Source organism: Mustela putorius, unplaced genomic scaffold, assembly GCF_011764305.1.
Source record: "Mustela putorius furo isolate JIRA1106 unplaced genomic scaffold, ASM1176430v1.1 tig00000585_pilon_pilon_pilon, whole genome shotgun sequence".
NCBI classification, from domain to species: domain Eukaryota; kingdom Metazoa; phylum Chordata; class Mammalia; order Carnivora; family Mustelidae; genus Mustela; species Mustela putorius.
The window spans coordinates 1,878,979-2,167,336 of record NW_025421424.1 but is presented as its reverse complement, the minus strand read 5'-3'; the positions used below and the strand labels follow the sequence as shown (position 1 = coordinate 2,167,336).

General features: G+C 41.7%; 2 protein-coding genes and 1 non-coding gene across 30 annotated transcripts; 2 read left to right on the top strand and 1 right to left on the bottom strand.

The window, feature by feature from the left end:
• Window positions 1-16,340: 16,340 nt before the first annotated feature.
• On the bottom strand, window positions 16,341-39,812 carry SEC22B (SEC22 homolog B, vesicle trafficking protein). Its single transcript, XM_004771036.3, has 5 exons — window positions 39,578-39,812; window positions 30,654-30,763; window positions 27,433-27,593; window positions 25,097-25,243; window positions 16,341-18,289 (listed from the first exon to the last, which is right to left on the bottom strand). Exons 1-5 carry the CDS (start codon window positions 39,650-39,652, stop codon window positions 18,135-18,137), a joined length of 648 nt encoding a protein of 215 aa, XP_004771093.1. The 5' UTR covers window positions 39,653-39,812; the 3' UTR covers window positions 16,341-18,134.
• A 19,320-nt stretch (window positions 39,813-59,132) lies between these two features.
• PDE4DIPP2 (phosphodiesterase 4D interacting protein) lies at window positions 59,133-271,240 on the top strand. 28 transcript variants are annotated; one of them, XM_013045059.2, is made up of 49 exons: window positions 59,133-59,494; window positions 111,829-111,884; window positions 115,455-115,606; window positions 133,702-133,812; window positions 164,026-164,102; window positions 167,355-167,478; window positions 167,671-167,846; window positions 171,848-171,962; window positions 198,424-198,555; window positions 199,701-199,820; window positions 200,038-200,130; window positions 200,271-200,483; window positions 201,335-201,493; window positions 202,378-202,491; window positions 202,676-202,813; window positions 203,478-203,657; window positions 204,290-204,484; window positions 206,529-206,696; window positions 206,860-206,941; window positions 210,191-210,282; window positions 213,662-213,778; window positions 214,159-214,296; window positions 215,201-215,313; window positions 216,451-216,578; window positions 226,832-226,917; window positions 232,689-232,921; window positions 236,097-236,532; window positions 237,398-237,590; window positions 241,414-241,530; window positions 242,131-242,638; window positions 244,214-244,449; window positions 245,471-245,522; window positions 246,604-246,827; window positions 247,441-247,593; window positions 249,537-249,722; window positions 253,071-253,322; window positions 254,307-254,438; window positions 255,088-255,207; window positions 257,034-257,223; window positions 258,114-258,238; window positions 261,780-262,004; window positions 264,573-264,689; window positions 265,445-265,668; window positions 266,813-266,956; window positions 267,995-268,133; window positions 268,440-268,486; window positions 268,749-268,775; window positions 269,523-269,574; window positions 270,259-271,240. In XM_013045059.2, exons 1-49 carry the CDS (start codon window positions 59,262-59,264, stop codon window positions 270,414-270,416), a joined length of 7,602 nt encoding a protein of 2,533 aa, XP_012900513.1. In that variant the 5' UTR covers window positions 59,133-59,261; the 3' UTR covers window positions 270,417-271,240. The 28 variants fall into 28 exon arrangements, with proteins under 28 accessions (XP_012900513.1, XP_044937764.1, XP_044937773.1 ...); XM_004771016.3 differs by having other exon boundaries at window positions 59,134-59,494; window positions 171,845-171,962; XM_045081840.1 differs by having other exon boundaries at window positions 59,134-59,494; window positions 171,845-171,962; window positions 270,203-271,240.
• A 4,696-nt stretch (window positions 271,241-275,936) lies between these two features.
• Window positions 275,937-276,099, top strand: LOC123392556. The gene has a single exon (XR_006607307.1). It is a non-coding gene; the product is annotated as a U1 spliceosomal RNA (small nuclear RNA).
• The last annotated feature ends 12,259 nt before the right edge of the window (window positions 276,100-288,358 follow it).

Below are 288,358 nucleotides of genomic sequence, written 5' to 3'. Positions count from 1 at the left end.
AGTTTCTGTTGTGGTCGTTCCCTCTGTTGACTTTGGGCAGTTCTGTCATTTTTTAACTGACCCTTCCCAGATGAGATGGTCAGTTTTCAGCTGGGTAAAGTCAGAGCCTTGCAGCTGATGGGGTATTTGAATCCGCAGCCTCTGGGTTGCTGGAGGGAGGCCATGGCAGCTGACCCTCCAATCCCCCACCCCCTCAGCTTCAGGGAAGTGAGGCCAGGGCTGCAAACTTGCTGACAGTGGCCGGTGGCCTGCAAACCCAAACATCCTCCTCTCCTCCGCCTCAGGGGGGCAACCCGAAGAAAACCAAACCACTAGCTTTCCAGAGCCCAGAATCTCCAGCCATGCCCCCTCCCTCTGCTCACAGCCACTCAGAGACAAGGTTACAGTTACAAGTTGAGAACTGCTGACCTCTCCGTTTTGGTTGTTGCTTAAAACAAAACAAAACAAAACAAAAAAACCCAAAACACAAAAAACAAAAACCACACGTACACTTTCCTTCATGGCTTAAAGCTTCACATAGTTGATTCAGACCCAAAGGTGTTTATTTGCTCTGCTTTGCTTTTCTTGTTTTCTTAAGTTTGAACAGTATGAATGTGGCTGTTTAGGAGTCGGAGAGAAGGAAATCTCATCTGCTTAGAAGTTTTCCTAAACTTTCCAGTTTCTTTTGGCCTCTGAAAGCCAAAGAATAGAGTCTTTTATGCCTAAGATTAGAAACATCTGGCCATCGCATTTGAGCAAGGCTGGGCTGAAGGAGGGCAGAGCCAGGTGGAACAGCCTGCCTGTTTGCACTATGGAATTTTCAGCATCGAGAGGACTAAAAGTTACTAAATTCAAGCACTTCGTCTTATAAAGAAACAGGCCCAGACAGGTTGGGGCTTGCTTAATGTCACATATCTTGCAAGTGTCAGAGGTGAAGCCAGAACCCAGGAGGTAACTGCAGGAAACTTACTCCCACCTACTCTTTACATTTACCCACGCACAGGGAGGGAACGAAAACAGAAAGAAAATGCTTATAAATATTCTGAAGCATTCTATTTAACTATTTCCACTTGTGCACGCTTTCCACTCATGTCTCATCCACTGGCTCTCTACGCTTTCCTCAGGAGAAGAGAGTGGTTTAATGTTCCCAGAGAAACTACTACGTGGCAGGTGCTCACTACATTTTGTTGTTGTTGAATTTTCACAATAATACCACGAGGGAGGCATCATTATACCTGTTTCATAGAGGATGGAACCCAGAGGTTAAGCACACTTGACCAAGGTCACACAACTCAGAAGGGCTGGGGTCAGGATTCGAATCCAGATCTCTCCAACTCTGCAACCTCTAGACAGCATGACATCACATTGTTGTGGTCACAGCGCACGTCACACTTTATACTTCCCTACTTTGAAATCACAACCTTGCTTTCATTAAGTATTACTTTCATGGACATTCTCATTCATGCAACAATTATTTATTAAACAGCTTCTCCACACCAGGCACGATCCAGGCACCGAGGCTATAGCCACGAGCGACATACCTGGATCCCCGCTCCCAGAGAGCACAGCTTCTACAGGGGGACTCAGACAAGAGCCTATATCAGTAAGTGAGGCGACAAGGAAGGTGACAAGGGTAAGGGCAAGGGCAAGGGCAAGAGCAAGGGCAGAGAATAAACCAGGCGCTAGGAGGAAATGCTAGGAGCTTGGGGTTGGGAAAGATAGCAGTTTGAAATGGGATGGTCAGAGAAGGAAAATCTCACTGGTGACATTTGAGCAGGTCTGAAGGTGCTGAGGGAACAAGCCCAGTGGATACCAAGGAGAAGAAGCAAGGGCAAGTTCAAAGTCACTGAGGCAGGAGAAGGCCTGGTGGGTTCAAAAGCAGTTAGGAACCCTTAGGGCCAGAGAGGAGTGCGCAAGAGGGAAAGTGGTATCAGATGAAGTCAGAGAGTAATGGGGAACAGATGAGCTAGGGCCTGGGACCAACAAAAACAGCATCTTTTCTCCAAAATGAGAAGGCAGCCATGGAAGATTTTGAGCAGAGGATCTACAGGTTTTGTTTCCGAAAGGGTCCCTATGACTATGGTGTTAAGAGTAGACCAGGGGATGGGGAGCAAGGCAAAAGCAAAAAGACTTGTTGAGAGACCGTTGCAATGATTCAGGTGAGAGACCATGTGACCGGGCTCCAGGGAGATAGAGGAGGCAGTGAGGAGGGAGGCAAATCAGGGTGTATGTTAACAGTGTGGTCAACTGTCTAATGTGCCATGGTGTCATACCGTATTTACCGTGGAGATCTAGGCTGTCCCAGTGGGCACTGTTATAGATAATCTTCTTCTTAACATTGCCACTCACACTCTTGGCACATTTCCTTTCCTTAGGATGAACCCCTGGAGTTGGATCACTGAGTCGAAGAAGGGGGTCATCCTCATGCCCCTTGCTCTGTATTGTCTCTTCTTAGTCGGCTCGGCCAGCGGGACCTGAAAAATCCTTCATTTCAAATGCTCTGGAATTCCTCTCCTATCCCCAGCATCTCTCAACCTCTCTCCCACTAGGGTTTTCTTCTTTTTCTCCCTCTCCTTTTGGGGAACTAATAAAGGGGAAGCGTAACAAAGATAGACAAAGTTTAGTGCTGGCCTCAGACTGAGGTAAGAAAAGACAAGGAGGGATTTCTTCATTTTTTTTTCTTCACTTTTTTTTTCCACAGGGTCTTACAGTCCTGAGAAAGGGGCAGCTGCTTCCCTTAGATGAGAATCTTCTTCTGTAAGAATCAACAAGCTAACAATACTGCTGACTTAGAGACCCCCCTTTTTTTTCTTGGGGGAGATCAATGGACTTAACAATTTCAATTATCTTTCACAATGTCCCCTGGTGCTAGATCAAACTGCCTCCCCTGAACAAACATTCCTCTCCCCAGGGTGGGAAGTTCACAGACTTTTTGACTTGTTTCTTCCCCTCCCCCATCTGTTTGCTTTCTACAGCTCTGAAGTGCACTTTCTCCGTACTCTCTACCCTGTTTCATTTTAAGTATGGAAGAAAAGGGGTTCATTGTTTATTAAGGACAGAGGCATTCTTATGGATTTTAGGACCAGTTTGTCAATTTCTGCTGATCCCCTTTTCATACAGAAATGCAAGAAATTCAGAATAGCCAGACAATCTTGGAAATGGACAAGGTTGGTGGACTCCTGTGGGACGACTACAGTAATCAAGACAGTGCGGTACTGGCATAAGGGTAAACATTAGGATCAATGGAATGATTGAAGAACCCGCAAGTAAACCCTGACAATTAGAGTCAGTTGATTTTTGACAAAGAGGCCAAGAAAATTCAATAGGAAAAGAATAGCGTTTTCAGGGCGCCTGGGTGGCTCAGTGGGTTAAGCCGCTGCCTTCGGCTCAGGTCATGATCTCAGGGTCCTGGGATCGAGTCCCGCATCGGGCTCCCTGCTGAGCAGAGAGCCCGCTTCCCTCTCTCTCTCTCTCTGCCTGCCTCTCCATCTACTTGTGATTTCTCTCTGTCAAATAAATAAATAAAATATTTAAAAAAAAAAAAAAAAAAAAAAAAAAAAAAAAAAAGAATAGCGTTTTCAACCAATGCTACTGGGACAACTGGATAATCACATGCAAACAAACTAATATGGACCTCTAAAAAAAATCATACACAAAAATTAACTCAAAATGGATCATAGACCTAAATACAGGGGCTAAAGAATTATAAGACTTAATTTTTTTGAGATTATTTATTTATTGGGACACCTGGGTGGCTCAGTCATTAAGCATCTGCCTTGGGCTCAGGTCACGAACCCAGGGTCCTGGGATCGAGTCCAGCATTGGCCTCCCTGCTCAGTGGGAAGCCTGCTTCTCCCTCTCACACTCCCCTGCTCGTGTTCCCTCTCTCCTGTCTCTCTCTCTCTCTCTGTCAAATAAATAAGTTTTTTTTTAAAAAGGATTATTTATTTACTTGAGAGAGAGAGAGAGCCCATGAAGAGGGGCGATGGAGAGGGAGAGGCAGACTCCCTGCTGAGCAAGGACGCTGATGCGGGGCTCCATCCCAGGACCCTGTCTGGGATCATGGCCCAAACCGAAGGCAGCTGCTTAACTGACTGAGCCACCCAGGTGCCCCCCAACTATAAGACATTTAAAAGAAATCTTCAGAGTAAATCTTTGTGACCTTGGATTTGGCAGTGATGTCTTAGATAAAACATCAATAGAAAAGAATGATGTGTTAAACTTCTTCAAAATTAAAAGCTATTGTGTTCAGAGGACACCATGAGGAAAGCTAAAAGGACAGCCCAGAGAACGAGAGAAGATTACTTACAAATCGATCTGATAAGGGACTTGTATCTAGAATATTTAAAACTCCTACAATTCAGTAATAAAAAGACAACTCAATTTAAAAATGGGCAGTTACGGGAGACATTTTTCCAAAGAAAATATACAAATGGCTAATAAGTACACAGAAAGTCATTAGGGAAATGCAATTTTACCCACTAGCATGGCTAAATAAAAAAAAAAAAAAAGCAGACAGTAACAAATTTTGGTGAGGATGTGGAGAAATTGAAACCCTCATACACCGCTGATGGGAAAGTAAAATGGTGTAGTCACTTTGGAAAATGGTTTGGCAGTCTCTCTAAATGCTAAAAATAGAGTTACCATATGACCTAGCAATTCCAATCCTAGATATCTACCGAAGAGAAATGAAAACACATGTCCACACAAAAACTTGTATGTGAATGTTCATAGCAGCTTTATTCACATAATAACAATAATTAAAAAAGGAAACAACCCAAATGAACACCAGCCAATGAATGGATAAACAAAACGTGATATAGCCATCTGGTGGAATGAGCATTCTTTGGTGATGAAAAGCAATGAAGTCCAGAAACATGCTACAATATAGCAGAAGTTCAAAAACCTTTTGCTAGGTGAGAGAAGCCAGTCACCAAAGACCACCTATTGTGTGATCTCATCTATATAAAATGTTTAGTGTAGGCAAATCCATAGAAACAGAAAGTAGATTAGCGGTTGCCTAGAATTAGGGAGAGTAGAAGGGGTGTGGGGAAGTGGAAACAGTGAGTGAGTGTTAACTGATACCAGTTTCTTTCTGGGATAATGAAAATGTCCTAACGTTAATTAAGGGGATGGACGCACAACACTATACACTAGAACCCACTGAACGGTACACTTAAAATCTGTGAGCTTTACAGCGTATACGTTTTCTCCCAGTACAGCTATTTTTAAAAAGTGGCTGCTTGTTCTTGGAAAATGACACCACACTGTTCTGTTCAGTGCCCTCAAAAAATTAGTTTGTGTAATGCATGAAGGAACATGTTATGGGATTGGCCTACAGGGTTGCTAGTAATAAAAGCTGGAGACAGAGAGGGGTCAGGGGAAGAGGAGGGACGGGGGAGGGATGATAAGTAATAGGTGAAGAGATGCACCCAGAAATGAGGACATAAATCGTCTTAAGGTCGGAAAGCCAGGTGGGAAAGGGAGAGGCAATGTGGGAGTGGAATTTGCAGGGTATCTTTACGCTAGAGGGATGGAAGTGAGATGGTTCAAAGCAAAACGGCAAAGCAGTAATGAAGAGAGTAAGAGTCCACTGATCCGCTGTGTGTATATCATGCTGCGTAGAACTGATGGAAGTTACCTGGTAAGAGGTTGTGAGCACTGTAGGTGACTGGGAAAAAGAACCGTGGCTGCTGTTGCCAGGTTGGTATCAAAGCACAATTATGATGCGATTCTGCCAATAGCCAGGAAAGAGAAAGTGTTGACCCTTCTTAACAACGCCGTGGATTAACACGGGGCAACTTTTAGGAAACTGCTTCTTTGTCTAAGCAGAATTGCACGTTTATAGTCCTATTTGTACCTGTCTTGCTTCTCAAGAAGGGTATTTTTAATTCCTAAAAATGTTTTCCCTAAAGTAAAGCTCTTTAGAGAGATGTTGGATCTGAAATGTGTCCATTTTTTAAAATGAGAATTTTAAAACAAGAATCCGGGACCGTTAGAGAGTACGTTGGCAAGTCGTTGTATCTAGTAAGACACACCCACTTGTGCAGGCACACACCGTCTCCCCGAAGTTCAAAGCATTGCGAGCACCAGGTCACCCCCCAGTCAGCCTGACCCTGCACACACCCCACAGTCAGCGCTTGGCCCGGCCCACTCAAGAGCCCATCTCCTCCTTGCAGCCGTCATCTAGGGCAGAAAAGCCTGAGACAGAACAGCTGTGACCAAGGCTTACGGTCCCTACAGATGCTAGATGATGATAGTTATAATAATTAGCATGTGTAAAGGGCTTTGCGGTGTAAACACCATGACTGTGCGTTTGATTTTCATTTAATTTTGATCTTCCTAGAAACCTCTCCTTTTCTCCCCCCCTAGATGAGACAATCAAAACTTAGAAATGAAGTGAGATCTCTCCTCAGGTATGTAAACGTACCTCAACCTCTCTCAGTCTGAAAAAATGAAATCCATTCTTCATGTGCTCTCCAGCCACTTTCTCTCTTCTTCCTAAGTAAGCTTTTTCAAAAGCAGCTCATGCTCACTGTTTCCCCTTCTTTGCACATCTTTTGTTCATTCTCCCTGTCTAAGCCATGTAATGTAGCATGGCAGGTCACAAGCTGGGGAGCGGAGTCACCCTGCTCCTTCCAGCTTGGATCATGCCTGGTTATTAAACACAACTCGAGGGTTTAATAAGAGGGATGTCCTTGACCACTCAAGACAGCCGGCAAACTCTGGGCAGGCAGTCTGGTTGGGAAGCTTGTAGCATCCCTTTGAGCTATGAGGAGGTTCCAATTCTCCCGCTACTTCCCTCTCCTTCCTCTCTGAAAGGGAGAACGAAAGGAAAGAAGGAGGCAAGGAGGGAGGGAGGCAAGGGTAGTTTCCAAACAAAATCATCTGACTACAGACTCTATTCCCTTTTTCCTTTATTGGGATCCATTCCAACTCACAGCTGTTGGGGCAGCTAAAACACAAGCCACATTTTTGCCACTTACGGGTCTGGCCTTGTAAGAGAAGAACTGTTCCCCTCCCCTCCTATCAAAGTACCTATCATTCCTCCAGCGAAACTCCATTAAGGATCGAGATCTGGGACAATTTTCTGGGATAAGGAGAACGCCATAGTGGAGCATCTTAGGAGAAGCGGGAGGCAGAAGGGAAGAGGGTTTGCCCCAAGGCGTGCTTTACTCCTCCCCAGGGCTCCCCGGACTCAGTCCTGGTCACTTACAGGAGAGGAAACTTCGGTGAAAGAAGCCTACAAGTGAGTTCATGGCCTTGGTGCACAGTGAGTTCTCTCTCCCCTCCCAGCTGCACTAACCATACTTCCTGTTCTGCTATGTGAAGTGTGTGTCTGGCACTCTATAAAGACACAGTGCCCACTTTCAGCCAAGCAAAGCGGCCTTTCCTCTAGACCAAGATGACCAAGCCTCTTCTCAGTGCCCTGCTTCTCCAGCTGCAAAAGCAGGGCGTCTCCCACCTTCCCAGATCCAGAGGTAATGAGCCACTGCGAGACTCTGGCGTTCCACGGAGTTCCCAACCTTACCAGAGTTTCAAATCTAAACACAGCTCCTACCCCATCTCCCTTCCCTGTAACTCAGGCTGCTGAAGAATTAGTTTCTCCTTTGACAACAAAGGGGACAAGTGTGAAAAGGCAGGGTAGGCCAGGGGCAAAATCAGAAAGTAGGTGGAACATATTTTTGGTGTGCCATCACGTTCCTTTATCCTGCTCCCTCTACTGAAGTCAGGAAAGAATCTGAAATGCTTGTGTGTACGTTAATGTGGATTTCAAGGTCTCGAATTGTATCTCATAGGAACTTGATCTTTGCTTATAAAAAAAAAAACAGTTCCATCCCCACGAGAAGCAGCTTGTCAGGCAGGTAGCCAAAGGACTTTTAGGGAACATGGTGGCATTCATTTGGGGATCATTCCATGCAGAGAGCCCCTTACAACCACACACAGAGCTGGACCGGGGAGTGGGGTGGGGGGAGTGTCTGAGACGGAGGGTCCACAGTCATTAATTTCAGGGACTCCCCCCCCCCCCAGCCTCTTTCTCTCTCGTGGCTTTGCTATTATCACCCACCTTCTAAGGCCAGACCTGGGGACACTCATGAGTGACCTAGGAAGGCTGGATCAGGGGAAGTGGAGGACAGGCGGTGCTGATGATTTATTCAGCTCTGTGGCTTCTTACTCCTCCACAAGGCTCCTCATCAGAGGGTGCGGCTTGGGTCATGCTGGGCACTCAGCAGCTTTGTGGTGGGTATCGGTTTGTGCTTCCTCCCCTTTGCTTTCGATTCAGTGCTTTCCTGTTGCAGTCTGAGCAGGTCTATTTAAACCGCAGCCACATAGCGGCTACCGCTGCATGCAAACTGGGTCCATGGAGGGGCAAGTGTAGGGCAACCCGAGGGGAAGGAAGGGCTGGGAGGTGAGAAAAGAGAGTGGTAGAAGCCAGCTGGAAATGAAGGAAAAATTCCAAAGATAGAATGTCATGATGAATAGCAATCCAGAAAACATTCCAGTAATTTAAAAAATATGTTCCAGCTCATATTCGGCTATGGTAAAAGTCAATCCTGACCTAAGTTAATGAGCTCAAATATATTTTCATTTGAACATACCCTTGGAGGCATTTTTCAAAGAAATAAGAAATCTATGGGTGAGATAAGGTGAACTGGAACTTTAATTCAAGAATTAATTAAAAATTAAGTATCCCCATTCAGTTCTGATTCAGGAATAAGACAAATGACAAGTTGGGGGTAGAATTTAGATTAGATGTGTTTGAGGTCCAGGCAAAAGAATAAGCATTTGTGAAGGCCGAGAAGCAAGAGAAGGCTGGGTGTGTTTGTACCACGGGACTCCAGCATGAGTGGAGTGCAGGCTGATGGCAGCTAGGCAGGCCAGGGAGAGCTTAGGAGCCATGCTAAGATATTTGGACTCTAGTCCAAGGATAGTGGGAAGGAACTAAATGATTTTAAATGGAGGAGGTGAATTCACCAGAAGCGCATGTATAAAAATCTCCTGGTAGCTGGTGAAAAATGATCCAAGGGGAGAAAAACTAGAGGCAGGAAAACTGCAAAGACTTGCAAAAGTCCAGAGGTGATTATTTAAGCCTGGTGAGGATGAGAATAAGTGGGTATAGATTCAAAGAAGTAGAGAGAACGAACAAAAGAGAAGTCAAAGATGAATCCCAGGGGCGCCTGGGTGGCTCAGTGGGTTAAAGCCTCTGCCTTCGGCTCAGGTCATGATCCCAGGGTCCTGGGATCGAGCCCCGCATCGGGCTCTCTGCTCGACAGGGAGCCTGCTTCCCTTCCTCTCTTTCTGCCTGCCTCTCTGACTACTTGTGATATCTGTCTGTCAAATAAATAAATTAAATATTTAAAAATAAAACAAAACAAAAAAAGATGAATCCCAGATTTCTGGCTAGAGCAATGGGTGGGTGTTATGGTGTAGGAAAAGGAACATTAGAAGAAGAATAGTCTGAGGAAGTGAGTTGATTAATATGGCTTCAGGAATATCCAGTGAGAGATAAAGGTTATTATTGTTGTTATATTAGTTATATTTTTGTTGTTATATTAGTCTGGAGTTCAGGGCAGGTGGAGATTTGGGAGTCACCTGGCATGTAAATCTCATAAAGCCATGGAAGACAGGAGATTTCTCAGAGAGTGTGTGGAGGGAAGACAGGCTGATATAGGACAGGGTGTTGAGGAACACCAAGAAGAGCTTGCAAAGGCTGCCTGAGATCCACGAGGAAGGTAGGAAAAAAAATAATAGTGTGTGGAAACCACAGGAAGACAGTGAGTCTGTCAAGGAGATTAATGGTGTCAGTTTCTGCTCCATGTCAGGTAAGATAAAGACTGATATATCCACCAGATCTAGTAATGGGGGGGGGGCATTGTTGTCCATAATGAAAGCCCCTTCCATACAGGGGGAGCCAGTGCCAGATTAGTCTGTGTTTAAGAGGGGGAGAAGGGAAGAATTAGAAACAGCAAGATGTGCAGACTATCCCCTCACCCTCAAATGCCCTTCCACACTTTACCTTCTTGGTAAAATCTTCCTCATTCCAGGATAGGGCAGAAGTGAAGGGTGTTTACAAGCAAACAAACAAAAAGCCAAGGAATATTTTATTTTCCAAAGGCAAATTCAGCCAGGGCTGGAAGTCAGGAAGTGGGTGACTTACTCTATGCTCACCAGATGAGAACTCTCAACCAATAAAGAAGGCCTGTACACTCCCTGGTGCCAGTGTGGGGGCGTTGGTCTACATTAAGCCAAGAATGTGATGCAATTCTTAAGAACAGGAAGAGGTTTAGCTGGGTAGGGACGAGAACTCTGACTTGAGGGGTGGTGGTAGAGGAGTGGAGTGGGAAACTGAGTAGCTTTTTTCTCTTCTTTTTTTTTCTTTCAGAAAAGCAGAGCTAGCAATGAGCAGACAAAAGCAGAAGGGATTGAAAAACATTACCTGAAAGCCTTTCTACCCAATCTCTAATTATAGTAAAGCACACAAAAAAAGGATCAGGTTCAGAATTGGCTCTTGTACCACCAATTAGGGGAGAGAAAATACCCACCTCAGGACTCTCTTGCCATGGGGTGGCGGGGGTGGGGTGCTCCACCTGCACTTTTCTCTTCAAGCAAAATTTTCTCCAATCACAGAGGAGAAAATTCATCTGTAAGATGGGAATAGTGACTATCAACATACATGGAAACATGTAGAAAACATGTAGAAAAGCACCCTACCATGCTATTTAAGGAGAGTTCGAGGCGCAACATACATGGAAACATGTAGAAAACATGTAGAAAAGCACCCTACCATGCTATTTAAGGAGAGTTCGAGGCGCCTGGGTGAGCATCAGTTGGATAAGCATCCAACTCTTGATTTTGGCTCAGGTCATGATCCCAGGGTTCTGGGATGGAGCCCTAGGTCGGGCTCTGTGCTGAGCATGGAGCCTGCTTGAGTCTGCTTGAGATTCTCTCTCTCCAACCTCCTCTATCCCTCTCCTTGCTCACACTCTTTCTCAAAAAAAATTTTTTTTTTTTAAAACTGTTCAAATATTAGCTGCTGATGTTCTTACAAGGTATAAAAGCCCAAGGATCTTTTAAAACAAATTTGAATAATGAAAGAATGAGAAATATTAGATACAGATGACATTTGCTCCAAATGACACAGATGCATGTTATGACAGCCATGTTTGGACACTATTGGGAATTGTTCTTTGGACTTAGCCAGGCATCTTAAGTGGAAAGAATCAGGCCTGAACAACTTACTTTCTTCTTGTTTAGAAAAAATTATTTAAGAACCGGTGCTATTATGTTGAGATCTAAAAATCTGGGGTTATATGGAAAAACACAGCTAAAGGTTTTTGATTGTACAGGTCAAATCATTAAACCGAGATTAAAGAAATAGCCCAAATTATTTTCCTCAGAGGACAGAGAAAAGGCAAAAAACTTATTTAAAATGTGTGAATTTTTGTTATGGCATTCATTTATAGCATTGAGATTTGCCTTGCCTGTCACTTAAAGACCATCAGTTTTTAAAGGCTACTCTTGACAGTGTAGTAGTTTTCCTCTCAAGGAAACAATACCTTAGACACATTGAGGAAGTAGCAGTGTTCAGACTGGAGTTTTGCTGCCCTCTTCTGGGAACATGAAATCATAGCCCGAGAAATGGACCTGCCTATGGGTTCCTAAATACTTCAACACAAGACCAGGCAGGAAACTGCCCCATCAGTACTAAAATTATTACAGAACAAGGTCGTTAGTTTCCACAGAAACAAGCAGAATCGCGCTGATCACCAATGCTTCTCTTGACAGAACAGTAATGATAACAGTGATACAGTGTGGTACTTATAAGTCACTTTATGGTTCATAGAATCTTCACGACCCTTATTGCATTTTTGCCTCCTTCTATCCTCAAATAGTCCACTTAAAGTAGCTGAAGCAGGTATCATTCCCATTTTCCAACTATGGGAAACTGAGGCACAGGTGTTTAAGTAACCTGAAGTCTTAACTGCTATGGACTGGCAAGCTGGGTTTAGAAACCAAGTCTCCTTGGCTCTCGGTTCAGTATTTTCTCACTTTCCCCACTCTCCTCCCAACCCCCGCCCCCGCCCCTGCTCAGACCACTTCTGCATGTGAGGGTAGTTTGTGTCTGTTGTGGTTTCATATAAATCTCTATCCTTCTTCTCTATCCATTTTACACTACACTGTTTAGCTAACTGATAAAAATAAATATACTGTTCTGTGTATAATTCTAGCAAGGCTACACTGTCATTATAGGCAAAACGACAAAAACAAACAGATCTACATAAATCCCACAAGCAAGCAGATGGGCTATAGCAGAAGTTCTTAAACTTTTGCTCAAAAGTTGTTTAGCATCTTTTTTTTTTTTTTCAAGATTCTTTAGCAAGCACTCTTTAGTATTAAGTTCCAACTCTGCTATGGGGGAAAACTGAGCTTTGAGAAAAATGAAAGAAAAAGTAAAGATGGAAAAAAAAAGATGAAAACAATCAAAAACCAGTTTGAGAGTCAAAGTACTTTTATTCTAAAGTTCTAAGTGTGCAAATAACATGCTTTCCATATTAATGTAAATAGCCAAACCAAAAAAAAAAAAAAAAAGGCATATAAATATGCTCCTCAGTCCTTACTTCCATAGGTCTTACTATCTTCCTCTGCATGCCCAGCCCATCAAACCTCACTGCCTACCCACACTACTTACAAGGGAATCCCTGGGAGAAGTTTGCAAACTGCCATCAGTTGGTCACAACTATGCTTTAACCCCATTTCTTTTTTTAAGGTTATTTTTAAGATTTTATTTATTTATGTATGCATTATTTAGAAAGTGCACGCAAGTAGGGGGAGGGGCAGAGAAAGAGAGAATCTGACTTCACACTGAGCACAGAGTCCCACATGGGGCTAAAACTCGTGACTGAGATCTTGACCTGAGCTGAAATCAAGAATTGGATGCTTAACTTGACTGAGCCACCCAGAAGACCCAAACCAGTTTCTTAATTCTAGCATGGTAAAATACTTACTTTATAGGGCATGGTGGTCAAGGTATTTATCTGGAGTCACTTTTTCAGATAACAATTTGGCAAGAGGTTAAGTGACATGAAAAAGCTTGCTTAACATAATCCACACAACATGCAAGCATGATGCCTCTGTGACAAACTGAAAACATTTCCGGACTGAGATCTGCCAGTATATTTGACTTCTTAACTTTCTCTTCAAGTCGAATGTCTCCACATCTTAATTTCTTCTCTCTCTTCTCCTTACCTTCCAATTGTTTTTGCCCTGAAGAATCAATTTCGTGTTCTCTCTTCTTTTTTCCAGTGTGTTCACCATATATTGCTAGAATCTTTCTGCTATTCCCTGATTTTGTCTTCTTTTTCATTTGTCTTTTCCCCTTCTCATCCTTTATTTAAGGTGTGTGGGGAGTGGGGAGGTGAGGAGGGCCAGATGGAGAGGGAGAGAATCTCAAGCAGGCTCCATACCCAGCTCAGAGTCCAACGTAGGGCTCATTGTGGGGCTTGATCTCACCAACTTTTGAGATCGTGACCTGAGTTGAAATTGAGCCGGACGCTTAACTGACCGAACCACCCAGGCAGCCCTCTTTCCATCCCTTATTAAGCCTATATCACTTCATCCCTCTTTGGCTTTCTCCTTCTTTCATTTAAAATATGTGCATATACATGACTTCCAGAGCAGCCCATTTCCAGAAAACTTTTGCATAAATTTTTTAGGTTGATTTACTCATTCTGCAAATATTTGCCTAGTGCCTCCATATCTGCATTTGTATCACATGCCAAGGATTTAAAACACATGAATAACAACTGGTATCTTCCTCAGGGCCCTCACAAAGCACACAGCGGTGATAAGAACACTCTATATTTTAAGTTTGTAGGTTCTATGCCAGAAATATGAACAAGTTGCTATGTGAGGATGAATCCATAGCTTCTTCCAAGTTGGTGGGAGGGAGGACATGACAATGTTGGGAAGGATTTACAAAGAAGACTATAGAGCTGGGTCTTTGAAAGAAAAGCAGAACTTCAGTAGACTGAGAGTGGAAAGGATAGGGGTAAGGTACCAAAAAAAAAAAAAAAAAAAAAAACCAAAACCAAAAAACCACGTCTGGGGAGAAGGCAGGCATGAGCCAAGGCAAAGGCAAAGTGCTCTACTGTTTAGAGAAAGCTAGATAATTTGGTGGACTGAAATAAGAGGTGATGAGGAGAGGAAAAGTAGTCTGGAATGATCCGGTGGGGCCAGACTAGGAAAGCAAACTGACAATCTTACCACAGGAAATAGGGGTACAATTAGCTCTTAAATTTCTGGCATTAACACGGTAGTACTGAGTTTAAAAGGGCGATGTAAAAGGAAAGTAGTAAGGAGTCCAAGCAGTTAATGTGCAATTATAGTAGGAACACCTATATAACCACTACTCTTCGCCTTGTTGCTGAGCTGTCTGAAGACAAGCTGGTGGGGCTGTCAGTGTCATTGATTACAGCAACCAAAAGCCTTCCTTGTGTGGTCACCAACATTCAAGCCCTGAGTTATGAAAACTCCCAAGAAGATGGGAATTCAGATGATGTTTTCTTACACATGTATTATTAAATGCCATGTATGCAGGAATGATCCATTTGTTTTCATTTGCTTTTGCAAGACTTCCCAGTGATAAAAGTAGAAAAGCTAAAATTTAAGATCCTTAACTATGATTTTTGAGGAACTGGGACCAAATTTTTAGTTTTTCTGTGGAACCAGATCCCTGAATGTATTACAGGAAAATATTTGATAGAATTTGGGGATAGGATACACAATTTCTCAAGAATACATCTCATCCACAAAGTTAGTACAAACTGTAGAAATCTTCCAAGTCACGATAGCTGGACAGTTTTCAAGGCTTCTGGGTACTTACCTTTGAGTTCCACTTTTATGCATCTGGAGAGTTCCTAAATGGGGATCAGGGACCACTACAGCATGAATAGACTTTGTAGAGTTCTTGAATACCCACTTCATGCATGCATGTACGCATGTACACTGAACATCTTTCTGGGCATAAAGGCACACACCTTTCATCAGATTTTCAAGGTTCTCCAAAAAGCTTAATAGCCACTAAACATTTAAATGAACAGATGTATGTAGAATGTGCCAAATATTATTACACTTTAACATTTGTGAGACTTCTTAATAAAAGCATGTTATGAAGTCCAATGTCATGACAACCAGAAAACTTACTTTCTAAAATGAGTTCTGCACCTTTAGGTCCCAGTGGTTCACACAATGCTCAGCCCACTGCAATAGGACTTCTGGCCCACTCCCCTGGAATAACCTCTGCCGGCAGGATGAAGTTGCTTAACTATAAAATTCAAAATACATTTTTGGTACTTATTTTGATCTCTCAGTGGTACAGTAGAGTGGAGAAAATACAGACTCTGGAGACCAACTGCTTAGGTTCAAATCTCAGTTCCATCACTTTCTAGCTCTGCAGTTTCAGGCAAATCACTAACTCTTCTGTGCCTTAAGAGAAATATCCCCCGTAAAGTTTCTTCACTCATATGGTATAAACAGTACTTACTTTGACTCGTGAATGTGAGATATAAGCTCCAAACAAAGCCAACATTGTCAATACTAAATTTACTTGGTACCTGGGATAACTCTTTTCTTGAAAATCGCTGGAAACCTGCCTCCTATGCCTCGTTCTACTTCTGATGGCTCCTCAGTTTTGTCTCCCTACTTTCAGGCTTATCCCTAAAACACGTTTTATACTTTGGCCAGAAAGATCATTTGAAACCATAAATCTGATGCCATCTCTTGCCACTGACATTAGTGTGGTCTAAACTCCTTAGACAAGTCTTTTTATTACAAGTTTTTTTTATTACAACTTACCAGTCTGATTCTTCTTCCTCAAGTCTCAACTGCCCAAACTTACCCAGTAAGTTAAGCTGAACCAAGCTAATTACCATACCCAGTATGGGTCTTACTCTTTTACTCATGCTATTGCACAAACTATTGACTCTGTCTGGAATACCTCATTCTCCTTTTCTTATCACACTTCTTCCCAAAGTAAATTAGGTGTCCTTCCTTAATGTGCCCCCAATAACACTAGATAGCATTTATCACATCCTGTTTTACATGCCTCATTGGTTACGGACACATTTCATCTGGTCACATCTTCCTGCTACCTCCCATAAAGAACAGAAGTGGGAGCCACATCATGACAGTCTTGTTCTCATTTTTCTACCATCATTAACATTAAACCACTTTCTCATTCCTTTCTTCATCATTCTGCCGCCATCCTCATTTTTTAATTAACCCAGTGAGTTTGGCAGAAATGTACCCAGGAAGCTTCATGTACACAAAATAACTATATAACAAAACTTCACACTGAAGGGAACATTCTAGAAGTATTTATTTCATTGCTGGCCACTTGGTTGCTGCATGCAACTCTCAACAACGAGCTGCCACTCTCCACTCCTATAGAAGAACCAAATCCTATGGTTCCACTAAGGTTTTCAGACTTTCAGGCTTTTATTACCAACATCATTACTCTAGGGACAAGCCTTGTAGGGACTTAAAAGCACTTATTCTCTATAAAAAGTAACTTCATATTTCATGCACACATACTCCAATTGGCAGACGTAGGTCCAAATCGGAAAGAAAAAATGTTATTCTAGTTCTGTAAATTTATCAGAAACAAAATAAGCCACTTCTCCTTGCTTTGTTATTAAGGTAATAGAATTTTTTTTTCTCTACCAGGAATCAAGACAGTAGCTTTGATGATCCTTAGTTATAAAATTGTTTACTCGTTAAAGTTCTCTCTCCAAAGATGTTAAGAAGTAAGAAGTTGGCTCATTTTCTTGTACAACTTAAAGAAATATTTGCAGTATATGTAAATTCTAGGTTATATTGTAGACCCTTGTGATAATTTAAAAGGTCTATTCTCCCCATTTAAAAAATTCTACCTCAGAAGGTAAAAGGAAATCCCCATCATCCCTGAGCAAAAAAGGGAAAAATCACAGGTACTTTTATTTGTTAATAGAAGCCACTTAAATGAGTTATCTACCTTTAGAACATTCTCAGAGAATTTACATAAACTGAAGTAGGTATGAGGTGTTCACAGAGACTTTCTCAGATAAAGGTATTTAGTAGTTTGAGTAGATGCTCTATAAAAATTTAAATCTAACTACACGGCTAAACATTTTCCATTTTGAAATTTGAGAATATCCTGAGAGGATGCCTATGGACATGAAACTTCTGGGTGCAGAGAAATTTTTAAAATGTCAGCAGGAGGGAAAGAGAGTGGGGAAAACTACAGTGGAGAAAGAAAGAAGGGGCAGGACAAAACTGTAGTGACAGGCTGGGCCTTTCTTCCCATTAAGTCGGGGGACTCTGGCTATCTGTATGCTGTACTTAATCTTCTATTAATATAAACCGGATGCTGAAAGATAAAATTAAGAATGTCCCAAACTAAATTTAAGTCTTTTAAGGAGTAAATGACAGAAAACACTTTAGCTTCTTAATCAAGGAGTGCTATAATATAATTTCAAGGCATCTTAATATAATTCATTTAACCCTAAAGCAGTTGTGCAATAAGCAAAATGTCATAAAAGGAAAACAACAAAAGTTAACTTCCTATAGGGGCCAACAGACAAGATCTTTGTAGCACAGCAATTAACCTTCACATAGTGGAGTCTTGTTTACAAGGCCATCAAAAACTGAAAATCACAAATGTCACCAACAAAAGGAATGTTGATTAGATAGAGGCATAAAACTTCCCAATGGGCTGCCTTCTCTGAAGGAATTTCAGCCTGTTGTTAGCACAGGTTGGCTAAGCAAGATATCACTGATGACTCCATTAGAGAAAGAAAATGCCCCACTCAGTGCTGTTTAAAAATGTAAAGACACTGGGAGGGAAAAAACAAAATAAAACAATCTACTGTTCCCTAATGTATACAGCCTAGCACCCAGAGAAAGCCTCTGCCCCCAAAAGAGGCTTTCTACAAAGGGGTAAGCTTCATCAAATGAGGTGTAACATTTCATTTTCAGGGCATGTCTTTCCTTGCAAGGTCTTTAGAGGCAGAAGTTCCACTTGGAATTCTAATACACATCTCTGCGAGCTCAGCTTCCTGAAAACATACACCTGCCGGGGTCTAAGTTCACCCTTGCCAGTGACTGCATTCATTACTTCACAGCCACCAGAATCGCACATACACTATTAACATGATGAAAAATACAGCGACTGCTGCAAGTTTGGCGTAAGTGGAACGCATGTTCAAGTACTTCGCGTCCTGGCGGTATTTCTTGGACAGACTGGACAGATTGTTAGCCTTTGAATCCAATGCTGTCAAAGAGGAAAAAGGGAAAACAGTAATTAGTCCCTGAAGTATTCTGTCTAATGTACTAAGCATAAAAATAACTTAAACGAGTGGGACCATACCAAACAACCATGAAGCTTACATAGTTTTTATTTTAAGGGTTAGCCTATGACCCTGATGCACTGTAAAAACTACACTGCATTTTAAAGTTACCAGACTAAATTAAGTTCAAATTCTTGAGATTGTACAGTGAGGTGGTTAAGAGTACTGGCTCTGGTCTTAGAGTCTTTGGTTCGAATCTCAGCTACACCCGCCATGGGACATTGGTCAATTCACTTAGTCTCTACTAAGACCCAGTTTCATCATCTATAAAATGAGGATAACAACACTAACTGTACCACAGGATTATAGGTACATGAGAACAGCTGTAAACTGAACATAATCCTTGGATATGATAAGCCTTTGAGAAGTGTTAGTTGATGATAAACATCTTCATCATTTTTTAATGGTCTAAGTCATATTCTCTCATCCCTTGAAAAATGATAATCCATGTAAGATAAGACTCAAGTGACCAGAAAATTCAATTAATCAGAAGCTGAGTATTGAGCTATATCTTAATGGTGGCTGCTACCAAATTCCCAAGATTCTCTACACGGTAAAAATTATTATGATGCTACTAGAAATTATATTTCAACAGACACAGAAAAGTTGTCTTTTAACTAAAATATAATCACAGTTGCTGGAAAACCACCAATACCTACTAAATTAAGCTTTTTAGAAACTTTTGCAAAGTTTTGTTTTTCACAAAGGACATGTATAATGTAACTGCCTTCTATAACTGTTACGTGAGCACTTAGAGAAGCAACGAGACTGGACTAAAATACATGACATATTTTAATAATACAAACAAATTCTCAGTGTGATATAAATGAATTCTGATCATTTTAGTTCTTTAAATTTTTGGAAAAAAACTATTTTGCAATATGAATTTGTTCTTCCTTAGGGAATACTTCTGGAATATTTGGAGTTGCTTAATAGAGACTGAGTTGATTGAGAAATGTGCTATTACTTAATGATAAAAGAATGATAGCCACTTCTAAATTAGCAATTTGTCCTGTAAGAAAAACAGTCACATAAGAAAATTTAGGAGATGAGAAATAACCATGACAATGCTGTGGGGAATCTTTCCAGCCAGTCTACTAAAATGGACACTCTACTAGATAGAGGTTCTTAACTACTATGTCTACTGCTATATCCCCAGTGCCCAAAACAGAGTCTGGCAATAGTCAGTGATTTAGCAATCAGCAGAACAATATTAAGTCATATGAAATAAACAATAGTTGGGAGAATTCCTTTACACAGGAACATTTAGAATACATGATATCGTGAAGACAAAGCCACCGATGGGAGAAGTCACTGAGCAAATATTTGTTACAGGCACCAAGGAAAGTGCTGAAAGATACAATGATGATCACAACATACACGACCCCTCTATTTGGGGAACTTACAGTCTAATAGAATGACAGACCTAAATGAAAAAACAAAACCCACGGCTTAAAAGAAACAGCTATTTTAGGCAGTAAAAATGGGCATAATTTTATATTGCTGAAAGAACCCACAGGAGCTACTTAGGTCTTAAAAGCACGGCAGGCTAGCTCTAAAACCAAAAATTAGAAAGAGGGGTGCCTGGGTGGTGCAGGTGGTTAGGCGTCCAACTTTTGATTCGACTCAGGTTGTGATCTCGGATCATGACATTAAGCCCCATGTTGAGCTCCGTGGTCAGCAGGGAGTCTGCTTAAGACCCTCTCTCTCTGGGCAACCCATTTAGGTCCCCTCCCTCCTTGGGAGCCTTGTACTATCACTTCACTCTTGCTCAATAAACCTTGCTTTGCTGCCCTCCATCCCCCAAAAGACTCCCTCTCCCCCTCATCCCTGATCACTCTCTCTCTCTCCCTCTCTAAAATAAATAAATAAATCTTTTAAAAAAAAATTAGAGGAGCACTTGGGTGGTGCAGATGGTTGGGCAACTAATTCTTGGTCTCAGCTCAGGTCGTGATCTCATGGTCCTGGGGTCAAGCCCCCCAGTGGGGTCTGCACTCAATACAAAGTCCACTGGGGACTCTCTTCCCTCTCCCTCTCTTCCCTCTCCCTCTGCCCCTCTCCATCACATGCCCTCTCTCTCCCTCTCTCAAATAAACAAGTAAATCTTTTAAAAAATTAGAGAAAGAAGACATAAAAGATGGATTCTTATTATGAAGAAGTTAAAGAGGAAGAAAACATTTTTTGAGGTAGGCTAATCCTTTCACTATCCTTCAGATATGCTCTGTTCAGATATGCTTTTTATTCCTCCCTCTTAAAATACCACTCTTCACTTCTTCCTGGTCTATCAAAATTCAAGAAGTCTTCCCTGTTCACTTCACATCATCTACTTTCTGCTACATTTAACAGCTCTTGTTGTTTATATATCCATTTAAAACTATCACACACTGAAGATGGACAAGGATCTGCAGAGGCCAATGAATTTTGTCAGGCACTAGCAGTGTGACTAAAAGCAAGATACCTAACTTTTCTGAGTCTGCTTCTTTATCTGTAAAACTGGTTTGATTCCACCCAATTCACAAGAGATTACTTTAAAGCATGAGTAAGATATATGTAAAGTCCCCCTGGGGTGCCTGGATGGCTCAGTCAAGCATCTGACTCCTTGATTTTGGCTTGGATCATGATCTCCGGGTCATGGGATATGCCCCATGTCAGGCTCCGTGCTCAATGTAAAATCTGCTTGAGATTCTCTCTCTCTCTCTCCATCTATCCCTCCCGCAGTTCACACTTTCACTCTCTTTCTCTTTCAAATAAATAAAGAAAATCTTTAAAAAGATATAGTCCCATGAGATGCCTAGGTGGCTCAGTCAAGCATTTGCTTTCACCTCAGGTCATGACCCCAGGGTCCTGGGATTGAGTCCCACGTCTCATTCCTTGCTCAGCAGGGAGTTTGCTTCTCCCTGTGCCTGCCTCTGCCCCTGCTTGTGTTCTCTGTTCCTGACAAATAAATAAATAAAACCTTTTAAAAAATAAAAATAAATAAATAAAATAATAAAGTCCCCCTACCATATTGCCTAACACAAAGGGTTCAAGTGATGTCTCTTCCCTTATGCTACCTATAAATTACTTTGTGACAATGACAATGTTTCTTATCCTCCCAATCAGATGAAGTTATTAATATTAGAAACGTACAGGTAACCCTTAAACAACATGGGTTTGAACTGTGCACATTCCACTTATACATGAATTTTTTAAAATAATTTTTTTATTAACATATAATGTATTATTAGCCCTAGGGGTACAGGTCTGTGAATCACCAGGTTTACACACTTCACAGCACTCACCAAAGCACATACCTTCCCCAATGTCTATAACCCAAACACGCTCTCCCTATCCCCCCTACCTCCAGCAACCCTCAGTTTGTTTTTGTGAGAGTAAGAGTCTCTTATTGTCTTATTGTCTCCCTCCTGATCCCATCTTGTTTCATTTATTCCTTTCCTACCCTCTAAACCCCCACATTGCCTCTCAACTTCCATACATGAATTTTTTTAAATCTTTTTTTTTAAGATTTCATTTATTTATTTGACAGACAGATCACAAGGAGGTAGAGAGGCAGGCTGAAAGAGAGAGAGGGAAGCAGGCTCCCTGCTGAGCAGAGAGTCTGATGCCGGGCTCGATCCCAGGACCCTGAGATCATGACCTGAGATGAAGGCAGAGGCTTTAACCCACTGAGCCACCCAGGTGCCCCATACATGAATTTTTTTAATAGAATACTATAGATGTATTTTCTCTTACGATTTTAACAACATTTTCTTTTCTCTAACTTACTTGTAAGAATATAGTATATAATATGTGTAACATACAGAATAACATGTTAACTGGCTGTTTATGTTAAGGGGAGGGCTTCCAGTCAACAGTTGGCTATTAGTAGTTAAGTTTTTAGGAAGTCAAAAGTTCTATACAGAGTTCCTGACCCCCATGCTGTTCAAAGGTCAACTGTCTTCTTTTCCAATCAGCTAGCACTAGAAGAGAATCCTTTTACACTTGATAAACTGACCATATATACACTTTTGATATAAAGAAAAATTCCTGTTCTGGTCTCTCTTATCCCAGGAAGAAACAGTAAGACTGTTATGAGGAAAATTTATAGACTCATTCATCCAAAATTTGATGTTTAAAGAGTGTGAAGCTATTTGCTGGAACAACTACCATGAAGGTTACAATCTGCAGTTCATTATAAAGGAAAACGCATCTACCCACGAATAACATCACAAGGCTGAGTTCATGAAATACTCACTAAGGCAATGATTTGTGGTCATTACTGTGAGAGAAATAAATCAAGTATATGAAATAGATATGAAATACATACATATTACATTTAAAGAGTACATTAAACACTGAGGTAACATTTAAACATTAGGTAAATATACATGTATTTTAAGGCAAATTAGTTAAGTACACAGGTATACATATACGTGTACACACCCATATGTGCTTAAAAAAACTGTTACATAGCTAAGTGTCTTAAGAGTTTAAAGGACAAAAAAGATTAATGTGATGTGGGCTATCAGAATCAGGGAAGGCTTCTTGGAAGAGATAGTCCTCATCTGGATCTTAAAAGAACAAGTCTGGGATGGTGAGGAAGCTGACTGGGCTGAGGCAGAACATTTGTGAATTAGAGAGCATGAAAGAAGTTTGCAATCTCCTTATCTTCCATTACAGAGAACAAAATGCCTTGCATACTATAAGCACGCAGTAAAAATGAAATGTAAGTTGATCCATTGGCATTTTTCAAAGAGCTGGAGCAAACAATCCTACAATTTGTATAGAACCAGGAGAGACCCCGAACTGCTAAGGAAATGCTGAAAAAGAAAAACAAAACTGGGGGCATCATGTTGCCTGATTTCAAGCTTTACTACAAAGCTGTGATCACCAAGAGAGGATAGTACTGGCACAAAAACAGACACATAGACCAGTGGAACAGAGTAGAGGGCCCAGATAAGGACCCTCAACTTTATGGTCAAATAATCTTCAATAAAACAGAAAGAATATACAGTGGACAAAAGACAGTCTCTACAATAAATGGTGTTGGGAAAACCGGACAGCTATGCATAGAAGAACGAAACTTGAACATTCTCTTACACCACATACAAAGATAAACTTGAAATGGATAAAAGACCTCAACGCGAGGCAGGAATCCATCAGAATCCTGGAGAACATAGGCAGTAACCTCTTCGACATTGGTCACAGCAACTTCTTTCAAGATATGTCTCCAAAGGCAAAGGAAACAAAGGCGAAAATGAATTTTGGGGACTTCATGAAGATCAAAACCTTCTGCACAGCAAAGGAAACAGTCAACAAAACAAAGAGGCAACCCATGGAATGGGAGAAGATATTCCACAAATGACAGTACGGACAAAGGGCTGATATCCAAGATCTATAAAGAACTACTCAAACTCAACACACACGAAACAGATAATCAATGTCAAAAAATGGGCAGAAGGTATGAATAGACACTTTTCCAAAGAAGACACAGAAATGGCTAACAGACACATGAAAAAATGTTCATCATCACTAGCCATCAGGGAGATTCAAATCAAAACCACATTGAGCTATCACCTTACACCAGTTAGAATGGACAAAATTAACAAGACAGTAAACAACAAGTGCTGGGGAGGATGTGGAGAAAGGGGAAACCTCTTACACTGTTGGTGGGAATGCAAGTTGGTGCAGCCACTTTGGAAAACAGGGTGGAAATTCCTTAAGAAATTAAAAATAGAGCTTCCCTATAACCCTGCAATTGCACTATTGGGTATTTACCCCAAAGATACAGATGTAGTGAAAAGAAGGGTCATCTGTACCTCAATGTTCATAGCAGCAATGGCCATAGTCGCCAAACTGTGGAAAGAACCAAGATGCCCTTCAATGGATGAATGGATAAGGAAGATGTGGTCCATATACACTATGGAGTATTATGCCTCCATCAGAAAGGATGAATACCCAACTTTTGTATTGACATAGATAGGATTGGAAGAGATTATGCTGAGTGAAATAAGTCAAGCAGAGAGAGTCAATTATCACATGGTTTCACTTATTTGTGGAGCATAAGGAAGACATGGGAGATGGAGAGGAGAAGTGAGTTGGGGAAAACTGGAGGGGGGGACGAACCATGAGAGACTGTGGACTCTGAGAAACAAACTGAGGGTTTTGAAGGGGAGGTAGGAGGTTGGGTGAGCCTGGTAGTGGGTATTAGGGAGGGCACATACTGCATGGAGCACTGGATGTGGTGCATAAACAATGAATTCTGGAACACCGAAATTAAAAATAAATAAATAAAAATGTAAAAAAAAGAAAAGAAACGAGACTAGAGACTAGATCTTATCTTGTAGTCACAAATGTTAAGTTTTTCAGCAGAGGAATGCATGGCCTTTTATGACATTTGATCTGACAGCAACAAAGTCTCCCAAAGTGGCTAGCCAGAAAACCACTGCAATAAATCTTTGACAATTTCCTCTCATTCTTCTTTTATTTCCCTTATGTATTTCTGTAAATATTCAATGTTGTAAATATATTGGAAGCAGTGATTGCTTCTGATATGGAATGAGACCATCACAATGTTCCAACTCAATAAAAACTAATCATATTAGGGAAAAATATTATATTGGAAGTCTTATACTGTAATCTGTCTCTAAGAGGTGATTTCTTAATAGTGCTAGACAGAATCTGACAGCAAAAAAAAGTATCCCAAAATAAGCTATCCTTGTCTATAGGAGGACTCTTAATGCTTTACATACCTGAGAGTGCTTCTCCCCGTTGTAACACTTCTTCAATATTGGCCACCATGATCCTCTGCACATCTTGCAATTCAGTGTTGATAGAGCCTAGGTTTCTCCGAGCACGGCTGTCAATGTAGAGCTTCTTGGTTTTCTGAATGTAGGTGTCTAGAATAATGAAGAGAAGTGACCATGAACAACTTTGTTCATCAAAGTACTGTAGGGAATAGGAAGTTTTGAGTTTAGTCCTGGATCTGCAATTGTCCATGGCTAAGCAAGCTTGTGAGTGAGCATCAGAATCTGAGTTTTGATTTCTTCATTTATAAAATGCGGATAGATTACCAATCAAGAGAAATGTCTGTCCTCAGTACACCTTTAAATGAGAAGTATCTGCTCTCAAGATCTTAGAGAAATTAAGACCCACTGCAGTAAGCCTTTCCTGAAAGCAGAGATTTTCAAAACATGGTCCAAGGATCCTTAGGGTTTCACTACTTAATTCTTCACATTCCCTGAAAAGGATCCTGGCAATAATCTAGCATCACTATAGGTTAATATGGCAAGGGTTATTCTATCATCAAAAGGGAGAAAAACACTGTCTTAAAATATTTTCTTTTTTTTTCCCCAACCTTAGCACTATTAAAACTTTTTAAATTTTTTATTTTTTATAAACATATATTTTTATTCCCAAGGGTACAGGCCTGTGAATCACCAGGTTTACACACTTCACAGCACTCACCAAAGCACATACCCTCCCCAATGTCCATAATCCCACCCCCTTCTCCCAACCTCCCTCCCCCCAGCAACCCTCAGTTTGTTTTGTGAGATTAAGAGTCACTTATGGTTTGTCTCCCTCCCAATCCCATCTTGTTTCATTTATTCTTCTCCAGTATTTTCTTTAACATACATTTCTAATTTTACTCTGTTCTTAAACTTCATGTAAAGCAAAAATCCCACTACAAAACTGCAATCTTATTCATGGCTAGCCTATGTCTGTATTTCTCAAACCTGTAAAAAGAAAAACTTATTATTAAAGACTTTATTTTCAACTTTGGGCAAAAATCATAAGTTACATGGGCTGGATACCTCTCATTGCCTCCTTAGACCTTTCCACCTTTCTGCACCATGCTTTTGCCTCAGAAAGCTGACCTGCATAGACCACATCGTGGGCTCCTTGGCCTGGTACTTCTGGTTAGGTTCAGCCAATGGGGGAATCCCAAGGGTGAGGCATGAGAGCAGATAGTGACATTAGGGTGTTTATTCCCAACCTCTCCCTGAGAAGTCACCCTGGCAGTATCCCTCCAACCAGATGTTATTGCTCCTCTCAAGTTGGCCTTCTCTATAAATTTTTTCCTTCGAAGTTCCAAAAACTGTTCCTTTCTCTTATCCCTTCAGGCCTAGGGATAAAAATAATTACTGTATTACTGATCTCAGGTTACTGTACTTTGTGGTTCGCCTATAACCCATTCATCTTTGTATTCAATCCTTTAAACTAATTTGAGTGTACCAACTATTTCCTATGTGACCTTGATACATTATTCTTATTTTTTTCCTTGGGTTTACTGGACCCTATCTTCAAAACAAAATTTGAAAAACCAGACATTATAAAAATTAGCACTTGGAGAGTTTGTAGTTATGAACCACCGGAATGTTTTGCTAAATTTTCTTTATTTCCAAAAGTAAGATAACCATTTATCTAGCAAATTAATAACACTCCAGAAATTTGGAAACAGTAAAACCAATTTCTGTTTTAACTAAAAATAGCAATAATTTAGTCTAATCATACTTATTCTCACTTCCACTACTTAGGGTACTCAAGACATTTCCTTTCATTTATTGCCATCAGATATTTAACTGGTGATGAATCTTTCTGTAATTATTTTACATGGACATCCACACTCACTATTTCTGCATGTAATAAATGTTATCTCTCCCCAGCACCATACCTTTTCCAGCTATTTTTTTTCTTTTTAACCAGAGGATCTGAAAGAACCATCTTCTTTCTGATTTCCAAGTTTTGATTTCCAGGAAATGAGCCTTACTGGGGGCAGGGAGAACTCAGCTACTATATACCAGTCAGTAGATCTTTGGACACAGTTTTGATGATGAATCAAACCAAATCACAAAAAAGGGCAAAGGGCAACAAGTTCTAAGAAAAAGATCAAAAGACCAGAGAAAACTACTGAGAAGAAGTCTCATTCATTCAAAAGGACAAAAAGAAATGGAATATAAAAGACAGAATTCAAACCTTCAGTAAGTAAACATCAGAAAAAAATGCATCAGAATTATTGTCAATGTAACAAACAGCTTCTCCATATTGTTTGCTCTCTTGATATAGAGATGAAGAGCAAAAAACTTACCAAACTCAATAAAGGAATAGGGCCTAGACACAGTGGGCACCTTCTTCCCATGCTGTTCATCAAACTCTGAGTGCAAATCTTCTAGGTAGGCAAAAGCCAATTTCTTAGGGAAGGCAGCTTCACACAAAACCAAATAACAAACTCCCTGCTCAATAATGTAGCTGGAGAGACAAAAAATACAAAAAAACAAACAACAAGAAAAAGTTGTCTATAGAATAACAATACATCCAACAACTTGAAGCAGACTCTCAGTGCCTTACAAACATTTGAAAATATTCTAGCCTAAGCCCTTTGAGGCTAGCTAAATCAGAAAGTCAATTTCAAACCACAAATCCTTGGAATCAAATATCAAACATCATCTTAATACTAGAATCATATTCCAAAACGGAATATTTAAATACGTTTATTATTATATAATTCAGCAAAAATATTTTAATAGCTAAGACTTTTTCTTAAAAACTCAAGAGTTGTGACTCCATCTACCTTTTGATTATGAATAAAAAGGAGTATACACATATTTAAACTCCTTCCAGTTTTAAGAACAATGGACTGGAAATTTTGGTGGATGCTTAGAAGTTGGAAGTTAGGGGCACCTGGGTGGCTCAGTGGGTTAAAGCCTCTGCCTTTGGCTCAGGTCATGATCCCAGGGTCCTGGGATCGAGCCCCACATCGAGCTCTCTGCTCAGCGGGGAGCCTGCTTCCTCCTCTCTCTCTCTGCCTGCCTCTCTGCCTACTTGTGATCTGTCAAATAAATAAATAAATAAATAAATCTTAAAAAAAAAAAAAAAAAGATTGGACATTAATGCCACGGTGTTTACTGGATACAGATAATGACCTTACGACAAACAATATTCCCTAATTCCCAGGATAGAACTCTGTATAAACTATCCAGTATCAGAAACTACTCAGTAACAGAATTGACTTCCTCTTAGCTCCCTGGCACTCTGGAAGGAGCTATATGTCTATATGACTACATGTCTGGAGATCTCTTGGAAGAGGTTAGGTCACTCAGTGATTTCAAATGTCTTTCCAGCCATGGTACTCTTTATTTCAGCAATAATTATATTCAGAGGACCAAGTACATTAAATAAAATCAGAAGGTCATTAGTTTAAGTAGGAGTATAAGGGCATAAAGTATTATATATACCCCTATCCCTAATCTTACTATGTGGCTCCTAATGCATCCTGGGACTCCACAGAGCAGTTTACAGTATATCATATAATCTCTCAGGCCCCTTAAAATAATGCTGCTGCTGCTGCTGCTGCTGCTGCTGCTGCTGCTGCTGTTCTCTCTCTTGCTTGGGCATCCGAATCGACTGCTCTCCTTGCCTTCAATCTAGACCATCTTCTAAACTACCAGTTTTATTCCTGGGGCGCGTGGGTGACTCAGTCGTTAAGAAGAGTCTGCCTTCGATTTGGATCATGATCCCAGGATCCTGGGATCAAGCCCTGCATAGGGCTCCCTGCTCAGCAGGGGAATCTGCTTCTCTCTCTCCCATTCCCCGTTATGTTCTCTCTTTCACTGTATCTTTCTCTGTCAAATAAATAAATAAAATCTTTAAAAAAATAAACTATCAATTTTATTCCAAAAGAGTAAATATGACCTATTACTCTGCTTAAAAACACTCAGGATTCCCTAACACCTACAAAATAAAATGATACTCTTTGATATAGTACTTGTGGCTCCAAAACAGGTATAGACTCGTCTCCAAACTTGGGTTCTTTTACATCCTCACGGACTTCTGCTTATATATAAATATATATTTCTAATTGTAATACCCTTTTATGTACCTGGAAAAACCTTGTTCATTTTCATATGCTTGATTCTACTATAATTTTTTCCATGAAATTTCTCTGTATTCTCCTTCTATCCCCTTTCCTCAAAACTTACTCCCTACAAATGGGAATTTCTTTCTAGTTCAAAAGCATTTCATTTATAACTGAATTACAGCACTTCTTGCCCTACGGTATCATAGTTTAGTTGTCTGCACATATGTTTCTCTCTGCTAATAAGATAAGCTCATAAAAGCTATGGACATGAAAGGCAGAACTTAACATGTGGTCTGTCAAAGGATAATCTTTAATAAATAGCTCTTAGATGGAAATTATGGATGAGAAGAGATTATAAAGTTACTAAAGGAACCATATAGAAGAAAATGTTCTTAACCCATGGTAGAGATAAAAATGCTATATATATTTAAAAAAATGCTATATATAATTAGGCCCCTATATTTATTTTTTTGATGTTGAAAACTGGATTTGTGGAAAGTATCTCATATACTACACAAATTAATAGCTTATAAAACTTAACATCCAGGCAAACCTTTGGAGTCCCCAGCCTCTTTGGGAGCTTTGTACGCTAACATTCAATGAACTTTACTTTCATTCAATAAACCTGGCTTTGCTGCCCACCAAAAAATAAATACATAAAATGTAAACAAAACAAAAAAAAACCCCACAAAACTTAATATCTACTACTTTCTTAACCAATAAACCAGGGTTTGTTTTCATTTTGGTTTTGTATACTTGTTTTTTTCTAATGGGTGGAGATCTTTTATTTTCCCTTTCAAGTTAAACAGCAGGTCCCTCCCAGGTCTCTATTATCTTAGCTTCTGAGTTCCTAAAATAGCAAGGATTACTTAGCTAATCCTATTTTATTTTCCTTTAATCTTCTTGCCCTCTTTTTAAAAAATCTTTCCTGTTTTATCACCCTTAAACTTGACATGTATTAAACATTTAATACCAATTATTTGTAGATAATTTGAAATTCAATAAAGTCCTTTTGATCCCCCTTTTGGCTATATGCACTGCCTATATAACCATCGACTGAGATGCTCTTAAATTACCCTCACAAAACTAGGACCATGTTCCCTATTTTTATAGAGGTAACGGAGCCTAGAGAAGTATGTGACTTTTCAAGGTTGTGTTGTTAGTAAATGTTGGCTTTAAGAAGCTCCTAAAGCAAAAAATTATCTTTTATTACACGATGGGTACAGCACTCATTAAACACAGGATAACAGTTCATTTATTGTAATCAAATTTAATAAACAAACCAAGATCTCTGTCTTGCAGAACTGGAGCCAGGGAAGTTGCTTCCATGAAGAGAAAGTATTTTTAAAATTTTCTTTACTTTTAAATAATTATTACCATTCTTATCAGGTGTACTTATATCTACTGTATCTCATACTTAAATGATCACAAAGAAATGGGATTATACTCACTGGAAAGTCATGGCACCGGCTTCCAAAGTACATCTAGTAGGGGACTGTTCATTCAACTTGCGAAAGAGTTGCTTAGCCTGACTCTGGTACTGTTGAAGATCCCGGCCAGACTGAAAGAAAACACCTTCATTTAAGAATTTTCCACACACAAAAAACGCCAAAACAGGGGCGCCTGGGTGGTTCAGTGGGTTAAACCTCTGCCTTCAGCTCAGGTCATGATCCCAGGTCCGGGAATCGAGCCCCGCATCAGGCTCTCTGCTTAGCAGGAAGCCTGCTTCTTCCTCTCTCTGTCTCTCTGCCTGCCTCTCTTCCTACTTGTGATTGCTGTCTGTCAAATAAATAAATAAAATCTTAAAAAAAAAAAAAAAACGCCAAAACAATTAGTCAGCAGCATCATACTATGAGGACTCTATGTAAATAAGATCTTTAACTAAAGGTTAGTAAGATTCATTTTTAACAAAAGAAAAATGGCCGAATGTTAGAGCAAAAAGGAAGACCAAACCCCTAGTTGTTCAAGAAAATCACACTATTTGCCAAGAAGCAAACTGTACTTCTCGACTGTCTTTAAGGCACTCTTAACTTTCAATCAAGTGTTTTTTCCACTATTAGGTCAGTGGTCTCCTCCTAACTCATTTCATTTGCACACTTACTGGCACATAACTGGACGACATTTTCTATACCTGAGAAAGTCCTAGGAAAAACAGACCAATGAATCTCATTTTTACTTGGAATATCAAGCAAAATCTTCCACAAAGTGTTACAGTATTGAACATTTAAGTAAAACTAAATGTATGCACCCGTAACTGCTAATTACTAGAAACACTATAATGCAACTGGGTAAAAATGAGCAAGAGTAAGGACCGAGACTGAAAAGTCAAATATTCTTTACTGAATAAATCTATTTGGTTTCTGAGTTTGGATAGCAAGGGACATATGCATACAAAATGAAAGTAACAACATTCAGATGATAGAATTACAGGCAGTATTTTCTTGAACAATTTTTAAATAGTTTAATAATTTTTAAAAAAAGGAAAAGAGCCTAATGAGGAAAATAGTAGTGTCATCTCAAAAGGAGAACATCATACTTCACTAACCAATTAGTTCCGAACAGGAAAAAAGGAAATGGAAAACAAATATACATTTTTTATGCATCCACATACAGCATGGGGGGGGGGGGGGAGGGGACTTTTGCCATTTGATAGAAAGGAATTATTTTATTTTAGATTATTTATTTTGAACACTAGAACACAGTATCTCCTTGAGAGATGTTTCATAACTAAATGTGTACCTTAAAAAAGCATTTATTTGAGGTTCTTCCTCAAAAGATCTGTGGATTGGATCTGAGGTCTAACTTTTAGAAAATACAAAGTGAAACCCAGAAATTCTAGAGAGTGAACCACTCAGTTAAGAATAAAAACAAGGAAGCAATGATAAAATTATCAAAGCGGCAGATAAGCAAACGTACAAGTAGCGGGTTCTAAGCTATATTTAAAATGAGGGCATCTGGGCAGGTCAGTCGTTAAGTGTCTACCTTCAGCTTAGGTCATGATCCCAGGGTCCTGAGATAGAGCCTGCATCCAGCTCCCTGCTTAGCAGGGAGTCTGCCTCTCCCCTCACTCATGCTCTCTGCCTCCCCCCAGTGCTCTCTCGTACGCGCTCCCTCTCAAATAAATAAATAAAATCTAAAATAAAATAAAATAATGAACTGGAAATTTCAGTGTGAAAGGAAGTAAATAAGCAGGAAGTGAACCAGAAGAGTTAGGCAGACACCACTAGAAGTTATCTATTTGTAGATTTATCTTGTTTAGTACTGCCTCTATGGCAATGATTTGTTATAATACTCTTCACTTGATGGGGCGCCTGGGTGGATCAGTGGGTTAAAGCCTCTGCCTCCAGCTCAGGTCATGATCCCAGGGTCCTGGGATAGAGCCCTGCGCCAGGCTCTCTGCTCAGCAGGGGGCCTGCTTCCTCGTCTCTTTCTGCTTGCCTCTCTGCCTACCTGTGATCTCTGTCTGTCAAATAAATAAATAAAATCTTAAAAAAAAGATACTCTTCACTTGAGAAATATTTCTATATTAACATATATATGTACATATGTGTATATTTACATATTAACAATAATTAACATTATGATCTATATTAATGTTATTATATTAACCTGTATTGCATGTACTTTTTTTCCATAGCTAGTAAAGGAGAGTGAATACTATCACATGCTTTGAACTAGTGCACAATATCCACATTCCTAAATTTGAATGGTACTAGCCAATTTGCTTGCTTCACCAATGCCATTATATATGTGGCATTTGGAAGAGATCTGACCCTACATTAGACAGAGAGGGATGCAAATAAAGTTGGAAATATTACTAAAGTGCCAAGAAATAATATCAACATTGATCAATGATTTTCCAACCTTGGCTTTACACTAAAATCACCTGCGTTGTACAAAAACTACTCAAGCCCTATCTTCCCCTACCCCAAACCAATTAAATCAGTATTGCAGAGGTGAAACTCAGAAATTGGTATTTTATTTTTTTTTAAAGATTTTATTTATTTGACAGAGAGAGACCACGAGAGAGGGAACACAAGCAGGGGAAGTGAGAGAGGGAGAGAGAGAAGCAGTCTTCCCCCTGAGCAGGGAGCCCAATGTGGGGAGCTCGATCCCAGGACCCTGAGATCATGACCTGAGCTGAAGGCAGACGCTTAACAAGTGCCCCAGAAATTGGTATTTTAAAAATAGCCACAACCGCGGGCACCTGGGTGGCTCAGTCAATTCAGCGTCTAACTTTTGGTCCAGTTATGATCCCGGAGTCCTGGGATCAAGCCCTACACGGGGCCTGCTGCTCAGCGGGGAGCCTGTTTCTCCCTCTTCCACTACACCTGCTTGTACTCTCTATCTAATAAATAAATAAAAGATGTTTTAAAAAAAAAAACAACCGCAACCACAGAGGTTAAGTAAAACTCTTTTTTGACAGCTAAAGGCAGGTGAGCACATTAAAGGAATGAGTTGAAGAAATAAATGGGAAAAAAAAACTGTCAAAGACTGGTACAAATCCTTTGACTTTTTAAGAAGTATTATAAACACTATGGCAACCTAAGAGAAAAGAAACTAATAACTGTATGGACTACAAGAAGCTATGTACAAAAGCAAGCTACAGTTTCAGGGACTTTCAATGAACAAAGCAGTGATTGCCAATGCACGACACTGAGATTAGAGAGATTATGGCATGCCAACCAACATTTTACAGTACTGGTTCCATTTGCATCACCATCGCCGAGAACACAATGCTGGCACAATCTTTTTGATGGTCATTTTTGTGATATGTATTAGAAATTATAAAATTTTGCATATTGTTTTATCTAACAATTCTGTATTTGAAAATATATGTACATACCGTATCTTAAAAAATAACTACAGATGTTTAAGTGGGTAGAAGAAGAATAAATGAAACAAGATGGGATTGGGAGGGAGACAAACCATAAGTGACTCTTAATCTCACAAAACAAACTGAGGGTTGCCGGGGGGAGGGGGTTTGGGAGAAGGGGGTGGGATTATGGACATTGGGGAGGGTATGTGATTTGGTGAGTGCTGTGAAGTGTGTAAACCTGGTGATTCACAGACCTGTACCCCTGGGGATAAAAATATATGTTTATAAAAATAAAAAAATTAAAACCTAAAAAAAAAAAAAAAAAAAAAAAAAAAAAAAAAAAAAAATAACTACAGATGCATATAAAAATAAAAACTGTTCAGTTATAGGATAGGAAATTGGTTAAATAACATCTGGTATCTTTATATATAGGAATGCTATACAGCCATTAAAATGTTGTATAATATATAATGATATGAGAAGATATTCACTACAAACTAAGTGAAAAAAATAGGTGAAAGTCTTACAGTATTACCCATTATTTAATTTTATTCATATACACAAAGATTAAGATTATACATTAAAATGGGTATAATTTAAGTAGGGGTTTTAGTAATAATCACCATTAACATTTTGGTTCTTTTGTTTATACATATTTACTGAATTATCTACAATAAGCACAGACAAGCTTTGTAATGGGGAATTATTCATTTGCCCATTCCTGTTTATTGCATATTTGTACCCACAAATATGTACAGTTCCAATGTGAACTTTCAGAAAGGCAAAATGAAACCAGAAAAGATTTTTCAGAAATAGGCAAATTAATAAAATTAAATGACAGCCCTCACTTTCTGCCAAACACTGTTCTGAACACTTTACATAATTTAACTTAAATAATCTTTACAGTTATGTATGAGGTAATTTAAACTACTATGCCCATTTTCTGCATATGAAGTAAAACTTGCTCAAGGAGTAGGAGCCAATAAGGGGAGGGGCAAGAACTTGAACCCAGACAGTCTAGTTCTGGAGTCCCTGTTCCTAAGCATGCTAATACCACCTCTACAATTAATATTGCTTTGGTGATAACAGATTCACCTTCTGGGTGATCTTACTATTTGATATTAAGTCTACTTCACAGGAAATGCTCAAGAAACTGTGGCAGCTCTGATCTAGATCTCACAAAACAACATATTCACTACTGTACAGACAGACCCTCAGTTTGCTTTTAAGATTAAAGTCACAAAGGGCCCATAGTCACTAGACTACCGAAAAACAGTTAGATTAGATATTCTCATTCTGTTTTCCATTTCATCTAGAACAACTTGATGAGCCTTGTATAAAGTATAATGGAAAGATGTGCTAGATCCAATAGTGAACTGGATGTGAATGTCTGGACAAATCCTGAAACTAATTCGAGGTCATCCAATAGCATATTTAGATTTGGTTCCATATATAATATAAAAGGTACAGGGTAGAAATATAACATACAACTATAATACTTATTGCTATCACCTAGGTCTGGTGAACAATTAATTATATCAAATGCCACCTTTTGTCTTTACAAGAATGTTTAGCTAAGCTCTTATCATTTTTAAATTCCTATTGAACTCAGCTGGTCAAAGGCCAGAAGCACCAACCATTTTCCTCTAAAAGCAATTACAGTACAATGACTAATGAACCTCAGTAATTGGGGTGTGTGTGGCAGTTTAAATGTACAACAGACTATCTGCTTTTTTGATGCTCCCTGTTGAATACTTGGTTAGATAAACACCTTCTTCAAGTCTCCAGAACTGGGGCAAATTGAAAGAAAAGGGAACAGCCTTCGTTTTGAGGTAGAGAAGAAAGGTAGATAAAGAAACAAACATCAAAAAAGGAGAAACATACCAGAAAGGTACAAGAAAGGAAACAGAATATCAGAAACTAGATTTAAAAAGTTCATTTCTCTACCACCCCACCTGACTAAGCAGCTAAGCAGAGGAAACAGTGCATGAGATACTCTGCCTAAATTATTTTTTAAATTTGAATCTCTACTGTATTATTTTGAATAATACATTATTCAATATATAATAATAATAACAATAATAATATTGTTGAATAATATTGAATAAATGTTCAACTCCAGTAGAAAGGCAGTTTGTATAGAACTAGCATCTACTAACCACCTAACACAGGATATCAATGATCAGTATAAATAATTGAAAAAGTGCACTGAATTATCTGGACTGAACAAAATTAAGGTACGTAACTATAAAATTATTTGGCTGAAATATCCATTTCTTAAAAAGTTGTTTCTGGACTCCTAAGAAGTAAATATATGATTTAAAATGTTTTTTGTTTGCTTGTCTGTTTGTTTTCAGAACAAGGCAGTAAAGTGTACCAGTTATGCACTAAGGCTCTACACTAGAGTCAGACAGTTACTGATGAAAAATCAGGGGTTCTTAACCATGGGTGATTCTGCCAACTGCACCTGGCTATGTCTGAGAGTATTATACAACGGGAAGGTGGTGGTGATGGTAGTGCTAATGCCATTGAAGATGTAGAGGCCAGGGGTATTAGGAGACCTCCTACAATGCAGAAGACTGTTTCCCACAACAAAGAATCATCTGATATGAAATATCAACAATGCAGACATTAAGAAACTGATGAAAAATACCATCATGCTATTTATTAGCTACCTGACTCCTACAAAAAAAACCTCTCATCTCTAAGTTGGGAGATTCCTATCTATAAATGGGAATAATAAACATACTAACTATCCTAATATGATTGGTATGAAGACTGAATGAATGTGACTGAATGAATGAAGACTGATGTGAATGCCATATCCCTGACAGGCTTTAGCACAATGCTTGGCACTTAGTAGGTATTCTATAAATGTTCTGTATACTATTATCATAATAAAAAAGAATCTAGGATTCATATTTTTATAGATATTAAAAGTTTAGGAAAGACTCTTACTATCCAAAGACCAAATACCTTTCTTTTTTTTTTTTTAAAGATTTTATTTATTCATGAGAGACAGAGAGAGAAGAAGAGGCAGAGGGAGAAGTAGGCTCCCCACAGATCAGGAAGCCCGATGCAGGACTCGACCCTAGGACCCCAAGACCATGACCTGAGACGAAAGCAGATACTTAACCAACTGAGCCACCAGGAGCCCTCAAAGTCCAAATTCCTAATGGAAATAATTATGGAACTGCCATCGCAAAAATATTTTTGTGGAAAACTTCTTTCCTTGTCAATTAAACAGAGTAACCCATCCTGATAAATCAACAACTATTTTGGAATTAAATTAAGAAACACACAATAGGGGTGCCTGGGTGGCTCAATCAGATGAGTGACCGACTCTTGATTCCAGTTCTTGATTCTGGCTGGGGCAGTGACCTCGGGTTGTGGGATGGAGCCCCAAGCCCCATGCAGAGGTGGCTTGGGATTCTCTCCCTCTGGCCCTTCCCCCACTTGTGAGTGCACCCCAAAGCACTAATATATAAAATCTTTAAACACACACACAAACACAAAATATCTCAATTATTTTTTTTTTCAGTAAAGTACCAGGCAGAGAATAAGGAACTACTAATATCAAATAGCCTTTCAATTCACTGCGTTCCTTGCCCACACTGAAATTCAGTGCAATAAACCGACCAGACTTCTCCCTGGGAAAACCCTTTCCCAAACTATGTACATATCCTTCAACAAGAATTTTCCCGCACTATCTCCCTTGTCAAGTCATATTCCTACATTTATTTTAATAATTCCACTCCTTCTGTAGAGTGGTCCTTGAAAATTCTTAACAGATTGGGAGAAAAGTATTTCACAATTGAAAATTAAGGGCACACTATAATGATTAGACTTTGTTTTGTCCAATGAATAGAAAATATTTCACTTAGCATGACCTGCAACTTTGTGATCAGTATCACTATTCTCCTACATGTGAAAATAAACAGATTTCCAAGTCAAACCTAAAAGAGGTATATAATGGGGTACCTGAGTGGCTTAGTAGGTTAAGCCTCTGCCTTCAGCTCAGATCATGATCTCAGGGTCCTGGGATTGAGCTCTAGCTCAATCCACATCAGGCTCTCTGCTCAGCAGGGAGCCTGCTTCCTGCTCCCCCACTCCCTGCTCCCGCCTGCTGCTCTGCCTACTTGTGATCTGTCAAATGAATAAAATAAATCTTTAAAATAAATAAATAAATAAATAAAAATAAAAAGGCGTATAACCAAATAAAAGCTTTCCTTATGACTAGACAATACTGTCAGTTTAGAAAAGTCATTTATTTTGGGAGGACTTCTGGTCTCCCAAAACCAAACTAGATACCTTTTCTGTAAGGTAAAGGAGTGAGGTAAAAGTGCCTTTGAACTTTACCTTTCTGTAAGTAAAACAGCCACAGAGCCATCTTCCTCTTCCATAGTAGTGGAGATGCATTAGTTTTTGGATTTCCCATTAACTATAAACTCCATGAAAGTAGGGACTGTGTCCTCTAACCTCCTGTATTATCACAACGCTTGACACAATTTATGTGTTTAATAATGGGTTTTTTTTTTCAACACTGTATGAATGAAAAGCCTAAGAAGAGATATGTACAAAATAATTTTTCCTAGAACTCACTTTTTTTAGGCTTAAGTTTGGTCTTGTTTTTTAACTACTTAGGGTGAATGAGAAAGTGAACGACAATTGTACACTTGAAATAAGTTCCATAATTTGCATTCTCAGCCTCCCTTCTTCAGAGACTGCCCAACCTTGTTCCAGAAACCAGTCCCACACAAGAAATTTCCCTTGTGATTGTAAGGCACAAAGCAGCTTCTTTTCAAGATATCTGGGGTGGTGGTTGTTTTTTTTTCATCAATTCAATACACTTTTGAGCACCTGTGCTAGCATAAAACTGCTGTTGTAAAAGCTATGAGAAACACAAAGATGATTAAGATCTGTCTACTGCCTCCTAGGAAATTCAAATTATTGAAAGACAAAGGAACATAGTAAAATAAAAAGAACAAGGCATTACAAGAATATAACACAGGAGTTATAATTTCAACAGCAGAAATTTAGTAAGGCTTATTGGAGGAGGTGGGAACTGGGCATAACCTTGAAAGTACTGCACTCAACTTCAAACAGGTGTCTACCTGTGGCAGTATTCTCTCACCCACTTTCAAAAGATGCCATCAAGATAGGTCAAGGATCAAGTGCCACAGAAGAGCTTGAAGAATTAGGAGCTGATTTTTCCCAGGACCTGTCAGCCTTAACAGCAGCAGAAAATTAGAAACTCCGAATTTTAACAAAGTCTCTTAAGAGTTACCCACAGTGATTGTTACCACTGGGTGATCACAATCGGCCGAAACCTTCCCTACACCGGCGCGTCTTTCTGTAGAGAAACAGGTAAGACAAAAATAAACCTCCTCCGTCAGGAAAGATTTCTTTTCACAAGTCGTCCCTCCACTGCCAAAGGTTAAAAGAGCAACTCAGAGGGGTCGAGGGTGCAAGAGTCTCCCGGGTTCTAAGAAGAAATCCGGTACTGACAGAAGAGCTCCGGCAGGGACTTGGGGTCGCGGGGATCTCGGAGCTCACCTGTTCGTCCTCCTGCATCGAAGCGGCCAGCGGGAGTCCGTCCGCCACACGGGCGATCATCGTAAGCAACACCATCTTCACAGGCTACAGGGACCCAACACTGGCCGGGGTGGCCGGAGACGTTCTCCTGACTTCCTCTGCCGCGACAACAGTTATACCTCTAGCTCACTAGCCGAAGACCCAGCCGCCTGCGTCTGCGCTTCCCGCTGAGGTGGCCGGAAACTAGCTTGGGAGCCTTCCACTACCGGTCCTCAGAATTGGCTTCCCACCGAGAACCATAACTGCCGGAACACTAGTTCCGCGGTCTCTCCTTCCACCTTCGGAAACATCCAAGGCCCCGCCCGCTTCTCTGGACTGGGAGCTTCCAATAAACCTTGACCCCTGAGGGGTGTGGCATACAAACTGAAAACAGAATAGTCTAGTTCCCAATACTTTTAGGGTGGGGAGAGGGCGCGGAGAGGTGGTGGGATTTAATGGGTACATAGATGGAGAGTATGTGCAAAAAACGAAAATCAAGTTATATATTTTCATATTTTTGTATTTTATATATTATCTATTTTACACATACTTCTATATGCGTATAGTTCTAGGCAGGGGTTTTTGTCTGCTTGAAGTTTTTTTGTTTGGTTGGTTTTTGCTTGTTTGTTTATGTTGTATCCCCAGATCATTGAACAGTTTCCAATAATATATATATATATATATATATATATATATATATACACACACACATATAGATATATATATAGTATGTGTGAAAAAATGACCAAGTATGCAATCTCAGAAATCACCAAATCAGGCACCCTTCCTTCCAAAAGCTGGGATCTCTGCTACATTTCTTACAATAGGTAGCAAGCAGGGTAGCTTTGCTAGAACTTCCAGGGACTGGGCATTCACTTCCTATTGGAAAGACCTCTACATAATCCTACTTGAGGAAGCTTTACCAACTCTCTTTTCTTTGGTGTACCTATCTCTAAAATGGGGATATTATCCACCTCTCAGGATTTTTGTGAACCTTAGGTGAGAAAATGTAGGTGAACGAATTTTGTAAATTAAAAAAGTCATACGAGTGTTATATTTATTATTACTCACATCAGTAACTACTTTTTATTAAGCATTTGTGGTTGGCATTCACATTAATGGAAATAGAAAGTGCTTTATAGATACCAGTTACTTAACCAAACAACCCAGTAAGATTGTTTAATATTAGGTTCCCCTTTATAGTCGGAGAAAAAGCCTCAGAGAGTAATTTTTCCAAGATGACACAGCTAGTAAAGTTGGGAACGAGATTAGAGCTGAAGTTGAACTCCAAAGTCTCTGCTTTTAATTGTGATGCACATCTATCAATATTTATCCCTAGGTTAAAGAGCTCATGCTTTCGTTATCTTTTCTACAGCTCTACAACTATTAGGAGAAAACTAGTATTATTCTTGAGAGGCTTTTGGGAGGTATAGGCAATAAGACCTACTGATTGACTCCACACAAAAGATGAAGGACTGGGATACAGATAAGAAAGAAATTAATGTGGGTTAACAGAAACAGTGAGAAAGTGAAATGGAAGGGAATCCTTGTGGATATTGGAGCCTAAACTGGTAAAATCATAGTATCTTACATTTAGAATAGGCCAAATATATAACTTAATGTAATTTGCCTTCCACTCAACATGGACATGCCTTCTGCCATAATCTCAAAAGAAAGTTATTTAGCCTCTGCTGGAATAATTCCAATAATGAGGAATTCATAAGTCAAATATTTTAACCAAGGGTATTATGAGGATGACAGAAGCAGAAAGTGAAGAATATGGCAGGCATGCAAGAGGAAGCAGATTTGGATCCAGAGTCCCAGCTTCTCTCTAGTTCATGACTTTAGGCTTTTCCCAAGGCCCATAACCATTCCTGCTCATGGATTCTACAAGTCATCGTTGTTCCTTTCTTCTTCTTCTTCTTCTTTCTTCTTCTTTCTTCTTCTTCTTCTTCTTCTTCTTCTTCTTCTTCTTCTTTTTAAAAGATGTATTTATTTATTTGTTTGTTTATTTGAGAGAGGCAGAGAGAGAAAGAGGGAGAGTGAGCACACAGATGGAGAGGGAGAGGGAGAACCAGACTCCTCACTGAGCAGGGAGCCTGATGTGGGGCTCAATCCCACGACCCTAAGATCATGACCTGAGCTGCAGGCAGATGCTTAACTGACTGAGCCACCCAGGTGTCTTGCCTTTGTTTCTTCATGATAAATTTCCTGTCCTTTTTGCTTAGTTTCTGTTACTTATCAAAAACAACAACAACAACAACAAAACCCAAAACAAAACAAACAAAAAAACAATTAATTAATAGAGGAACACAGAATCATCCTGGGGTAACCCGTTCTTGAAACACCATTCATACTCACAACTTTTACTTTTTTCTTCTTAGACACACTAAAATCATAATCCCAGCAAGAGGACAGTGCTCTTCTTAGGTCACTGATGAGCTATCAGAAGGCCAAAGTTTGTCTCTGTATGAAACTGCCCAACACTTAGACCTCAGGAACTCTGGAATCTGAGTGACTTTTGTTTCTAACTTGAGCAACATTATGGCATTCACACACAGGCATCACCTTTGAACTCCTGTTCTTTGGTCCTTTGAGCAATACAGGACCATGTAATAATGGTGAACACTGTGATCAGTACATGGAAGGTAGTTGACTCACAATGAATGGAAAAAAGGGTATCAAGAAACATTTGTTCAGAACTTTAAAATTTATACAGCTTATTCTTTGTCTGCCTGAAACTTGATGACACTGTGAAATGGTAAAAGTACAAGAATCTTGGAGCCTGCGAACATCGTACTAAAAGGAAAAGAGTGAACAGTAGCCTTGAATATCATAATTAAGAGTTGCTAGCAAATTCTTAAAACTTATTGAAGAAACCAAGTAATACACATACCTAAATTTAAATCAACCTGCAGATACAGGATGAGATTTTCCACTAAAGGGTCAGAAGGTTGCAGAGATTTTACAATGACATCAGAGGAAGCAATAGCTAAGGACTTGTGTCTGTTTATTCTTAAACAATTATTGAGTGCCTAATTAGAAATAGAATACGGATTAGGTAAGGAAGATGAGTAAAAAAAACAGTCTTAGCAACATTTGCCCTGCATCTATCCACAAACCAAAGTATGCTGCTTAGGAGAAGAGGTCTGCAAGTAAATATCAGCTCTTGTTTGAATTGAATGGTTGCATACATTAAAAAAGCACTTCTAAGGTGATGCTCTCGGCAGACAAAAGAATAGAAAGCCACTATATCCGTACTGATATCCAGTCATCGGCACTAGTACGGCCAAACTGGCGATTTAAAAAATTGAAATGCTTTCCTACAGATAAGTAAATAGAGGCTGCCAAGGAGCATCCCCCCCGCCCCCCGGCCCCCGCCCCCCGGCCCCCGCCCCCCCAATCTTGGGCTCAGCAGCACCAGAACTTTTACAGCTCTCCCTGGGCAGGTTATCCAGAGTAGGTTCGGATTGGTCAGTTTCCACGCCAGTCAGTCAAAAGCTCCGCCTCCAGGAGGCCATTGGCTACCTCCAGGGAATCCAGAAGGGTCCAGCCTTCCACCCAGGCGTGCACCCTGGCGCTCGCCCTTTGTACCTCTGGGTGCAATCTATATCAGGGCTGGGGAGCGTTCCTGCCTGAGTCTCTGCGGGTGGTTATTTTGAGTTATCATCCCTGAGTAAACCTTACCGTGCGAAGTCTGAGGAGGCAGGAATTTGTCTTTTTATCTTTCAATTCGTTCACAGACCGTATCTGTGTCATTCACACAAGGGGGTGCAGACATTGAACTGAAAGTAAAGATTTGGGGGGCGGGGAGGGGAAGGTGGCTAAAAGAACAAAGTGTGCATTGTAAGTAATGTGAAGGCCTCTATTTAAAATAATGACTACTTTAGATAGCCTGCTTCAAATATGAAGGCTTAGCAAAGTTAGCCCCTGCCTTCTAGAAGCTACCTCATGAAATGACTTCTTTCATCAAGTCTGTGTGGTTTCCCTACTTCGTCAGGAAAGCCAGGCAAACAGCAGGCCCAGGGAGGTCCATCGCTTGGAGCTTGAGGTTGGTGGGGTTGGGATGGGGGGTAGGTACGGAAAGGGGGGAGGAGCTGATGGGAAGGATAGTTAGGGTAGTTTTGATAACATCTGAAATATTTTATAAAATTTTAAAATGTTTATAACAGATTTCTTTCTTTTCAAGCAGCCTCTAAATCAAATCCTTTCAGGGCAGAAAAAGTGGTCATGTGTTATTCCCCAGAGTCTAGTATCCCATACCTGGAACCTAGCAAATGCTCCATTCATGTTTATTGAATAAATGACCAAATGAATGGCATGCTCATAGATTGGCACAACACTTCATTGCTTATATACAGCTCAGTTCAATGTTGGTACTCTACTAAGTGAAGACATATCTGTCAACCATTCCCTTCATTTATCCAATTAAGTTATTAAAAAAAATTTTTTAGATGTTATTTATTCATTTGACAGACAGAGATCATAAGTAGGCAGAGAGGGGGGGGGTGGGGGGGGAGGTAGGGAGGGGGTGGGGGTGGGGAGGTGGTGGGAAGCAGGCTCCCCATCTAGCAGAGAGCCCGATACCAGGCTCCATCCAAGGACCCTGAGATCATGACCTGAGCAGAAGGCAGGGGCTTAACCCACTGAGCCATCCAGGCACTCTATTAGAAAATATTTATTATGCAATTACTATGGGCTGGGAATAACAGATACTGGTTTATACAAAAGTGAACAAAAGAAACAGCAAGTTTGTTGGTAAGAGGTTACATTCTACCAGGCTCAGTCTCTCTTCCATTAAACCCAACCCAGCTCTACCCCCATTGCTTCTCAGCCCCTCAGTCTAGAATGAAAAAAGCTTTGGTTGTTTTTTTTTTTTTTCTTTGAACCCAGAGTGTCCACATAGATTGTCCCTCAGAACTGCAGCCCTACTCCCTTTCTGTGGAGTCTAAGTGGATTGAGTTTTCCTAGCAGCCATTACAAGCTCCCAATTTTAGCTGCTGTTTTCTCAACAAATGTCACTGTTGCCTGGCTTTCCCTCTCATACTCCTCCAGCTACCTCTTTTCTGGGCCCTATCTTTTCTACTCACACTGGTATTCCAGAAATTAGTGAGCAACTTTCTCTCTGAGAGATTCTTCTTTACAATTATGAGTCAGATATTTCAGTTAATACTGGTCTCTGCTATCCTTTCCTTGTTAATAAATAAGTAAATAAATAAAGGAGTTCTTCATTTGACTCACTCAGCCCTACCTCATTTCAGTGCCTGAAAACCGAATCCAATGTGATATTAAATGTAATGAAATGGGGACACAATGACTTGCTGTTAATCTTTTCTTGTGATGAATTCCCTGTCTTCCAAAGGCACAATTTTTGTTAATCAGTCCCCTGTGGTTGTCCTTCCCCTATTACTCCTTAGCCCACCCTCTCATTCTGTTACTATCTGATATGGGACCTTTTCCTCCCCACTTTGTTTGGAAGTATGATCCACCGATTCTGGAAATCTGACAGTCAAACCCAAAGTTCATTATGCCATTTCTTGAAGGAGGTCTACCTCAGAGCCCTTAAGAGAATAAGAACCAAATCCCAGAAGCACTGTAGTTTTTTATACAATATTTATGCAACCTGTTGCTTCTTGAGAATATTACAATTGCAGCTTTGAACTGGGGCTTTCAGAGATCACAACAATCCTTTCTTCCTCTTCTAAATTGAGATCAAACTGGGAAGTAGAGAAATAATACTATGACTTTTATTACTGGTCAAACTAAATGGGGAACATGGTTTTAAATATACTATGACCCAGAGGTCTTGCTAACATTTTACTCCAGAATTAAGCAGACTTACTCAACTAGCTAGGAAACAGCAGATCTTCCCCCAAAGAGGCAGCAGGCATCACCTAGCAGAGAACAAACCAGGATGTACTTGCATTGAGACCAGAATTTTCTCAAAAATACTCACCTATCTTTGGGTACGCATCTACACCAAGAGGGACCTTAGCCCTACAAGTCCCTATGATGGTCTTAGCACCTTTGTTTCCTTCCAGTTAAGAGGCCATGATAATCTCATAGACTTTTAGCTGTTGGCTTTCTATTAGCTGGGGAGAGGTTGTATCACAATATGCTTTTGTGAAGAATGTGACTTTTGTAAATTTTCTATGATATACTGACTTTCTTATTAGTCTCCTCACTGTGACTGTGTCGTACCTCAGTTTTTGACAAAATATTGCTGCAAAAGTAAATTTTTTAGATTTTCAAAAAATTACCATATAATGTATTATATTAAGGTCTGTGAATCCTCAGGCTTACATACTTCACTCACCATAGCACATACCCTCCCCAATGTCCATAACCCAGCCACCCTCTCCCTACCACCCTCCCCCTGGCAACCCTCAGTTTGTTTTGTGAGATTAAGAGTCTCTTATGGTTTATCTCCCTCCCAATCCCACCTTATTTCATTTTTTCCTTCCCCACCCTCCAAACCCCCCACTTTGCCTCTCAAATTACTCATATCAGGGAGATCATATGATAATTGTCTTTCTCTGGTTGACTTATTTCGCTCAGCATAATACCTTCTAGTTCCATCCACGTCATTGCAAATGACAAGATTTTGATGGCTGCATAGTATTTCATTATATGTATATATGCCACCTCTTCTTTATCCATTCATCTGTTGATGGACATCTAGGCTCTTTCCATAGTTTGGCTATTGTGGACATTGCTGCTATAAACAATCATGTGCACATGCCCCTTAGGATCACTACATTTGTATCTTTAGGGTAAATACCCAGTAGTGTGATTTCTGGGTCATAGAGTAGCTCTATTTTCAACTTTTTGAGGAACCTCAAAAAGTTTTCCAGAGTGGCTGCACCAACTTGCATTCCCACCAACAGTGTAGGAGGTTCACCTTTCTCTGCATCCTGGCCATCTGTCATTTCCTGACTTGTTAATTTTAGCCATTCTGACTGGTGTGAGGTGGTTTCTCACTGTGGTTTTGGTTTGTATTTCCCTGATGCCAAGTGATGTGGAACACTTTTTCATGTGTCTATTGGCTATTTGGATATCTTCCTTGCAGAAATGTCTGTTCACATCTTTGTCCCATTTCTTGATTGGATTATTTGTTCTTTGGGTATTGAGTTTGATAAGTTCTTTATAGATTTTTGGATACTAGCCCTTTTTCTGATATGTTGTTTGCAAATATCTTCTCCCATTCTGTCAGTTGTCTTTTGGTTTTGTTGAGTGTTTCCTTTGCTGTGCAAAAGCTTTTGATCTTGATGAAGTACCAATAGTTCATTTTTGCCCTTGCTTTCCCTGCCTTTGGCGATGTTTCTAGGAAGAAGTTGCTGTGGCTAGGGTTGAAGAGGTTGCTGCCTGTGTTCCCCTCAAGAATTTTGATGGATTCCTTTCTCACATTGAGGTCTTTCATCCATTTTGTGTCTATTTTCGTGTGTGGTGTACGGAAATGTCCAGTTTCATTCTGCATATGGCTGTCCAATTTTCCCAACACTATTTGTTGAAGAGACTGTCTTTTTTCCATCAGACATTCTTTCCTGCTTTGTCAAAGATTAGTTGACTATAGAGTTGAGGGTCTATTTCTGGGCTCCCTATTCTGTTCAATTGATCTATGTGTCTGTTTTTGTGCCAGTACCATACTGTCTTGATGTTTCTTTTTCAACATTCTTCTGGCTATTCGGAGTCCTTTCTGGTTCCATATAAAATTTAGGATTATTTGTTCCATTTCTTTGAAGAAGATTGATGGTATTTTGATAGGGATTGCATTAAATGTGTAGATTGCTTTAGGTAGCATAGACATTTTCACAATATTTGTTCTTTCAATCCATGAACATGGAACATTTTTCCATTCCTTTGTGTCTTCCTCAATTTCTTTCATGAGTACTTTATAGTTTTCTGAGTACAGATTCTTTGCCTCTTTGGTTAGGTTTATTCCTAGGTATCTTGTGGTTTTGGGTGCAACTGTATATGAGACTGACTCCTTAATTTCTCTTTCTTCTGTCTTGTTGTTTTTGTATAGAAATGCAACTGATTTCTGCAAATTGATTTTATATCCTGACAGTTTACTGAATTCCTGTATGAGTTCTAGCAGTTTTGGAGTGGAGTCTTTTGGGTTCTCCACATAAAGTATTATATCATCTGCAAAGAGTGAGAGTTTGACTTGTTCTTTACCAATTTGGATGCCTTTAATTATTTTTTGTTGTCTGGTTGCTGAGACTAGGACTTCTAGTACTAGGTTGAATAGCAGTGGTGATTATGGACATCCCTGCTGTGTTCCTGGCCTTAGGGGAAAAGCTCTCAGTTTTTCTCCATTGAAAGTGATATTTGTGGTGGGTTTTTCAAGATGGCTTTGATGATATTGAGGTATGTACCCTCTATCCTTACACTGTGAAGAGTTTTGATCAAGAAAGGATGCTTTACTTTGTCAAATGCTTTTTCAGCATCTATTGAGATTATCTTATGGTTCTTGTTCTTTCTTATAGTAACATATAGTATCACATTGATTGATTTGTGGGTGTTAAACCAACCTTGCATCCCAGGAATAAATCCCACTTGGTTGTGGTGGATAATCCCTTTTGTATACTATTTGACCCTATTGGCTAGTATTTTCATAAGAACTTTTGCATCCATGTTCATCAAGGATATTTCTCTGTAATTGAGTTATAGTTTCAAAGCATTGTGATCTGAAAATATGCAGGGAATGATCCTAATCTTTTGGTACCAGTTGAGACCTGATTTGTGACCCAGGAAGTGATCTGTTCTGGATAATGTTCCATGTGTACTAGAGAAGAATGTGTATTCTGTTGCTTTGAGATGGAATATTCTAAATATATCTGTGATGACCATCTGGTCCTGTGTGTCACTTAAAGCCTTTATTTCCTTGTTGATCTTTTACTTAGATGATTTGTCCATTTCAGTGAGAGGAGTGTTAACATCCCCTACTATTATTGTATTATTGTTGATGTGTTTCTTTGATTTTGTTATTAGTTGGTTTATATAACTGTCTACTCCCATGTTAGGGGCATAGATATTTAAAACTGTTAGATCTTCTTGTTGGACAGACCCTTTAAGTATGATATAGTGTTGGGGCACCTGGGTAGCTTAGTCATTAAGCATCTGCCTTTGGCCAGGTCATGAAACCTGGGTCCAGGGAGCAAGCCCCGCATTAGGCTCTCTGCTCAGTAGGAAGCCTGCTTTTCACTCTCTCACTCCCCTTGCTTTTGTTCCCTCTCTTGCTGTCAAATAAATAAATAAAATATTTTTTAAAAAGTATAGCGTAGTGTCCTTCCTCATCTCTTATTATAGTCTTTGGCCTAAAATCTAATTTATCTGATATGAAGATTGCCACCCCAGGTTTCTTTTGATGTGCATTAGCATGGTATATTGTTTTCCACCCCCTCACTTTAAATCTGGAGGTGTCTTTGGGTCTAAGATGCATTTCTTATAGACAGCATATCGATGGGTCTTGTTTTTTTTATTCATTCTGATACTCTGTGTCTTTTGATTGGTGCATTTAGCCCATTTATATTAGGGATAACTATTGAAAGATATAAATTTAATGCCATTGTATTGCCTGTAAGGTGACTGTTACTGTATATTGTCTGTGTTCCTTTCTGGCCTGTTACTTTTAGTCTATCTCTTTGCTTACAGGACCTTTTAATATTTCCTGTAAGGCTGATTTGGTGTTTGGGAATTCTTTTAGTTTTGTTTGTTCTGGAAGCTTTTTATCTCTCCTTCTATTTTCAATGACAGCCTAGCTGGATATAGTATTCTTGGCTGCATATTTTTCTTATTTAGTGCTCTGAATATATCATGCCAGTCCTTTCTGGCCTGCCAGGTCTCTGTGGATAGGTCTGCTGCCAATTCAATATTCCTACCACTGTATGTTACAGAACTTTTGTCCTGAGCTGCTTTCAGGATTTTCTCTTTGTCCCTGACACTTGTAAGTTTTGCTATTAGATGACGGGGTGTGGGACATTTTTATTGATTTTGAGGGGGATTCTCTTTGCCTCCTAGATTTAGGTGCTTGTTCCCTTTGCTAAATTAGGGAAATTCTCTACTATAATTTGCTTCAATATACCTTCTGCCCCTCTCTCTCTTCTTCTTCTTCTTCTTCTGGGATTGCAATTATTCCAATATTGTTTCATCTTATGGTATCACTTTTCTCTTGAATCCTCCCCTTGTGGTTCAGTAGTTGTTTATCTCTCTTTTTCTCAGTTTCTTTATTTTCCATCATTTGACCTTCTATATCACTAATTCTCTCTTTTGCCTCATTTATTGTAGCAGTAAGAGACTCCATTTCTTTTTATTGTACCTCATCCATAGTTTTTTTTTTTTTTATTTCAACTTTGTTAGAATTTAGTTCTTTTATTTCTCCAGGAAGGGATTTTATTTCTCCAGGAAGGGATTTTATTTCTCCAGAAAGAGATGCTAGTATCTTTCATGATTTTTTTCAAGCCAGCTAGCACCTTGATAATCATCATTCTGAACTCTAGTTCTGACACATAACTAATGTCCATATCGATTAGGTCCCTAGCCATCATCTCTTGTTCTTTTTTTTGTGGTGAGTTTTTCCACCTTGTCATTTTATCCACTAAGAATAGCTGAATTAGAGAACAAAATACTAAAATGGTAGCAATGACCCCAGAAAAATATACACTAATCAAATGAGAAGAGACCTGAAACCAGGGCAGGGTGCGGGGGAAGAAGAAAAGAGGAATAAAAGAAAAAAAAAGAAAAATATATATATTTTATATGTTAGACTGGTGACTAGAACAGAGACACATACTTGATTTTGGGTGTATTTTGGTCTGTTAGAAGAAACTACTGCCCAAAATTTTAAGGAAAGAAAAACATACACACACACACACACACACACACACACACAAATAAGGGTAAACATAATGAAGGGATGGAATATGACTATAAAGATGAATATTTTAAAAGATTCTAAAAAAGGAATTGATAAGATAAGAAGTTGGTTGAAAAAAGAAAAAAGAGGAGAGAATGTGATCAGGCTCAAGACGAGAACAAAGCCATGCGCTTGATTTAGGGTATATTTTGATCTATTAGAAGAGACTGTACCCCAAAATTTTAAAGAAAGAAAAACCTATATGGATACAAAAAATAAGGTTAAATACAATGAAGGGATAGACTAAGACTATAACAATGAAAATTTAAGAAGATTTTTAAAAAGATATTGATAAGATAGAATAGTTAAAAATGTTAAAATAAGAAAGAGGAAAAATTTTAAAAATAGAATAAGAAAAAAATAAAACTTAAAAAATTTGAAAGACTAAAGAATCATGGGGAAAAAAGCCATGAATTCTATGTGTTGTTTTTGCCTAGCTGTGGAGTTCCTCAGTTCTCATTGATCAGTGAACTTGGTCTTGGCTGGATGTTCTTGCTACTCTTCTGGGGAAGGGGCCTGTTGCTGTGATTCTTAAATGTCTTTGCCTGAGGTGGAATTACACTGCCCTTGCTAGGGGACGGGCTAAGTAATCTGCTCATTTTTTGCTCTTGGTAGCTTTTGTTCCCTGAACGCTTTCCATACGGCTTTGAAGGATGGGAATGAATATGGCAGCCTCCAATCTCTGGCCTTGGAGTAGCTGAGAGCTCAGGGCCCCACTCCTCAATGTGCCCTCATAGAAAATCAGTCAATACCTCCCAACTCCCTGGTCTCCAGCCACGCTCTGTGCTCACCTGGTCTGTGACCCAGCATTTCTATCTTTGCCCATGACCCCATTTTGAGTCTCCAAACCCAGCAGATTCCTGCAGTGCACTCCCATGCCACTCCTCTCCAGGAAGGAAGGTTAGTCTCCTCAGATCTGCCACCCGTAGGGTTCCTGCTCAAAAAGCGGTGGTCCAACTATGCCTGGGGTCACAGTTGAAGGCAACTCCAAGCTGAAAGAGCACTCCTCAGCTCCATCTCTGTAGCCGGCTTCCCTGCTCCAACACCTGGGAGTTGTGCCACACTCAGGCACCTCTGGTCTTTCTGTGACCCTGAGGGACCTGAGACCACACTGTCTCTGTGAGGGCTCCACCCCCACTTAGTCTCTGGAGCGATGTCCTTCAGTGGAGCAGACTTCTAAAAGTTCCAATTTTGTGCTCCACTTCTCTACTGCTTGCCAGGAGCTGGACCCTCCCCCCACAGTCTCTCTTCCCGTATATTGCCTTGGATTCACTTTTCCACATGTCCTACCTTCCAGAAAGTGGTCACTTCTCTGTTCCTAGAATTGCTGCTCTTCTTCTCTCGGATCTCCTGTTGAGTTTGTAGGTGTTCAGAATGGTTTGATAACTAGCTACCTGAACTCCTGGGACCTGATGATATTTAGGTCTCCTACTCCTCCACCACATTTTCCTCCCCTCTTTTTAAGTTTATTTATGTACTTAAGTAATCTCTACACCCAACATGGAGCTTGAACTCATAACTCCCTGAGATAAAAGTTGCACACTCTTCTGACTGAATGCATGCTCTTCAGCCAGGTATGCCCCAGAATTGGCTTTCTTAATTTTTATTTATTTTAACTTGTTTTATTATTTCTTAATTTATTTAATCCCAATATACTTAACATACAGTATTATATTAGTATCAGGTGTACAATATAGTGATTCAACAGTTGTAAACATTACTCAGTGTAGTCAGGGTAGGTTGTATACATTACTCAGGGTAGTCTTAATCCCCTTCACCTGTTTCGCCCATATCTGCCACTCACCTCCCCTCTGGCAACCATCAGTTTGTTCTCTTTATTGAAGAGTCTGGTTTTTTCTCTAAGTCTCTTTTTTTTCTGTTTGTTTTGTTTCTCTTACTTTTTTTTTCATGATTTATTTATTTGAGAGAGAGAGAGTGAGCTCACAAGTAGGGGAAGAGACAGAGGGAAAGAGTCTCAAACAGACTCCCTGCTGAGCAGAAGCCCGACATGGGGCTCCATCCCATGACCCATGAGATCATGACCTGAGCCAAAGCAAGAGTTGGATGCTCAAGCAACTAGCCACACAGGTGCCCCCTGTTTGTTTTCTTAAATTCCATATATGAGTGAAATTATATGGTATTTGTCTTTTTCCAACTGACTTATATCATTTAATTATATGCTGTAAATCCATCCATGTTGTAAATGGAAAGATGTCATTATTTTTTATGACTAAGTAATGTTCCATTGTATATATATGCCACATCTCCTTTATTCATTCATCTATTGATGGACACTTGGGTTGCTTCCCGTATTTTGTCAGCCAGCAGAATTCTTAATCAGGTCTCTGGGTAGATTTCTTTCATTGGCTATAGTTTCAGCTGTTTTTATTGGATATTTTCCATAGCATCATCAGGTTGAATTGGTTCGATCCAAATTTCTGATGTCTCCCACTTTCAAACAACACAAAATGTAATAGGACACTTAATATTAACAAAGTCAAAAAATTTTTCTCAAGTTAGTTCCAAGGCCATAGAGCTACCCAAGCAAAATCAGGTCATCAGAACCCAGTTTAATTCTTGAGAGAACTCAGAACCACATAGCTGTTTCCAAATATCATAGCAGAAATTCAATGTTGAGTAGAGAAAGAAGAGAAAAACTTTTCAGTTTTAGTCTCTATGGCTTACCAATCATTTTATGCCAATTATCTGAACCTGTGACTTGTAAACACAGTTTCAATTGTTAATGGTACGGTGTTCAATATGTGGCAGGTGCATGTGGAAGACTCCTGTAGAAATAATTTCCTCTTTTGGGGTAGGACATTTGAGATCTTTCTGCCTTGTTATACAAAATTTAGAAAATTTACAGTTTGGTAGGCTAGTTTGCTTACTAACTATGGTTTTATGAGCTTATAGATTTTCTACCAACAAATTAAACCTATTCATTTTCATTTCCCCCTTTCAACCTCTTCTTTTTATGACCCCCAAGACTGATTTGAGTATAACCTCTGTTTAGTGACATAATTTCCATCCTTTCTTGTGTGTGTTCCTTTTGAGACCCTGCACAATGACTCCTACTACTGTATAAAAGCTATGGAATTCATTAGGTAAATGAGAGCTATCTCCTGGTCAAGATCTTCTCCTTCATTTCAATGACAGAGTTGCCTTCATCAAACTTTTAATTGCAACTGCTTCTTATATTTCTGAGATATATTGGTGATTTATTTTACCTGGGATTTGCTTAACTTCTGGAACCTGAGAAGTCAATGTCTTTAACAGTTTTAGAAAAATCCTTGGTCTCTTTCTCCACAAGTATTGCTTCATGCCCATTCTCTCCTCTCTTTCAGGGACTACAGTTACTATACTATACCTTCTGACTGTATCCCAAATGCCTGTTATGTTCTGTTCTTTCAAACCCCCCTTTTACTGTCCTTCATTTTTTAAAAAAAATTTTTATATTTATTTTCAGCATAACAGTATTCATTGTCTTTGTACCACACCCAGTGCTCCATGCAATCTGTGCCCTCTATAATACCCACCACCTGGTACCCCGACCTCCCACCCCCGCCCCTTCAAAACCCTCAGATTGTTTTTCAGAGCCAATAGTCTCTCATGGTTCACCTCCCCTTCCAATTTCTCCCACTCTTCTCCTCTCTATCTCCCCATGTCCTTCATGCTATTTGTTGTGCTCCACAAATAAGTGAAACCATATGATAATTGACTCTCTCTGCTTGACTTATTTCACTCAGCATAATCTCTTCCAGGCCTGTCCATGTTGCTACAAATGTTGGGTATTCGTCTTTTCTGATGGAGGCATAATACTGTAGTGTATTATGGACCACATAATAGTGTGTAGTGGATATGGACCACATCTTCCTTATCCATTCATCCGTTGAAGGGCATCTTGGCTCTTTCCACAGTTTGGTGACCGTGGCCATTGCTGCTATAAACATTGGAGTACAGATGGCCCTTCTTTTCACGACATCTGTATCTTTGGGGTAAATACCCAGTAGTGCAATTGCAGGGTCATAGGGAAGTTCTATTTTTAGTTTCTTGAGGAATCTCCACACTGTTCTCCAAAGTGGCTGCACCAACTTGCATTCCCACCAACAGTGTAAGAGCGTTCCCCTTTCTCCACATCCCCTCCAACACATGTTGTTTCCTGTCTTGCTAATTTTGGCTATTCTAACTGGTGTAAGGTGATATCTCAATGTGGCTTTAACTTGAATCTCCCTGAAGGCTAGTGATGATGAACATTTTTTCATGTGTCTGATAGCCATCTGTATGTGTCCTTCATTTTTTATTTTTATTTTTTTATTTTATTTTTCTTTTTTGGACTTTTTATTGTCCTTTCTTCTACTTCATGGATCCTGACTTTTGTTGCATTCAGACTATTGTTGAACACACCAAATGGGTTCTTATTTCCAGTTATTGTATTTTTATATTTAGAATGTCCATCTGTTTTTAATAAGTTACAATTCTGTAAATTACTTATCTTTTAGTATTTGCTCATCTTTTCCTCTTTTTTCTTAAGCCTATTAGTCATAGTTATTTAAAGTCATGTCCATTCTAACTTCTGGGTCTGTTTCTATTAATTTTTCTTCTCATGGCAGGTGTCTGCCTGCATGGGTCAGTTGGTTAAACATCTGCCTTCCACTCAGGTCATGATCCCAGGATTCTGGGATAGAGCCCTGCATAGGGCTCTCTGCTCAGTAGGGAGTCTGCCCCCCGCTGCTTGTGCTCTCTTATGTGCCACCTCTTTCTCCCCCTTCAAATAAAATATTTAAAAAACACACACACACAACTTTTCCCCTTATGTTTAGTCATTTGGATTTGGTTTTAGCGTGCCTCTTAATTTTATATATATAGGATCTTTAACACTGGGGAGGAAATAATTGTAGATGTTGTGGATGATGTTATCTACCTCCATGAATTAAGTTTTGTTCTAGTAAGCATAAAAATTACCAATGGATCACTTTGATCCTGTAAAGACTTGGCTTCAAGCTTTGTTAGATCTATCCTTTTTCAGGACTGTATTGTCCTTACTCTTAAGAGTACAGCCTTTTTGGGTCTCAACTGAAAGCCACAGATGTCTTTTTACCTTGGAGAGGCTTGAAGTCCAAGTTGTATTAGTGTTATAGGATTTTTCTTTTTTTAAAAAAGATTTTATTCATTTATTTGACACACAGAAAAAGATTACAAGTAGGCAGAAAGGCAGGCCGGGGTGGGGGGAGCAGGCTCCCTGTTGAGCAGAGAGCCCAATGTGGGACTCTGAGATCATGACCTGATCCGAAGGCAGAGACTTAACCCACTGAGCCACCCAGGCGCCCCAGGATTTTTTCTTTTCCTATGTGTTGGTGGCCTCAATTCTTGGACACACTGCTTCAAAGAATGAAGAAGTAGACTGGACAGAGTGGTGGACAGCAACGGAAGGCTTATTGAAGGATAACAAAATGACAATTCAAAGCCCCCACCAACGAAAGAGTTGTCACTGGAGTTTCTAAGTATCAGGGTTTTTAAGGGCTTGTTGGTGGGCCGTTTTGATAATGATAAACCTTCCATGTGCCTGTCATCCTATCAGATTTTTGCCATCTATCTATCACATCGGAAAGGGTGGAGGGCTCCTTCAAGGGCGGTGTAAAATCCTTCTAAGGGTGGTTTCCTCTTAGGTTGGGGGCGTCTTATCCCTGCTTTGCCAGCCTTCCAACTATCCTTCATCTTTAGGTGCTGAAATCTCTACTTAGTTCATTAGCCTCTAAACTGCTGTTTTCTGGTGTGTGTGTGTGTTTAATCTTGCTTTGTGCATTTTGGGCTTCTGGCCACTACTCTGAGGACAATTTGCTCTAGATTGTTTTTTTTTTTTTACACATGATTTTTTTTTTTTAAGATTTTATTTGTCAGAGAGAGAGAGAGAGAGAGAGCGAGAGAGCGAGCACAAGAAAGGGGAGTGGCAGACACAGGGAGAAGCAGGTTCCTTGGGAGCCCGATGTGGGGCTCAATTTTAGGACCCTGGGATCATGATCTGAGCCAAAGGGAGATCCAGCTGAGCCACCCAGATGTCTCTGCACTAGATTATTGAACTGCATCTTTGCCATTCTTCTTGCTCTGGAAGTTCTCCCTCAAGTCCCAGCCACCTTAGCAGCTCTGAGTTTTGATCTTTGACTCTTCAGCCCAGTAATACTACCAGCTTTTACTTTGCCTTTATATTCTAGCACTTGATTTGGAAAACTCCCTCAGGAGAAAAATTTCAGGGTGAATATGGAGCTCACTTCATGTTCTTCTCCTCTTTCAGGATCATAGATTCAAGCCCTGCCTGCTTTGGTTACTCTTCAGTATCTTCAAAGAGTTGTTTTAATGTTATTTATAAATATTTATATTTTCTATTCTATTCTATTCTATTCTATCTTACCCTCCACCCAGGGGCTTAGTCTGAGACATGCTCTTTCATCCTGGAGGGAAATGGAAGCTTCAGCACTTTTTGCCGCTTGAGTCTGCAGTAATTTCACTGACCTATTTATTTGCCTGAACCAATGAAGATGGCATAGTCTCTTCAAATTAAGGAACCTCAAAAAATTAATTTAGGAACCTCATTCCTTTTATTTTGTATATTAGATTAAGTCTACTACTTTGGGCAAAGCAAAAGTCAGTGGACTGTGAGACCAGCTTCTAATAGGATTAGAAGACTGACAGCAGAGAGACATGGTAAAGAATGAATGGAAGAGCACCTGGAGGGCTTGGTCAGTTAAGCATCTGCCTTTGGCTCAGGTTCTGATCCTGGGGTCCTGAGATGGAGCCTACCCTCCCCCACCATTGGGATGCCTGCTCAGTGAGAAGTCTGCTTCTCCCTCTCTCTCTGCCCCTCCACCTGGTGGTGCTCTCTCACTCATTCTCTCAAATAAATAAATAAAATCTTTTTTAAAAAAAGAATGAATGGAAGTCAAGAAGTATAGCTATGGGATATATACAGTGCATTTAAGCAAGTTGGTTAATCCAGAGATATGAGGGCAATTAGGGCTGGAAGGACTTTTGAGTTGAGGAGACTTGAACATGTTTAGGGTGGGCCATGGGGCACCTGGATGACTCAGTCAGTTAAGCATATGTCTTCGGCTCAGGTCATGATCCCAGGACCCTGCTTGGTGGGGGTCAGGCTCCCTGCTTGGTGGAGAGCTTGAGTCTCTCTCCCTCTGCCCCTCCTCACAGCTCATGCTTTCTCTCTTGCTCTTGCTCCTGCTCTTTTATTTATTTAAGTAAATAAATAAAATCTTTAAAAAAAAGGGGGGGGGGACTGGACCCAAAGGAGAAGGTGAGGCTGAAGATATAAAAACAATAAAAGATAATTAAGAATCTCTAGAAGATGGGCACCTGGGTGGCTCAGTTGGTTAAGCGACTGCCTTCAGCTCAGGTCATGATCCTGGAGTCCCAGGATCGAGTCCCGCTTTGGGCTCCCAGCTCCATGAGGACTCTTCTCCTTACATCCTTCTCCCCTTTCATGCTCTTACTCTCTCTTTTAGATAAATAAATAAAATCTTTAAAAAAATATCTAGAAGAGATGGGAGTGGTAGGGTAAATTGCCCTGGTAGAATATACTGGGGGGAAAAACAGAGGTAAAGATATAGATTAAGGTTTGAAAGAAAGAATGAAATATCTGATAGTGTCATTTTTATGGCACCATTTTGAATCATGATAAGAAGGACCAATTAAGATAAAGAAATAGTAAAGAAGTAGAATTAAAGACTGGATGAGGTGAATGAGTGAGGGAGATAAGTCTTACTGCTCCCAGGGTTGGGGCTTCTTCAACTGGTTGGATGATGGTGTTGGGGTTTGGAAAAAAAAAAAGCAGCAGAGGACTGAACAGCAGACTTGGGAGGAAAACATGTTAAGGTAAGTTTCTTTGTTTACAGTGAATCCATTGCTATTCCCTATTGACCTTTGCCTATAAACTTTGGGATCCATATAGTGCCTACTACAAAGATGAGCTTCTGTTGCAAGCCGTGTGTTTATAGCGGAGCAGAAGCATTCTGCTTTGCTGGATCCTGACTAGTTTCCGTTCTTAGAGGACACTGTGGAATATAAGCAAAGGCTTTTCAGAATGAGCATTAAGTGGAGGATTTATTTGACCTATGAACTTTTATTTAACCTTGAATTTATCCCCTTTACATTATATTGGATACCAAGCTGTATATAATTTACTATGAATTCTTCATGAAAAATGAAAGAAAATCTTAATGGAAAGGAAAACTGAGGTTATTTAGGAGAAAGGTTTTTGTTTTTGTTTTACAACTAAAGGGAAAATTTGGGGTGGGATATTTTAAGAGGGAGAAAGGGGGTTAGCCAGCTGCCTGGAGTAGTAGTGATTCTGAGCAAAGAATAATGTAAAATAGAAGAGGGTGGTTGAGTTGGAGGGAGGAGGAAGACAAAACCCAGGAAAATACCGGGAGAGGGAGGGAGAAAAGGAGAAACTTTTTTTTTTTTTTAGTTTATTTATTTTTTATTTTTTTATAAACATATATTTTTATCCCCAGGGGTACAGGTCTGTGAATCACCAGGTTTACAGCGGCGGGTGTCTGTGAGCGAGGGACAGAAGCAATCTGGGCGGAGCAGGTGGCAGAGGCAGCCGCGGAGGAGGCCTGGTCCTTCCGGGTTTCCGCCACCATCCATGCCCGGAGGATGCTCCTTGGCAGTACGGGAAGACCGTAGGAAAGCCAAGCAGGCACGGTAACCGGGACTAGTGAGGCCGGGCCCAGAAAATCCATGAAGAGGACCGACAGCGGGTCCTGCTGCCACCGCCGCTGCGATTGCAGCTGTTGCTGCCGCGCGCCCAGCTGGGCGCACCACGCGCCTTACCGGTCCGGGGACGCGGCGCGAGCCCCACAGCCCTCGCGGCAGTCTCCTGGCCGGGAGCGACGGCAGCCGGAGCCGGCCAGGAGCTGGGCAGCGGCGGCGGAGGAGGAAGAGGCAGCCGCGGCGGCCGCACCCTGGATGAGGTAAGAGCACCACAGGAGAACTGTGGGAGCCGGGGAGGCTGCGGTCTGCGCCGGTAGCTGCGGCGCGCGGTGCGCTGGACAGGAGCACCGCTCCGGGAGCTGGGACCTAGGGGGCTGGAATCCCCAGGCGCCTGAGAGGGTTGGCGCCGAGTGTCCTTAGTTTGGAGAGCGTTGGAGGGCACCGGGGAGACTGCGTGGGATGCTGCGGCTGGTGGTGGGGGAGGGAGGGAGAAGAGCCAGAGGGGGGCTTGCCTAGAAATAAAGGTGTGACGCTGGATTGTACGGGGCTAAGGCTTGGGAAACGCGTCTCTCTCCCAAGGTCTTTGCTTGGTGTGTGTAGACACCCGCTTTGTTGGTGCAGATGAGGTTGAGGCCATGCTTGTTGGGTTGAGTCAAAGGAGAGATGAACACATGATGCAGAAGGCCATGCCAGGGTGGAAGCCTAAGGGAAAGCCTAAGGACAGAGGATCAGGAAATGCGCGCGGGTGTCCAGTTGAAGGAGTACCCACGGCTTTCTCTTACACCCACCCACCCCTTTTTCTATAGGTATAATTTTTATTTATCCAAGATACACACAAGGGGGGCCAGGGGGAGGCATTGGTGATCGTTCTTTCTTCCTAGGCTACCTCTCTTGCCCTGCAGAGCTGGAGCCATGCCTGTTGGCCTATGAGGCCGTGCAGGACAAGCTCCTCTTAAACCCAGCCCCTCCCTTTGCGCAGAGATGGAAGACTGGGCAGATTAGGCCTGCATTTTCTTCATGTAGCCTCGGTAGGACAAAAATCTGCCATGCATATGATTTTTCGGAGAAGAGACAGATTGTGCTACTGCCTTTTTTGAAATAAGCATTTCTTGGCCTCTTTTATGGGAACCCAGTACTCATAAATCATACTACAAGGCAATGATGTCTTCGGTCTCTAAGCTGCCATTAACCAACTGGGATGTGAAAAAGTAACTTCATTTCTCTAGGCTTCAGTTTCCTCTGCATAAAATCACAATCTTTATTTTTTTTTAAGAATGTATTTATTTATTTGACAGAGAGAGAAGAGTGAGAGAGGAAACACATGTAGGGGGAGTGGGAGAGGGAGAAGCAGGCTTCCCGCTGAGCAGGGAGCTGGATGTGGGGTTCAATCCCAGGACCCTAAGATCATGACCTTGAGTCGAAGGCAGATGCTTAACTGACTGAGTCACCCAGGCACCCCTAAAAATCACAATTTTTTGAGGATTACAGAACTAAATATTAATGAAAACTCTTTTCTTGGTTTAGGACTCTGTTATTTATGGACTAGGAAACTAGTTTATTCACACTTAATTGTATTTATTCATTACACTGTCCACTGTGAGAAAACTGAGTCAAAGGCAATCAGTTAATAGTGCTTAAAGAAATTAGATTTCTATTAAGAAACTCATAAAAAAGGGTGGCTGGGTGGCCCAGTGGGTTAAGCTGCTGCCTTCGACTCAGGTCATGATCTTAGGGTCCTAGGATCGAGCCCCACATAGGGCTCTCTGCTCAGCGGGGAGCCTGCTTCCTCCTCTCTCTCTCTGCCTGCTTCTCTGTCTACTTGTGATCTCTGTCTGTCAAATAAATAAATAAAATCTTAAAAAAAAAAGAAGCTCATAAAAAAAATTACTGCTTTTAAGAAGGAATTGAGGCAACACGTAAAACTAATATAACATTGTCTTTTAACTAATCAGAATTAAAATAAAAACTTAAAAAAGGGACGGTGTCTGGGGGACCTGGATGGCTCAGTCACTGAGCGTTAGCCTTCAGCTGGGGTCATGATCCCAGGGTCCTGAGCTGGAGGCCCATGTCAGGCTCCCTGTTTAGTGGGGAGTCTGCTTGTCCTTCTCCCCCTTCCGTTCCCCCATGTGTATGCTCATGCTCAACCTCTTGCTCTCTCTCAAATAAATAAAGTCTTTTTTAAAAAAATATTATTTATTTATTTATTTATTTGACAGAGATCACAAGTAGGCAGAGAGGCAAGCAGAGAGAGAGAGGAGGAAGCAGACTCCCCACTGAGCAGAGAGCCCAATGTGGGGCTCGATCCCAGGACCCGGGGATCATGACCTGAGTTGAAGGCAGAGGCTTTAACCCACTGAGCCACCCAGGCACCCCTAAATAAAGTCTTAAAAAACAAACAAACAAACAATCAAATGAACAACTGGGGCACCTGGGTCCCTCAGTTGTTTAAGCATCTGCTTTTGGCTCAGATCAAGATCTTGGGGTCCTGGGATCTTGCCTGGCCCTGGGTTCCCTGCTCAGTGGAGAGCCTGCTTCTCCCTCTCTCTCTGCAGCTCCCCCTGCTTGTGCTTTCTCTCTCATACACTCTCTCTCTCTCAAATAAATAAAGTCTTTTTTAAAAAAGTTTTTTAATTAAAAAAAAATAAAAAAAGAAGGAATAATGAGGCATGAATTATTCATTATTTGATTTTTTATAACATGGAATTTTAGCTCAACAATTACTTTTTTTTTTAAACATGTATACCTCTGTGGTATTTAACATTTTCTACAGACTACTTTGGATTTTGTTTTTAAGCTTGAAACAAAAATATTTTATCTGCATATGAATTTATGACATAAAGTCTTAACTGCTTTATATGCACTGAAGTGAATTCTTTTCATCAAAAGGAGCATTGCTATTGCAAATTTAAAATGGATTAGGGCTCCCTTATAAAGATGTGATTTTTCTTACTATCTTTGGTAACAAAAAGTTTATAGGGTTAGCATTTGGTTCTCTACATTGTGGTTTAATTGTTAAAGTACATAGCACACTTTCATTATTTCCTTAATGGTTATTCATCTGACAAACCTCTACATTCTCCCTAGTTGATGTAGTGACAAGTCTTGAAATGTTTTTAAATATTTCAGGAATTCCCAAACATAAACAGTGTCAAGAACTTCATTGAGGTTGGTAGTACTCGGGCCTTATTTAAAAAATCAGTTCTCTGGGGGCGTCTGGATAGCTCAGTTGGTTAAGCATTGGACTCATGATTTCGGCTCAGGTCGTGATCCCAGGGTCTTGAGCTTGAGCCCTGTGTCAGCTCTGCATTGCCCCTACCTATTTATTTATTTATTTATTTATTTATTTATTTATTTTTTTTTTTATCTATAGGCTCCACACCCATTGAAAATGGGGCTTGAGATCAAGAGCTGCATGCTCTACCAACTGTGTCAGCAGGGCACCCTTTTAAAACTTTCAAAAACATACCTGTCTTATCTATAGTGTTAGAGGTTTATGAATCTAAGAGGCTTGTACTGGGGAAGGTCTGGTTTTGGTGTCCAGTTTTCTAACTATCAAATCAACTAAAAAATGGAAGAAAACACCTCTACACATTATCTGGATTCAGATAGTTCTGTGATTGATTGAACAGCGTGGTGGACACCTGTACCGAACTGGATAAAACTACCCTCAGGTAGCTCAGAATCTAGAGCTTGTAAACTGTGCTCTTCTAACTGTAGTATGGAGTAAATGTAGCAGAAAGATAATGGTGGAAATGATAAATAAACAAACAAATAAATGAAAGGAAAGCAAACTTCAGGCAAAGTAAACTGTGTCCCAAGAGGTCAGACAAAGTGACATTATCTTGGAAAATATGTTAGAATCTGGTCTTTACCTTGTTGAGTCTGTTTTTTAGGCTGGTATTAAATTCACAAGACTACAATATAAATCCAGAATGGCAAATTATTATAATGAGGATTTATTATAAAAAATTAAAATGAGGATCCCTCACATCTCAGAAAACTAGACCCTCTTCTGTTACTTAGTGAGTTCTCTTAGCGTACTCGCTGTGTTTGAAAAACAAATTATAAGCAAAAGGCTGTTTGTAAAATGAATTAAGAACAAGGGAAAGTAATCAGTGCATTCCAGATTTTAAAAAAATTTAAACCTTTAAACAGAGTTCACAGGGTATACACACAGGTTCTTTCTTCCCCGGATGGTGATTGTCATTCATGATCAACCTCTCTTCTTACGTACTTCTTTTTTTCTATTGCTGACACGCTAGTATTTTCAGTTAGGTAATAATAATTTGTTTGGCCTGGGAATCGTGTCCATTTCAAGTGATGGTGCATCTTTTCTCTGAATCAGTTTGTCTTAATGGTGAAGTTTACGTTTCAGACATCTAAGCTCACTTTCTTTTAGGTAAAATTCATGATAGGAGTAGGTAAGTGGGGTGGGCATTTTGTTAGAGCCCCTACGTGCTGGCAATATGAGCCAGGTAATTAATGGCTACTGAATGTGATACTAAGAAGAAGAGGACCAGCGAGAGCTTCACATATAAACAAGAGGCAAATTCTGTCTGGCCCAACAAAATAGTGAATCCAGGGTTGGATGGGAGGCAAATTTTAGCAGAAGGACAAAAACAAATGTACCGCCCTGGGAAAATGCTTTCTTGAAATGTGACCCATGCTGTGATAGAACTTTTCAATGAGGATTTAATTCATAAGTGATTCTCTTTTAAGTATGCAGTTATTTAAAAGGAGGAATTAAGTGAGTTGCCAACTGATGGCAACCTGCCTCAGGTGCATTTTCGAACCCTAGCAGATTTCATGTTCTAGGTAGATAGCCTAGAACCAGCAGACAACTGTGGGGAGGACTCATGTCAGAGAAGGTTACATTTCTAACATCACACTTCAACCAGTATGCCTTTAGCCATCTCTCTTTTTGTCATTATTATTTTATTACTGCTTTATTGAGATATAGTTGACATAAAACAAACTGGGCAAATTTGAAATTTTTTGACATATGTCTCTATCTGCCAAATTATCACATGCTCATCATCCCCCAAAGTTTCCTTCTTCTCTTCTATAATCCTCCCTCCTGGCTCTTCTTGCCCCCACTAACACACAGGTAATCATCCACTGAATTGCTTTCTGTCACTATATGTTAGTTTGCATTTTCTAGAAATTTATGTAAATGAAATCATATAGTAGGTACTCCTTGTTTTTGTCTAGCTTCTTTCACTCAGTATAATTATTTTGAGATTTATCCATGATGTCATGGGTATCAATAGTTCATTTTCTTTTGTTGCTGAGTGGTATTCCCTTGTATGAATATGCACAGTTTATTAATTCACCAGCTGTCTTGTTTCTAGTTTTTGGCTATGAGGCTTCTAGGTCCCAAAGACCTTGAAGAACATCACAGGTGAATGTGACAATAGCATCTCTTCTTTTGTAGAGGATGGGGGAGGGGACACGCAAGGCAAACTCTGGAGACTCAATACTGAGATTAGGAATTGGGGGCCCATCCAGAGAGCCTCAGGAGGAGGCCTTGCAGCACTCTCAGAAGCAGTCCCTGGACTGCTTGGCGTTGGCACCACATGTGTCCTTCAGCCATTCACAGGAAAGATCTTCATCTTTCTTTAGCATCAGAAACTGGCCAAGGACTACATAGCCACATAGGACCATAAGCCCATTTCCTCCAGCTTCTTGCCCAGAACTTCACCAATCCTGGCCAGGCTCCCCACTGGCCTTCCTCTGTGGGCTTTCCCACAAAGTCACGGTGCTCTGGGGAGGTTGTTATCTTGACAGCTTAATTAGCAGCTCCTGATTCTGTATGGATGGCTCTTCCTGCCACCCGAGTGCTCCCACAGATACCTCTCCCCACTGTACACTGCCTTGATCACAGCTGTTCTTTTTAAGTTTTAAGATCATGTAGTGTAAGTCCTCCAGTTTTGTCCTTCTTATTTAAAATCATTTTGGCTCTTCTAGGTCCTTTGTATTCTCATACACATTTTAGAATCCACTCGTCAGTATAGACAAAAATCCTGTTGGTAGTTTGAGAGGGAGTATACTGAAACTCTAGATTAATTTGGAAAGAACTGATATATTTTTTCAAAGATTTTGCTTATTTGACAGAGAGAGTGAGAGAGCATAAGCAGGGGGAGCAGAAGGAGAGGGAGAAGCAGGCTCCTTGCCGAGAAGGGCACCCAATGTGGGGCTCCATCCCAGGATCATAACCTGAGGCGAAGGCAGATGCTTAACCATCTGAGCCACCCAGACGCCCCGAGAATTGATATTTTAACAATATTGAGGAGCTCCTGGATGACTCAGTTGGCTTAGCAACTGCCTTCACCTCAGGTTATGATCCTGGAGTCCTGGGATCAAGTCCCACATCAGGCTCCCTGCTCAGCAGGGAGTCTGCTTCTCTCTCCCCTTCTCGTGCTTTCTCTCGCTCTCAAATAAAAAACAATATTGAGTCTCCTGATCCGTAAACATGGCGCATATCTTCATTTATTTAGGTTAGTGGTTCTCAATTGTGCCTCACAAGGGACATATGACAGTATCTGGACACATTTTTGTTTATTGTAACTCAGGGCAAGGGTGATGGGGCATCTAGCAGATGGAGGTAAAGAATGCTGGTAAGCATTCTACAATGCACAATAATAGTTCCCACAATGAAGAATTATCCAATCCAATTGGATATTTGAAATTATCCAATCCAAAATAATAATGATAATGATAATAAATAATAAGTAATATAGTATATCACATATGTTAATAATAAAATATATAGTATATAATATAGTATAATATATTATATGTGATATACTATATTATATATTATAATTATAATTAATTATTATTATGTCTTTAATTTCTTTCACCAATGTTCTATGTTTTTAGTGTACACTATTTATGTATCTTAGAGACACTTATGCCTAAATTCTTGATATTTTTAATTCTGTTATAAATGATAACATCTTAAAAATTTCAATTTCTGATTATTCATTGCTACTTTATATTGCTCTTTTTATATTGATTTTGTATCCTTTAGCTTTGCTAAATCCACTGTTTAGTTCTAATAGATTTTTTAAACAGATCCATAGAATTTTCTACATGATGATGTCATCCCCCCATAAAAGAGATAAAATCTTATTCCTCTTTCCAATCTTTATGTCTGTATTTATTTATTTGTTTGTTTGTTTTTCCTTGTCATACTAGCTAGAACCTCCAGCACAAAATTAAGTTGAAATAGTAAGAGCAAAGATCTTTGCCTTGTTCCTGATCTTAGGAGGAAGGCATTCATTCAGTCTTTTGCCATTATGAATGATGTAAAAACCTGTAGGTTTTTCATAGATACCTTTTATCAGGTTGAGGATGTTCCCTTCTATTCCTAGTTTCCTGAGAGTTTTCATTAGGAATCGATGTCTAATTACACATCTGTTGAGATTACTGTATCATTTTTCTTTTCTTATATTGTTGATTTGGTGAATTACACCGATTGACTTAAGAATGTTAATATCAACATTGGGCATCTGGGATAAACCCCACTTAGTTATGATATACTATACTTTCTATATATTGTTGGAGTAGATCTGCTAAGATTTTGTTAAGAAGATCTGCATCTCTGTTCATGAACAATATTGGTTTGTGTTTATATCTTCATTTATATCTTTGCCCAAATTTTGAATAAGGATAATGTTGACCTCCAAAGCTGAGTTGGGAAGTATTCCCATCCCTTCAATATTGGGAGAGAGTTTGGGTAGAAATTGCATTATTTCTTCCTTAAATCTTTGATTATATTCACTAGGAAAGAGTTTTAAGCCTAGTTTTTCTTTGTGCGAAGGTTTTAAACTACACATTGAATTTCCCTTATATTTATATTTACTTATTTATTTGTCAGAGAGAGAAAGAACAGAAGCAGGGGGAGTGGGAGGCAGAGGAAGAAACAGGCTTCCTGCTGAGCAAGGAGCCTGAGGAGGGCTCAATCCCAGGACCCTGGGATTACAACCTGAGTTGAAGGCAGATGCTTAAATGACTGAGCCACCCAGGCATTCCCAAATTCAATTTCCTTAATAAATATAGGATGATTTGTTTTATCTCTTTCTTCTGGGGAAAGTTTTGCTAATTTGTGTAGTCCAAGAAATTTATTCAATTTTTAAAAGATTTATTATTTTAGAGAGAGTACTTGAATAGGGAGAGGGGTAGGGGAGAGGGGGAAGCAGACTCCCTGCTGAGCATGGAGCCCAATTTGGGGCTCAATCCCAAGACCCTGAGATCGTGACCTAGGCTGAAACCGTGAGTTGGATGCTTAACCAACCTAGCCACCAAGGTACCCTGAAATGTGTTAATTTTATCTAAGTTGTCAACTTTGCCATAAACTCTTCAGTTTTGAAAATTGAAATATGAATTTATCTGTTTTTTTAAAAAATATTTTATTTATTTATTTGACAGACAGAGATCACAAGTAGGCAGAGAGAGAGAAAGGAGGAAGTAGGCTCCCTGCTGAGGAGAGAGCCCGATGCAGGGGTCATGAACTGAGCCGAAGGCAGAGCTTTAACCCACTGAGCCACCTAGGCACCCCACGAATTTGTCTTTTTTTTTTTTTTTTTTTTAAGATTTTATTTATTTGATGGGATGCCTGGGTGGCTCAGTTGGTTAAGCCGCTGCCTTCCGCTCGGGTCATGATCCCAGCTTCCTGGGATCGCATCCTGCATCAGGCACCTCGCTCCGTGGGAGCCTGCTTCTCTCTCTGCTTCTGCCTGCCACTCTCTGCCTGCTTGTGCGCGCTCTTTCTCTCTCTCTCTCTCTCTCTGACAAATAAGTAAATAAAATGCTTTAAAAAAAAGAAACTTATAAAAAAGAGATTTTATTTATTTGAGAAAGAAATCGAGAGAGCACAAGAGGAGGAGGAGGGAGAGAGGGAGAGGCAAAAGCAGACTCCCTGCTGAACAGGGAGCCCAGGGTCACAAGGGCTCCTTCTCACAACCTTGGGATCATGATGAAAGACCCTAGAGGACCCGCACCCAAGGACACACTCACAGACCACTGGATGCAATAAGCAAGAGGATTTTATTCGGGCATGCTCGGACTCCCAGGGACACTTGACCAGGATGGGTCAGTGCCTGAGAGCCCCGATCTGTTTCGGGAGTCCCTTAATATAGAATTTTACAGTCCATTACATCAGAGCCCTCACTTTTCTAGCCAGTAATTTCAAAGCATTACAGTAAGGCCTACACATAGGTAGCCAATCCTTTAAAACCAACCATACATTCTGGCCAGTCACCGTTCAGGTAGTGTACAGTAGAGGGTACGTGTTGAATTGCACGTTTCTAACCTTTATCTGTATACGTGCTGAACCGCACGTCTCCAGCTAGCGTATGTGCCGAACCGTACGTCTCCGGCCTTGGTATGGGTTGCGTCTCCGGCCTTGGTACGGGAGGCAACCCTTATCAATTTTACTTAGTAGTAGGGGAAATTCTTAACAGGGGAAGGGTATAACTTTATTTGATTACACAGCGAACGAGGGTTTAAGCAATTTTTCATTTCTTAGCAAAGCATTAGAAGCATTATTATACAGAAGCCAGACACAGCCGGGTTAAACACAGATTTTTGCTATTCGTTATCCTGTTATGCTGCTTGCTGACTCCCTTATCTATGGTCAGCTGGCCACAGTTTCTTAGTTAGCATAAGCTGGTTATAAAATTAATGTTAAAACCTATAGGCTATAGTATAATTCTGACCTGGGGTCCTTCAATGACCTGAGTGGAAGGCAGACACAGCTGACTGAGCCACCCATGCACCCCAAAAATACAGTTTTCTTATTAGTCCTTCGATATTTGTAGACTCTGTAGTGATAATAATCTTTCTCATTCTCAATAGTGTTTGTGTCTTCTCTTTTTGTTTTGAAAAATTTGACTAGAAGTTTACTAGTTTTATTTACCTTTTCAGAAAACCGGCTTTGCTTTATTAATTTCTCTATTGTTTTTCTGTTTTTAGTTTATTTGCTTTACCCCTGATCCTTATTGTTTTCTTTCTTCTACTTATCTTGAATTTCATTTGCTCCTCCACTTCCAGTTTCTTAAAGTGGATGCTTGGATCATTGATTTAAGAACTTTTCCAATACTGATGTTTTAGTGCCATGAATTTCATTCCAAGTACTGCATTAACTCCATCCCACAAATTTTGATATCTCATGAATTCATCTTCATTCAGTTTAAAATGCTTTCCCATTTCACTTTTAGGTTTTTCTTTGCTCTTTGGGTTAGAAGAGTGTTTAATTTTAAGACATTTGAGGATTTTCCAGACTTCTTTCTGCTATTGATTTCTAATTTAATTCTGTCGTGGTCTCGTATGATTTGAATTCTTTTTTTTTTTTTAAGATTTCATTTATTTATTTATTTGTCAGGGGCAGAGAGAGAGAGAGAGAGAGGTCATGCAGAAGCAGGGAGAGTGGCAGGCAGAGGTAGAGAGAGAAGCCGGCTCCCTGGCTCCCTGCAAAGCAAGGAGCCCAATGTGGGACTTGATCCCTGGACCCTGGGATCATGGTCTGAGCCGAAGGCAGTGGCTTAACCCACTGAGCCACCCAGGCATCCTGTCTGATTTGAAATTTTTTTTTAATTTGTTGAGAGTTGTTTTATGGCACCGATTATGATCTGTCTTGGTAAATGTTCCTTGTGTACTGGAAAAGAATATGTGTCCTGCTGCTGTCCTGATGTGTTTTATAAAAATCAGTTAGATCAAGTAGATTCATTATGTTATTCAAGTTTTCCATATCGTGTGTCTATTTTTAAAAAATCATTATTGAGAGAGGTATATTGAAATTCATTAATACGAATTTTGAATTTATTTCTCTTTGATTCATGTCTTTTGCTTCTTGTATCAAGCGAGATTTACTAGGTACATAGCTTCTCAGTGAGTTATTATTCTCCTTTTTTATTTTTTTTAAAGATTTTATTTATTTGACAGATAGAGAGAGAGAGAGAGAGTGAGAGAAGGAACACAAGTAAGGGGATTATGAGAGGGAGAAGCAGGATTCCCACCCAGCAGGGAGCCCAATGCAGAGCTCGAACCCAGGATCCTGAGATCATGCCCTGAGCTGAAGGCAGCCACTTAACCATCTGCCACCTCGGCACCCTTCTCCTTTTTATTTTAATTTTTTTCTTTAAAATGCTAAACTCAATGACTTTATCTTAAGTTGTGTGAAATATTATATTCAAGAATGATGAAACTTGGGCAATCCTGTTAGGACCCCTCTCACTCTTGAGAGCTTTTTCTGTATCATCACTTAATAAACTACTATCACTTTACTAAAAAAAAAAAAACAAGAACACTGAAACTTTCTTTATGTCACTCAAATGTTAATTGAAACATCTGAAAGGAACTGATGTTATAAAAACATTAAAATATTAATTGTTACAGAGCAAATAGATTTTTACTTTATATTATATTATGGAATATAATATATTTTATATTAGCTTATTATATTTCTATTTTGAAAATAAGATGTAACCAGAAGAGTCAAAGTAGGTGGTTTTGGCATTTCTAAAGCACAAAAAGTTTTTTAATGAACACATCCCAAGATTGTGCTAGAGGCAGAGTTAATCCATTTCTAGATAAGCTGGTCTCCTTTTGTTATACTTTGTGGCAAACAACTAGGGCACCACCCACGGTTTTGAATTCAATCTGTAATACCATATTCTTCCAGAAGGTTGGCTCGTAGAACTGGTGATGTAAAGAAAAGAAGTAGCTGTATGAACCTTTGGAAGTCTAAGCCTTGGGAAGATAAGCAATGAGATAATAATACTTTTCTAAATTGGATCAGCATCATTTGACCTGCCATGGACATGAGTTTAAAATGTTTTTTTGGCCCTGTTCCTGCAATGTGGCGATTCCATTTATATTTTAGCAAATGCAGCTACCATAGGTTATATCTCCAGTGCCCACTGTGGTTTATAAATCCTAATATTTTCATTAATCTGAAAGGAAAATCTTTTAACTTTGAAGGATACCCAAGAGATCTTTATTACACTTTAGAATTTGAAAATGCCCTGAAATTTGTCCTTTAAAAACTTTTCTGTACTTTTTCTGTACTATAAGATTCTTTGAGGTGTTATTCTGTGATTAAATCTCCAGCTTAATAGAAATGATACTTAAATTTTAAAGAACCAACTCTAGTTAATACCAATATGACATTAAGAAAATGTGAAGATATAAACTTTTTTTTTTTTTCCTATTTGCTGGAGTGAAGTAAGATATAAAGTAAAGAAAAAGTCCTAAAGCTTTCCAAAATGGAAAATTAATTTTAAGTATATAATCATGTTCCTATCTCCTATTACTGATACTGTTTTTGTGTAAATGAATACTGCTGCTACCTGTAAACTCTCTTCAGACAATAAGCAAGGGCTCATTTTGTTTCTCTTGTCTCTGGGATCACTGTCTATGTTGCCTGATCACCAGTGCCTAAAAATCATTGTTTAATATATTGTTTGATTTTTTTAGTTATTTCAGTCGAGAGTGAGGGGCAATAAATATGACTTCATGCTGTTACTTCATGCTGTCTGGAAGTAGCAGTATCTCTTTAGGTATCTTTCAGATTAGTAGTTTTCAACCCTGACTACACATTAGAATTACCTGTGGTTGGGAAGGAAGTTTTAAAAATGGATGTACAAGCTCTATTCCAGAGCAATTCAATAAGATTCTTTTAGATTGAGGGGTGCCTGGGTGGCTCAGTTGGTTAAGCAACTGCCTTCAGCTCAGGTCATGGTCCTGGAGTCCCAGGATTGAGTTCTGAATCAGGCTCCCTGCTCAGCAGGGAGTCTGCTTCTCCCTCTGACCGCACCCCCCACCCCATGCTCGCTCGCTCTCTCTCTCTCAAGTAAATAAATAAAATCTTAAAAAAAAAAAAAAAAGATTCTTTTAGATTGAGACCCTAGCATCAGTATGCCTTAAAAACACTGATTTTTCTCATGTACAGCAGGGTTAAAGAACACTAGATTTAAAAAAAAAACTATTGCATTTAGTTAGGGACCTGGGCAGCTCAGTTGGTTAAGCCTCCGACTCTCCATTTTGGCTCAGGTCACGATCTCAGGGTTGCGAGATCGAGCCCCACATTGGGCTCCACACTGTGCTTGAAGCCTGCTTAAGATGCTCTCTTCCTCTCCCTCTGCCCGTCCCCCCAGCTAGCACACACACACACACACTCTCTCTCTCCTTCTAAAAAAAAAAAAAAAGGAAGAAAGAAAAAAAAAAAGAACTATTGCATTTATAAACAATTCTGAAAGATGTTTGTGTTCTGTCACTCCAACCAAGACATGTGGTTGGGGGGCAGTTTGGTGCTATAGAAACTTTTAAAGTAGAGAACTGTCATATTTAGATCTTTGCTTTAGAATTGTAAGTGTAAAATAATAATAATAATAAAATAAAAAAATAGAATTGTAAATGTGACAACTGTATGGTAGATGGGGTTAGGTGGGTTGAGTGAAGACACAGGGCATTATTGAGAAGCTACTCAGGGTCAGAAGTAATGATGGCCTGTCTGACCTTGGGCAGTGGTAGTGAGGAAGATGAAGAAGGGATGCATTTGAGAATTTCTAAAGTAGAATTGGTAGGACTTGCTGATCAAAAGGGAGGAAACAAGAGTTACTCTTAAATTTCTAGGTCATCATGGCAGGAATAATAATATTATTAACTGAAATAGATAATATGGTAGGAGAAGCAGGTATCAGGGAAATGAATTACTCCAGTTTGGGACATCCAAAAGGAGGTGACTTGTAGAACCATCTCTGACGTTTAAGTTTTTCTGAGCCTTAGGGGAGAGAAAACATTCAGAAGCAAATCTTCTGAATGTGCTGTGTGATTTTTACTCTTTTATTTGATGTAGGTTAATATTAAAATCTATTTACATTTCTTGTAAATGCATCAGTTAACATTACAATCAAGTAGATGTAGATGACAAGGTCAAGGATTTTTGCACAGATTTGTTAATGCCTTTTTTTTTTTTTTGCCTTTGGGGACATTCATTTCTCCCCTTTATGGACAATAACCCTATATTTCTTTTAGAGAATTACCTTTTTCCCATTGTTTATTAAAGGAAAAGGCAATTAACATCTCCTAACTACATGATGCTGACGAGACCCAGACTAGGACAATCTGACTCTCTTCATAAGATCGTGTCTTCAGTGAAGCCACATAATGTGGAAAAATGGCTAGAACCAGATATTCCCTGGGTCCTTATTGTTTCTTCTGTCCTTTCTGAGCCTATTCTTTCGAGTCTTCAACCTTCCCTTTGATTCTGGGGGACTTCCCTCCCAGTAATCTTTTTTAAAGGAAAAACAAAACAAACAAAAAAAAACAGGGTCCTGGGTGGCTCTCTCAGTTTAGCATCTGCCTTTGGCTCACATCATGACCCAGCCCCCTGTGGGGCTCCCTGCTCAGCGGGGAGTCTGCTTCTCCCTCTCCCTCTGCTGCTCCCCCTGCTTATGCTCTCTGGCTCTCTCTATGTCTCTGTCAAGTGCATACATAAAAATCTTTAAAAAAATAAATTTAATTTAGCCAAAGTTGGCCCATTCATCTTTTCAAAAAAGTATGTCTGGAATTCCAGGAATACTTTTGGGTTTTGGAAGAGAATGAAGAGCAAGGTTACCAGATAAAGGCTCCACCCTCACAAGGTTAAGTCTAATGAAGTCGTAGGACTGGTGAGGAGATACACAGTAAACAAGTGAATATAAATACAACAAAGTGATTTCTCAAGGAAAATTTTAAAAAATCATTAATTGGTGAGGGATCGAGCAAGTGGTAAGAGAACTGCCATTGTAAACCCCTAAGTCCAAAGAAGCTGGGGGTGTTTGAGGAACACAAGGAAGACCAGAGCAGCAGAAGCATGCTGAACAGACGGAGAGTGGCAGCGGATGAAGGCAAGAGGTGAGCTGAGATCTTGTAGGCCATGGTAGGAAGGTGGTTTTATTCTAAGGACATTGGGAAAGCATCGTAGGGTTTGAAGCGTAAGCATAATGTGATCTGGAAAATGTTTAAAAATACCCCTCTGCTATTGTAGAAGAGACTTTAGGAGGCCCAGAGCGGAAGCAGAGGAGGTTGCTTTGAAGATTGTTGCAGGAAGTAGACCAGAGATGAGATAGCGGTGATTCATATTGTGGTGGTAGCAGTCAGGCTGGCAATAAGTGAACAGGGTCAAAGTAAGTTTTGGAAGTGGAGCCAACAGAATTTGATGGTGTGTTGGATGAGGGGAATGAAGTTTAAAAAGGAGGTATCGCAGAGTACCTGGGTGGCTCAGTTGGTTAAGTGTCTGCCTTCTGCTCAGATCATGATCCCAGGGTCCTGGTATCTCGATTCCTACATCGGGCTCCCTGCTCAGTGGGGAGCCTGCTTCTCCCACCCCTCTGCCTGTTGTCCCCACCCCCCCAACTTGTGCTCTCTTTCTGTGTCAAATAAATGGATAAAACTTTAAAAAAAATCTTTAAAAATTTTTGTTTAAAAAAAAAAGAGATATCATAGACCTTTTTAAAAAGAATAATTTAAACCTAAAATTGCTCTAAGAAAATTAAGTCTATTTAAACAAAAAAAATTTTTATGTTGATGAAAGAAAAGATTAGTTTTCCCCCATGGTGTCAGGAATTAGTTCGGAGATAGGCATACACTTGACTCAAACAGGATTCTTTGGGGGCCTCCTGAAAGACACAGCCTCTCTTCTAATGCATGAGAGCCTCAGAGAGAATGTAGGGTCTCCTGGCAGGTAATTCACTACCTTGCAGATGCTGAAAATAAAACCAGAACAGAAAACGATGGAGATGGAGGAAGACAACTTCACTGTTGGGGTCTCTGGATTAAGCTGTATTTGAAACTTCTGGTTGAAGTTTTTTGCTTAATCTTAATTGAAGTTTTTCCTCCACTTGTTATGGGGGTAGCAATGGTTAGGTGATGTGGGACAGGGATGGAGTTCTCTTCAACAACGAGGACTCTGGATGGTAGAAAAAATACCTTCGCAGAGGATTGCATACGATGACCAGATGGAGAGCCTCATAAATAAAGGGAGGGGATTAATACTAGATCTCACAAGAGTTCTGAACAGAATTCTGTGAGTTAGATTTTGATCACCGACATTCATGGCAGCTGCAGTATCATTGTTATGATTATTGTGTATATAATTTACGTCTCTAATAATTTTTATCACTCACTTGCTACATGGCAAACCATATCTGAAGTAATTTATCAGCATAATCTCATTTAGTCCTCAGTACAACTCTGTGAGAAAGATATTATTATTATCCCCGTTTTTTATAGAAAGTTTAAATACTGAGACACCATGACACAGTGAGAAAATGGTAGAAGGGCTGCTTAACTAGGTGCTCAATGTATGTTTCATTTGCATTGCTGTAATTATTTTTGTCCATCTTGCTTTTAAAATGTTTATTTTCAGTGACCCTAGATTTTCTTTTTCTTCAAAAACAAACCAAAACAATAACAAAAAGCCTTTGCTAGAGTTTTGACAAAAATGGTCTGGTTTCCAAATTAGCGTAAGTGTAAAATGTCATCTGTTTTGATATAATAAACTCCATTATTAACATTTGACCTTGTGAGGATTTGCTTTCTAATTCATATGGTATAAGTTCTGAAAGCAAGGAGAAATGAAGGACCTGTTTAAAACAAAAAGGAGCATACCTGGACGTGACTGAAAATCTATCAAAAAAGCATCAGAGTTCCATATTCAGGTTAATAAAAATGGATGAATTGTACATTTCAAAGGAGAATCTGGGACACTGTTCAAATAACAAAGACTTAAAGCAAACTGGGCTCCCTGCCCAGAACAATAGGCACATGAATTCACAGAGCGGGGTGGGGAGGGCATTTTGTCCACTGTGTGTGTCATTCAACTGTACAACATTAGCTCACAGAAAGTGGAACCAATAAGAGAAATGTCAACATGAACCAGTGACCTTTGTGTACAAACAGAAACAGGACCATATTTTAGCATCCTTCTTGTCTCCATAATATTCAAATCTGCATAGCATCTTTTTGCCTTCTTGTTATGTAAATCTTGACTTTGGAATCTCCAACTGCAACTCAAATGTACAGCTTTATTATAATCTCACCAAGAAAGGTTTTCATGGGGGCACCTGGGTGGCTCAGCCGGTGAAGTGTCTGTCTGTTTTCGGCTCAGGTCATGAGCTAGGGATCTTGGGATCCAGCACCTGCATAGGGCTCCCCGCTCAGCGGAAAGTGTGCCTCTTCCTTTGATCCTCCCTGCCCCCACCCCTGCTGTGTGCTCTCACTCTCTCTCTCCAATAAAATAAAGTAAAATAAAATTAAATAAAAAGGTTTTTATGAATTGCATCTATCTTCTAAAAGAAAAAAAATATTCTTCGTCATAATTAAAAGCACATTCTGGAAAGAGAATCCTTAGGCAATGTATTATACAGAATGGTCTTAGACAAGTACTATTTATTGCTCCCTTAATTTTCACCATAAATCTAGGTCCTACTGTGCAGCCTTAAATAAGTGCTCCAAGAATAATAACTTCTTTGTGAATGGGAGGGCTGGGTCTCGAACTCTGTAGCATCACCTTGGATTGAGGGTAAGTTTAGGAGTCTGTGTATCAGTTGTCCATTGCTGCATAGCAAATTACCTCAAAACTTAGTGGCTGTGATGGTGAATTTTATGTGTCAACTTGACTGTCACTTCCTGGGGTGCCCAGATATTTGGTGAAACATTATTCCTGGGTGAGTTGGTGAGGTATTTCCAGAAGAGATTAGCAATTAAAATTGGCAGATTGAGTAAGGCAGATTGCCTTCTCCACTGTAACTGGGCACCATCCAATTCCTTGAGGACTTAAATAGAACAAAAAAGACGGAAGTAGGGAGAATTTGCTCCCCCTGCCTGAGTGCAGGAGTGGGCACCCTGGGTTTTATACCATGGGTACCCTGGTTCTGAGAACAGCATCAGTTTTTCTGGGTCTTCAGCTTCTAGACAGCAGATAATGGGATTTCCCAGGCTCCACAGCTGCATGAGCCAACCCCTTATAGTAAATCTGTTTCCAATACCAAGAGTGTGATTACCAGGGATCCGTAGGGGCTACCCTAGAAAGTGCCTACACATTGTACATCCATTAAAGAAACTCCTGGACATTAGAGGAACACCAGGATTTATTCCTTTCCTTCCTTCCTTTTTTTTTTTTTTTAATATTTTATTTATTTATTTGACAGAGATCACAAGTAGGCAGAGAGGCAGGCGGAGAGAGAGAGGAGGAAGCAGGCTCCCCGCTAAGCAGAGAGCCCGATGTGGGGCTCGATCCCAGGACCCTGGGATTATGACCTGAGTCGAAGGCAGAGGCTTTAACCCACTGAGCCACCCAGGTGCCCCTCTTCCTTCCTTTTGTAATGAGGCCTATTACAAATCAAGCACAAAAAAAAGAAAGGATGAATGGAACCAGAGCTGAGGCCAAAGACTATACCAAGCTATTTCCATCTGTATCCACAGTATAAAAAACATCAGACTCTGCTTGCTCAGTTAGCCCTCCAAGCATTCCTGGAAGACATTGCCAGCAAGGACTGCTTCTGGCTATCTTCTTGGATGGCTTAAGGGTTGAGGAGGTCAATGTTTGGACAGTGTAACCTGTTTGCAGCACAAGAGGTACACTGATCGGAAAGCTCTGCCTTAGACAAACTATTGGGAAACCACCTTGTATTTTTGAAATTTATTTTTATTTTTTATTTAATTTTTCTATTTTTAAAGATTTTATTTATTTGAGAGAGACAGCAAGTGAGAGAGAGAGAGAGCATGAGCTGGTGGGGGTGGCAGAGGGAGAAGCAGGCTTCCTACTGAGTGGAATCCTGATGTGGGGCTCCATCCCAGGACCCTGAGATCATGACCTGAACCAAAGGCAGACGTTTAACTGACTGAGTGATCCAGGCACCCCAGGAGACCATCCTGTATATGTAGTTTATAGTGATGGTTCCCACAACCAACCACTATTTGTTTATCAAAGTTGGACCAAGAAAAGATCCTAACTGGTGTATACATTGTCTCTCCTATGTATTACCATGTAGCAGTACTTGCCACCGAATTGGAGTATGTTTCTAACATAAATCAGCAAAACAGGGCTCATCCTAGTCAGAGCTTAATAGAGCCAGAAACTGGGGGCATATATGCCTTTAAAATAACTATTAATAATGTTGCTTATGTTATTAATAAAACTAATAACTCTGGATTTTTAAATTCAAAGTTTCCATAATTATTTTTCAGTATTGCATCATTTCACTTTTGAAGTAATACTTAAACTTTTATACTTTGAAGGATTGACAGAATTGCCACCTATAAAACATATAAGAAGATTTTTCACTCCAAATTGCACTTAGAAAACTTGCCTGTATTTGAAGGTGAGTGTTCCGATAGTAACACGCATCTCAGTAGCATACTCTACTTGTATCACGGATGGTAGGCTCATCCGATATTATGGTACCCACGTAAACACAAGTTCAGGCTGCAAGAAACCACACGAAGTCAGTGTTCAGCTATTAGGTTTTCTAAAACCGAAGCCAGCTGGCAGATTTTGGCTCACTGGCAATGCTGAAGTTTGGTGCATCTCTCAATTTTTTACCCTCTTTCTACTCTTCTGGTTTGACACAGAGGCTAGTTTTTCTTGGCCTTCACCTTAGCTCTTCAGTGGCTGCAACTTTTTTCACCCTTCCTTGTTTCAGGGAGACCTTAAAAGCCTTTTGCATCTTTTAAGACTTTTGTGTATCTTACCTCCCTTCTGTCTCAGCTGGCCCCCAGGACATCGTTTCCCTGTCTTCTCAGGACTTGGTCTGTTCTCATCTGCTAGGCAGAAATTGGATGTCATGGAAGACCAGGATGAGGGCCCAGTTCCTGAAAATAAAGATGTCAGAAACTGAGGTAGACACCTGGGGCTCTGCATTCAGCTGGACCGGGTCCTTACAACAGTACACTGGGTTATACTTCAGTAAGAGAACACGGGACACTGAGCCTGGCCTGAGGTGAAGGGACTGTCAAGAGCCTGGCAAATGGGTCAGCTCTTCAGGCTGAGGTTCTGAGCTGTGATTCCCCTGACTTGTCCAGAGGGTGGATTAAGAAAAAGGTAGCACAAAGGACTCAAGTTTCGAAGGGCGGACTGATCCTGTGAGACAGATTTAGGTACAGAGGCAGAAAGCAGGCCTCGGGTGCCCCACCGCTAGGAACCAGGCAAGTCCTGAAGGGATATGCAAATGCCTAGGGCCTGCAGAAAACAAGGCAGGTAACATAAATGAGTGCAGCAGGTCAGGTGTAAGACCATATGGGGTTGTGTTGGTGACTGTGAGTACCTGGAGCAGGGATGACCCATCTAAGGGCCAAGCTACATCTGTGAGCACAATTCTATAAGGTTCTGCCAGCAAGGGGGACCTCTAGATGGTTAGCACTAGCACAAGGTTAGGTTCATGGTCTTATGGCCAGGCAGCTCTTGCCAAAGGAGAGACTCCCGTCTGATGAAATCTCCTAAGCAGCTGAATACAGTAGAACCTGCATGGAGGATATAGCATGGCTACTTTGATTTCCAGAGCCAAGTGTAGCCCAAATTATGGGAAGGCTAATGGTGAAGTGGATTTCACCTTTGAGTTGAATGGATAGGTGCTACAAACTGAGAGTTAGGGCTCAAGGTTTTCTTCAAAGGCCAGGTTCTTGAAACTTGCATTCTCGTGTAATTGCCTTAGCAGCAATTTGTAAGATAAATTGTTCTTTTTACCCTCTCCCACCATCTCCCCTTCCCACCCTCTTCAGCATCTTCCCAGTGCCCTATAAATCACAGTAACTTGCCTTTGAGCCTTGCAGCTGCTTGGGAAGGAGTTTGGGAGGAGGTTGGATAGTCAATATTGCCTTGTGGTATCTTCAAGGTGCCACTAATATGTGGCAGTTCATGATACACAGAGAGCTCTTGCCAACAAGGTCAGCAGAATGCCACACTAGAGAATACCAGCAGACGCATCTAAGAATTTGGCTTTTGTCACACCATGTGGGATGAGTAACCAGGGCCCCGACCGAAGGGCAAGTAAGGCACTCACTCCCCAGGTCTTGCAAGTGTAGAGACAGATCCTGCCTTTACTTAAAATTTTGATATTTCATTCATCATGGATTTTTCACAATAATTTTGTTTTTGAAAAATATTGCCATAAGATGGGCACCTGGGTGGCTCAGTGGGTTAGGCCTCTGCCTTCGGCTTGGGTCATGATCTCAGGGTCCTGGGGTCAAGCCCTGCATTGGGCTCTCTGCTTGGTGGGGAGCCTGCTTCCTCCTCTCTCTCTCTGCCTACTTGTGATCTCTCTCTGTCAAATAAATAAATAGAATCTTTAAAAAAAATATTGCCATAAGATATCAGTTATCTTGATTACTGAATCTTTGGTGTCCCTCAAATTTTGCACCACAGCTAAGATGGTGCCCTTCTCCCCTTACCTGAGGCCCAGTCTTGAACACCTTCACAGTTGAATCAAAAGCTTGATGGAGAACCTGGGTGACTCAGTCAGTTAAACATCTGACTCTTGATTTCAGCTCAGGTCATGATCTCAGGGTCCTGGGATCAAGCCCTACTGTTGGGCTCTGTGTTCAGCAAGGAGTCTGCTTGAGATTCCCTTTCTCTCTCTGCTCCTCCCTTCACTCCTGCTCTCTCCATCTCTCTCTAAAACAAAATAAAATAGTCTTTAAAAAAAAGAAAAGCTTGGACTCTAAAAAACGATCTGAGGGGTTTGAATTGTGGGTGGGTGGGAGGTTGGGGCACCAGGTGGTGGGTATTATAGAGGGCACAGTTTGCATGGAGCACTGGGTGTGGTGAAAAAATAATGAATACTGTTATGCCGAAAATAAATAAAAAATAAATTAAAAAAAAAAAGAAAAAAGAAAAGCTTGAATCAGCACCAGGATCATCTGGCTTTGGTTTTTCCCTCTATCTCCTGAGAACTTACCAAAGCCAATAAATATAGGATGCAATCATTCTTCTCTGTATATCACAACTTCCACTTTAGAGCCAGCTAGTATTTCTGTGTCTGTTGCTGTATCACAAACCTCGCCTAAAATGGGGATACTTTCATCTCATAAAAGATTATTTTAGTTAAAATGAATCATAGTGGTTGAACTACGCAAGTGTGGGACTTCGCGAGGGTGAAAGACTATTGAAGTATGCTAATTTTTTTTGTCTAGGATTGCCAGATGTTTGATACTGAAATCCACAGCTCAGTATTTCGGCTTCTTATATGCTAAAATAGAAATTAAGACAAAAGTGAATACACACATGTGGAGCTTTTCTCATTAAAATTTTTTCTTGTTTATGTGAGTCTTTCTGAGGCTACTTGTCAGTATGCATGAATCCTTGCCAGCTGGAAGACAGGACAAAACAGCTGTTCAAAATTGGCGAGAAATTGGCTTCCAGTAATTCTAAGTGTAGGAGAGGGAATTTATCTTTCTTGTATATTTACCTTTGTCCTGGGAGTGATTACTTTGATGAGCCCCATTAGTTGTGCAGATTTGAGCCAGAAATCTACCAGGGATAGCTCCTGATATTAGTTAAGTAATTCAGTACAAATAATTCAGATTCTATTTAATAGTGACAAAAGTGGACCTGGGAGAGGTGATGTATTCTTTTACATAATCACAATAATTTAATGATTTTAATTATTCTTGGGCGATGCACACTGAAATATAGGGGTCTGCATCTTACTTTCAAATGGTTCATCAATAATTGTGTGTGTGTGTGTAGAGAGAGGGGGAAAGAAATGTGGCAAAATGTTAGTGACTGGTGAATCAAATGAAGAATCTACAGGACTTCACTGTACTATTTTTGCAGCTTTTTCATATATATAAAATTTTTACATTTTTGGGACCCCTGGGTGGCTCAGTTGGTTAATCGTCTGCCTTCAGCTCAGGTCATGATCCCAGGGTTCTGGGATTGAGCTCCTTGCTCAGCAGGGACCCTGCTTCTCCCTCTGCCTGCTGCTTCCCCTGCTTGTGCTCTCTCTTTATTTCTCTGACAAATAAATAAATAAAATCGTTAAAAATAAATAAAATAAAATTTTTACATTTTTTCAAGATGGCAAGTTTTAAAAACTGATTTATGTTCTTAATAAACAAATCTATGTATATACTTATATATAAATGAAAATATATATACATATATATGAAGCATAACACTGAATTTTTTTAACTTTATATATAATATCTATATATCCTTAGGTCCAATCTGTAGAGGGAACAAAATACCAGGGATTTTCAGTGTCTGCCAGAATTTTAAATCCAGAGAAATCCATCTTGGTCGATCTGAGGACAAGCTAGTAGGTGGCATGATACAAGAAACAAAAGCAGAGACCATAGCTGGCTGGCTGCCTTCTCCTAAGCGTTATGTTTTCTAATTCAGAATCTAACCCAACTCTAAGCCAGGATCATGAGCTATGTTTAGTTATCATCTCTATGGGTCTTTGGAAAGGCGTGGATTTCCTGAAACATGCTCCCTGGCCTCGGACTGGAAGTGCTTGTCCCTTTGCTGGAAAATGACTCAAGTTTTAGTGACGGTGCAATTTTCATAAGTGCCTTCAAAGCTATTTGTCAATTTATTCCAATACTGTTTCTGGTTCCAAAAATTTATTTATTAACGCTCACATCAATCACTTTAATTTTTAAGGCCCAGTTTCTATGTTTAAAGCAAGGAGAGTTATCCATGTAATTTCACACACATTCCTCCTCACTGTTCCTAGAAATTTGCATACCACAGTTCTTGCATGATTCCCCCTCCCCCAGCATCAGATACACATAAATAGTGGGTGTTGAAAGAATGAGGGGGTTTGTAGGAGTAAATTACCACCAGCTGTCTGAAGGCTTGGTCATAATTTCTTTCCTTGTGGTTTTTGTTACAGCTGACAGACAAGGCTAACTAATGACTGAGACTGATCTGAATAAACACACACACACACACACACACACACAGTCCTCAAGACAGGGGAAGAAGGTTGGGAGACAAAGGGAAGAATGCATGATGGAGGAAATAGCCACTTTTCCCCCCTAGTTCTCCAGCCAGGGAGTGAAGGAAGCAGCTTATCCAACTTCCTTGTCAGTGCTTTGGTCTCATACGATAAATCAGAGAGCTGAGAAATGGAAAATCTGGGTCACTGGCCTAGCCCTAGAGTGCAATTTGGAGCAGAACTGAAATTAAAATTCACAACTCCTATGGGGGGTTGGAATCCTGCCTGGTATGCAAACATTAATAAAAAACAGCTATGATTTATTGAATGCTTAAAATGTGCTGGGCAATGAATTAAACACTTGTCATATATTACCTCACTCTGTTCTCACAACTACCCTATTAGGTAGTTATTATGATTAACCTTATTTTACAAACAAGGAAGTTAAAGCATAGAGTTTGACTTGTCAAAATCACAGGTCTAGAAACTGATGGGGGAGGGGAGATTTTCAAATCTCCTTGATTCTAGAGTTAGGAATCTAAAGTTGTGACGCCTGTCAGTGACAGGCTTTTCCAGATGAAGGGGACCCCAAGCAGCCAGTCAGGGGAGGCTGAGACTATTTCTTCTACCAGTGAAAATTTATTTAAAAAAAAATTTATTTATTTGAGAGAGAGAGAGCACTCATGTGCAAGTATGAGGCAGGGGAGGGGCAGAGTGAGAGGGAGAAGCAGGATCTCCACTGAGTAGGGAGCTGGACGAGGGACTCTCTATCCTGGGACCCTGAGATCATGACCTGAGCTGAAGGCAGACGCTTATCTGACTTAACCACCCAGGTGCTCATACCAGTGAAAATTTAAATTTTTAAATAAAAGCACTGCAATCCTAATATGTGATAAAGTTTTGAATTACTAGCATCCTTCAGGACTTGACTCAGATGCTACCACTCTTATGAAACCTTTTCTAATCATATTTAATTAATCACACTTTAAGTTTCTCTTTGTACCATTACTATAGCACTTTGGACAATCTGATTTTGTATTATTGTTCAATCACTGCCTGCCTAATTTCCCACACTAGATTTTAAACACATAGCACAATGCCTAACATGTGCTCTGTACATGTTTGGGGAACTAATAATGTTGAATTGAGTGAGCTAAAGTAACCAAATTGTCCCAGAGTTTTGTCAGCCCGTGGGAGTAAATTAAGTCCCACGAGCATTAGCTACTTCTGAACTTGCACCTGTTCCTTCTGGAGAGGAAGTCTTGCTCGAAGTCCCCGTACCGCGCACAAGTATTTCTGCTTATCCGAAGGGTTGTTTCCCAGTATCTCATAAACCCCTCCTGGTTCCGATCCTTGATGCTCTGAGGTAGAGCTGTGGCTTTGCCTACTACACATAGTCCTAGAGTCACACACCCCCTATCCCTGCCCCTGGCAACTGAAGGGCACATCTAATTCATACACGTGCGACGTTTTCTGTCCAGGTTACCTGCATGATCTGGGAAACCAGGCACATCCACCCCAGCCTCAGTTCTGCCCATTTAGGTTGCTGTGTTTCACTAATAATACAAATAATGGGATTTGAATTTGTGAAGTCACTTGGACAGTTTTTCACATGAAACTCCAGTTTTATCATACCTGGGACCCTGCTTCTGACCAGCCTGTCAGTCTCTCTAAGGCCCCAATTCCTCCTTTATAAAAGAAGGGTTGCCTTGCTGGGATGCTCTCTTAACATTGTTTGGCTTCTCCTTATCATACTTACCACCATTTGTCATATTGTAGATAATTTTTCGTTTATTCTTTACCTATGCAAGTAGACTGTAAACTCCATGAAAACAGGGTCTTTTCTGTTTGTTTGTTTGTTTGTTTTACTGCGGTGCCTTCATATACAGAAGAGTGTCTGACACACAGTGGTTCTCAGTGTTGGTTTTTTTTGAATGAATGAATAATGTATCAGAATTATTGTGCACATTTTAAGGCATTGCTCTAATTATTGGTTTCTGCATAACGAGGTACTTCAGAACTTCATGGCTTACGACAACAACTGTTTTATTATACCTTGTGATTTTGTGGGTTGGGAATTTGAATAAGTCTCTGCTGAGCAATTTATCTGTACCTTGTGGTGTGGACTGGGTCACTTGGTGGTATTTGGCTGAAGGCTGCTCTGGGGGCCCCAGAACAACATCACTTACTTCAGTCATAGAATGTGTGTGATGCCTGCTGCCTTCACGGGGGCTGCTGGTCTTGGGGTGGTCTTGGGGTCCCTTGGGGTCCCTCCTCAGGGTAGTCAGATTTCTTTCATGGTTGCTCAGGATCTCAAGAGGTACAGGTGGAAGACTTATTACCCCACCTCAGAATTTACGGCCTAGCACCGTGTTCTCTTGGTCAAGCCATTCACTAAAACCATCCCAGATTGAAGGGGAGGAGAATTAGATCCCACCTTGTAATGGAAGAAGTAACAAAGAATTTTCCACTACCCTTAATATATCACAGTCCTGCACCTTTTTGGTCACAATGTTACCACATGCATAACTCCTTCCCTCCCAAAGTTCCCCCAAATTTCATAACATTTACTGAAGCAGCTGAGAAATCCAGAATCTTACCATGTAAATCAAGTTCAGGAGATGAGGTTTCTAGGGTATAGCTCCTTGAGTTTGGTTCCTTTATATCTGAAGACCTCTTGGCCTGCCTTCTGGGGTTTTGGTTTCAATTCTTTGAGTTATTCTTCTTTTTCCATAAGAAAAAGTCCTGGTTTGCAGTTGGGTGACTTTCTCAACTTGTTTACTCCCGTTGGCAGATTAAGGGTCCAAAAACATTGTTTCATTCTGTCCTGTCTTAATCCCTTTCAGTCCATGCTGGTACAATTTGCGTAAAAACATCGAAGGCATCTTTTGTACTAATTATAATTAACTCCTCTAGGCAAAAGCTATGCCCACATTTCATTCCCGAACAAGCTCTGCTCTACCTTGGGCATCTGTGAGGCTGCTGTGAGACAAAGGGCCCTTCAGATTCTTAGAAGCTTCTTTGTCTAGTAGAGAGGCACACCCTCAAAATTCTTCCAGGCCTTTTTGTGTAACTGAAATGATACATGAGGCACCTTAAATATTTTGAGGTATTAACCATGGGTCTAACAGTCACATCTTGGATTTGGTTTTTTTGCCCTGAAACTACTTGTTAATTTGAAAACTTTTGCTATCTGGAGAGATTCAGGTAAGAGGCAGCTTAATTTTTGAACATAGCAAGTCCTGACTCTATATTTCCCCTAAAGTCTGCTTAAAAACTGCAGGTTTTAACCCAGCTTTTTCTATCCCAACCCAGCTTTTTCTATCCATACCTTGTCATATGTGGTTACAAAAAGCCAGTTAAGCACTTTTAAAATTCTGTTTAGAAATTTCTTTGGCCAGATCCACCCACTCATTAAGGATATTTTCTTTTTTCCACATTCCCCAAAGTGGCTAAATTTCTGCCATGACATAACACAGGTCATTTTTTTTTTTTTTTAAGCCCCTAGTATTTTCTTCACTGTCTGCAGTCTCCGTAGTAGTTCCCTCAGTGCCCTTCCAGCTTTCTACTAACTGTCTCCGTAAGGCCTTTCTAGGTTCTGCTGTATCCAGGTCTCAAAATCATTGCCACTTGTTTTACGTTTTTGTTATAGCAATACCCCATTTACAGGGACCAAACTGTCTTGGTTAACTACTCCCCCTTAGTAAACTACTCCAAAACTTATGGCTTAACACAAGAAAATCATGTTTTTATATCTCATGATTTGGGGGTCAGTAATCCTAGCATGACTCAGCAGGGCAAATCTCCATATAGCCAGAGTTGGGGCTGCTCATTAGGGCCAGTAGATGATGGGACTGATCTCGAAGCTCCAACACTTCATTCACATGCTTGGCACCTTTATGGTAAATGCCAGGTGGCAGGTTCAGTTAGGCACCTCCCTTTCTCTGTGTAGGCTCGGGGCCTCTCTCCACAAGGTTTTGAAAGAAGACGTCATCTATTTCCATTCTGACCTCAGTTTTTATTTTCTAATTGATTGGGTTCTTCTTACCAGCTTGTCTCCCTCTTTTTAAAAAAAATTTATTTATTTATTTGTCAGAGAGAGAACAAGAGAGCATAAGCAAGGGAAGTGCAGCAGGCAGAGGGAGAGAAGGAAGCCCAGTCAATGCAGGACTCCATCCCACAACTCTGGGATCACCACCTGAGCCAAAGGCAGGCACTTAATTGACTGAGCCACCCAGGTATCCCCAGGCATATCTTAACTCAGTTAAAAGACCCTGCAGGTGGGACACCTACAAGGCTTCTTAATGACTTAACCTTGCAAGTTCCAGAACATCTCTTACTACTACACTCTATCAGTCAAGTAAATCTCCAAGGCAGACCCAGATTAAAGGGAGGAGAATTAGATCCCATCTCTCAATGGAAGAAGGAGGAAAGAATTCCTGGCCATCTTTAAGTGCCACAGACACTCTCATCCTTAATATTGGAATGATTCCTCTCTGTCTGGAAAGGGCATTTAAAAACAAAGAAAGAAAACCGCAAGGTTAGAGAGATGGATGTGGAGTGATGAGGGACAGAGGGGACATCTGTTGACTGACCAAGTCAGCTGAGTCAACTGTAACGATCACTGGAGTGAAAGAGTCACAGACAGAGTGTCCTCTTACCTAAGTCTCAGTGACTTCTGGGTGTCAGAATTAGGGGAGCAGTGTGCATAGTGAGTGGGTGGGTGTGACATTCTGGAGTGAAGCTGTTTTACATCTCAGCTTTGTGAAGGGAGGCAGTATATTCATCTCCCTGTGCTCCACGTTAGTCATTTACAAAACAGAGGTAACTAGAGCCCAGCTCGTCAGGTTTTGGGGAAGATGAAAGGAGTCAGTAGCTATAGCACTCTTAGGATCTGGAGAAAGTATGTTAGGCATGCTTATGCGATCCATAATCTTCTGTAACTCAAAATGGAAGTAAGAAATGTGTCAAGGTAGGCAAGGCTACACTACAGTTATTATTTCCAAATCTCAGTAACTTAATACAACAAAAATGTATTTCTTGGTCAGTCCACTTGTTCAGTTTGGGCCAGAAGGAACCCTTGGATCATCAGAATCACTCAGAGACCCAAGTGGATGAACGCTTCTTCTTGACACCTCTTAATCTTCAAAGGTCCATACAAGTGTGGAAACTGACAGTTGCTGATTGTGTACTGACAATTGATTGTGTAAGTTTTAAAAACTTTTACATTCTGCTTAGAAGTGGACACATGAGACTTCCTTTCATATTTCAGTGACCAAAACAAGTTACCTTTCATTGACCAAAAGCCACACCTAACTTTAAATGGGGTGGGGAAGGGTGAAGTGACCATTCATGGACCAGGAGAAAAGTTGAACAAAAAGCCAGAAAGCACAGCATACAGGGACTGGGAGATTGTAAACTGCATTATTGTTCTATAGCTACTCACCTTCCTGCAGTCTGTGGGCAGAGTGCACTTTTCTGCACCAATAACTTTGGATTTGGCCATGTAACTTACTTTGGGGAATGAAATATTACAGAAAGGGCAAGATCCCAGTTCTGAGAGCAGACATTAAGAGTCTGTGCCAACTCTCCTACAACCTACCTCTTCTGCAACCTACCATGGGAAGAATGTTCCCCAGGTAGCCACTGCTTCTTCAGTGTGGGTCCTGAAATGAGAGCTACTTGGAATAGTCTTGAACCCATGCTCAACCAATCCATCCCTGAAGTCCAGATCTTTGAGTAAGGAGTGGATGTTTGCGGTATGATACTGAGATTTAGGAGGTCTTTGTTAAACAGCATTGTTGCAACAAAAAGATGACTAATACAATGACAACACAACAGGATTTTAGAATGACTAGCTACTAGAGATAATGGTTTGCAAGAAAGCCTATGAAAGGGGCTCTTGGGGGCTCAGTCAATTAAGCATCTGACTCTTGATCTCAGCTCAGGTCTTGATCTTAGGGTCATGAGTTGGAGGACTGTGTTGGGCTCTGCTCTGGGCTTGGAGCCTACTTTTAAAAAAAAAGAAAGAACGCCTATGAAAGAGGATTTTACTAGTTAGTATTCTAAGAAATATAAAGTAAAATGATATTATGTTTAATTAGTTATATACCATATAGATAAGCATAGATACATATATATATATATAACTATTAAATAATTTCTTACCTATTAAAGAGAACAGTTAAAGTGATAAATCCTAGTGTTACTCAGGCTGTGTAAAATGATAAATTTGGAAAGTCCTTTCTTTCTTTTTTTTTTTTTGAAAGTCCTTTCTTTTTAAAGATTTTACTTTATTTTTTAAAAATGTATTTATTTATTTTAGAGAGAGGGAAAGAGAGAGCAGGGGAGAGGGGCAGAGGGAGAGAATCCTAAGCAGACTCCCCACCAAGCACGGAGAGTTGGTGGGGAGTCTGTCCTACAACCCTGAGATCATGACCCAAGCCAAAATCCAGAGTCAGAAGCTCAACCAACTGAGCCACCCAGGAGCCCCAAAGATTTTATTTTTTAAGTAATTTCTACACCCAATGTGGGGCTTGAATTTATGACCCCAAGATTAAGAGTCATACACTCAACTTACTGAGCCAGCCAGGCATCCCTGGAAAGTGCTTTTATCCTCACATTCCTTTGTCTTAAGAAGTTATCCTAGGGAAACAATTCAAAAGAATAAAATAATGGAGGCATTGTTTATGAGTCTAATATTAGAAACAGTGTAACTATTTCTAGTAGAAATAGTTACTGTTAACAGTAACAAAATATTATTAAGTAAACTATAGTTTTATCATTACTACATAGTATTATACAATATTAGGATAGTAAATAATAAACACTCTCTAACAACATGGACAGATATCTAATAATGAGAAAAGGAGGGCATAAATTTATGTCTAGGCTGTAATTATAATTATAGAAATAGATACATAATATGTGCAGATAGTGAGGAGATGGAGTGTAGAGAAATTTAAAGTTGTGTTGGCAGAGTGGATATATAGCTGATTTTTTTTTTTTTTTTTACAATCTAACACAAAAACTTTGTTCTTTTGCAATAATTATAATCCAGAAAACAACAATGAAATCCCTTTACAAGAATATATTCTTGGGTGTGTAAGAAAGAGTCGGTGTTTTGGGTTAAAAGATACATTTTAAAGAGACCGGAAAGAAATTTCAACAAATGTTTAATATTGATTGTCTCTGGGTATTATGGGTAGTTTACTTTCTATATACTTCTTTTTGTATTTTTCAACTGTTTACAAAGAATGTACTATGCTTTGTAAAAGAAACTGCCGTATTTTCTTGCCTCACTTCTGAAACCCCATAGTTCATCCAGTTAATGCTATCACTTCTTGGATGCAGTGTATGTCTTGCTGTAAATACAGTTCCTCTCCAGACTCAGTAGCCCGTAATTTGATTTGAGACAAAACTAAATATAGCACCAACTTTGGTATGGAGGGTGGAAATCTGACTCTTCTCACCCTTTTTTGCTTGTTGTGTTTGCAGTACTAGACTCTTTTTAAGACAAGTGGCCTGTAAGCCTTGTCACAGGTCAAACTGGGCCTTAATATGTTTCCTAGAAACATGCTAAGCTCAGGAACAGTGTGGCCTTAGATCCAAGCTTAGTGCTTGGGTTCGGGAATTCTAGATTAAGGGCCCATTAGAAGGTTCCTCTGAACCCGCAGATGTTTTATTATTATACTGCCCTCCCTACCCCTCTTCTGTGCTGATAACTAGAGGAAATCAAAACATAGTAAGCTCAATGACAGCTCCAGGAATATGGGTTCCGTACAGTTTCGCCAATTCTCAGGCATGCTGGGCCCTTCCTGAGTTAGTCCTAGGTATCCTAGGATACCTAAAAGAATCAGTTCTCTGTAGAGACATCTTGTTGGCTTTATTTTCAGAAATTTAGAGAGTAACTATCCAGGGTCACACCATGGAGAAGATAACCTGTATCAGAGCCTTAGCAGAGACTTTGAGCTTTTTAAGATCTCAATTCTATCATTTGTGAAATAAGTATAACTAAACCAACATTGCCACATGTGGGCACTATAAAGCTTTCTGCAAATTAAAAAAGGTCATTGGTAACACTAATAATAACGGTGATCATGTCACTTAATAAAAAGGTTTTATTTTAGAGCTAAGAAGGGGCTTGGGGCTGTAAGCCCTTTAATTATAGCATGTCTGACTTGTTTAAACCTCATCACATAAATAGATGGTACAGAGTCTCAGGCAGTGCCGTCATCAAAGGGCCCTTTTCCATGATCTTAGAATAATTAAGGAGGAGATTCTAGCCCTGTCGGCTACTGTCTTGAAACTTTTCTAGAGTTCTGGGAAGTTCAGGAACCCTCTGCCCTCCTCTGAAGCTAGAGCCCAGCTGCCTCTGTGCTTGGGAGACTCAAGGTAGAACAGTATAAAATCAGGGGCTGGCCGAGATGGAGGCAGCTAATAAGGCTGCTGGGTTCCGTTAGGATGCTGCTTCCCATTCCGAGGAAGGTTCCTGTCCCCCAATCAATTCTGAGACTGACGTGTCAGATCTCTAGGAAAATATCATCATGGCCGATGACCATCTAGTGTTGTGCATCTGCCTTCAGCCAGGACTGCCACCTCCGACCCTCCTAGAGCCCAGCTCTGGTGCCGGGTTTACCTGTGGGTGGGGTCGTGCAGGCACACAAGAGGATCTTCGCTCCAAATTCTACCGACAGTTAGTTGTTTTTTGTTTTGTTTTGTTCTGTTTTTACAGCGCCCTCAGTGGGACAGGGGAGGAACAGAGGCGCTCTGTCCTGCGCTCTGGGAGCCCTCTGCCCTTCCGCCACCATCACCGCGGCGGGGAGGCGTGTCACCTGGGCTGGCTGCCGGGAGCCCCGCCTCCGCTCGCGGTTGACAGCTCAGCTGGCGCGGAGCAACTCGTGCCAGCCAGTCGTGTCTCAGCCTGGGCGTGTGTGCGCGCCCTGCCGGGCCGCCTCGGGCCCCAGTTCCCCAAACAGCTCCGGGCGCCTCTCAGCTGGGCTCCGCGTCCCGCTTCCTACGGAGAACAGTCCCTCCCTTGTTGCCCGTCGCCCCGTTAGCTGGGGGGAGGTTCGGCCACGTCAAATCGGTCTTCTCAAAATACAGGGAGCCGAGCCCTCTCTTCGCCAACACAGAAAGAAGAAGCTGGGGAGGGAAAAGCTGCCGCTCTTTGCACTGGAGATTCGTGGGCAAGGGTTCTCGTTTTCCCAGGCTGCTTCCACTCCCGGGTGAGGAGCGCCCTGAGAGTGAGGGAAGCGCCTGGAGAATGGAGCAGACGTGGATGAGGTAGGTGAGCTGCTGCTTTCTCCCCGCATTCCCGATACGCCCCACCCTCCCACCGCGCCCCCCACCCCCGCGCCCTTAAGGAGAGGTCGCCCCTCACCTAGGGGCCTGGGAGATCTTCTCTTTTTTTTCAAAAAAAAAAAAAAATACCCTTCTAATTCCAACTTCTCTCGATCCTTCCGCACATGTTCTGTTCTCTGGCGTTTTCCTTGCCGAATGCGTCTCTCTTCCACCTAGTCTTGATAGTAAAAATACCTAGTGGGGCTTACCTGGAAGTTTTTGTAGAAATGGTTCTCTGTCTTTTCGCTGTTCCACAGATGAGAGAGATGGGCGTAAGTCATTCTTCAGAGATACCTAGGATTTCAGATACCTTTTTTTTTTTTAAAAGATTTTATTTATTTATTTGACAGAGAGAAATCACAAGTAGATGGAGAAGCAGGCAGAGAGAGAGAGAGAGAAGCAGACTCCCCGCTGAGCAGAGAGCCCGATGCGGGACTCGATCCCAGGACCCTGAGATCATGACCTGAGCCGAAGGCAGCGGCTTAACCCACTGAGCCACCCAGGCACCCCGGATTTCAGATACCTTGAAAAATATCAGATTCCTCCTCCTCACCCTGCCACGTTTTCCTTAGGCTCATCCTCCAACAGTCACACAAAAGGCAAAGCCCTGAGTGAGCAGAGCCCAGCATTGCTCACCTCCAGAGTCTCCAGTTGGAGTGACTTTGGAGAGGGAAGAAGGAAGAAAGAGACCACGGTGCCCTTCGTTGCCCAGGCTTTGTTGAGACCCCGGTGGCAGTGAGGTTTTACGTCAGATTTTGGGGATGCCCAGCTGAATTGTGTTTTCTCCTTCCCCTCAGTGTGCTTTAAAACAGACCCATTCAGGGATAAAAGATAATGTGTTAGGACAAAGACTTCATTTTTGCCAGTGAGAGGGTGGATGGAGAGGCTGTATTCCAGAGGTGTCTCTATAATCGATATCACTCCACCTCCAGGATTTAGCTTTGGAGATTGGAGTGAGGCCAAATGTGTGTTGACTCCTAAGAGAAGGCAGACTATACAGACACAGAAAGGAAATTAGGCCGTGTGAAAAAGATCTGAAGGAGTTCAGCTGATTGTTCAACAGAAGTGATCTACAACGTGTCAGTTTTTTAAAAAATGGAAGCTTTGGGTGTGTTGGTAGACACATGCTTTCTAGAATTACAAATAGTGATTCTACTTTTTGCTCTTTTCTGCTCTTCTGAGGCCTCTCCTACAGAGCAATGTTCTGTTGTGGGCATCACTAGATAGAGGAGTGCAATCAAGAGACAGTAGGGGAATGAAGACCACACCTTGAAGGGTCACCAAAGGATCTGTGGTTCTGAGGAAGTGAAGATGGGGCTGGGGTGGTGGTGGATATGGTGGTTTCCTTCAAATATTTGAAGAGCAATTGGTGGGAGTGGGACTGGATGGATTTGGAATCCCTTAGGAGGACAGAATACATTATGGAGGAGGCAAGTTATGGCTTTGTGTAAGGGAAAAGCTTTTTTTCTTTCTTTTTTAATTTTTTAAGATTTTTATTTATTTGACAGAAAGAGAGAGAGAGAGAGAGAGATCACAAGTAGGCAGAGCAGCAGGCAGAGAGAGAGAGGGAAGCAGGCTCCCTGCTGAGCAGAGAGTCCAATGTGGGGCTCTATCCCAGGACCCTGAGACCATGACCTGAGCTGAAGGCAGAGGCTTAACCCACCAAGCAACCCAGGCACCCTAGGGAAAAACTTCCTAATAAGTGACCCATCTGGCACTAAATCGATTCTGGTCCCTGACATTATTTGAGCAGAGGCTAGATGACCACTTGATGGTAACAAGAGTGAGCAGTGTTGTTCACTGTATCTTAAAAAAAAAAAAAAAGATTTTTTTTTCTGAATTGTATATTTACATGTGTATTTAGACTTCAGATAAATTCAGAAATAATTTAGAAAGCCACAAATAATATGTTCATTGTTCTATTAATGTCACAAACTGAGTATATCCATATTTTAGACATTCATATCAAAAAGAGGATATAACCAGCACCCCTGAAGCCCTCGTGACCCAAGAATAACCATTATCCTAATTTCTCACACCATAGATCAGTTTTGCTTGGCTTTGACCCCTTATGTCAATGAAATTATCCACTGTGTACTCTTGTATATCTGGCTTCTTTCATTCCATCTGATGCCTGTGGGATTCTCCCATATTGTTTTGTGTAGTTGTAGTCCATTCATTCTTGCTTCTGTGTGGAATTCTATTGTGTGTAAATATATCAAATTTATTTATCCAGTCAATTATTAATGAGCATTTGGGCAATTTCTGGTTTGGAGCTATTACAAATAGGTTGTTATCTATGAACATTCTTGGGCATGTCTTTTGGTGAACATATGTACATATTGCTGTTGGGGAAATGCGTAGACATAAAATTTCTGAGTAATAGGAAATGCATGTTCAGCTTCAGTAGATACTGCCAAATAGTTTTCTAAAGTGGTTATAAAGAGGATAGACAATGGACTGAGATATAGTGAAAAAGTGCTCCACATCACTAGTCATCAGGGAAATGCAAATTAGAACCACAGTGCCATACACTGTATACCTACTTGAATAGCCGAAATGAAAAAGACTGAAAATACCAAATGTTGGTGAGGTGGAAGAATCAGGATGTTCTTTTTTTTTTTTTTTTTTTTTTTTTTGGGTTTTTTTGCTATTACTCACAGTGAGAAATGTATTTACATTACAACCAGGCGTACTCCCATATATAAATGAAACAAGAGTATCACCTTACTTTGTGTTTTGTACTCTGATCTTTTCTGCCCTGCTCCTTTTCTTCAAAAAAGAGAAAATGCTAGTGTAACTCAATTTACTTCACCGCCTAGTGGATCATAGATGGAAAAATCCTATAATCATATATCATAACTGATGTCTCAGATGTTTCCTAACGCGCAGTTAAGATCAGTTCCTAACCATTTATTTTAAATGTGAAAGCCCACTACAGGCAAAGCACTGTGCTAAATGCTAAGGATGAAGCAGTGAATGAGACTGGGCTTCTGCCTTCCAACATTGTACTTTCTCATTGCCTATAATTCTAAGAGAGGCTAAAGCAGACAAATGCGTGAGAGCACAGGGGAGAAGCACAACTTGAGAAATTCAAAGAGTAAATATTAAGTGTAAAGCAACTGTTTATGAGGCTTGCATCCATTAACTTGTGTGCTGACCCCTTCGCAGACTTCATGCCACCTAATCCTCACAACCCTTTGAGGGACGAGGGAAATGTTATTATAGTCATAATTTTTAAGACAAGAAAAATTTAACTTCAGGGATTAAATAATGTGCCCTGGGAACACACACAACTGAGAAAAAAATACTGAGAAGAAAATGGGGTTGAGTTTGGCTGGTGATTCAGTTTCTGAGTTGGTTCTGGAGCTGCCTCCTTATCCTGATAACTCAGGCTTATGAATAAGTTGAAGACTGTGGTTCTACTCCCAAGTTTCATTCTTGGCAGCTCTGGAAACCTCCTGTCTGAAAGGTTTTTCACATGAGCCTCCATACTCTTTATCTTGCTCAGTCTATCCACAAAGAACAGGGTGCTGAGTATTTGAGTTCTCACAGCAGAATATCCCTACTGCTAACTGTGCACCATCTGCCCTGCTAGAGGTTAACAGGAGTGTTTTTCCTCAATGATGTGTCCTGACCTTTGCCAAGACTCTTTGGTTAAATCATTTGGGGAGAACGTCGTTGGTTCTGGAATAGCAAATTTCCTATGAATACACTGGCCTTACAAAAAAGCTGGTTTGGTCACTAATCAAGCTAATGGCCATGAATAAGGTAAGAGTTATCAAAGGAGTAAGCTCATGGAAATGACGAGGATAATTTTGCTCACCTTGCAAGTCTTGTATCTATCAGGCAAACGGCTTCTACAACTCTGAATTTTTAGCATTCACTTATCAGAGCTAGCAGCTCACTAAAGAAGGTTGCGAACATATTTCAAATTCCGTTTCTGGACTAGCAACTCCCTGAAGAGTGTGTATTTCAGATTCCTTAGATTGTATTAGTTTCTTTCTGCTGCTAAAACAAATTACCATGAATTTAGTGACAGAAAAAAACACAAATTTATTATCTTGAAGTCCTGGAGGTCAAAAGTCTGGAAATTGGTCTTCTAGGCTAAAGTGAAGATGTCTGCAGGAGTGTGTTCCTCCTGGAGGCTCTAGGGAAGAATCTAGTCCTTGCCTTTTCGGGCTTTAGGGGCTGTCCATATTGCTTGATTCTTGGACCCTTTCCAGCAATGGCAGCACTCTAGTCTCTGCCCCATTATTTCATCTCCTCTTCTAATTCTGATTCTTGGGTATATCTCTTACAAAGACCCTTGTAATTACCTTGGGCCCAACTGGATAATCTAGGATAATTCCGCTATCTCAGAATCCTTAATCCCATCTGAAAGTCCCTTTTGCTATGTCAAGTGGCACTTTGACAGGTCTCAGAGATTAGGGATGTGGACTTCTTTGGAGGGTGATTATCCAGTCTATCACACGAATTTCTGGAAAAGTCATTACTAATTCTCTTCCCCTTTTGGGTGGAAATGCTCTTGTTTGTAGTATATGGAAAAGCTGAGCAAAAGTCGGGCAAATCATATGTGAACCTTAGTCAACTTCCCTAAACAAATAACTCAAGGAAAAGTGAACTTGAACTATGTGAGAGCTACCTATAAGATTAAAGGTTAGGAAAGGAATTGAATAGTCTATTTTATTTTGTTTTATGTAACCTTGTGATTTAATTTAACACAATGCAAGCATTGATTGTATTTGCCTGCTGTGGCTGTGCAAACTTGAAGAAGGGAAGTAACATCCAAGAAAAATAGTGGTTCAGTCTCAAAATTCAAAAATTTGATTTTATTTCTTCTCCCCCACATAAAGTGCAGCCTTCAAGTAGGACAAGAAGCCCATTTACCATGGTTATATTGCACTAAAATGATCCCCATTGATAGCTTATTTGCATTTATTCTGCTCTATATTAACTCTTAGCTTAACTCTACACTCACTCCTTCTTAACTGTAGAGAAAGCAAGACATTTATTTCTCTTTGAATTCATAGTAAGTTGGCAAAGAGTCCCATTTACTACCGCATAGTTACAACCAGAAATCTCAAATTTCTCTCTATTTTGAAGGTGAGGCAACTGAGGCCAGAGAGGTTGATTAAGCATTGGAGCATGAAGTCCTGGTTGATTCCAGTACCTTTGCCCACTGTGCTGCTGCTGCTTTGTATATAGCATTTTTTAAAATTAGGAAAATGCTCCTTCTCATAATCCTATTACTGAAACATCTTTGGTCTTTGAATTTCTCTTTTAACATTCAGCATCTTTGGCAATTAATTTTCTGCATTTGGGGAAAGAAAAATCTCTGCCTTTGAAACTCTGAGCTACTTTTAAATAGGCCTGTACTTGGTTTTTGGCTTGAGGAATTTATCTCAATCAGTGCTTTCATCCCCACTTGCTTATTTCTGGCATACTAGATCAGACCGGATACCCCTGTAGTTCTTTCAGCTTACATGCTAAGGTGGATTTCAAATACAGGAAGACTAGGAAGGGGTCGTTTTGTCTCTGAAAGGATAAATTGGGTGACTGTCATCATTGTGCCCTCTCCTGTCAAATAGCTCAGGGATAATTTATACAAAGCTGTGTAGAGCATCCATCCGTTCAGTGGATGCCCTGGGACACTACTCCTGTTGAAGTTGATCCTATTTTATAAATAAAATTCCAAAATAAGCCCAGAACATTCCACAAGTTGTCTCTGGCAAAAATCCAAATAGCTTTTAAAGTTAGAAGAAAGTCCAGAATAAAAGAGATGTGTTGATGACCCAAGGTGGCTCTATCCAAATTCTATTTAAAAACATTCAGACATACTGAGGACTTGTTTTCCTTAGTCTCAGAACATCTTCTGAGTTCTGTGGTCAGCAAACAAGCATGATCTGAATTTTTTTTTCTCATGGCTGAAGCACTTTATTATCCATAGACTATTCACCATCATTGTTGTCATCAGCATCATCAGCATCACAATTGTATTTTCATGGCACTTTAATAGTTTCCAATACATTTTCCCTTAATGAGCCTCATTATCTCCAGTCCTCCTCTGTTTGTTCAACTCTCCAGAAACTTCTTTCTCCTTTGTCTTCTCCAATGCCAACTAGGGACAGTAGCTACTTGTATCTTCATTATGGGCAAGATGGAAGGGGTATGGAGAAGCAATAACTGCTGACATATAGAAAGCATTGACTGACAAAGAAAATTGAGTAATTTCTAGCATTTTACACAGGGGAAAAATGTATTTATTTTCCATGTCATAATGTGGAATATTGTTATTTATGATGTAGAATATGTGGAAATAAAAACCTTTACTCCATCATTCCCTTATAATGAAGACTTTAGGGTTCCAGTTTTTAACTATTATAAATAATCAGTGATAAACGTCTTGGTACATAAAGCATCTTCTTCCATAGGATTATTTTTGAATGATAGATGTTTAGAAATAGAATAATTATATCAAACATTTGTAGTTGTTGAATATATGTTGCAGATTGCTTAGCATTTAGACTCGTATAACTCATAAATATATAGAGGATATTTCAGTTCAATTTAACCATCTTTTTCAAGACCTGAGTCCCTATACTGTAGAAGGGGAAGTAGAGGTACAGTGACCTAAAGTGATGTATCCTAGGTGAATCAGTAGCAACATTCCCATCTTCTACTCCTCTCTGGAGTAAAGTGCTTTGCTCTTGCTAATAATATCTGTTACAATCTTGAAATGTTTCCTGAAATGGTAATAGACAGAAAATTTTAATGTAATAAAGTAAAAGTGGATATAAAATACATCAAAATCATGCATACTGGGGAGCCTGGGTGGCTCTGTTTGTTAAGCGTTTGGCTCTTGATTTCAGCTCGGGTCATGATCTCGGGGTCCTGAGATTGAGCCCCACATGGGGCTCTGTGTTCAGTGGGGAGCCTGCTTGCAGATCCTGCCTCTCCCTCTGTCTCTCTCCCCCACGCACATGCTCTCTCTCTAAAATAGATAAGTAAATCTTTAAGGAAAAATTCCCTCTCTCCCTGACCCTCCCCCCCTCAAAAAAAGAAGAAACCTCAAATCAATAAAACAATTTTTAAAAATTATCTATACATATTGGGATATCTATTGCAAGGGGAGGAGAAAAGAAAATAGATGCTGTATTTGGTGGTGGGATCATGGGCAATATCATTTACATGGTGCCTTAAAACTCAGTCAATATATGTTTTTATAGCAGGAAGGAATTTACATTTATGTGTATCAAGTGACAACAAATAAAGCTTGGAACTGAGTTGGTCTGACAATGCTTCTTCCTGTATTACTTAGAGATTTCCAGGTTATTGCCACCATGGGAACAGCACTATTGCCAGACCACCTAAGGAGCTGGTTGTAGAGTGTCATTTTACTCTTCCTGAGCTCAAATTATTATGTGGGCCTTCCTATACCAGCTGTTCCCACCTACACATGTAGCCTTGCCTTTGCTAGGATAGCTTTACTCTTCAAAGATTAGTTTCAGCATTACATCCTTTTGCAATTGTTTTTGGAACCTAATTCTGGGTGTTCTGCTGTCTATCCTGTTGTTGCTTGCAGCTAGTTAATTGGTTTACATGGTATTCTCTATTCTCTAAGCTTATTGGAAGAAAGGACTTTTGTTGTCTCTAAATCTTCAGCATCAACATTGTTTCTAGCACTTAGAAGATCCGCAATTTAGAACTTTCTAGAGAACACTCCCCACAAGGTTGATATGAACATCTGTTTGGTAAGTGTCTCCCTATTATGGAATGGACACAGCAGGTTACCAAAGCTTGATGACACTATAGATTCAAATTGCATTTATTTGTAGTTTAAGTTATATGCATCAAGTTCCTGTTATGATCTAGGCTTTTTAAATGCTAGCTATATAATAGTGAATGATATAAAAACTCTGCCTGTAAGTGACTGATATTCCAGAGGGGTCACTAGGCATGAATATATATTACTATTCTGCCTGGGCGTCACAATTCCTTTCTGCCAATCCACTGCCATACACCCTCAGCAAGCCAGCTTTGCAGCTCATCCTCAGTCCAAATTCCCCTTAGGATCCTTAACTCTGAGTTTATGTTTCCTGACCACAAGGTCAAGTCTCCCCATCTTCTCAGTCTTTCTGAATGTTCAGTTCACCTTATTGCATACTCCAGTTCCTCTATCTTCCAGGCTACTACCTGCTCTTTGTCCATCTCCCTCCTGAGCCTGGACCTCGGGGGCAGCTCCTTCAATCACTCTCAGCACTCTCAGCACCACTTCAGAGTCTCTTACTGCCTTAATAACCCCTAAACCTTGGTAACCCTCTGTCAGTTTTATTATCCTCTAGGAGTCTATAATCTTTGTTTTATTTTTTTTTTAATTTATTTTCTTTGGTTGAAGTGAAATTGACATACAATATCCTGTTAGTTTCAGGTGTACAACATAGTGATTCAATATTTTTATACATTATGAAATGATCCCCATGGTAAGTCTACTTATCATCTGTCACCATATGGAATTATTTCTGTATCACTGACTATATTTTTTATGCTGTACCCTATGTCTCCATGACTTATTTCTTTTATATAAGATTTTGTAGGGGCGCCTGGGTGGCTCAGTGGGTTAAGCCGCTGCCTTAGCTCGGGTCATGATCTCAGGGCCCTGGGATCGAGTCCCGCATCGGGCTTTCTGCTCAGCAGGGAGCCTGCTTCCTCCTTCTCTCTGCCTGCCTCTCTGCCTGCTTGTGATCTCTTTCTGTCAAATAGATAAATAAAATCTTTAAAAAAAAAAAAAGATTTTGTAAATTTTGTGCTTCCTAAATTTCTTCATTTGTTTCACCCATACCTTCAACCCCTCCCTACCTCTGGTAACCCACCAGAGGGTTTTCTGGATATATATTTTCTGGATATATGAGTCTGTTTCTGTTTTGTTTTGTGTGTTTGTTTTATTTTTTGGATTTCACTTATAAAGGAAATCATATGATATTTGTCTTTCTCTGCTTGACTTATTTCCCTTAGCATAATACGCTCTAGGTCCACCCATGTTGTCATGAATGGCAAGATTTCATTCTTTTTTTTTTTATAGCTGAGAAATATCCATTGTGTATATATGCCACATCTTCTTTACTCACTCATCTATTGATGAATACTTAATTTGCTTCCATATCTTGGCTATTGTAAATAATGCTACAATGAACACAGGGGTGCATATTATCTCTTCAAATTATCTTGAGGTAACTACCCAGTAGTGGGAATCCTGGTAGCTCTAGTTTTTTAATTTTATTTTTTAATTTTTTTATTTTTTTAAAGTAGAGCTTAAAAAAAGTAGTGCTCCAGGATGGAGCTCAACATGGGGTCTGAACTCACGACCCTGAGATCCTGAGCTGAGATCAAGAGTAGAAGTCTTAACTGACTGAGCCACCCAGGCACCCTAGTAGCTCTATTTTTAATTTCATAAGGAACCTCCATACTCTCATCCATAGGCTACACCAATTATATTCCCACCAACAGTGCACAAGGTATAAGTTTTTTTTAATATAAGCTTTAATATAAAGCTTTAATATAAACTTCTTTTTAAAATACATCATGGAACTATACTGAAAAAGAAGACTCTAGATACATTCTACAGATCTTTAATATTAAGAAATTCTCCTCCTTCTCCTCTTATGTGCCTCCTCCACTCTCTTCCCCTAAAAATGCACTCCTCAAAACCTTTGAGTTCAATAATATAAATAAAATCAAGATACAAAGTTGCACATGCAGTATTATTTCTATTTTGTAGAATTCTCATGGGCATATTAACTAAAGAACAACTGGAAGTAAATACATTAAATATCTTCATGGATGTGGTCTTTAAGTGGTAACATTTTTTATTACTTTTCTATATACATTTTTTTTCCTTTCCACAATTTTCTAGAAGGAGCATGTCATTCTTTTTAAATAATTAAAAATAGATGTGGTAAAGATAGGAAACAACAAAGGATTATGTGAATAAAAAGGTAGATAGAAACAGGAAAAAAAAATCTATCTCCTGGTGCTTGGGCTAGGGCTCCAAGATGGACTGTGTGCCAGCTGCCTTGGCATACCATAGTGCCTAGTGAGTAGTGGTTGTTAATAAAGACTGAGCACTACAGAATGCATCATCAGGGCCAAAAGTTGAAAGCACAAGCTAAGTTTGAGAAGTGGGTGGAGAGACCATACGCCATCCCCCAGTGGATGTGACTGAATTTGAAGCAGATCATTTTTCGCGTTTCTTATGAAAGAGTGCTATCAGTGTCTTGGCTGATTCGGGGTGAAGGAAGAGAATTTATTAGCTATTTGTGTGTCCAATGAGAAAAAATTACTTAAATTTTCTTTACCTTTTTATGTCACGAAGTGGTTTCTCTGAGCCTTGATGGATAAGAGCAAGAAATAGAATGTTTGTTCCTTTTAGGCCAAAGACTTAGTACAAGGGTGAGAAAGGTCATAAAACGTGGATCAGTTGTTGCAGGTGCATAGTGATGCCTGTAGCTCCCTGTTGCTTTTGAGGGCTTAGTAGCACTATAGAAAACTGTCTCAAGAGTTCCCATTTGGCTGTGGTCACTCACAGTGAATAGAGTCTGTTGAGTGAAGGGTGTAATTTCAGGATGTACTGGAGAAAAGTGGATGTTGCTGAAGCAGTGCCAAGTCAGCCCACACTTGGTCAGCATGCAGAGGGGGCCTCACGAGCGAGGCTCTGTCTGTTCTGAGGGGGATTTGCCAATTAAGTATCCTAGCTTGCAGAGGTTATAATGATAGGTCTTGAGATGAGAAAAAATGATAATCTCTTGGTATTTGTGCTCTGCATCTGTGACTTCTACCCTATTTGCATTCAAATATGTTTTTGCCATTCTGGTGCCAAATGGGGGTGGGATTTGGCAACGTGTGGAACGTAGACCACACACTCAATGTCTCTGTTGGCGAGAGAAAAAGATCTGAGGAGAAGTCTCATAGTTTGTTCACTATTGGCCTGTCCTGTTTTGATTGTGTCTATCCCATCACTTTCTCTGCCTTTTAGTTTCTTCCCTTTATCCGTTGGGGATGGTGGCAAGGGTTAGCAACAAAAAGGTTCAGGGAGGGTTTGAACAGTTAGAGAGATTTGGGTAGAGTTGGGAAGTGTAAAATTATGGATGACTCACTTTTCAGGATAGAACCTATTAAAAAAAAAAAGTCATACCAGGCACTTCCCTTTTAGGATTTTACTCATTTGTCACATGGTATCTATGACACCAGTATTTGAATACTCAAGTGTGAGCTATGTCCAGCGGGGATGAGTTGGCATCTCAAAGAACATATCTGTGTCTGGATTTGAGTCTAAATCCCTTGACACAGCATCACTGTCCACCCTTCCTTGCCCTTCAGATTCTCAGGGGGTCACTTCCCAGGAGTCAAGCCAGATACAGAGGAAGATTCTGGTAAAGGTATAGGTGGAAAGAGTAAAGGTTTGGAGTCAAGTGGCATTTTCAAGTTCAGGCTTGACACTAACAAGCTGTATGATCTTGGGCAAGTCACTTCATCCTTTAGGGTCCCTGTTTTCTTATCTGTGATACAGGATCTTGTGAGGACTGAATGAGATGCTGCCTGGAATGCATCGGGCACTTAATGAATTGTGGTGGCATTGGTGGTGGCTGGTGGTGGTTGTCCACAGTAAAGAGGATATTTAATGTGAGATTAGTGCTGAGGAGAATTCCACTGGAAGAGAATGTGAACTGTGAAGTTGGGCTCAGGCAGTCCCGAGACAGTCGCCTGTAGATGTCTCTGTTCCTAGGCTGTCTCTGCTTGTGAAACCTTACCATTTAAAAGTTCTCAGAGCCAAAGCTTCACACATTAGAGAAAGTAGGCCATAGTTCTTCTCCTTCCAACCCTTTTCTATTTGCAAGTGTTGAATATGGATACAAATAAAAAATATTTTAAAAATGATCTCCGAACATCAGAAAGATTGCTTTTATTTGAACCAGAATTTAGTTACTTATGTCAAATGTGCTTTAATAATATAGGAATTAGGGGGACGCCTGGGTGGCTCAGTTGGTTGAGCAGCTGCCTTCGGCTCGGGTCATGATCCCAGCGTCCTGGGATCGAGTCCCACATCGGGCTCCTTGCTCAGCAGGGAGCCTGCTTCTCCCTCTGACTCTGCCTGCCTCTCTGTCTGCCTGTGCTCGCTCTCTCCCCTTCTCTCTCTCTCTGATAAATAAATAAAATCTTAAAAAAAAAAAAAGAATATAGGAATTAGGGGCACCTGGGTGACTCAGTCCGTTAAGCCCCTGCCTTCAACTCAGGTCATGATCCCAGGGTCCTGGGATCAAGCCCCACAATGGGGCTGCTTAGTGGGAGCCTGCTTCTCTCTCTCCAACCCCCCACCCCAAACCCCTGATCATGCTTTCTCTTGCTATCTTTCTCTCTCTCTCAAATAAATAAATGAAATTAAAAATATATATGTATATATAGGAATTAGAATGGAATGTGAATTTGGTTCAGTGTCTAGTGCTAAGCAAACTTCCAACAATCTTCCTGTCACACCACATAATCTGCACTGTTTGAGGAGGTCAGACTCAGCCTAATCTCTTACACTGTTTATCTTTTATTGAGGGCTTCATTAGAAGGGCAGTGTAAATTGGATCAAAATAATTATCTTCTTTAAAAAATAAAAATTAACCTTTAGGGGCGCTTGGGTGTCTCAGTTGGTTAAGTGATCTTGATCTCAGTTCAGGTATTGATCTTGGGGTCATGATTTCAAGCCTTGCATTAAGCCCCATGCTAGGTGTGGCGCCTAGTTTTTTTTTTTTTAAATTAACCTTTTAGTATAAAATAGTAAAAAAAGAAAAAAGGGCGATTCACATGTATTTTCCACCATCCTAAACCTCCAGTCTTTTTTTTTTTTTAAAAGATTTTCTTTATTTATTTGACAGACAGAGATCACAAGCAGGCAGAGAGGCAAGCAGAGAGAGGAGGAAGCAGGATCCCCGCTGAGCAGAGTCCCATGCGGGGGCTTGATCCCACCTGAGCTGAAGGCAGAGGCTTTAACCCACTGAGCCACCCAGGTGCCCCCTAAACCTCCAGTCTTATCTCTTGTGCAGATTCTCTTCTAGTCCATATCTATAGGCATTTTTACTATAGTACAAATTTTCGTCCTGATCCTTCCTTGCTTGACATTTTAAATCATCTTTGGAGGTTCTAAGTAATTAGATAAAGCTGATGGGTTTGAGGAAGGACATGCAAATGAAGAACCAGTTTCCACCCTTAACTTTCCCTAATACTCTTACCTGAGGGTTAGAACTTAGAGAAGGAAGGTTTGAGAAGAGGGAAAGGTAAAAACATTGCCAGGGGATAGGGTGGGGGTGATGGGGGCAGTTTATGCTTACTAAGATGGACAAAAATAACTGCTATCACATTTATGTTCTGAAATCTGTTTTATTTATTTATTTTTTTGAGTTGTAAAAGTTCTTGAATTCGGTCCTCTCTCCAAATCTCTGTTTTAAATCTCATTATTCTTACGGTTATCTCATTGAGTGCTAGCTGCCTTCCCCAGTAGACTCTGAACACCTTCATGATGGAGTATATTTCTTTTTCATCTTCATGTTTTCAGGGCTTACCATATAAGTCACTTTTCAATAAATGTTTATGAAAAGGAATGAAAAAACTTAAAAATGTCAATCATGGCTCAGTTTTTCGCTCTAAGTACTGCTATAGAAGATTGTTTTTCCCCTTTCTGAGTTTTTGTTTATGAACAAAAAAACTACATAAAAAGAAGTCTGAAAGATAGAAAATGCCTCAAAGAGATGGCCTTTGTCCACAGGCTTAGAGATCTTCAGCAAGAGTGGTGGTAGGTGTGAAGGAGGGGACCCAGACTGTGTGGCCTCCAACAACCTCGATAGATTTGATTGCCCTGGGGAGAGGACTTGGAAATAACCATCCCTTCGGGAGTTTGGACACTCATATGGGTAGAAATATCCCTCCGTTAAAATTGTTAATAGGTGAGCCCAAGAAGAAGGAAGTACTGGGGACTGGGCGGACTTGAGCTCCCTAGAAATAATTTGGGGATGTGGGTTACCTGAGTGGCTCAGTCAGTTAAGCACCTGTCCTGATCTCAGGGTCCTGGGATGGAGCCCCAAGTCGGACTCCCTGCCCAGTGGGGAGCCTGCTTCTCTCTTTCCCTCTGCCTCTGCTTGTCACTTCCCTTGCTTGTTGTGCTCTGTCTCTGTGCCAAATGAATAAATTAAATCTTTTTAAAAAAATAATTTGGGATGACTTCGGTCCTGGGATGCCACCAGCTCATAACTGTTCAGACTTGTTGCACAACCGGTTTGTAATATAAAGTTGTGTGGTTACCACCTTGCCATTGCTCGTGAATAACATGGTCTGATAACACGATCCCTTGCTCTTCTCAGTCTACAAATTAAATAGACCAAAATATAAGACAGTAACACCAAATGTGCATTTTGCAGAAGAAGGCCAATGGCTGCTTTGTAGAAACTGTCTCTCTGCAGGCGCCATCGTGGTGTTGCCCTTTGGTAAGGAAGGGGGTTTCTACCCTCTCCACAATGTTAGGAGAAAAGAGACAAGTGGCACCACTGAGCTGCATACATTTTGGAAAAGAGCTACATCAGTGTAGCCATTTTCAAGCAAAATAAAACTGAATGCTTGGATATTCCTGACATAATTGGAACTACTAAAGTTAGGAAGTTACTGGAAAAAAATCATCAGAGCACAGTCTGACAGCAGCAGAGTATCAGAGTGTAGCAGATGGCTTTGGGGAAGTCAATTATTTTCTGATTAGTCTCAACCTAATCACCCTGGAAAACTGTAGGAAAAGCTAATAATATGGGATATTAAATGTCGATGTGTTGTTTGAGTCCAATATCTTCTTAGCTACTTATCAGCAAATCAAGAAATCGTGGGCAAGATCTCATGCAGCAATAAGTAGGCAAGCAGCTTGTGAGTGGATTGTACTTGGAAAACGCTTGGTTCCTCAGATTAGGCCAGAGAGTGGTTTGGCAAAATTTAGTAAGTGTAACTTTAGTGGAAGTGGTATCAGTACCGACAGACTGATGAGGCCAAGAGAAAAAGAATAAGAAGGCCCCTTGAGGTATAGTTCATTTATACAGGAAAAGCAGCATTTTAAGGTAAAAGTATCTAGCGAGAAAGATTATATATGTACATCTAGCGAGAGAGCTGTTGCCTACCCTGGTGAACCATATGCTAGTGGAGCATGAGTTATTCATGGACTGATATTAAAAAATAAATCTACAAACACTTCAGTTTCAGAAACTAGGACAAGGTCGTACGAGTGTTTTCTGGTCTTGGATAGTATGGAAGAATTTACCAACCTATATTACTGCTTCACAAGGCCATGTACATGTGCGTGTGTGTGTGTGTGTGTGTGTGTGTCTGTAGGGCCTAGCTAGGAATATGTCTCTCAGATACCTCAATTCTCTTTGCACTTTGGTTTATCAGACGTTGTTGCGAATTACAATCCCCTAGACATACACCCTGTGTTTCTTCACTATGAGCCCCTTCCCTGGGGGAGCATCAAATTCCTTCTCAACCTTTTGGAGCAGATGATGAGCCCACTCTTGGGCAATAAGAGAGGGAACTTGAGCTGTTAATAGAGTTAAAGTGATTTTTAAAAAATCTCCCGAGACTGTATAAGTATGTCCATTGACTCGGTACCCATCCAAAGTGACCTCTCTCTCCTTCCATTTATTGATTCCTAGTGGGAAGACAGCTGGCTCAGCGTGGGTGTGGGTGGGCTTACAAGGTCAAGTATCTCATGGGGTGTGTGTACCCTGTGTTGTAGCCGGCTCTGGATCTATACTGTAGAATCTTCAGAGCAAAGAGGATTGAATGAGGTCATGTCTGGAAAGTTCCCTGGATCCTTGGAAGGTATCAAAATGAGTTTTATGGTGAAGTGTTTGTTGGAGTAGAATGGCACAGTTACTGTGAGGGACCTTAGAAAAATCCATGTACTTCTTTTACAAACATTTGAGGAAACTGAAGCTGAAGAGGTAAAAGTGATTTATGAACCAGTTTTAGTAGTTTATCATCATAGATTAGTGAATTACATGCTGAAGCAATTAGGTTATTCAAGACTGTGGGGTTTTTTTTCTTTTATTTGAGTATGGTTGACACACAATGTTATGTTAGCTTCAGATATACAGCAGTGACTCCACAAGTGTAGGTATTATGCTGTGTTCATCGCAAGTGTAGCTACTGTCTGTCACCACACATCACTGCTATAAGGTCATCCATGACATTCCCTATGCTGTACCTTCTCACCCCCTGACTTATTCATTCTGTATCAGGAAGCCTGGGTCTGCCACTCCTTATCACCCATTTTGCCCAACCCTCCTCCCTCCCCTCTGGCAACCATCAGTTTGTTTTCTGTATTTATAGGTCTGACTCTGCATTTTGTTTCTCTATTCATTTGGGCTTTTTTTGTTTGTTTGTTTTTTGTTTATTTTTTTTAGGTTGCACATGTGAGTGCAATCATGTGGTATTTGTCTTTCCCAGTCTGTCTTATTTCATTTAATACAATATCCTCTAGGTCCATCCCTGTTGTCTCAAATGGCATGATCTCATCATTGTATGGCTGCATAATATTCTGTTGTGTATATATACCACATATTCCTTATCTGTTCTCAAGACTATGCATTAAAACAGAAATGAAATTCTGTCTGCCCTGGATCTATACCAGGGTAACAGCCTCAGAGACCTACATGGAGTCAGGTGGGTATCATAAGTGAGTGTGTGAGCTGGGACTACAAAGATGAGGAGGACAGGGACTGTGATGAACTGGAGATCACGTGTTTGTTCTGTTGAAAGGAGGCAGGTTATCCCCCTAGGCGGAAAGGCAGGCCCAGTGGTGCTAGACCCATTCATTTTCTTTCTTTCTTTCTTTTTTTTTTTAAAGATTTTATTTATTTATTTGACAGAGAGAGATCACAAGCAGGCAGAGAAGCAGGCAGAGAGAGAGGAGGAAGCAGGCTCCCTGCTGAGCAGAGAGCCCGACACGGGACTCGATCCCAGCACCCTGAGATCATGACCTGAGCCGAAGGCAGCGGCTCAACCCACTGAGCCACCCAGGCGCCCTCTTTCTTTTTTTTTTTTTTTAATTTATTTGACAGACTGAGATCACAAGTAGGCAGAGAAGCAGGCAGAGAGAGAGGAGGAAGCAGGCTTCCCGCCGAGCAGAGAGCCTGATGTGGGGCTTGATCCCAGGACCCTGGGATCATGACCTGAGCCGAAAGCAGAGGCTTTAACCCACTGAGCCACCCCGGTGCCCCGACCCATTCATTTTCTAAGAGAAGTCAGAAGTGGGTCAGCCTTGTGCCAACCAAAAAAAAAAAAAAAAAAAAAAATTCATGTTGGCTGGGCTGAATTTGGCCTGAGGAGTGGCCCATGTTGCTGATGGCAGATGCACAGTCACCTACCCAAGTCTACAGGCTGAGTCTAAGGGAATCCATCCAATAGCTGAATAACAGCAGCTAAGTGTAAGTTTTCTCACCACAAATCTTTCAATACATTGGTCTGGCTGATAGCTTCAACATCCTTCCCCTACTTTAGCTCAACAGAGGAGGATTCGTGAGTTCTACCTTCCTCTCTTTAATTGCTCTACTCTCTGGGAAAGTTTTTAATGGGAAGTAAAGGAGGGAGAGAGGCAGATGACCTGGAAGAACCACAGGCTGGTGATCTGCTTTTGAATAATAAAAAACCACCAGGTGGTGTGTGTAGTCCAATGTGCCTTGTCTGCTACTTTGATGTCCATCTGGAACTTAACAAAGTGAAGATTCATGCCAGCATCCAGCCCTGCGGCCCAGAAGGAAGAACAACAATTTCTAAACAAATGCCAGTCTCTCTTCCGCTTCCCTGTGAATGGGTTCTGGTTTTTAAAAAGAGAAGCCTTCTAAGCCTCTGCCTACAGAACCCTTTTTGGAACAATAAACCGGGTGTAACCAAGTGTTTAAGGAATAAACTAAATGTTGAAAGCATCTCTCTGTAGGATTCTTGCTGTCTGCTGTGTTGCCTTCCCCGCCCAGATAGTCTGTTGTCAAAACAGTAGCCGGTCCTTTTAAAACATTCATCACTCAGTTCAACCCTCTTTTTGACTCACAGGATTCCAGTGGCTCAATGCTTCTCAGCAGCCTGAAAGGCCTTGTGCCATCTGACCCTTGCCCAGCCTTCCCATTACTTCTCCTGCGACTTCCTCACCTTGTGCTCACCCTCACTGCCCAGCAGACGGGCCTCCTTTCTGCTCCCAAACACTGCATGCTCCCTCCTGTGAGCCTTTGTGTTTGATGTTCTCTGCTTAGAAGACTCTTTCCCAAATACCCTCAAGATCACGCTCTTGCTTCTCAGAGAAATGGTAGCCTACTGAAAACTGCAGTCCCTTCCTCCTCCCCATACCTCCAGCATTCCCTCTCCCCATTCCCTACTTCAATTTTTTGATAGACCTTGTTTACTTCCTTGTTTCCCCTTTCTGTAAGTTCCATGTGTGTGTAGGCATTTCTGTCAGTTTTATTCACTGCTGTATTTGCGGTGCTTAAAACAATGCCTAAAAACATAGTAGATGCTTGACAAGTATTTGTTGAATATATTTTGAAAATTTTTTCCCTTCTGTGCTAGGGACGGTGACTTTCACTGTGCTGGGCAAACATACCTCTTGCTACTGAACTGTGGTATTTTTAACGTTACCATTAATAGACTTTATCTGGTTTCCAAGCTTTCTGAGTCAGTTCTACTTCCTACACATATCTTGAACTTTTTGGCTTATCTCCATCTCCTCTGTCTTTTCTCTTAGTTAAAACCATCACAACTTCTTGCTTTTCTCATCCACTTGTATTCCCCTCCACACTGTCTCACTCAGCAGCTGGAATCATCTATTTAACATCTCATCTGGTCATTTACTACACTCCCCCATTTAAAATCCTTCAGTAGTTTCCCACTGCCCTCCACATAAAACTCAGTCTCCTCACCCCATCTCACAAGGTCCTGCATGGTTGGTTGGCAACACTGGTTTTCTGTTCTTCTAACAGATGAATTTCCTCCCTGATTCGGGGTCTTTGCTGTTCCCTCATGATGGTATTGTTTGTTCAATGGTTATCTTCATATGTCCGTATTGAGGATGGGGACCCTTCTTGTGGTGTTTGTCTTTGTATCTCCCACACTTAACACTGCCCTTGATACATAGTAGGAGCTTAATGAGTAAAAAAAGTGGAGAAAAAAAAAAGAAAACAGAACATGGTGTCTTGCTGCACAGGGATGGGGGACCATGTGGGGTGGTATCTCGTTAATTAACAATATGTTTCTTTCCACAGAGATTATTTTGCAGAGGATGAAGGGGAGATGGTACCTAGAACAAGTCATGCGGCAGGTAAGGAGGCCATGGGCCTTACCTTGATAAATTCTTGAGTGCTTGCTGATCATAATTCCCTTAAATTATGACCCCTTTAAAGTCATTATGGCAATATTCTCAGACAGTCTGAATTTCCAGACTTGCATGTATCACTGTAACATATAACTCCCCACCTTTCCAGCATAGTGCAATAAATCATAATTGAAATACTATGTGAACTCTTCATGCTTTTAATGATTCTGTAATTGCAAGGTTAAAGTCACTTGTAAAAGGATTAAAATAGACTCTGCCACCAAAACGAAATTTCTACTCATATACCATTAAAATGGGTACAATAATAGTGTCAGCCTCATAAGTGAAATTAAGTGAGAGATGCTCTTAGTACAGTTTATCGAAGAATAAAGCACCCAGTAAGTATTATTGTTATTAATATTGTAGTTATAATACTATCGTATCATTACTGAACTAACATTAGCCAGGGATCTACCTGAATTATGAAACCAAGGTGAAGATAGTTCTCCTTTGGGGAGCATTTTTCACAAAAACTTTTAATCACTTAAGGGTTCTAGTTACTTTGCTGAGTGATTTGCCTTTTTCATACCAGCCTTGAGCACAGATGGTTCATATGCACAACATGAAAAAAGGTTTTAATTTGAATGTGTTAAGGATTTCAGTCACTTTAAATTAGCATTTATAATTGTGTATGTTAAGTCTCCAAATTCCAAGGGTCTACCATACTTATTCTGAACTTCAAGATCCTCCATTTTGAGGTAAAAATCAAAGTACTACGGCAAAAATGGAAGAAGGGTAGAGATGATATGTACTACAGGCAAGATATTAGGTTGAGTACTTTAATTTTTATTTCCATTAATTCATATAGAAGCTCTGGGAGGTCAGTATTATTCCCATTTTTACTAGGCAGTGAGGCTCAACCAAATTAAGAGATTTGCCTTGGGGCACCTGGGTGGCTCAGTCTGTTAAATCTCTGCCTTCCGCTCAGGTCATGATGGGGGATGGGGTCCTGGGATGGAGCGCCCCACCCCTTCCGCTGCTCAGTGGGGAGCCTGCTTTCCCCTCCCTACTCCTGGTCTCTCTCGCCCTCTCTGTCTGTCCATCTCAATGTCAAATAAATAAATACAATCTTTTTTGAAAAAGAGAGATTTGCCTAAATCCCCACAATTTGCAAGTGGTCAGGATTCATATCCAAGTTTCAAAGGCTCTTATCTTCTATCACATCCCACTAATTTAACTATAGTGTATTGTTCTGTTTCATCAAATCATCTTCCATTCAACGGCCCGTTTAATTTCATCTTTCCAATTTCTCTTTAGTAAAGCATTTACATTTACTTAGAAATAAATATCAACAAAACAGGTGCAACATTACTGTAATTATTATTAATTTATAATCACAGAGTAGTATACAATTAACAGAACAACAGTTATTTGTACAAGCTGAATCAAAGACAGCTGAATATGGAAAAAAATGCCACCTCTATCCATCACTAATTTGTGCTGTGCACCAATAAAACCTGCTTTAAATTTCTGTTCTAATTTACACCTCTATCTTCCACCAGGCAAGTTTTGTGGCTTCTGAAAATACCATTAAGGCATGCCTGATACTGTGTTAATTTTACACAGATGAAGACACTGTACAATGTGCAGCTTAAAAACAAATTATATGGCCTTACATTTCAACATTTTTTTTTCTTTAAAATCAGTGGTGTAATGGGGAGTTAAATACGTTTAGACAAGGAAAAAAAAAGCTATAGTAGAATCATCTTATTTCTCATGATTATTTTCTTCATCATATTTTATCTTCTGCATTTTTCTCCTTACCATCATCTTGCTGATTCTTTCTGTCTTCCTCCTCTTTTTCTTTCTTAGCAGAGAAAAAAAAGTCCGAGTTGATTGCGCTATCTGGAGACTTCTTGTGCTCATTCTGGCAAGTTTGCCCAAAGAAAAGGAGGGAGGGAGGGAGGGATGTTTGCTCCATCCCGTGGCTTGCCTTTTCATTCTTAATGGTTTCCTTTGTGAGCAGAAGCTTTTAAGTTTGATGTAGCCCCACTTGTTTATTTTTGCTCTTGGTGCCTTTGCTTCTGGTGCCCATGCATATATGGTCAATTAAGTTTTGACAAAGGAGACCAGAATGTACAAGGAAGGAAGGAAAGAAAAAAGAGAAAGAAAAATAAGGAAAGGATAGAAAAAGTATATGATGACATGTTGCTTCTTGGCTCCTTTGTTCATAAGCACATGTCGAGTTAATTTTTCCTTCGTGAGGCACACTGACCCAGAGCCCCTTTTGCTCTTACACTGGTGCTGGCTATGGAGCTCACTGGATTGCAATGGCTGTCATTTTTTCTGACTTAAAATAAATGCATAGTAATAAGGGGTCATTGATTCCTTCTGTCAACCAAGAAAATATGTATTTTTCTACATCTTCTACCTGAATCTACAACCCTAAGCCCACCTCACTCGGATGTCTCCGAAGACTAGAGAAAGAGTGGAGTAGCAAGAGGATCAAATCACAGAGGAGCACAGACATAAACCAGTGCATTTCACTGAGGACCATTATTATTATTATTTTTTAGATCTTGTTTCTTTGACCGAGAGAGCGAGTGCACAAGCAGGGGGATTGGCAGGTAGAGGCAGAGAGAGAAGCAGTCTCCTTCAGCAAGGAGCCTGATGTGGGGGATGTGGGGTTCGTGGGGCTCGACACCGGGACTCTGGGATCTTGACCTGAGCTGAAGGCAGATGCTTAACCAACTGAGCCACCCAGGCATCCCTTTGGGGACCATTATTTGTAAGGGTCTACTTAGCCAGAGCGACCCCATCTCAGTAGAACAGCCATTTTGTTGTTTATGCAGTGAACTTAGATTGACCCTTCCGCCTCCAGAGGAACTTACTTAAAAACAAGTCTGGGAAACCAGTAAAATATGGCCGACCAGTCCCTGATAAAAGTGCCCAGATACCAGGACGTGTCAGGCCAGGCGGAGATAACAGAGCCCAGATGCAAGGACAAGTCAGGCCAGGTGGAGGCATCCAATCAGTAAAGCGCACCTACTATCTTCCTAACCACAGAAGAATGTAAACCCCGCCTTTTGGGCGCTAATTCTGACCTAGGTCAAACAGCTACTATAGGGTAAATTGTAATTCAATTGGCCACCTGCTGTGACCTAGCATGACTATGCAACTTTCTCTGTGTGTTACAATCTCATTGGCCACCTGTGTTTGGCCAGGCTCAACCACATGGCCTTTGCCCTATAAAAGTTAGTCTGTAAGGCTGGGAGGGGTCACACTCTCTGTGAGAGGCAGCCCTGAACGGTTGGTTTGATTCTCGGTGCTGGTGTGAAATAAAGCTTTGCTTGACCTTCCCTTTGTATCAGTCTTGCTGCTTTGATCACAGACCCCAACATTATTAATATGATCAACAACAGGCTACTTTATGCAAACTGTTTCCATGTGGCCCAGAATTGGTCTGTATTCTGCTGAGGAATTCCTCCAGAGGGAATTCTGCTGGATTGTGCCAGCTAGAATGATCATAGTGCTACTGTTATAGAAAATGTTTTTGTTGTTCTCTTTTACTGGTAGCTTTTCTTAGTGACACTAAAGATCGAGGCCCTCCAGTGCAATCACAGGTCTGGAGAAGTGGTGAAAAGACCCTCTTTGGGCAGCAGCCTTCCTTGAGAGCATTTGAAAACCCCCCTCAGGTGCAGACCCAGGCTCTTCGAGACTTTGAAAAGGTAAGTCATGTGAATGGATAATTGATATGTTGATTAGAAGGAGCACCAAGGGATAGTGATGTCTCACAAAAATATGACTCCTGGCTTAGTTTGGACTGTGGGAATTCTTCCATAATGATGTCTCTTTTAAGAGTTTTTATCCCAATAAATGTATATATGCTGAGCACTCTGGTTCATGGACAATTGCCTGTACCAATGATTTTGTCTTTCCATTTTTACCCCTGGTTTACTTCTTGAATAAATTAGGGAGTCTTGTTGTTGTTGTTTGGGCGGGGACACACAGAGGAAGAGAGAAAAATCTTAAGCAGGCTCCATGCCCAGCATAGAGCCCAACGCAGGGCTTGGTCTCATGACCTGAGCTGAAATCAAGAGTTGGACGCTTAACAGACAAAGCCACCCAGGTGCCCAAATTATCGAGTTTAAATGGCACCCTGAGAATCTGTAACTGGACCACAGTGGGCCCAGGTGACCTAAGCATTATATTCTCGGTGGCTGTAGAGATCTGGGTACTGTCTGCAGTATAAAGTATAAAGATCTGGGTACTGTCTGCAGTATAAAGTGGCCTCAGCCACAACCATTTGTTTCTCAAAAAGAATCTGGCCTTGTTGCTTGAAACTTCTGATTGGACTTTTGAAGTACACAGTGTCTTGATAGGTTTATCCTTCGATTTGGCCAAGAACCAAATTACTGATAATGTAATTCAAGTCCCTACCTCCCTGCGCCCTGGACTGATCCCAGGAAGTCTGCACAATAGAACCCGTCTACTGGGATTTATATGGCCTGGAAAGTGTACCCCAGATTTCTTACATCCCAGTGTGCTAAAAAAAGAAACGGCTCTTTGGTGCCCCCTGGGGGTTGCCCACGAATCAGGCCACACACATGAGTAGTGTGTAAATATGCCCTCAGATATGTGGCTTTCTTTCATTCTTCGATTCATAACTTTTGATGTAAAAGAATGAAATTCCATGTCCAAAAAAAGATGAATAAAGCAGTATTGACATGGGCTTACTCTTAATTTGTGAATAGAAATGTTTCACATGGACCTAATGTACATCCTACCAGATAATCCTGTGGACAAAAAACAGGCTCCATCCATATATAAACCATGGCTGAGAATTAAACAGCCTACTTTTTTTTTTTCTCAGTTGTCATGGATACTGTTGTGTGTCCCCCCCCCCCTTTTTTTTAAGATGCAGAGAGCTTGCAGGAGTATTAAGTGGTTTTGAAGACTAAACTTCTGAACAGCTGTGTGGTGCTGGTGGTGGGAAGAGGGGTGCTAACAATCCCTCCTCTTTTTTCACCTTTTGCATCTGCTGCCATGCAGAATGGGTGAGCCGAGCTGCAGTGCTCCTCAGTGCAGTGTGGTTTGCTCTCTGAAAGGCAGTCTGCAGACCTGTTCCTTTTGGTCAAGAGGTAATTTGTAACAGAGAAATGAGGGAGTCACTTCCCCCTGATAGAATGAATGGCCAGAGACCCCTGGGTGGCTCAGCCGGTTCAGTTAGCATCTGCCTCCAGCTCAGGTCATGATCCCAGTGCCCTGGGATCTAGCACCACATCAGTCTCCTTGCTTAGCAGGGAGCCTGCTTCTCCCTCTGCCTGCCATTCCCCCGCTGCTTGTGCTCTCTCTCTACCTCTCTCTCTCTCTCTCTCTGACAAATAAATAAAATCTTAAAAAAAAAAAAAAAAGAATGAGTGGCCAGAGGTGGGGGGCAGAGGGAAATGAACAGGCTGAGTTGGTCCTCAGGCAGAAGTTCGCTGACTTCTCAGGTGTGGCCTTCCAAGTCCTTCCTCTCCACAGCCTGGTCTAAGATCGAGGATTGGTCCTCCCTTCTCAAGGCTGGAAACCACTGACAGCAACCAAGAGAGAACACAGAGAAAAGACCAGTAATGGATATTTCATATTTCTCCCCCTGTGTGCCAAGTAATAAATAAATAAAAACAAGGTGACCACACACTTTTTTGTGTGAGAAAGGAGGTTGCCAGGGCTCATAGAAATTATGACTGTTTTAGTGTCATAAACTTTATGTACTATAATCATAAACCCTGGACAGGCTATTGAGTCAGAATTATTTTCGCTTATAGGCTCCTTGCCATGTGCTTTCTTGTGGGTCCTCGCAAACTGCCCCCCTGCCCTGCCCCCAGCATATCTGGGATGAGACCACAGCAGCACGTGGATAAGACCGGCTAGCATATGCCAGGCAATTTCTACCTTGTGTAATGCTCACCACAGCCCTACGAAAAAATAGAACTACCATCCCGATTTAAAAGTGAGGAAATAAAGTCTCAAAGAGTAACAAAGGAACTTAACCAATGTCACCTAATGTGGACCTTAAAAAAAACTCCTTATTTTTGTGACCTAAAAGAGTGAGTACTTTCTAGGCTGGGGAGCTCCCCTGGTAAAAGTGTGGTGGCGAGAGGACTGGAAACATTAGCTCCTCCTACTTAGCTGGGCGAAGTGTGGTACCCATCTTCTCTAAGTAAACAGTGAATCTTCTTTATTTCCCCATGTTTTCCATCACATGCTTTTTGCTCCATTAATTCTGAACTGCTTGTAATTTGAAGCTATTTTATCCTTCCAGGTTTTGTTCTGGTGGTTCCCTTTGCCCAGAATACCCTTCCTCTCCTCTTCCCTGCCAGCCAGCCTACTCATCCTTCAAGTTTCAGCTCAAGTACCATTTCCTTTTTTTTTTGAGGGTGCCTTCCCTGATTCTCCAGTCTCAAAATATGACCCTGACTGTAAGCTCTCGAAGGGCAGAAAACACCACTTGTTCGTGCTTTTCTAGTTTCTAGCATTTAGTGTAATATCAATATGCAGTAAGGGCTCAATAAATGCTCATCAACTAAACTTGTTGGACTTGGATTTGGATTTTCCCGACCCTATTTTCCTCCAGCCGATTCTAGTGAATTTGTGTTTCCGCCAGCCTCCACTCAGTAGTCACTGGATGTATTCGTGGTAAATTGAATGGTTCTAGGGAGGCTACTAGTGTGTTAACTGACTGGTTAGGATAGGAAATTGAGAAGTCAAGAAAAACATGTTTGTTTTTAATGATGAGTTAAAATATATATATTTTTTTTAATTTGACAGAGACAGAGAGATCACAAGTAGGCAGACAGGCAGGTAGAGAGAGAGAGAAAGGGGAGGAAGCAGGCTCCCTGTGGAGCAGAGAGCCCGATGTGGGGCTTGATCCCAGGACCCTGGGATCATGACCCGAGCCAAAGGCAGAGGCTCTAACTCACTGAGCCACCCAGGCGCCCCTTTAATGATGAGTTTAAAAGAAGACAATTTTCCCCCTAAACTGGGATGATAAAATTATAAATGTAAAGTAAAAGACCTTTTCTAGTATTTGACCAGACTTATTAAGATCATAGTACTAGCTGATAATAATAAATAATATTTATGCAGTGTTTATTACATACTGAACACCCTTTTAGATGTTTAACATATTTTATTTCAGCTGTTTTTCAGTTCATTTTTCTAACTGATGAGATGGGTATTATTATATCCATTAGGCCTGTGAGGAGACCAAGACTCAAATAACTTGTGTAAAGTTGTGCAGATAGAAAGTAGCAGCCAGGATGACTCCAGGGATTCTCAAGATTCTTGGGAAATGAAAGGACCATTCAGAGAAGGAGAGGTTACATTGGTGGAACGTCTACAGTTTGGTTTTATAGATACAATCAAAATGGCAGATCCTACACAAAATCCATGGAGGGGTGGGGGTGTGTGACTGCCAGGTGTAGAGGGGGCCTCCACTGCCTTCTCCTATCTGCACATTTTCTAATAATGTCATCTGTAGCACATTGCTGAAAATGCGAGCAAAACCAGCTGCCGTGTTTGCCTAGTGATAGTCTGAAGCCAGCTTTCTTGGGCAGTCTCAACCTAGTCACAGTGATTCAGCCTGTTGAGGCCCCACCCATGCTGGCAAATTTTTTCACTTGGATCTTGAAGTCTGTGGGGAGGGAGTAGGGGAGAAAGCCCTAAAAGGGTTTTTTTCTGCCTTTATGGAGCTCTGAGTTAGCACAGTCTGTGTTTCCTAGCCTAGATGAGGTGACTCTTTGCCACGTCATGGCTGCCTTTAGGTCCAGCCATTCCCAGAGCCTCTGCAGTGTTTCTCTGTCTTTACGGCCTGGGGAAAGGAATGCTCCCAGAGAAGTATGCTCTCACTTAAAAAAAAAAAAAAAGAAAGAAAGAAAGAAAAGGAAAGGAAAGGGAAAAAATGACATCTATGCTCCCCAAACCACAGTGCCCAAGCTTACTGGTTTTGTTTTCCCTGGTGTCTTCAGACATTCAAAAAGTTGTTAGATGAACAACAAAAGGCAGGGGCAATCCTAAACTTTGAGCAATCATAAGCCTGAAATAATTTTTTTTCTTTTTCATAATTTATTTATTTGAGAGAGAGAAAGCAGGCACCCAAGCCCTGGAGGGGGGAAGGGCAGAGGGAGAGGGAGAGAGAGAATCTTAAGCAGTCTCCACACCCAGCAAGGAGCCCCATGTGGGCTCCATCTCAGGACCCTGAGATCATGACCTGAGTGGAAATCAAAGAGTTGGAGGCTTAATTGACTGAACCACCCAGGCACCCCTCTTTTTCTCTTTTCTTTTTAAAGATTTATTTATTTATTTGACAGAGAGAACACAGTCTGGGGAGTGGCAGGCAGAGAGAGGGAGAAACAGACTCCCCACTGTGCAGAGAGCCTGATGCGGGGCTGGATCCCAGCACCCTGGGGTCATGACCTGAGCTGAAGGCAGACACTTAACCAACTGAGCCACCCAGGTGCCCTTTCTTTTGTTTTAAAGATTTTATTTTTAAATAATCTTTATATTCAATGTGGGACTCAAACTCATAACACTAAGGTCAGAAGACATGCTCAATGGACTGAGCCAGCCAGGTACCCTGATTCAGCTTAGAAAGAACCTCACTAAGTTAATGCACCCTAGGGAGTGGGTTCAAGGAATGCAGAGAAGTGTTAAGATTGGAGAAAGAGAGAAGCCAACATGCTGGGCCTTACAATTTTGTAAAGGCTTTTAAATGTTAACAGAGCTCAGTGGGAAACTGTGGAAAGTTTGTGAACAGGGTGGTGACTTGATCAGATTTTCCTTGCAGAGTATTCCCTTTGGCTTCTGCAGGGGCTCTGGATTGGAGGAGGGAAGTCTAAGGCAGAGAGGGCAGTCAGGAGGCTGTGGCAGTATTCTGGGCAACGGCTGGTGGTGCTGACAGTGTAGGAGCGGGAGAGATGGACTGATGAAAGAGAGCAGGTGGTTTTAGAAGTAGAAGTGACAGGGCTAAGCTGTTGATTGAATGCCGAGCCAGTGAGGGAGAAGAAGCCAGCAGATGACCTCCCACCAATTCATCTCTCCATTCCCATCTCAGCTAGGCTTCCACTCTTGTAAACTTCCCACTACCTTGCACTTTTCTCTTTAACATTATGAGTTCTTTGTTCAAGGTCTGCCTTTTCTTTAGAATCGGAGCTCCGTGATAGCAGAAACAGGGTTGTCTTATTCACTACTAGATGTAGTGATTAGTGTAGTATCTGATAGAGACTAGGTATGCCTCTTTCTTTTTTGTTATGTTTTGGTTGAATGAATGAGACCAGGCTTTCTTGTTTGGGTGACTTCTGGGTGATGCCATCCTTGGGGAAAAGGAGCAACTGGTATAATCACACGTAGTACTTGTATGATTACTAAAACAGCAACAAAAACCAGTAAGATGAGTTTCATTCTAGGGGGAAAAAAATGAGATCCTTCCTCTTCTTGAAAAATTCTAACTCTAGTTGTCAAGACAGTCAAACAGATAATTCCAATAATAAGAGGAGGTCCCCAGGGGTGCCTGGATGGCTCAGTGGGTTAGAGACTCTGCCTTCAGCTCAGGTCATGATCTCAGGGTCCTGGGATCGAGCCCCGAATCGGGCTCTCTGCTCTGCAGGGAGCCTGCTCCCTCCGCTCTCTCTGCCTGCCTCTCTGCCTACCTGTCATCTCTCTCTCTCTCTGCCAAAAAAAATAAAAAAAAAAAAAGGTCCCCAATATGCTGTGGAAGCACTTGCGAGGGGCCCTCCCCAGGCCTTGGGTCAGATAGGCTTCCTTTACTAGGTGATACCTAAGTCAAGTCCCAAGGGCAAGTTGGAGATAGTTCAGTCAGAGCTGAGTGTGAGGTGAAGAGCAGTGACTTTCCAGGCTAATGCTGCCACTCAAGAAATGTCCCAGAGGCAGCAGAGAGCATAGTGAGTTCAGAAATGGGCTTTTTATCATGGCTGGAGCACTAGAGTGTCGACTGACGTTTGAGCTGGCTGTGTCTTCCCCCACCCACCCTTCCTCATGGTCAAAGCCTTCTTGTTACAACCACGATCATTCATGGTATCACTGTAAACTCTTAGCTCTTGTGCCTTTGAAATCGCCTTCTTTCCTAGAGAAGGATGGAGGAAGAATTATTGAAAAGCTAGAAAAAGAACTGAGGCCATAAATTGATGTCACCCCCTGAATCCTAGGACCTCAGCAAATAATCTGTCTGGGTTGAACCAGTTGTGAACAAAGAGCACCAAGGCCCACTGGTGTTGGTTAAGCCAGATGAATAGAGGAGCGAGTCTGGAGCCTAGGAGTCCTTGGGATCTCCTAGTATATGTGCAGTTCAACTGTCCTTTCTGCCATGGAGCTCATTTCAGTGTCTCTGACAGCACTTTCTGGCTGGCCCATTTATTTTTGGTGTCCAAGGGAGTTGTTATCTGTTTTGTTTTGGTTTTATATAGTTCACAGTGCTCTAATGTGATGGTGACCATGACACCTTGTTATTCTAGGATCGGGGGTGGTGTGGGTGTGTATCTATGATGGGGGAATACAGCAGGAACGCCGTCTGAATCCCTGTCCTTTATCCACATGCTGCTGCCACCAAAGATAGGGTTTATTTATCAACCTGACGTAGTGACCCTGTTGTTAGCTCTCTTGCCATCACGTCAGTTATATCAAGAAAAGGCTCTGTGGACGGTGGGTCTCAGTATGCTTCTGAGTTTTAGGGGAGAAAATGGAATGATGTTATTAATATTTTAGCATTTAAAAGACTTGCAGACTTCAGGTTGAAATTTTAGAAGCAGAGTTTTAGAAGAAAGATTTGGTTATTGTGGAACCCAAACCAGGTCTCTATAGCATTTGCCGTCTGCTCTCTGAGGCAGGTACGAATAGTTAACTTCTGGAAGACTAGGCAGAAACCCTGTGCAGAAGAGAAAGTGAAAGCTGATGAGTGGAAAACTACGTTTTGATTGACTTTGATTGGCATTTTCCTTGTTAAAATGGTGTGCAAAATTTATGCATGTTCTTTAGGATAGCCTAATGAGTATGTTTTTCCTGTGTCAAAATACGGAGTGGATTACATTTCTGTTTTATCTAAAGGTTATGTAAAACATTAACTTGATAAAACATGGGAACCCATGAGTTTCTGGTAGTGAGGGCTACTGATAGGGTACTTCCCATGTTAGGGCCTTATAATCTAAGAAAGATTAATGTACAGAACATTTAGAAATGATCAGTTCTAAACCATTGGCTTTTAACTGAGTTGAGATGAATTGAACTTTGAAGCTCCATCATTAAAAATCCTTTGTAAGGCACCTGGGTGGCTCAGTCAGTTAAGTGTCTAACATAGACTCAGGTCATGATCTCTGAGTCCTGGGATTGAGCCCCGAGAATTGAGAATCAGTCGAGAATCGAGATCTCAGAATCTTAGACCCCTGCTCCTCTGAGCGTCTGCTTCTCCCTCTGTCCCTCCTCCCACTCATGCTTCTCTCCCTCTCTCTCTCTCAAATAAATAGATAAATAAATCCTTTTAAAAAGTCCTTATAAAAGGCAAAGCACTGAGCAAGTTACCTCTTCCAGCTTGGGTTTTTTTCTTCCTCTTTTTATTTATTTATTTATTTATTTATTTATTTTTAAAGATTTTATTTATTTATTTGACATAGAGAGAGATCACAAGTAGGCATAGAGGCAGGCAGAGAGAGAGAGGAGGAAACAGGCTCCCTGCTGAGCAGAGAGCCCGATGCGAGGCTCGATCCCAGGACCCTGAGATCATGACCTGAGCCGAAGGCAGCGGCTTAACCCACTGAGCCACCCAGGCGCCCCTCTTCCTCTTTTTAAAGTAACAGCTTTATTGAAATTTAATTTGCACACAGTGAAATTCACCCTTTTAAAGTGTACAACTCCACGATTTTAGTATATTCACTAAGTTGAGCAACAATTACCATTACCTAGTTCAACAGCCTTTTCATCTCCTCCCACAAAAAGCCTCGTACCTCTTAGCAGTCACTCCCCATTTGCTCTCTCTCCAGCCCTGGAAACCATTCATCCACTTTCTGTCTCTGTGTATTTGCCTTTCCCAAACATTTCATATAAAGAATCATATTATATGACTTTTTTGTGCCTGGCTTCTTTCACATCAGTATAGTGTTTTCAAGGTTCATCCATGTTGTACAAGGTATCACTATTTCATTCCTTTTTATGGCTGAAAAATACTCTCTTGTATGGTTATACTCAACTTTGTCCTTAGCATTCATCAGTTGATGGAGATTTGAGATGTTTCTACTTTTTTTTGGCTCTTATTAATAATGCTTTTATTAACATTCTTATACAAGACCTTGTGTGGACACACACTTTCAATTTCCTTGGGTGTATAATGAGGAATAGAATTGCTGGGTCATATGGTAACTCTGTTTAACCTTTTGAGGTTCATCTTGAAAATGGGGAAAACTATGTTTTGTATAGGTTCAGGGGGTCAGATCACAAGGAAGATTATTTATAGTGAGGAATACTTAAAAAAAAATGTAGGGACGTGAGGTAGAAGTGGAAGTACTTTATCAGTCACAGGGATTCTCAGGTTCACAGGGGTCATCTAGTGTTGTGATTAAGATCCTGGTCAGTATACAACATGGGTCAGACTCTTGGATGACTTAGTCTGTGTTTCTCTTCTTTCTCAACAATCAAGGCAGCTAACTTCTTGATGTTTCTTTTTCTTGGATAGTAATGGAGATAAAAGTATCTAATCTGCTTACTTTTTCACAAAATAAAATGAAATCATACACATGGACATCCTTTGTACATTGTCAGAGTCTATGCAGGTGATTGTCATTATGAAGACAGCTTAATCGTATCCAATTAATTTTGTAATACAAGTTCAAGTCATTCAAAACAGCCAGGAATTAAACTTTTTTATCTCTTCAGCTTTGATTTTATCAGAAAAGCATAGGAATTCCCAGGCACATATATGTTTTACAAAGAAAATATTTATATGTGATAAAAACCTACCCTCCTCCTTCTCCCTGCCATGTCTCTCCTGTCTACTCCTACCCTCCAATCCAAAACAAGTTAGACTCCTGGATTGAATTCCACTGGATGTCAAAAAGCAGGAAATGGTCTCCAACTCTTTGTATGCCCCTTCCATGGGGTTGTCTCGGAAAATATGACAGTCAGAAAAGTTATAGGTTAAATCATCTATTGGGGATCATCCTTGGGTCCCAGTCGTTGCTGCTTTTGTCTTGGAAATTTGATGTCCTTTATGCCCATTTCTCCTTTACACCTTGCTGTGAAGGCAGCCTGAGCTCTGTTGGAACAGGTCGACTGCCACCACATTTTAGGGTTCTACTCCCAGAGAGCTAGTGGCGTGTTCTGAGATTTCTTCAGAAACTTGTAGCTTAGGGTGCCTGATGTGTGAAAACTCTTCACAAAATCCCTGACAAGTGGTCCTTTAATTTCAGTTGTGTCCCTTTGGTGACAGTAAATATACTGTCCCTTATAATGTAAGTGCTCAATATATATTTGATGAATGAATGTATGGATGGTGTATGGCAATGAGTTCATTATATCCAACTCTACTAGAGGATTTATCCTTCTATCTAATTCATAGCTGCCCCCCTATAATTCCTAGTTTCATTCCTTTGGAAATAGTTTTTAAAGATTATGACCTATTTCACAAACAACAGGAATATACAAAGAACAATAAAATACTTACCATGTACCTAATATCTAAAAGTTTTTTAAAGAGTCATTTACTTATTTTAAGGGGAGAATGGGAGAGCATAATTGGGGAAGAGGGGCAGAGAGAGAGAGAGAGAGAATCTCAAACAGACTCCCCGATGAGCGCAGAGCCCCATCTCACCACCCATGAGATCATGACCTGAATGGAAACCAAAAGTTGGAAGTTTAAGTGACTGAGCCACCCAGGGGCACCCCTCTCATATCTAAATTTTAACAAACACTATTTTCACTCTATTTGTCTCAGATTAAAAAACATACAGTTGCAACCCTCTTAGTACCCTACCCAGATCCCAGTCTCCTAGCTTAATTACTACTAAGTATCTTTCCCAGAGATACACAATTTAAAAATTGCAGAACTGGGATTTGAACCTAGATCTCTTTAGTTCAAAATCTATTGCTTTTTCCATAATGCCATGCTATCCCACCTGGATAAATATGTATAATAATGATAATATTTATTACCTATTTTGTCAAGGATTACTGAAAACACTACTCCTCTATTTGCCATATTAAGTTACTAAAGAATAATTTTATTTTCATGAATTTTAGATATGAATTATCATAGATATCAAGCTAACAGAGCTTGTTGCAGAAGTATTATATTTGAAAAGAATGTCAATAAAAATGATTAATCATTTTGAGTGGAGTGGACCTTTATTTTTAGGAGAGAGATTGGAGAGCCATTAATATGTCTTTAGCCATTTCCATTCTGAGAACAATCTGGGGGGTCTGAATATGATTAAGGAAATGTGAAGCTGAGTTTTTTTAAAGTCCGGCTTGCCAGTTGGTTATGTTAATGGGGCATGACATACAACAGCTGGCTTGTAATCCTCCTACTATTGTTGGCATTGATTGAGTCCTTATTAAAGTCTTATTTCCACAGTGAACTAATACATTAAGAAGCGGTGGAAAGAAGAAATTAAAAAAAGAACAGGGAAGAGCCATTAATGTTTGAAAAAAGTATTTTGAGAGAAGAGAAAAGATTTTCCATGTTCTGTGTAAGAAAGGAGGAACAAAGACAATCCTGCTGTCCTTGCTTGGGAACCTGCAGTGTCTCTTTATTTCCCCAGAGATGCAGAGTTTATAAAAACATACAGACCCGGGGACTGCCCGCAAGAGGCCAGATAGAGTAGTAGTAGGTGGGTCTAGCGTGAAGCCCAGGGATGCACACTTTTGTCTGTTAAAGCTACAAGATGCAAACAAGTAAAAACAGAAACAACAAACCAACCAACCAGTCTTTCTAGTAAGCAGCCCCTGGCCCTCCCCCATTGCCTTTTTCTTCACTCGTGCAAATTGAGAGCCAGGATCTGCCTGTAGGAAAAATTCAGGCTCCTCACCCTGGCTTTTAAGATCTTCCTAAAATGGGGACACTTGGGTGTGTCATTCTGTTACGTGACTGCCTTTAGCTCAGGTCATGTTCCCAGGGTCTTGGGACCAAGCCTCCCACCAGGCCCCACACGGGGCTCCACATCCGGCTCTCCTCTTGGTGGGGACCTTGCTTCTCCTTCTCCCTCTGCCTACCACTCCCCTTGCTTGTGCTGTCTCTCTCTGTCAAATAAATAAATAAAATCTTCAAAAAAAAAAAAAATAAAAAAGATCTTCTGAAAATCATTGTGTACTTCTGAAAACGGTTGTGTATTTCCGAAAATGGTTGTGTGCTTTCCCCCAGTTCTGTGACATCATGGGCTCTTTGTTTTAGTCCATTTGGCCTCTGCCCTTCTGCTTCTGTCCTACCTTCTTGGATTGCCTTATGTTCTCCCTGGAGCCTAGCCAAACCTGATTCATCCTTTCAGGAGAGCTATAATGCCTGTTCTCTGTGGAACCTTCTCTGACAGCCTATCTTTCCTGTTTTCTATAGTTTTTACTATTCGTATAGTTCATATTGTCCTTTGGTAGTAATGTGTCATTCTCCATTTGCTCCGAACTCTTATTCAAAGTTCACATTCTCTCCTGTATGTCGAAGTTAGTTTGTTTGAAAAGTTTATTTTAATTATAAAAATAACATTCTAGGGGCACCTGTGTAGCTCCGTCAGTTAAGTGTTTGCCTCCAGCTCAGATCATGATGTCAGGGTCCTGGGAATCAAGCCCTTCACAGAGCTCTCCACTCAGCAGAGAGTCTGCTTCTCCCTCTCTCTCTGCCCCTCCCTACCCTCTTGTGCATTCTAGCATGCCCCCACCTTCACTCTCTTGCAAATAAATGAATAAAATCCTTTTTTTAAAAATGACATAAAGAGGAATGACTTTAGATAAGCTCTTCATCCTGAAACACCTATGTTATGTTGTATACAGATTGAGTTCTGTTAGAATTAAATCCAGAGTGACGCCTGGGTGGCTCAGTTGGCTAAGCATACGTCGTCTCTTGGTTTCCATTTAGGTCATGACTTCAGGGTGGTGAGATTGAGCCCAATTTTGGGGGGAGCAGTGCTCTCTCCTTCTCATTCACTCACATTGAGTCCAGAGAGGTCAAAGTCAGCAGGTTAATTATTCATCAATTCTTTTTAAAAAGATTTTATTTATTTATTTCAGAGGGGGAGAGCACACAAGCAGAGGGAGGGATAGGGGCAAGCAGACTCCACACTGAGCGCAGAGCTCCATCCCACTATCCCGAGATCATGACTTGAGCCAGAATCAAGAATTGGTTGTTTAACCGACTGAAGCACCCAGGTGCCCTAATTCCTCAATTCTTTTGTTCAACAGATATTTATTAAGCACCTACTGTATCCCAGGCTCCGTTCCTGGTACTAGTGACATAGAGCAGTGAACAAAATGGGAAAAAATCCTGCCTTACTTATGGGGTTCACATGCTAGTGGGCAGAGACAGATAAGTAACAAAATAAACAAGGAAATATAATATTTTAAGCACTGAAAGTGTACGGATTAAAAAAAAAAACAATGAAGGGATTTCTGAGGTGAGGTCTAGGGAGAGTTACACTTTTAAATAGGGTGGTCACTTCCTTGAGGGCATGATATCTGATCAAAGGCCTAAAGAAGGTGAGGAACAGAATCTGCTAGAGAGAGAGCATACCATACAGGAGGATCACCAAGCCTCAAGACCCCGAGGAAAGAAGGTGCTGGCTGTTTTTGAGAAGGAGCAAAGGGAAGCCTATGGCTGGAGAAAAGTGTGTAGGAGGAGAGTAGTAAGAAAAAGGGAAAAGACGGGGCAAGGAGCCTGGCTCCAGATTAGGGCCTTGGGCCTTAACGGGCTGGTGAAATGACTTAGCATTTCACTTTTAATTTGATGGAAAAATTAAAAAATTAAATTAAATAGTGGGGGTTTCCAGCAGAGAAGTAATGTGATGTATTTTAAAGGGTCCCTGTGGCTGCCGTGCTAAGAATACTTTATAGGGGAGCTATGGTGGGAGCAGGGAGACCAGGTACCGGGACTATTCAAGTAATTTAGGGGAGCATGCAATCGTAGCCTCTTGGGCCAGAGTTGCGGAAATGACCATGCAATGGTAGTAGATGGATTCTCTCTCTGTTGAAAGTAGAAATAATAAGATTTACGGACAGATGCAATGATGTATACGAGAAAGAAGAGACAAGAATAACTCAAAAGGTTTTGGCCCAAACAACTGCACATACTGGGTTGTTACCAATTGAAATGGGATCCACTGGGGTAGGAACACGTGTGCTGGGAAAGATCAAGACTCCAGTTTCAGATGCCACAAGGATGACAGGTCTCTATTCAAGTCGACATTTCTACTGGGAGGTTAGGTGTAGACTGGAGTCCAAGAGGAAGGTCTAGATAGGTATGTAAACTTAGAAATTTTCTACAGGAACCATTCCAGCAAATGTAGTCTCTTTGGAGCTATTAAAACAAACTTTTCTGTATCATTGGAAAATTGTGAGAATAATATAAGCAAGCTAGCCCCATCCGGTCAGATCAGCAAAAAGTAAAGTATATATGGAATACTTATCTATTCATTAATTCAACAAATATTTAGGGAGTGCTTCCTAAATACTAAGCAGTGAGAGTGCTAAGACTCCAAATATGCCTTGTCAGCCCACAGAAAAACTCTCCAGTGTGGTGGAGGTGGTTGTAAACCCGGCTGTGTGTTACTGGGGAGGGCTTCTTGGCTGTTGTGGGAGCTGGAGGAGGAGAGAAAGATGTGTGCGTCGTTGACCCTTTCCTTGGGCAGCTCAGAGACTAGCTGGAGAGACATAAACACAGGAAAAGTTCAATAGCTCTAAGAGGCATAAGTAATCCCCCCCAGACAACATATAAACATTGTCATGAGGCCCCCTAAGAACACTTGCCCAATGTTGGTATTTGCCTGAGGAGTTCAAAAGAGAGAGACGTCTTTCCTTTCTGGGCTGGGATAGCAGAGAAGGCTTTGTTTGGGTGGGATTGGAATTCAGGACTTGAAAAAAAAGAGGCGGTGTTTCTTGAGGGGATATGATGGCATTTTCCTTTATTCTAAGAGTGATGAGGTACCTGTAAAGAGTTTTAAGTAAGGGAGATGTCAGGATAAGATTTGAGTTTTGAAAACATTACTGTGCCTATAATATGAGAACGGATGACTGGAATGAAGTCTGGCAGACATGACAGGCTGTCGCAGTCTTTGCTGTGAGGTTTGCTGTGAGAATGACATATACAAGTTGAGCTATCTAGCAAGAACCTGGATATGGAGGGCTAGATCTTGGGGGAGAAGGCTCAGGTGAAGGTTTGGGGGTTGTTTGGGAGGCTACAGTGACAGCTCTAAAAGTGGATAAAATCTCAAGGGAGAAAGTATGGAGAGAAAAACATGAGAAGGGGGTGAACTAACAACCATTGTTTAAGCACTCACTTTAAGGAGCTGGCAAACAAACAAACAAAAAGAAACCAGATAAAGGGCCAGAGAGATGAAAAAGCAAGGTATCACTGGGAGTAAGATGAAACAGGCATTTATGTGTAGAAAGAAATATCTAGGTTAGGTAAGGATCCCTGCATTCATATGCAATTTTACTTTCCATGAACTTTTATTAAACTATCTTATGTGACTTTTATGTGAAAAGAATCTAAGTAGACATCGAAAGGATGATTAAACCCTAATGTAGAATCTGGCAGCCCAGTTCCCCTTGTGCAAAACGGTAGTAGTAGATAATAAGGAGATAGTAAGTAGGTTATTTCCTCTAGGAGCTTAGGCCAAAAAAGGGCCTTAAAAATCACCTACTTTCCAACCACTTCATTTAAAAAATGAGGACACTTAGGCCTCTGGAGAGGTGCATTTCCAAGGTCATACAGTTATTTAGTAACAGAGCTCAGACCAGAAAAGGATCTTTTGAGTTTTTATTTAGACTTTCCTCTTCCTCACTCTCTCTCAGCCTAAATGATACTCTTTAATTTCAAGAGCACAGATTTAATGAAAACAGATAAATGAGTTTTAAATGTGTACTTTTCTTTTTAGAAAGGAGGAATATTTTGTCTTTGATTACAGTTGACAGTAAGAAACGTGTTGCCCACGTATAATCCAAATCTATTTGAGCGAATGCTCAGTTCCAATTATGCGCGCCTGAGGCCACTTTATTCAGTTCAACTTTTTCCATCTTTCAAAGGGCCATGCAAGTCTTTTTTTTTTTTTTTTTTTTAATAATTTAAAGGCTCCCTGCTGAGCAGAGAGCCCAATGCGGGGCTCGATCCCAGAACCCTGGGATCATGACCTGAGCCGAAGGCAGCGGCTTTAACCCACTGAGCCACCCAGGCACCCCAGGCCATGCAAGTCTTAGTGAAGCTTTTTTCTCATCATTCCAGTAAGAATGAATCACTCTTTCTTCTGGGTTCTCACACATGCAGTGTTTTTCAAACTTAGGTGTGAAACGTCTTCGTGGATCATGAAATCAATTCAGCGGGTCACTCCCAGGAAGAATAATAGAAAAACACCAGTATATACATACATAGTGCTCCAACTGTACCTACGTACAAACTAAAGCTACTGCTCATTCATCTGCTGTCCAGGAAAGCATTCCTGCCTTTCTACACATGCAAAAAAAAAAAAAAAGTACAACTTTTGGAATTTTCTGTAATGAAAAAACAAGGCATATTCATGTACTACATACCATTCATAGCACTAAGAGGTGGCTTTTCACTTTAGATCTATGTAAGAAAGTGGTAAATATTTTCTCCTTTTGTGCAGTTGAACCCATCCTACATTCAAATGCTCTCAAGCACTGATAGAAAATACTTATTTGGTTGAGGAAGATTTAAGGCAAGTTCTGGCCCTTTCCAAAGGCACTGTGAGACTACTTTGACAGAGTAGGTTTTTGAATGTAACAAGATAAGTCAACTTGAGTTGTAATATATTTTGGGGAATCAGTTTACTACAAATTGTGACTGTAAACATTGTACTGTAAATGTTTTGTAGTTTTCCCCCAATAAAATTTTTGGGAAAAAACAACAACAACAAAAGAAAAACACCAGTATAGAATAGAAAATCACACGTAGTGATAACACTACTTTGTGAAACTTTTACTTTAGTTATATCTGTGTGCGTATGTGTGTGTGTTTGTACTGGATTACAGTATAAAATGTAAAATGTTTGACTAACACAAACCTGGAGGATTGCAGTGGAAACTACATCTCTACATCTGTACGGCCACCCAGCTCTTTGAGAGTTGGGAATGCCTTCATCTTTGTATCTGTCATGCCCAACATATTACCTGGTGGATACTCAGGAGATGTTGAGTAGAATTATTATGAAGAAGTAAGATAGAATTAAAACAATGAAGAGCTGGTAGGTTAGGGAAGAAGTGAGTACTTGATCTAAGTATAAAGGTTTTAGTTTTCTTTACTTTACCTGCCAAGATTAACATTTTTTTCAACCCCGTTTTACTGGAACTAAGAACTGGTGTTTCATATATGTGCTGTGCGATGGTCTCCCAGTCACCTTCAATGTTCCGGGTGATATGGTATAAATAATACTTCCTGCTCATGTTGCAGCTGCTATTCAAGGATCTTAAATTGCTCTGTGAGCAGGATCTGGTGATGAGTGCCTGGCAGGTGCCAGAGTTAAGAACCAGTGACTGGCTGAAATCTCTGGGCTCCAGACTGACGCCTCCCCACCCCCCTCAGCCCTCTCTTTCCCTCATCCCTTGGAGGAAGGAGTCTTTGGCCCAGCCTCTTTGTGAGCTTGTCCACCCCCTGGGAACTGGATTTACTCTTACTTTGGGGGTGGCTTTGGTGTGTGTGTGGCTGGGAGGCCCATGGTAGGGAAGGCATTTATGTAAGTGCTTTAGGACTTGAGAAGTCCAGGGAGGAAAACTAGGAAGGAATTGGCTAGAGATGAGTTCTGGATCATCAGAGAAACATTGGAGAGGCCTCCTGTTATAGGTTTTTTAAAATCTGCACCTGATGGAAAGGGGATATTTGACATGTGCTCTTTCCTATAGCAATCGATTTCTTGCTCTTGGCCACACTCCTTTGGTTTATTTTTTTGTTTGTTTGTTTGCTTAGTATTTATTTATTTATTTTTAAGTAAACTCTATCCCTAGTGTGGGGCTGAAACTCGGGATCCTGAGACCAAGAGGCTCAAGCTCTACCCACTGAGCCAGCCAGGTGCCCCCTTAGGGTTTTCACTGTGCAGATCGCCACCGGAGACTTAAGTGCCCACTCACACGCACAGCCCTTCATTTTCCTCCCTTTTGTGCAAGCCCCCCAGCACCTTGAAGTATTCCTGTTCTCCATTTCCTGGAAGTGTCTGGCTGGGGGGTGGGGGGAGTCAGTTCTCTCTTTTCCAAGAAACTGTTAACTGCCTACTGTTGGGCCCGGGAGGCTTGGGGAGGGTGACAGCCCGGTCCCGGCTTGGAGTCGGGTTACACCACTTGTGTCTGAGTTCACGCAGCATGTTCCTCTGTCAGGGATTCCGCAAATATCTCCCAGAGGTAAAAAAGGAAAGTGCGCTGCACTCCAGCATCCAGAGCAGTGAGCCCAGTCCCAGGTCCCCGAGAGAGCGCCAGCCCCCGGGGTCATGTCGCCATAGCCCCAGCAGCGTCCCAGCGGCTTGCTTCATGCCGCGGTGCAGCCGCACTATGTTCCTAGGGTGAGGGGGCGGCTGGGCATGCTGCTCCCCATGGGTTGCCCACCATGTCTAATGGATATCGCACTCTGTCCCAGCATCTCAATGACCTGAAAAAGGAGAACTTCAGCCTCAAGCTGCGCATCTACTTCCTGGAGGAGCGCATGCAACAGAAGTATGAGGCCAGCCGGGATGACATCTACAAGCGGGTGAGTGCAGGAGCCGCGTGCTCCGGCGGGCCGGGGGCTGGTGGCCCACTCTCAGATCCTCAGCTTTTCCTACCTCCCACAGTGCTAACTAGGGAGGGAGGCAGGTTCCACACCGGGTCTGGCCCCCGGAATGCGGATGACCTTGGACCAGCCCACTTTGCCTCAATAGTGCCTGTTTTGTGCTCTCCTGGTGTGTAAGGAGAGGGAGCTGGGTTAAATCAGAGTCTGCTCTGCGGTGGAACTGTTCAGAACAGTCACCTTGGGAAACTGGTTTGAAATGTAGATTCCCTGCCTTACCCCCCTAGGGATTCTGACTGAGTAATGCAAGGGAAGGTGAGCTTGAAAATTTGCATTTTTTAAAATTTTATTTAATTTTTTTTCGGTCATCTCTGCAGCCAGCATGGGCGGGAACTCAGGACCCCAGGAGGCACATGTCTTATGACTGAGCCCGCCAAGGCGCCCTCTGGAAATCTGCATTTTTTAAAAGCCACAGAAGTGACTGAAGCAGGCCATTTCCAGGGTAAATGTTCAGCTAGAGAAGGGCCCCTTCTCCTCTGGCTCAGTGACCTCAGGGAATGAGCGGACAGAACAAAGGGCAGGGCTGCGCAGGGTTCTGCCCCTGAGAACTTCGAGTTTGTTTTTGAAGATGATGCAGATAAGATTGAAAGGCGAATCTGTGGTGTCTTAGGTGTTTTCAGGTTTAGGACTAGTTCACCTAAGAATGAAGGAAAGGGTGCTGCTGGCCTGAGGGGTGGGAGGGAGTGGTGCTTCTCTGAGAGGGAGGGTGGTCTGGGTTGATGCAGGAGTGACTGGAGTAGGGAAGGAAGAGGGAGGGGGATTGGTTGAGGGGAGGGTGATTGGTTGAGGGGAGGGTGAGAAGAGACAGCGCCTTGGTAAGAGGCTTTTGGGTTAAGTTTCCTGGTTACCATAATGTTGGCTTCCTTAGCCTTCTTAGTGTCTGGACAATCTCTAAAGGGGCCCGAGTGACCCGGAGCTGGTGGCTTCTGATTTTTTCAGAGTTTCTAAATCTCTCATTTGTTTACACCAGCAGACTATACTTTGTCTGTGTGTGCCCTGTCCTGTCGAGAAGAAGGTTTGGGAAGCTTTTGCAGGTTGCTAGATAATAGGCTGGATCAGAGGAATAACTGGTGTCTTTGAAATCCAAACAGTTATTTGGTAAATTAATGTGGGCAGCTAAATCTGGGGGATTAAGCCCTGTTTTCTGTCTTTCCTGGATTTTCATTATTTAACCTGCATCTTCCTGAAATTCGTCCAGACTCATCTGTCATCTCTTACGTGGCTATAGAGTAAGCATGCCTGAATAGAGTGGCGAGGGGTGATGTCAAGGAAGCTGTTCTCAAGGGAGGGTTGGTAATGCAGTGGGAAGGAGAGGAGGTGGGGAGGAGGAATGGCAGTCTTTGTCTTAGGGTAGAAATAGTGAATGAATTTGCTCATTGTACAGAAGGAGGAGCATTTTTCATTAGCTGTCTCCAAAGCAAGGCAGAAGGAATGGGCAGTGTCTTGGATTATTTAAGGGAAGGGAATTTTTTAAGCTTCAATCAACTGACTGCTTTAATCATTTGGTCTCACCCTGTGCTCTATATGACTAACAAGACTGTCCTTGGGCCACGTTTTGGGTGGGGTGTGGGAGGGCACCGCTACATCCCTAGAGAAGTATGATTAAGAAGATTCTTTAAAAAAAAAAAAAAAAAAGATTCTAGAGGGGCAGTCTGGGGGAGCAGTCACAGGACATTGTCACATGCCAAGGTGCTAACCCTTTTATTAGCCTAGTGTTGCCACTAAGCCCTGTCTGTTCCTGGTCTTAAGCCAGAGTCATCAGGCACCTACTGGCATCCTATGATTTGAGGAATCGCAGACTACTGTGTCCCCTCCTTTCCCTTCTTACCAAGTCTTTGTTCAATCCATCTGTCATATTACTCATCCCATTTGGCTGTGATTTTTTTGGGAAGCACTGAAGGTTTAAGTTAAAATGCTCTTCTTATTTGGGAAGCAAAACCCATAAAGCCATGATTGATCATTAACATCATAGTTGAAATGAATTTATCATACTATGCAGTGATGAGGGGTTGATAGGAGCAAGGGCAGTTCCATTTTGATGGAAGGACGAGGCATCAGAAAACCATCCCAGCCAGAGCCCTGGACAACCAGGGGATCTAGGCAAATTATTTAACCTTTCTGAGTCTGTGCCAGCCCCTGTAGAATTAGCATGCAGAATACCACACAAGTCCCTGAGCACTGAAGATTATTTGCTGAGAGTATGAATAAATAGCAGTCATAAGGTTTAAATGAGAAGACTTCTATCACAGCACTTTGTAAACTTCATAGCTTATTATGTAAATGAGGGGGTAGTAGTTATACATTTACCAATGGTAGTAGTTATTATGAGATTGTAAAATGAGAAAGAGGCTCTTTTAATCTCACCTGCAGATATTCCCATGAATATGCCTTACTGAGGTTCCACAAGGTTAAGACAATGGATTAGTAGCAATGTGGGTGCAGAGACACCGAGGGTGACAATGCAGGGCATCACATGGTAAGTCAAGTAGTTCAGATGTGAATTTAGAGCCCTGTTGTGTAAGCAAACTTAGCTTGATTTTTCTTCAGCGTTGGAAGTTCACTTCTTTTATTTTTTTTTTTTGAAGATTTTATTTATTTATTTGACAGAGATCACAAGTAGGCAGAGAGGCAGGCGGAAAGAGGAACGGAAGCAGGCTCCCTGCTGAGAAGAGAGCCTGATGGGGAGCTTGATCCTAGGACCCTGGGATCATGACCTGAGATGAAGGCAGAGGCTTTAGCCCACTGAGCCACCCAGGTGTCCCGGAAGGTCACTTCTTTAAATAAAGTAAATATATTAAATCACACCCCCAGCCGAGTCAGAACCCACACTAACTTGGGTGATGGATGCATGATTTTTTTTTTTTTTTAAGATTTTACTTATTTATTTGACTGAGAAAGAAAGCACAAGCAGGGGGAGCAGCTGAGGGAGAGGGAGAAGTAGAGTGCCCACTGAGCAGGGATCTAGATGTGGGGATTGATCCCAGGACTCTGGGTTTGTGACCTGCGCTGAAGACAGATGCTTAACCGACTAAGCACCCAAGCACCCCTGTGCATGATTCTTTTCGATAAAACCACTGTTTGTAAAACTTACATAATGTCTCTTGTGAATAGTAATTATTTTATCATTTTACATATTTTTGCAACAGCAGATTCTTGTTAAATATATGTACCAAAGAGTAAAATACTACTATCTTAGTGAGAGACAATCAAGTATTTTGCCATGACTGCAGGTAAGGGAAATATGGGAAACTTTAGGAGAAAATGACTGGAAAAGGGTTCAATCTTTCTCTCACCAAGTGGCAAATCCTCAGTTAGGTAGCTGAGTGAGGGAGAGACTAACCTAAATTAGACATAATCCTTCATTGTAATGGCAGCTATAAGGATGTTTAATTGTATGAGAAGTTATAAAAGTTAGAGGACTGTGTAAAAACCTAGAAGAATCAACTTCAAAGCAAATAAATTAAAGGAGTTTAGGGTTTCTGTCTTTTGAGATGTTCAGAGAATTCAGAAATAATTTTAAAACTCATGCTAGCTACAGATTAATAAAATACTATTAAAGTGTACATAAAAATTGGTTCTGTGAGACTGGAGGCTTTTCTGTTGTGTGTTTCTCCTTTAACCTTCAATTTTTGTAAGCAATTTAAAAAGAAACAACACAGAAGAGGCTGCTTACCTTCAGCCCAAATAAACTGGGGCATAATCAGGTACCACTGCCCCCTGTTGGTAGCAAATATTAATTGTAGGTTCAGGTTTTGTGGGAACACAGTTTTGAAGGTCTAAGCACTAAGGGGAGAAACCGCTGCAGTACCTAAAGCTCCTGATCATGGAGCAAAATTAAGTGAGAAAATGCCGTAAGTGGTCCACAGCTGAGTATGGCCCACTCCTAGGGAGACTGGCTGGGAGCATTTCTGGACTGCAGCTGTTCTGGTAAATAGTTTCTGGATGGCCACTTGGCTGACTTCCTGGTTGTTGTTGATTATCTAATCCTGCATCTTCTTATGATTGCTGAGTGTGCTGCCACTAGAAATATGCCCAACCCTGGAATTTATGAAATCCACTGCTATGTGGTAAACATCCAGTCCACAAAGAGCATGTGAAACCACTATCAACTGTTTCTGCCCCATGATGACTACTTACTTGTTCAGCTTGTGTGAATTTATTATTATCCAAGGTTTCTTTATTTTTTAAAAAATATTTGTTTTGTTTGAGAGAGAGAGAGAAAGAGAGAGAGAGAGAGTAGGGGAGGGGCATAGGGAGAGACTCTTTAGATAGACTCCCAGCTGAGCACAGGGCCTGATGCAGGGCTCGATCTCATGACCCGTGAGAACATGACCTGAGCAGAACCAAGAGCTGGACCCTTAGCAAACTGAGCCACCGAGGTGTGCCCCTCCCCACTAAGATTGCTTTAAAAAAATTTTAGGGTTCCCTTTCAGGAACGGAATTTAAAATCTGGCCGGATCAGATAAAAACATCATCAGGAAAAATTGAATGGTGTCTTCCTGGACCAGATAAAGTTAATGTTTAAGTGAGACATTATTGATATTAGAAGGTTAAATTGGTTTTGGCCTTTATGTAGGAACTGAAAGCATTATATTTCCTTATATGTCAGCCTCTTAAACTGCCTGACTTCTCTGAGCTGTGCTTTCTCATCTTTGAGACTGGATGATACTTCTCCTGAGCAAACTTTGGAATTTATACATAGCATACGTCTGTAGCAGGTTTTTTTTTTTTTTTTTTTTAAAGATTTTATTTATTTATCAGAGAGAGAGAGAGAAGGAGAGTGAGCGAGCACAGGCAGACAGAATGGCAGGCAGAGGCAGAGGGAGAAGCAGGCTCCCCGCCGAGCAAGGAGCCCGATGTGGGACTCTATCCCAGGACGTTGGGATCATGACCTGAACTGAAGGCAGCTGCTCAACCAATTGAGCCACCCAGGCGTCCCTGGAGCAGGTTTTAAAAATCATGATAAACATGATTTAAAAATCATGATAAACATGATTTAAAAATCATGATAAACATAAGCCTATTGACTTTACTTGCATCTGAAATTTTCATCATTTCTTCTATTCTGTGATCACTGGAAGTAGTGGTTAAGAGATGGACCCAACAGACCCGAGAAAGAATCTTGGTTCTACTACTCACTACCTGTGTTAATTTGGGAAAATACTGTAATTTCTCTGAGCTGAAGTGTTGTTGTGATAGCACCAATCTTTTAGGATCTGAGGGAGGATTAAATGAGCTGATTAGTTGAAATCAACAGAATTCCTGTTACATAGTAAGCCATTAAGAAATGTTTGCCATGGGCGCCTGGGTGGCTCAGTGGTTAAGCCGCTGCCTTCGGCTCAGGTCATGATCTCGGGGTCCTGGGATCTAGTCCCGCATCGGGCTCTCTGCTCAGCAGGGAGCCTGCTTCCTCCTCTCTCTCTCTGCCTGCCTCTCTGCCTACTTGTGATTTCTGTCAAATAAATAAATAAAATCTTTAAAAAAAAAAATGTTTGCCATTATCGTGGTAAATTGAGGGATGACAGAATTGCCCATATAAATCCAATTATTTTTTATTTAGTTAGTTTTTTTCATCAGTAGTGGATTTGGGACCATTTGTCCTTTTTGTCTTAATTCTCTATTTTAGTTTGCTCATAAATAAATAACATAATACAATCCAAGTGCCCGTATTGCAGCAAATCTGTCACCCTCAAATACGAATGTTCCTTCAAAGAGAATAAAGAAGAAAGGCTGGGTTTGTTAAATTTCTGGGTTTTTTAAAGAAAATATTTTATTTAGTTATAGTACAAAGTCCTTTATTTTCACAAAAATTATTGACTGTGATTGGCTTTAATTCAAAAACTTTTATCATTTTGATTTAATACTTTGTAATATAGCTTGGTCTGGTTCTTAATTCATTTTATCTTTTAAAAAGTTTTTATTGTCTTTTAAAATTTTTTAAAAAATATTTATCTGCTTATTATAGAGAGAGAGAGTACAGGCAGGGTTGGGGGCAGAGGGAGAGGAAGAGTCTCAAGCAACAACATGCTGAACGTGGAGTTGGATGTGGGGCTCAATCTCACGACCCCAAGATCACAACCTAAGCCCAAACCAAGAGCTGGACGCTTAACTGATGGTGCCACCCAGGCCCCCCTAATTTTTTCACTTTTTAAGAACTATCCTTTTTTGGGACGCCTGGGTGGCTCAGTGGGTTAAAGCCTTTGCCTTCGACTCAGGTCATGATCCCAGGGTCCTGATATCATGCCCTGCATCGGGCTGTCTGCTCATTAGGGAGCCTGCTTTTTCCTCCTCTCTATCTGCCTGTTTCTCTGCCTATTTGTGATCTCTGTCTGTCAAATAAATAAATAAAATCTTAAAAAAAAAAAGAACTATCCTTTTTTAAAATTGAGATGTAGTTGACATATAACATTAAATTCATTTTAGGCGTACAACATAATGATCTGCTATGTGCGTATGTTGCAAACACAATCACCACAATAAGTTTAGTTAACATCTATCACCACACATGGTTACTAAAATATTTTTTTCTTGCAACAAGAAATCTTAAGATCCGTTCTCTTTGTTAAATTGCTCTTTGGTTCACCAACTGATTTTCTTTAGTTCTAGCCAGAGTTTCTTAGGCTTTGGACAATATAATGAGAACAGCCTACGTGCAGCGTTACTGTGCTAAGCACCCAAAAGTTCAGTGAAGTCCCAAGGAAATCTGTTGGGCTATACAGTTTAGGAACTTTGGGATCAATGGAAAGCAATTAGAGAAAGACCTTTATCTTTGAGGGATAGCAAAATGTAGGGAGACAACTTTTGGACTCAATTATAAGACCTGAATTCTGAATATTCCTTGCTACGTGACCTTGGCCATATCCACAACTCCTTTGAGCCTTTGTTTCCTAAAATAGAGGCCCGAATTCCGGCCCTGCCATCCTCCCCACAGGCAAACCTGTTTTAAAGTGTTAGGTGTTAAATCAATGTGAAGGACTGTTTTATCCTGCATATCTGGGGACACATCCTGGAGCCCAGATACACCTTTTGGATTATTGCATATGGGATGGTCCAGTCGCTGTTGCAGTGAATGGTTTTCTTCTTATATTTAACAGAGTTGACTCTTGTTTTCTTTGTACAGTTTAGTAAACCTTTAAACCCTTGTTTAGTTAGATGCTAAGGTTTTTCTCTCCTGTGTTTCACTTTCGGGAAGTCTAAGAAATGTGCATAGTAGGGAAGGGAGAAATACAAGTAGAGAGAAGGGAAATCAGGACGACTTTGGCCAAACTATTTTTAAAATAGTTCTCTGGAAGCCTGGGGTGAACATAGCCCATGTCTGTGCACACTGTGTATGTGATTCCTCATTCTCAGCTTCCTGAGATCTGCAAAGGCATGCTTGCCTATTTCCTCTTCTTTTCGGAATAGAAGTAGGAAGAAAGTAGGGAGACCCTGTCCTTAAATCGTTGTAAATGGTATTTGTGTTCTTGGTTTAAAAAACGTTTAATCGGGGCGCCTGGGTGGCTCAGTGGTTTAAGCCTCTGCCTTCAGCTCAGGTCATGATCTCAGGGTCCTGGAATCGAGCCCCGCATCGGGCTCTCTGCTCGGCAGGGAGCCTGCTTCCCCCTCTCTCTCTGCCTGTCTCTCTGCCTACTTGTGATCTCTCTCTATCAAATAAATAAATAAAAATCTTAAAAAAATAAAAATAAAATAAAAAAATAAAAAACGTTTAATCTTCACAGCTATTATATGATTGCTATAAAAACAAAGCAAAGAAATAAAAAACTGGAAAATAACATATGTTGTTCAGGCTGTGGAAAAACTGTAAACCCAGTATATATCTATGAAGCTGCTGTGGAAAATGGCATGATGATTCCTAAAAAAATTAAACATAGAATTGTTGTATGATCCAACATGTCCTCTTCTAGGAATATACCTGAAAGAAGAGAACTCAAACAGGTATTTGTACACCCATGTTCATAACAAAGTTATTCATAGTAGGCAAAGGGTGGAAGCAGCCTGAATATCCATTGACAGGTGGACAGACAAAATGTGATACACGCCTGCAATGAAATATTGTTCAGCCTGAAAAAGGAAGGAAATTCTGACACATATTATAACATGGATGAAATTTGAGGACATTATGCTAAGTAAAATAAACTAGCCACAAAGAACAACTGTTATATGGTTCCACTTATATGAGGTACCTAGAATAGCTTAATTCATAGAGACATAGAGTAGAATGGGGGTGGCCAGGGGCTGGGGGAGGATTTGGAAGGGGAGTTGTTTGTTTGTTTCTTCCTCTCTCCCTCCTTCTTTCTTCCTTCCTTTTTCTTTTTTCTTATTTCTCTCCCTCTCTGCTTCTCTCCCTTCCTTCCTTCTTTCCTTTCAAATATTTTATCTATTTATTTGTCAGAGAGAGAGAGCACAGGTTGGGGAGCGGTGGGCAGAGGGAGAAGCAGGCTCCCCGCTGAGCAGGGAGCCAGTGCAGGCTCCATTCACCGACTGAGCCACCCAGGTATCTTGGGAAGTTATTGTTTAATGGGTACAGTAGGTTGGGGAAAGTGCTCTGGAGATGGATGGTTGCACAACAGTATGAATGTATTTAATGTCACTGAACTGCATGCTTAAAAATGATTAAAATGGTAAATTTTGTATTATGTATATTTTACTACAGGAAAAAAATTCTTAAGCAACTTTCTCATAACTGTTATAGTTACTTTAAAATGTTGTGGAAGCTTCAACCAAAAACAACTTGTTTTCTGTTTTTGCTTGATACAGCATTTCTCATTTAAAAACTTTTCTTACTTATTTGAGAGAGAGAGAGAGAATGCATGTGTGAGAGAGGGAAGGAAGAGGAAGAGAAGAATCCCAAGCAGACTCTGTGCTGAGCATGGAGCCCTATGTGGGGCTCCGAAACCAAGAGTCTGATGTCCAGCCAACTGAGCCACCCAGAGAGAAAAGCCACCCACTTTTCTCATTTTTAAGAGCTTTTAATTAGAAGTCATAATACTTGCCTGTTAGAAAAAAGACATTTTTTTCTTTGAATATTTAAGACCTTTTCTTCCAATCACTAGAAAATAAATCTAAAACTTAATTCTGAAGTCTAATTTAATTCTAATCCATTTCTGATTATCTCCTTAACTATGTCTACAAAATTTGTATTGTTGTATAAACTTATTATAAAGCTATTTCCTCTTTTTATTGGGTATGTACATCGAAGTTTACACACTGATAGAAATAACATGATATTATTGAAAGAGTAGGCATTCTCAATATTTCCCTTGTTTGCATTATCACCTTGGCCATTCAGTTACTCAGGTTTGTACACATGCATTCATTCACTGAAGCATCTGTTGACTATCTGCTACATGCCAGAGACTGTGCCAGATGCTGGTGGAGAAAGATATCGAATAAATAAAAATGGCATAATAAAGGTTACCATGGGGGCATCTGGGTGGCTCAGTCTGTTAAGCAACTGCCTTTGGCTCAGGTCAGGATCTGGGGGTCCTGGGTTTGGTCCTCTGTGGGGCTCCCTTCTCAGTAGAGAGTCTGCTTCTCCCTCTCCCTCTGTCCCTTTTCCCTCCACCCCCATATGTGTGCTCTCTGTCTCAAATAAGTAAATAAAATCTTAAAAAAAAAAAAAAGAGAGACATGTAAGATTGCTCTCAAGTCCTAAGGAGAATGACAAAATCCACCAGAAAAGGCTTTGCAAGTGAGTGAAGTTTGAACTGAATCTTAAAAGGACACAACAAAGAATGGGAGATCATCTTAGACAATAGGAACAGCATATACAAGGGCACAAAGTCATGAGAAAGCATGTTGTGTTGGCATGCTTTGAGTCATTCTATTGGGCTAGAACATGGTCTCAGGGGCTTGTGGCAGCTGTAAGCTGAGAACTGGAAAGATAAGCAGAGATAGATCACGGAGGGCTTTGGATTTATCCATTTGCTCATTCATCAACATTAATTGGGTGCCTACTGTATTCTGAGTACTGTGCTGGAAGTTGGGGCTTCAAAGATGAGTAAAGCACAAGTGATAGAGTGTGGTAAAAAGCAGTAAAAAAGTAAAAAGGAGGTGTACAGAGAATAAGTGAACTCAAATGAGGCAACTCTAATCCAACTGAATAGACTAGAGGGAAGGAAAATCCACAAAGGATTCTTTGAGGAGATGATGCCTGAGTTTTGTCTTCAAAGGAGAGTAATCATTAGTTAGTCAGTGGATGGTGAGGTGGAAAGAAAGGGCTTTTGCCAGAAGCAAATGCCAAAGACAAGAAACCACATGGAATGCGTGGAGAATTATAAGTGGTTTTGTGTTGCTAAATTTAAGTGCTAGACACAGAATGAGGCTGTAGAGTATGCGGGCCATAATTCTTTGTGCCATTTAAAAAAAACTGTAAACTTTATCCTGAGGATGATAAGGAGCCACTGATGGGTTTCAAGCAGCAGGGAAAGTGCTAGATCCTTCTGGTGGGTGGGGAGGGTAGATTCCAGAAAGATAAGCAGGAAGTCTGCAGGACAGCCCAGACAAGAGATGATGAGGGCCAGGGGAATAGGAATAGAGGGAGGGATCTGATCTGCGAAATACGGAGGTAAAATATCTGTAGGACTGGGTGATAGATGGGGTGGGAAGATTAAGAGAAAGACCTCAGAAGACTGCTAGATTCCTGACTAAGACAAGTCACTTTTGTCACTTTTTCTGGGCCTCTGGTTACTTATGTATAAAATGAGAGAGCTTGACCGGGATGGTCACTAGCATCCCTCCCGGCCGCTGAAGCTCTGTGTTTCTGAGCAGCCTCTGCATACTCTCTCCTAGCACAGGTCTCTGCATCTCCCGGCTCCTCTGATACTTTCTCAGTAAAGGAGGTGCCAACAGAGCTGAGACAGCTTTAAAACTGCCAGCCAGTGTCAGGGAAATCTAGTGCTGTTACCAGGTAGCTGGAGTTATAATTAGCCCAGTTGCTAGGGAAAAACTGAGATTCGGTAAACATGGACTGCCAGCAACAGCTTTTCCCAACTTGATGAATTCGCTTGTTTACAGGAAAAAGTGGATATGGATGGAGTGTTTTTAATGTGCTTTTGGAGAATTCAGGTTTTGCCTAGACTGTGGGATATGTTAAAAGCAAAAAAATAGATTTGAGCTGGGGCGAATCAATATCTTGTCTGCGGTAGGAAGAGTGGGCACAAATATATTTGGATAGATGGAAAGAGACTTACTTTCACCTGAATGGATGTAAACAAACACAGAATGACAGGTTGGAGCTAGAGATCTTGGAGATAATTTATATAACCCCTTTACTATTTTTTTAAGTTATATTTTATTTGTTAGAGAACCAAAAAATCCATTCATACTTTATAAAAGTAAATCATTCATTCAATAAAAACAAAATTAATAAATAAATAATCTAAATGTCATAGAGAAAGCTTATTAGTATGTAATGTGCTAGAGAGCAGTTTTTCTTGTTTGTTTCTATTTTTTTTAAATTCCCTCCACCGCAGCCTCTTAGAGCAGTTTTTCAGTTGCTACTATGGATGAGACACTGCATGTAAGAAATTACAGAAAAATTAGAAGATTATCAGCATAAACAATCACAAAACATTTTGTTGATAAGAATAATTTTTAATAGCAAAAATAGATTGTTCTATACTTTGAAACTAAAAGTGGTATGATTAATCAAAAGTTTTTGGATACTATGATACATCTCCCCAGATATTTTTTTTTTTAAAGATTTTATTTATTTATCTGACAGAGAGAGACCAAGCAGGCAGAAAGGCAGGCAGAGAGAGAGAGAGAGGAGGAAGCAGGCTCCCTGCCAAGCAGAGAGCCCGATGCGGGATTCGATCCCAGGACCCTGAGATCATGACCTGAGCCGAAGGCAGAGGCTTAACCCACTGAGCCACCCAGGCGCCCCTCCCCAGATATTTTTATCTGTAAATTCAGTGTGATTCCACGAATAATTATTTTTATTCAAGTGTAACTAACATACGGTGTTATATTACTTTTAGGAGTACAATATGATGATTGATCTACGCATTTCTCAGTGCTTTTCATGATAAATGTACGCTTAATCCCCTTTATCTCTTTCACCTAGCCCTCCACCTATCTCTCCTCTGGCAACTACATTTTCCCTCTGTATTTAAGAGCTTGTTTTTATCTCTTTTTTCTTTCTTTGTTTTATTTCTTAAATTCCACAGATGAGTGAAGTCATTTGGTATTTGTCTTTCTCTGACTGACTTATCTCACATAGAATTATTTCGTTTAGATCCATCCATATTGTTGCAAATGGCAAGATTTCATTCTTTTTTATGGTTGAGTAATATTTGAGTGTTTGTGTCTGTGTGTGTACTGCATCTTTTTTTTTTTTTTAGATTTTTTATTTATTTATTTGACACAGAGAGAGAGAGATCACAAGCAGGCAGAGAGGCAGGGAGAGAGAGAGAGGAGGAAGCAGGCTCCCTGCTGAGCAGACACCCCAATGCGGAGCTCAATCCCAGGACCTGAGCCGAAGGCAGAGTTTTTAACCCACTGAGCAACCCAGGCACCCCGTGCACTGCATCCTTTTATCTATTCGTCTATAGATGGATATTTGGGCTGCTTCCATATCTTAGCTATTGTAAATAATGCTACAATAAGTAAACATAGGAATGCATATATCTTTTTGAATTAGTGTTTTCATTTCCTTTGGGTAAATACCGTTGATGGAATTATTGGATCATATGGTAACGCCTTTATTTATTTATTTTTTTTAATTTTATTTATTTATTTGACAGACAGAGATCCCAAGTAGGCAGAGAGGCAGGCCGAGAGAGAGGAGGAAGCGGGGCTCGATGCGGGGCTTGATCCCAGGATACTGGGATCATGACCTGAGCCAAAGGCAGAGGCTTTAACCCACTGAGCCACCCAGGCACCCCAACCCCTTTACTTTTTAAGAAAGATTTTATTTTAGAATAATTGTAGATTCACAGAAAAGTTGCAAAAATAATATAGTTTCTATATACCATTCACTTAGCTTTCCCTAATTTATTTTCAAGATAAGGAAATTGAAGTCCAGAATAGTAAAGTCACTAGCCTAAGGTCACAGAACAAGCTAATGGTCTATTTCTAGATAGAGGCCTTGCTGCCTGTCTCCATATTTGCAGTGACTTCCTTGGTCTTCAGCAGAAGTTCAAGGGATTTATATACTTGTCAGATGCTTTCTTCCCCTTTGCACTACTGAGCTAAAATAGAATATTACACAGCAGGAGCTAGAGCAATTCCCAGATAAGTGATTCTCTACTCTGTGTGTGCTTCCAAAAGAAAATATATATTTCCTCAGCCTACATACCCCTTCTCCCAGGAGTTTCATTTATGTCATTTATATTTCCAAAAGCCATTATGAACTTCTCTCTCTCTCTCGCTCTCTTTTTTTATTTATTTTTTTTATTTTGGCTCTGCTTCCTGCTCCTGGCCTTTGCTGTCTCAGGTAAGCAAGTTCAACTTCACAGAAAAATGCAGCTCTGTTATACACAGAGAAGGTGCATACTGAGGGCTGGTGCAAACTGGAAAGGAGCCCGCCCTATCATGTTAAATAGCAGCTAATCCACCCACACATCAAAAGACAGTGCTCCAACTTGGTACATGCTGTTCTGTGGAAAGCTAGTAATAGTCAGGTGGCCCTTTGCCAAACAGCTTGAGAGCGGACTTTGGGCTGCACTGGGCAGTTACTGTCCCTGTTATTTGGAAACTTGGCTTGAAGAGGTTGGGAGCAAATGAAAGGCACTGGCTGCCTTGTAATGCCAGTTTTTCATCTCCAGACCTCAGGAAAGGCCCTGCTGCCGTGAAGGGTAGGAAACCATCTCTCTGAGCACATGGCGCTCTAGAAAGCCTGCATGGAGGCCTGAGGGGGAAGCCCTCCTCCAACCGGCTGTGAAAGTGGAAGGAGGCTGCCAGAAGGGGACCATGGCCTGGAGCTGCAAACAGAGAGTCTAGGTTCTGGCTGAGGGCCAGAAGGAAGCAAATCCTTCTGGGCACTTTTCTTGACAGATTTCAGAGCTTCTGTGTGAGGCTGTCCCTTTCAGAGACAGGGCCACAGGCCTCCCTATCCAGATCCTCCCTAGTCAAGCTGAGTAAATGCTCAATACAAACTGTCTTGTCCCTCCCACCGGCACAACTTGGTTGATGACAAGTGGTGCTGCCGCCAGTCCACTCCGAAGTCGGGAACGTCTGTGTCCAGAGCTGGAGCCTAGGGTCTTCTCACACAGAAATCAAATGAAGATAGCAGACCTCAGAGCTCAGGGGAGCAGGGAAGATAGCAGACCTCAGAGCTCTGCTTAAAGGTGGGGAGCAGCGTCCATTCGAAGTCTTCTTTCTCGCTGATCCCTTCTAGGCTGTGGGACTGTGGAGAAGCCCACCTCGCTGCCAAACCCGTTAGAGCCTCAGAGGACCCAGGGAGAGTCAGGATAGTAGTAACTGGGGTGAGAGCAAGCAGTTAGTTCAGCTGGAGAAAGGTTGGTCATGCAGGGGCCATATAGGGGGCTGGTGTGAATCACTGCAGTTAGTGATTGAACTGGAACTCCTCCTGAGGTGTTCTCTACCCTCAAGGGCTAGCTTCCTACTTTCCCTCTCCCTTCTTTCCTCTGTTTCCCCTGCCTCTTCAAGGTGCCAGAGTATGTCCCCAGGGCCTACGGTGTCTCGATATAAGTGGGAGGAAAATACGCGGTCGTGAGAAAAACAGCCTGATTACGCCTCCTCTATCTATTTCTAGACCGAGTTTCTAGACCCAGGTCTGGTCCTGTGTCTGGTGTCCGTGTTTTCCCCTCGTGGAGGCCCTTTCTGTCCTTCTTTGTCCGACCTTCTCTCTTCCCTTTCCCCAAACTCACACAGACACATGGGACATAGATGCTAAATGCTTCCCATTTAAGCTTACTGTCCATTTAGCGTTCACTACATGCCGGGCACCATTCTCTGCATTTTACACATATTTTAATCTCAGCCGTATTATAGCTCCAGGAAGTTGATGTCTTGTCCCCATTTTTCACAGGACCAGATGTGCCATGAATAGCCTGAGGGCGTGTACCTGGTAGACCAGAAGCTACATGGCCTGATTCCTCAGTTAATAAGCAAGGCCTTGGCACATTGTTTAGAATTTAAAGTTAGTCACTCTTTCAGATGCAAATGATGCCTTTTATTGAAGAACTCTACATTGTGTTAAGGACTGACCAATGAGAAAAGAAGGAGTTCTTTTTTTTTTTTTTTTTTAAAGATTTTATTTATTTATTTATTTGACAGACAGATCACAAGTAGATGGAGAGGCAGGCAGGGAGAGAGAGAGAGGGAAGCAGGCTCCCCGCTGAGCAGAGAGCCCGATGCGGGACTCGATCCCAGGACCTTGAGATCATGACCTGAGCCGAAGGCAGCGGCTTAACCCACTGAGCCACCCAGGCGCCCAAGAAAAGAAGGAGTTCTAATAAAATGCTATCTACTTTCATAGTGGCTTTCACCAAGATTGTGGCAGGAAGAGGTGACATTGTCTCATTGGTATATCTACACTGAGAGGCAGAATCGACCTCTATTTTTACTTGTGAAACAGGTGCAGATTGCCGTGTGGAACGTAATAGAAACCAGACTGTCCTTTTGCCTGTACACTGCCCTGTCAGAGTTGTGTGGAAGTACAGAGAGGTACCAGGAGTACAGAGGAAATCAGAAGAATGAAGCTTAAAAATCAGAAAAAGGAGTTTTGTGAGAAAAAGGCAATGGAATTGGATTTTTTAATTTGGGGAAGAACAGACTCAGAGGTGACCTAACAGTAGATTTGAGATATTTCCGTTTGTGACTGTTGGTGATTAGTAGTGCTCTGTTTCTGCTAACAATTAGAATAGATTAATCCTCATTGAAACCCAAGCATTAGGCTTCATTCATTTAAAACTATTTATTGAACACATACTATGTTCCAGATGCTATTGGAGGTGGTTCGATTATATATCAATGAGCAGAAAACAGACTACCCTCATGGAATTTGTATTCTGGCATGAGCAAACAGACAATGAATAGTAAATATTATAGTAAGTTATAATAGTAAATATAAGTAAATATGTACAATATTTGAAATTAATAAACCTTCTTGGGGAAAAAGAGAAAAAGTTAGAGCAGGGTGAGGGAGTCAAAAAGTGTAAGAGGAGAGGGAAGTTTGCAGTATTAAAAAGTGGTCAAGAGGGGCACCTGGGTGGCGAAGTTATTGAGTATCTGCCTTTGGCTCAGGTTGCGATCCCAGGGTCCTGGGATCAAACCCCACATTGGGCTTCCTGCTCACTGGGAAGCCTTCTTCTCCCTCTCCCACTCCCCCTGCTTGTGTTCCCTCTCTCATTGTGTCTCTCTCTGTCAAATAATAAATGAAATCTTAAAAAAAAAAAACAAAAACTGGTCAAGGAGTTACTTGGGTGGCTCAGTGGGTTAAGCACCTATCTTCAGCTCAGGTCATGATCCCAGAGTCCTGGGATCAAGCTACGCATCTGGCTCCCTGCTCAGTGGGGAGCCTCCTTCTTCCTCTGCCCCTCCCCTGCCACTCTGCTTGTGCTCTCTCTCTCTCAAATAAATAAATAAAATCTTTGAGAAAAAAAAAAAGTAGTCAGGAGGCCATTTTTTAGAAAGTGTTTTTATTTATTTATTTATTTTTAAAGATTTTTATTTATTTATTTGACAGGCAGATCACAAGTAGGCAGAGAGGCAGGCAGAGCCAGAGAGGAGGAAGCAGGCTCCCTGCTGAGCAGACAGCCTGATGCGGGGCTTAATCCCAGAACGCTGGGATCATGACCTGAGCCGAAGGCAGAGGCTTTAATCTACTGAGCCACCTAGGCGCCCCAAAAGTAATTTCAAAAAACACATATGTATTTATTATCTCACCATTCATTTGTGAGCAGTAAAGGCAGGACTTCACTGAGTTCTATGCTGAGAGTTTCACTAGGCTACAACCAAAATATTGGCCAGGCCAAGTTCTCATCTGAAGGCTTGACTAGGGAAGAATCAGCTTCTGAAGTCATGTGGGTTGTTGGCAGAATTCATTTCCTTGTGGTGGTAGGATGGAGGGTACTGGCTTCTTGCTGGGTGTTAGCTAGAGGCTGTCCGCAGTTCCCTGAAGCCACCTCTGTTCCTTGGCATGTGAGCTTGCCCCATATGGCCACTTATCTCATCAAGTCAGCAGGCTCTAGAGCGAGTCTGCTAGCAAAAAGGAGTCTCAAAACTTAACATAAACATAGGAGTGACATTCTGTCACCTTTGCCATGTTCTGTTGGTTAGAAGTAAGTTATGCAAGGGGCATCTGGGTGACTCAGTTAAGCGTCTGCCTTCAGCTCAGGTCATGATCCCAGGGTCCTCGATTCGAGCCCCCATTGGGCTCCCTGCTCAGCGGAAAGCCTGCTTCTCCCTCTCCCACTCCCCCTGCTTGTATTCCCTCTCTTGCTGTGTCTCTCTCTGTCAAATAAATAAATAAAGTCTTAAAAAAAGAAAAAGGAAGTAAGTTATGTGTCCTGCCAGTACTCAGGGGGGAGGGATTACACAAAGGTGTAAACACCGAGAGGCAGAGATCATGGGGAACCATGTGAGAGTCTGTCCAAACCTCCCACTTATTTTGCAGAAAGAAGATGGAAAGGGAAGTTAGTGGCCAACAGAGGAAGACTCGTTACTGGGTTTTACCCTTACAATATTTATAGTCCTCGAGGCTGACCTGACACTGAAGGCATCCCAGACTGGTGGTCCCTGCTGAGCTCCGTGCTTACCCTTTGCACTTGGTTGTTTGCGTTGCCACTGGCTTTTTTATCATTTCTGTTTCCCTTTGATCTTTTTGTTTAAATCTATTGTATTAAGTTTACAGTTTGGTGAATTTGAACAAATGTTTATAACCATGCCACAACCAGCACGCAATTGAGAGGTGAAACATTTCCATCACCCGAAAAAGTTTCTGCATGTCCCACTGGTGCCAATTCTCTCACACCATTGGCTCCAGGAAACCATTGATCTACTTTCTGTCTGAGGCTTAGTTTTGCTATTCTAGAATTTCACATAAATGGAATAATATGGTATAGATTCTGGTATTTAACCTCTTTGACTTACCATGATTTTGAGGTTTATCCATGTTGTCATGTCAGTAGTTCATCCCTTTTTATTGCTGGATAATATAATAATATTCCATCATAGGAATACAGTGCGATTTATTTTTCCATACACCTGTTGATGAGCATATGGGTTGTGTCCAGTGATTGGCTGTTGTGAATTAAGCTGCTGTGAATTTTCATGTCCAAGTCTTTGTTTTATCTCTCCTGGGTAAATACCCAGTAGTGGAATTGTTAGGACATATAAGCATCATGTATTTCAACTTAGAGGATGCTGCCAAACTGTTTTCCAGAGTAGCTATGCCATAGGAAACTATTTTTTAAGCAGTGACTTGAAGGAAATGAGGAAGTTAGCCAAACAGATAACTGGGGGAAGAACATTACAGGCAGAGAAAGTGCAGGAAAACCATTGTGGCCAAACCAACATGAGAAACGGTGAGAATGTTGGGAGGTGAGGCCTTAGAGGTAAAGGGGCTGGTGTAGATCAGAATTGCCCTTGTAGATAATTTTAGAGACTTCAGTTTTTACTCCAAGTGACAAGGGAAGCCATTAAAGGGTTTTAAGCAGGGGAATGATCTGATGAATAACAGTCCTATCTGACTTTTGAAAAGATCGTTGTGGCTCTGGTATTGAGAATAAGCTGTAGAAGGAAGGACAAGAGTACAGACCAGGACAGTGACTAGGAGGCCATTGTAGTAGTTAACATAGGAGCCGGTGGTGATCAGACTAGGGTAAGAGCAGTCAGTGACGCTGGGATAAGCAGTGAGGGGAACATCAAGGAAGCTGCTGATGGATTGGCTGTGAAAGGAGCAAATGAGAGAAGGAAAGGAATCAAGGAAGACCCCAGGGCTTTTGGCTTAAGAAGATGGAAGGATGGAGTTGTCATTCTTGAGATAGGGAAGGCTAGATACGGAATAGGTTTGAGGGTGGAGAGTGGGAGTTAATTTGGGGCATTTTGTGTTTGAGATATTTGTTGAACATTGCCAGTGGCAATATCAAGTAAACAGTTGAGTATGTAAGTCTGGAGTTCTGGAAAAGCTTTGTGCTGGAGATATAAATATTGAAGGTATCGGCATATAGTTGGTTTTTAAAGCCATGAGACTGGATGAGATCACCAAGGCAGTTTGACCTACCAAGGGGGAGGAGAAATGGACCAAAGGTTAAGCCCTGGGTCATTCTAACATTAACAGTTGGGGGAAAGGAGGGAGAACCAGCAAAGGAGAAAGGGATTGATAGAACCAGTGAAGTAAGAGGAAAACCAAGAGAGTCTGGAGTTGTGGAGGTCAAATGAAGGAAGTGTGTAATGGAAGGGGGGTGGGATCAACCTTTTGAAATGCCAAATCATAGTCAAGTAATATGATGACTAAGAACTGACCTTTGGATTTAACAACACAAATGCCCTTCGTGATCTTTTTGAGTCATTTTGGTGGACTGGGAGAGGCAAAAGCCTGATTGCAATAGTTTAACAGCAACCAGGAGGAGGAGTTGAATCAGTGAGTATGACCCAGTAGGTTGAGGACTTTTGTTGCAGAGAGCAAAGAAACAGGAAAGTAACTAGTAGCAGTGTGGGGTCCGTAGAAGATTATTTTTTAAAAGACAGATGAGGGGCGCCTGGGTGGCTCAGTGGGTTAAGCCGCTGCCTTCGGCTCAGGTCATGATCTCAGGGTCCTGGGATCGAGTCCCACATCGGGCTCTCTGCTCAGCAGGGGCCTGCTTCCTTCCCTTCCCCTCTCTCTGCCTGCCTCTCTGCCTACTGTGATCTCTCTCTGTCAAATAAATAAATAAAATCTTTAAAAAAAAAAAAAAAAAGACAGATGAATGATAGCACATTTATATAGCAACAGAATCTTCCAGTAGAAAGTGAAATATTAGTAGAGAAGAGAGGGGAGACTTTCTGGACATGATTTTTTTTTTAAGATTTTATTTATTTATTTGTCAGAGAGAGAGCACAAGTGGGGGAGTGGCAGGCATGAAGAAGTAGGCTCCCCTCTGAGCAAGGAGTCCAATGTGGGACTCTTTCCCAGGACCCTGGGATCATGACCTGAGCTGAAGGCAGCCACTTAACCAATTGAGCCACTCAGGTGTCCCTGGATTTTTTTTTTTTTTTTTGAGCAGTAGAGAGAATGAGACCTAGTGCATAGGTGGGAGGTTTGGCTTTAGACAGGAGCATGGACAGTTGATCTGTGGTCACAAGTAGAAAGACAGTGTATGAGCACAGATGCTGGTGAGTGGATTGATGTGGCAGAAGGAGACTGTCAGTTTTCTTCCAGATATTTCAGTTATCTTAATGAAGTTGGAAGCAAGCTTTAGTCTCACACTGTGTATTTGCAAACATGTTCCTGGAGTGAGTCACTCCTCCTCATGTGTGCTCATTCCTGCCGACATATCCTTGTTCATACTTGGAACACCTGTATCCTTTTTTTCTGCCTATCTGAACCCTACATGGGTTTCAGAGTCCAACTCAGAATGCATCTGCTCGGGTGAGCCTTTTCTCATCACTGCTGCCTGAAATCATCTTTCATTCTGCTCTTCCCGCAATTATAGTTCAGATGCATTATTTGGCACCAGTTATTTATTTATTTATTTATTTTTAAAAAGATTTTCTTTACTCATTTGTCAGAGAGATAGAGAGAGTACACACAAGCAGGTAGAGTGGCAGGCAGAGGCAACAAGAGAAGCAGGCTCCCCGCCGAGCAAGGAGCCCAATGCGGGACTCGATCCCAGAACCCTGGGACCATGACCCAAGCTGAAGGTAGCAGCCTAACCAACTGAGCCACCCAGGAGTCCCGTGGCACCCATTATTTAACCCCCAGTTGGCAATCATCTTTCCATGATTGTATTTCTTATCTCCTTCTAGATTAGAAACACTCTGTGGGTTGGATTGATCTCAAACTTCCTCTGTAGCTCCAACGTAATCTTCAACAGGGTTGAGCCCATCATGGAAACTTAGTAAGTTTGCTGATCAATTTCAAATGCCCGGAAGTTGCCAGTGAGGGCCATCTTATCTGTACAGAAAAGGTGGAAAGGGGACTTCCTTTGCTGTTTCCTCTACCTGAGAGATCCAGAAGCTGGTGTTCCAGGTGAACATCTTAGAACTGAGCAGTCTCTCCAAGCATTGCCCGAAGTGGAAATCCAGTGAACTGAGAAAAGAGGGTATAAGACAAGGAAATTCTTGACAGTGAGAATTGAGTGGGTTGTATTTCTATTTTGAACATCTTTTCATTTGCTAAATATATAATATTCTTCTGTGTCTGGGCACTGTGCTAATGATGGGTGAGAAGGCAGAGGGGGTCCTCCTTCCTGACATGTGCTGTTCACTGTCTGATGTAGTTTGAGTAGTACTGTGATCTGCCTTTTTTTTTTTTTTTTTAAGATTTTACTTACTTATTTGAGAGAGAGAGATAGTGAGGGGGAGCACAAGTTGGGGGCAGAGGGGGAGAGGGAAGGGCACAAGAGTTAGGAGCAGAGGAAGAGGGGGAGGGTGAATCAGGCTCCCCACTGAGCAGAGAGCCCAATTCGGCTGGATTCCAGGACCCTGGGATAATGACCTGAGCCAAAGATGCTTGACTAACTGAGCCACCCAAGCGCTCTGCGATCTGACTTTTGTTCAGTCACCTGGTATCACCTCTTATCAACTCCCTAGATAGTTTTGCTACACTTATAATTAGCTAGAGTCACTTGTATTACATTGGTTGATGAATGCCATAAGCCCATGAAAACCCTGAAAGGTGCTCTTACACTGCTGAGCTAACCGTGATGCAGGTCAGAGCATGTCTTCGTGCACTGTACTTGAAACTAGTATTCCTTTTACTAGAATAGCTCTGTCTAACAGAAATGTAAAAGGAGCCACAGATGTACTTTACAGTTTCCTAGTGGCCACATTACAAAAGAAAGTAAAAAGAAACACATGAAATGAGTGTTAATAATATGTTTAAAATATTATTAACATGAAGTCAATATTTAAAAATTATTGAGATTTTATATATTCTTCAGTTGTGGTTAATTTTTGCAACCCACTGTGTATTACATCTTTGAAATCCTTACAGCACATCTCAGTTTGGACTAGTCACATCTTAAGGGGTCAGTAGCTCCATGTGGCTTGTGGTTGCTATCCTGGACCACACAGCTTGGAGTCTACAGTCCAAGCACTGTCCCTGGCCCCAAGCAGAGGTATTAATTCAGAAGAGTTGCCTGACCAGAGCGCCCGGCTTCAGGGCACAGCGAAACTTTGGAGAAGTGACTCAGGTGTTCGAACTTTGATTCCAGTTTGTAATGCAAGCTTCAGGGTGAGAAATGGACTCTGTCCTGCACTTTGCAGAACACTAACGAGTGGCTTTGTCCTTTTTGGAGAATGCACTGAAGCAAGTGTCAATCCAGAACTGAGAGCTGAGTTTGGACATGAATGTCAGATCATGTTAGATTAAATGGCACAGGTAACTTTAAAATATTTAGTAAGCCGTTTATGTCCTGTGCGCCAGTGTAGCTATAGAAAAATTAATATAGATTTTATAATTTTAACTCGAGTAAATTTTTACTTACCCCAATTCTCCCCCCCTTCTCATTTTTTAGTTAGTGAGATTTTATTTATTTATTTGACAGGGAGAGAGATAGGGAGAGAGGGACACAAGCAGCAGGCAGAGGAAGAGGGAGAAGCAGGTTCTCCGCTGAGCAGAGATCCTGATGCAGGGCTCTCCAGAGCGCTGGGATCATGACCTGAGCCGAAGGCAGACGCTTAATGACTGAGCCACCCAAACAATCCTACTTATCCCAATTCTATACTTGCTGGCCGAAGAGAAGAGCTGAAGGAAACAGATCATTCTGGGTAATCCTTTCAGCCCCTTCGGTGGGGCTACATTCCTGTCTCTATACAAGGTGTCCTGGGGATTGCAGGGGCTCTAGCCTTAGCCCTGGCTCTCACAAGGAGGCCTGCACTTCACTAAATTAAGCCCAGCCAAGCCTATTTGTGAACAGAGAGGCTCCAGCTAAAGTGAGAGAGATTCGTCCTGCTAAGGAATGTGCTGGGAGGGGGACAGAATCACTGAGATCATTGGTATTTCTGTGTATGTTTTCTCACTTGCCAGCTCAGTTGGGCCACATCAACAGAGGCTTCTGGGACTCCACCAAGATTTTTAAAGGGTGGCTGAGAAGGGTTTAAGTTACAGATCAGTGTGAACACCAAGGCAGTGTATATATCGGGATCTCTGAGCTCAGAGTCTAAATAAAACAAGCCCGAGACACCTCTCCTATTTCCCCCCATATTTTAAAATAGACTTTGTCTTTTAGTGCAGTTTTAGGTGCAGAGCAAAAATGAGCAGAAGGTACAATGGTTTCTTGTGACTCAGGCCGTCCCTCTTCTCTCCCCCACAGGGCCTGTACCATCAAAATATCAAAATCCAAAAACACCTTTTTTTTTTTTTTTTTTTTTTTAAAGTAGGCTCCATGCCCAGTGTGAAGCCCAGTGCAGGGTTTGAACTCACAACCCTGAGATCAAGACCTGAGCTGAGATCAAAAGTTAAACACTTAACCAACTGAGCCACCCAGGTGTCCTAAGACAGCTCATTTTCATCTACCTTTTCTTAGGTTCCTAAACTCAGGGTTGGCCAGAAAGAGTATTCTCTCTTTTCTATGATTCATGCATCTTACTCCCTTTGGGGAAACTAATGCTTATTGAACACCCACCATATGTTAAATATTTTCACTTATGTCTTTTCCTTTAATTTCTCAATATCCCTGAAGTGCTGTTAGCAACGAAAACTTAGATTACATGTTTTACCTCTAGAATGCAGAGGATGAGCTATGTGAGACTGTAAAAAATGGCTGAATATTTGCACTTTCATGTGATTCAACCTAATAGAATGTGAGAGAGTTTCTATTTGAACCCAGGACAGTTTCGTTCTAAAGTCCAACCAGTAGTATCTAAATGGGTGTCTCCTGACCGGACAGGGGCCTCCAAATGTGGGGCAATGATTGGGCGGAAGCCGGTGGCACAGATGGTGAAAGAGTTCATTTGAGGCAGAACAAAGTAGATAGTAGTTTATTGAATACACCACAAGGGAGCAGTGGGCAGGACAGCAGAGGAGAGACTGTCCACAGGGAGGCAGTGGGTGGGGGCTGATTTAACGTGGGAAGGTGAGGAAGGATGGCCACGAATGGAATCTTCCCTTTTTTGGTAACTGTGCCTGGTTGTAAGCAGCCCATTGGTCAGTGAGGGCCTATGGCTGTGTTGAGGGGGGTTCTCTGAGGGGCCTGTCTGTATCCAGCCAGGGAGTCCCCATGGCTCCTTTCTACATTCCATCCCTTCAGCCTACAAGAGGCCTCTACAGACACTGCATTGTACCCCACGCTGCCCTGAGTACCCCCTTCCTTCATGTTCCCTCAGCAGCTCTGTGGTTTCTGATTTCTAGGTCTTCTTCCTGAAAGATTAAAATGAGGGAGCTGAGAGGAAGGTCAACCCAAGGTGGGACATACCTGAGTTGAGTCTAGGAGTTATTTCTTTGGAGGTTAAAGCTAGAAGTTACAGGATTTATCTATGTGCTGCCATTTATACCTCCCACCTGCATGCATTTCCATTCAGCTATCTGAAGCTAGGTTTCCTCAGTTTCCGTTTTGTTTTTTAAGATGTCATTGGGGCTCGAACTCACAACCCTGAGATCAAGCATGCATGCTCCACAGACTGAGCCAGCCCAGTGCTGTTAGGTCTCCTCTGCTTACCACACTCTATTATAATTGTCTGGTTAATGGCCCCTATAGGCAGCAAGTTCCCTAAGGACTGTGGTTGGGACTGCCTTGCTCTTTCTAGTACCTATTAGAGTAATAGAATTAGGTGAAAATACAAATCTCACAAGTCAGCTACCCTGTCTTCTTCCCAGTGAGCACCCTTTCTGTCTCTGTCTCTGTCTCTGTCTCTCTCTCTCTCTCTCTCACACACACACACACACACACACGAACCCTAGCTACATCTGTCCAAATACCCAGTCATCTGAGAACCCATCCGTGGCCTCCATGTGGATTCAGTCTGTGTTTGTCTAACCAAGGTAAACTGGGCTAGGAAGGAAATGGTATAGTTTTCAGGCCTCTGCTAAGGACTGACAAGTGTAGGGCTTGAAAGAGGGACCTGAATAGAAGAGTTTTGTTATTTGAATGTGGATCCTTGTATTTTGTACTGTATAAGTCAAAACTTTTCCACTTGGTTTTTTCCATCTCTTTGGGGGACTGGACGCAAAAGGCAGTCTCGGAAAGAAGAGTGCCTTTGTGTTGTAGTCTTCTGATTACTGAAGTTAAAGACACTGCCGTATTGTCCTTTCCAGGACAATGAAGGACACTTGTCACATGTTGGGACAACGTATGTGTCTAATTTGGGGCTTCACTGTGCTAGTAGATGACAGGAGAAAGAATAAAGTCTGTCCTCTACTCTAGGGTGTAAGAACTTTATGTTTTGCATTTGAACACATTCTGGCTAAGTGTCTCACATCAACTGAAATGAGCAGTGGGGGTTGTATTATAATTCTTATGGGCAAGAGGGGGAGGCTCTGATTTAAATTAATTGTATAAAAGCAGAAAATTTGGAGGATGATTAGTTCAGCGTCGCACAGTTAGTTAATGACAGAACCAGATATTTAGACCCACTAGAGTTCTATTTTTGCTTTAAAACTGGGTGAATGGAAAGTAACTTCATCTACAAATAACTCGCTTGGAAGCTACTCAAATATGTTTCTAGGGATTTGTAGGGACCAGTCATTTGTCCCTTGGTCAGGACACATAGAACCCCTTATGAAAATAGTCAATAATTCACCCTGTTTTATAGAGCTATGGCTTTGCCCCAGAGGTATCAGAGAGGTCAAGAAAAGAAATTTACTCTGTATGCAAAAGTATTTATGAGCTACACTTTTCCTTGAATGTTACAATTCTAAAAAGAAAAAAAATTAAAACTCATCCACTTAGAGTTAGTTTTCACTTTGAATAATTACACATTACAAGAGGGTCTGCTTATAAGATCTGGAGACTCTTTCTTGCTAACCTCTTTCTTCTCGAATCATTTTAGTTTACAGAATTGATTTAAAGTGAGATCTGGCCATATTTATTTTTGTCGCAAATAAGGATTCTTCTGTGCTCCTCTCTGGCATATAACCTACTGTCTTGCAAAGATGTGATATCCATTTCCTTCACTCACTGATCCCAATTCACATCTTGTAACACAGAGAACTTCCTGAGGTCAAGAACGGTAATGGGAAGAACTTTGGTTCCAGGAACCTTTAATCTCTAACACATATTTTGCTTGCTGGTTTTATCAATGACTGTGGTCAAGCTTTTTTTTTTTTTTTTTTCTTTTGTTTTAAGTGCCTGCTCTTGCCCCAGCAGCAAATTATGAGAGATATAAAATAAGACATAGTCCCTGTTCTCAAGGTGCTTGAAGAGTAATTGAAACACACACACACACACACACACACACACTTGCATGAATATGAAGTTATGAGCAGTGGATCGATTTGTAGAGTTAAAATGGAAGTCTTGGGGTGCCAGGGTGGCTCAGTTGGTTGGGCGACTGCCTTCAGTTCAGGTCATTATCCTGGAATCCTGGGATCGAGTCCTAAATCGGGCTCCCAGCTCCATGGGGAGTCTGCTTCTCCCTCTGACCTCGCCTCTCATGCTCTCTTACTCTGTCTCTCTCTCTCTCTCAAATAAGTAAGTAAAATCTTTTTTTTTTTTTTTTTTTTTTTTTTTTTTTTTAAGGGGAAGCCTTGGAGAGGAGTTAGGTAATTAGTTACCATTGGTTGCTTTTAACCCAGTTCTGTGTTGGACCCTGCAGTAAACACCAGGGTGGAAATCAGTTCAGGAGAATCCTGTATTTAACACTAATTGCTGTCAAGACTCTGGTCATGCAGTTTTTCTGGAAATAAGACAAGTTGTGACACAGAGAAAGTCTGATTAAACACCGTTGATCTACAAACTCATCATTAGCCCAGTTCTCAAGCTCTAGGTACTAACGTTATAATGAAGGTTTATTGTATTCCCAAACATTTAATTTTAGCTTCATCAGTGAAATTTTTCTTCACTTAGATGGGTGAATACTCCTCTGGGGACATGTAGAAAAAGAAGCTCTCTCCCCTCGCCAGCCCAGCTGCGCCTTTCTTGAGTACAAAAATTTCCTCAGCTATCGTAACCAAAAGCTGACAAGACTTGGGGATAAGACAAGCAAACAGATGGGGTTAATTTGGAATCCACTCCAGCTGTACTTAGAATCGGACAATTTACATATGAATATTTGCTAATGGAGAATGAATAAATGGGATAAATCACACAGAGATTTTTCTGCAGAAAGAGGTACAGAAGGGTGAGACCATAATGCTGTCAGTTGGTTATGAACTCAAATTTCCATGTGGTAGATTTTGTTAACACCCGTGAAAGTACTTTGATCCCCTGGAATAACTGATATAAGATTCAGGCTCTCATCTTGTGGAGATGAAACTCTTTTATTATTATTATTTTTTAAAGACTTTATTTATTTGACACACAGAGGGAGAGACACAGTGAGAGAGGGAGCATAAGCAGGGGGAGAGGGAAAGGGAGAAGCAGGATTCCCACCCAGCAGAGAGCCCGATGTGGGGCTAGATCCCAGGACTCTGGGATCATGACCTAAGTCAAAGGCAGACGCTTAACAACTGAGCCACCCAGGCGCCCTGAGATGAAACTATTATAGCATTTCTATCTGAACTTTATAAACTTGATGGTCTGTTTGATTCAGTGGACTCAATACCAAAGCCTGGAGAAGAAGCTCTATTTTTCATCTTTCCTCTTTCTTCTTTTCTTTCCCTGTTTTTCCTTTGTCTTTTTTATTTATCACAGGAGGATAAAGCTCACGGGAAGGCTGTTCAGATTGGGTGTGTATTCATGTACAGGTGTCTGGGATAGCCTAACTTTGGCGTAGTAACTTTCCTTTCCATGACATAATGTTAGTTTAGCACAGGATTGGTTGAGAAGTTCAGCTGTCCCAGTCAGAGAGGGTGAATTTTTGTTTTTATGGTTAATAATAGCTAACATTTTCTGAATGCTACTGCATGCCATGGATTGTGTAATGTTCGTTTTGTGCACTATTTCATTTAATCTTCTTAACACCCTAGTAAGATTTATGGTCCTCCTTGGATAGATGAGAAGGTTGAGGTTTTTCTCACCTTCAGGGCCTGTGTTCTTGACCACTATACTTAGACTTAACTGCCTAATGTAGCACATTCCCTAATTCTATAATTTACCACATTCTACTAAATCAAGCAAAAACTGGCAGTGTTTCCTGGGCTGGTCTCTGGCTGAAATGCTGGAGCAAAAGTTGAATGCTACATTCTATTATTATTTTTATCTTAGAGGAAGTCTTCGAGTTTCAGTTTCCTTATCTTTAAAATGAGGGACCTGGAATCTTTTGCCGAATTAATTCAAGTATTGGCTTCATTTTCTTATCTAGGATTTGGAACGGAGAGAGCACACAGAATTTGCATCCTCCATTTTTTTTCCTTTTTTCTTTTTTTCTCTATTAATTCCAGGGTAGTTAACATTCCATTTTTTCTTCCTTCAGATTTAGATATTTTTCCTGGTGGGGCAGAGATCTCTTGACTGGCACCTGTTAGCCAGTGAACATAGGTTGTTGAGCAGCCATGTGCAAGGCAGAGTTCTAGGTGTATTAGGTCTCTTATCCCAATGACTTTGCACAAAGCCCCCTGTGGAATAGACTTCATTATCTTCATTTTTTAAAGAAAAGCAACCACACTATACCTGTGGGAAAACCGAGGTGCATGTGATGGAGTCCATAACATACACTGATGAAATGCTTCCTGCTTCATATTATGTATTCAGGGAAGGGACTAACTTTGTGTACACTCTCCTGTGTGTGTACTAGTGTATACAGTCTCTAGTGAGTACATTCTCTGTATACGCTGCTCTAAGCCTTAATAAAGCCTCTAAGCCTGACTAGTATTTTTAGACTCCTCGTTAGGTTCCCTGACAAACCTGCTCCTTTTTTTCTGTTCCCTATTTTAGTTAATAGTATGCATTACCACCCACATGCTAGAAATCTCAGCATTGTCTTTGCTCCTCTCTCTCTCTCTCTCTCTCACACACACACACACACACACACACACACACCAGCAAGCCCCATGGATTTCCCCTTGGAAATGCCTTTTGAGTCTTGCTCCCTCTACGTCTTTGACCCCAGACAGTCCCTGTCTCTATTCTGAGCAGTTGCTTCCTGACTCATTCACCTTTTTTACATCTACTGTGAACTCCTCCCTCAACACAGACCTGATCATGGCAATATTTTGCCTAAAGCTCCCTGATGAATTCTTGTTGTCTACTGACTGCTATTCAGTTGTCTTAGCATGGCTTTCACAAACTAGTTGTAAACATTTCCTGCACTGATTTCCCACTCTTCACAGTTCACCAGGCCATTCAAGCTGTATTGGACATTCCGTGGACAACATTACACCAATCTCTGTTCATACTTTACTTCTCCTGGGATGTTATTTCCCTTTTGTGTTTGTCAAGTTGTAATTTGTTGCTGTTTCACCTCAACAAAAATGATCTCCTTCATAGATTTACCATCAGACTCCCTTACCACCTTAGGCAATTGCAATTTTTCAAAATCCAATTTAATGGTAAGGGCAGTGTATTGTTTTCAAAAACGTTTGCAACATAATTTCTTTAAATAATTAAGTCCCCAGTTATATTTAAGTTATAATTCTATATATAGCAATTTGGCATTCAGAAGCAGATTTACATGGGTAAGAAAAAGTTATTTTAATATACACACTATCCTCCGCTGCTTCAGAGAACAGACTTTGGTGGTGTTCTTCATCCAGGGGCAAGAATGAATGGCTTGGGAGAACAGATAAGTAGCTCCAGGGATATCCTAAAGCTGCATAGTCCATTCATCCTTGACTGGGTTACTGATCCATCTGAATCTTGTTTATATCATGGGTCGTGAAGAGGGCTGGGTTAAGCTGTAGACCAAGACAAGACTCAAGTAGGAACCTGGTTCCAGGACAGAGGGTGTGGGACAGTCAATGACAATTAATACCGGTGTGCTTTTCAGAACATCGAGCTGAAGGTTGAAGTAGAGAGCCTGAAACGAGAACTCCAGGACAAGAAACAGCATCTAGATAAAACATGGTGAGTTGCAGTTTAAAGCGGTTGAACTCTTGGTACTTTCAAGAGTCTGGTTTATTAATCTGAAAACAGTAGATTTGGAACCAAATTCCTTCATCTTAACTCTGGTATGTGATTGTTGTGGCCAATTTAGAAACTCAGACAATGTGCTTTCTTTCCCTTTCGCTCTCCCTGTTACTAGATCTGACAGACCTTGAGGTAGATTGGGAATTTACCTGGCTTAAGATTATAAACTTCATATTTAACAGTCAGCTGATAACATCAAGGGCTGGCATAGATTTGGGGGAAAGTGGACACTCTCATACACTGCTGGTGAGAGTGAATTATGGCAACATTTTTTGTACGTAGCACTACCTACCAAAGGGAAAAATACATGTTACCTTTGACCAGATAATCTCTAAAATGATTCTATCCCTCAAAAATAAAAGCACGAAGAAAAATAAAATAAAATAAAAGCACGATTATGAAAGAATAAATGCAGAAGGATGTTTACTACAAAAACATTTATATGGCAAAAATCTAGAAATAGCTATCTATTACCAGGGCAATGGTTGAATACATTTTGATATAACCATACTGTGGAATATTTTTCAATCATTTAAAAGAATGAGTTAGTACTATATTATTGTCTTGGTGGGAGGTCCCTGGTAGACTAAGCAATGTGGGCAACAGTGCTGGGTGATATTTACGATATAAGCCCCTTTGTGTAAAGATAGTCTCCTCTGTGTCTACATGTGTTTGCTTGATTATGCTTAAAAACAAACAAGCAAACAAACTAATTAACAAAAAACCTAGAGGTTTATATACCAAACTTTTAACATTAATTGTATCAGGGAAATGGGATTAAGAGTTTTTGTTGGGGAGAAGACTTGTTCATTTTTTTCTTTATATACTTTTGTATTGTTAAAATGGTTACTTTTATAATTTATTGATTTTGTCATTAAAAACCCCTTAGTTTTCAATAACAAGTATTGTTAAAATTGCTATTAAAATAATTTTTAGATTCTGTTCTGGGATCTGTATGCATTTAATCTCATCTGGCATTCCTTCTGTCTCTACAGTATTGCTTTTTTTTTTTTTAAGATTCTGTTTATTGATTTGACAGAGAGAGAGAGACAGTGAGAGAGGGAGCACAAGCAGGGGGAGCAGGAGAGGGAGAAGCAGACTCCTGGCTGAGCAGGGAGCCTGATGCAGGGCTCGATCCCAGAACGCTGGGATCATGACCTGAGCTGAAGGAAGATGCTTAACAACTGAGCTACCGAGGTGCTCCTCTGTAGTATTTCTTGATATTTAGGATGACAGTCCAGCAAGATCAGAATACTCAAAATCAGACTCAGTTGTACACATGATACTGGTATTACTAAAGATTTACTAAGTCATTAAATGAGCTAACAGACTTTAGGAAAACTTACAATTGAGAAATTAATTTTGAGATTTGTATAATGCTTTTAAAACATGTTTTATGTCAGTTTAACTTCTAATTGGATGACATTATCCTATTTTTAGAAATGAGAAAACTAAGGTACATTAAAGTCTTCTCAAATGAGTGGCAGAGCCCACATTTCTGGCATCAAGTTCAACGCCCTTGTGAATTTACAACAGCTGTAGCCTATTAAATCAGGCATTCCCTGCCAAGTTACTCTGAAAATATGTAACTTCTATTCTCAAGATATTGTAGTTAGCTGTTGTCTGTTGCATTTATCAAGGAATATGAAGTCGAAGTTAAAGTTGATGATTCTTTTTTTTTTTTTAAAGATTTTATTTATTTATTTGACAGACAGAGATCACAAGCAGGCAGAGAGAGAGGAGGAAGCAGGCTCCCTGCTGAGCAGAGAGCCCGATATGGGACTCGATCCCAAGACCCTGAGATCATGACCTGAGCCGAAGGCAGCGGCTTAACCCACTGAGCCACCCAGGCGCCCCAAAGTTGATGATTCTTGAAGTCCTGCCTTTTTTGCAGGTCTCGAGTTATTTTCTTGAGTTGTGTCCCTTGTACAACCAAGATCCTCTATTTCCACCCCCAGTCTGTATAATGATGTGTGAACTCCAGAAAATAGAGCCTCTGAGATGGTACCGAGTAGTGTCCATTATCAACCAAAGAATCCCATAATTTGGGAAAGCCCCCTTTGGTTTTTATAGACACAGACTTGTGGGTCAAACATTAAAGTACCACTGGGCTTGGTTAGAGCAACTTCGATTTATCATGAACCTATGAAGGCATAATATTGTTCTCTGCTTTGAGAACAAGAAGATGGTCCATGGTTCTCAACAAATGGCTTAAAACAGGAATACAACAAAACCGGAATTAAGATCATTCAGCACCTGATATTGCCTCCAAATTGTTAATCCTCAAATATCCAAGGGCAGCTGTTGTTAGCTATAAATAAGCTGGTGACACCTTACCCGCTTCATGCTAGTGCCTGGACATTCATTCCTAAGGACATCAGAGGAGCAAAGCTGGGCCAGAACCCTGAGCTTCATAGATTAAATGTCTGCTCTCTGCATGGGACCATGGGGAAACTGGATAGGTAACCCAAATTCAGGACAGCCTGTGGGCTACTGTTTGTAAAGGAAGAGAGCATTTCTGTGCCTGTCCAAATGGATATTCTGTCCCAGCACCCTAAATGGAAGGCACACTTTAAATTCAAATAGCAAGAAAGACAGGGAATTAGCAAAGCACTCTGGGAGAACAGTCTAAATGGAAGAGACCAGGGACAGAGGAACATGGATGTTGAATTCTGAACCATTTGATGCCTGCCTAGCTCCCAAATGAAAGATTCTCCTCTTGAAGTGATAGCGATAATGAAGCCTCTAGGAAGTCAAGTGTGTTCCGATTGACAAGCAACAAAAAAATTAGAGTTCCTGAAAGATTACCTGAAAAGTTTGAAAAAAGTTCCACAAGTAATTTCAGAGGGAAAAACACTCCATTTTTTTTTTTTCTCATCAGTGTGACTCTGGTTTTTTTTTTTTTTTTTTTAAAGATTTATTTATTTATTTGACAGAGAGAGATCACAAGTAGGCAGAGAGGCAGGCAGAGAGAGAGGAGGAAGCAGGCTCCCTGCCGAGCAGAGAGCCCAATGTGGGACTCGATCCCAGGACCCTGAGATCATGACCTGAGCTGAAGGCAGCAGCTTAACCCACTGAGCCAGCCAGGTGCCCTCGTCAGTGTGACTCTGAATTGCTGAAACAACCTAAATGGGTCCATTAGGTAAATTATATGACTAGATCTGACTGGCAAATGCTCTGTGGTTTCAGGGCTGATGTGGAGAATCTCAACAGCCATAATGAAGCTGAGCTCCGGCGCCAGTTTGAGGAGAGACAGCAGGAGACGGAGCATGTTCACGAGCTCCTGGAGAATAAGATTCAGCTGCTGCAGGAGGTGAGCCGGACTTTCAGAGATCCATGGCTCCGGACCCCTTTTCATCCATTTCCCGACTGCTCTGCCTCCCGGCATTCACCTTTTCTTTCCCTCCTTTCCTTCCCAGACTCATCCAAGTGTCCACAGTCTTGGGTTCCTAACCTGGGTGGGACTTCACAGCCTCTGCAAAAGAGTTTTCATTCTTTTTTGCAGGAATCCAGGCTAGCAAAGAATGAGGCCACGCGCATGGCAGCTCTGGTGGAAGCAGAGAAAGAGTGTAACCTGGAGCTCTCTGAGAAACTGAAGGGAGTCACCAAGGACAGGGACGAGGTATCAACGGCCCGGGTTGATCCTGACCAATACACTGAGACGCTGGCCCAGCGGGACAAGTAAGTGCCTCTGGTGCTCTGTTTGTCACTTGTCTTTTGCTTGTTTTTGAGGTGACAAAAGCATATATCAGCTGTGCTGGTCCATTTTAAGGCCCTAGAGTAGACCTTCATAATTTCCAAGATTTTATGGCCACCACAACCAAGGATTTTCTTTTTAGTGTTGAGTCTTCCACAGTATCCATTAACAGAATTCACTTCTTAGCTGTCAGGTATTAGTAGAATGGTCAGATGGTGGCAAAAAAGAGACATGGAATCACTTAGTTATGTTTATTGAGCACCTCCTACATGCCAGACACTGGCCTAAACACAAAAGTCACAGAGATGAAACACCCAGGTCCTCTCGGTGAAAAACATGCTATGTGACTTTAAGAAGTTCTCTGATAGAAGTAGCATGGGATGCTCTTGGAACATAGAGGATTCTCATCTGTTCCAGACTAAAAGAGTAAGGTGCCATTGAAAGTTTCCTGGGGGCAATGAAATCTGAGCTGGGTTTTAAAGAATGAATAGGAGTTCAAAGAAATAATATAGGAAAGGGAACGGCTCTGTGCCGATGAGAAATTACACAAGGGAGGCAGAGGGAATGGCATGTTTCAAGACCAGCAAATAGTTCTACATAACTAGAGCAGAGGGTCTGGGAAAGACTAGTGGGAGGCTAGCTACACTGGGAATAAGGTCTGATTGTGCTGGCTTTGTATGCCGTAAGGAAGTTGAGTTTTCTTCTAAAAGTAACTGGGCAATTATTGAGGTCACCTCTGTCCAGGTTAATGCAGCAACTTCCCAATTATTTCTTTACTTCCTGTCCTGTCACTCTCTATTTTATTATAACCTAACAATTCAGAAAAGTTCTGAAGTGGAAAATTCAACAGTATCAAACTGACACATAATTTAGGCCCTTAGATACATGGTACTATGTGGCTTAAAAATCATTCAGTAGTTTTTAACTGGATAGGTGAAAAACACACAGTGTACCTACAATGAGTAATGTGATCTTTTTGAGCCACAGATCTGATTACTGACATGGCAGAGTCATTTAAAATGCTCTCCAGAGGTGCCTGGGTGGCTGAGTCAGTTAAGTGTCCAACTCTTGGTTTTGGCCTAGGTCATGATCTCATGGGTTATGAGATCGAGCCCTGTGTCAGGCTCTGCGCTCAGCGGAGAGTCCACTTGAAGACTCTGTCTCTCTGCCTTTTATCCCACTTACTCTCTCTCCCTCAAATAAATAAATATTTTAAAAAAATTAAAATAAAATGCTCTCCAACACCTTCAGGAGGTAAGATCCATTCTTCTTAGCATGGTTGTCAAAGCCTTTTATGATCTGACCCCTGATTTTTCCCAGACTCATCCCCACCATGAACCCTTCACACTTCACTAGTCATTACATGACTAGTAATAACAATGATGACTAAAGTTTGGTTCACTCTTACAATACAGCTGAGCTGAGCACTATAATGTTGTTTAGTTCTCCTAACAACCCTAGAGGTAGGGATTATTATACTTTATAAATGAAGAAACTGGCATTGAGAAAGTTGTGTAACATGGCTGCAAGCATTGTAGGCATCTAAATCCTGAATTCACACATTGCCTCCAGAAGCAAATACCGCTATGTCAGGTCTCCTGATTTTTGCTTATGCTCTTCCTTCTGTGGAAAGCATCTGCTGTGTTTTTCCTTCCTGGTGAACTCCTATTCATACTTCAAAACTCACACAGGCATCACTTCTGTGAGTGCTTTTGTGACAGAATAATTAAGTCTCTATATTTTTGCCTTGTTTTATGCACACAACCATTATTGTACAGTTCTCAGTGTCATATTATATTTGATTTCAGATTTTCCCTGCTAGGTTCCCTGAAATTCATGTCTCATGTCTGTGTCCCAACAAACACTTGTTAAACAAACGAAACATGTGACCAATAAGTTAGGGAGTTTATATCAAATGGCCTTATCAACTTTGTACTGTAAAATAGGAGAATAGATCATCTATAAAGACTGAGGGTCAAAGGGATAAGTAAGGTTGGAGGCTTGAGAAAAAAATGAATGTTCTAGCATAGATACCATGGGGAATTTGATATGGAATCCATATTCATCATCATAATTATTCCTTTTTATTTACCTATTTATTTTATTTTATTTACCTACCTAGAGAGAGAGGCACTGAGAGACAGCATGAGAGGGAAAAAGGTCACAGGGAGAATCAGACTCCCCGTAGAGGTGGGAGCCTAATGTGGTACTCGATCCCAGGATTCCGGGATCATTACCTGAGCTGAAGGAAGTTGGTTAACTGAGCCACCCAGATGCCCTACTTTTTTTTTTTTTTTTTTTTTTTTTTTTTTTTGAGAGAGAGTGAGAGAGAGCATAAGCAGGTGGGGAGGGTAAGGAGGAGCAGAGGAAGGAGAGAGGGAATCCTAAGCATGCTCCACACCCAGTATGGACCCTGACTCAGGGCTTGATCTCACCCCTGAGATCACTCTTGATCTCACCCCTCGAGCCAAAATCAAGAGTTGGGTGCTTAGCTGACTGAGCCATCCAGGTGCCCCTCATCATCATAATTACTATTATAGCTTGCATTTGCATGATATTTTTAAGTTTTTAAAGTTCTTTTAAAGTTCCTACACAAATCTTAGCTAACCCTCAAGCCTTAATTAATTTATAATTTATAAATTAATTTATAAATTTTAAATTTTAAATAAATTATAAAATTTAAATAAATTTATAATTTGTCTATGTGCTCCCTATTTGACTTTTGGGCACCTCTCACATTTCTCCCAACTATTTCCCTCCCAAGGTATTATCCCTACCTTACACACCTACATAAGAATAATAATGACAATTGGAAATATTTCGTTTAGTACCAGTGTGTTTTCCAAGGACAGTTATCTCTTGTAATCTAAGACTCAAGAGAAACAGCAAGATATACTTTGCACATAGCAGATGAGGAATAGCTGTTGATTGGAAGCTGTAGTTTGTATACTTCAGCACGCTGTGCGTGGTCTGATAATCTAAATCCAAGTCTGAATTTCCAGCCTCTTCTTTAGCCTCACCTCTCCCCTGCAGCCTTTGTTTCAGTGACTCTTCCCCCAAAATATCTTGTATCTTTATGACTTTGTTCCTTGATTCAAGTTCCTCCCTGTACCTGGAAAACAGTGCAGTTTTCCAAATCTTGTCTCCTGAAGTCCCACAGACTGTTTCAAGTTCAGTGACTCACTCTTTCTTCCTACAGTTCCACGCCAGCGCTCAGTGTACTCTATATAAGGTGGGCACCTGTTTCATGGTAGCACTCCTTACATTCTGTTACTGTTATTTGTTTCTGTAGCTGTGTCTCCCCACTTCCCAAACCTCTGACATAACACACACACACCAAAAGAATTTAAGTTTCGACAGGACAGAGGGTTGTCTGGGTGGCTCAGTCAGTTGAGCATCCGACTCTTGATTTGGCTCAGGTTATGAGATCTCAGGATTGTGGGACTGACCCCTGCATCAGGCTCTGTGCTCAGCTGGGAGTCTGCTTGAGATTCTCTCCCCCTCTTTCTTTGCCTCTCCTTCCCGCTCTCTTTCTAAAATAATAAATAAATAAATCTTGTAAAAAGTTTCTACAAAGCAGAGATTGTATGCTTTCCAACTTTATATTCCCAGGTATTGGGTAGGGTATGTGAGTTTATATAATGGTTATCCAGAAATTATTTCTTGAATGGAACAATAACAACCAGAAACACGGCTTCTGGGCTCTTATTATAAGAGTTACACACCTATGGTCTGTAGATCCATGGGTCAGCTTCAGGAGGTCTGTGAACCTAGTGAATATGTAAGCAGAAGGTCATGTGTGTACATAGTAGGGGGCTACAGCAGAGAACATGTGGCCTTCTGAGAAAAAGTATGAGTTCCGTGACCCACAAAGGTAAAAACTGACTGGACTCGATTATGCTGTCTTTGGAATGGGCTGAATAATAAAGGCAATAATAGTATCATGACCGTAAGTGTTGTTCTGACTTTTTCTTTGCTCCAGAAGAATTGAAGAACTGAATCAGAGCCTGGCTACCCAGAAGCAGCTCGTAGAACAGCTGTCTCAAGAGAAACAACAACTGCTCCATCTGTTGGAGGAGCCAACTAGCATGGATGTGCAGGTGAGGTGTGGGCAGAGCTTTTTGCCTCTGTGTTCATCATCTCTTGCTGCATAAGAAATGACTACAGATTTAGTAGATTACCATGACATACATTCATCGTCCCACAGTTTGTGGGTCAGGGGTCCAGGCATGGCTTCGCTGGGTTCTCTTTGCCAGCATTTCACAAATCTGAAATCAAGGTATGAGCAAACTGCTTTCTTATCAGGAGAGTCACTTAGGGAAGGATCGTCTTCTAAGTCTCCTAAGATTGTTGGAAGAATTTATTTCTGAGTGGCTGTAGGGGTTGTGGCAGCTTGCTTCTTCATAGCCAGCAGCAGAGCGAAAGGGGGTTCCTTTGCTTCTCTACCTCTACACAGTCTTTTAAGAGACTTACCTGATTGGGTCAGGCCTACAGTTATAACCCTTTTGGTTAACTGAAAATCAACTGAGTAGGGACCTCAGCTGTATGTACAAGATCCATTCACTTTTGCCATGTAACGTAGCACAACTATGCAACTATATTCCCTCCTCTTTGCCATGTTCTAGTCCTTAGAAACAAGTTGTCGGTCTCACCCACACTCAAGAAGTAGGGATTATGTGAAGATGTGGTGGCTACCGGGGTGGGAAGCACTGGGGCCATTAGAATTTTGCCCACCACCCTGAGTGATTTATAATTGTACAGAATGTTTAATGTGGGTTCTTTCTCAGTTAATGTTGTTTTTATTTATTTATCATTTTAATTCCAGTATCATTAACCAACAGTATTATATTAGTTTCAAGTGTGCATAATGCTGTTTTAATATACTTTTTTAAGATTTTATTTATTTATTTGACAGACAGAGATCACAAGCAGGCAGAGAGGCAGGCAGAGAGAGAGGGGAGGAAGCAGGCTCCCTGCGGAGCAGAGAGCCCAATGCGGGGCTCGATCCCAGGACCCTGGGATCATGACCTGAGCCGAAGGCAGAGGCTTTAACCCACTGAGCCACCCAGGCGCCCCAATGCTGTTTTAATATTGAAGAATTCTTACTGTGGTATAAAAATTGTGTTAGTCTATATTGTTGCCCTTGAAGTTACCTCAGAGTATACTCTCCTCTTCCCTTCAACTTTTAACTTTGTAAAAAGGTATTTCCTAAAAGAACCCTAGAATATATCTTTGCCCAAGCAGCATAAACAATTACTGAGTATTCTTACAGGTCTTAGAGCAGTGGGGTTTAACTTCTTGGTTCACATCTAGAGAGCTGGGAGTCAGGATGAAAGGAACAGGGAGAAGAACTAGGCTAAAGCAGTGCTTCCTATCTTTTCTGTGTCATGGCACAAACAGGAAATGATAATATTTGTAAGGTACAGTGGTAAGTGGATGGAGCTTCTTACTTGGAGGTCGTCAGTCTGGGCGCTTGAGCCATGACAAGGCCGGAAGAAATCACTATTTCAGCTGTACTTGTAAACTTCTTGGACTGTGACTTTGGTTAGAAAGCTTTGGTTAACAAATTCGGGAAATGATGCATATACATGTAATTATGGTTCAGCACATATTGTAGCATTTTCTGCGGGCTCGGTGCTGCTCTACCAACCTTATATATTAACTCAAATTAATATAAGCCCTTAACATATGAGATATAATAAGAATAATTTATAATAAAATGGTGTTTATTTAAAAATATACATTGCACATGTATATATATATACACACACGAGTATATACATATGTATAGTATGTATATGCATACACACACATACACACATACATGATCACAATTATATTAGCAGACATAAAGAAAGAGTCAGGTGCTTGTATCTGTAGGGAAAACTAAGCGACTGTCATAGCTTCGAATGTAGCCTGATGCAGTCATGTTATACTGGTGATTCAAAAACAGCAAGGGGAATGCGATTAGTAAATGAGGGTGACATTGCCAAGGTGAAAAACTCTTGGTAAATTTCCAAACAGTAGAAAAATCAACTCTTTCTTCATTTTCATAGCAGTTCCATTCATGGAAAACTCACTGTATATTAACATTGTGTATATATATATAAATATATATAGCAGAATTCCATTGTATGTTCAGGTGATTATATAAAGTTGTATTACCTCACCAGTGCCCCATGGAACATTTAAAAGTCATTCAGTAATGAAAGCACAAAACAAAACTTCACATTTTAATCCTACAGAGTTACCAATAATACTAATACTGTTTCTACTACAATCAAAATGGTAACATGTTGGTAATGGAAAGCAACATAATTTTATTGGAAGTGGAAAAAAATTTTTTAAGAGTGAGAAAATACATGGGTGTGCATGTGTGCATACTTAAGTGTGCAAGCAGGGGTGAGAGGGAGAGGGAGAGAGGGAGAGAGAGAGAGAGGGAGAATCTTAAGCAGACTCCATATCCAGCATGAGCAGGTCACAGGGCTCCATCTCACAACCCTGAGATCATGACCTGATCTGAAATCAAGAGTCAGACGCTCAACCCACTGAGTTACCCAGGGACCCCTACAGTGAAAATACATTTTTTAAAGATTTTATTCATTTATTTGAGAGAGAGAGAAAGAGAGAAAGTGTGTGCAAGATTGGGGGAGAGGCCATGGGGCGAGGGGAGAAGCAGACTCCCCACTGAGCATGGAGCAAGATGTGGGGCTTGACATGGGACTTGATCCCAGGACCCTGAGATCATGACCTGAGCTGAAGGCGGACGCTGAACCAATTGAGCGGTGCCCCTGGAGACCCAGCTTTTATTGAGTGTCCATGAGACCGTGTGATGCTGCTAGCCAGTGAAGGGAAAGAGGAATGGAAAAGAGGAAGGATCCATTTTTGAGTCCTGATCCTGCTCTAAACACCATGTGGAGGCCTGAACATTCAGTTTTTTTCCAGCTTTCATTACAACCTGTGAACTAGGTAGGATAAAGCTCCCTTTGTAAGTAGGGAAACAAATACTTAGATTAAGTGATGTAACCTAAGTTATTAAGGCAGTAGGTGGTGAGGTAAGAATTTGAACATAGGTTTATGTGGGTTCATACCCATATTTACACTGCTGTTCTGAAGAGCTAGTATCACAAATGTACATGTGTGTGACTGACCAAAAGAGATCTATTGACAAAGTTCAAAACCAGCTCTCAGAATATCAGTGAGCCAAAATTTCTGGAATTTTTCAGTGAAACTACCCATAAAATAATAATTCCTCATTCTTCCCTTTCCTAGTTCCTGATAACCTCTGTTATAATGAATTAATGAATTTGCCTTAATGAATTTGCTTGTGTTATGCATTTCATACAGACTGGAATCAGGTAGATGATAGATAGATAGATAGATAGACAGATAGATAGGTAGACAGATGTCACTAAGAATTTGGAACAATGCTTTGCCCGGCTCATTGCAAATTACATAGCACCCATTGCTCCAGTCATCATGGTGATGACAATAAAAACAAGAAACACCCCATGAATTTGCAAAATGCGGTTTAGGAGATGATATAGTCACTCAGTAAGAACCACTAGTCTGGGGGCTGTAGCTTCCAAAGGGTTTATCGTCCAATAAGAGATTGGCATGTAAAAAAGAACAAAATACAGAGTGATAAATGAAGAGATAGAAATATATGTACAGTGGGAAAGGAACCCACAGATGGCAGGGATTAACTCTACCTTTGAAAGTCAAAGAAGCCTCACCTGGAAGTTGCTCGTGACCTGGACCTTAAAGGCGGAGTACTCCAGGCAGAAAATAGAAATACATCATAGGCAGGTACAGTATATACAGTGATATGGAACATAGTTAAGGAATTGGGAGAAACTGGTATTACCAGGTATATACTAAGTGTTATAGAATGATAGAAGACATAACTGGGACATTTCGTAAGTGTCAAGCTAAGGACTTCCTGTTATAAGAAACAGAGAGTTAAAGAAAAAAAAAAAGCTAAGCTAGGGGGAATAAAAGCATATGATTTGCATTTTAGAAAGACAATCCTGTGGGCTCTTTAGAAGGAGGGCTAACTGAGCAGATAATTGATGTCATCTCATGAGAGCAAATCATGGTTTGACACCGCTATTAACTGCTTGATCTAATCCATTCTTGAATTAGGGGCCAAGAACATTAGAAAACCAGTTATAAAGTACTTTGTCTCCCCCCTCTGTCTACAGTCACGTGTGACAACTCTTGCTATCTGTGACAACTGAAGCCTGCGTTGTGGGCGTCATCCTTGTCTGCCAGGAGCAGCATCTTACTCCCCCCGCATCCTCAACCTTTGTCTGCCAGGCCATCTCTCACCACAGAAGCCACACCCCCACGATGTGGAAGGCCCAAGTTCATTTTCAAGGCTCTGGGCCTGCTCGGCAAACACTTAAGAATTCCCTCATCTCCAGCAAAGCCATCCCTAGAGTTCTGGAGACTGACTCATTTCCTCTACCTCCTCTGACCCCTCACAGCTGAGAATACCACAGTTGGGCTTTAGAAGAAGGGAAGCTCACAGACGTTACACATCTAGGTTTGAGTTGTCCAAGTGGAAACTCTTCTCTTATGCCATTTCCCATAGATGAGTACTTCTCATGTAATCTCAAATCTGAAAGTCTGGACTGAGTATAATCTCTAAGTACAGGAAGTTTCATTTCAGAGCCTTCCATTTCTCAAAAAGAGACAGTTTTGATCAAGATTATTTAATTTAATTGATTTTACTATCCCTCTAGCTGTTTTCTTTTTCCATTCCACCATAATATTGTACATTCATTTTAGCCATACTTATACAGTAGTATGACCTTCTATCATATAGTTAACCCACAGAACAGCAACAAAGAAAGCCATAAACTTGACACGCCACCAATTGACATCATTCCATGTTTGCTTCCAATCACCCCTTGTCCATTCAGATCAAGAGCATGTCATTGTGAGCCGAGAACTCAGGAGCTTTTGGATATAGCTGCCATGCTGAAGCAACATGTCCACATCTTTTTTAGTAAAAAGAAAAGCTAACAAAGTGAAGTTTTACAAAGCATTTTTCTCTTCCTTCGTGAGTGTATTCACAAAGTTGCAAATGAAAGACCTGCACTCTGAAAAACTGGTGATAGTTCCAGTTACTGACATGATTCCCTTTTATGGGAGAGTAGAAGCTTCATTTCAAAGAACCCTTTAAATGAAACCAGACCTACAGGGTATGAATGCAAGGAGCAACGATGTACTTGCAGAGGAAGGTCTGGAAGAATTCTTGTTTTATTTCATTTTTCCATTCTCCAGTTTCCCCCCAGTGTAATATTTATTAACATGTAAAGAAATGTTGCCTTACAAAATGAAAGAGGACAATAGAATTAGGGTGAGATATCCAGTAAGCAATCAGGACCTCCCACTCATACAAATCAGCAGACGCTCAATCCATTGCATTTATGCCTTGTTTGGAACCTAATGTAAATAACACTGCATGCAGTGAGGCGTATTCTTAAAATAGCAAACATTCCAGTGTTACCATGGAGAGATCTGATGTGGAGGTTAAAACAAGAACACTCACTGCTCATGGCAGAGACTGAAAACCTTGCAGGGATTAGGAGCTTGGGCAGCTCCAACTAACTTCATATAAGGAGATCTTTCAAAGCAGTTTTACAGTATCTTCTTCTTAAAACTGGTGAATGTTGAAGGTGGAGACTTATAAATCCTCATTCAACCTCACTGTCTCCCAGACATAACCTTTACTGGTAACGTGTCTCAGCAAAAGGCCTCATCATCTAAGGCAATTGTAGTCCTGACCCTTTAGAGCAGCAAAGGTGGTGGAAAAATAAGGGATTTTATTACCACTTCATGAAAATTATTAACTGAGAATTTATAATGCACAAATTACTGTAACATGAAGGAATAAAGAACACAAAGATGCATAAGGTTTAGTCTCTGCCTTTAGAGATGATAGTCTAATTGGAAGGTAAGGAAGCCCCTGATGGAGACAAAATATAAAGCAGTAGAGAAAGAACAAAAGGTCATGAGCTGGGGTAGGCAGTGAAGATTTTGATCTGTAAGAAATGAGTAGAATTTTAGTAAGATGAAAAGGAAAGGCATTGATTTACTCATTTAGTCATTCAATGACTATTTATTGATATCTAGAAACATATTGTCCAAAGTACCTCAAAAAAAACAATAGATGGATGAAACCAGGAGCTGGTTCTTTGAAAAAGTAAACAAAATTGATAAACACTTAGACTCATTAAAAGAAAAAGAAAAAGAAGACACAGAGAGCAAGAGCAAGAGTTGGGAGAAGGAGAGGAAGAGAAAGAGGACTCAAATAAAATCAGAAAAGAAGAAGGGAAATAACAACTGATACCACAGAAATACAAAGGATTATAAGAAAATACTGAGGGGCGCTGGGTGGCTCAGAGGGTTAAAGCCTCTGCCTTTGGCTCAGGTCATGATCCCAGAGTCCTGGGATCAAGCCCCGCATCGGGCTCTCTCCTTGGTGGGGAGGCTGCTTCCTCCTCTCTCTCTGCCTGCCTCTCTGCCTACGTGTGATCTCTGTCTGTCAAATAAATAAATAAAATCTTAAAAAAAAATATTGAAAAATTTATGCCAAGAAATTGGAGAACCTGTAAGAAATGGATAAATTTCTAGAAACATATAATCTTCCAAAACTGAATCAGGAAGAAATAGAAAATTCGAACAGACCAATTACTAGCAATGAAATTGAAAATACTGTAACGCTGAAAAATTAAAAAAATAAAAATAAATAAAATTCATAAAAAAGACATTGATGAAAGAAATTGAAGATGACACAAATGAAAAGATATTCTATGCTCATAGATTGAAAGAACCAATATTTATTAATTAAAATTAATTAATAATCATTATTAATTTATTAAATTCACAGTAATTTATTTTTATTGTGTTATGTTAGTCATCATTAGTTTTTGATGTAGTGTTTCATGATTCATTGTTTGTATATATGGGCTTCATGCAATCCGTGCCCTCCTTAATACCCATCACCAGGCTCACCCATCCCTCCCACCACCCTTCCTTCTAAAACCCTCAGTTTGTTTCCTGGTAAGATATAGTGTGGCAGGTACAATCGCTCATGAAGAAGAATAAATATGGTTAAAATATCCATACAACCCAAACCAGTCTACACATTTAATGCAGTGTCTATCAAAATACCAACAACATTTTTCACAGAACTAGAACAAATAATCTTAAAATTTGTATGGAATCACAAAACACCCTGAATAGCCAAAGCAGACTGGAAAAAGAAAAGCAAAGCTGGAAGGATCACAATCACAAATTTCAAGATATGTTACAAAGGTGTAATGATCAAAACAGTATGATGCTGGCACAAAAACCGACACTTAGGTCATCATTGGAATAGAATAGAGTCCAGATAATCTGTGACAAAGTAGGCAAGAATATACAGTGGGGAAAAGATAGTCTCTTCAGTAAATGATGCTTGGAAAACTGGACAGCTATATGCAAAAGAATGAAACTGAACCACTTTGTTACACCATACACAAAAATAAACACAAACTGGATTAAAGACTGACATGTGAGACCTGAAATCATAAAAATCCTAGAAGGAAACATAGGCAGTTATCTCTTTGACATTGGTCATAGAAATATTTTCCTAGATATGTCTTCTTACTCAAGGGAAAAGAAAAGGAAAATTAAACTATAGGGACTATACCAAAATAGAAGGCTTTTGCACAACAAAAGAAACCATCAACAAAATAAAAATATCAACCAACTGAATGGGCAAAGATATTTGCAAATAATATATTTAATAAGGGGTTAATATCTAAAATATATGAAGATAATATACAACTCAACACCAAACCCCCCAAATAATCCAATAAAAAAAAAAATGGGCAGAAGACCTGAATAGAGATTTTTCCAAAGAAGATAGACAGATGGCCAATAGACACATGATCATCAGGATATCACTGATCATCAGGAAAATGCAAATCAAAACCACAATCAGATATCACTTCACATTTGTTAGAATGTCTAAAATCAAAAACACAAGAAATAACAAGGTTTGGTGAGCAAGAATTTGGAAATAAAGGAACCCTGGTAGGGATGCAAGCTGGCAGCCCTTGTGGAAAACAGTTTGGAGGTTCCTTGAAAAATTAAAAATAGAATTACCTTGGGTTATGAACATTGGGGAGGTATGTGCTATGGTGAGTGCTGTGAAGTGTGTAAGCCTGATGATTCACAGACCTGTACCCCTGGGACCAATAATACATTATATGTTAATTAAAAAAACATTTTATTAAAAAAAAAGAATTATCATATGACCCAGTAATTCTGTTACTGGGTATTTATCAAAAAAAAAACAAAAACACTAATTTGAAAAGATAAATCACTTCTTTATTTATGGTAGCATTATTTACACTAGGCCGGATATGGAAGCAGCGCTTGGGTCCATTGATAGATGAATGGGTAAAGAGAATGCAGTATATATATACAATGGAATATTACTCAGCCATAATAGGAGTGAAATCTTGTCATGCAACAACATGGTGGACCTAGAGCATTTTATACTGCATGAAATAAGTCAGACAGAGAAAGACAAATACCATATTATTTTGTATATATGTGGAATCTCAAAAGCAAAACAAACAGACTCATAAATACAGAGGACAAACTGGTGGTTGTCAAATAAGGGTGGTGAGGGGAGGGCAAAGTAGGTGAAAGGGATTATGAAGTACAAATTTCCAGTTATAAAATAAATAAGTCACAGAGATGAAAAGTATGGCATAGGGAATATAGTCGATAATACTATAATAATCGTATGGTGACAGATGGTGACTGTACATATTGTCAACATTGAATAATGTATAGAATTGTTGACTCATTATGTTATGTACCTGGAACTAATAGACTATTACATGTCAACTATATTTCAATAATAAATACTTTAAAAATACTTGAAAGAAGAAAGGCAAGAGCCTTTCCCCTTAAGGAGCTTGTATCTAATAAGGAAGATAAATAGCCAAGTGATCAAACAAATAACTAATTGCAAATTGTAATAAGTACTTTGAAGAAAACAAAGAGCAGGGATTAGCCAACTGTTTCTGTAAAAGAACAGATGGCAAATAATTTAGACCTTGCAGGTCATAAGGTTTCTGCCATCAGCACAAACATAGCCATACACAATACATAAATGAGTTGGCATGTATGTTCCAATAAAACTTTATTTACAAAAATAGGTCGGGGAGAAATTTAGTCCACAGTTCATAGTTTGCTGAACCCTAAAAGAGAATTAGGGAGAATGAGTGTGGGGGTATTATAGGTAAGGAAGATGGTAAATTTTTTTTTTAAAGATTTTATTTACTTATGACAATGAGAGAGGTAACACAAGCACAGGGGAGCTGGACAGGGAGAAGCAGGCTCCCTGATGAGCAGGGAGCCTAATATGGGGCTCAGTCCCAGGATGCTGGGGTCATGACCTGCCAAAGGCAGATGCTTAACAACTGAGCCACCCAGGTGCTCTGGAAGATGGTAATTTTGAGATGTCTCTGACCTATCATATGCAGATATGAATAAGTAGTTGGCTATTTCAGATTTGAGCTCAGAGGAAATTCTGGGATAAAGATATAAATGGAAAGTTACTGGTATAAAGATGGGAAAGGATAAGATGATATGGAAAGAAAATAAAAATAGGTAAAAAGGTCTAGGACTGAGCCTCAGTGAACACCTACCAAAAGTTCGAAGTGGGTATGACTCTTAGTTCACAAATTCAGTTGTGCAGGAAATACCACGTTTCTTCACTTTCTTTCAATCGATTGAATGTTACCCTGAGTCCTTATCTTAATCAGGCTAGCAGGAAGTTCAAAATCATCCATTTGGTACATATATTCCTCCCTATTCTCTCAGTTACATGAAAGTGAAGGTTTTTATCAGGTACCAAAGAATCAAGGGATTACTCTTACCATTGGTCTGCCCTGGAAGTACCCCTTCCCCAACAAGCATGGTTCTGCCAACTCTAACAGCTTAGAGTCTTTTATGAAGCCAGAACCCCGTGATCTAGAGTCCAGCCTTTCCAAGTCACCTACTGCCTTCTCACCCCAGGTCCTGCTGCTTCTCTGCACATTAATATGGAATGGAGGTGGCTCCCTGTTATTCTCTGATCCCCGGTCTCTTTCTGAAATGAGTGAAATCTAACACCCTCCTTTTCTGTTGACCTCAAAGAACTCTTTCTCCTCTTCCCCACTGGGACATCTGGCTTAATCTTCTCACTTGGTTTAGAATTTTTATTAAAGTCAGGAAATGCATTTGACTTCAGCTTCTGCTCTTTGCTCTGCAAAAATTTCCAAGTTAAGGGCCTGACCATCAGATTATAAAAGAGGAAGGTGGGGCATACAGTTAATAAAGCAGTTTAATATCCTGTCATCACGCCATAGGATTAGGGAAGGAGTATGTAGTTGAAAGATGAGATGTAGTTGAAAAGTAGATTAGGATCTTTCTGTAGAGAGATTGAAATGCCATGCTGATGAAGTTTTGGACTTCATCCTATAGTGGATAATGATGAATCTTTACTATAAATATTCTGGAAATAGTATGGAGGATGATTAGAGGGTAAGCTTCTAAGCCTAGTGACATGGTTCAGGTTTTAGGTTTCAAGAGCCTGAAATAGAAAATGTAGTGAAAATGTGAAGCAACATTTCTGAACATGCTAGAGATGTTCAGAGAAAAAAATCCCAAATTTAGTGTTTAACTTGATAGGGAAGGATTCTGAGGAGTTAAAGGTAACAACTCTGAAATTTACAAGTCAGAAGTGTACAAGTTACAGTTACAGAAAGTGATATGCCTGACCTTCTCTTTCCTGCTAATCTCTCCCTAGCTTTTGACAAATGTTAACTGTCTCTCTCATTCTTGAAACTCTGTCCCCATCTCACCTGTGCTTTGATTGTGGAAGAGCCTCACTTGTTTTTTTTTCCACTTAGTTTTCTCAGTCACCTAGACTCATCATGTTCCTGATCAAATTTTTCATTATCTTTTTGTAGATGGACTCAACTCTCACATTTCTGCTCATTTAGATCATGTTTTCTACCAGTCTTTGAGACCAAAAACCTAATCTTCATCTTTAATCCTTTTCCTTCATCCTCTATAGGTCGTCAAGTCCTGCTGTTCATTCCTTCAAAATAATTCTCACATTTACCACTTTCTATTTATACACCAGACTAATTTTTTTTAACTTAAATTCAAATATTTAACATATAGTGTATTATTTGTTTCAGGGGTACAGGTGATTCGTCAGTCTTATATAATACCCAGTGGTCATTACAACACATACCTTCCCCAATGTCCATCACCCAGTTACCTCATCCCTATACCCCCACCCTTCAGCAACCCTCAGTTTGTTCCCTTTGATTAAGAGTTTCTTATGGTTTGTCTCCCTCTCTGGTTTCATCTTATTTCATTTTTTCCTCTCTTCTTCTATGATCCTCTGCATTATTTCTTAAATTCCACATATTAATGAGATCATATATTGTCTTTCTCTGACTTATTTCACTTAGTGTAATACCCTCTAGTTCCATCCACATCATTGCAAATGGAAAGAGTTCATTTTTTGATAGCTGCATAATATTTCATTGTGTGTATATGTGTGTGTGTGTGTATATATATATATGTATATTTTATATATATTTACCCATTCATCTATTGATGGACATCTGGACTCTTTCCATAGTTTGGCTATTGTGGACATTGCTGCTATGAACATTGGGGTGCAGTTGCCTCTTCAGATCATTACATTTGTATCTTTGGGGTAAATACCCAATAGTGCAATTGCTGGGTCACAGGGTAGCTCTATTTTCAGCTTATTGAGGAATCTCCATATTGTTTTCTAGAGTGGCTGCACCAACTTGCATTCCCACAGACTTTTTTTTTTATTACCCCGCAGATGAATAACTACAATGGCTTTTTAGCAGGTCTTCTTATAACCATTCCAAAATCTTGCCCTGAAATTCCAGTTCATCCTGTTCTCTGGCTAATCTTTCCAAGGTGAAGTTTTCACCATGCCATTCTTTGTTCAAGTTCATAACATTAAGTCCAAAATCTTTTGTCTTTTCTGAACATTAAATTCTAGTTGCCAAAACTTCCATAGCACCACAGCATAGCATCTGGCTTACAGTTGGCTCTCCTTATGTATTCTCTGAATGAGCAATTATAGAGGATAAGTTTTATAAAGTAGGATGAACCAGGCCATTTAGATGCTCCTCAAAATCCCCAACATCTGCCTTTACCTACAGGTTAGCACTGTATCTAACCCACTTCTAAGACTATTGATGATGCCTTTTTCTTTTAATGGAGTCCCTTTCTTTGTTTCCATCATCCTAAGACCCATCTCAAGTGTCACTCTTGCCCTTTCAACTATTTCTCAATTTTTTCTGCACTCATGCTGACTTCATCAGTACCATTTCACTTACCAATCAATTGCACTAATTTTAGCATGCATATTTTCTCCCTTCAACTAAACTAAAAGTTCACTAAAGACAGAGAAATGACACACTGAATTCGTGTAAATTCTTGCTCCTTGGTTGACTGACTTAACGTGTGCTTTAAAATTCACTTGGGGTGCCTGGGTGGCTCAGTCAGTTGAGCTTTGGAGTCTGGCTTTCCACTCAGGTCATGATCTTGGGTCCTGGGGTGGATTGGGTCATGGATTCCCATTCAGCGGGGGAGTCTGTTTGTCTCCCTTTCTCTCTGCTCCTCACGCCACTCCCTCTCTCTCTGAAATAAATAAATCTTAAAAAAAAAAAGTATAAAATTCACTTAAGCAGCTACTGGTATTTAATAACTTTACTTGAAAGACTCTTTACTATTTTAAGATGGATTCTGCTGATGTGGTCATCACATGGCAATCTGCAGCTGAACTTGTAATCCCCTGGTTTCAAACAAGTCTTTCAAAATGCTGTGTTATTAATTAATGCAAAGCATGATTGCTTCTGGCTTCTTAAAAATTTCCAGCCATCACAGGGGAGTCATGCACATGCTTGTGTTTCCATGAAGCCTAACTGGCTTTACTTTGATATTCTTGCATTTCCTCATCTGTTTTAGCTTCTCTGCCAAAATCACTCTTTTTTTTTTTTTTCTTTTTTGGCATAGTTTTTAGTAATTAGAACAGCTATTTCCAATGTCATAACTAGGGCAGTGAAACCTAACACAACTGTTTGGGACGTGGGGATTTTCCATCTCTAATTCTCTTGGAAACGCCTTGCCAGCCAGGAATTAGGTCTTAGGAGCACTACAAGATAGTGGTTACAAAAGTGGCTTTGGTTCTAAGAGATACTTCCCAGGCCCCAAAATCTAGAGGTCAAAATAGAGATAGTGCAAAATGTCTTTAACATAACACTACTTAGGAATTTTGATTCAAATGAGAATATAGTTCTCTAAATTCAACAATCTGTAAGTAGTTCTTCACTGAAGGGTTTTTCTATTTATCTGCAGTACTTTTAATCTTTAATCTTTTGACTGAGATTTTTCAGAATATAATTTAGGACAGCTCTAATTCAATGGTTTTCGAAGTGTGATTGCCCAGACAGCAGCCATCAGCAGGATCTAGGAATTTGTTAGGAATGCAAATTCTTGGGCTCCACCCCAGAGGACCTGAATCAGAAACTCCAGGAGGTAGGTCCCAGCAATCTGTTTTATCAAGCCCTCCCGGGGATTCTGATGCCTGGCAAAAGTTGAAAACTACTTTTTAAATTCAACATGTTTACTTTGTAGATGAGAAAATTAAGGGCCAGATATAAATGATTTAACTAGCACATATAGCTAATAAGTGCTGTGAATGGGTTTATCAATACATTTTGAGGGCAAACTGCTGATATATAAAATTAACAATTTAATTCATAACAGCTTATCATAATATGAAATCTGTTCTTAGTCCCAATTTTCCTTTAATATGTAACTTTGGTAAGTCTTAGAAGTAATTATCCTATTCTAAATCATCTCAGAAGCCCCAAGTCTTACTTTATCAGCATGCCTTGCTTCAATCAGGTATGTGTGATGTGCATATGCATATAAAATGTTTTTCAGGGGCACCTGGGTGGCTCAGTGGGTTAAAGCCTTTGCCTTCGGCTCAGGTCATGATCTCAGGGTCCTGGGATAGAGCCCCGCAATGCATCGGGCTCTCTGCTCGGTGGGGAGCCTGCTTCCTCTCTCTGTCTCAGCCTGTCTCTCTGCCTACTTGTGATCTCTGTCTGTCAAATAAATAAATAAAATTTAAAAAAAAATGTTTTTCAAAGCTCCTATGGTTAGGAAATAAAAAGTTTTGAATTTGCAGTCGGGAATTTTACAGAACTTTTTCTAGGCCATATTTTATCTTTCCAATTTTCAAAGCTATTCTTACAATAAAGTGGGGGTTACTTCCTACCTGCCCCCACAAAAAAACCTCTCAGATTAAAAGTTTTGGGGTAATACATAGTTTATATTTATTTCCTCTTTGTTACTCTTTATTGAACTATTCTAACATAAAATCTACAGATCTAAGTATTCAGTTCAATGAACTTTGAGAACTGTACACATCCATATACCCATCACTCAAAACAATACATAGAACATTTTCATCACCCCAGAAAATTCCTTTGTGTTCCTCTGCAATCAATTCTTATACTATCTCATCTCTCATAACCATTTTCTGTACTTCTGTCACCATGGATTCAATTTTTCTTGTTGTTAAACATAAATTAGAAGGAATCACACAGAATGTACGGACTTGTGTACAGCTTATTTCACTTAACATGCTTTTGGGATTCATTCATGTTGTGGGTGTCAGTTTTGCTTGTTTGTTTTTTTGGTTTTTTTTTTTACTGCCAATTAGTATTGTACAAATATATCAAAATGTGTTTATTTTACCTATTTCTTAGCAGCAATTTTTATCTTATCACAAAAGCAATTCATGCTTAGTGTAGAAAATTATAGAACATAAATGAAGAAGAAAATAAGTATTCATAATTCCACTCCCCAGACATAATCACTATTTACTAACTTGTATATCCCCTCTGAATCTGTTTATATAAGTTGTCCACATATATAACACATGTAGTTATCATATATATTCCATTTTAGGTTCAAATGTTACCACTTTGATTAGTGTGTTAAATAGGCACAAGTCTTCGTTTTGCGGTTTTTTTTTTTTAAGAGTTTATTTATTTATTTGATAGAGATCACAAGTAGGCAGAGAGGCAGGCAGAGAGAGAGGAAAGTAAGCAGGCTCCCTGCCAAGCAGAGAGCCCGATGCGGGGCTTGATCCCAGGATCCTGAGATCATGACCTGAGCCGGAGGCAGAGGCCTTAACCCACTGAGCCACCCAGGTGCCACACAAGTCTTAGTTTTAATTATTGAATATTTTCTAATTTTTAAAAATAAATTAAGATACATGAATACACATCTATTTCCCAAAATTCAGATGACACATGGTATATAAAAAAGGGTAAATGTTTCTATTCAACCCCCAATTTTACTCCCCTCCCCATAGGTAGCCAGTATTAACTAAATACAAAATCTCTTTTTTTTTTTTTTTAAAGAATTTATTTATTTATTTGACAGAGACAGATCACAAGCAGGCAGAGAGAGAAAGAGAGGAGGAAGCAGGCTCCCCGCTGAGCAGAGAGCCCGATGTGGGACTCGATCCCAGAAGGCCTGAGCCGAAGGCAGAGGCTTAACCCACTGAGCCACCCAGGCACCCTAAATACAAAGTCTTGACCAAGGTGATATTGATAAGGACCATGAAGTTCTGAATTCATTATCACCTGATTTTTCTAAGGTGGTTTTTTGTATTTTTTTTTTTTCCAAAAGTTTTATTTATTTATTTTAGGGAAAGACAGTGTGTGTAAGAGCAGGGGAGGGGGCAGAGGGAGAGAGGGGGAAGCAGGATCCCCACTGAGCAGGGAACCAAGTATGGCTCAATCTCAGGACCCTGAGATCATGACCTGAGCCAGTCAGATACTTAACCAACTGAGCCATTCAGGTGTTAAAACAAAGTGTTTTTCAGGAGCAAATTAAATAATACTTTGTAGTATTCTCTATTCCTTATTAAGATTTTGCATCTAATTAATACTCTCTAAACTTTAAACGTTAAAGTTTTATTTTTTAATTTTTATGTTCCAGTTTTGTTGTCTATACACCAGTGGTCTTTTAGTTGGGATGACAGTTAGTTGGAATGAAATTCTATAATACCAAATAATCGTATTAGGACCAGTTCTAGTACTATAATAGTTTACTATCTACTTCAAAATAATGTTTTTTAAATATATTTCCTAGGAGTGAATAGAGTGCTATCTTCAAATTTTCTTTGATTGTTGAGTGATTTATTCCTATCAGTTCTTGGAAGCCCAGATACGTGTAGTTCTATCTGTATATTGATCTTTACTTATATCTAGCAAACCTATTCTTCAATGATAAACTACCTTTTCTCCATTTTTACGGATTTGCACTTCTACACCAAGCTACCTATATACTGTCATTAAAGTTTAGAGACTATTAATTAGATGCAAAATCTTAATAAGGAATAGAGAATACTACAAAGTATTATTTAATTTGCTCCTGAAAAGCACTTTTTTCATTAGCCTTTTCCCCAGCAAGAAAATGTGGCTTGCATTGATAGTTGAGGATGAGGACTTGATTAATGTCTTAATTTTCACTTTTCTGGAACTTTGAGTTCTTTTAGCTCTTTATACTAAACTTTATACTATACTTCAGACGGGGTACAGCAGGGTATAGTCCTGACAGGCAGTCTGTTGGTAGGTGAGTCCAGAAACTCCTTGCCTCTCTATAGATCACTACAGATTTCAAAGATGATTGTTTACTTTCTTTTGACTTTGAAGTTCATATACCTGGAGGCAGGCAAAAATGGAGCTGTAATGAGTTTTACTTGGAAGTCTAATTTTACATTGTTGGTTTCACTGCAAGAACATGCATATTTAGGTGAAATAACATATGTAAAGTTCTGTAGCCTCCCAAACCCAAAGATCAAAGGACTGTTCTTCTCTCACATTGGAGCTACCAAGATTTTGTTTTGGTGATTAAATAAGAGAACAATACAGTCTTAAGTGTGTAGAGCTCCATAAAGTTTTAATATTATCTGGGGCGCCTGGGTGGCTCAGTGGGTTAAGCCTCTGCCTTCCACTCAGGTAGTGATCTCGGGGTCCTGTGATAGAATCCCGCGTTGGGCTCTCTGCTTGGCGGGGGGGAGCCTGTTTCTCTCTCTCTGCCTGCTTGTGATCTCTCTGTGTCAAATAAATAAAATCTTTAAAAAAAATGTTTTAATATTATCTTAAAATATTCCCATTATAATATTGAAATAACAGTATAAGCTATTATTCAGTGAGCCAAACACTGTTAAAACACTTCTAAATCATTTAATTCTCCCTAGGAATTTTTTGGTTTATTCTGAATTCTTACTGAAGGCATTTTAATGTCTTCCTGCTTAGAGGAGTATGGGCTCTGTCCCAGAGGTGAGGTTCAGATACTTAAGACTGTTACTGGCCTTAACCTCTCCCAAGGACAAGCCAGTAAAATTTAACATTTTTGTAACCAGGAAATGTCCTGCTCTGGGAGACTCCAGGTATTGCTGGGGCTCTTTTTCTTCCAGTCCCGTGTCTGCATGCCACTCAAGCCAAGAAGGGAATTCTTTATTATAAATCGAAGTTGGCACCTGGATTCCTCCTACTCAGAGCTCCTGCTTCCCCCCAGTTTGTGTGCATTCCAAGTTCTATACCTAGCGGCGGGGTGACAACTGTATATTGTTGAATAAGACAGGGTACTAACTGAAGTCACTGAAATGTCCAGGCCTAGTTCTGCAGACATCAATATCCCCGACCCTCTACTCTTGCTCAAAGAAGCTAGGTCTTTTGTTCTAAAGTTTGTGTACTCTCCCACCCCCAAAATAGGGACTGCAGTCCACCTGAACCTGAAAGAGAATTTGGTGATAGTAATCTACTCTCAGGTTGAAAAAGCCCATTTTCTCTTATTTTAAAAATATTGGTCAACTAGCGGCAACCTCGTGGTATTTGCCATACTCTTTCTCAGGTGACTGGTTTGTGTCCTCTCTTGATTAATCGTCTAGAAATTGCTGAACGCACGCCCACCCCAACACTGCAAGGAAGAGAAAAACTTGTCCTCTAGATAATCCCAGTTGTCGAGGGAGAGGTTTGAAGCACCCTTCTAAAACCCGCGGTACCACCACCTCTGATTTATTAACCCTGCTTACCCGCCCGCAGCTACAGCCCCAGGGCCTTTTAGTCCCGGCACCGGCCTGGTAGGGAGAAGAGGTGGGGCTGCAGGCGGGAGGGAGGCGGCGCGCAGCGGTACCTAGTGGCGCTGCCAAGTTGCTCCATCCAGAGTACGTGGCACTACTGTGGAGAGACGGGGAGGGGATTCAACTTTCTCCTCCCCACGCAGATCCTTGGGTCATCCCGTTAGGGCGGGCGGGAGGAACCACGAGGGAACTGGTGCGTTCGTCGAGTGAAATCTTAGCAGATGAAAGCAGTCTGGCGGTGGCCAGCGCTCGTCATGCTGTCCGCCGGTACCCACAGGGGGCCGGGTCTCGAGTCCACTGCCAGGAGCGGCTACTCGTTTTAGGGCGAGCGGGCGGGCACTCGCCGCCGCGCATGCGCAAAGCGGGGAGCGGCCCACTGGACTACAGCTCCCAGAGGAACGCGCCGCTGGCCGCAGGCGCCGAGCCGCTGGCGCCATCTTGAAATCTGATCCTCGATCTCCGAGTCTTTGCGTCAGCCGCGGGCTGCTGATAGTGTACCGCGAACTCAGCCTGCTAAAAGGGAGGACGTTGGGGACGCGGCGGCTAGTGGGAGAGACAGCTGGAGAGGACATGGCAGGTTGCGAGCGTGGCCTGCGCTGCTGTCACTCAGCGTCCCCCTAAGGCGTTTCTATTCCCGCCCCCTTCCCGAGGGGCGGGGCTGCCCACTCTGGTACCCAGAACCAGCTCGCGGGTGGCGGAGGTGAGCCCCGGCAGAGTGGGGACCCACCGGACTCTGCCATGCTGTCCGGAGGCCTCCGAGGCGGGAGACGGAGCGCAGCCAAGAGCCAGTGACTGAACACCAAGCAGCAGCCGCCTCAGGGAAGCTCGGCAATCGCTAGGGGAGAAGATGAAGGAGATTTGCAGGATCTGTGCCCGGGAGCTGTGTGGAAACCAGCGGCGCTGGATCTTCCACACGGCATCCAAGCTCAACCTCCAGGTTCTGCTTTCGCACGTCCTGGGCAAGGATGTCGCCCGCGATGGCAAAGCGGAATTTGCTTGCAGCAAGTGTGCTTTCATGCTTGATCGGATCTATAGGTTCGATACCGTTATTGCCCGGATCGAAGCTCTTTCTATCGAGCGTTTGCAAAAGCTGCTGCTGGAGAAGGACCGCCTCAAGTTCTGCATTGCTAGCATGTATCGTAAGAATAACGATGACTCTGGCACGGAAACCAAGGCGGGGAATGGGACGGTTGACATTTCCGGCTTACCCGATGTACGATACTCTGCACTGCTCCAGGAAGACTTCGCCTATTCAGGGTTTGAGTGTTGGGTAGAAAATGAGGATCAGATTCAGGAGCTACACAGCTGTCATGCTTCGGAAGGTCCTGGAAACCGACCCAGGAGATGCCGTGGTTGTGCAGCCTTGCGGGTTGCTGATTCTGACTATGAAGCCATTTGTAAGGTGCCTCGAAAGGTGGCCAGAAGTATCTCGTGTGGTCCTTCTTCTAGGTGGTCCACCAGCATTTGCACCGAAGAACCGGCATTGTCTGAGGTCGGGCCACCGGATTTACCAAGTACAAAGGTACCCCCAGATGGAGAAAGCATGGAGGAAGGGACACCGGGATCCTCTGTGGAATCTTTGGATGCAAGTGTCCAGGCTAGTCCTCCACAACAAAAGGATGAGGAAACGGAGAGAAGTGCGAAGGAACTTGCAAAGTGTGACTGTTGTTCAGATGACCAGACTCCACAGCCTATGTGTAACCACAAGCTGGAGCTAGCTCTTAATGTGATTAAAGGTCTTGATTATAAGCCTATCCAGAGTCCCCGAGGGAGCAGGCTTCCTATTCCAGTGAAATCCAGCCCACCTGGAAGCAGGCCTGGCCATATCATGACAGATGGAGTTAGTTCCGGTTTCCTTAACCGGTCTTTGAAACCCCTTTACAAGTCACCTGTGAGTTATCCCTTGGAGCTTTCAGACCTCCAGGAGCTGTGGGATGATCTCTGTGAAGATTATTTGCCACTTCGGGTCCAGGTATACAAAATGGCTACATAGTGTCTTTCTGATTATAGTTAGCTGGCTGCAGGCTTCACATGATTTCTGTGTAGGTCAAAGTTAAAATTCTATACCTGAGAAAACTAATACCGTTGAGCCCATTTTTCCTGCACCTCTGCTTGTGTCTCATTTTAGTAAACGTGATTCACAAATAACTGACTTTTCACAGCCCTTCTTGTAACATTATCTATTGGCCTTCCTGCTAATGACCAAAACAACAGAATTTTTTAGGCAAGAAGAGATTTTTAATTGACTTTTACCCTATTAGAAAACATTTAATCTTGTATCTGGCACTAGAACTCTTTCCTCTTACCTCCTCTTTTGTCCCCCACCTCCTTTTTTTGCTTTGTTTTCATTTTTAGATTTGCAGATGTTTTCTCACATTCCGTGAGGTAGTTCTCTAGTTAGTTCTCCCTAGAGCATCATGTGTTTTCATCCCAAAGGTGTGTCTCCAAATGATTAGGGCATAGGGCAGAGGTTTGGGGAAAACCTAGTTATCAAAGTATTGTACTATCTGAGCAATCAATATTGTAGTAAGTCATTTGAGGACTAATGATGACTTGTTCATAAAAGAAACTGGGAATTCAAGTGTCAAAAACTGTTCACAGCCAGTTTGCCTACAGAGCTCTGTTAAGAGGATGTTTGATATTAAGAAAGGTTGTCTCTGTTATTGGGTGATAGGAGTTTCATCCATTATACTCTAGAATTTCTTAGTGACTAGAAGATGGCAGTTAATCTTAATTTGAGCTATTCATTTCTGCCCAGTTGATTTCATACCAACCTTTTAAATTCAGCTACATACAGGAACCTGACAGATGCTATTTTGTTTCTGCAGCAACAGTGAGTGCTGAGTTCAATTAACTTTGTGAAACATCTGGCATCTTCTACTTGATACAGATTATTAGAATTTAGCAGAAAGGTTGGAGAAATAGTTTTAAATTTACATAAAGTTGTCAGAAACACATTTGAAGTGTTAAGAAAAAGGAGAAATAACAAAAAGTTTAAAACGTGTTTTCATTTGAATAGAATGTTTAGAAGGCCTAATGCTCCATAGGTCTTTTCTTTTGCTTTCTTTTCTTTCAGTGGAGCATCACAGTTGAATTTGAGTCTTAATGGTATTTCTGCAACCAGACATAGATGTCACAAATTAAACATGGTGTTTTCATATTAGGATCTATAGATAGTCTGGACAGTGTAGATGGCAGATAAGCGCCGCCCCCCCCGCCCCAATATGGACAATATTGTAAAAAGGTAAAGAAAATTAGGAAATTGCAGTCAAAACAAGAGTTTGTTTTTGTTTTTGTTTTTCTCCACACTTAATTAAAAATACTGTCATTTGGTGCCTGGATTCAACAAGTTTGAGGACTGGGAAGGATTTTAAATACCGTCTCACGCAGGGTTTCAATTTAGAGGTAAGGAAAGCTCATGATTTAAATGACTCAGAAAGAGCCAAAGATTCTTAACCATTCTTAGCCAAAACTTTTTTATTCTGTATATGAAATCACATTTCCTGATATATATTGAATTAAATAATACTTATTTTAAATAAAGAACCTTCTTTCTGCAACCTAAGGATTCCAAGGAGATTCTTGAGGGAATCAGTGAAGAAAATTGCCATCCTAATGAGCACATTGAAACTATAATAACTCTGCCTTTAGGTCAAGTCCCTTTGCTTCATTACATTTGGACACTGGAAAAAAATAGACCTTTACAACTTTAGTGTGTGATCTTTCTGCTGTCACTTGGCTTACATTCTTTTTACTGTTTGTAGAGTAATGAAAACAGAGCATTGAGAATATGAATAATGGCATTTAATTGCTATGCCATTTTCTTCAATAATTAAGGATGTGGGGGATAAATAAATTAAATTAGACTCAGAGTGTTTGGAAATAAAATTTGTATTGGGGGCCCCTGATCTGTTGTTTTATGTCTGGTTGACTTTTAAGCTCCTTAACGCCTGTTGTGCTGTATGTCTGAACCCCAGCCAACTGGGACAAAGGCAGACTGGTTTTTGTCTATTTCTCTGAACAAAGGTGAAAAGAGTAGAAACAAATGTAAATTAATTTAGGTATTTCTGTTTTTAGTTTATAGAAAGAATAAAACCATGAAAGAAAAATTTTTTTCTTTCTTTAAGTTCTGCTACAAAAACAAAGAAAAGCTCCCATCCTAAAGAGGAAGATTATTCTGGAAGGTCATTTTGATTCCTTTGTCTATTCCTCCACATACCCATTCTATACACTATTAAATATCATCATCAGAGTTCCTTCTGATTGCTGCATTTCTTTCTCTTCTTATATTAAAGAAAAACAACAACAATGCAGTATTCCTGCTTACTGATTTTCTGGAATTATGCAAATTGACTTATTTGCCTTCTGCAGAATTTATGCTTGAAAACCCAAGGTAGTTTAAATATCTAAAGAAAGCTATTGAAGCCTTATTCTAGCTGGTAATTTACTTCTTTATTGTGTGGCCCTGAATTAGAAAAGTGATAGCAGGGGTGTGTTCGATTAGTAAACATCAATTCAGCTCTGGCTCATGTGCAATTTTCTATTCCATCTAAATTCACAGAGCAGATTTTTGCTCTGAGCCTTGCAGCACTAGGGTCTGGCCCTGTGTAGCTATGGGAAATTTATTCCTCTCATAGTTTAGCTACTTAATCTAGATAGGCCCTTTGGAAGGTGTAGGCATTAGGTGCCGCTCAAAGATTAGGCCTTTAATTTTATGCTAGTTGATAACTCTTTTGTATTTCCCATTTTTAAAACAATAGGATAGAAAACCACAGCAGTTCCAGATCTAAGACAAGTCCTCTTGTGAGGACTAAGAAGTGCCAAGGAAAATGCTGTTAATACAGAAGATCTAAATAACTGCCTTTTTAGCCTAAAGGTCTCATCTTATGCAGTATCAGGCCTGGAAGCAATTCTCCTTTCTGATGCTGGAAAGCTTTTTGTCCTAAAAGAGTCAGAGAGTCTAATTTAAAATTACATTAGTATTGTAACATGATTTTATTAACCTGTAGTCTGGAAATTAGCACTGATTTGGCTAAATTGCGTATTACTGATTTCAGGTTTTATAAAATTGTCTTAGAGATGATTGGTTTATGTACTTGATACTTCTCAAGAATTCACTCTGAGCTATTAACTCAGGGAACTTTGTTAAGTGGTCTTTTGGCAGACTGCTATCTGAAAGGACATTTTTCTGAGATGTTCAATAATTAAGTGTTATAAATAAAGACAGAGTAAACATCTTCCAGCCTTTAGGTCAGTACATCACATTTACCGAATTAGAGGTTTCCTGTGATTATTAATGTCAAGATGGGTTCAGATTAAATCAGATTCATCACGTACTATTCTGTGGCAATTTTTGGGTTTAAAGTTGCTGTTAAAATGTCCTTGTTAAATATCTATCTGGTCTTATTTCTAAAGAGCCACTGAAGGATTAGAGCATTATAGACTGGACATTAGGAGACAGGCCCGTTTTTATTGGTTTTTGTTCTTGTTCTCTTATTAAACAGAAACTTTTGGTCCCTACAATATTCCAGGCATTATGGTAGGCAATGGGTTTATATGGAGATTGAAAGATTGAATACTACACATTCCCAGCTTTAGTGCATCTGGTTTAACAGGACCCTTTTCCTGATTTCCTGTGTAGTTTGGGAACTTCCTTATTCTCTCTAAGTCTCCGTTTCTTCCAAAGTATGACGGGATTATTCCAGATGGTTAGTTTATAAAGTTTCCTTCACAGCTCTGAGATTCTTTGATTTAAAGTGAATAGGGGAGCCTGGGTGGCTCAGTAGGTTGGGTGTCTGCCTTCAGCTCAGGTCATGGTCTTGGAGTCCTGGAATTGAACCCTGCATTGGGCTCTGTGTTTGGTGGGGTGTCTCCTTCTCCCTCCCACTCTACCTCTGTGCCCTCTCTCTCTCAAATACATACAGAAATAAAATCTTTAAAAAAATAAAGTGAATATTTATTCCCTGCCATTTTAAACCTGCAGCTATTTTCTTGAATTCTGCTTGTTATGGTTTAAATTTGAAAAATATTTATAATAGACATCACTGGGAAGGTGTTTTACATTGAGGAACTGAGAAACAGAGTTTTGTAGAGTGTTTTATCATTAAATGAAGGATAAAATTATTTATCAGTTACAATTGTTTTGAATATCTGTTCATAAAGTTACCGCTCCCACGGTGTGACATAATTCACAGTGCTTCAGGGCAAGATTCCCTGTAACACCCACAACAACAAATATCCAAATAGATCTATTTCTCTTCCACTCCATTCCTACCACTATCATCCCAGCCACTATTTTCTTTCACTTATGCTACTGAAGCATGTGTGGTCTGTGTGGTCTCCCTGTTCCTACTGGCTTTCCCCAGTCCAATCACCACAGCTATAGGACCTTTTAAAAATATAAATACAACTGCATTCCTTTTCGAATTTCAGTGAGAATGAATTCCAGCTTCATTAACCCCACTGTAGAAGCTCTGTTTGGCCTAGCCCCTGGCTTCCTCTCCCCTGTGCTTAGTCTGCCTTAGCCCTGAGCTAGCCAGCAAGGTAGCCACCAGCCGCACAGGGCTATTGAGCCCTTGAGATGTGGCTAGTTTGAATTGAGATATGCTGTGTATAAAGGACATGAGTTTCAGAGATTGAGTATGAAAGAAAGTAAAATACTTTGTTGGTAATTTTTATATTGACTACCTGTCTTATTATATTCTTTGAATATAATACATTGGTTCAGATAGAATATTTTATTGAAATTGAGTTCATCTATTTATTTTTTACTTTAGTCAATGAAGTTACTACAAAATTTTAAATTACATACATGGCTCACATTGTATTTCTATGGGAAAGTGCTATTCTAACCACATAGACCTTTCTGTCCCGGGCTCATAGCCACTGTAAACCTTTTTCATTAGCTGTTCCTTCTGCCTAGATTGTTCTGCAGGATTGGCTTTCTTTCCTGCAGGTCTCCATTTAACCAGTTTAAAGTAACTAACTGGTCAACCAACTTAGAGTAACTTTACTACGCTGTAATGCTTCTCAGTTTTACAACATAGGGTGTGTCACTATTTTATGTATTTCCTTATTCCTTTATTATATTGTTCCTCACTCCCAGCTCCCACAGTGCTTTGAATATTATGATACTTAAGATGTTTTAAAAAATTGATAAATAGCATTGGAAGAGTAAAAAACTTTTTTTTTTTCCCTGAAATCTGTACTTTCAGTTAGTTGCTGGAAGGAAGGGATTTAAGGTAAGCTCTAACCCCACTGTCGAGAAGGTGGTGTTAAGGGTTTGGAAGTGTGAAGGAAAGGGAAAATGAACAGTAGTTGCCCTTTTCTTCTTCCTAATGGATTTAAATTTTTCCTAACTGGAGTAGGTGTCGGGGTGAGTAGGAAGGGTCAAGGAGAAAGAAGATGGATTTTCATGTCACAGTGAATTCCTCTAGTTTTATTTTAGTACACTTATAATGAATATTAGGTTCAGTTCATTAGGTTTATCTAAGCCTGATTCATTGTTATATAAACAATACGTGTTTTTTTCTCCTGAATCTTTCTGATGAATTGATACTCCTGTGAAACATACCTCTTTCCCAGACCATCATGGATTTTGAAATTTGTTTTTAATTTATTTTTACTTTTTATTTCAAAATCAGTTTTAATTTGTAGAGAGGTCATGAGAGAAATACAAAGAACTCCCACATTCACATATGCTAACATTTATCCAGATTCACCAGTTACAAATATTTTGCTACATTTGCTGTTCCACTCCCACTGTCTATATAGACACATTATTTTCTTTACTCCTAGACCATCTGCAGATATTAATGAGTCTTTATACTAAATAAGCATATATTTCCTAAAAACAAGAATATCTCTTATATAACTACAATATAATTACCAAATTTAGGAAATATAGTACTGATAAAACATTATTATGCATAGTCCATGTTCAAAATCTGCCCATTTTCTAATAATGTGAACAGGCATAATTGAACTATACTTTTTCTAGCTCTTAGGGATAGTAGAGATTTAATTATTGAATTCCCTGATTAGAAATAGCATAAAGTGTATATTTGGTTATCTAAAGCATTTTCTTTTTTCAATCCTCTTTTCTCTTTAAACTCTGAATTATTTGCTTAGGACTGTCTTTACGAATTCGTACAGATAAGCCATGCAAAAACTTTGGTTTTCTAAGTCTCTGCCAAGAGATGCTAGAGACATTTGAAGATAAAATATGTTGTTGGCTACATTTAACTCAACTTACTTGTCTTACTGCTTCTTCCTAGCCCGTGACTAAAGAGTTACTCAAACAACAAAAGCTGAATTCAGATGAGACCATTATAACTCAGCAGTCTGTATCTGATTCCCACTTGGCAGAACTCCAGGAAAAAATCCAGCAAACAGAGGCCACCAACAAGGTATGATCAGTCCAGGCTCTTGGAGATGACAGGTCTTCCTGAGGATGTGACTGGCTCTAGCTGAGGCTGTTAACCTCTCTGAGTGGGACTTGGGAGGTGGGTACTATGTATTCCCATTGCTCTGAGGAATACTTTCAATTAAAAGTGTAGTTCTTTTTTTTTTTTTTTTTTTTTTAAGATTTTATTTATTTGTGACAGAGATAGCAAGAGAAGGAACACATGCACAGGGGAGCCAGAGAGGGAGAAGCAGGCTCCCTGCTGAACAGGGAGCCTGATGAGAGACTTGGATCCCAGGATTCTGGGATCATGACCTGAGCTGAAGGCAGATGCTTAACATCTGAGCCACTCATATGTCCCTAACAGTGTAGTTCTTTCCTTTAGCTCTCATCAAGATTTTAGCCTGCTCTGCATAGGTCAGAATTTCTGGTGCCTTTTAGATCTGTAATTAAAACTTGAATGTGGTCTTTACCTGTATAAGGCACCAAGACAGGAGGTTTATGCTTTTGATTTTAGCTTAACTTCTTACTCCTTAGAGCCCAAGGAGGCATTTGCTTAGGAGAAAATTTTATCAGAGCCTGCAATTTGAATGCTGAGCTTCTGGTCTGTTGTACCCTTGTAGTGTTCCATCCTGTTCTAGATAGCAGAGCTCCTTGGGCTTTGTTTAAAGGACCTATGATGAGGGATCCTTTGTAACAAAGAGTTAAGGGTTAAATGTCCAACTCTTGATTTCAGCTGAGGTCATGATCTCCAGGTCATGAGATCGAGCCCCGTGATGGGCTCTGTTCTGGGTAGTAGCCTGCTTAAGATTCTCTCCCTGCCCCTACTACCCCCTGCCCCACTCTCTCTCTCTCCAAAAAAAAAAAAAAAAAAAAACAAAAAAACAAAAAACCAGAGAGAGAGAAAGAATCCACAGTGACTCGTGTGGACAAGTGTATAGCTGCCCATTATAGAGAAAGCGCAGTACATGAGAATTGAAGCAATTGAATATTGAAGGAAGTATTTCATTTTCCTTTTACTTTGCCTTAATGGATGATTTGTTTAATGGTTACTACATGTGGGGAAGCCTAGACTTGAGGAAAGACTTTCTGGTTGCATTTGAAATTAAAAGAAGTTGACCTAACAAACTTTTTCTTTGCTGAAATCAGATTCTTCAAGAGAAACTGAATGAAATGAGCTGTGAACTCAAGTCTGCTCAGGAGTCATCTCAGAAGCAGGATGGTACAATTCAAAGCCTCAAGGAAACTCTGAAAAGCAGGGAAAATGAGGTAAATATTGGGCAGTCAGGGATCTCTGAGGAAATTTTTTGTTCCATCAAAGTAGGTAATCTGTGTTTTTGTAGAAACAGATCATCAGACTAACAGATGTGAGCCTAGAAAAACCGTAGTGTAATCTAAATTGGTATTTCTAAAATATGTACAGGTGAGATCATGGAATTTATTTTTAGTTTACTAATATGGCTGGTACTCCCTGTCTCATCTTCAGACCGAGGAGTTGTACCAGGTGATTGAAGGTCAAAACGACACGATGGCAAAGCTTCGAGAAATGCTGCACCAAAGCCAGCTTGGACAACTTCATGTACGTGAGGGTCACATAGGACGGGAGGCAAGACTGCAGTTGAGAAAGTGCCGTGTTCGGTCACGGTTTTGATTTGATTGGTCTTCTCAGCAGCTCGGTGCTTGCCCTCCTTGTGAGGATGATTTTTCCTCTTTTTTCAGAACTCAGAGGGTACTTCCCCAGCCCAGCAACAGGTGGCTCTGCTTGATCTTCAGAGTGCTTTATTCTATAGCCAGCTGGAAATACAGAAACTCCAGAGGGCATTGCGTCAAAAAGAACGCCAACTGGCTGATGCCAAACGATGTGTGCAATTTATAGAGGCCGCCGCCCATGAAAGAGAACAGCAGAAAGAGGCATCTTGGAAACATAACCAGGTAAATTGGCAGTCATTTTGTGGTCCGAGATGCTGACTTTGCCCTGATAATAACTTCTTATCAGGACGGTTTGTGTTGAATCCTTTGTTGAGTCACTGGCTTAATCGAAGAATTCAGTTCTACGTATATTGCCCTCATACCATGTGCCAGACACTGGGCTGTGTTCTGGAAATAACAAGAGTCAATATCACAAGCTCTTTCCTGTGAAGTTACCTGTATTTATTATGAGACAGTCACATAAACAGAATTTTTGTGTAAATACTGAAATGAGGTAAAGGAACTATATTTTGGCCCTACAGGAATATATAGGAGGTGCTGAGGAAGAGGGAAAGCTTCATGAAGGAGGAGCTATCTGGGGTTATTCTTGAAGAGTGGTAAAATTTAGCAAGACAGAATAGTGGGGAACAACAAACAAGGTCAGAGGAATGGCATGCACAATTAGCTCCATCTTTAAAAAAAATATAAAACATTCTTAATTGGTTCCTTTATCTTGTTAGGTTGGAGCATATGCTATCAGTTTGTGTTTTTTTAAGATGTAAGTGGATGATAGAAATACTCTATTCTTGAGCTTATCCAAGGTTACAGTGGAACAGGGTTCTGCTTAGTAGTTATATAGAGCTATCATTTTTAAACTAGAGAGTAAGTATTGAACTATATAATATGAAGTTTACATCTTCCTATCATTCACAGTTCCCTTAATTTCCCATGTCCTATTTGATTTGTGTATAATATTTCTAGAGTAATTGTAAGAATGGAACTTTTCTGCTATTTTATATTTATTTTATTCTGTATGCCTTAAAAGTTTTAAGGCCTCCCTATTAACCATGAAAAAGGGAATCTGTTTAATTCAGGAATTACGAAAAGCCTTGCAGCAGCTCCAAGGAGAATTACAGAGTAAGAGCCAACAGCTTCATACCCTGGAGACTGAAAAATACAATGAGATTAGAACCCATGAGCAACACATTCAACACTTAAACCACAGTCTGAGTCACAAAGAGCAGCTGCTTCAGGTGAGTCTACATAATGATTTTAACTGAAACAGGGGTCATAGAACTCTGAAAGTTCCATTCACGTGATCTCAGATTAGTTCACCTGTGTTGAGTACCTGTTAAATGTAGAGCATTGAGAGGTGGGAACCAGGAGGATTCAAAATAAATCGAAAGTACGATTCACGAAGCACAATGCTAACCAGCAAGTGTACGAGATAATAAATATAGACCTAAAAGATCTAAGCAATATTCAGGAAGTAGTTATTGAACACCTCTGTGAAACAGATACTATGCTAGTGCTGGGAAGACAGAGGTGTGACCATTGTTCTCAGTCTAGTAGATGAGGACATCTGTATAGAAGTTTCCAGTTACTTACATAATAAATGAATGAGGGAAAATATGGAATACTGAAGAAGACTGTAATTGGTCTCCTGCTCTAAGCTTCAGTCCCATTGAATCCCGTACGTTCTGCTGAGCATGCAGTTTTTTCACAGTGTATGTGTATTGTGTATACATTTTTTTCCTCTGATTAGAAATACCCCACCAGCTCTTCACTTGGGAAGCTCCTAGTTCTTAAGGCTCACAGAGCAAATATAACCTCTTTTGTGAGATCTTTAGTGACACCTTCAGGCAGATTTAGACAATGCAGCCTGTATTCCCAGGAGCTAGCTATATAGACATATACACTCCATATACATAATGTGTACATATATTTATACACACACATGTGTACACATGTATACAGTAGTTAATGATTTGTATATCTGTTATCTCTGCTAACCAGTGTTTGCCTTGAGTGATCACATTTTGTTTTTTATCCTGAATAACAAATTGTTTGGCAAAGTGTAGGAATTCACTGAATGTTGGATAAATGAATAAAGAGAAGTATGTTTTGGTCTCATTAGGAATTTCGGGAGCTCCTGCAGTATCGAGATAAGTCAGACAAAACCTTTGAAGCAGATGAAATGTTGCTTGAGAAACTTCGACAGCGAATACAAGATCGAGATGTTGCTCTAGAGGTATGCACTTTAATTTTGTTTATGGCGCTATGGATTATTCTCTTCACATAGGTACTCAGAAATATGTGTCTCCTTAATTTGCTGCTTTTTGGAGTTGGTCTTCCCTTCCTTTATACTTTTATTGAGTAAATGTGATCACAATAGTGAATCCTAAGGAGCTCTAAGATCCTTACTTTCCTTGCAGCGGGCTATAGATGAGAAGTTCTCCACTCTGGAAGAGAAAGAAAAAGAACTGCGTCAACTTCATCTTGCTATGCGAGAGCGAGATCATGACTTAGAGAGATTGCGTGGTATTCTCTCCTCTAATGAAGCTACCATGCAGGTAAGAGCACAGTCTGCCGTGGTTGGATGCTAAGCCTGAAGCATCAACCCTTTCCCTCATTTTCTGAAAACCAAGGTATTTGCTTTATAAGAAAGAAAATACGAAAACAACAAAAATAGTTATTCATCATTGTAGACTAGGAAGTGAGAAGTGTTCGTACTTATGTTGTGGAGTTCATAGGGGGAAGCAGTGATTATGGATTTCCAGGCACACTTTCTGATTTCTAATCCTCATCAATATCTGAATACTTTTATGTAAGCATTGCCCATACAGCTGTTTTACTGTTGTTTTCTCATTAATATTATATGCATATCCTTGTATAGCCACAGTCAGAACACTTGATTATAGAAGCTTATATATAAAGCTTATATGTTTAACCATCTGCCACTTCTTAAAGAAGTTCTTCACTTCCTCTGTAGCATAGCCTGCCTCCTCAAAAAAACTTCATTTTTCATACGCATTATGTTTATTTCTCTAAATAAATTAGATGAGAGTTTCTAAAACCGAAGATTAGTATGGCATTGCTAGATCAGATATAAAGTTTTCTCTTTTTGCAAAAAATGGATACTTTAGAAGATAATTTGAAGGCGGATCAAGTATCTTATTTATCTTGCTGAGTTTGGGGTGGTCCTTTGACTTATCCTTGTTTCCTTTGTTACTATAGAGTATGGAGAGTCTCCTGAGGGCCAAAGGCCTGGAAGTAGAGCAGTTATCTGCCACCTGTCAAAACCTGCAATGGCTGAAAGAAGAAAGGGAAACCAAATTTAGCCATTGGCAGAAGGAACAAGAAAGTATCATTCAGCAGTTACAGACATCTCTGCATGATAGGAACAAAGAAGTGGAGGCAAGACTTTAGTTAATTAAAGGCAATTGGTTTAGTGATTACATTATCTCAGTCCTGGATTGGGACTCTTTAGGTCTGGGGGTGCCAGTGACCCAAGTCTTAAATACCATCTTGCTGTGCCTGGGCAAGTTAGAAAGTGACAAAGCCAGTAAGCCTCCCAGGCAGTGTGGTTCCACAGTTTTAACTGCCATCTACAGCCTCTCAGTATAGAAGTAGGAACCTCATCACCATGCTAAGAAATATAGTGCTCATTATTGTTTTTCAGCTTATCATTTTCTGTTGCCTTATAAAAGTTATACTGGGGAAAAAAAATACATGGACTGCATGTCCATTTATCTTCATCTGTTATGTATCCTGAGCAAATAGGGAAAGGGCCTACTTCAGAAAACAATATGTAAGTTGACATTGTGAGTGTTTTTCTGTATTGTGAGTGTTCATTCATTGAGCATGTATTTACAGCCTTCTGTGTACCAGGCCTGTGCAAGATCTGGGGAAACAAAGGAGAATAAAACATGATATTTGCTCCCCGGAATCTCATAGCTCTTTCTCCTATAGCAGATTCTTATAAACCCCTTGATATGTAGTAGAGGACATTCTTTCCTCCAGAACTTACACTGTCCCTTCTATATTAGGATCTTAGTGCCACGTTGCTCTGTAAACTTGGACCAGGGCAGAGTGAGATAGCAGAGGAACTGTGCCAGCGCCTACAACGAAAGGAAAGGATGCTGCAGGAACTGCTGAGTGATCGAAACAAACAAGCAGTGGAACATGAAATTGAGATTCAAGGCCTGCTTCAGTCTATGAGCACCAGGGAGCAGGAGAGCCAGGTAAGGACTAATGTGCAGACCAGAAGAGTGTCAGTGTGTTTCTAGTCTGTGAATAGGGAGTGTTTGAACATTGTAGTGTGTACGTATGTGGCATTTTACAGTCTGCTCTGTTAGGAACAGTCTGTTTCCTAGATTACAGTTTTACATCTGTTATCAGAGCATGCAATATTGGTAGAGCACTTTGCATTGAGAAGGGTGCCTAAATAGTACATGTACCCATTAACTTCATTATACATTTCCTTTCCTTAATATTCTGATAATTTTGACAGAAGACAATACAAGGTTCTGGAGTATTTTGATTCTACATTCTCAAGACTTGAGTGATATTTTCTATTTCTAGCCAAGCTGTGGGAGAACTTATACTTGACATATTTTTCTTAATTCTCTATTTTTCTTTTAAGATTTTATTTATTTATTTGTCAGAGAGAGGGGGAGAGAGAGCACAGGCAGAGGGAGAGGCAGGCTCCCTGCTGAGCGGAGCGCCCAATGTGGGGCTTGATGCCAGGACCCTGGGATCATGACCAGAGCTGAAGGCAGATGCTCAACTGACTGAGCCCCCTGAAGGCTTCCCATTTTTAAAAATTCTTATAAAATATGAATTATCTTGGGGCGCCTGGGTGGCTCAGTGGGTTAAAGCCTCTGCCTTCGGCTCAGGTCATGATCCCAAGGTCCTGGGATCAAGCCCTGCATTGGGCTCTCTGCTCAGCAGGGAGCCTGCTTCCTTCTCTCTCTCTGCCTGCTTCTCTGCCTACTTGTGACCTCTGTCTGTCAAATAAATAAAAAAAATAAAATCTTTAAAAAAAATATGAATTATCTTAAGAGGAAAAAAGATGGTGTTCTTTTCAAAGGCCATGATGAGAATAAATAATTTATAGTAACATGTGATATATTAATCTTACAGTACTGGTACACAGGTATTTCATATACATAAGAGGTCTTATATGTTCTCTATTATGTTTTTTCCCATAATAGCTTCTACAGATTTTTATTCAGGCAAATTAGTAATGTACTGTTACCTTGGTTATGTCCAAATCCCTGAGGAGCCCAAATTTTACTTACTAAAAATGTAAGGTTATTTTTTTTATTTCCCTTAGAAATTGTGACAAGAGCTCAGCATCTCATTAAAGCAGTAGTAATTGTCCCCAGAAACAGTGGATGCTGGTACAGCTAGTATAGTTCTGATTCATCATCTTTTACCCCCAGTAATTTTAGTCTTAGTTTATTATTTCCAGATTTTTTTTTTATTAAATGCAGACTTTCAATGTGGTAATGGTCACAAATAATGTTCTAAATTTTTTCTTTACTCTGCCATCATCTGTCTTAGAAAAGTGGGATTTGAAATTAAATAAAGTGGGTTTGATGGTTTTGAGGTTCAGATTTTCCTGATTGTATGGTCTGATAAAAATGTTTCTGTGTAATTGATTCATTCAATAAATGTGCATTGAGTCCCTACTACGTGCCAGATACTGTTCTGGGCTCTTGTGATTCAGCAGAAAATATCATAGAACCTGCCCTTAGGAAACTTATATCCGGTTGATAGACAATGAACATATATCAGATAATGATAAGTGCATTGTAAAAACTTAGCAGGACAGGGAGAACTGGGAGTAGAGAAAGGTGGCTGTTGTAGACAGGATATGCAGAGGAGGCCAATCCGATAAGGTATCAGTAGGCAATGATGTAAAGGGAGCAAACCAAACAAATGGGTGGGTAAAGAACATCCAGGCCACAGGCACATGTTTCCCAGAGTAAAGGACATCAAACCAGAATCTAGTAATTTAGCCTGATAGAGTTCTGGCAGAGCCAATTTCAGATTGTTTGATCCATTATAGGTATGTTATATTCAGTTTTTCCAATGTTCTTCCTCTGAGAGACTTTCTTTCTACTCATCTGCTGTTTTTTCCCTATAAACTGAAAGCAAGGGAACTATTATAGGGGGGTGCACTGGCTTTTCATAAACAATTGTCTTTTAACGAATAACTTCAGAACACAAATTTTGTTCTCTAGAGTATCTTTCTAATGGTGTGTGTGATTTCCTTACTAGGCCGCTGCAGAGAAGATGGTACGAGCCCTGATGGAAAGAAATTCAGAATTACAGGCCCTGCGCCAGTATCTAGGAGGGAAGGACTTCATGGTGTCCCAAACCCTTATTTCTAACCAACCCACCGAAGTTACCTCCAGCCTCCCCCATCTTGGAGAACAGACTGATCAAGTAAGAATTACATGCTTATGTAAATGTTCATGCTAACTGCCTTTTTGTGTTAGAGGCATAAGTTTGGTCATTTTAATACCAAATTGTGAGAATATTCCAAATCCTTGTCATTGTGATCGTGGTTCCGTGCCTTTCTAAATTCTTTGGCTCTTCCGATTTTTAGGGTTCAGTGCATATACCCTCCAAAGATGATAGCATTTCATTGACTGCCAAGGGGGATACCAGTATACCCAGGTCCTCATTAGGTGAGTATCAAATTTAATTTCATTAAGGAATCTTCTGTCTTTTCTTTCTGTAACTTTGTTAATAGGTTTGGCCAAGGCTCTCTTTTCCTACCTTAATGGAAAAAAATAAGTTTAGATTCCCCCTGAAAGTCTGAAGACATGTCTCTCTTCTAGAAGGAACTACCCTTATTTTGTTGTTTTGGGTACACAGTTTGGTCCAGGGAAACTGCCTCCTGATTATTCTTAACAGATAGCTTTGCAGGGATTCAGAAATGCAAGAGGTAGTTTTTCCAGACATAATAGGACAATAGGACACAATAGGACCACGGGGCTGACACCTTCTCCTGGGTATCTTTCAAGCAGGCCGAGGCTACTCACAGTAACTTGACCTAACCTGTATTATAGTGTTAGGAGGGGGAGGCAGAGTACATTAAGTTATTTGCCAAGATCACAGCCATCTAAGAGATTATTGTAGGCCTTGAACTCCCTAAAAACAAATGAATTTTGGGAAGAGTATGAGCAAAATTTAAATGAGTGCTGGGTACTAGAGTCTCTGACTTTCATAGAGCAGAAGGTTGGGATCTAGGGTAGCTTCAAGGAAGAGATTTGCCCTGTGAGTTGTAGAAATAGGGGCTCACCATTATTAGTGAAATGGTAATTATAATGCTGTAAGAAAGGTTGTGGATTTGGAGAATTAACTTATGATTTTTTTTTAATGATACTAAAAAATGCAAGGGGGTGCCTGGGTGGCTCAGTCAGTTAAGCATCCAACTCTTGATTTTCCTCAGGTCTTGATCTCAGGGTCATGAGTTCAGGCCCCATGTTGGGTTCCATGCTTGGCTGGGCATGGAGCTATTAAAAAAATAAAAATAAAAAAAAAGAATAAAAAGTTTGTGTCTTTGTTATAGTGTAAGGTATTATGGAATTCCATAGGTAAGTCATGCAAGTAGTTATTTTTTCTCAGGAAAACTTTGTTAGCCAAAGGTAAAGAATGCTAGATTTGTTTAATTTACTCCCTATTTACTTTTTTTTTTTTTTTTAAAAAGTACCTTTCTGCAATTTTTTATTTTGCAAATTTCAATCTTCTAGAAAAGTGGTAAAAATCATACAGTGAATATCCACAAAGACTTTCATTAAGATTTACCCCCTATTAACATTTTGCCACATTTGCCTTATTTCTTCCCATGCACACACACGAATGTTTTTTCTAAGCCATTTAAAAATTACTTAGATATCATGACACTTTATCTCTAAATACTTCATTTTGTATTTCCTGAGGGCAAGGGCTTTCTCCTACATAACTATAGTACAGTTATCACATTCAGAAAATTGAACCTTGGTATAGTCCTCGTACTTGACGTACAGTTCATATCCAGAGTTCCTGTTGTCCCACGAATGTTCCTGATGATTGGGTCTCCCCCTCTGGGACCATGTGTGCATTTAGTTGTCATGTCTCATTAGTCCCTTTAGTCTAGGACAGTTTTCTAGCCTTTTTTGGTCTTTTTTGACATTGGCATTTTTGAAGACTCTGGGCCAGCGAATGACCTTCAATCTGGCTCTGATTGTTTCCTCATGGTTCAAGTTCAGCATTTTTGGCAAGACTGCAAGTGTGAGGTCTTTCTCAGCACCCACATCAGGAGCATATGATAGCAGTTTGTGTTTTCCTTAGTTAAGATTGTATCTGCCAGAACTTTGCATTACGAAGACTCATTTCTCCCATTTCTCCCTGCAACCCAGCAGCCCGAGAGGTTGACTTTGTCCCCATGGCTACTCACCCAGGGCTTCCAGCATCCTGTCAGCCTTGCCTGAAGCAGCAATTACATTTAAAAAAGTGATTTATATTTCTAAAATTTCTTCCTGTGTATTAATTAGCACATGTTCTTTCATAAAGAGGTACCCTTTCCCCCACTCCATTTTTTAAAATATCAACATGTTCTAATATATTCTTTTAAAAAAATATTTTATTGTCTGTTTCTGTCTTTATTTCATTTGATGCCCAAATTACCCCCAGTTTGGCCAGTTGGGGCCCCTTCAAGCTGCTCCTTTGTCCTTTCGGTATGTTGTTATCAGTTTTTCGTCACTTCCACACTTGCTGCTACAATAAGGTGTCCTGTGATCACCTTTCCCTTTCCTGCCTCAGCCCTGGAACTGCCTGTTACTTCAAAGAGCTCTGGTTCCTTGAAGTTGGTTAAGTAGGTAATGGCATTTAGGTACTAATATCTGGCTATGAGATGGGCTCTTGGCCACAGGTATCATTTGCTTTTAGGCCCTTTTAGGTGAACAGAGCTAAGGGGTCTGTGTTTGTATTTGATACTGATTTATCTCATTCTAATTTAATACCACAAGTTCTTTCTTTGCCTGATTTTGTATTTGTATCTGCCCTTTTTCTGACCTTGAGAAACCTGGTTACCTCTATCATGAAATATTTACCCACTTGCATAATACATAGAAGTAGTTTAGAATTGCTACATGAGTACCACTATCAGTAATAAGTCTATAAATAATGTTTAAGATTTAAAAAAATTTTTTTTAATCTTTAGACTATCTCCCACTGAGGGTATACAGTTAGAATAGTGAGTTCAAAAATTATTTGGATTAATTTTTTAAAATTTTGGGTGCTTATATTATCTATTATATAGGTTCATTTACTTATGTTAATATTCAGTTTTAGGCTTTTTCTTCCCCATTGTTATTGAACTAACTTTACACATTAACGTGGTTCAAAATTCAAATATATAAAAAAGTATGCTCAGAAGACCCATCAACTTCCCTAACATATCTCTTTGGTTTTCACCCCTCCCTTGAAGGCAACCAATTTAATTTCTAGGTTATCCTTCCTGTGTTTCTTTTTGCAAAGTAAGAGAACAGTCCTATGTCTATATGTGGTGTGTATGTGTATGTTCCTATTTCCCCCTTTCCTAATATAAAACAGACTACACTAGATGTATTCTTTTGTACCTAACTTGTTTTACTTAACAATGTTTCTTAGAAATTACTCCATATCAGTTCATAAACACTTTCCTCATCCTTTCTTAAAGTTGTATATAGTACCTTATTGCATGGATATACCGTGGTTTATTCAGTCTTCTTTTTATAGGCATGTTGATTGATTCAGTGTTTTATTATTACAAATAATTCTGCAATGAACAATCTGTGCATATATTTTTGTTGTCATGAGATTGTGTATTCAGAATAGATTCCACAGGAACAAAGCAGCAGAGGTCAGCGATGTTAGGGTGATTAAAATGAGTGCTATGTGGTCATTTTTAGGAGACTTGGACGCAGTTGCCGGGCTGGAAAAAGAATTGAATAATGCCAAAGAGGAACTTGAACTCATGGCTAAAAAAGAAAGAGAAAGTCGGGTGAGTGTTCTAGTGACCCTAATTTTAAAATTACTATTATTTTCTTCCAAAATAGTTTCTATTTAAAAGAGTATAGTTGTCCAAATGTAATATCTAGGTCCAGATGCAGAGTTTCCTTTCTGGAGAAAAATAGAAATTGCTTTATATATACATTTTCTCAAAAGATGCTCTTTGGTAAATGGAGACCATTAAACTTTCAAGTGCTGAAAAGGCAAAGGCTGCTTTCTTTGCCCATTGCAGACTGGAATAATTGTAAAGAACTGGTGAAAAAATGACATACTGTATAATTGCTGCTTGGACTTATGACATTAGATCCATGAAATTACTTTAGAAACATGGAACAGAGGAATTTGGGGAATGATCGATAATGTTCATTGAGTACTTGCTATATGCAGTGTACTATTCTGAGTACTTAAATTAGCACCAAAGCTTATAGCTCTGCCAACTAGATGGTATTGGCCCTATTTTATATTTGAAGAAGGTGAAACACTGATTTTTTTTTTTTTTTTAAACGTGGAGGTAGGAAGAGGTCCCTGGGTGGCTCAGTCAGATGAGTGCCTGACTCTTGATTTCAGCCCAGTTTATGATCTCAAGGGTATGAGATTGAAGATTCTCTTTCTTCCTCTTCCCCTCTCCCCCACCTGCTTATGCATGCTCTCTCAAAAAAAACAAAATGAAAGCAAACCATGGAGGTGGGGAACTGTCATGTAACTAAGACATACCAAAGCAAAGATTTAAATTCAGGTCTTTTGTGACTCAAAATACTTGCCAAGAGGTCATTACTTGGAGCAGATCATTTTTCCATTATTCTGTATTTCTAGCAATAGAGTTTTCATGAATTTTCTTAGAAGCGGCCTCTTGGCTTTACAGAAGCCCTTCTCCTTCTCCCTCCCTTTACAGCAATTGTATGTCCAGCTGTGGTTTGCAAGAAGTATTAGGGCCACAGGACAGAGTTACCCACTAAAACTAAAAAGCTTTATGTTGCCAGGGCATCTATTTTGGAGGATCAAAAGTGCATGAAGTTTACCTGGCTAGTCACTTGGCTTCTCAGATTTGTTCCACCTCTTAGCCAGAGTTAGATCTAGAATATAAAACCCGTGTTCATATTCATGGTGAAATTATCTTGTACCTCTTAATTTCTCTTCTCATTACTATATTTCTTCTTATAACCAGCTTCCTGTTATATGCCTCAAGTTTTGAGGATATGAAATTGTGTGGCATTTACAAATACCAGTTTTAAAAATCCCCTAGCTCCCCTCCTTTTTTGGGATTTCTCCCTAGCCATTATCTGATTATTCATGTCAGGAGATTTTGGTTTCCATGTGCTGTTCCTGTTTTTCTCATATATACTTGATTCAGAGTAGTGTTACTTTTTGGTTCTGTCCTGTTTGGGGGATCATAAAATTAATAAGACTATGAATGGTTATTTTGAGTGAGTTATATTTGGCTGTGTTGCTTATTTTTGTGTCCTTAATTACCAGCCTCTTAGTTCAATGTGTGTGTGTACACACACACATTATCACATGCCCTCTGACACTAGATGTATACCAAAAGCCAAGTCGATTTTCTTGATTTTTTTAAGAAAAAAAAATTTTTTTTCCTACTCTCTTGAAGTCATAGTAGTAGTGGTAGTAGTAGTTAATTAACATTCACTAATTGCCTGCCAGGTGCTTTTAAATACATTTTCTTTATTCTCACATAGCGCTAAAAGGTAGGTATTATTTCTGTTTTACAATTGAGGAAACTGAAGCTCAGTTTAAATGCCTTATAGGGAGATTATGCCAAGATTTAAAACCCAAAATCCATGTCTGCCTGACTGCAGACCTTTATCTTGCTATAATAATGTTTTCTTCCTCATGTTTGAATTTTTCTTCTATGGAGCAAATACCTGGCTATATAATGATAGAGGTCTCTGAAGAGGACTACTAATAGCACTCATTTCCCATACCCAAGATCTGAACAAATGGAGAGATAAAACAAGGTCATGGCAGACAGTTTGGTATTTTATCGATTGCATTACTGATAAAGTAGAGAATGTAATCCAAGAATCAGCAGGCCTGTTAGCCAATTTCCCAGAATTGGTAGACTTACCTGCCTAATCACAGATGACACTGGGCCTTGGCAGCCACTCTACATGGTGAGGAAGAGCCTGCTCTTGGAGAAGCAGTGGCAAAAACAGGCTTGCTGCAGGCAGGTGCCTCCCAAAAAGAAAGCTGGAGCTAAGTCAAGCATGCTTGGTTTATTCTTCCCCAACGTACCACTCAGATAAGTCCTTTACCCTGACTGGCGCTGGCTAAAGGGAGTGGAGAAAGGTCAGGAGTTACATTAACTGAGGTCCTTCAACCTGGAAGGAAACGGGAGAAGCATTTCTTCCTAACATGCCGCAGGAGCTCAGAGCATCAAATACTTTGAGTAGTTATAAATTATTACCAGCCCATATAGTGAACTATCAGCATCGGTGGAATTCAAAATAAAATTTTTACTGTTTATAACTTACATTTTATATCTTAAAGAAACAGGTGCTGCTTTCTTTAGGAAGCTTGGCTATACCTTAAACTAGCTGTGTGTTATCTCTCTTCTTTGTCACACCTATTTCCTTTAATTATCTCCAGATAGTTCCTTACAGGGGGTGCCTGGGTGGCTCAGTCAGTTAAGCTTCTGCCTTCGGCTTAGATCGTGATCCCAAGGTCCTGGGATTGAGCCCTGCGTCTGGTTCCCTGCTCAGCGGGGAGCTTCCTTCTCCCTCTACCTACTTCTCCATTGCTTGTGCTCTCCCTCCATCTCTCTCTGACAGATAAATAAGTAACCCCCCCACCACCAAAAGTTCCTTACAATGTGTACTTACAAATAACTTGCCCTTACTATAAAGAGTATATTGATCTGTAGAATCTGCAGGAAAGTCATTATAACCTTGAGTTCTGAGTCTGCTTCCTGGGGAGTTCACATTCTGGATCTCCCCCTTTCTAGCTCTGTGACTTTGCACAGGGTCCTTAAGTTCTCTACACCTCAGTCACCTCCTCTGTAAACTGGAGAATAGTAGAGTAGTGATCCTGTAGAGTTGGTGGGAGGATTCACCCATCTGCTCATTTTTGAAGCAGCATAATCTCATCAATTAAGCAAATTTGAAATATTTTCTAGTGCTAATTAAAGTGGAGGACATCCTTAAATCTACCATTACTCCCATGGAACACTCTTTGGTACCCCACCGTGTGGTTTATTGATCTGACCCGATTGAGCACTATTCATCTTGTAGTTGGCACTTGCATGATAGGCTGATGGTGATACAACATGGAAGAACCTTGGCCTCAGGGTTAAAATGTGAATGTGACATATCTTGCTTCCTCTGCACACTGACTTCCAGGATCTCTTCTCTCCACAGATGGAACTTTCTGCACTACAGTCCATGGTGGCCGTGCAAGAGGAAGAGCTGCAGGTGCAGGCTGCCGACATGGAGTCCCTGACCAGGAACATACAGATTAAAGAAGACCTCATAAAGGTCCTTCCCAGCTTTCTCAAGATCCTTGGAAGTGATTACAGCTCAGAATACCTATAGGGCATCCTCAAATGACACTTGGATACCCTGAGTCCCTTTGGCCAGTCCTTAGTTCCTTGATGCACTGTCAGTTTGAGCCTCTTAATATCACCATATTCTTTCTGACTTATATTGGCATTGCTGAAATTTCACAAAGAATGTACTGTTTCATATGGCTTATCCATATTCTGCTGGCAAGTACAGCAGACTGTTTCAGGGAAATCTGCTCCTTTTCTCCTCTGCTAGATAGCCATCAACAGCCCCAGGATTGAGTCGCACACTCCACTGACTGAGCCGTCCAGGCACCCCACATTTTTATTACTAGTTTTTTTCTTGACTTTTAGGATCTGCAGATGCAACTGGTTGATCCTGAAGACATACCAGCTATGGAACGCCTGACCCAAGAAGTCTTACTTCTTCGGGAAAAAGTCGCTTCAGTAGAATCACAGGGTCAAGAGACTTTAGGAAATCGAAGACAACAAGTAAGTCATTGGAATATAAGCATTTTTATGGTGGAACAAATGGTGGAAAACCTGTCAATCTCAGTGATCTCTGAAGGAGATCAAACCCTCTGAAGGGGTTTGTTAATGGAGCTTCATAGAGAATCTCTGCTCTGAAGTTGCCTCGCCTTGGTCAGCCTCAGCAAGAAGTGCCCCTAACATTTGTAATTCCTTTCTAGCTACTACCTTGTAGCTGACCTCTCTTCAGTGCCAGACTTTTAAAAAAAGACCTGCTTGCCTGTGCTCCTGTCTGTTATCTTCTCTCTCACAAACTACTCGTTTCACTCCAATCCTGGCTTTTAAGTCAAGCAGTTCACTTACAAGACCTCTCTGCTGGTTGTGATACGTCATGGCTCATGTTCTGTACAGCACTTATTGTAGGGCTTACTGCGACACAGGTCTGTGATTGATGGTGTCCCCACCACCCATTACACATAGTACACTTATCCCTAAAATAGAGCCTGGCGCATAGAATGTGCTCAGTAAATATTTATTGAATGAATGAAGAATACCAGTAAGTCCTGCTTTATGTCTCCTCCTGCCCTTCCTCCCTTTCCCTTGCACTCCCTTCTCTCAGCTCTTCCCTGTGCTTCTGGCATCTCTCTCCTTCTTCTTGCTCTCATGTTTGACTTCTGCCCTATAGTTTTAAAGATTAGAAAAAAAAAGATAATGTGCCATTGATTTGAAAACTGTAAAATATAATAGAAAGTTTTAAGCAAGTAGAAGAGAGTGAACTTTTTTGGTCCTAGTGCATGCAAGTCCATTCCTTTGGCTGCTTTCTCAGGATCCGCTGTGGCTTCATGTCTCATGTCTGTCTGCAGACATGAGATCCGCTGTGGCTTCACGTCTCATGTCTGTCTGCATATTGCTTTTGCTGTTTCCTCAGTTACTGCTGATGCTCGAAGGGCTGGTAGATGAACGGAGTCGGCTCAATGAGGCTCTGCAAGCAGAGAGACAGCTCTATAGCAGTCTGGTGAAGTTCCATGCCCATCCAGAGAGGTAGGAGAGTGACGGCAGTGTTTACCCTTCTGTTCCTCTTCAGGTTCAGATGCTTATGATTTCAAAGCAGGGAGGGAAAAAAATCAGACAATTACTAGGAATACTCAGTTTGTCATTTGTTGTTTGTGGATCTCTCAGAGCCTAGTGTTTAAGTGTTAAGTCAGAAATAGTGCCTATCTCATACAGCTACACACTGATCAAATGAGACTTGTCAGGTGTCTACAGCAATTCCTTGTGTACAGTAAACACTCAGTGTTTTCTTTTCCTTCCTCTGCTTCATGTCCTGGTAAGGGCTGTTCCATTCCAAGAGTGAGGATATAAAGGGTATTGATACCGAATATCATTGAAGAAAATATATTTATCATGATGGCTGATATCAACCCAGAATCACTGATAGCCATCATGGTGAATATATTTGCTTGTACTTCTTGATTTTTGGTCATATATATTATATCATTCTGGTTCATTTTATATTCCCTTTTTTTTTTTTTCTGCATTCTGCCTTCTCCCCTTGTCCCTTTTGCTTTTTCCTAATTTTTATTTTTTTACTATTCATTTTCTTCTAGGTGATTGTTCAGTTTAAGCATTCTTTTTCTTTCTACTTCAGGTAAATAAAGGCAGGGGAAAGATACAGTAAGGACCAGTTGATTATATTACTTTTTAAAGAATCTCTGGATCTTTAGTCTCTATGAGCCAGATTCCTTTTCAGCGCTCTGTCCAGTCTGGTTACCAAATGAGAGAACACAGATCTTCAGTAGTGCTTGGCTCAGTCCTACTTGGCTCAGTAATGTTTCAGTTTGCATTTAGTTTTTCCGATTTTGTTTTTTCCGAAACTAATACTCATCAAAAAGTGAAATTTCTCCTATGTTGACTATACAGACATAAGTCCTAGGATCTATAATTTTACATGATACTAGCCCACAATCTAGCATAAAGAGGCAAGCTTTAAAGAAAGGAGCTGGCCTTGCTATTCAACTACCTGCAGTGAAGGATAACAGTGCCCAAACACAGACTGTGTTTACTTCTTGTGTCCTAGAGAGCATCCTTTAGAAAGTCTCCTGGCTCTTTGGAAGTATATGTGGATTCATTATAGTTGGTGGCTAATCCATTTTCCTTCCATGTGGCATGTTTACTCAGCTCTGAGAGAGACCGAACTCTGCAGGTGGAACTAGAAGGGGCCCAGGTGATACGCAGTCGGCTAGAAGAAGTTCTTGGAAGAAGCCTGGAGCGCCTAAGCAGGCTGGAGACCCTGGCTGCCATTGGAGGTGGGGAACTGGAAAGTGTGCGAGTTCGTCACAAGCATGCCTTCTGAGCACTGGCGGGTCAGCCTGCAGCCCAGGATGGAAAACCTTGTTTGCACTAACCCAAGAGCTTTGTCTGACTCTGGCAGAATTAAATGATGACTTGCTAATGGTAGAACTGTTATAAGTAGCATCAACTACAGAGTGAAACTCACTTTAGTCTACCTGAATGGCACTGTACATACCATCTTGGAGTTGAGTGGTGGAGGTTACAAAGTGTATGTGTACCTTTTAAAGCATTCCATTTCAGTTCTCCCACCCATATTCACTCTTTTCCTCGGCCCCTCCTTGTTCCCCCATCTCTTCCCCTGGGCCAATAAAGTTTATTCCTCCCCTGCTCTCACCGTCCATTTCATATGTTCCATATCATGTCATAAATGCATGCATGCGTATTATTTTTGCCATCAGCCAACTCCTGCTCTTTGAGTGAGATGATTTTTTTTAATCAAATAAAAGTTTCAAGATGAAAGAGAAAGAGATTAAATGTCTTTATAGGAATTACTTTGCAGAAGTGGTATAATCCTTATCAGAAAGTAATCAAAGCCAAGTCTTGCCATAGCAGACTACAAGTATTAGAAGGGTCAAGTCAGTGAGAGGAGGCAAAGGCAGTTCAGGTGTTTATAGGAAACCTTTTCTGAGAGTGTTCCAGAGGTGATAGTTGAATAATAGTGATAGTGAAATTAGATTAGGTGCAGATTAAATTCCATTAATATTTTTCCTTTAAACCAAGAGTGTTATGTAGTCAGAACATGATTTCAATAAAAACTCATTTCAGTTTTCAAACATGGAATTTGGGGAACAGGGGTTGAGGCTTTCCGACATGTATTTCAGAATCATGATTCTTTATGTAAAAAGCTCATTTCAAATGTAATGTTCCCTTTTAAATTCATCATTTCACCAAATTACTTATTGCAGCTAGAGATTTGGTAGTGGCACGAGATGGAGTCCTATGTTTTTTCATGTTTTACTGCTTAAACATTACTCCATTAAAATAAGTAATAGGCTTTGAAGTGTTGTTAGAATAGTTTAGAAAGAACTGTCGTTGACTGGGTTCATAGGTTTCGGTCATTGAGTGCTTTCTTACAGCAGCATGACAGGCATGAGGAAGGGTGTTCTGGAGCTTGCGTTTCTGCTTGCTTAAATGTCAAGAGCATAAAAAGTAGTCAGGATTACTTTGGAGCTTCGCAGATTCAACACCATGAGGTTTCATATTTATGTTGGTTATAAATTTCCTAGATTAGAAGCTGAGATTTCAGGTTTTTAACATGGACTTCAGTGGACAGGGAATGAGGCTCTCCAGCACCATAAAGGTGACAGAGTACTCTTTCTCAACGAGGGGGCACACTATGAGTTTTCTGTTTTCCCTCCATTATTCACATGACTCTTTAATTTCTTTCATATTCATGTGTTGACTTGGGTTGCCTTACATTCTAAATTCTGTCTAGCTTTCTGCAACCTTAGCCGTGCCTGTAACAACAGATAGAACATCAGTCAAACCAAAGTGGGCAGGGAAGAAAATGTTCTACTGGAGAAACACCCTGGGATTTTCTGATGAAATATTTTGCAAAAGATTGATAACTGTAAGCCTTCCTCTTAATGAGATGCTTTCCACTTTTCTTGGCCTTTAGGGTGGGGAGTCATTTAAGGAAGCAATAGGAAGTGTAAGCAGAACCACCCACTTTCCTAGTCTTCTAATCTTTAGAGACCTTTTCCTGCACAAAACTTTCTGTAATTTTCTAGAAGGAAAGAGGGGGTAATTGAACTTACAAAAATGTCAACCCAACAAAGACTAGTCTGCCATATGATTATAAGACATTTAGGAAGTGTTTTTCCTTAATTTTGCTAATAGACCAAGGAAGCTTTCTAAGTGTCCTGTTAAGATTCAACTGTGGGTGATTCTTGGGTTCTACTGGCTTATAGTGATTACAGTAATTTCTAATTATTGCCTATCATCCTCCAAGAGTAGGAATTTCCCTTGGTATCTTGGACTGTTACTAAGTGTTAGAAATACTAAGGTGGCTGGATGAATATTGAGAAAACCAACTTCCTATTGAAAAATGATTGAAATAGATTAGTGGGAAAAAGTAAGTGAATTCTGATTCTAATTTGGATCCTGAAGAGACAGACTAACTTGTGCTACAGTTACTCACCCTTAATATTGGTCCTTGGGAAACATTTTAAATAATTAAGTGATTTTTGTGGCAAAGGATAAACTAAGCGGTTGATCCTGATACTCTAGATGTGACTAAAATCTGCTGCTAACGTCCTAGAATGAGGCTTGCCAACCGTGCTTACCTGAGAGAGTTTGCTAGTCTAAAAATTTTGTAGGATGATTTGGCATCTTATTAGAGAACTCTGCTCTGATGAATTTTCTTCTGTAAACTCACATATAGATGATGCTGTCATTGGCCACGTCATTCATGGAATTTTACTTACCATGATGCAGTATGATTCCGTTCTCTCTCCAGGAGCACAGACCCTTTCTCTTACTGGATTATTCTACCTTCATCAGGCATTTTTCAGCCTTACAATAATTTTAGAGAAAGCATCATGGGCTTGTAGAACCTTGTGTTTGAATTTAAAAAAGAAAATCATCTTGAAATGAATGAGTTAAACCTAGGTCATGATTAATTAGAAGCACAGAACTTAAATTGAGAAAAATCCATATTGATAGATTTGTTTTTACTTATATTTCCTTTTTGAATCATAGCAAATATACAAAGCAATGGTTGTAAGAGTCAGGGGAGATGAAGTCTATAGTTCTTAGAGCTGAAGAGTTGAAAAGGACCTCCAGGAACATTTATTTGAAGAGTGAAATGGAAGTCCTTTTGATCGATATTTCCCTTAAACGCTTTTCTGTTGCAGATGTCTGATGATTATTAGTGCCTAGTAAAAGTCAACATTTTTCTGTTGTAAGCTATTTAGCCAAGTTATTATTTTGGAAAGGAACTACTTGGCTATTTTAATATTGGTCAGCCTTTTGCTTTGGTAGGTGTGCTCTTATCCTGAATCTCACCCATACCTGCTTCTCCATTTACTGCGGACAGCAGCATATTTTTGGTACCTCTACTTCCTTTTTCATAGTTTAAAAAGATTTGTCAGTGTCATTTTATATACAGTAAGAGAGCTATAAAGATTAAGAGAATTGTGACCTTTCCAGGATATTAGATCCTAGCCACAAAAAGTTTCCTGGAGGGCTCTTTAGTATATTCTCCTTGCACAGTTTATACCTGAGATGCCTGGGACAGATAAAAGACCTTTCCTAAACCTAAAAGACCTTTCACTTTGATGCTTATTTATGCTAATTTGGTATGTGGGCCTGGGAAGTTTGGTTCACAGATTCAAAACAGTTCAAGAAAATTGATGTTAGTTCTGTCTCTCTTCAGTTTGATCTAGGATTCTCTGATCAGGGAAAGGAGAAACAGATCAGACTATACCAAAAATTGCTCTTTTTATTGAGGAATAAAAGTTGACTTACCTACGGTCACTTCCCTTTGGACTATAAACCTTAAAGGGACATATTTCAGTTCCTTAGCTTTCCTTGGGCAGCTGGTATTAGCAAGCCCTAGTTCCTGTTTGTTAGGATAAGGTTGTTGTTTTCTGGTTCCGTGGTCCTTTATTTATTTAAATTTTTGGAAGATTTTTATTTTTATTTATTTGAGAAAGAGCACAAGTCAGGGGGATGGGGGTGGGAGAAGCAGACTCCCCACTGAGCAGGGAACCTGACTCAACTTGAGCTTGATTCCAGGACTCTGGGTTCATGACCTGAGCTGAAGGCAGATACCCAACTGACTGAGATGTCCAGGCTCACCTCATGGTCTTTTAATATGAAAAATATAAGTTTGATGTCCCTGAAAAACTCAAGTTGCCTCTTCAACTAGGGCCTCAGTAGTAATTCTACGGGTCTGGAGCCAGTGCCCTGCAGGGAAATGTGACAATCGGTCCCATGAAACTAGGAAGAAATGGTAGGAACCCATGTCCTTTCCATCTTGCCTTGTAGAAATAGTACTACAGGCAGATTAAATGAAATTGGCTTTCTTTTTCAGAAACTAACGTCATTTGAGACCTGAACATGTAGAATATTTTCTCTTTTAAGGTTAAAATTTAGAGAGCTTTTTTCTCCCTTTGGTCATGAAGAACCATCGGTACTGTAGGAAGAGTAGCTAGGAATATGGAGCTTATATGAAGCAACCTGGTAATAAAAATTAGAAGGAATGAGTGAGTGGGACAATGTATCAGAGTGATTTCTGTAGGTTAATAGTTTTTGAGTCTTACAACATTTTGGAATATAGATTTAAGACATCTTCTCACTAGACATTTAGAGTAATAACTTTGTTGAACAACTTTATTATAATTAGAAGACAGGAATGTTGCTTTTAAGTAGTATGAGTATTGACAAAAGGTAAGTCCTCAACTTCTTTATATGTAATCACATGAGCCAGGCCGAATTTCCCAGATAAAAAATTTGCATTGTAATTTGCTTCCAGTAGAGGATGAGAAGTGGAAGGGAAACAACATGTAAAGCTGACAATATGAATTTTAACAGATTTCCAAAAAGAATGATTAAACTTACAAAGTGATGTACTGATTCTTTTTGCATTACTTCCCCTTTACGTTGTTTAATGTCAAGTTACAGAAATAAACTTTTTTTTTTCAGAAATAAACTTTTTTATTTATCATACTGTTTTCCTTTTGCCAAAGCTAGGATATAACCGGAAGTTCGGCAAGAAAATCTTAGATAGAAAATAATACAAAGAACAGGGGTGTTAAGTAGATGAGCTAAATTGGTTTCGTTGTTCCCTTTAAAAACTCATAATTGTCTAGCGCATGCATGTAGCTTTGCTTTTAGTCTATAACATAAGTCTGTAGTGCTTCCTTTTGCAATTACCAAAACCATTGCTCTAAAATACCAACCTCTCAGTCTGTAAACTTTAGAGGCATGTGTGTGTACAAGTATGTCCTAAAAGTCATGAATTTCTGTTTCGACAAAGTATTCAGTTTGATAATAAAAGCAGTTTTACTTTCATCAAAATTTTCATCGTAGGGCTGTTGAGAAAAAGTAAAGCGATTTCATAACAATTTAAATGAAGAAGGAAGTGACATGTTAAATGTCCAATAACTTGGTGTTAGATTATTTATAGGACCATTTTCTCACCCAAATAAGCTGTATATTTTCCTCTGGAAATTCGTTTCTCTCAATGTTAAACTGTGTTAACATTTGTGCTGAAGTGCAGAGTGTTCTTTTTAATACATAAGTGTTAGAATTTCAGCTACTTTAGTTGAGACACAGGAAATTGTTACTGATCCAATAAAAGTATCAAAGGCCAAACAGTAACCATTTGGTTTCATTCTTGAAAAGATGGATGAGAAGAGAAGTAGAGAAAACTCATGTCTTTTTTGTTTGTTTCCTTATAGGAGAATCAGTATTAAAAATCCAAGTCAAAGTTAAGGCTCTGGAATGAGTGGATGCTTTTGTGATTTATTTAACTAGAGGAGGGAAAAGGAAGAAACCTGGATTGTTCTTCTCTCAAGGAAGTGAGACTAAAGAAACAGCATTTCATTTCCCCCCCCAAATGTGAAATGAACTCCCTTACCTTAAAAACTCTTTCTTGTTCTCCTTGCTGAAGGAGAGCAGTAGTAAGCAGGATAGAGGTGTGAGGAGTGAGCTTTTAATGGTGGGTGGTGCTCTCCCCTAAATGTTCCTGGAAAGGTCTGCTACTTGTGTTCTTTGAAGAAAAGAAAAGAAACCATGAGCAGGAGGAACTCCTTGATGTTACAGAATTATAAGTCCCCTGGAAAACTGCTTTCTGAATAAAGTACAAGCTAGGAAGCTGCTTGAGAGGTGTTTCCCTCTATAGACCAAGCTACACCATAAAGGGGCTCAGCAAACAGCAGGGGCTCGGCCGCAGACACCAGTTTTCTTTCCTAGCTACTTCTGTCCCATGAGCAGACTCTGTCTAGTGGAAGACTTCTACTTCTCAGCAGAAGCTTATGGAGGACTATGTGAAACCTTAAAGTTCTTTTATGGTCCTGAAGGGAATGGATGCTGAGTTTGACAGGAGACCTTTTCTGTTGGATTCTGTCATACAGTATCATCATACTTAAGTCAGGGATAGTTAGTTGGCTCATGACGTGAACATGGAAGAGTTCTCATAATACAGGTGCCTAAGAGTGAAGGTGAGATGTCCCAGAGTATCTGGTACAAGAGCCTGGTGCTGAGGGAAGACCAGCCAGGGGCTTGGCACCGCATGCTTACTCATGCTGTACAGTTTTTGTTCTTTGAATCCCCTTTCAAAATTAGTCAAATAGGATTTCTGCTACGTTCTGAGTAACTATATGGGAAATACCACTCCTCTTCTGTGGGTTGAATATAAATAGCTTAAAGGGAAAACAATAATGACTGTATAGTAGAATTTAGAGAAAATAGTCTTGTCATAACCCAGTTCGGGCTCATTACTGAAGAATTAACAGTCTATGATTTTTCCTCTAAAGCTTATTCATATATGATGGAGTTTTAAGGCAGTTATAATGTAATAATGATGAATCCTATTTGTAAAAGCACCTGTCCAAAGGAATTCATCCTACTTTACTGACAACTCTGTTTTTTCAACTGTCCTGTGAAGGAGAGAGACCAAAAGTATTACTTCAAGCCTCCTGTTGGGGGAAACAGAAATTTATAAGTAAGGAAGTGCAGATAAGTGCAATCAAGATCATCCAATTATAACATTAAGTATAAAATTTATCTCTGCAGATTACACTTAGGTTCCATGGCCACCTTTTTTCAGCCCACAGACCATGTCAGTTTACTAATGATAATAATGCTTAAAGGCAATATTTAATGCATATACACTGTTTGCCAAACACTGTTCTAAGCACTTCAAATACAACAAATCCTTTGAAGTTCACTAGTGAATGACTCTCTGGCGTGGATATCACTGTTTCCCCTACTTAGTAAGTAAGGAAACGGAGTTACAGAAAGGTTGTGGCTTGCCTAATAGGGTCACAGAACTAATGATAGAAGCAAAAATCAAACCCAGACAGTTGGGCTTCAGGGTCCATATTCTTAATAATTAATGCCATCCTCAATTTAAAAATCTCCACAAAACCATCCATTTCTGTTTCAATGATTAAAAGAATTACATGTGCATGACACTTAGATTTTCACAGAAGGAATTATGATATTTTATTTCTGTGTACTTTATCAAGTCAGCTGGTGGAGAATAATTTTCTAAATCTAAAAGGGAGTTTGGGGCACGCCCTCCATTACATATATGGGTCTAAGTGTAGAAATTTGCACAAACCACAATTTGGGAACCGCCATCAAAGCCTCAAAATAAAAAGTTTAATGAAATTTCTTCTAACATGTAAAACTTAACCTGGATATAAAACCTGGAGAAGAAAGTTAAATTTGAAGCGACAGACTCTCACTTTTCAGAGTATCTCAAATAATAAGCAGTAGGTGCACCAATATAAAGTATAGTAGATTTAAATCAGAAATTTAGAACATCACCAGTTAGTTCAGAAGATAGCATTTTGTTGCCTTGTAAAAGCTTAGGAAAGGATATTCCCTCAAAAAAGAAAAATTATTGTCATTGATTAAAAAAAAATGGTAACAAAGGTGTCTAGTGTAAACCTACAGGGTTTTATGTGGAATAACTTACTCATTTCAATTTTTTTCTATAAAACTTTTTCACCTTTATTCTAGCCCCCTCTCCCCACAGCCTTCAGCATTCTAATTCAAATTGGTAAAAGGCTGAGCAACTGTTGAAGCTATTCTAAAGGAACCACAGCAGACTAAACTAGCTAAAAATAAATAAGGAAAGCAAAACCTCTATGTAGTAGAATGCTGGGATGAAATGGGCATGCTTACTTTGTCTCCATTTAACTCCTGATGAAGTCAAAACCGTAGTATTGTGACCCTGAGTGAATTACAGAGAGAAAATTATCTAAAAATACAGGCAAGGCATCAGAAAGGCCAACAAAGGTAAGTGGAGGACAGAACATGTGAGATGAAAGCCTTCAAGACCAGTGACAGTCACTTTTTCCAATCGTCCCTCAACCTTACTCCTGGAACCTAAGCCCAGGAATCCCCCTGGGATGTGGGGCAGCGTGGCCACAGAAGTCCCCAAGAATAATAATGGAGATGAGTTCAACTCATCCAGCTGAACTTTCTTCAACCACAGGAACATTCTCTAGCCTGAAGCTCAGAGGAGAAACAATGTGAGAACCATGTTTTCTTAATCTGTCATTGAGTGGGACATTCATTTCCTTTACAAAGAAAAAAATACAAGATTCTGATCTCTACTGTTGTACAGGGAATGATTTTCCAAAATAAGTATAGTAAGATATGGATGTCCACAAGTGAATTAGCATCCTGGATTTCAGTGAGTTGCCAAAGCATAGGGAGTCTGTTCATCCATCTCTCTGCAGCTACTATTGTGAATGAGATGGTTCTGGGGCTGGTTTGAAAGAGTAAGTATTGGAAATCCCTCTTGTACAATGTCTGCCAAGGAATCCCTAACAATCTGAGTGATGGAGTTACCTCTTATAGGTAGGACATTATTGAACAGGGCACAGAAACTTGGTCCAACGTTAATACAACATTCATGGAATGAGTCATAAAATTAGGTTGTTAGGGCAACATACTTACTACCTTCTAGTACTTTAATTAGATTGGCCTGGGTCATTGCAAATGCTCCAGCATGAACTTGCAGATGACAGGAGATGGAATGAAGATGTGAGATGGACCTGTTCACCTTATCTGCAGAGAGGATAATGGATGCTCATTATTTATCCATGGATGTCTGAGCTCAGGAGCACGTTCTTTGTTCTTGGAGGAAGAAGCAAAGATAAAGAAATGATTTGTCACCAGAAGGAGCAGTGAGTTGCCTCTCTCTGAAAGTCCAGAGACCTGACTTCTTGGCACAGCTCTTGTCAGGACCATCTGTGTAACCGTGAACAAACCACCTAATCTCTTTCAGGCACAGGTTACTCGGTGGCCATAATAGTTTTAATAGGTTGGTTGCTGAGGCCAGAATCAGATTGCCATCTCAGGTTTCTCTAACTTAGGCAGTTTCTATAAGACCTGTTCTGTAGACATGGGGAGTGTCATGGTAGATTTTCTTTGGTGTTAAAATGAATTAACCATCATAAATTCCCCCAACTTCAGAAGAAATCAGTAATGTGGGCCACAGGTCTTAATCTAAAATTGGATGGACAGTCTTTTATTATAACAGATATGGAGAGGAAGAAATGCCCCAGCTTTGTTCTGTCCAATATGGTGGCCATGAGCCCTGTGTGCCTAGCTGAATTTAAATTTGAATTAAATAAAAGAATCAGTTCCTCAATTGCCTTAGCCCATTTTGAGTGCTCAGTAACCATGTGTGTCTACTGTATTGGGCAGCATATGCATAGAATTACAAAAAGTTCTATCAGTCAACAGTGTCTCAGATCTTTGCCCAGACCACAAACTGCAGCTATTGTCCCTCCCTTAAGTGCAAGACGCAGATGTTTGTGTCCTCAGATGACTCTGTCCATCTTTAAGAAACAAAAGAATGTATTAAAACTCACTTGGAAGTATAAGAAACCCTTCAGGCAAAAGATGCTGGGGGCATTGAACAAGAGTTTGAGAGAGAAGGGGGGGATAAAGGAATTAGGAAGCACTAAAACCATTCTGTACCTTGAGTTTTGACTGGTCCTGAGCTTCTGTAGAATACACAGCCCCTAGAGGGGTGTTCCTCAGAGATATGGTCACTCCATCATCCCAGAGATGGAAAAGGATGAGAAAAGCAGGTCTCCCTTGATCAGGGACCCTCTCAGTACTTAATGGTGGGGAAAAAGTTAGTCATGTTGGGCCCATGTTTCAAAAGACAAAGTTGCTACATAGCCAGGTTGACAGGACAGGAAATAGTTCAGGCTTTCTGGAAATTGGTGAGGGGGTAACCACTCTATCTAACAGCCCACTCTTTAGGTACAGGTCTGTGCAGTCAAAGTCAGTGAATGTTTTAAGGCTTAAGCTTAAGTATTAGAAAATATCAGTGATATAAGTCTTTTCTGCAGATTTGGTACAGTGGTTCTGCCTTCAGCCCTGCTGGCCAGGGTCCATGCATATGGGGAAAGGAAGAAATCAGAGGCAGATGGCAAAAAGTGTAATTTTAGCTGCTGTCTGAAAGCCACCTGTGAAGGAAATCACCTTTCTCTTCTGGACTCACTTCCAGGTGCAGCCGCAGGGGATGATACTGAAGACGCTAGCACTGAGTTCACAGACAGCATCGAGGAGGAAGCTGCACACAGTAGCCAGCAAGTAAGTCCAAGTCAAGTTCTGGGTTCCCAGGGTGGCAGGCTCATAGCCCTTTGGGGTCTGGTAGTCTCCTGCAGCCCATGTAAGCCTAGAGTAAGAAGATATCTTTTTATAAAAACCACTTCCCAGACTTCTTTCCGCCCTCCCTGAGCTTCCCAGCCACATTGCCAGCCAGCCCCTATCCTCACTCCACTTTTCTCTCCAATCCACCTTTTCTCCCCCTCTACTTCTATCTCTTGCTCCTCCTTCCCACCTTTGCCCCTATGTACCACCTATAGCTCTAGCTTCAGAAGGATGTTTACTTACAACAAGACCATGGATAGTTCTGCTCTTGGGTTTTTGTAACTGAAACACACCACCGAAGACAGGAATTCATCGGAGGGCTGCTGAGGGAGGTGGCAGGCCTAAGATCCACTTCAGGAAAGTGCTGAGAACCTCCAAGGGGATCGGAAATGCTTCCAAAGCAGGGATCTCTGTCTTGGTGAAATCTCGTTACCCAAAAGAGAAGTCTGTTGGATAACCTGACAGACCACCCAGGTTGGGACACATCAGTGACCAGCAGGTGACACTTCAAGAGCAAGCCCCTATCAAACTCAGAACTTGGTACCCAGGGCTGAAATACTGTTCATACCAGCCATCACTGAAGGTACAACCAGCAGTTCGCAAGCTCAAGAGTTGAATGCCTTGGACCTGAGAGATTAAGTCACTGACAGTGATCCCAGTACACTCACTGTCACTCCTGTGTGTCTCTACCTTGCCCAGTGACACTTAGCAATCACACCTCCTACATGGACTGTGCCTGTGAGTCTCTGAGTTATTAAGGAGAAAACAGATCATTTGGTATCTGTCCTTCTGCAGAAGTAGCTGGGCTTTTCCAGGGATAGCTTCCTTGGAGCTATTAGAGAAACTGCTGGGAAAGTGAGGTGCTCTGGGTCTGCCTCTATACCTCCTGTATAAGAAAGAGAGGAGACCAACAAAAAGAACCTACATGAGCATTCCTCAAATCTCACTGGACGTGGCATAGTCTTTGGCTCTTGAGGACATGAGTAGTTAGCTGTCTGGGATACCTCATGCCCTCAACACCATTTCTTCCCCTTCTAGGATCCCCTTTTTGTTGCTCTAGCCGTACCTGACGCTTATTTCTCCCTTAAATTCTTGCATGAATTCCACTTCTCCTTTTGCTTGAACATCTTCTACTAACTTCTCCTAACCAATGCTTGTGACTTTAATTATGTACAGTATTGCCTCTCCGGTCAGATCCCTCTGCCTCTCACTCCTTAAAGTCCCTGAGGGGCTCTGAGAAGAAGAGAGGGATCTACAAGATAAGCAAATGTCCATTCTAAGATTTAGATTGGGGTATCAGCTGGTCATGTGGTTATTGCTGCTGTGGACAGGATTAGCTCCAGAAAAAGTGAACAAGAGATACAGATGTGAAGACAGCCAGATTCTGATTGACACGATCTTAACTATGAGTAGTCATGTGAGCCCTTCGCTCTAGTTCTCAGTTGTAGGCAAACTGGTTTGTAAAGTTATTCCTTCCTCAAACTTCCTTCCTATAGCCTAGTATGGGGCAAATAACCAGATCACATTTTGAGAAGGTCAGTTCAACCCTGGACTAAACATTTTGCATTGGGGCAAGTGTATTTCCCTTGCAATGGCTGCCCTATTATTTGGCAGAGATACTTATATTGTTAGCCTTTGGATAGGGCTCATGATAGACAAATTTATATACCTGTTGGATGGAGATATCTTGGGTAAGCATAATTTTCTTTCCATCACCTTTCCTTGAAAATCAATGTCTAGTTTTGGGTAGGAGGAACCTTGGTGTATGAAATCATTGTAAATTCACTTCAGCTTTTCTGGAGTTTGAGGGCGTGACTGTCTGGCTGCCAAATAAATAAAGCTTGTTTTGCCATAACTGTTGTGTCCAGATTCTCAAAACTGTGTTTGCTGGTTTCCAGTGAAATAGTCTCTTACAGTTAGGCTCTGAGTTCCTCTTCACCACATCCTTGGAAGGTAAACTTTATTCAACACCAAGCTACCTTTCTACCTCCAGTATACACAGACTTCCCCTAACAAACACACCCCACATTGTGTTCCTTCCAAGGCAAGAGCTATCTTTTGGCCAAAACAAGTTGCTTCATCCTTATTTTTAGACTCATTCACATCTGGAAGTCTCAGGTCTGGCTATGTTGGTAATTTTCTCCAGGTATCTCCCACAAAATCCCATTCTCAAGCAAATGTAAGGTCTCTAATAAATAACTAGGAAATGCCTGTGAAATGAATCAAGCATTGACTTTCTTCATTTGAATGTGTGCAACAGAAAAAAGTTATCAAGTATCAAATGCAATGAAGGAGAAAAAAATCAGTAGATGTCTTGTGAAGAACTTGAAAAAAATCATTAATGCCTTTCACATGTGTGAGAACTGATTTACATTGTGAAACATATGTCATAGGGTAAAAACAAAACAACGTGATTCAAACAGGAGATCAGACTTGCATATGAATTTCTGTAGGGTAAAAGGAAACCCAGCACACACAAAAGAGGTTTAATTATACCATGGAAGCAATAGAATAAATGAATTAGGAACTGGCCAGTGGGGAGGATTCTGTACGAGATATGATTAACAATAGACCTAAAGGATTCATACTAACACCACACATACTGAAAATTTTATTTTATTTGGGAAAATTTATAGAAATGTCAACTTTCCATAGATGAGCAAGAAAAACTGATTAAAAAGCTAGATTCTGAGTCATTTTTCATGCATTTACATTTCAATTTTAAAGATAAGTTAACCTAAAGTAAGCTTCCTCTGACACAGAACCCAAATTAGCTGGGAAACAAATCATAGCTCTATTTTCTAATTTTTTTTTTAAAGATTTTATTTATTTATTTGTCAGAGAGAGAGCGAGCGAGAGCGAGCATAGGCAGACAGAGAGGCAGGCAGAGTCAGAGGGAGAAACAGGCTCCCTGCGGAGCAAGGAGCCCGATGTGGGACTCGATCCCAGGACGCCGGGACCATGACCCGAGCCGAAGGCAGCTGCTTAACCAACTGAGCCACCCAGGCGTCCCTCTATTTTCTAATTTTAAAGTGGGAAATTAGACCAGGTGTACCTTCAGGTCCTTTCTGGTATTGACATTCTGTGGTTCTTTTTTATTTTTAAAGAAACTAGGTGTATTTAAATTAGTGAAAGATAACATGCATTCAGAAGGCAGCTTAAAAATAGATAGGTATAGATGGGGCACCTGGGTGGCTCAGTCAGTTACTTGGGCATCCAGTCTTGATCTTAGCTGAGGTCTGGATCTCTAGGTCATGAGTTCAGGCCCCATGTTGTGCTCCTCCCTGGGTACGGAGCCCACTTAGAAAAAAAGATATTATTAAAATGAGACTTTAAAAAAAAAAAGATTTATTTATTTGAGAGAGAGAGCACAAGCAGGGGGTAGGGGGAGAGGGACAATCAGACTCCCTGCTAGGCAGGGAGCCCAACACGGAGCTCGATCCCCGGACCCTGGGATCATGACCTGAGCCGAAGGCAGACACTTGACTGACTGAACCACCCAGAAGCCCCAAAGTGAGTTGTTATTTTTAAAGAGAAAGAACACTTAGGTTTTAGCGAAGAATAAAGTGCCCATATTCAAAGCTGAGGGTAGTGTTTATTTATTTATCTTTTAAAGGTTTTATTTATTTATTTGAGAGAGAGAGCACAAGCAGGGACAGGGGCAGGAGGGAAGCAGATTCCCCACTGAGCAGGAAGCCCAACGTGGGAGTCAGTCCCAGGACACTGAGATCAAGACCTGAGGCTGAAGGCAGATGCTTAACTGACTGCGACCCCCAGGTGCCCTGCCTATGTTTATTTTAGTTAAGTTCGTTGAAAGGGCTTATATAGAAAGATAACATCTCATAGTTTAAATGAGGGGTTGAGGTCTTAAATATTCAAAAGTCGTTTTATCCAGTCCCCCTTTATTTTGTCCCAAGTGCTTGGTGGCACATATGGAGATAGGCCAACCTAACTGAGCCCGGTAGGAGAACAAGAGAGGCAAAAGTCAGGCTCAGAACCCGAGGAAGGCCTGGCAAATGAGCAGCTGTGTCTATGCATCCTTTTTCATTCTTTTCTTTGCAACCTCAACGGCTGTGCTACTGGCAAATTCATGCTGTGAACTGACTCCACCCATGCAGCCTAGGTCTTACTGAGCTCCATTATGAGCAGAAGTCTGTGGCTTTGTGCCAGGCCAAGCAGCTCTGTCAGTCATTGTTCCATTTAAGCAGCTTGGGCCCTGTTCTGTCCTATATATTTGTGACCTGAATGAAGGTATAAAGCATGTAATTAATTCTACAAATCATGCCCAATCAAGTGGCTACTACTTGATTTATGAAGATGCACATAAAATATTTTGAAGACTTTGATCATTGAGAAATGATTCTGGATAGCCAGAACGAATTTACCAGCGACAAGTACAAGCCACACTGTTAATACAGATAGAAGAAACAGCATGAGCCCAAAATAGCTGTGGCACAGAGGTGGGAAATTGGGAGGTCAACATAGACCTGAAGCTAAGTAGAACCCCAAAGTGCAGTCGCCGAGAGGAGAAAGAAGCAACATAGCATTGGGATGTATTAAGATTAATATTGGATGGATGGACAAGAAACCCTTGCACAAAAATACTTAGTCATACACGGAGTGGGTTGTCATACTCAGGTTTTGGTTTCTATATATATATATTTTTTTTTTAAAGATTTTATTTATTTATTTGTCAGAGAGAGAGAGAGAGAGCAAGAGTGAGCACAGGCAGAGTGGCAGGCAGAGTCAGAGGGAGAAGCAGGCTCCCTGCGGAGCAAGGAGCCCGATGTGGGACTCGATCCCAGGACGCTAGGATCATGACCTGAGCCGAAGGCAGCTGCTTAACCAACTGAGCCACCCAGGCGTCCCTGGTTTCTATATTTTTAAGAGTGTGGGGGAAACTGGAGAGGAACCCAAAATGAACAATAAGAAAGTCTTTAAACAATTCTTTGAGGAAAAGCTACACGATCTGCTTGAGTTGACGCACTGAAGAGTAACTTCAGGAGTATCCATGGAACATAGAAAGGTGTTGGGAAGTTGTTTCCACCTTGTTTTCTCCTCAGGTGCTTAGATTTGTAGAGAGAGTTTGCCTGTCAGCATCAGCGCAAGAGTGATAAGCAAGTGGGCAGGTGGCCTCACTTTAACTTCTCCGTAGTTATGGGGTGTGATTCTCCTGCCGGCAGTGAAATTAAGCTGCTGTTTTACCTGTGGCTGAGTGCCTCCTGTCTCAGTCTTCCTTTTTAGGGCATGAGGTGCAGGCTTGGCCTTAGGCTCTGAGAGCTGGTGTCTCAAGCTGAGATCTCTATAGTCAAGGACTTGGATATTGTGGCGTGAAGGAAGTTTCCTGTCTTGTAAGAAGCCTCTCAGGAGACTTGGTTCCCCAGGGAGAGAAGAAATCAGCATCTACACTCTGGTCCTGTGTAAACCTCAATGAACAATAACATTGGGTTTTTATTTATGATGGGCTTGTGTTTTTTTCTCACCCATATTTGGATGCGGCTCTTCTTTCCCATGGCAGCAGTTCCGAACGCTGGCTGTCTCGTGTCCTCCCCATCCATACCAGTCTCGAGGGTGCTTATGGCTGAGAAAGTCCTTAGGGAGAGCTCATTTTAGGGCTTTTTTGCTCCCATTAATGGCTGCCTTTGCAATCTGATGTTCCTCTTGGATCATCTCTCATGACCTAACTTCTTTAAATTATGATTTTCTTTCAGCTCATCAAGGTGGCCTTGGAGAAAAGCCTGGCAGCTGTGGAGACCCAAAATGTATGTCTTCCTCCTCCTTCCTCAGCAGGAGGGGACAATAACAGAGGTCTTCAGGAGGAAATGCTCCACCTGAGGGCCGAGATCCACCAACACTTAGAGGAGAAGAGGAGAGCTGAGGGGGAACTGAAAGAGCTAAAGGCTCAAATTGAGGAAGCAGGATTCTCCTCTGTGGCCCACATCAGGTAGGACACCACCCAGAGGAGGAGAGCCTGCCCATCGGGAGGTCCCCATAGGCAAGGGAGTTCAGCTCGCTGCAACGAAGGCATTTGTGCTGCTTTAGGGCTTCCTGATCCACATCCCAAGCTCCGTGCATTATTGGTTCAAATTCTTAAGAGAAAACTCAATATTGGTTAATGGTGATCATTCAGATTATTTAAATCTGGTCTTAATTCCGTGTAATAATGCCCATTATTAGCCATTGAGTCACAAGTGAAAATCTCCCGGTGTATGACAGGTATTGCTCTTTTCCATTGACTGGAACATTTTGAAGAATGTCCTACTACCCATGATGCTTCACTGCTGTGTGTGGAACCAGAAGAGTCCCTGAGGGAAGATGATGTATACTGGGGCTTTCTTTGCTTCCACTCAGCTCTCTCTTAGCTGCATGAATCCCTAAATCATGGAATAGCACTTTTAGAAATCTCTGCTGTTTTGTTAACTTTACAGAAGTGGTATATAGCTGATTCATTGGTGAGACTGACCACTGTGGGTTTTTTTAAAAATATATTATTTATTTATTTAAGAGAGAGACAGAGATAGAGAGAGCGCACAGGTGGGGAGGAGAGGGAAAAGCAGACTCCCCACTGAGCTGGGAGCCTGACACAGGGTTTGATCCCAGCATCCTGGGATCATGACCTTAGCTTACGGTAGACGCTTAGCTGACTGAGCCACCCAGGTGCTCACTCTGTTTTTCATGGCATTTTTCAGAAGATGCTTGGGGAACAAACTGATAAGGTAGGACTAATCCATTCATTCGTTCATCCCTGAGGGTCATAATCATCATGGGGCCTGTTGTTTAGAGCACAGCAGTGCGGTTGTACAATTTCTAATTCATGCCCTATAGATTCCCTGCCTATTATGTGCCACTTAAACGTCCCCAAGTCATAGAATAATATTAGTGCTGAAGAGGACCTTGGCATCTAGCCTAATCCTTATTTCATAGTCAAGGAAACTCCATTCTACAATGATCTAGCAGCTTGCTCAAAGTTGCATTTTAGTCCATGGCTAGACCCCTGCCTCTGAATTTTTAATATCTAAGCCTCTTCTTCTATGCTATATACTTTTTAGAACAGTATTGGAAATATTCTCATGATCATCCTCATGCTGGTTCTTTTACTCTGAATTATGATATTCCTTCCTTTTTTTTTAAAGATTTTTATTTATTTATTTGATAGAGATATACAGAGAAAGCGCAAGTAGATAGAGCAGTAGGCAGAGGGGGAGGGACAACAGTCTCTCTGTTGAGCAGGGAGCCCAATGCGGGGCTTGATCTGAGGACCCTGGGATCATGACCTGAGCTGAAGGCAGACACTTAAGGGACTGAGCCACCCAGACACCTCTTTCTTTCTTTCTTTCTTTCTTTCTTTTTCTTTTCTTTTTCTTTCTTTCTTTCTTTCTTTTTTTTAGAGAGAGTAAGTGTGAGAGTGTATGCACAAGGAGGTGGAGGGTTGGAAGGAGAGGAGAGAGAGAATCTTGAACAGCCTCTATGCCTGGTGCAGAGCCTGATGTGGGGCTCAGTCTCGCAGCCCTGAGATCATGACCTGAGCTGAAATCAAGAGTCGGATGCTTAACTGACTGAGTTACCCAAGTGCCCTCATGATATTTCCTTCTACTGAAGTGAAATTCTACTTAAGTGAAAGCACAAGTTGTTAAGTAATCTCTCTGCTCACCGTGGGGCTTGAACTCACAACCTCGAGATCAAGAGTCACATGCTCTCCTGACTGAGCCAACCAGTTCAGGAGTCTAAGAAACTCAATCTAGGGGGAGAGCTAACTGCTAATTCTTCAGGTGTGAATTACTAGTTTCCCATGCCTCTTCTAGTCAGCAGTTCTCAATATAGTGTGCTTACGGATCACCTGCAGGACTTAAGTAAAATGTAGATCCATAGGCCTTAGCTCTAAAGTTGTGGGTTTTTGTTTTTGTTGTTGTTTTGTCGTGTTTTTTTACAAGTACCTCATAGAATTCTGATGTTAGAACTTTTCAGGTCTGCAGCTGGTATAGCAGAATAAAATGACTCCTCTGTTGTAGACCCTGAACTGACTAGACCATATATGCAATTCCATTTAAGCATCCAGTAGCTTTACTAGGTATGAGTTATCCTTATTTTATGTAAAAGGAGACTGAAGCTCAAAGAGGTTAAGCAAACTGCCTATTTAAATGAATTGCCTTGTTAAAGCAATGTTATTGTTGTTTTTTTTTAACACTTCCATCCAACCCTGGTGAAGGGTTCGGTGTGAAGAAAGGATGGAGTCTAGAATGTCTTGGTGAAAATTAATTGTTTATCCATTTTATGTCTTCTACAAGTATGCATGTTTTATGTGGCAGGCACTGTGGAGGCCCTGAGAATACAGGGTGAATAGGACAGGACGAGTCCCTGACCTCATGAAGATGATCTATTGAAAGAGCCAGACATAAAGCAAATAATTACAGAAGTACATTTGATTGTAGTTCTGACTGGTATTATTTATTTCTTGTTTTCCTAGGTCCCAATTTCTCATCCAGTGGTTGAAAACTGACCAATGATAATTAATAGAATTGTAGAACCCATAATAAACTTGTCCCAGGAAAGGTCTTTCTTATTCTTTTTTTTTTTTTCTTAACACTGTAAGTACCGTTGTTTATTCCAGAGACCAGTGAAAAGGAGAACATGAGGCTGAGTGGGCACCTGGGTAGCTCAGTCGGCTTAGCATTTGCTTTTGACTTGGGCCATGATCCCAGGTTCTGGGACCAAGTCCAGCATCGGGCTCCCTGCACAGTGGGGAGCCTGCTTTTCCCTCTTCCTCTCCTTTTGACTCTGCCACTACTTACTACTTATGCTCTCATTCTCTCTCTATCTCAAATAAATAAAATCTTAAAAAAAAAAAAAAAAAAGAACATGAGGCTAGATGACCAGGGTAAAGACAACTAGACCATGTGTGTTGAGTCCAAGATTTTTAGGGACTGTGTTGCCACCAAGTAGCTGTGGTAATGCAGGAGTCTCTCCTCCTGAGTCTATCCAATAAGGGAGCCCTTGTCCATCTCTGAGGTGGCCTCCTGCTTTGGGGTGTCTCTGAGTCTCTGCTGGGCTGAGATGGGGGCTATGGAAACTGAGGCTGAGAGAGGAGCCACCCCCTCATGTTGTGTGTGTGTTTCCTGCAGGAACACCATGCTGAGCCTTTGCCTTGAGAATGCAGAGCTGAAAGAGCAGATGGGAGAAGCAATGTCTGACGGATGGGAGATTGAGGAAGACAAGGAGAAGGGCGAGGTAGCAGTGGAAACTGTGGTAGCCAGAGGGGGTCTGAATGAGAATAGCCTTCAGGCTGAATTCAGAAAGCTCCAGGGAAAACTGAAGAATGCCCACAACATCATCAGCCTCCTCAAAGAACAGCTCGTGCTGAGCAGCAAGGATGGGAATAGTAAGCTTAGCCCAGAGCTCCTTGCACGCCTGGTCCGGGAGATCGACAGAATGAACACAGAGCTGGTCTGTTCTCCTGAGAAGCCCCAATGCCAGGAAGAGGAGCACGTGACCATAAGGCCCTGCCCCAGACCCCAGAGTCTTGATCTTGGGGCTGCCCTCGCCGTGGATGGCCACCAAGTAAGTGTGGGTTTAGATGGAAATAGAGACCTGTGGAGAAGGCCTGGAAGTAACAGTTTTTACCTAAAACAGTTCTGCTCCATGGGTCAGAAGGACTGAGGGAAGGGCTTCTTTGCCTCCCAAGCAGTGGTAATATTCCTCACACATTCAGCCTTTGGAAATGCTTTTACAACATTGTCTCACAAACATTACTTGGGTAATTAATTTTTCATAAATAGTGTTTCATTTTCCAGATGGCACACTAGGCATTGGGCAGCAGGCAGAAAGACCCAGTCTCTGCCCGTAAGTCTGCTGTGTGGTGGGGAAAGATGGCATAAAACAAGTCATTTCAATAGGATGCCATATAGGGATGCTTGGGACTTAAGGCAGCCCTGACAATGGTGTGTAATGACATCTCTCCATATCACTGCCATTTTCTTCACAGCCCATCCTAGGTGTCTGTTCATGAGCCACAGGATTGGGCTGTTGGGATCCTCCTAATGCGAGGGGCTTTGCTGACTATTGAGTAAATGGAGACTAGAGAGGATTTGGGCTGGGGGGAGTGGAGGACAAGGCTGCGACAGGAGCATGAGGATAGATGAGGAGAGGTTTCTACCCCTCCTCTCTTTAACCGCTGAACCAACCTTTACTGAGAGCCCCTCAGTAGACTCTAATGGCACTGTACTTTGTGCTGAAAATACAGAGATGAATAAAACATTATCCTAGCTCTGCAGGAGCTTGGAACTGGAACTGGAAAGCACTACCAAAGGGCTTGAGGAATGCTGAAACAAACCCATGAATATAGTCCACCGGGGGTCAGAAAGGGAAGGGGCCAGGACTGCCCAGGACTGTTACTGCCTGGTCCCTATGCTGGCTCTTTTCACAGCTGGATAACCAGCCCCAGGCCCGAGACCCTGGGACTCCATCAGAATTTAGCCTTCCTGGATCCACCAAGCACCTGCGCTCCCAGCTGGCCCAGTGCAGACAACGCTACCAGGACCTCCAGGAGAAGCTGCTGATATCAGAAGCCACGGTCTTTGCCCAGGCCAACCAGCTGGAGAAATACAGAGTCATGCTTAGTAAGTCTTAGGTTCACCATCACCAAGACAGCTGCCTACGTGCTTTGTAGAATTCCCTTTTCTTCCCCAGCCTCAAAACAAATTTAATCCCGACCAGGGTCCTAGAATTGTAAAAATGGTTATTTAACTTCAGTTTTTGCACCTGGCAGAGAAGAATAAAAAACAAAGCAAGTTTGCAGTGAGCATATAGGGAAGAAATGGGCCAACACTTATGTTTGCTGATTTCTGCTATAGTCAGCAAAATGCTTTACATCTCTCAACATATACTGATAGTTTCTCTCCTCCTCTTGGCATCAAATCACATTCTTCAAAAATATACCATCATCGTTGGTTTAGAATCCATGCTTTCTCCTAGAACTTCCTATGGTGATTGAAATGCTTATGGAACACATGAGATGTGTCTAGTATAGCTTCAGAATTTTGTTTACTTAATTAATTTAATATGAGGTAGTCACGTGTGGCTAGTAGCTATCTCTTTTTAATTTTAATTTTGATTTTTTAAAATTTTTCATTTTTAAAATTTCTTTTCAGTGTACCAGAATTCGTTGTTTATGTACCACGACCAGTGTTCCATGCAACATGTGCCCTCCATAATACCTACCACCAGGCTCACCCAACTTCCCTCTGCCTGCCCCTTCAAAACCCTCAGATTGTTTTTCAGAGTCCATAGTCTCTCATGGTTTGTCTCCCCCTCCAATTTCCCCCAACTCCCTTCTCCTCTACATCTCCCCATGTCATCCATGTTTTTCTTATGCTCCACAAATAAATGAAACCATATGATAATTGACTCCCTCTGCTTAAACTTATTTCATGCAGCATAATCTCTTCCAGTCCCATCCATGTTGATACAAAAGTTAGGCATTCTTCCTTTCTGATGGAGGCATAATACTCCATAGTGGATATGGACCACATCTTCCTTATCCGTTCATCCATTGAAGGGCATCTTGGTTCTCTCCACAGTTTGGCAACCATGGCCATTGCTGCTATAAACATTGGGGTACAGATGGCCGTTCTTTTCACTACATCTGTATCTTTGGGGTAAATACCCAGTAGTGCAATGGCAGGGTCATAGGGAAGCTCTATTTTTAATTTCTTAAGGAATCTCCACACTGTTTTCCAAAGTGACTGCACTGACTTGTATTCCCACCAACAGTATAAGAGGGTTCCCCTTTCTCCACATCTTCTCCAACACACACTATTTACTGTCGTGTTAATTTTGGCCATTCTAACTGGTATAAGGTGGTATCTCAATGTGGTTTTAAAAAATTAATTAATTAATTAATTAATTTTCAGCATAACAGTATTCATTGTTTTTGCACCACACCCAGTGCTCCATGCAATCCATGCCCTCTCTAATACCCACCACCAGGTTCCCCCAACCTCCCACCCCTCGCTGCTTCAAACCCCTCAGATTGTTTTGCAGAGTCCATAGTCTCTCATGGTTCACCTCCCCTTCCAATTTCCCCCAACTCCCTTCTCCTCTCTAACTCCCCTTGTCCTCCATGCTATTTGTTATGCTCCACAAATAAATGAAACCATATGATAATTGACTCTCTCTGCTTGACTTATTTCACTCAGCATCTTCTCTTCCAGTCCTGTCCATGTTGCTACAAAAGTTGGGTATTCATCCTTTCTGATGGAGGCATAATACTCCATAGTGGATATGGACCACATCTTCCTTATCCATTCGTCTGTTGAAGGGCATCTTGGTTCTTTCCACAGTTTGGAAACCGTGGCCATTGCTTCTATAAACATTGGGGTACAGATGGCCCTTCTTTTCACTACATCTGTATCTTTGGGGTAAATGCCCAGTAGTGCAATGGCAGGGTCATAGGGAAGCTCTATTTTTAATTTCTTGAGGAATCTCCACACTGTTCTCCAAAGAGGCTGCACCAACTTGCATTCCCACCAACAGTGTAAGAGGGTTCCCCTTTCTCCACATCCCCTCTAACACATGTTGTTTCCTGTCTTGCTAATTTTGGCCATTCTAATTGGTGTAAGGTAATATCTCAATGTGGTTTTTATTTCAATCTCCCTGATGGCTAGTGATGATGAACATTTTTTCATATGTCTCTTAGCCATTTGTATGTCTTCATTGGAGAAGTGTCTGTTCATGTCTTCTGCCCATTTTTTGACATAATTATCTGTTTTGTGTGTATTGAGTTTGAGAAGTTCTTTATAGATCCTGGGTATCAGCCTTTTGTCTGTACTGTTATTTGCGAATATATTCTCCCATCCCGTGGGTTGCCTTTTTGTTTTGTTGACTGTTTCCTTTGCTGTGCAGAAGATTTTGATCTTGAGGAAGTCCCAAAAATTCATTTTCATTTTTATTTCCTTTGCCTTTGGAGACATATCTTGAAAGAAGTTGCTGTGGCTGATATCGAAGAGGTTACTGCCTAGGTTCTCCTCTATGATTCTGATGGATTCCTGCCTCATGTTGAGGTCTTTCATCCATTTTGAGTTTATCTTTGTGTATGGTGTAAGAGAATGGTCGAGTTTCATTCTTCTACATATAGCTGCCCAATTTTCCCAGCACCATTTATTGAAGAGACTGTCTTTTTTCCACTGCATATTTTTTCCTGCTTTGTTGAAGATTATCTAACCATAGAGTTGAGGGTCCATATCTGGGCTCTCTCCTCTGTTCCACTGGTCTATGTGTCTGTTTTTATGCCAGTACCATGCTGTTTTAGTGATCACAGCTTTGTAGGAAAGCTTGAAATCAGGCAATGTGATGCCCTCAGTTTTTTTTTTTTTTCAACATTTCCTTAGCAATTTGGCATCTCTTCTGGTTCCATACAAATTTTAGGATTGTTTGCTCCAGCTCTTTGAAAAATGCCCGTGAAATTTTAATTGGAATGGCATTAAAAGTATAGATTGCTCTAGGCAGTATAGACATTTTTGCAATGTTTATTTTTCTGATCTATGAGCAGGGAATGGTCTTCCATCTTTTTGTGTCTTCTTTGATTCCTTTCGTGAGTGTTCTGTAGTTCCTCGAGTACAGATCCTTTACCTCTTTGGTTAGATTTATTCCCAGGTATCTTATGGTTCTTGGTGCTATAGTAAATGGAATTGATTCTTTAATTTCCCTTTCTGTATTTTCATTGTTAGTGTATAAGAAAGCAACTGATTTTTGTACATTGACATTATATCCTGTCATATGACTGAATTGCTGTATGAGTTCTAGTAGTTTGGGGGTGGAGTCTTTTGGGTTTTCCATATAAAGTATCATGTCATCTGCAAGGAAAGAGAGTTTGACTTCTTCCTTGCCAATTGAATACCTTTTATTTCTCTTTGTTGTCTGATTGCTGTTGCTAGGACTTCTAATACTATGTTGAACAAGAGAGGTGAGAGTGGGCATCCTTGTCGTGTTCCTGATCTCAACGGGAAGGCTGTGAGCCCCATTGAGGATGATATTTGCTGTGGGCTAGTAGCTATCTTATAGAACTGTATAGATCTTGATGTTTTAGGACTCTAAATTAGTTCAGCCACATTTACATATTTACTGAGCCTCTGTGGATAAAGCACTTGCTAGTTTCCTGGGGGCTTCTAGGGTTGTTAATATATATAATATATATAATACCCAACATAAAGATATCTGGTCCCCACAAAGCCTCAGTTGTTGTAGGTGAGATTACCAGTGGCACACAGAAGCTCATCCTGGTGGAAGGAAGTCCTGCATGGAGTGAGTGGTCTCTTCTCCCACTTGCCACTTTGGCTGTAAACTCCCTGCCCCTTGAGGGCTAGGGCATGTGCCCCTGAGGTTGAGGGAGTACGTGGGACATTCTGAGAGCCTCTGTGACACCCTCTGTCTCTTCCTGAACAGGTGAATCCTTGGTGAAGCAGGACAGCAAGCAGGTGCAGGTGGACCTCCAGGATCTGGGCTATGAGACCTGTGGCCGAAGTGAAAATGAAGCTGAGCGTGAGGAGAGCACCAGTCCTGGTAGGAACACAAGGGCAGGGCTCACCTGGCCTTCCTGGAGTCAGCCTTCCCATCCAGTAGCTGCTGGCCAGTCCCACACCTAATGAGGAGTAGGGCCGAGGGGACCCAGGACCAGTGAGGCATAGGAAGTTTGGCAGAGAACTCTGGACCAACACGAGGCTGAGTGTGAGTGGGAATGTCTCTAATTAGTTTATAACATACTGCTGTTGATTAAAAGAAGGAAAGTTCTGTCCAACTGGTGATCATATAAGGCTTACTTTTTAATGAAGAGACCAGATGAGCTTGTGGAGACATGTAAACCCTAAGCTAAAAAATCTGTTTTTCCATCCTAGAAGGACTTTGTAGGTACACCCACCAAACTGAAATTGAGAATATAAAAAACACTCAGGGCAGTGGGAGGTGACTGTACCTGGTTCCTGACCTGCAGGGCTGTTGAGTGGGTGGAAATACCATGTCTGAATGCTGGTTAAAGCATGGCTGAATAAAGTACCGCCTCAACTTTCACTTTAGTGATGATTCCTATCCCCGGCACCAGACCTGTCTCCAAGCCTCAGCAGCACGTGTAGTTTTATTCAGGAAGATGTCTTTGTCTTTTCTCAGAGTGTGAGGAACACAACAGCCTCAGGGAAAGAGCCCTGGAGGGGCGCCTGGGCTCCTCAGCGGCTAGCCCCCCAGGGAAGAAGCCCTTGGAGAGCTCTCGAGGGAAGCAGGAGGAGTTCCGTGCATATGGAAAGTCGGAAGACATCTCTCTCCTGCAGAAGGACATCAGAGACCTGAAGGCCCAGCTGCAGAATGCCAACAAGATCATCCAGAACCTCAAGAGCCGGGTCCGGTCTCTCTCGGTTACAAGTGATTATTCATCTAGTCTGGAGAGACCGCGAAAGCTGAAGGCCATTGACACCCTCGAGGGATCTTCACCTCACAGTGTCACTGATGAGGATGAGGGGTGGCTGTCTGATGGCACTGGGGCTTTCTACCCCCCGGGGCTTCAGGCTAAAAAGGATCTGGAGAGTCTGATCCAGAGAGTATCCCAGCTAGAGGCCCAGCTCCCAAAAACTGGAGTGGAAGGGAAGCTGGCAGAGGAACTGAGATCAGCCTCCTGGCCTGGGTAAGGGGGACAATCTTTGGACCCCGATAGGATTGAAAATGTCTAAGTTTGTGTTGGAGGTGGGCTAGCCCAGGCAGTAGAAGAGAGAACCCAATAAGGTGATCAGAAGAGTGCCTATTTCAATGCTAGGCCTAGATCCAAAGAAAGGTCAGTAGGCCTTGCTTGGGAGACACCAGGTCTCTGGGATTTCCTCTCAGGAATCTATTAGTAAAGTGACTGGATATGTGGTGTAGTAGGAAGACTGGAGTCAGATTGCCTGGGTCTGAATCCTAGCTCTGGCACTTTCTAGCTGTTAAACTTACTTAGAACTTCTGGGCTCTTTCCTCACCTATTAAATGAGGAGACTGAGAGAACCTATCTCAACAGGTGGTTACTGGGTTTAAATGAATTAGTACAAGTGATCAAAATTGCCTAACATACATTAAGCTCTCAGTATGACTTTGTGTTGGAATATAATACTTTGTGTTGGAAGACACTGGGTATCTGTCCTTGTTATGTGCACTGAGTACCAAACCATGCAAAAGCTTAGTGGCCTCAAACAATAATTTATGTGGATTTACAGGGCTCAGCATGATGGCTGTTGCTTGGGGGTCCCTTCCGGGGCAGCAATCCGATGGCTTCACGTGTCTGGTGATATGATGCTCCTTGCCTTCTCTTTTTCCCCCCTTGGCTTCTTGTCTTCCAGGGTCTTTCTTCTTGGGGTATGCCTCTCAAGTGGTCTTAGGTTGTTCCATTTCTGCATGGTGGCTGGCTTCCAACAGAGTGGAAGTAGAAGTTGCCAGGACAGTTCAGAGCAACTCCTAGACTTAACACAGTGTCGCTTCCCTTATTGCCTCAGTCACAGTGCTCATAGAGCTTGCCTAGATTTAAGGAGGTGGAGAACAGCTTCTACCTGCCAATGAGAGAAGGAGCAAAGGCACATTGGCAAAACAACATGTGGAACAGGAATGTAATGGCCATCTTGGCAAAACAGTCTGCCATAATAGAGATGATCTTCCAAATAGAAGGCATGAAAGATCTTATCTAGACTTAGAATTAAGTAATTCCTTTTTTCCCTCCAAGTTTATGTATTTATTTATTTTACATAATGTCTCCACCCAACGTGGGGCTTGAACTCCCGACCCTGTCATCAAGTGTTGTGAGCTCTTCTTACTGAGCCAGCCAGCCAGGTGTCCCAGGATTAAGTGATTCTAGTCACTGAACTTATTTTTATTTATTATGTCTATTGAATATCTACTCAATAAATACATTTAGTGTTTCTTAAGTATCAGCTGTGAATCTACACTCTACTAGTCCCATGAGGAATGTAAAATTGGGCACCATATTTACCTCCACAGGACCTACGATTCTCCTGGACATAAGGCTAACATGCACAAAACATTGTAAGAACCACTAAATTGCTAAACTGACATCATGTATCAGAGGGGGATTTACTCTTATATACTTTAGTTTCTGCGCCAGAATCGAGCCTGGGGAGCTCCTTTGAGATGTTCTCACGGAAATCTCTACTGAAGGCCCGTAATTTCACTTTCACTCCTTTTCATTCTTACTTTTTCCTCTTCTCTCGTGTATTAGGAAATATGATTCCCTGATTCAGGATCAGGCCCGAGAGCTGTCGTACCTACGCCAGAAGATACGAGAAGGGAGAGGCATCTGTTACCTTCTCACCCAGCATGCGAAAGATACAGTAAAATCTTTTGAGGACCTTCTTAGGAGCAATGACATTGACTACTATCTGGGGCAGAGCTTCCGAGAGCAACTTGCCCAGGGAAGCCAGCTAACAGAGAGGCTTACCAGCAAACTCAGCACCAGTAAGTTGGCCACAGGGCTTTGACACACACTCGGTCACTCCCATAACCCGAGCCCCAGGTGGCCACCACACCTCCACCACAGTCTTTTAATCCAGGTCCCGTTCCATTTCATTTCCTGGGGCCATTACCGGGTCAGGACTGGTTGGTGGGGAACACTGAGGAGAAACATAGGATTCGGAGGTCATGATTGCAATGGCAGAAACTGGAGCACTCATGGCAAGTGACTTTTAGGGAAGCAGGCTGTGTCCATCCAGTGCTAAGGGGGAGAAAGGGAGAAGAGATCGGAGGATGTCATCATAGTGAAAAGAACCTGACCTGAGAATTGCAAGACCCCAGTGGTGGCCTGAATGCCGCCATTAATTTGCTTTGGGCAATAGTTTAGCCTTTCACTGTCTCTTTGTTTATCACATGGTGTCATACATAAATATAATTCCAGTATAGTTAAAGCATCCTGCCCTTTGGACATAGTTTGGGCACTGAATGTCGTAGTGCAACGCTAGGAATATGGGTTATTATTGAGTTCTTTACTTAGAAGACATTTCCTGAGAGTACCAAGAGATAGTGGGATCAGTCTTGGGGGCCAACCATCCCACACACTGGTGGCAGGTGCAGAGGTGGGACAGGATGGTTTGTCATCTCTTAGAGCAAGAGTGGGCTCTCCATGAATGCTGTGATGGGACACAGAGCATGCATCTGGGAGTGAGTCTGTGACAGGCTTGGAAGGTGGAATATTCCAGAGAGAAGCCGAGCAAGTGCGCTTCAAACTTCTTTGCATTGATTTAGGGTAGAGGAAGTCCTGAGGCTGATCACGAGGTCAGGGGAGATCTGCCTGGTGAGTTCAAGAGAGCCCACAGGTCTCCCCTCTGAGGCTACAATCTGCAACCTTTCCAAGTAATTCTCCTACATGTCTTGGACATACACAGAGGAATCACCATTCTGTACCCACAGACGCTTGCATTTATAATGTAGGAAGTGGAATCTATTTAATTTCTTACCATGTTTTTCTAAATTTGGCTTACAGAGGATCATAAAAGTGAGAAAGATCAAGCTGGACTTGAACCGCTGGCCCTCAGGTAACTTGAAATAGGATCTGATAAAGGAATCAGGAACAAGGCCCAAGGGGTCCAGGGTGACTGTAACTTTACAAATTGGGGCAGGGAAATGCTGATTATAACATGTTCGTTTATTCATGAGACACTTTAGCCTCTCTTCTGCTATAATTCTGTTGATTTCTATTGTGTAATTATGCTCCAGGCTTGGTAACCTAGACTCAGTCTGATCCAACAGTAAACTAACCAGGTTCCAGGGGTCCTTGGCACCCCCAAGGCTCTCCTCTGCTTTCTTCCTGGGTGTTTAAAGATGAGGCTGTGCTGCTGACTTGGCTTACCCTAAGCTACGTTGGCAGCTCATTTGGTAGTTGTCCAGTTCCCCCGGGGGAAAAAAAGAATTGAAGAACCATAATGTAGTTCCTCGGGGGTAGGGAGGTGGGGGAAAGGCCTGGGCGTTGCAGACTCCTGGGAGGCTACGGTCTTTCATGAACCAGTTTTCAATGAGTCACTGCAGAGAATCTTACCGTGTACAGTAAAATATGGGCTCAAAATCCGTAGCTGTAGCCTCTAGTCTAAGCCCCTCTCTGTCAGAAGCCTGCTTTAGACCACGTGGTGCTGCTCCAAGTCCCTGCGGTGAAGAGCAAAGCGTTTTCGTTTCGTTTTCATTGCTAATCCATCCCGGACACATACCTGGGCTGTAGCTCAATCATCCACATGATTCCACGCATCCTGCTCTCGGTTGTCAAGGGCAATGCCAGACTGCTGCATGTTTGTCACCGCTTACCTTCCATTACTGTCCTTACCTTCTTGGAGACTGGTAACCAGCAGTTCTTGGGGCCGCACTTGGAGCAGCTGTGCCTTACAGGGCTGGCTGAGTCTCTGCTAGTTCCCAGCGTCTCCCGTGGCCAGTGCCCTGGATAGTGATTGCCCCTCTTTCTCCCACTGCACCCCACCTACTCTCCGCCCCTAATCAGTGATAGGCTATCTTGATGGTTCTTCACAGGAATGGTTCCCTTGACTTAGGTGGCTTTTCCCATGTGCCTCGGTCAGGACAAGTTGGGCCAGTGCCCTTGGCTTCACCTATTGTCTCCTTCCACCCCACTAGGCTCAGCAGAGAGCTGCAGGAGAAGGAGAAAGTGATCGAGGTCCTGCAAGCCAAGCTGGACGCCCGGTCCCTCACGCCCTCCAGCAGCCACGACTTGTCGGACTCCCAGCGCTCTCCCAGCAGATCCTCCTTCCTGTCCGATGAGCTGGAAGCCAGCTCTGACATGGATGTAGCCAGCGAGTACACACACTACGAAGAGAAGAAGGCTCTGCGTGGTCACTCAGGTAACCTCCTGTTTCTCTAGCCAGGCCTTGCAGATCCTCCCTGGTGTGTGTCAGGCTGAATGTGGCCCTGGGACGAAGCCCCAAGTACAGGCCCCAGTGCCTCAGGATCTTTGCTCTGCTCCTGACTCCAGGGGTTGTTTCAAGGTCTCCACTGGATTTGCAAGCTGGTAGACCCAAGGGGAAGCACAGTGGGAAGAGCGAGAACATCCAGGCAGGCTCTTCCCCATTGTCTCATGAGCACAGACTGTCTGTCTGACTTCCTTCTTCAAATGGGACATCATCTCCCTCCTGCAGAGGTCTTGCTCACGGCATGTCCTGAACTACTGTCCCCTGGGTATCTGTCAGCAGTCACGGATGCTGTCGCTCCCACCTGGTACATTTGGAAATGCCATTTTCATGGTTTCTGGGTCTGGGCCCCACTCTCACCCCTAAGGTGGCTTGCCTCCCTCAAGAAGCTATCTGCAAGCAAGGAAATGAACACGGCTCACAGTGTTTGTGCCTGGTGCTTTCCCGGAAAGCCAGGCCCTGCCCTGGTACCCCTGGCTCAATAGAAGGCCAGATTCCAGTTCTTTGTCGACCACCAAACATTTTCTTTCATTCATGGGTTTTGTAGATTCCATCCATCATTCGAGTCATTCTGCTGTACTGTCTTCTAAGCCATCAGCAACCAGTGCACCTCGGGGGGTTAAGGCCGAACCCAGCAGCAACCCCATCAGCTTGCCAGCTCCCCAGAAACCCCCCCAGGAGGCCAACCAGGCCCATCCAGGTATGCGACAGCCGACACAGCGGGAGCGCTGTCTCCTCTCCCTCAGCAGCCTGTTTGACTTTTCTTCAGGGACGAATGTTTCCACTGTCAGAGGCTTCTAGGCATCAGATCCTAGATGAAATCAAGAGGCCTTCCTAGTCCACCAATTGTGTCTGCATTTTCTTGGTTCTAAATATTTTAGGCAAATCAGAGATCTGCAGTAGACTTTGATCAGAATACCAATTTTGACCAGTAGTCAGCGAATCCTTTTAAAGTAAACATTTTCATTTCTTTCTTTCATTTCACTCTGGGGAGCAAAGAGGCAAAAGAGGTCTCTCCCATGATTATAGTCACCACAGAACAAAAAGAAAGTCACTTCATGGCTAGCCTGGAAGCATTACCCATTTATCTTCAGGGCAAGCCTCTGCAACAACTCGGGATGCTTCAGGATCCTGCAAGCTTCTGTTCACATTACATAGCCATTCATTCATGGATTTATGAACAGCTGGGCAGCTCCTGATACGTATGTAGTGCCTGTCCTGCAGCCAGTTGGAGGGGTATATTTCATTTAGCTGCCCCAAGCTAATTGCCAGGAGTGTGCTGTTCAGTTAGAGCCCCACACCAGCGATGGCAAGAAGAAGGCAAGCCTTGTCCCTGCCTCCTACCCCTTGCCACAACCAGCTGGCTGCCCTCGGTGTGGTTTGTCATAAGGTGCCCGCAGAAGGCACAGTGCTGTCCTTCTGTGGCTCCCATTTCTCCTGAGAGCCCATCAGCCAAAATCTTAAGAAGGCGATGTTTCTGACCCTTTCTGAGCTGGGGCTCGAAGTTTCTGGGCCAGAGTAGGCAGCAGCTGGCCCAGGGAGTCATGGGGAAAACCTGTTTGCCTAGTGCTGTAGACATCTGTGCAAATGCTCTGGGGTCAAACGGAGCAGAAGGCCAGGGGTTTTAAAATCAGAATGCCTACATGAAGGATGCCTGACCTGTGTCACTGGGCAATGTGGGAGTCCTCGCAGTGTTTCTCTGACAGTGTATCAGCATCCTGGCGCGAGGGATGTGATTAGAATGTACTCATTGTTTTCCACGGCAGGCATTCTCCACAGATCAGTCTTGGTTTCTGCTCCCTCCACAGGCTTCCTGCCATATAACTGTTTTTAGGAAAGAGAAGATAGATTCAGACATCAGAATGTCCCAGGGTCCCTAAAGACTTGTTCATAGATGGGCTACATCATGGTCATCTGTTGGAGATCTACTTTAAATGCAAGTTTCCAAGCCCTCCTCCCAAAGTTTATGACTTAGAACAGAGCCTGAAGCAACTGCACGCCTTAAGAATTTTTCCCAAGTGATTTGGATGCCCAGACCAGCATGCAAGCTCTTGTGTCTGAGTCACTTTACCAAGACCTTGATTTTTCTTTTGGTGAATGAATGCGTTGATTTGAGATTCTCAGGTTTGTGTCCATGAGACTTGAATGACACACATGAGGAATGCACATTTCCCCACAGTCCTAGCCCACTTCTGCCCTCCTCAGGGTGAGCCCTCATACTCTCAGAGGAGTTCCAGGTGTAGGGAGTCTTGTCACAGGGGCAAGGACCCACTCCCACCCAGGGGTGATTGGGAACATTAACGTGCGGACATCCTGATCCCTCCGTGCCTGGGACAGCTGGGAAAGGCTCTCATAGCTGCCTGGGATACAGCTATGCCACCTTGCCTGCTTTAGCCAGTTGTTTCCAAGATGAGCATAGAGTATGTATGCCGGAAGCCCCCGGCGAGGAAGAAGGAGGAGGGGTCCGCTAAGCCCGGCTTTTGGGTGGCAACCCTGGCCCTTCGCCTTGTTGGCTGTCACCATGCTGAATGATAGCCTCCCCCCAAGGAGACATCAGGGCAAGACATAGTTTCATTTTCATCTTTTCCCCATTCCTTTCTTTCTAATGACGTGTCTACTTTCTTCCCAACTCTGTGTTTCTAGGCCTTCACTTTCCCTCCATACCCACGCTGGTTAGCCTTCCCCAGGCACCATTGCCCTCAGCAGCACCCAGCTTCCTGCCTTTCAGCCCCACTGGCCCTCCCCTCCTTGGCTGCTGTGAGACCCCCGTGGTCTCCTTGGCAGAGGCTCAGCAGGAGCTGCAGATGCTGCAGAAACAACTGGGAGAAAGTGAGCACTTCCTGTGGCCTTCATGTGCTTGGGCCAGGCTGCCCTGCCCCATGTGGCCCTGCATGGCTTTGGCTTGGTGGCGGAGTTTTGAAAAACGACCTAGGGTGTGCACGTTGCCAGCAGGGGACTGGCGAGTGGCCCTGCTTGCTTTTTTTGGGAAATACCTTTACTGTTGTTTTTCTGGTGTGTGTGTGTGTGTGTGTGTGTGTGTGTGTGTGTGTGTGTGTCTCATCGTTGCGTCAGGCCCTAGACCTGCTCCTGTCCCACTGCTGCTGCCAGTGTGGGATACCAGCAAGTCTCCTGAAAGCCTGACACAGCGGTGATGTGTCAGCAGGCAGGGCATGGGTGAGAGCTTTTGTGCCTTACCTATATAGGCGAGACAAAGTGGCCATTTCCAGGGAGTCCTTTCCATGCCTATGATAGTCTCCTGCTGTGAAACACACTCTTCATCAAGTTCGGCTCCTGACATCATTAGGTTGAGGGTGTGAAGGGTAGTAGCAGTAGAGGGATTCAGAAGAGGTGACAAAGCCCCACTTCCTAGGGCACAGGGTTCATTTCTACCCTGGGACAGGTTACAGGTTGGCGGCTCGGACTGGAAGCACAGGCTGTGATACCTGATTGTAAATTCTGTCCTCTGATTCCCAGAGATCCTTGATCGTATTGATCGTAACCGTTATAGGCTCTGTATGGTCATCTTTTTGGAAAGGCTTCAATATATGTCTGGGCTGTATGACTCATTGTCAAAATTGTTGGTGGGGTCATTTATAGCTTAGAAAAAAAAGAAGAAAAACCCTCAAATGAGGAATTTGCTTTCTAGTTTTTTAATGTTTAAATGCTTAATGCTCTCTTAATGCTTAATGCTCTCTTTTTTTAATGCTTAAAAAAAACTTAGAAATCAGTTTGATGTTACCTTAAAACCACATTCTGTGTGTCTTAAAAATAAGTAAGTAAGTAAGTAAGTAAGTAAATAAATAAATAAAGGCTCAGATGAGCCAGAGATTGATGGTAAGGGAAACCAGTCACAGTGTCCAGTGACCTAGGACCACAGCTGAGAATTCATACTGAAGTCCCCATCGTCATTTAGCCCAGCTTGTTTCTTATGTCAATCCTGAAAGTGACCACACTCTCTAGTCTACTCTGTCCCAGTTTGATTCCCAGAACCAATTAGATAACACCCCTTTTAGGAGAGTTTGTACAGCTCCCATTTTTGCAGGCAGAAATGTCTAGAAGACTGCCTCCTGCTTATCACAGCTTTACCCAGGTGTAGCAGTCGAGGCTAACCCAGCAACACAAACCTGGTCTTCCTGAGCCTCACACCACTTGTGTGATAGGTAGAGCCCAGGCAGGGAACTAAGGCTCAGAGGAGTAGAGCTACTTGTTTAAGGTTACTAGTCAGTGGGAGAGATGGCTTAAGTCCAGGTCTTCTGCTCCCAGTCCTGTGTTTCCATGATACCTTTTCTGTCTAGGATGGTTTTGTTACCATCCTGCTCAGAGCTAAGCTCAACAAATTCTGGAAGCCCCTTGAAACAGTCTTTTCTCTGTCTCTTTAGAGATCAGTAGACAATTCATCAGAACCTCTGATCTAGAATTTGATATTTGACGGATAACAAATTTGTCCCATATCAAAATGGCAAGAGTGATCTCTAGCTGACTTTTCTTTTCCTTTACCTTTCCACATTTGTCAGTTTGTCTTTGTCCAGAAGGAGTGATAGGAGACATCTGTGCATGAAAAAGGGTCTGTTGATATGGGATCAAGTCATACTTAGTCTGAGCCCTTGACCAGAGTTTGGATGGCCCCAGCTTTAGTGAGCAAGATGACAGCCCTGTCTTTTCTGTCCTCAAGCACAGGCCTCTCTGAGGGATGGCAGCTTACCAGTGTTCCTTGTCCACTTGGAAACAAGCTTCCACGTGGGCAGTGGTGCATGGCAGCTTCTTGGGGCAGCGTGGGGCAAAGATCTCCTTGTGTTAGAGTCTGTCTGGCGTCTTTGCATGGTTTAGGGCATGTGCTCTCTGTTGTGTGGCCTGGGCAACCAGGAACATGAGAATGCTGATCACTGTTACTGATAGACTTGGAACCTTCTATAGCCTTGGTTAAAATGTAAGCGGTTGACTACCCCTGATTTCCCCCTTTGCCTTGTGTTGGGCTGGGGAGGAAGGGGGTGTGAAAGAGGCAGAAAATCACATCTTTACAAATCCCAACTAAAATCTAGATGTTGAGGGTCAAGTGGGTAGCTCAGTGACTCTCAGTGAGTTAGGCATCTGACTCTAGATCTCAGCTCAGGTCTTGATCTCAGGGTGATGAGTTCAAGCCCCACTTTGGCCTCCATGCTGGGCATGGAGCCTACTTAAAAAAAAAAAAAAAGATTCAGATGCTGACATTTTTCATCCCCCAGTGATCCTAATGGACATCTATTATTTTGCAGATTGAGGAAGGAGAGACCCATGATGGGTACTTCTCAAACTTTGCTGCCAATGAGAATCACCTGGGAAGGTTTTAAAACATCCAGTGCCCAAGCTGTATCCCCAGTTAAGGCAAAATCTCTGGGAGGTCCAGGCATCAGTATGTGTTTGTTTACATTTTCCGAGGTGACTGTAGTGTGTGGATAAGTTTGAGAACCAGTTACAAATGGAGATTAAAAGTTGACAAGTAGCCAATTGCATTATCCCCTCAGAGGAGTTTGGCTTGGTTGGAGGGAATGATGACCTCTTCCTCTTTGCTTAGGTCAAGCTACCTGCTTACTATGCTGCCCATGCTGATAATCCCTGAAGAAAAGGAGTCTTCTGAATAGGAATATCCTAAACTACAGCCTTGCCCACCTCTCTCTGTCTCTCCCACAGCCTGGACTTCTTTTCACATAGAAGCAGAGATGATTTGGCTCAGGGGAAAGCCCATGATTTCCTAAGATCTATGAGAGCATCAGCCTCATGTTAAATGAAAGTTCCCACATCCCTCCATGGATGCTAACATTGAGCACATCTATGAATAGGAATGTGCTATATCCTCCAACTTTGGGACTGAGTTCTCCTTCCAGAACTTTCCTGGACTGTATCGTGAGGAATTTTAGTAGAAGCCAGGAGTGCAGCCTCTGGACTTTTCCTTTGTGTACACTGGTGACTTCCACATACTTTGTCCATCCTCCGCCTCTTGGTGTCTCATGCCAGCAAACACATGAGGTGAAAGTTATGGCTTCTAGGTTATGGTCTTCATCTAACTGGTATTCCACAATGGACTGGCATTTCTGACATCGCACATGTCCCCTTTGGTGTCCACTTTTAGCAATCCCACACTTCCTTCCTGGTCCTTCCCTTCCAATCCTCTCTTCCTCACTCTGGTTTCTTTCTGCCCAGGTGTCAGCACCGTGCATCCTGCTTCCCCATCTGCATTGCCAAGCAACCATTTAGAAGCCAGCTCTTCTCACTATCTCAACCCCGCCCAGCCCCACTCTCCACTGAGGGGCGGCCCAGAACTGGGCAGAATCCTGAAGCCCAGCTATCTGGGCAGCGGCAGCCAGTGGGATGTGATGAGGCCTCAGAAAGGGAGTGTATCAGGCGATCTGTCCTCAGGATCCTCTGTGTGTCAGCTTAACTCCAAACCCACAGGTAAAACATAAAGCCCAACAGGTCGGTCTGTGAAATGAAATCTCATTTAGAGTCTCCTAGCTGGGCAGGGGCGTTTTTCATTTCTCTAGTCCCTGGCTTACAGAGTGGGGGTAAAATGACAGGGTCCTATCTGTGCTGGGCCTTCCTAAGTGCCCTGCTTCAGCCTCCCTGCCCATGGCCTCAGTGCTGTTCAGGGAATTGGGAAAGTCAGAGACACACCTTGTGCTCTCACGTTCATGTCATTAACCACACAGGGGAAGTTTATATCCATGGACTTCTACCTTATGCCTCCTCACTGAGGCTGGAGGAAGGGCTTGATGCCTCGTTAAAGACTATTCCGTCAAGTATCCATAAGAATAATGATATCAGGCTAGAGTGAAGTCTTCCCTAACACACTCAGGAGAAAGTCACACTCAACTCACCATACATTTCCCGACACTTCAGTTATTTTTCTAAACCATGTGGAACTCCCTCACCCTCACTGGTTACACTGGTCACCGTACACTTACATTTAAAACTCCCTCATATTTTGGGGCACCTGGGTGGCTCAGCTGGTTAAGTGTCTGCCTTCAGCTCAGGTCATGATCTCAGGGTCCTTGGATCGAGCCCCACATCGAGGGCTCCCTGCTCAGTGGAAAGTCTGCTTCTCCCTCTCCTTGTGCCCCCCTCCCCCAACCTGCTCATGCACTCTCTCTCTCAAATAATTAAATAGTCTTGAAACTCCCTCACACTTAACTGTGTGTAGGAGGAGGCCCCTGGGGCATGCTTCACGCGGTCTCCTGGGTTTGACAGCCCGTTTCCTCTTTAAGCAAAGTCGCTGTGTTCCTGAGTGCCCATGTGAGAAAATGCAGTTGGTGGAAGGGTGGGGATGTTTAGGGATCCTGCTGAGGAGCCACTGGCTGTGCCCCACTTCCACCTGGGCCCCCCTGGTGACCAGGATTCCTCATCTCGCACCTCTCCCCGGTCCTGACGGGATGGCTGCAGGGGCTGACCTGCTGGAGGAACATCTTGGAGAGATCCGGAACCTGCGCCAGCGCCTGGAGGAGTCCATCTGCATCAACGACCGGCTGCGGGAGCAGCTTGAACACCGGCTCAGCTGTGCAGCCCGTGGGAGCGGTAGGAGAGGCCCAGAGCCTCCCATACTGCCATAACTGGGGAGCCTCTGGAGGCTGGGCTTCATGCTTTCCAAAGCATGTGTTGGGCTTATCTCTACTTGCTCCTTCCGAACAGTCCGGCAAGGCAGGGGGGGCAGGTGCTCTTATCCTCACTTAGAGCTAAGAGAGAACTTTCCTCCTGGCAGAGCTAACAAGGCGTGTCTGCAGGGCGTCTGACTTCCCAGCCCGTCCTTAGTCTGCTTGTATATGTGCCTGCTGACCTCTCCACCTTGTCATGGGATTGGCACATGGTGGAGCCCGCTCAGTGGGTGCCCTCCCGTAGCCACTCACCAAGGCGGCCATTCTCCCAACACTCTCCTCTCGGGCTTGGGTCCCTTGGACGCCAATCCTTCTACATGCCCTTGTCCTGCCCCCAGCCCTGTGGTGGCTCCTGTGGGGACAAGAGCCTCTGGAACAGCTGCAGCTCGGGCACGTGGTGGGGCCTGAACAGAAAGCAGGCACTTGGCCCGCCATGCTTGGGGTCCAGGTCTTGGGGACCCAGACACTCCTGCTGGGTTGGGACAGTATTTCTGGAGGGACAGAATGGGTAGTTTCTGGAAAGCATCTGTTACCCTAATGTGTAACGTGTCTGCTTACACTTTCTGGGACAGGATCTACCTCCAGTTTCTACAGCCCTGGCCTAGAACCCACACCGCAGCTCTACAATGAGAACAGAGTCCTTAAGGAAGAAAACCGGAGCCTTCAGGCTCAGCTGAGTCATGTTTCTAGAGGTGGGTGGTAAAAGCCACACACTGCGCTCCTTCCCGGTCCCTTTCGTCCTGGCCACACCAATCACCGTTGAAGCCAAGAGAAGGTGGAAATAACAGCTAACCAGATCCACCAACCCAAGGTCCCATGTGGTTCTCAGTCTAGAAGGGGTTACTTCCTGAGAGGTCCCAACTGTGGGCCTTCACACTCCCAGGTGCTCGGTACAAAGATAGCTCTAGGAAACCCACCACCTCTGTGCAAACCACAGATACTCAGATACTCAGTCATTAGTTATGAACTGGCTACCAGTTAGGTGTCTGTTCTCCCTGTCCAGACTTTACTGCAGCGTCATGTGTCTCTCCCCGTCTCCTCACTGCTTCCCCTCACTCACCCAGTTCCGGCTCCTCTCTGCTCAGTAATCCTCAGGACTCTGTGCCTGGAAGCACCAGCCAGATGTCCTCCAGAGCATTCCCAACACTATTTGATGGACATCCAAGGGAGGGGGGGCATCATTTCCTCTGTGACTGGGGGGCAGCTAACCTTAGTGTCAATTGACTTGATCAAATCAATATATGGTCAATAAAAATTATATTTATCTGCAAATATTTATTGAATAGTCATGAAAGACTAATACTTTCCTAAAGGATTAAGCCCAGAATGTTGTGGAACAGGAAGAGATAGCAAGTGTTGTTTTTAAATCTGCCTCTTCAGAGCAGGAAGATGTGAGGGAGAGGTCACTGATGGGGAAGTAACGAGACATAACAGAGAAGAGAGAAGACGTAACTGCTAAACCATCTTTGCATGCCGGGACAGGCTAGCACAGACCTCAGTGGGGAGAAGTCACTAAGATGTGGAAAAGCACAGTGGGCCAGGCCCAGGGACTTCCCCCTGGTAGACTGACAGCTCCTGCAGCCTGGTTCTCAGAGCCCCTGTCCTTAGTGTCTGGGAAATCATGCAAGTTATTGAGATTCCACAAGCCCAGAAAAGGACAGATGTCCCCATTTTCAAATTGACGAATATAATATATTCTAAAAACTATAGACAAGAAATCTTGATGCTGCTCTTTGGCAAAATTAAAGAAAGGATTATCACACAGAGGGTGTGTGAACTTAGAAAATAGTGAGCATTAGAAACCACAGCGTTTGGGGCACCTGGGTGGCTCAGTGGGTTAAGACCTCTGCCTTCAGCTCAGGTCATGATCCCCCGCTCTCTGCTCCTCGGGAGCCTGCTTCCCCCTTTCTCTCTGCCTGCCTCTCTGCCTACTTGTGATCTCTGTCTGTCAAATAAATATATAGAATCTTTGGAAAAAAAGAAAAAGAAAGAAACCACAGCTTTGGGGGCACCTGGGTGGCTCAGTTGGTTAAGCACCTGCCTTTGGCTCAGATCATGAACCCAGGGTCCTGGGATGGAGCCCCCTGCTCAGCAGGGAGAGGAGTCTGCTTCTTCCTCTCCCTCTGCTTCCTCCCTGCTGCTCCTGCTCTGTCTCTCTCTTTCAGATAAATAAATAAATTCTCAAAGAAAAGGGAGGAAGGAAGGAAGGAAGGGAAGAAGGAATGAAGGCAAGAAGGAAGGAAGGAAAGGAGGAAAGAAAGAAACCTCAGCGTTTTCTCTAATAGCAGGGTAGACCTTGTGAAAGCAGAAGATCAAGGGCATTGCAAAGATGGAGACTCCACATTCCCCAGGGTGTGTGGATGTAATGAGCTGACACCCTCTGTTTTTCTAAGCAGATGCGGCATCAGCTTGCATTCCCATTGCCTTAGTTCTGCCCGTCAGGATGGAGGAGCTTGGGCTCCTTGTCCTGCCAGCCTCTGCCCCCACAGTGTAAGTCGTCCTGTGTTCTGCTCCCCAGAGCACTCCCAGGAGACGGAACGCCTGAAAGAGGCCCTGCTGTCCTCTCGATCCCGGCTTCAAGAGCTGGAGATGGAGCTGGAGCGCCAAAAGGGGGAACGGCAGCAGCTTCTGGAAGACTTGAAGGAGAAGCAACAGGAGATCTTGCATTTCCAGGAGGAACGCCTGTCCCTCCAGGAGAAAGACTCCAGGTAAGGGGGAGCCTGATAAGAAGGAAGGGGGCCCTGTTTTCAGATTTAATGGGATATTGACAAGACAGGTATTGGAGCCTTTGGGGGCCCTCAGTTTCCCCTCTGCTATTCCTGATTTATGGATGAGTTTGAGCAGAAGGAAGGACTTCTCTGAGAATGCCTTTTCACTCCAAAGTTGGGAGAGAAAAACCTTATTTTAGAAGGCTTCAGCATACGAGGGGCACCTGGGTGGCTCAGTTGGTTAAGTGTCCAGCTGTTGATTTTGGCTCGGGTCATTATCTTGGGGTCATGAGAATGAGCCCTGCACTGGGTTTGGCGCTCAGCTTGGAGTCTGTTTGGGATTCTTTCCCTCCTCTTCTCCCTCCTCTTCTGCTCCTCCTACCGCTTGCAGGCAAGTGATCTCTGTCTCTCTCAGATCCGTCTTTAAAAAAAAGGGGGGGGGGGTTCAGCGTATCAGATCCTGGAGAAAAAAAATGTTCTCATCCTTCCTGTTAGTTTAAGGATATTGGTCTCACTGTAACGTAGGAAGCATCCCCACCAGTCATCATGCGCATCCCCGACATAAACCCTATGACTGCCTATCACCAGGAATAGAGCACCATAGGGGCAGGAAGAATACGGAGCTTGTGTGTCTGCTCCCAACTAATGTAGCTAATGGCATGACATCAAGCAAAGTTACTTCCCAACTAATGTAGCTAATGGCATGATATCAAGCAAAGTTACTTCACCTCTCAGAGCCTCTGTTTCCACATCCGTAAAGTGAAAGTAATGGTCTTCACGACCCCTGGGTTGACATCTAGGGCTAAAGCCCCATGATGCGAAGGCTGGCTGACAGCAGGTGGCAGGGGAGCGCCAGGCGCTCAGCGGGCCCTTGCCTCCCCCCTGTGCAGGCTGCAGCACAAGCTCACCCTCCTGCAGCAGCAGTGTGAGGAGAAACAGCAGCTCTTCCAGTCCCTCCAGTCGGAGCTACAGATCTACGAGGCGCTTTATGGCAATTCCAAGAAAGGGCTGAAAGGTATGTGTTCTCCCTCTCCCCTCCCCAGTGAGCTCCCTGCCCTTACTTAGGATTCTGAAGAGGTCCTTACCCTGGGAGTCATAGAGCTCTGGAAAGCTACAGAGTTCTGCCTCGGCCAGGTCTGGGGCTCCCAGTAAGAACAAAGTTGTTCTCTCATGTAAAGCCCAGAGGTTGGTGACATGTGCAAGATCCATCCAAGACATCCTTAAAAGTAGTTAGATAAGAGTCCAACTCTGCCTGCCTAGGTGGCCAGAGAAAAGTTGAGCAAAGTCCAGGTTATATAGGGACTTAAAAAAAAATTCAAAGAACTGTCCTGATGGCACCATCATGTGAGAAGCTCTTGAATATTTTGAGTTATACATATTGCCCCCATGCAGCCAGTATGGCGGGCCCTCTGCTCCTACCCTGACGCGTTCCCCAGGGAGAAAGTTAAAAGATGCACAACATCTACAGAAATACCTCTGTTAGGATCTAAATTCCAAGCCTGGATTTAAATTTTAAACTGTTTTATTGAGGACTTTTTGCCACCTGCTAAAATACTGATCTCATGTTGGAGAATCTTCTTCTATTTCTCCATTGTTGTTCAAATTGGGGAGGGTATTGTGAACATCAAGTTAGTAACTCCAACCAGGCTGGAACAGAGTACTGATGTCAATATGATGAAATTTAGAAAAGATTGGGGCACGTAGGTGTCTCAGGGGGTGAAGCCTCTGCTTTCAGCTCAAGTCATGATGTCAGGGTCCTGGGATCGAGCCCACATCAGGTTCTCTGCTCAGCGGAGAGCCTGCTTCCACCTCTCTCTCTGCCTGCCTCTCTGCCTGCTTGTGATCTCTGTCAAATAAATCAATAAAATCTTTAAAAAAATAAAAGAAATTTAGAAAAGATAAAAAGAAACCCTGAGCTTGATTAAAAATATCAGAGGTACAGGATCAGAAGGTCTGGCTCTCTAGCCATTCATGGACTTGAGAATAGGGAGTTACTTAGAAACCCGCTGGGACAAGGAACTTGTAGGCAAAGGTTGCTACAAAAACCAGTTCAACCTGAGACCACAGTAGGGTGAGAGACCGTATCAGAAATATTGTTAAGATTGTGGGACACCACCTTGTAAAAGGGACTTTGGCAAACCAGGGAGCAAAGTGAAGACAGGAGCCACCATGCTGGGTGACCAGAAATCTTGAACTGTCAGAGAAACAACAATTTTCAGCCTGGACAAGATCACAAGGAGATGAGACCTGGTTTTAAATATTTGAAGAACTATCAGGTGAAAAAGAGCTGTTGTGTTTGGCATCTCTTTAGAGGTCTGAACAAGGGTCATCAAAGAATAAAGGGCTGTAGAATTTGGACTTACATCATTCTTATGCCTTCCTGACCACTAGAGATTTCGAGGGATGGAATTGTTAGTTTGTGAAGGAATAAGTCTCCCATCCAAGCCCCTTTAAATAGAAAGGGATGACTTGTCAAGGATCCCATAGAAACAGCTCTTGCTTTGGATGGGATGTTTAGGCCTTTCAATTCTAATTTTTTTAATGATCTGTTAAAAAATTCCTTAAGCAATACAGAATTTTCAATATTCAGCCAAATTTGAATTTTCATAAAGACTGATTGGATTTCCTAACTTGCTGATGAGAAGGTGAACCAGAACTTGAAGAAGTATCAGGGGCACCGCAGGCTGAGAGACTAGCTCCCGGAACTCCGGGGAGCACCGGGTCCAGCCTTCCCCTTGGAGAGCTTTGTATCAGGGAGTGTGAGAAGTCCGGTCAGTTGAGATGGTTGCTGGTTTATAGAGGAGCTATGAAGTACCATGGAAGTTTACATTCTACAGAGTGGGCCATGGAAAATGAGTAAGTACGTTTTCCCAAACAAAACAGATACTTGATGGGAACAGAACTCTCAGACTAGTGGGACACACGGCAGTCGGGAGACACTCAAATAAGGGAAACCCACTGAATGGGTGTGGTTATGGGGTATTTACATGAGGAGAGTCTGATCTAAGGTGCCGTTGGGAAGATAAAGAGGAATGGATAGAAGACAACATTTTTAGAAAGAAGCAAAACTTTGTGAGGATTTGGATATAGGGAAAGAAAGATAGGAAGGAGCTTCATGGAGCTTTGGGGTTGGTAGATACTAACCATAGACTGCAGGTGCCCCATGAGGACTTCTCAGGGAGAGTTGCCTCCCGCCTTATAAGGAGACCTCCGGCCTCCTTATAAGATGCTCTAGCAGTATTTGGTTACTATGGTGATTATAAAAACATAATGCAAATGAGTAAAAATAGAAAATATGGGATGTTTCCAGAAAATTTCTCATAGTAAACTCTTATCCCTTATAACTTGTGGTAACAGCTTGGAGAAGCCTTTCTCTACGAACTTCTTGGGAACAGTTTTTCATTTGTAAATTTAGTTGGATTTTTTTTTTTTCCTTTCAATTTTGTTTTTATACGACAGAGGAAAAAGAATCCCTTCATCCTGACTACATCCTCTTTCATGCCTTTTTCCCTTCTTATAGTTGTTTTAGGAGTCATTTTAAAGCTCCTATCTCTGAAACCCCATAGATTCTTATCCTTAATTCTATAATCCCATGAGAACCATGAATTCTTGTGGTAGCTCTTTCACATACTCATTTGGTCACAAAACCTGTCTGAAGTGACCAAAGTGGTATCCACAGACTTGACTTAACCCCACTCAGTGGTAATGTTCACCCGGCTCGTCATGGAAATATGAATGTATTTGCCTAAAGGCCTGTGGCCCAGAGGCAACCTGGTATGTGGGCTACATGAGAGATGGCGTACGGATCCTATGGCCTTCCTAAACACCAAAACAAATTCTACTTTTTGAAATCTATTTGGCTTCAAGCTTTCAGATAAGATATGTGGTTTAGTAGAATATTTCTTAGCTGTCTTCATCCCTAGTACAAAGAAACAGACTGTGATAGCAAACAGAGATTTAAAACAAAACAAAACAAAACAAAGCAAAAACGTGGTGAAGTAGACTAGTTCAGTGAGTTGTGACCCCTGGCCTCTAGAGAGACTCCCGTTCCTCCATGCTGCGAAAGGCCTGGTGCCTCCTCTCCTCTCCCTGGTGACCTCCTCCTCCTTTCTGCTGTGACTCCTGAGCACCGAGGCATCAGCTTTCCTCCTCCCAAATCCCCAGGACTTCTCTAGCCCAGTGCTGAACTGCCCTATCTCTGAAGACCCTGCTCTCTGGCCTGTAGGACTAGGGTGACTTGCCTGCTCTCTCCCTCTCTTCTCAATGGGTGGAAGTCAAATAATAATAGGCTTTGACCCCACCTGCTCATGGAAGGCTCTCCAGATGCAGGCGGGTCACATGAGCCTCGAGGCAGTTCCAGTGTGTGGTATCTCGCTCAGTGAGTGGGAGACCCACGCAGCAAAAGGAGGCAGCTCCATCCCAAATGCCTTGCCTCCTGGGGCCCTAAGAGGACAGCAGGGTCCCGAGTAGAAAGGAATGCCTGAGGAGTGTTCTGACAAATGCTTGGAAAAGCTTGGATCTGAGCCACCACACCCCTTCTCTCTCTCTTCTTTCAGCTCCCACCTGGGAAGCCTGTCTCCAGGTCCCTTTGAGCAGTGAGCTGAGCCACCTGGTGGCAGAGATCCGAGCTTTGCGAGGGCAGCTGGAGCAAAGCATCCAGGTGAACAGCTGTCTGAGATTGAGGCTGGAGCAGCAGTTGGATGGCAGGGGGAGCAAAGCCAGCCTCAGCCCCTCCTCCACCCACCAGGAGGACCCTGGAAACAAGCAACCGCTCCTCCAAGGTAGGAAGGGCAGGGGGACCATGCCAGAGGGGCAGTGGCCAGGATGTCTGTGGTGGAAGGGATCTTCCCTCTTCCACACTCCTTAGGGTCCTGGTGAAATCAGAGTTGTTTCAATCTACAACCTTGGGTGAGAGGGTGGGAATGAGGGTACCAGCTGGCTCAGGCCCCAGATTCTGAGTTTGCGGGTACAAGTTGCTTGCCTTGGGCAAGGTGTTTGAAGTCCCCAGGTACTGAAGCCTTACTTTCCTCATCTTCAAGGTGAGGACAATAATCATATGTATCTTATGGACAATCATATGTATCTTATATGGTAATATGGTAATTAAGCCTTAAGTGCAATAATTTATAAGTGCCTGACACGGTATGCATCGCTCAATAGTTAATAGCTTGTGAGTTAATATCTATTCCTTGTACTTGTGGAGTGCTTTAAAATTTACCACGAGTTTTCAAACAATTTTCCAAACTGTTTCATCTGAGGTAAGGGAGGTTTTCCTTTCATATTTCAATGTGGGAAAACTTTGAGATTGAGACATTAACCAGCTAAGACCCAGGATTCGAACTGGATGTTTTTATTTCCAGCTGCTGGCCTTCCTCCTCACCAGCCTCTGTCTCGGTATATCGCTTGCCTTCCAGATTCCCATTCCCTGATTGGAGGGGAGCTCAGCTGAGTGGAAACCATTCCCGTCCCGCAGGCAATGCTGGTTGTGGAAAGCAGGGGGATGATAGCTCCCTTTATTCCCAGTGGCTGTCATCTCCTCCCCACCCCTCCCCTCCGCGTCTGCCCTTCCAGATACTGCCTTGCCTGCTCTCTCCCTCTCTTCTCAATGTCCTTCATCCAGCCCCCTTCGCCTAGCTTCAGTCTGAATGTTAGTACTGTTGCCCTCCATCTTGACACACTCATTTCAACTTATTCTTTTCTTTTTTTAATTAGCCATCTTCTCTCACCCCCAGGACCCTATTTTCAATTTTATTTCAGTAGGAGCCATTTCTTCTCAAGATTCTCTAAAGATGAGCTTTCAGACACGTTCCTGCCTGCTCTTCCTGGGGCATGTTAATCCTTAGCTTTTCCCCCTGGTCCTGCTAGACTTTCACCAATTAGGCACTGACCTCACTTGTCAAATGAAGGTGACACTTCCAAGATCCTGTGTTGTGGCCATTAGATGAGAAAGTGTCACGTGAACTGTGTCCCATAGTAACTGCTCAGCCATAAATAGGTGAATGCCTGGCTCCCCCTGGGGAGCCGTGATGGTTGTAGTGTTCAGTTATAACTCCCCACTCTGCCCTCCTGGCCCAGCTTTCCTCCGTCACTGTGTCCCCATGACCCCAGCCAGGGCTCAGCCCCAGTGACTCCGACACTGTGCCCTCTCCTTACCCACCACAGTGGCCTGAGCTGGAGATCTGGTTCTAGGCCACCTCCTGAGCAGGATTTCTTGCCTTCTCTGATATTTTCCAATTCTTTCACTGTAGGATTGCTGCCTGGTTTCCAAGAGGATGTCTCTAACCTGCTGTGCCTTCTGTCTCTACCCTTCTCATCTGGCTACATTTTTCCCATCACTAACTCATCAGAATGATGATTGGGGGCGCTTGCGTGGCTCAGTGGGTTAAAGCCTCTGCCTTTGGTTCAGGTCATGAACCCAGGGTCCTGGGATGGAGACCCGCATCGGGCTCTCTGCTCAGCAGGGAGCCTGCTTCCTCCTCTCTCTCTCTGTCTGCCTCTCTGTCTGCTTGAGATCTCTGTCTGTCAAATAAATAAATAAATAAATCTTTAAAAAAAAAAAAAAGGGGAATGCTAGTTTAATTGCCCACAAGTCCATTCATACTTTGATTCCGTATTTTTGACACATATACTACACATATTGATGTGGAAATATTGGAGTTCAGAGCTCAAGAAAGAATTCTTGAGACATTTTCAGTGCAAAAAGGTGTTCTTATGATAGCACGGGGACAGGACCAGTGGGCAGAAAGAGCGGCACTGGGGCTGTGAGGAGCCATAGATTATATAGTTTGGAATTGGGAGAGCTACGGGCAAAGGGAAGTTTCCAAAAGGACTTTAATATGCTAAAGAAGACTCATGAGATCCTGGAGACCTGGCTTTTGTCAAGCTAAGACTGTTTTTCCCTCTAGTAGGTCATTAAGTTTAAGACAGTTGGGGTTCCTATAATGTCTTATTCTGCCTGCCTCAAATGTGTATCAGTGGACTGCAGGTTATAAGGAAATTTAACTTTATGTACATTTCCTTTTGCCTTTGTTCTCTGCATCATAGGTTTAGTTACAAGGCAGTGTACTAAAAATTGCACACATAATTATATTCAAAACGCAGGCTAGAAAAATGCTCCTAATAATCTTTCAAACCAGAAGTCGCTTCTCATGGAGCTCGCTTCCATTAAAGGGACATGTTCTTGTTCCAAACTAAGGGATTTGTTTGCTGTTGCTTACCGTCACAGTTGGGGTGTAATGAGGACCAACCACGCTGCCTTAGGTCTCTGCTGGTGACAACTAGGCTGTGCTTGGGTTTGGTTAGTGGTGATTCCAGGGTTGCGGAAAATTTTTATTGTCTTTACATCCTAGACTCCAATGCTTCCCCTCCAGTCCGAGATGTTGGCATGAATTCTCCAGTGCTCACATTCCCTAGCCTTTCTGCTGCTGCTCCTGGCTCAGAGACCACCATTTTCAAGAGGACAAATGGTAAATATGGCAACGGAAGGATTCAGGGATTGATGATGGAGAATTCCCAGTACACGTAGCCTGTGGTTACTAATGGGCACATTACCTGAATGTAGAGATTTTTCTCCTCGGGTCCCAAAGTCTTTAGCCCTACTCATTGCACCTTCTGTGGCTACCTTTTTTTTTGCCATTATTCTTCCTCCTGTGGTTTTCCTATTGCTCTGTTGTGCTTCACTGCACGGTGATCTCTCCATCCTTGAAAGTGCTCTCTGTGTCCGGCTTAATTTGTCTCTGTCTTCTTTTTATAAATGGGTTTATTTTTTATTTATTTTATTTTATTATTTTATTTTTCAGTGTTCCAAGATTCATTGTTTATGCACCACACCCAATGCTCCATGCAATATTTGCTCTCCTTAATACTCACCGCCAGGCTTTCCCAAACCCCCACCCCCCTCCTTTCCAGAACCCTTAGTTTGTCTGTCTTCTTAACTGGAAATTTAAAATTTTTCATTAAAATAATATTTGTCCTGGATATTTCATTTGTCAGTAAGGATAAAATTTTTCCTCCTGGCAATTTGATCATTATGAGATGATGTAGGAAAGATCATAAAAACATAGAACCCAGAAATCTATGGACTTCACACCTTGCTGTACTTTTCCCAGAGTGCCTTTCCTATTCCTGGCCTCTTTACTCCTTGATGTCTATTTTAGAATGAAGTGGACTGAGGATATGCTCATCACTGTGGATTCTATGTTGTTCTGGTCTTGTTTTTCAGAGCTGGATTTGGATGCTTCTCCAGTGACGAAGAATCCCAAGCTGGAGGGCGAAGCTACTGATGGCTCCTTTGCCAATAAACATGGCCGCCATGTCATTGGCCACATTGATGACTACAGTGCCCTAAGACAGCAGATAGAGGAGGGAAAACTGCTGGTCAAAAAGATAGCAGATCTTGTGAGATCAGCCCACACCTTCCCTGGCCTTGAAACTCAGGGCACAGAGGTAATCACACTGTAGGTCTTAAGTGTTCCTTTTCCTTGTGTACTTTTTCCTTCTGATCTTAGCTCCTTCTCCCACTGCATATCTCCCATAGCTGAGCCTACATCTTCTGCTTACACCCAGCTGGGCCTTTCTTCTCCATCTCCTGTTTTCACTCTACACTCTGCCCTAACATTTTTTTTCTCAGAAACACAGAAGAGGCAGAAGAGAATTGTCATCCTCATCTGTAGGGGATTTGCTGAGTACTGGCTTATGTGTCGTGCTCTACTGAGCACCCTTTCCTCGCTTATTATCTGGTCCATGGCCTTGTACATGGTCATCCATCGGCAGAGTAAAATCACTTAATCAGGCGGCTGGAAATTCAGGATTTGCATCCGCATGGGCCACATGCTGTGGAAGGGGCGAAGCCTGGCAGCCATGGGATTTCTCTGGGCAGACTGAGCAGGGCAGGGAAGCAGGCAGCGCACCTTCTCAGAGCGTTTCCATATTCAGAGACCAGGTGCCAGCTGCAGTGCTGTTTGAGGCACTGGAGGTGCATGGATGTGCAGGGACAGCCCTGTCTGCAAGAGCCTCCACCCCAGAGAGAAGGCCACATATCCAAGTAAATAAGGACAACAGGGGGTCTGGGCTCCGTGTCAGAAGCCATGCTCTGAGTTGGGAGGGTGCAAACACAGAAGGGGTCCTTGGTCCAGGCAAGGAAAGTCACAGGGTCCTAGAGGAACCACTGGCGAGATACACGGCTTCTCTGGCTGGTGGAGGATAGCATCCCAGGTGAAGGGAATGGCATCACAGTCCTTGGAGCTACAAATGGTTCAGCCCAGTTGAAGCAGAAGGTATGATTTAGAGATACGCATGGGGGTGCCCAAGCAAAAATCAGGGGCATTAGACCCGAGAGCACAGAGCAGGACTAGCAGCTTACAGAGAGTATGAGAGAAGTCAGAATCTAGTGATTCTTACAAGTTGGGGGTCACTGCTGAAATGGAGATCCAGGGCTTCCAGGTTTAAAAATGGTTTCACACGTTCAAGCAGGCCCATGCTTGTGCCTCATTCTTGAGGGAAACCCGAGCCCTGTGCTGAGGGAGCCGGAGCAGGGGGAAGGGAATGATCTCTCAGTCTGGTGCCCAGGGCAATCTCTACTTTCTCCCAGGTGCCGGGCAGCAAAGGCATCCATGAACTTGGGAGCAGTGCCCAGGCCCTGCAGCACACCCTGGACGAGTCGGCCTCCCTCCTCACCATGTTCTGGCGAGCGGCCCTGCCCAGCTCTCCCAGCCCTGTCCTGTCTGACAGCACAGTGAGTGGCAGCCTCCTTCATCGCTTCTGCCCCAAATGCCATTCTGCCTCCTCAGTTCCCAAGTCCTAAACGTCAGGGGCTGGACAGTTGAGATGAGACAGGGGGGCCTTAGGGGAGCGTCCCCGGGGGAAGACCTGTCATCCATGGTGGCGGCTGGCAGGGCAGGTCCTACGACATCCCTTCTCCTCCCACCGTGTTTGGGTTCTTTCCCTTTCTGAACTTAGCTGAGCCAAAAAACGTAGGGACCTGTGAAAATGTCGACATCTCCTTTCCCCACGTCATCCCCACAGAATGTCACCATGAGATGAACAGCTTCCTGGAGCCACCCACTGCATCCCACACACGGCTTTCCTCCACCTCTCTGGGCCAGGCCTGGAAGAGTCAGCCGCCCCACCACCAGGTGCTCTCAGATATGAGGCCTGAACTCTGGTCAGGGGGAGTGTGGACAGCAATTTTTCTCCGTCTCCCCCTACCACCCCCATCTAGGAGCCTGAGGGCAGATTAAAGCACTAACACCTTATGGGCCCCAACTATGCTGGTTCTGAGGCAGAAGGTGTTCTGCCATCTTGAAGTTGTTCCAAAGATTTACAGAATTGCACACTGTCTCCCTAGGCAAAACACGCCCAGCTAGCAAGTCTTATCTGTGAGGCCCGGTACTAGAACCAATGTCAGCACTGAATGTGTGCTCTTGGACTCATCGAGCCCAATGAGCCCATTGGACTTTCTGAGCACTGAATGTGTGGTCAGGACTCACCGCTGGGAGTCGTGGCACTGACTGGGGTTCAAGGCCTCTACAGCCACAGGAGTGGAGGCCTGTGTTCATGTGCATGGGGGCTCCCAGGGTCTCAGTGTGCTGACCTAACTCCCTTAGTCTAAGTTGGCCTCAGCTGGAGCCTTCTAGTGTCTCTCCTGGAGGGACTCCAGTCCAGAAATCATTGATAGGATTATAGAATCCTGCTTTTGATTGTCAAGAGCCACAAAGCGTCTGGTCCTTGAGGCCTTCTGACCTGTGACAGAGAGTCTGTTTCTCTTCCCCAGGGACAGTCCCTGCAAAGGGAACTTCTGGAACTGAGAACCAGACTGTCCAAACAGGAGAGTGTCCTTCAGAGCACAGCGGAGCGTCTGAAGACCGCCAACCAGCAGAAGGAGAGCATGGAGCAGTTCATCTTCAATCAGTGTGGGTGCCCCTGAGCCAGGGGATGAGAGAGGAAAGTAGGGGTGGGAGGACTTCCAGGCTCCCCCCTTGTGCTGCCGATGGACCAGGACCAGACAGACGGGGTGGGGTGGGGAGGAGGGCTGCAGACCAGTGTGTGATGTCCCCAAACCTCCTGTGCCATGAGTAATTGGGGATGCGGAGGGAGGGGTGCATGGGGGCAGCAGGAGACCCTGATCTGAGCTGCCAGAAAAAGACCCTTTGGTACATACTAGGCAAGTATGGCCCCAGATGGTCACTTCTACCTATTGGGCTGTTTTGTTGTTTTAGTGACCAGGACACATGATGTTTTGAAGAAGGCAAGGACTAATTTGGAGGTAAGGACACCACTGCACCTGCCAGAGCCACAGAACACAGCCCAAATCCATCCCCACCTGTCTCCAGAGTCTGCAGATGATCCCCGACCCACTCTGACCTTTCAGGAGATTTTAGTCCATTCCTAGGACTCACGTCCTCACTAAATGTCCTTCTAGCTTCGCTCCCCATCACCTCTCCCACCCCAGTCCCTTCCCTGCCATCTCATCTCCCGGTGACATCGTGACCCTCTTCTCTCCTCACCGCACTTCTTCCCTCCTCTAGGCCAAGTCAGGAGTCCAAGGAAAGCAAGTGAGTTGATTCCCAAGACCAGAGGACATGGGGAGTATGCCTCTGAATTAGCTTCTAGGAAAGGGGCTCTGGGGCCAGCTCTAGTGTTTCCTGTAGCCCTTTTCACTTCATGAGAAAATAAACCAGAGATGTCATCAAATCGGTTGATTCTGTTGCACACTCTATTGGCAGAGAATAGCCATTCAATCTTGGTCTTTCTTTTTCCAAAGGAAACCAACCATTGGGTCTTCTTGACCTAAAAGAGAATTTGTAATAAATAAAAATGAAACTTGAAGGGAAACATTTTATGTATATGGCAGGTATTCTGTACATTTACTTAAAATACTAATCCGATCCCTAGCAAGTAAGCTGAAGTGTACCAAATGGCTTGTAAATCAGAAACTAAACCCTAGGGGAACCAGGTGGCTCAGTCAGTTGAGCATCTGACTTGATGTTGGCTCACGTCTTGATCTCAGGGTTGAGGCTTCATGCCCTGTGTTGGGCTCCACGCTAGCCAAGGAGATTCCTTAAAAAAGAATAGGGAAAGAAACTAAACCCTTCGTTGGACATTAAATTTCTTCCATAAGCAATTGGACCTTTTCCTAGGAATGTTCCTTATGTAGCCTAAGAGAATATTGATCCCATGGTGTGAAAATGGGTCAGGCCATGACTTTGCCCTCCCCCCAACCTTTTTTTTTTGTTTGTTTGTTTTTCTAATTCCCTTTTTTTTCTTCTCTGATGATTCCTTTCTTTCCTGAGCCTCTTTAGAAGAACACATACAAGATGACCTCTGTAAAGCCTTATTCCTGTCCCAGCAAAGGTAACCCAATGGCCCCACACACCCACTGGCTTCCCCATCTTTGGAAGTTTCCTCTGCACTTTCCAGAGACCAATGGAAAGGCTTGAGGCCTGCGTTCCAATCCCAGGCTTGTCACTAGCTGGCCCTGTGGCCTTGGCCCATCCATCTGTAAGAGGTGGCACTAGGGGCTGTTGGAGCTCCCTGCTGACGGGGCCCCTCCCTCTCCTCATTAAGTACATGGGACATGAACTGAGCAGGGGACTTCCCTGCATTACATCCTCTCCTTCCTACAACAGGCTGTTTCTTCATGGGCATGTTTCATACTAAGTGCTTCGGTTCCTGGGAAGTCACAGAAGCCATTGTTTTGCTCCAAGTGAACTAGGGAGTGGACTGGCCCATGAAGATCTGAGCACCTCATGTGCAGTGGCTCTGAGCAGGGCTGTCACCCACCCAAGGTGGTGGGGAAGCCCCCCTCTCACCTGGTGGCATGAGGGGCTCCACAGTTCCACACCCCCTCCCCTGGGCTCATCCTTTTGACAGGCTCTCACTGAGCTCCTGGCTCAGCCCCTACCCAGTGCTCACTGCAGGTCAGGGAGCCACCAGCAGAACCTGATACTAGGTTCTCACCTTGTTGTATTTCTGTCTCCAGGTGAAGTCCCTAAGGGTGCTGCCGTGCACCCCAGTCTTGTGACCCTTGCCTTCCAGGAGCCACGGAAGAAAAGGAGCCATCAGAGGTCCTTCAAACAGCAGGAAGCCTGGGCCTGTCCCCCTTTGGTGCAGATCCCAATCTGCTGAGGAGACCTGGAGCCCAGTCCTCCACACCTGCCAGAGGGTCCCATCCTCTTCCCAGTGGAGGAGGATGAAGGGCAGACAGCCTCTCCTGTGGCTGAGGAACACCACCCGCCAGGGGCTGCTCATCCCAGCACTGGTCTGTAGAGGAGCTCCTGACACTGCTTCTGCGCACCTCACTGGCCTGGAAACTGGCCACAGCCAGTCCTCGCTCCAACGCCTACCCTCAGACAGTCAGCTCAGGGGACATAGCACCCTGCTTCCTACAGATGGGACCCCTGATCCCCACATAAGAGCTCCTCAGCCCGTTCCAAAGCCCACAAGTGACAGCAGTGCCCTGAGGGCCAGTGGGGCGCAGCCAGTACAAGTTCCAGATCCACGCTTCCCTGGGCCTGGCTTAGCCCAGCCGCCGTTCAGCTGGGCGTCTGTCTACACCGAGACTCCTGAGTGCTTCGAATGCTCCTGGTGAAAGCGGTGGCTTCCCACGTGCCATCTCCTGCTTAGCCTAGCACCTCCCAGTTCCCTTCTTTTATGATCTCCAAAGTGTGGCCACCTCACTCTGAATACGCCGTTCCCTTTCATCACCCTAACTCCTCTCTGGGGAACTCAGGCTCAGGGCCAGCCCAAGCCCATTGAAAGTCCTATAAGACAAACCAGTGATCATTTTTAAGAGGCACCTGAGAAGCACCAGTTGTGGGAAAGCCTAGTCTGTGTCCTGACAGTGCTTTAGAAGGCATGTATGTGTGTATAAATGTACGATAGATATTTATATATGTTGCTATAGTAATTTGTCGAGGGCAACATAACTGGCGGACAGGGTCTGTTAGAGGAAATGAAACAGTCCTTTTGGCGGCTATGAAAGTAAAACGTGTACAAAGAAATAAAAGGTTTTTCCTCACCTGCTCTGTTTCTGATTTCGGCACCAGTCTCTAGGCTGAGCGTGTAAGAGTAGGAAAGACACACTGTCCCTAAGAAGGTCATAGACTACTGTTGAAGTCTAAGTTTAAAAGGAGTTTTGCCTTCTCTGTCATTTTGTAAGAATTCCCAATTTAAAAATATTAGAGAGTGGTTCTTGGGTTTGGAAAGTCTTAGAATCAGCAGTGGAGATCACAGGAGCCACTTCCTGGGCTCCAATCCTAAGTATTTCATTGATGTGTGGCCCCAGAATCTGCATTTCTTACACAAATATCCCCAGGTGATTCTTTTTTTTTTTTTTTTTTCCCTTTTGGATTTCAGAATTGTGTGTGTGTGTGTGTGTGTGTGTGTGTGTGTGTGTTTAGCTTTCTTTAAAAAAAAAAATTCTTTTCAGTGTTCCAAATTCATTGTTTATGCACCATACCCAGTGCTCCATGCAATGCGCGCCCTCCATAATACCCACCACCAGGCTAACCCAGCCTCCCACCCCCTCCCCTCCAAAACCCTCAGATTGTTTCTCAGAGTCCACAGTCTCTCATGGTTCATCTGCCCCTCCAATTTCCCCCAACTCCCATCTCCTCTCCAGCTCCCCATGCTCTCCATGGTATTCCTTATGCTCCACAAATAAGTGAAACCATATGATAATTGACTCTGCTTGACTTATTCCACTCAGCATAATTTCCTCTAGTCCTGTCCCAAGTCATCCTTCCTGATGGAGGCATAATACTCCATAGAGTATATGGACCACATCTTCCTTATCCATTCGTCTGTTGAAGGGCATCTTGGTTCTTTCCACTTTGGCGACTGGCCATTGCTGCTATGAACATTGGGGTACAGATGGCCCTTCTTTTCACTACACCTGTATCTTACCCCAGGTGATTCTGATGCAGACCTCAGTTTAAAACTGTTGTTCTCCAACATTGACCCAAAAGTATAGAGTTGTTTCACTTCGATTGATAACCTTTAACTGAAAAGTGTATAAGTCCTTCCATAAATGTTGGCACAGAGATCTGCAAATATTCCTTGGGAAGAGTCGTTAGTTATGTTCTTTTGCTTTCCAAGAATTACTATAAAGCTATCACTCCACAATTATTTCCTAGAGAGTCATAAGCACGGACAACAACAAACAAAACCCTCAAATAGTATCTCACAACCATCACCATCACAGCCACCAGTAACAAAAAGACCCCAAAAAAGACTCTCACCTGAGGTAGAGATGCCCCCTATTTTTATAGTCAATGGAGTGACTCCACATCTGCTCTCACAGTCTGTTATTCAAGTATTTCCACGAAGGCCTTTGGCTGTCAATACAGAGGAACTCACTGGCCCAATCGGCTGAATGGATGAAAGTCCGTAAGCTATTAAGGCAAAGAAACCAAGCATGAGACCATGTTGCCCTGTGCTTATTCCAGCATCCCAGCGATTCCTCCTCCAACCCTGTGCCGTCAAGGCTGCTGCACTCTGATGGGATAGTCAGTAATCAGTGAAGAACTCAGACACTGCTTCTACAAAATTCATTTTAAGTACATAACATTTAGGAAAGCAACAGAGTATGATGTCGTATTAACCTCACACCGCTCAGGATTCAGTCACAGATCAGTTGCTTTTCACCCTTTGTGAAAGGCTGAAAAGTAGCTTTGTGCCTTAAGAGAACTCGTTGCAACAAAGATGTACCTTTGATGGGTATATTGTCCAATATTCACCTCTTTGTAAGTTATGTCCTAACCCTCCCTGTGAGAGTAACAGAGCCCACTCTTGAAATATCTTTCTGTGTGGCCTCCAGTGGCTTCCACTTGGCATAATTCCCATAAGAACCTGGCTGAGCCCATGCAGGGAACGGACTGTGAATCCCACAGAAAAGAATGGAAAGAAAACAGGTGGCAGGTGATGAGGAGAGCAAAGGCCAGTGAAATGTGAATAAAAGTAAATTTCCTTACCGTCTCTTATAACACCTAAAAATCCCTTTGGAAAGTCTTTATCTCCACCCTCCAACCCCAATGTACAGTATATGGTAAATCACTCCTCACAATCCCAGGCCACCTCTTCCTGTCCAGGGGTCCTGTCCCTGAACTTTAATAAAAACACCTTTTTTGCCCTGAAGACGCCTCAAGAATTCTTTCTTGACCATTTGCTCCTGGCCCACATCACATCAGCAGGTACTTAAAAGTGAGACATAAACCTGAATAAAACTAGCTCTTGACCTGTGGACCTAAGACAGAGAACCTACAGAGTTTGTACAGAATTTATCGCATTCCCCAGAACTCATTACCACTGAGGTGAATGAGCTAGATGCTTCTTACTGTGTTACCAAGTCACCGTAAACAGAACGCATTACAAGAACACACATCTATATATTTTTTTTAACCTTACAGTTCTGAGGGTGCAGAGTCCCAACAAGGATCTCACTGGACAAAGATCGAGATGTCCACTGGGTACCTTCCCTTCTGGAGGCTCTAGGAGAGGGTGGAAATGAGTCAAGGGAAACCGCACATAAATGCAGTCCTGAGGTTTTAGCAAAAGAGCTCCTCTGCCCTCCTTACCTCCTAGGGCACTGCAGCCCCAGGGGAGGTGCTGATCTGACCTTACAGGGACTTGACATTGCACAGGCATAGGCCTCTACTAACCTGGCCAGAGGAAGAAATGCTAGCTTTTCCTCCCAGGGAGACAGCAGTGCTCTTCCAACTCACACTTCACCCCGATGGACTTTCAGAACAATCTTCCTAACTGACCCCTTTCCTCCAAAGAAAAGAGTGTCCCTCCCCTTTGTTCTCTGGACTAGCCTATGGATTTGCCAACGCTGCTTTATCCCAGATCGCCTTCCCCTTTTATTCCTGACAAATCCCATTTTTGCTGGTAAAATATCTGGAAGTTTCTATTTTTTTAGGTGTGTCTCTTTGCCTGTTCCAGCTTTTAGAGGCCCCTCCTCCATGCTCAGCCCCAGCCCCAGCAGGCAGAGTCCTCCTCACACAGCATCCGTCTGACCTCTTTCTCTGCCTCTTCCAGTTTTAAGACCCCCTGGTCTTTCCAGAGGTTGCCTGGGGAATCCAGGATCATCTCCCCATCTCAGGGTCCTTAACATAAGCACCTCGGCAGGGTCCCTTTTGCTGCTGATGGAACGTGCACAGGTTCCTGGTGATGGGTTTTCGGAATACAGGTGAGGTTTGGCGGAGTGAGGTTGGGAGCCAACGATGAAGCAAGAATCCTTGCAACGTCTCTGGTGCAAAATGTTGATTTTACTAAAGCATGGGGACAGGACCCTTGGGCAGAAAGAGCTGCTGCCCTGGGGTTGGGAGCCAAGGCTCATTATATACTTTGGCATTAGGGGTTGGGAGAAAGGGAGGTTTTCAAAAGAATATGCTAAAGAGGACCTTCAAGATCCTGGAGGCCTTTGCCAATGTCAAGTTAAGGTTGTTTTTCCCTATAGTTCAGCATTACCAAGAACACAGCTGGCAGCTTCCTGGAACTGTCCCAGAGATCTCACCCAGGAGTGGGAGGTCAGGGTTTCAGGGAGTCAGCCTGTGCTCTGTCCTTTAGCTAGCCTTCTGCTTCCTCCTCACTGGCATTACCATGGGCACCTCCTAGGGACGGGGCATTATTCTGCCTCCCACCACACTACGAACTAGGTGACAACTAAAGTTGGACACCCTCCACCCCCCAATCTTTTCGAATTTCAACAATCTCATAAAAGAAAAGCACTCCCTCAAGGCGCAATCTAGACAAAGGCAAATCAGGACCCTCAGACACTCCATCCAGGGCCATACAATTGCCCAAGTACTGGTCTCTTGGGAGTATTTGTTTTGCTTTGTTTCCCAGACCTGGCATTCCCCCCCCCCCACTTGGATGCAGAAATCTCATCCAAGGGGAAGAGCACCATGGTGGAGGGAGGGAAGGTGGTGGCAGAGGTGGCACCCCGCTAACCCCCTGCTGTGAACTCTGAGCCCTGTCTAAGGGAGCGGAAGGGATGGTTTCCTTTGGCCCCGTCCTCAACAGTGGGATCCTTGGTCGTTCTCTCCAGGACAGCCTCGAGGGAACTCTGCGTCATTGCCCTAGGAGCTGGCCTGGTAAATAAGCTGTCCCCCGCGGTGTTCTCAGGGCCTGGGATGTTGCCAGCAGCTGTCAGCCAGAGGGCCAGCCCAGAGGTTGCTGACTTTTGGTTCCCTGCTCCATCCCCCAGGGTGTCCAGACCTGGGGGGATGCGTGGGGGACTGGCTAGGAGGCTGAGTTCCACAGGTGTAGCCAATCTCCTTAAAGCAGATTTTAAGGAGAGGGAGAGAGGGAGAGACAGAGAGGAGAGAGGGAGAGATGGATCTGCGCTTCTCTGTCTGCTGGAAAGTCCTCCCTCGTGTTCCTCTCAGGCTGGGGCAGCCTTCCCTGTGCTGAGTGCTCTGTGTGCCTGTCTGTGTGCGATGGCAGGGAGACCCCCTGACGTCATGGATGGGGTGTGTCTGCTGTAAATCAGTTATCATTAGGCCTAGGTTCTGGGCCAGAGAATTCCTGGGGCAGAGGATGAAGCAGTGCTATGGCTTCCATTGTATTAGGAAGACTTCTGTGGAGGGTGAAGATGCTTGGAGCAGGAATGGCTGCTGAGGGTTTGGGGGTGTTGGTTGGCAAGTGAGCATGTGTGCAGGGTGGACGGCGGGTGAGGCTAGTGTGGGGCGGAGGCGGAGGCAGAGAGGGTCATACTTACCCGGCAGGGGAGACACCATGATCAAGCAGGTCATTTTCCCAGGATGAGGCTTGTCCATTGCACTACGGACATGTGACCCCTGTGATTTCCCCAAATGTGGGAAACTCGACTCCATAATTTATGGTAGTGGGGGACTGCGTTCGCGCTTTCCCCAGGTAATAGGTGTTCAATAACAGAATGCTCTGATTTTTAAGTTTCTCTTACAGCTTTATCTTTTAAGAGAACATTTGCTGGTGTTGCTGTTTTAGCGGTACCACTTACTCAGTGAATGCGCGATTTATCACCCACTTAACTGCATTGCTGGTTGATGGTCTTTCTCACTGGAGACACGCGGGAGTCCTCTATGCACAGTTTTCAGGAAAAGATTGGGCCTCTTGTCTTTTTCCCGTGTAAAAGCCTCTGTTCGGAATCTACATTGACGCTTTCCAACTTTGATTTTTACTGGGGCCGGCACACCAGTAGGGACCCGCAGGAAGTGGCTTATTCTTCTGGACCATTTAATAAATCATTAAGGATATGCCAGAAATGTTTCCAAGTAATTTAAATGCATCACTAAACAAAGCTTAATATTACAGAAAACAAAAAATATGCAGCAACCAACATGATAGCATTCACATTGTGTGGCATCCTATCTGACAGTTTGAGGTCTGCAGACAAGCAGGGGAAATGAGTCCTCATGAGGAGACGGGTCACTTATCTGAAAATGACCCAGAGCTGACACCAAGGTGAGAATCACCAGAGGACAAGAAAGCGTTTGTTATAACTGCATCCCATCAGTTCAAAATACTCAGCAGATACATGGAAAATGTAAAACAAAACAAAACAAAACAAACCCCCAATCTCAGTTTAAGAGATGAAAACCACAGTGTTTGGGGTGCCTGGGTGGCTCAGTGGGTTAAAGCCTCTGCCTTCGGCTCAGGTGAGGATCCCAGTGTCCAGCATCCTGGGATCGAGCCTGGCATCGGGCTCTCTGCTGAGCAGAGAGCTTTCTCCCCCTGCCTCTCTTCCTACTTGTGATTTCTGTCTGTCAAATAAATAAATAAAATATTAAAAAAGAAAGAAAGAAAGAAAGAAAAAAAGAAAGAAAGAAAGAAACCACAATGTCTGAGAGGAAATGTATTGCAAAGTGCTATAGGGAAGGCAGAAGAAAAAAGTTTGATAGGAATCCCACGGAATCTGCGGATCATGGTGTTGCCTTCTTAGCCACATGGTGTTGCCTTCTCAGCCACTTCAGTCCTTCCAATCGGTGAACACGGGATGTCTTTCCACTTGTTTAGGTTTTCTTTAATCTCACGCAGCAATGTTTTGTAGTTTTCAGTGTACAGGTTTTGTGCCTCCTTGAGTCAATTATTCCTAGATACTATTCTGGTGGGTGCTGTTATAAATGGAATTGTTTTCTTAATTTCCTTTTCCGATTGTTCACTGCCAGGGTTTAGAAACACTTGATTTTGTCCATCTTATATCCTGCAACTGGGCCGATTTAAGTTATAGACTCTAGTAGGTGGGGTGTTTGTGGGTGTACTTAGTGTAACAGCCTTACAGATAACAAAAACAGTTGACTAACACATATTTTTTTTTTAAGATTTTTATTTATTTATTTGACAGACAGAGACCACAAGCAGGCAGAGAGGCTGGCAGAGAGGGAAGCAGGCTCCCCGCAGAGCAGAGAGCCCGACGCGGGGCTCGATCCCAGGACCTGAGATCATGACCCGAGCCGAAGGCAGCGGCTTAACCCACTGAGCCACCCAGGCGCCCCGACTAACACATATTTAATGTTGTTTGTATTACATACCTTATTCTTTCAATTCAGTGAGTTAGTGTAAAGAAAATGTCATTGAGAAAATCACGAGGAAGAGAAAATACGTTGACAGTACCATACTATATTTGTAAGAAAAGAAATCACCCCTTAAGTGGACCTACATTGTTCAGTACAATTCAAACCCGTGTTGTTCCCCAGTCAACTGTAGTTTTATTGCTTCTTTTTCAAATGTTTCCCCTCACCTTCAGGTTATTTAAAAACTTGATTTATAGTGGATACACCATGTGACATCAGCTTCACATGACAAGATAGGGATTGGACAACTCTACAAATTATGTTATATTCACTACAAGTGTAAGCTACCTTCTGTCACCACGCAGAGCTGTTACTGTATCACCAAGTATATAATCTGACATCTATCGTCTTAATATTTTTCTTTAAATCTTCACTGTGGACGGCCTTCTAACAGAGTGTAGAATTCTATCCCTGCCTCTCCGTCCACCTCTACCATGGGCCTCCTTCAGACTCTGCCAGAGAGAAGCAGTGACACACAGGAGGTTGCCCACTTTAGGTCACTGCAGCACCTGATCTTGGATGAGGATGCTCAGCCCAGGCCAGGGAAATACAGATTAGCAGGAACCCTTCTTCACAAGCCCAGCTCCAATGTGAAGGACCAGGGTGCCCCTTCTAAGTCCCTGCAGATATGGCTCAGCGCCCAGAAGCTGGCCATATATAGATGGCCAGAAATGGGGAGGTTCCCTCTAAACCAGCCCAAAATGTTCCATTTAAACTTAGAAGAATTTTAATAGCAGCACGGGCTCTTTTCCCTATTCTGATGGGGGTAGGGGAGCCTCAGTGCCAGTGCAGGAAGAGCATCAATTATGTCATTATGTCTTTGGCTGTTAACCTAAAAGTTGATGGGTAGAGCCTAAACAGCAGACCAAACCTACTTCAGATCTATCCAGGGGCACCTGGGAAACTGAGTAGGTTAAACGTCTGCCTTCAGCTCAGGTCATGATCCCAGAGTCCTGGGATGGAGCCCCCATCTGTCTCCCCAAACCGGCTTCTCCCTCTCCTTCTGCGGCATCCTCTGCTTGGTCTCTCTCTCTCTCTCTCTGTCAAATAAATAAATATATAAATAAATTTATAAATAAATATTTTTAAAAAAATCTTTCCAGATCATGCCAGCTGCTTTCATGTGTTCTACAGCCCTCACTTCCTCCCCAAATCTCCAGGGAGCTGGTTCCCCGCTCTTTGCCTCCTGCCCCCTGATCTATTTGTGCCACCTGGAGGTCTTCCCCCTTAAGTCATCTGCCCTCTTGTGGAGTCCAGGGGAACTGCGGGGGCCAGAGGCTGAAGACACAGGCCCTGAATCCCTCACTCTGGCTGTGACCTCAGACACCAGGCTCTAAATCACCAACTGCTAGACCCAGGATGTGGCACCTCAACAGCCAGTGTTTTCCTGGGGACCCCAGGACACACTGAGGTGGGACTGTCACCTTCTTTCTTTCTTTTTCTTTTTTTTTTTAGGTGAAATTTACATATAAGAGTTTCACCCATTGTAAGGGTTTCCCTACAATGACAGCGTTGTTCAGATAGGACCCTAGTTTGTTTTAGAGACTTTCTTCTCCTCCCCACACCTCCTCCAGCCCCTTTGCAGACAATTTTCACTCTCTTCTCCAGCCCCAAGCAATGCTGATCTGCTTTCTGTCTCTATACATGGCTCCTGTCCAGACGTTGTACATAAATCGAATGAGACCTTGGTGACTGGCTTCTTTCATGTAGCATGCTTTTCAGGGTCCTCCATGCTGTAGCTTCAGTCAGATTTCTCTCCTGTTGTTGCCGAGTAGAATTCCACGGTCCAGATGGACCACCTTTTGTTCATTCACCAGTCAGTGGCTGGTGTTGCTGTCAGGTTTTTCCTTTTGTGAGTCATGCTGTCCCAAAGGTTTCTGAACCAGGCTTGAGTCAACAAATGTTCTTGTTTCTCTAAGAAAGATGTCTGGTTGTGGAATTGCTGGGTCTATGGGAAGCTTGTGTTGAACTCTTAAGAACTCTCAAAGTGGCTTCCAATGTGGCTCTTTCATTTTCGTTCCTCCTAGCAATCTAGGAGGGTCCACTTTCTCCATGTTCTCAGGAACACTTGGTATTGTCTTTTGATCAGAACGCACTTGTTGGTGTAAAATGGTCCCTGCGGACTAGTAACATTGATGACCTTTGTCTGTGCTTATGAACCATGCATGTGTCTTCTTCGGTAACATGTGTATCTGAGTCTTATACTGCCTTTTTATTAACAGTGTGTTCCTTCTGCCCATTCAGTGAGTTCAAAGTACTCTTATGTCTTGCAATGGGAGTCCTCTTTGGGTATTTAATCCGCAAATATCATCTCCTTATCAGTGACTTCTCTGTTCCTTTTCTCAGTGGTAAAGTTTGATGCAAAAAAAAACATGGTCATCTTATGTTTTTCTCTTACATGTTTTGTTCTTACTGTAGTGACTGAGAACTCTTCACCTAATGCAAAGTCCTGACCATTTTCTCCTGCGCATCTTCTTGAATGGTCATTTCGGCTCATCAACTTAGGTCTGTGACCATTTTGAGTTCATGGCTGTGAACTTACTTTCTTTATCTCTGGGAACACATCTTCCTGTAATTTCTTTGAATATTCTCTACTCATTCTTTCAAACATACACAACTCTGTATGGATTAGACTTAACCTCTTTTCTCATCTTTTGTGTATTGGCTCATACCTCTTGGTCATTTTGCACTAAATTCTGAGATTTCCTAGATCTTTTCTTACAGATTTCCTGCCGATTTTATAAAATTGCAGCAATTTGTATCTTTCTTTTTTTTAATTAAATTGATTTATTTATTTTCAGAAAAACAGTATTCATCATTTTTACACCACACCCAGTACTCCATGCAATCCGTGCCCTCTATAATACCCACCACCTGGTACCCCGACCTCCCATGCCCCCGCCACTTCAAACCCCTCAGATTGTTTTTCAGAGTCCATAGTCTCTCATGATTCACCTCCCCTTCCAATTTACCCCAACTCCCTTCTCCTCTCTAACACCCCTTGTCCTCCATGATATTTGTTATGCTCCACAAATAGGTGAAACCATATGATAGTTGACTCTCTCTGCTTGACTTATTTCACTCAGCATCATCTCTTCCAGTCCAGTCCATGTTGCTACAAAAGTTGGGTATTCATCCTTTCTGATGGAGGCATAATACTCCATAGTGTATATGGACCACATCTTCCTTATCCATTCGTCCGTTGAAGGGCATCTTGGTTCTTTCCATAGTTTGGCGACCGTGGTCATTGCTGCTATAAACATTGGGGTACAGATGTCCCTTCTTTTCACGACATCTATATCTTTGGGGTAAATACCCAGGAGTGCAATTGCAGGGTCTTAGGGAAACTCTATTTTTAATTTCTTGAGGAATCTCCACACTGTTCTCCAAAGAGGCTGCACCAACTTGCATTCCCACCAACAGTGTAAGAGGGTTCCCCTTTCTCCACATCCTCTCCAACACATGTTGTTTCCTGTTTTGTTAATTTTGGCCATTCTAACTGGTGTAAGATGATATCTCAATGTGGTTTTAATTTGAATCTCCCTGAGGGCTAATGATGATGAACATTTTTGCATGTGTCTGATAGCCATTTGTATGTCTTGATTGGAGAAGTGTCTGTTCATATCTTCTTCCCATTTTTTGATATGTTTGCCTGTTTCGTGTGTGTTGAGTTTGAGGAGTTCATTATAGATCCTGGATATCAACCTTTTGTCTGTACTGTCATTTGCAAATATCTTCTCCCATTCCGTGGGTTGCCTCTTTGTTTTTTTGACTGCTTCCTTTGCTGTGCAGAAGCTTTTGATTTTGATGAAGTCCCAAAAGTTTATTTTCGCTTTTGTTTCCTTTGCCTTTGGAGACATATCTTGAAAGAAATTGCTGTGGCTGATATCGAAGAGATTACTGCCTATGTTCTCCTCTAGGATTCTGATGAATTCCTGTCTCACGTTGAGGTCTTTTATCCATTTTGAGTTTATCTTTGTGTACATTGTAAGAGAATGGTCGAGTTTCATTCTTCTAGATATAGCTGTCCAGTTTTCCCAGCACCATTTATTGAAGAGACTGTCTTCTTTCCACTGTATATTTTTCCCTGTTTTGTTGAAGATTAATTGACCATAGAAATGAGGGTCCATATCTGATCTCTCCACTCTGTTCCACTGATCTATGTGTCTGTTTTTATGCCAGTACCATGCTGTCTTGGTGATCACAGCTTTGTAGTAAAGCTTGAAATCAGGTAACATGATGTTTTTATTTTTGTTTTATTTTGTTTTTCAACATTTCCTTAGCGATTCGGGGTCTCTTCTGATTCCATACAAATTTTTGGATTATTTGCTCCAGCTATTTGAAGAATACCGGTGGAATTTTGATCGGAATGGCATTAAAAGTATAAATTGCTCTAGGCAGTAGAGACATTTTAACAATGTTTATTCTTCCAATCCAAGAGCATGGAATGGTCTTCCATCTTTTTGTGTCTTCTTCAATTTCTTTCATGAGTGTTCTGTAGTTTCTCGAATACAGATCCTTTACCTCTTTGGTTAGGTTTATTCCCAGGTATCTTATGGTTCTTGGTGCTATAGTATATGGAATCAATTCTCTAATTTCCCTTTTTGTATTTTCATTGTTAGTGTATAAGAAAGCCACTGATTTCTGTACATTGACTTTGTATCCTGTCACGTTGCTGAATTGCTGTATGAGTTCTAGTAGTTTGGGGGTGAAGTCTTTTGGGTTTTCCATATAAAGAATCATGTCATCTGCGAATAGAGAGAGTTTGACTTCTTCATTGCCAATTTGGATACCTTTTATTTCTCTTTGTTGTCTGATTGCTGTTGCTAGGATCTCAATGGGAAGGCTGCAAGCTTTTTCCCACTGAGGATGATATTTGCTGTGGGTCTTTCATAGATAGATTTGATGAAGTTCAGGAATGTACCCTCTATCCCTATACTTTGAAGCGTTTTAATCATGAATGGATGCTGGATTTTGCCAAATGCTTTTCCTGCATCAATCGAGAGGACCATGTGGTTCTTCTCTTTTCTCATATTAATTTGTTCTATCACATTGATTGATTTGCGAATGTTGAACCATCCTTGTAGCCCAGGGATGAATCCCACCTGGTCATGGTGGATAATCTTTTTAATGTGCTGTTGGATCCTGTTTGCTAGGATCTTGTTGAGAATCTTAACATCCATATTCATCAGTGATATTGGTCTGAAATACTCCTTTTTGGTAGGGTCTTTGCCTGGTTTGGGGATCAGGGTGATGCTGGCTTCATAGAAGGAGTCTGGAAGTTTTCCTTCTGCTTCAAATTTTTGAAACAGCTTTAGGAGAATAGGTGTTATTTCTTCTTTGAAAGTTTGGTAAAATTCCCCAGCGAATCCATCATGTCCTGGGCTCTTGTTTTTTGGGAAGTTTTTGATCACAGCTTCAATCTCGTTATGAGATATCGGTCTATTCAGGTTGTTAGTTTCTTCCTGGTTCAATTTTGGGAGTTTATAGTTTTCCAAGAATGCATCCATTTCATCTAGGTTTTTTAGCTTATTGGCATATAACTTAATAATAACGTCTGAGGATTGCTTCTACTTCCTTGGTGTTAGTTGTGATCTCTCCCTTTTCATTCATAATTTTATGAATTTGGGATTTCTCTCTTTTATTTTGGATTAGGTTGGCCAATGGTTTATCAATCTTATTGATTCTTTCAAAAAACCAGCTTCTAGTTTCATTGATACATTTACTGTATCTCTGGTTTCTACTTCATTGATATCAGCTCTAATCTTGATGATTTCCCTTCTTATGTGTGGAGTTGGTTTGATTTGTTGTTGATTCTCCAGTTCTTTAAGGTGTAGAGACAGCTGCTGTGTTCTGGATTTTTCAATTTTTGAGAGAGGCTTGGATGGCTATGTATTTCCCCCTTAGTACCGCCTTTGCTGTATCTGATAGGATTTGGACTGAAGTGTCTTCATTCTTGTTGGTTTCCATGAATTGTTTCAGTTCTTCTTTGATCTCCTGGTTGATCCAAGCATTCTTAAGCAAGGTGGTCTTTAGCTTCCAGGTGTTTGAGTTCCTTCAGAACTTTTCCTTGTGATTGAGCTCCAGTTTCAAAGCATTGTGATCTGAGAATATGCAGGGAATAATCTCAGTCTTTTGTTATCGGTTGAGTCCTGATTTGTGACCCAGTATGTGGTCTATTCTTAAGAAGGTTCCATGTGCACTTGAGAAGAATGAGTATTCTGTTGTTTTAGGGTGGAATGTTCTGTATATATCTATGAGGTCTAACTGGTCCAGTGTGTCATTCAATGCTCTTGTTTCTTTATTGATTTTCTGCTTCAATGATCTGTCTCTTTCTGAGAGAGGCATGTTAAGATCTCCTACTGTTAATGTATTCAGATCAATATGACTCTTTGTTTTGATCAATATGACTCTTATGTAATTGGCTGCTCCCATATTGGGGGCATAGATATTTACAATTGTTAGATCATCTTGGTGGATACTCCTTTTACAAATGATGTAGTGTCCTTCTGTATCTCTGACTACAGTCTTTAGTTTAAAATTTAATTGGTCTGATATGAGAATCGCTACCCCAGCCTTCTTTTGAGGCCAATTGGCATGAAAGATGCTTCTCCATCCCTTCACTTTCAGTCTGGGTCTATCTTTAGGTTCAAAATGGGTCTATTGTAGACAACATATGGATGGGTCCTGTCGTTTTATCCAATCTGCCACCCTGTGCCATTTTATGGGCGCATTTAGGCCATTCACATTGAGAGTTATACGTAGAAGAATGAAACTCGACCATTCTCTTTTAATGTACACAAAGATAAACTCAAAATGGATAAAAGACAGATAAAAGTATATGACAAGAGAAAAAATATATATATGCAAATAAAGGAAGAACCTCGTCAAAAAGAACCCCAATTGTAAGATTTATATACTATTAGGACAAACACAAAAACACAGAATACTGGTGGAAAAAAAGATGGGAGAGTGGTTATAAATTCTCATTGTGGGCAAGGAAGGTTATTTTGATTCTTCCTGGATGTATCTTGATATCTTTGTTAAAGGACTCAACTTTCCTAAGATAAAGGGGGGATTAAAATTTGGTTAACCTATAGGGGTAGTATTCACTGGGGAAAGGGGATTACTTTGAAGTTTAACTCTATATGAATATTAGAAAATAAAAATAAAAAGGAATAAACTAAACTAAACTAAAATTTAAAAAAAAATCAAAAAATAGAAATCCAAAAGAAAAACACAGGTGTATGTATCAAAAAGTTCATGTTAGAAGGTTATTATGGAATTTGATGTACTGGACAGCTCACTGTGATGGTAAATAGGTTGAAAATTTATCTATCTATCTATATATATAAAAATGAATCAGAATAGTGGGAACGAGTTAAAAATAAAAGTCCTATGAAGTAGTCGTTTATTCTCTTGTAGTCTTTTTTTTTCCCTTTCTTGGTTGGTTTTCTGGGGGATGGGCCTGCCACGTGGGTTTTCAGTCAATGATGTTCCCTGAGTTAAGTCCCCCCACCCTCCTCAAGGGGGTAGACTCTGAGGAAACTGGTTTTTTTCAGGCTTTTGTTCTCTGGCGGTTTTTATGTTTGTTCACTTTGTTTTTTTTTTCTCTCACCTTGACCGCTTTTCAAAGAAGAAATAACACCTATTCTCCTAAAGCTGTTTCAAACTGCACCCTGACCTCCCTCTCAGAGAGATACCTCAGTCTGGCTACAGAGCCCAAATAAGTTCCCCCTTGGCGGCTGGCAGTGCAGGTTCCAAGTCGCGGTCCCTGGGGACATAGGATCTTTTGCTTGTACCCAAAACCATGGCAGCAGCTGCTGTCTGGGCAGCTCCAGACCACCAGAGAGGTTCCAAGCAGTGATTGCACACTGAGATTTTCCCACTGGCCCGGGCTGGGAGTACCTGGTCTTCCTGGGTCTAAGAGCAGCCGGCTTGCGCGCACCTCTTTTAGGGGAGGCTGTGGGTCACGCACGCATTTCAGGCTCTGAGAATGGGGCGCAGATCTGAAAGCACCAGGCTGGGCCTTCATGCAACTCTTTCAGGGGAGAGTTTGGGGCGTGCATCTTAGGCTCTGAAACAATGGTGTGGGTCAAAGAGCGCCGGCTGGGCCTTTGTGTACCTCTCTCAGGGAAGGATGAGGGGCACACGCATCTCAGGCTCTATAGCAGGGCTTGCATATTCTGTTGTCTGGCGAGGCTCCCATCCCCTCACAGGAGCCTAACTCCATGCCTTCTCGGGCACGCTGGTGGCTTAGGGACCAAGACCTGGTTTCTCTGCCGCATTCTCTCTGGCTCAGCGCCAGGGGAGGCTGTCCTGGGACCGGGGACTTAAGTCCCTGTCCCCAGCAGCCCCGATTCCCACAATATCCTCCCCTCAATCCTTTGCTCTTTTGAAGTACTTTCAACCAGTCTCCAATTTAATGCTGGTCCCAAGACGCAGGGCACTCTCGCTCATATTAGGAGTATTATTTTCCAACCAGTCACCTCTGGTGGCTCCCTTCCCCTTCTGTTTATCTTCCGTTATCAGTCCGCCGGTCCCACTCCGCTTTACCTGCCCACTGGCGTCTTCTGCCCCTGTAGAGATCCAGACGTGTATAATTCTGATCTCAGGCTGATTTCATGGGTGATCAGAGTTCTTTGGTTGGTAATCAGCTCACTTTAGGGTACAGGTTTAAAAGGCGCCACCTGCTACTTCCCCGCCATCTTGTTCCCCCGGACCTTACTAATATCTTGGTGTGAATTTTGGCATCCATGCTCATCAGGGATGTTGGTGTGTAATTCTTTTTGGTGAGTTCTTTGGATTTGGGATCAAGGTAATTCTGGCCTCATAGAAAGACTTTGGAAATTTTCTTTCTGTTTCTATCTTTTGGAAAAAGTTCAGAAGAGTAGGTATTAGTTCTTCTTTAAATGTTTGGAAAGCCATCCAGATCTGGACTCAGGTGTTGGGAGATTATTTTATCACTGCTTCAATTTCCTTGCTGGTGTGGGTTTGTTCAGGTTATCTGTTTCTTCCTCTTAGAGTTCTGGTAGTTTATAAGTCTCCAGGAATGTATCCATTTCTCTCAGGTTGCTTAATTTGTGGGCATATAGTAACTCAAAATATGTTCTTACAATTGTTTGTATTTCCTTGATATTGATCATGATCTCTCCTCTTTCATTTTTCAATTTATTAATTTTCAATTTATTAATTTGGGTCCTTTCTCTTTTCTTTTAAATAAATCTGGTGAGGGGTTTATTGATCCTATTAATTCTTTCAAAGAATCAGCTTCTAGTTTTGTTGATACGTTCTACTCTTCTTTTGGTTTCTGTTTCATTGATTTCTGCTCTAATCTTTATTATTTCTCTTCTGCTTGGTTTAAGCTTTATTTGTTGTTTTTTCTCCAGTTTCTTTAGGTATAAGGTTAGATTGTGTATTTGAGACTTATCTAATTTTTTGAGAAAGGCTTGGATGGTTATATATTTCCCCCTTAGGACCAGCTTTTCTGTGTCCCAAAGGTTTTGGACAGTTGTGTTTTCATTTTCATTTGTTTCCATGAATTTTTAAAATTATTCTTTAATTTCCTGATTGACCCATTCATTCTTTAGTAAGATGCTCTTTAACCTCTAAGTGTTTAAGTTTCTTCCAAATTTCCTCTTGTGATTGAGTTCGAGTTCTAAAAGATTGTAGTTTGAAAATTACTGGGAATAATCCCAATCTTTTGGTACCCATTGAGACCTTATTTTTGACCCAGTATGTGGTATGTTCTGAAATATGTTCCATGTGCACTCAAGAAGAATGTGTTTTCTGTTGTTTTAGGATTGAATGCTCTGTATATATCTGTGAATTCCACCTGGTCCAGTGTGTCATTGTCATTCAAAGCCCTTACTTCCTTGTTGATCTTCTGCTTAGATGATTGTCCTTTGCTGTGAGTGGGGTGTAGAAGTCCCCTACTATTATTGTATAATTAACAATCTGTTGCTTTAATTTGGTTATTAATTGGTTTATGTAATTGGCTGTTTCCAAATTAGGAGTATAAATATTTATAATTGTTAGATCTTCTTGTTGGATGGACCCTTTAAGTATGATATACTGTCCTTCCTCATCTTCTATTATCATCTTTGGTTTGAAACCTGATCTGTCTGATATAAGGATTCCACTTCAGCTTTCTTTAATGTTCATTAGCATGGTAAATGTTTCTCGACCCCCTCACTTTCAATCTGGTGGTGTTTTAGGTCTAAAATGAGTCTCTTGTATGCAGCATATGGATGGTTCTTGCTTTTTTATTCAATCTGATATCCTCTGTCTTTTGGTTGGAGCATTTAGCCTACTTATATTCAGAGTAACTACTGACATAAATGAATTTAGTGCCATTGTATTATCTGTAAAGTCCCTGTAGATTATCTCTGTTTCTTTCTGGTCTATGCTACTTTTGGGCTCTTTCTTCACTTACAGGATCCTCTTTAATCTCTTGCAGGGCTGGTTTAGTGATCACAATTGTTTTAGTTTCTCTTTGTCCTGAAAACGTTATCCCTCCTTCCATCCTGAATGGCAGCCTTGATAGATGAAGTATTCTTGGCTGCATGTTTTTCTTATGT

Excerpts from the sequence above, each read along its gene's own strand:
- SEC22B (XM_004771036.3), bottom strand. The coding sequence starts at position 39,652 with ATGGTGTTGCTTACGATGATCGCCCGTGTGGCGGACGGACTCCCGCTG. Across the intron at positions 30,764-39,577 it reads CGATGCAGGAGGACGAACAG|TCTGGCCGGGATCTTCAACA; the intron begins GTGAGCTCCGAG and ends GTTTTCTTTCAG. Across the intron at positions 18,290-25,096 it reads ACGGGGAGAAGCACTCTCAG|CATTGGATTCAAAGGCTAAC; the intron begins GTATGTAAAGCA and ends CCTCTTTGACAG.
- PDE4DIPP2 (XM_013045056.2), top strand. The coding sequence starts at position 190,995 with ATGAAGGAGATTTGCAGGATCTGTGCCCGGGAGCTGTGTGGAAACCAG. Across the intron at positions 192,120-198,423 it reads ATTTGCCACTTCGGGTCCAG|CCCGTGACTAAAGAGTTACT; the intron begins GTATACAAAATG and ends GCTTCTTCCTAG. Across the intron at positions 200,131-200,270 it reads GCCAGCTTGGACAACTTCAT|AACTCAGAGGGTACTTCCCC; the intron begins GTACGTGAGGGT and ends CTCTTTTTTCAG.